This window comes from Trachypithecus francoisi, unplaced genomic scaffold (genome assembly GCF_009764315.1).
Source record: "Trachypithecus francoisi isolate TF-2019V2 unplaced genomic scaffold, Tfra_2.0 Lachesis_group5, whole genome shotgun sequence".
Lineage (NCBI taxonomy): Eukaryota > Metazoa > Chordata > Mammalia > Primates > Cercopithecidae > Trachypithecus > Trachypithecus francoisi.
Window position 1 is genome coordinate 147,955,491 of NW_022681470.1, and position 231,488 is coordinate 148,186,978.

The 231,488-nt window shown below is 58.0% G+C and overlaps 9 protein-coding genes and 4 long non-coding RNA genes across 16 annotated transcripts; 6 read left to right on the top strand and 7 right to left on the bottom strand.

Annotated features, from left to right (window-relative positions):
* Positions 1–13,066: 13,066 nt before the first annotated feature.
* SCAMP4 (secretory carrier membrane protein 4) lies at positions 13,067–35,938 on the bottom strand. Its single transcript, XM_033196996.1, has 7 exons — positions 35,844–35,938; positions 26,022–26,069; positions 22,851–22,979; positions 22,384–22,540; positions 21,254–21,355; positions 16,035–16,152; positions 13,067–14,951 (listed from the first exon to the last, which is right to left on the bottom strand). Exons 2-7 carry the CDS (start codon positions 26,026–26,028, stop codon positions 14,775–14,777), a joined length of 690 nt encoding a protein of 229 aa, XP_033052887.1. The 5' UTR covers positions 26,029–26,069; positions 35,844–35,938; the 3' UTR covers positions 13,067–14,774.
* On the bottom strand, positions 27,596–35,936 carry ADAT3 (adenosine deaminase tRNA specific 3). Of its 2 annotated transcripts, none has more exons than XM_033196993.1 (2): positions 35,844–35,936; positions 27,596–28,960 (listed from the first exon to the last, which is right to left on the bottom strand). In XM_033196993.1, the coding sequence occupies exon 2, from the start codon at positions 28,943–28,945 to the stop codon at positions 27,890–27,892; it is 1,056 nt and encodes a 351-aa protein (XP_033052884.1). In that variant the 5' UTR covers positions 28,946–28,960; positions 35,844–35,936; the 3' UTR covers positions 27,596–27,889. The 2 variants fall into 2 exon arrangements, with proteins under 2 accessions (XP_033052884.1, XP_033052883.1); XM_033196992.1 differs by having other exon boundaries at positions 27,596–29,140; positions 35,844–35,924.
* Positions 34,383–34,905, top strand: LOC117075007 (40S ribosomal protein S19). The gene has a single exon (XM_033196997.1). It carries the CDS (start codon positions 34,435–34,437, stop codon positions 34,870–34,872), a length of 438 nt encoding a protein of 145 aa, XP_033052888.1. The 5' UTR covers positions 34,383–34,434; the 3' UTR covers positions 34,873–34,905.
* A 4,622-nt stretch (positions 35,939–40,560) lies between the features above and the next one.
* LOC117075008 lies at positions 40,561–66,561 on the bottom strand. The gene is made up of 3 exons (XR_004433810.1): positions 66,549–66,561; positions 65,297–65,370; positions 40,561–40,611 (listed from the first exon to the last, which is right to left on the bottom strand). It is a non-coding gene; the product is annotated as an uncharacterized LOC117075008 (long non-coding RNA).
* On the top strand, positions 53,740–62,643 carry ABHD17A (abhydrolase domain containing 17A, depalmitoylase). Its single transcript, XM_033196994.1, has 5 exons — positions 53,740–53,928; positions 57,514–58,083; positions 59,206–59,400; positions 61,930–62,109; positions 62,192–62,643. Exons 2-5 carry the CDS (start codon positions 57,752–57,754, stop codon positions 62,415–62,417), a joined length of 933 nt encoding a protein of 310 aa, XP_033052885.1. The 5' UTR covers positions 53,740–53,928; positions 57,514–57,751; the 3' UTR covers positions 62,418–62,643.
* A 10,809-nt stretch (positions 66,562–77,370) lies between the features above and the next one.
* Positions 77,371–89,050, top strand: KLF16 (Kruppel like factor 16). The gene is made up of 2 exons (XM_033196995.1): positions 77,371–78,263; positions 86,673–89,050. Exons 1-2 carry the CDS (start codon positions 77,807–77,809, stop codon positions 86,972–86,974), a joined length of 759 nt encoding a protein of 252 aa, XP_033052886.1. The 5' UTR covers positions 77,371–77,806; the 3' UTR covers positions 86,975–89,050.
* A 3,914-nt stretch (positions 89,051–92,964) lies between these two features.
* On the top strand, positions 92,965–126,366 carry REXO1 (RNA exonuclease 1 homolog). The gene is given in 17 exon segments (XM_033199899.1): positions 92,965–93,269; positions 112,710–114,338; positions 114,341–114,453; positions 115,451–115,555; positions 117,225–117,438; positions 119,352–119,515; positions 121,289–121,420; positions 121,627–121,750; positions 122,520–122,633; positions 122,763–122,900; positions 123,010–123,123; positions 123,824–123,897; positions 124,272–124,382; positions 124,794–124,909; positions 125,038–125,176; positions 125,262–125,382; positions 125,453–126,366. Coding segments are annotated over 17 exon segments (3,654 nt in total). The 5' UTR covers positions 92,965–93,112; the 3' UTR covers positions 125,542–126,366.
* LOC117076426 lies at positions 96,281–96,879 on the bottom strand. Its single transcript, XR_004434366.1, has 2 exons — positions 96,799–96,879; positions 96,281–96,617 (listed from the first exon to the last, which is right to left on the bottom strand). It is a non-coding gene; the product is annotated as an uncharacterized LOC117076426 (long non-coding RNA).
* Positions 98,838–101,056, bottom strand: LOC117076425. Its single transcript, XR_004434365.1, has 2 exons — positions 100,444–101,056; positions 98,838–99,360 (listed from the first exon to the last, which is right to left on the bottom strand). It is a non-coding gene; the product is annotated as an uncharacterized LOC117076425 (long non-coding RNA).
* Positions 126,367–129,332: 2,966 nt separating the features above from the next.
* Positions 129,333–158,139, top strand: ATP8B3 (ATPase phospholipid transporting 8B3). Of its 3 annotated transcripts, none has more exons than XM_033199900.1 (30): positions 129,333–129,680; positions 129,982–130,268; positions 130,728–130,806; positions 131,169–131,215; positions 132,123–132,214; positions 134,065–134,178; positions 135,128–135,226; positions 135,704–135,765; positions 136,240–136,312; positions 136,447–136,517; positions 136,955–137,037; positions 138,867–139,025; positions 139,649–139,737; positions 141,263–141,453; positions 141,558–141,766; positions 144,236–144,267; positions 144,359–144,515; positions 144,948–145,136; positions 145,226–145,338; positions 148,439–148,603; positions 148,712–148,823; positions 149,896–149,971; positions 150,610–150,709; positions 150,896–151,274; positions 151,446–151,669; positions 153,677–153,760; positions 155,163–155,402; positions 155,573–155,711; positions 155,949–156,076; positions 157,918–158,139. In XM_033199900.1, the coding sequence occupies exons 2-30, from the start codon at positions 130,130–130,132 to the stop codon at positions 158,137–158,139; spliced, it is 3,867 nt and encodes a 1,288-aa protein (XP_033055791.1). In that variant the 5' UTR covers positions 129,333–129,680; positions 129,982–130,129. The 3 variants fall into 3 exon arrangements, with proteins under 3 accessions (XP_033055791.1, XP_033055792.1, XP_033055793.1); XM_033199901.1 differs by having other exon boundaries at positions 129,495–129,680; positions 130,151–130,268; positions 131,169–131,233; XM_033199902.1 differs by lacking the exons at positions 129,333–129,680; positions 129,982–130,268; positions 130,728–130,806; positions 131,169–131,215; positions 132,123–132,214 and adding an exon at positions 132,946–133,065.
* Positions 158,140–158,153: 14 nt separating this feature from the next.
* LOC117076429 (zonadhesin-like) lies at positions 158,154–159,111 on the top strand. The gene has a single exon (XM_033199903.1). The coding sequence runs from the start codon at positions 158,173–158,175 to the stop codon at positions 158,890–158,892; it is 720 nt and encodes a 239-aa protein (XP_033055794.1). The 5' UTR covers positions 158,154–158,172; the 3' UTR covers positions 158,893–159,111.
* An 813-nt stretch (positions 159,112–159,924) lies between these two features.
* Positions 159,925–191,914, bottom strand: ONECUT3 (one cut homeobox 3). Its single transcript, XM_033195940.1, has 2 exons — positions 190,566–191,914; positions 159,925–165,727 (listed from the first exon to the last, which is right to left on the bottom strand). Exons 1-2 carry the CDS (start codon positions 191,755–191,757, stop codon positions 165,435–165,437), a joined length of 1,485 nt encoding a protein of 494 aa, XP_033051831.1. The 5' UTR covers positions 191,758–191,914; the 3' UTR covers positions 159,925–165,434.
* A 4,686-nt stretch (positions 191,915–196,600) lies between these two features.
* On the bottom strand, positions 196,601–197,184 carry LOC117074435. The gene is made up of 2 exons (XR_004433585.1): positions 197,003–197,184; positions 196,601–196,831 (listed from the first exon to the last, which is right to left on the bottom strand). It is a non-coding gene; the product is annotated as an uncharacterized LOC117074435 (long non-coding RNA).
* Positions 197,185–231,488: the final 34,304 nt, after the last annotated feature.

Sequence of the window (231,488 nt, forward strand, 5' to 3'; positions counted from 1 at the left end):
GGTTTCCGGCCTCCCCACATCTCCCACGCACCTCCCGGTGGGGGCCTTTTTAAAGTCGGAGGAGACACATTCATTCAAATATGTATTAAGTGCCTGCCAGCGGCTCTGAGAATAGAACAGTGAGCTAGACTCTTGGCATCGTTTCCTAGGGAGCCCTTGGTTCTAGGGGAAGGAGAGAGCCCTGTGCAATGATTTCAGATGACGTTATAAGGTGGGGTGTGGGGCGGGCGCGGAGGCTCACGCCTGTAATGCCAGCGCTTTGTGAGGCTGAGGGAGGAGGAGGCTTGGTTGAGCCCAGGAGTTCAAGACCAGCCTAAGTAACAGAGACCCTGTCTACAAAAAATAAAACGAGCGGAACGTGGTGATGCATGCCTGTGGCCCCAGCTACTTGGGAGCCTGAGGCAGGAGGATTGCTTCGGCCAGGACATCGAGGCTGCAGTGGGCTGTGATTGCACGACTGCACTCTAGCCTGCCTGACAGAGCAAGACTGTCTTAAAAAATAATAAGGCCAAGGCCGGGCGCGGTGGCTCATGCCTGTAATCCCAGCACTTTGGGAGGGCAAGGTGGGTGGATCACCTGAGGTCAGGAATTGGAGACAGCCTGACCAACATGGAGAAACCCCTTCTCTACTAAAAATACAAAAATTAGGCGGCTGTGGTGGTGGGCATCTGTAATGCCAACTAGTCTGGAGGCTGAGGCAGGAGAATCGCTTGAACCTGGGAGGCGGAGGTTGCAGTGAGCCGAGATTGCGCCATTGCACTCCAGCCTGGGCAACAGAGCGAGACTCCATGTCAAAAAATATATATATATCTAAATGGAGTTGGAGACTAGCCCGGGCAACATGGCAAAACCCTGTGTCTACTAAAAATACAAAAATTTGCCAGCAGTGGTGGTGGGTGCCTGTAATCCCAGCTACTAGGGAGGCTGAGGCTGGAGAATCACTTGAACCTAGGAGATGGAGGTTGCAGTGAGCCAGGATCATGCCACTGCACTCCAGCCCAGAGACAGAGCAGACCCGTCTCAAAAAAAAAAAAAAAAAAAATATATATATATATGATATATTGCTGTGATTGAGCCGCTGTACTCCAACTTGGATGATAAGCCAGACTGCTGCCGGGCGCGGTGCTCAACCTGTAATCCCAGCACTTTGGAGGCCGAGACGGGCGGATCACGAGGTCAGGAGATCGAGACCATCCTGGCTAACATGGTGAAACCCCGTCTCTACTAAAAATACAAAAAAAAAACTAGTCGGCGACGTGCGGGCGCCTGAGTCCCAGCTACTCGGAGCGAGCAGGAGAATGGCGTGAACCCGGGAGGCAGAGCTTGCAGTGAGCTGAGATCCGGACTGCACTCCGCCTGGCGGCAGAGCGAGACTCCGTCTCAAAAAAAAAAAAAAAAAAAAAAAAAAAAAAAAAATCCAGACTGCGTCTCAAAAAAATAATTTTTTTTTTTTTTGAGACAGAGTCTTGCTCTGTCACCTAAGCGGGAGTGCAGTGGCACAATCTTGGCTCACTGCAACCTCTACCTCCTGGTTCAGCAATTCTGCCTCAACCTCCTGAGTACTGGATTACAGGTGCCCACCACAGTGCCTGGCTAATTTTTGTATTTTTAGTAGTGTAGGCCAGGCTGGTCTTGAACTCCTGACCTCAAGTGATCCTCCCACCTTGCCCTCCCAAAGTGCTGGGATTACAGGTGTAAGCCACCATGCCCAACCATTAATAATTTTTTAAAAATAAGATGCTACGCCGGGCACGGTGGCTCATGCCTATAATTTCAGCACTTTAGGAAGCCGAGGCCCGTGGATCACATCACAAGGTCAGCAGTTCAAGACCAGCCTGGCCAAGATGGTGAAACCTCGACTCTACTAAAAAGTGCTGGGATTACAGGCGTGAGCCACCACGCCCGGCATTTTGTTTGTTTGTTTGTTTGTTTGTTTTAAATAGAGATGGGCTTTTACCATATTGCCCAGACTAGTCTCAACCTCCTGGCCTTAAGCGATCCTCCCACCTCAGCCTCCCAAAAACTGGGATTCCAAGTGTGAGCCACTGCGCCAAGCTCGCGTTCTCTTTTTTTTTTTTTTTTTTTTTTTTTTTTTTTTTTTTTTTTGAGACGGAGTCTGGGTCTGTCGCCCAGGCTGGAGTGCAGTGGCCAGATCTCAGCTCACTGCAAGCTCCGCCTCCCGGGTTTACGCCATTCTCTCGCCTCAGCCTCCCGAGTAGCTGGGACTACGCGCCCGCCATCTCGCCCGGCTAATTTTGTATTTTTTTAGTAGAGACGGGGTTTCACCGTGTTAGCCAGGATGGTCTCGATCTCCTGACCTCGTGATCCGCCCGTCTCGGCCTCCCAAAGTGCTGGGATTACAGGCTTGAGCCACCGCGCCCGGCCGCGTTCTCATTTTTAATCCACTTCAAATGTGGTCCACATGTTCCTGATTCATTTTAGTTTTAATCATGAGGACATCATTGGGGACAGCTGGTGGAGGGGGGCGGACCAGCTCCTTTGAGGGTCTTTTATTTATTTATTTATTTAGAGACAGAGTTTCACTCTGTTGCCCAGCCTGAAGCACAGTGGCATGATCTCGGCTCACTGCAACTCCACCTCACGGGTTCAAGCGATTCTCCTGCCTCAGCCTCCTGAGTAGCTGGGATTACAGGTGCCCGCCACCACGCCTGGCTGATTTTTGTACCTTTAGTAGAGACGGGGTTTCACCATGTTGGCCAGGCTGGTTGCGAACTCCTGACCTCAGGTGATCCGCCTGCCTTGGCCTCCCAAAGTGCTGGGATTACAGGTGTGAGCCACTGTGCCCAGCCGGGTCTTTTTTATTTTGAGACAGGGTCTGACTTTGTCACCCAGGCTGGAGTGCAGTGGCCCAATCTCGGCTCACTGCAGCCTCAGTACCTCCCCAGGCTCAAGCAATCTCCCCATCTAAGCCTCCTGAGTAGCTAAGATCACAGACACGCGCCACCATGCCTGGCTAATTTTTTGTAGAGACAGGGTTTTGCTGTGTTCCCCAGGCTGGTCCTCCAACGCCTGAGCTCAAGCAATGCACCCGCCTCGGCCTCCCAAAGTGCTGGGCTTACAGGCGTGAGCCAACGCACCTGATACCCTCTGGTGGTCTTAATCTAATAAGAACATTATAAAGATAACAACTTGTCCACGCCCATCCCACCCTCTAGAGAGAAAATCTCCCAGCCTCCCAGTCAATCCCAAACAGCTGTAGGTTTGGGGGAGGAGACAGGAAGGAAGCACCCCCTTCTGTTCCATTCCTACACTTACGTAAGAGGTGTTCACGCTTGTAATCCCAGCATTTAGGGAGGCTGAAGTGGGAGGATCCCATAAGACCGAGTGTTCGAGATCAGCCTTAGTGAGGCTAAGAATACAGAGGGCCGGGCGCGGTGGCTCACGCCTGTAATCCCAGCACTTTGGGAGGCCACAAGGCAGGTGGATCACGAGGTCAGGAGATCGAGACCATCCTGGCTAACACAGTGAACCCCTGTCTCTACTAAAAATACAAAAAAATTAGCCAGGCATGGTGGCGGGCACCTGTAGTCCCAGCTACTCGGGAGGCTGAGGCAGGAGAATGGCGTGAACCCAGGAGGCAGAGATGCAGTGAGCCAAGATCGTGCCACTGCACTCCAGCCTAGGCAACAGAGTGAGATTCTGTCTCAAAAAAAAAAAAAAGCCAGGCGTGGTGACTCCCACCTGTAGTCCCAGCTGCTCCAGAGGCTGAGGCGGGAGGACTGCTTGAGCCAGGAGGTTAAGGCTGTCGTGCACCATGATTGCACCTGTGAATAGCCACTGCACCCCAGCCTGGGCAACATAGCAAGACATCATCTCTGGAAAGAAAGGAAGAAAAATATGCTGGGCGCAGTGGCTTACGGGGTCAAGAGATTGAGACCATCTTTCCAACATGGTGAAACCCTGTCTCTACTAAAAATATAAAAATTTGCCAGCCGTGGAGTTGGGCGCCTGTCATCCCAGCTACTCAGGAGGTTGAGGCAAGAGAATTGCTTGAACTCGGGAGGTGGAGATTGCAGTGAGCAGAGATCGCACCACTGCACTCTAGCCTGGCGACAGAGCGAGACTGTGTCTCAAAAAAAAAAAGAAGGCCGGGCGCGGTGGCTCACGCCTGTAATCCCAGCACTTTGGGAGGCCGAGATGGGTGGATCATGAGGTCAGGAAATCGAGACCATCCTGGTGAACACAGTGAAACCCCGTCTCTACTAAAAAATACAAAAAACTAGCCGGGCGAGGTGGCGGGCGCCTATAGTCCCAGCTACTCGGGAGGCTGAGGCAGGAGAATGGCGTGAACCCGGGAGGTGGAGCTTGCAGTGAGCTGAGATCCGGCCACTGCACTCCAGCCTGGCGACAGAGCGAGACTCCGTCTCACAAAAAAAAAAAGAGAGAGAGAGAGAAAAAGAAACAAAAATTAGGCCGGGCGCGGTGGCTCAAGCCTGTAATCCCAGCACTTTGGGAGGCCGAGACGGGCGGATCACGAGGTCAGGAGATCGAGACCATCCTGGCGAACACGGTGAAACCCCGTCTCTACTAAAAATACAAAAACTAGCCGGGCGAGGTGGCGGCGCCTGTAGTCCCAGCTACTCGGGAGGCTGAGGCAGGAGAATGGCGTAAATGCGGGAGGCGGAGCTTGCAGTGAGCTGAGATCCGGCCACTGCACTCCAGCCTGGGCGACAGAGCGAGACTCCGCCTCAAAAAAAAAAAAAAAAAAAACAAAAATAAAGAAAAAGAAGTCAGGAAGGAGAAGGGAGAAAGGACAAGGAAGGAGGAGGAGGAAGAGAAGAAAGAAAAAAATGAAATAGTCTCAAATGAGATTGCTGGCCCCTTCCACCATGTGAGGAGCTGGCGAGAAGGCATCCTGTATAAACAGGCCCATGGCAGGGCATGGCGGCTGATGCCTGTAATTCTAGCACCTTGCAAGGCTGAACTGGGAGGATCGAGATGGAAGGATCGCTTGAGCCCAGGAGGCGGAGGCTGCAGTGAGCTGAGATCACACCTTTAGCCTGGGCGACAGAGTGGGACCCTGTCTCATAAAAACAAAAAAGAACAAAACAAAACAAAGGCCAGGCGCAAAGGCTCACACCTGTCATCCCAGCACAGGTGTGAGGCCGAGGAGGGCGGATCACCTGAGGTCAGTAATTCAAGACCAGCCTGGCCAACATGGTGAAACCCTGTCTCTACAAAAAATGCAAAAATTAGCCAGGCTTGGTGGTGGACGCCTGTAATCCCAGCTACTCAGTAGGATGAGGCAGAAGAATTGCTTGAACCTGGGAGGCAGAGGGTGCAGTGAGTCAAGACTGTGCCACTGCACTCTAACCTTTAAAAAAAAAAAATGAGGCCGGGCGCGGTGGCTCAAGCCTGTAATCCCAGCACTTTGGGAGGCCGAGACGGGCGGATCACAAGGTCAGGAGATCAAGACCATCCTGGCTAACACGGTGAAACCCCGTCTCTATTAAAAAATACAAAAAACTAGCCGGGCGAGGTGGCGGCGCCTGTAGTCCCAGCTACTCGGAGGCTGAGGCAGGAGAATGGCGTGAACCCGGGAGGCGGAGCTTGCAGTGAGCTGAGATCCGGCCACTGCACTCCAGCCTGGGCGACAGAGCCAGACTCCGTCTCAAAAAAAAAAAAAAAAAAAAAAAATGAAATGACAAACACAGGCTCTCAGCAGATACCAAGCTGCCCACACCCTGGTCATGAACCTCCAAACTCTCCAAAGCCGTGAGAAGTAAATTTCTGTTGCGTCTAAGCTGCCCCACCTACAGTATTTTGTTAGAGATGCCACTACCCCGACAGCCCCACACCCTCCGCCCGGGAAGCCCTTCTCCCCCTCTCGCCCCATTCATCCTTGAAGGCCCAGCCTCAGGATCACCGCCTCTGGGAAGCCTTCTGGAAGTTTCTCTCCCCTTGCTCACCTCTTGGTCCTGCTGCATGTTACGACTGGAGGTGTCCCCACAGCCCTGTGGCCCGGGGCCCTCTCGGGGCCACTCATTCTGAGGCCGGGTTGGCTGGAGTCAGGAGCTCGGGGGCAGGGGCCGGACTCACGCCTTGCAGGAAGGAAAGCTGGTCCTTTCGCTGAGGCCGCCGCGGGCTTGTGCCTCCAGCCCTGTGTCTTCTTCCTGCCGTCCACCCTGGGCCTCCATTCCCCTTTCAACCCCAGGAGGAGGAGTGCATGGGACCCTAGGCGGCCATGAAGCCCGGACGAGGAGGGACCCTGAGTCCTGAGGTCACCTGTGGAGCGGGTCCTGTGGAGCTGCCTGCATTGCCGGCCTGGAGCAAGTAGTAAATGTTCACTGTGCCAGAGCCTGCGTGCCAGACAGGTCTATTTGTTACAACAGCTGGGCCTTATCAGGAACGTGCTAACACACAGGTGTAGCCCATCACAGATGCTGAGCTGTGAAACGCACCGATCCGGCGGCGCCCCCTTCAGGCATGGCTGCAACCAGGGACGCTACGAGGCCGCTGGCCTGCTGACCGTGGGGGACACCGAAAGCGCGTGAGGCAGCTCAAGCAGCCACCTGGAAGCCCCTGGGTGATGGCACCACTGAGCAGGTACCACCTGCCCGCCCTGTGAGTGAGCTACCTCAGACATTCCTGGACAGGGAAAGCCACGAGATTATTGTTGATCCCCCCACCCCCCACCACAGGGAGCAGAACTGCCTAGCTGAACCCAGACACCCTGCATCATGTCAGATATAATCCACTGGCATTCCACCTTAGCCACCCCAAATCCCTAGGGCTGAATGAGGTCATCGAATAATGATTCCTCTCCCAGTCTCTGCCCTCTGCTAGTCCCTGGCAGACTGGAAGATGGCCCAGAGGCAGCCCAGTGAGGGGTGAGGCCCTTCAAGGCCCTGCTCCAGTGGTCCTCACCAACCACAACCACCCTGCAGAGCCCCACCATGCCCCGCACCTGCTCCCTGGCCCTCATGCTGCCACCAGGAGTGTCTGCGCTCATCTGTCTTCTCTTCCCTCCAGCCTGAGAAAGCTCCTTCTTCCCACCCCTTACCAGAAATATAAATTGGCCGAACACGGTGGCTCATGCCTATAATCCCAGCACGTTGGGAAGCCAAGGTGGGTGGATCACGAGGTCAAGAGATCGAGACCATCCTGGCTAACATGGTGAAACCCCGTCTCTACTAAAAATACAAAAAAATTAGCCAGGCGAGGTGGCAGGCGCCTGCAGTCCCAGCTACTCGGGAGGCTGAGGCAGGAGAATGGCATGAACCTGGGAGGCAGAGCTTGCAGTGAGCCGAGATCGCACCACTGCACTCCAGCCTGGGTGACAGAGCGAGGCTCCGTCTCAAAAACATAAAGAAATATATATATTTACTCCTGCCTTTCTGTGTTTAAAAGGAGGGCGTCTCTTTTTTTTTTTTTTTTGAGACGGAGTCTTGCTCTGCCGCCCAGGCTTGAGTGCAGTGGCCGGGTCTCAGCTCACTGCAAGCTCCGCCTCCCGGTTTACGCCATTCTCCTGCCTCAGCCTCCCGAGCACTGGGACTACAGGCGCCCGCCATGTCGCCCGGCTAGTTTTTTTTGTATTTTTTAGTAGAGACGGGTTTTCACCTTGTTAGCCAGGATGGTCTCGATCTCCTGACCTCGTGATCGCCCGTCTCGGCCTCCAAGTGCTGGGATTACAGGCTTGAGCCACCGCGCACGGCCTAGGGCGTTTTTCAAAGTCCTCACAATGGGGACAGCATTTGAGGCTGCCTCAATGGCTGGTTCCACTTCACAGCACCACCTATCCATCAGGATGCCTTCTGCACCCATATTGACTTGTTCCTTTCCAACCCACCCTGACCCTCCACCTATCTGAACCTTGTCTGGCTTCTCTCAGCCCAACAGGCCTGACCAAGCTCGAGCAGATGGCCACTTCTTTCAGGAGGACTCCATGATACATCAGGCCAATTGAATCCAATCCACCAGCCTCTGGAACAGCTTTCGCCCATGTACTTATGTGTTCTGCCTCCCACGATGGGTATTCATGGTCTGTCTGCCCCACTAGGCAGCAGCTCCTGAGTACAGGAACTAAACCTCTTTAAAATGCCTTCACAGGCCGGCGCGGTGGCTCAAGCTTGTAATCCCAGCACTTTGGGAGGCCCAGACGGGTGGATCACGAGGTCAGGAGATCGAGACCATCCTGGCTAACACGGTGAAACCCCGTCTCTACTTAAAAATACAAAAAAACTAGCCGGGCGAGGTGGCGGGCGCCTGTAGTCCCAGCCACTTGGGAGGCTGAGGCAGGAGAATGGCGTGAACCCGGGAGGCGGAGCTTGCAGTGAGCTGAGATCCGGCCACTGCACTCCAGCCTGGTGACAAAGCGAGACTCCGTCTCAAAAAAAAAAAAAAAAAAAGCCTTCACAAACCCTGCCATGCACCCTGATACAGCCCTAGTTAGTGTACATATTATTATCAGGTTTCTGAAAGTAATTCAGGAATACCTATTGTATCAGTCAACTACTACTGCATAACAAATTATACCAAACCCAGTGGCTTTAAACAACACAAGTCTTTGTGATATGACTGGTGAAATAAATTAAGCAAAAAATATTTAATTTTTTTTTTTCAATAAAAAGAAGCCTGGGAGCCATGACTCATCCCTGTAATCCCAGCAGTTTGGGAGGCTGAGGCAGGCAGATCACCCGAGGTCAGGGATTTGAGACCAGCTTGGCCAACATGGTGAAACCCAATCTCTATTAAGAATACAGGCCGGGCGCGGTGGCTCAAGCCTGTAATCCCAGCACTTTGGGAGGCCGAGACGGGTGGATCACAAGGTCAGGAGATCGAGACCATCCTGGCGAACACAGTGAACCCCGTCTCTACTAAAAATACAAAAAAACTAGCCGGGCGAGGTGGCGGGCGCCTGTAGTCCCAGCTACTTGGGAGGCTGAGGCAGGAGAATGGCCTGAACCCAGGAGGCGGAGCTTGCAGTGAGCTGAGATCCGGCCACTGTACTCCAGCCTGGGCGACAGAGCGAGACTCCGTCTCAAAAAAAAAAAAAAAAAATACAAAAAATTGGCCGGGCGCGGTGGCTCAAGCCTGTAATCCCAGCACTTGGGAGGCCGAGACGGCGGATCATGAGGTCAGGAGATCGAGACCATCCTGGCTAACACTGTGAAACCCCGTCTCTACTAAAAATACAAAAAGCTAGCCGGGCGAGGTGGCGGGCGCCTGTAGTCCCAGCTACTCCGGAGGCTGAGGCAGAGAATGGCGTGAACCCAGGAGGCGGAGCTTGCAGTGAGCTGAGATCCAGCCACTGCACTCCAGCCTGGGAGACAGAGCGAGACTCCGTCTCAAAAAAAAAAAAAAAAGAATACAAAAAATTGGCCGGGTGCGGTGGCTCAAGCCTGTAATCCCAGCACTTTGGGAGGCCAAGACGGGCGGATCACGAGGTCAGAGATCGAGACCATCCTGGCTAACACGGTGAAACCTCGTCTCTACTAAAAATACAAAAAAAAAAAACTAGCCGAGCGAGGTGGCGGGCGCCTGTAGTCCCAGCTACTCGGAGGCTGAGGCAGGAGAATGGCATAAACCCGGAGGCAGAGCTTGCAGTGAGCTGAGATCCGGCCACTACACTCCAGTCCGGGCGACAGAGCGAGACTCCGCCTCAAAAAAAAAGAAAAAAAAAAAAAAGAATACAAAAAATTAGCCGGGCGTGGTGGTAGGCGCCTGTAGTCCCAGTTACTTGGGCGGCTGAGGCAGGAGAATCGCTTGAACGTGAGAAGCGGAGGTTGCAGTGAGCCAGGATCGCACCACGGCACTCCAGCCTGGGCAAAGAGCAAGACTCCGTCTCAAATAAATAAATAAATAAATAATTATAAAATTAATAAAACAACACACATCAAGTTTCTGGTGCTCAGAAGACTAGAAATGACTCAACTGGGAGGCTGGGCACGGTGGCTCACGCCTGTAATCCCAGCACTTTGGGAGGCTGAGGTGGGCAGATCACCTGAGGTCGGGAGTTTGAGACTAGCCTGACCAACATGGAGAAAGAGAAACCCTGACTCGACTAAAAATATCAAAGTTAGCCGGGCATGGTGGCGCATGCCTATAGTTCCAGCTACTCTGGAGGCTGAGGCAGGAGAATTGCTTGAACCCAGGAGGTGGAGGTTGTAGTGAGCCGAGATCACACCACTGCACTCCAGCCTGGGCAACAAGTGTGAAACTCCGTCAGAAAAGAAAAAAAAGAAAAGAAAAGAAAGAAAAGAGAGAGAGAGAGAGAGAGAAAGAAAGAAAGAAAGAAAGAAAGAAAGAAAGAAAGAAAGAAAGAAAGAATGACTCAACTAGGTGGCTTACACCTGTAATCCCAGCACTTTGGGAGGCTGAGGCAGGTGGATCACTTGAAGCTAGGAGTTCGATACCAGCCTGGCCAACATGGAAAAAACAGTTTCTACTAAAAATATAAAAATTAGCTGGGCATGGCGGTGCATGCCTGTAGTCCCAGCTACTTGGGAGGCTGAGGCAGGAGAATCACTTGAACCTGGAAGGTGGAGGTTGCAGTGAGCTGAGATTGTGCCACTGTACTCCAGTGTGGGAGACAGAGTGAGACTGTCTCTCTCTCTCTCTCACACACACACACAAGCTTGGGATTGTGCGTTCATGCTAGGAAATCTTCAGATGTCCCAAACATAACACATTCACCCTCCTTAATTGCTGTCGGAAGGTGATGGCTCCCTCATCCAGAAGAAGGATTTAGCAGTGGGGTTGGTGGAGGGGTAGGCAGGGCGAGGAGCAGCAACACCGGATGACACAGCCCCTGGGGTTGGCAACAGTGGGGGCCCAGCAGCGGGGGTAGGGGCTGCAGAGAGGGACTCCCATGGACAGGCTGTCCTCTGGAGGGAGGAGGCCAGGGACTGACAATCAGCTTCACTCCCCCTCCCCCACTCTTCCTCCCTCACTCTCCCAGCCCCCTGCCTCCTGGCCGGACCCTGCTGGGATGGAAGCTGAAGCCAGAGGGCTGAGGATCTGTCCCTGCAGCTCCCCCAGGCCTGGGTCCGGGCGTGGAGCTCAGTGGCAGGGGTGGAGAGGGAGCCTGGAGGGCCCAGCCCAGTGAAGCCATCGCAGTCACTCTCGTGAGTGGCGCCCACCCCGGGGAATCCCCACTAGGGGCAGCAGCCATGAGGGGGGCACGCGATGGGGGTGGCACACGGTGAGGGGGCATACGGCGGGGGGGCCCACGATGGGGGGCACACGATTCTCCCAGCTGCCTGCCAGATCCCCCGCCATGCCTGCAGTTCCATCTTCCTTTCCTCATTCCCTGGATCGCGCCTGTGACCCTGAAGGGGACGTGGCCACTCAGGGAGGAGCCACATCATGCTGGCTACACCGTGTCCACAGGCGGACACTCCCCGTCTTGTTTCTTTTTTTTTTTTTGAAAAGGAGTTTCACTCTTGTCGCCCAGGCTGGAGGGCAATGGTGCGCTCTCAGCTCACTGCAACCTCTGCCTCCTGGGTTCAAGCGATTCTCCTGCCCCAGCCTCCCACGGTGCTGGGATTACAGGCGCCCGCCACCCCTGCGAGAGTTTCTATTAGAACCTGAAGCCCGGGAGCCGGGGCGGGGCCCGTCCGTCAGGAGTCCGAGGGCGCCCTCTGGCGGCAGAGCGGAGGGCGGCGGGGTCGACCGCTGAAGGGAAGACAAGGTGGTGACTGGGGCCACAACTTGCAGAAAGAGGGGCGTGATGTTTAGGACACGCAGCAGAGGCTGGGGTCCCCATCTGTACCCTGCAGCATCTGTCACTCCTGAACATGTAAACGCACACAGGCATACACACATGCAAACACGCATCGGTTTGCTTGGGCTGCCTTGACAGGTACTACAGACCCGGCGGTGCAAACACCTGTTCATTCCAGCCCCAAGTCCCAGACGAAGGTGTTGGCGACGCTAGGTCCTTCTGAGCCCGAAGGGACTCTGTCCCAGGCCTCTCCTGGTTCCTGGTGGTGACCGGCGTTCTTGGCTTGCTAAAGCTTCACCACGGTGTTCTTCCTGTGTGTGTCTGTGTCTGTGTCCAAATTTCCTTTTTCTGAGACAGAGTCTTGCTCTGTCACGCAGGCTGAAGTGCAGTGGTACGATCTCGGCTCACTGCAACCTGCACCTCCCACTTCAAGCGATTCTCCCACCTCAGCTTCCCAAGTAGCTGGGATTACAGATGGGCGCCACCACGCCCGGTTAATTTTTTTGCATTTTTAGTAGGGACAGGGTTTCACCACATTGGCCAGGCTGGTCTTGAACTCCTGACATCAGGTGATCTGCCTGCCTCAGCCTCCCAAAGTGATGGGATTACAGGTGTGAGCCACCACACCCCACAAACCCCTATTTCTTTTTTGTCTCCAGATGGAGTCTTGCTCTGTCACCCAGGCTGGAGTGCAGTGGTGCAATCTCAGCTCACTGCAACTCAGCCTCCCAGGTTCAAGCGATACTCCTGCCCCAGCCTCCCGAGTAGCTAGGATTACAGGCGTGGGCCACCATGCCTGGCTAGTTTTTTGTGTTTTTAGTAGAGACAGAGTTTCACTATGATGGCCAGGCTGGTCTTGAACTCTGGACCTCAGATGATTTGCCCACCTTGGCCTCCCAACGTGCTGGGATTACAGGCGTGAGCCACCGCATCTGGCTGAAGGTTGCTTTTTACTTAGGGCCAGTGACACTGGCTTTCCATTTGTGCAAGCTTCCTTTTTTTTTTTTTTGTTGGGAGCAGGGACAGAGTCTTGCTCTGTTGCCAGGCTGGAGAGTAGTGGCATGATCTTGGCTCACTGCAACCTCCGCCTCCTGGGTTCAAGCGATTCTCCTGCCTCAGCCTCCTGAGTAGCTAGAACTACAGGCGCCCACCACCACGCCTGGCTAATTTTTGTATTTTTAGTTGAGGTGGGGTTTCACCGGGTTGGCCACGATGGCAGGGTCCTGGGCACATTCGGCTCGGAGCACCCGGGGGCCTGGGTGGAGGCAGTGCTGCAACGCTTCATCCCGCCAGAGGCCATGTGCTCAGGAGTCCTTCACGGAAGGAGACAGCCTGGGGGAACCACACGTGCTCCCGCCACAAATGCAGCAGGTCCCTGGATCTAAGCGCAGAAACACGTATTTATTTCCAGGATATTTTCACATAACAAAACCCCAGCACTGCTGCAAGCGGCCACAGACGGTGGGGAGGGTGGGGTGGGCCTGCCAGGGGAGACTGTCTGCATCAGTGCAGCTGAGGGGCCGAGGAAGGGGGTACCTCTTGGCAGGTGGGCCGGGGGGCAGGACCTGAAGACCCTGAAGCATGGGCGTGGGACCCACGGGTGCTCCATCCTGGCTGCCGTCCACCGAGACACCACGGCCGCCTCCGGGAACCCAGCGGCATTCCGCACCCGCGAGAGGACTGGCCCACATCCCGGGAAAGGCTCCAGGTAGCGGGCGTCCCACGGCAACAGCATTCTGGGGGTGAACGGGTGGTGAGGGGCAGCAGCCTGGGGTGTCCAAAGTCGTGGTCAGAAAGTGCAGGAAATGAAGAAAAAATTCCTTTTTGGCCCAACCGTTGTGAACGGTGCTGTGAAAATGTCTGGGGGAGGTGTTCTGGGGGGACTCGGGGGGTGGAGGGGACAATTGTAGCCGCTGCCGGACCCCTCCATAAGGCACAGATTTGACGGGTCCCCTCTCCTCATACAAGGCCACTCCAGGCTGGGTGCGGTGGCTCACACCTATGATCCCAGCACTTTGGGAGGCCAAGGCAGACGGATCACCTGAGGTCAGGAGTACAAGATCAGCCTGGCCAACATGGTGAAACCCCATCTTTACTAAAAATAAAAAAATTAGCTGGGAACGGTGGCAGACACCTGTAACCCTAGCTACTCGGGAGGCTGAGGCAAGAAAACTGCTTGAACATGGCAGGCAGAGGTTGTAGTGAGCCCAGATCACATGACTGTACTCCAGCCTGAGCAACAGAGCAAAATTCTGTCTCAAAAAGAAAAAACACACACACACACATACACACACAACACAAAAGGCTGCTCCCGCAGGGCTCCAGCTGCTGGAAACCGGCTCTCTGCCGTTTTGCTGGGGTTAGGGAGCGGCTGTGCTCCCGGCCTGGCGTGGGTCCTGAATGCGGGGGCATGGACAGAGGGCCTGCCAGGGATCCCTGGTTCGGGGGCAGGAGGGTGGCCCCAGGACACCCTGGACCAGGAGCTCCCCAGGTATGGGGAATGTGGGGAGGGGGCGAAGCTGGAACTGCACAGATCAGGGGATGGAGGGGACAGCGAGGACTTGGCGAGGCACCAAGCCCTCTATCACTGCAGAGGACCAGGAGCTGGTCCCGATGCCTCTTCTTAGTTCCGGCCAAGGGCATCTGCCCTGGTGATGGTGGGCAGCTGGTGTGAGATGGAGCTCCCCATCAGAGCTGCTCCGGCCTCGGCGCCAGCAGCTCTGGGAGGTCCGGAGGGCGGCCGACCTGCTGCCACCTGTCCCCCCGAGTCAGGCCTCGAGACCTGAAGACAAGGCCATACCGGCCGTGCAGTGGACGGCAGGTGACCACACATTTCCGGGAGCAAGAGGGTGTCCTGTGGACGGCAGAGGCCGAGGGCCACTGGGGGGTGCTTGCAAGGAACTCTGCTCTCGGATGAGATGAACGCGGGTTCTGTGGCCCTGGCAAGAGGGGTGTGGTCCATGGCCACCACCGGCTTCCACCATCCCAGCTGGAGGGATGGGGCCCCAGGTACTCCCAGCCCTCAGGACCAGGGGTAGCAGCAGGAATGAAGGAGAGGAGGTGGTGGACGGTAGCGGCAGGGCTGGCTCTAAGGCCACTGGCCACCGCCTGGGTAGCTTGGCACAGTGGGGTACTCGGGCAGGCTGTTGCCTGAGAAGTTGTTGTACTGGGCCTCCCTCGATGGCGGGTTCCGCCAAGTGCCCGCGCTCCACTCCGTCTGTGCCTTCTGGAAGCTGCCACCAGCCCCTCGGTAGATCCTGTGCACCTGCAATGACAGAGGACAGGGAGTCAGAGAACAGAAAATGAGCGTGGCGGCTGGGCATGGGGACTCACGCCTGTAATCCCAGCATTCTGGGAGGCTGAGGCAGACTGCCTGAGCTCTGGAGTTCGAGACCAGCCGAGTAACACGGTGAAACCCTGTCTCTGCACGCCACTGCACTCCAGCCTGGGGGACAGAGTGAGACACCGTCTCAAAAAAAAAAAAAAAATTATTGAGGTGTGATGTCGAGCGCCTGTAATCCCAGCTACTTGGGAGGCTGAGGCAGGAAAATCGCTTGAACCCATGAGGCAGAAGTTGCAGTGAACCGAGATTGTGCCAGCCTGGGCAACAGAGCGAGACTCCGTCACCAAAAATAAAAAAAAAAAACTGGACGCGGTGGCTCACGCCTGTAAACCCAGCACTTTGGGAGACCGAGGCGGGCAGATCACGAGGTCAGGAGCTCAAGACCACCCTGGCTGATCCGGTGAAACCCCGTCTCTACTAAAAATACAAAAAACTAGCCGGGCGAGGTGGCAGCGCCTGTAGTCCCAGCTACTCAGGAGGCTGAGGCAGAAGAATGGCGTAAAACCCGGGAGGCAGAGCTTACAGTGAGCTGAGATCGCACCACTACACTCCACCTGGGCGACAGAGTGAGACTCCATCTCAAAAAAAAAAAAAAAGACGTTTTGCTGTAACTGAACACTTGTGTTAGGAGCCTAGCGCAACACTTCTGCTATCTTCTGACGGAAAGCCAGGAACTTGCAAGGGGCCCCATCCTCACTGACAGGACAGCTCCGGCCTCAGCTCTTCCTGAAAACACTGCGGTTGACACACAACCCCTGCTTCCCTCTGGAGTCTGGAATCCCAGCCCGGGGGACCATGGGGAACCTGGGTGCTGGGTCCCTGGGAGTGTCCCTGGTGGCAGTGCCCCCAGCTGTCATCCCAACTCACTGCTGGGGATGAAGTGCGGCCTGCGTGACACCGCGGGGAGAGGGCCTGGCTCCCCGATGTTCACCCACCTGAGACAGTTGGGTGATAAGGTTCATGGAGAAAGGGTAAGGGTTCGATGTCCCAAAGCTGAGGACTCACCTTCATGATCGCGATGGCCATCAGGGCAGCCGACACGGAGAACATGATGGCTGGAAGCAGCATGACCACAGCAGCGCCCGGGCTTTCCTGGAAGAACCCGATTGCCGACAGCCAGCCGCTGCAAGGGACAAGAGAGTGTGTGGGTGCCTGCACACCTGCCAGATGAGGGCCCATGGTCCTCCCCATGTAAAGAGCTGTGGCCAATCAACAAGGAGTGCACAGCTCATACAAGAACCACTGAGTGACCAAGAAACATAAAGTGACACTGAGGCACCAACTTCGACACATGAACACGACCTTATCCCTCCACCACTGCAACAGTGAGCCGAGCATGCAGGGGATGGAGACCAGTACTTCCCCATTAGTTTCCCTCAGTGAGTCTGGTGGGTACCAGCCAAGGAAAGACTCAAAAGCTCACTCCCCATGCCCCATAGAGCCTGCTACTAAGAATCCAGCCTATGGCAACTGTGTCTAATGACGGGAACTGCTGAAACCTACATCCGCGTGTCCGGGAGCAACGCGGATGGGAAATCTGCCACCACCACCCGGTGGGGCATTGAGGGGCCATTAAAAACAATAGGGAGGGAGGCCGAGACGGGCGGATCATGAGGTCAGGAGATCGAGACCATCCTGGCTAACACGGTGAAACCCTGTCTCTACTAAAAAATACAAAAAACTAGCTGGGTGAGGTGGCGGGCGCCTGTAGTCCCAGCTACTCAGGAGGCTGAGGCAGGAGAATGGCGTAAACCCGGGAGGCGGAGCTTGCAGTGAGCTGAGATCCGGCCACTGCACTCCAGCCTGGGCAACAGAGTGAGACTTCGTCTCAAAAAAAAAAAAAAAAAAACAATAGAGAGGGTCGGGCACAGTGGCTCACACCTGTAATCCCAGCACTTTGGGAGGCCGAGGCAGGTGGATCACAAGGTCAGGAGATCAGTATCATCCTAACACAGTGAAACCCCGTCTCTACGAAAAATACAAAAAATTAGCTGGGTGTGGTAGTGAGTGCCTGTAGTCCCAGCTACTTGGGAGGCTGAGGCAGGAGAATGGCGTGAACCTGGGAGGCGGAGCTTGCAGTGAGCCACGATCGCACCACTGCACTCCAGCCTGGGTGACAGAGTGAGACTCCATCTCAAAAAAAAAAAAAAAAAAAAAACAGGGAGGCCGGGCGCAGGGGCTCACGCCTGTCATCCCAGCACTTTGGGAGGCCAAGGCGGGTGGATCACTTGAGGCCAGGAACTGGAGACCAGCCTGACCAACATGGTGAAACCCCGTCTCTACTAAAAATACAAAAATTAGCCAGGCATGAGGGCACACGCCTGTAATCTCAGCTGCTCAGGAGGCTGAGGCAAGAGGCTACAGTGAGCCAAGATCATGCCACTGCACTCCAAAGCCTGGGGGACAGAGCAAGACTGTCTCAAAAAAAAAAAAAAAAAAAACCCGAGGGAAAGCACTGCTTAGATCCGCCACCAGCGGGACACTGGGAAGGCCAGCACGCTCTGGGTCCCTCTGTGCAGGACCAGCCTCTGGGCATTGCACCTGTCTTTGAGACCCAGGAGGCAGAAAACACAGTCATTTTCAGATTTTTGTCTAAACAGGTGATAAAACCACAGTGTTTAAAATTCAGAGAACTTGGCCGGGCGCGGTGGCTCAAGCCTGTAATCCCAGCACTTTGGGAGGCCGAGACGGGCGGATCATGAGGTCAGGAGATCGAGACCATCCTGGCTAACACAGTGAAATCCCGTCTCTACTAAAAAAATACAAAAAACTAGCCGGGCATGGTGGCGGGCACCTGTAGTCCCAGCTACTCGGGAGGCTGAGGCAGGAGAATGGCGTAAACCCGGGAGGCAGAGCTTGCAGTGAGCCGAGATCCGGCCACTGCACTCCAGCCCGGGCGGCAGAGCAAGACTCCGTCTCAAAAAAAATAAAAATAGCTCAAGCCTGTAATCCCAGCACTTTGGGAGGCCGAGATGGGCGGATCACGAGGTCAGGAGATCGAGACCATCCTGGCTAACACGGTGAAACCCCATCTCTACTAAAAAAATACAAAAAACTAGCCAGGCGAGGTGGCGGGTGCCTGTAGTCCCAGCTACTCGGGAGGCTGAGGCAGGAGAATGGCGTAAACCCAGGAGGTGGAGCTTGCAGTGAGCTGAGATCTGGCCACTGCACTCCAGCCTGGGCGACAGAGCAAGACTCTGTCTCAAAAAATAAAAATAAAAATAAAATAAAATTCAGGGAACTTAAAGGCAGGCACGACGTACAGTCTCTCTCCTGCTGACTCCCCTCCCAGGCGCACAGGCAGCCCACAGGACCCACACATCAGGATGTGTTCAGGGAGCTTATGCACACACATGCATATGGCGTGACATGCACGCACACGCAGTACCCCCTGCTGCCACCCTGCGAGGTGCTGGCCTGTCCTGTGTCCACCTGCTTGGAGCCTCCGCAGCATCACAGGCTTCATGGCCGCTGGGTCATTCATTCCTTTCTCTTTTTCTTTTTTTTGGAGAGATGGGTTCTCCCTATGTTGCCCAGGCTGGTCTGAACTCCTGGCCTCAAGCAGTGATTCTCCTGCCTTGGCCTCCGAAGTGCTGGGATTATAGGCGTCTGGCCACCGTGCCTGGCCTCTTTTATTTTTTTAAAAAGTAAACCTCTGTTTGGATATAATTTTAGATTTATGAAAAGCGGCAAAGTCATTCGAGGACTCTCGCCACCCTCGCCAGCTACCCACTGGCCGGCGTTTCACATCCCTGGCTGCAAGTGTCAGGACTAGGGAGGTGCCCGGCACACCGTGAGCCGGGCTGCACGCTCCGCTCAGAGGCTGCGGTGCCCGCTGATGTCCAATTGCTGGCGGGCTCCACTGGGGCCCCTGCTGCACCGTGTCCTCAGTGCATGGCTCCTGCCGCATGGCCACCCTCACTGTCCACACAGCTAGGCCCCGCTGGGGGTCATTTCTCTGGGGTTTCCAGTCCTCTGCAACCACAGATGCTGCTGTGGCTCACAGCCTCAGGCGTGCGTCACCCCCGGGGAGGTGGCGCTGGCAGGGGGAGCAGGGGTGTCTCCTCTCGCCCCACAGGAGCACACTGACCACAGGGCCTCGTTAAGCCAACAGCGGACATGAAGTCGCCACGTGCTGTGATTTGACTTCTCTCATTACGAGGGGGGCCGGGCTCGCCTCTAGGGACCACTGGGTTTCTTGCTTGAGAGTGTTCACCTTCTGTCCAACTCGGGCAGGGACCACATGCTCCAGCTTCTCCCATGACCTGCGGGAGAAGACGCTAGACTCTGATGAGCAGAGCCAAGTTGCTGCTGCAGCACTGCACGAGGGCTGAGGGGCCAGGGAGGTCTCTGAGGGTCATATGTGGGCACTCACCGCATGCCAGGATCTCAGGACCACCCAACATGGGCACAGGCCTGTCCACCCAGCTTAGCCTGGGAGAGCTGGGGAGGCACCGTGGAGGCGGCTCGCAGGAGGCACCGGAGCCCAGGGAAGTGCCAGTGGGAGCGGAGCCAGCAGCTGTGGGCTCAGGAGGACTCAGAGGATGACGAGCAGCGCCTTGACCTGTGGCCATGGCCTCTGCAGGAGGGGGACGCACCCCACAGGCTGGCAGAGCTGGGAGCCCCAGGGACACCCTCACTAGGACTCTAACTCAGATCCCTGGGGCAATGTCACTTGGGCTCTCGGGGTGGCGGGGACAGACCAGCCTCAGTGGCACATCCAAGGGGTGCACCCACCACTGATCCCGGCCACCCTGGAGGGCCTGGCGCCGGGCGCAGGTGCAGGAGGGGAGAGGCCCACAGATCGAGGGGTCCTAAAGGGAGAGGAGTCACCATTCTGGGAAACCCGGGACCTTATGTGGGTTCTGATTTGAGCCCTGGCATGAGACCACCACGGTCTCGTGAGGCAGGCACCCCTGAATAGGAGCTTGCTAACAGGCGTCCAAGAAACCAAAGGCACCCACGGCTCTGTAAGCAGCATCACCCGTGGGGAGTTCCTGCCGTGCCAAGGACAAGGGAGACACGTCGGGGACGTGGGTGAGAACAGTCACTCTCTGCAACTGTGAATTCCAAATGATTCCAAAATAAAAAGCCTATTTAAAAAGCCACAAATCTGGCCGGGTGCGGGGGCTCACGCCTGTAATCCCAGCACTTTGGGAGGCCGAGGCAGGTGGATCATGAGGTCAGGAGGTTCAGACCAGCCTGGCCAACATGGTGAAACTCCGTCTCTACTAAAAATACAAAAATCAGCTGGGCATGGTGGCGGGCGCCTGTAGTCCCAGCTACTCGGGAGGCTGAGGCAGGAGAATTGCTTGAAGCTGGGAGGCGGAGCTTGCAGCGAGCAGAGATCATGTCACTGCACTCCAGCCTAGGTGAGAGAGAGAGACTCCATCTCAAATAATAATAATAATAACAATAATAATAAAAGGCCAGGTGCAGTGGCTCACACCTGTAATCCTAGCATTTTGGGAGGCCGAGGAGGGCGGATTGCCTGATCTCAGGAGTCCGATACCAGCCTGGACAACACGGTGAAACTCCATGTTTCTACTACTAAAATACAAAAGAAATTAGCCAGGCGTGTTGGCAGGCGCCTGTAATCCCAACTACTCAGGAGGCTGAGGCAGGAGAATCTAGGAGGTGGAGCCTGCAGTCAGCAGAGATCACACCACTGTACTCCAGCCTGGGTGACAGAGCAAGACTCCGTCTCAAAAAAACAAAGGAGAAAAAAAGAAAACAAAAAAAAAGCCAGAAATTTAAGACACAAACATCAATGCTTCTGAGAGCCTGGCAGCCTTAGAGAGTGATTGTGAGCTTCTCCGGAGTGGGAACAGCACCGGTGTGTGTGTTTTTACAGATGTCCAGGTCTTCCTCCTGCAGCCATCCGTGCAAAAACATCAGCAGCCAGGAACTGGCTCCCAGACCCCAGATCGGGGGCGTGATCAACACTCGGGAGACAAGCCTGGCTGGGTGCTGGCGAGGACGTGGGTGCTACCCGGGCGAGCTCGGACCCCTCCCTAAAAGAGCGTGTACAATCCCGAACCATGGCTGGGTGCTGGCGAGGACGTGGGCGCTGCCCGGGCGAGCTCGGACCCCTCCGTAGGAGAGCGAGTACAATCCCGAACCAGCACGCTCCCGTGGCCTCCTGGCTTCCCAGCAGGCCCACACCCCGGCAGCTGACAGCTGAGCCACGTCACATCCGCCACGCCCGTCAGAGAGAGGCTTACCACACGCCCCAGCCGGAGAAGCCAATCGCCTGGATGACGGTCAGGACAAACTGGGCTCCGAAGATGAAGAAAAATGCCATGAAATTAAAGGAGCTGTCAGCTCTAGGGAGGGACAGAAAACATGACGGTTACCACAGCCCTGGCTTCTCCCAGACGCGCCTAGAGAGGAACGGGTCAGTCAGAGATGGCGAGAATGGAGGCTCTATTTTATTCCTTCTTTTTTTTTTTTTTTGAGACGCAGTCTCGCTCTGTCGCCCAGGCTGGAGTGCAATGGCCCAATCTCAGCTCACTGCAAGCTCCGCCTCCCAGGTTTACGCCATTCTCCTGCCTCAGCCTCCCGAGTAGCTGGGACTACAGGCGCCCGCCACCATGCCCGGCTAGTTTTTTGTATTTTTTAGTAGAGACAGGGTTTCACTGTGTTAGCCGGGATGGTCTCGATCTCCTGACCTCGTGATCCGCCCGTCTCGGCCTCCCAAAGTGCTGGGATTACAGACTTTAGCCACCGCGCCTGGCCTGTATTCTTTAGTAAAGATGGCGTTTCACCGTGTTAGCCAGGATGGTCTCGATCTCCTGACCTCGTGATCCGCCCGTCTCGGCCTCCCAAAGTGCTGGGATTACAGGCTTGAGCCACCACGCCCGGCCTTTTTTTTTTTTTGAGATAGAGTCTCGCTCTGTCACCCAGGCTGGAGTGCAGTGGTGCGATCTTGGCTCACCGCAACCTTTGCCTCTCGGGTTCAAGCGATTCTCCTGCCTCAGCCTCCTGAGTAGCTGGGATTACAGGTGCCCACCACCACGTCCCGCTATTTTTATATTTGTAGTAGAGACGGGGTTTCACCATGTTGGCCAGGCTGGTCTTGAACTCCTGACCTCAGGTGATCCGCCTGCCTCGGCCTCCCAAAGTGCTGAGAGTACAGGCGGGAGCCACCGCACCCAGACAAAATTACTGAAAGCAAAACAAAACAGACAGTAGTTGGCTTCGGCTTGTGGGCCACAGTTTGCCACCCGTGGATGTGAACTGTCTGTCACACTGGGCAGAGAAAGGGACAGCTCCTCACAGCTGGACTGGAACTGGGGTGCAGAGTGGGCCCCGGTTCCCTTCGGGTGCAGGCAGCCCCGGCAGCTCTGCTCACCGGAAGGCCTTGTAGGCCGGCCGGAACCAGCACACGTAGCCGCAGGGCGTGAACAGGAGTAGCCACACGAAGGCCAGGCCGAAGTTGGTCCCTGAGCCTCCGCCGATCCACCAGGCCAGGCAGGCGATGAGGTTGACGCCGAGGGTGGCGCAGTAAACTGCGAAGAGAGGGAGGACAGATGAGCAGGCACGGGGGGGTGTGGCCGTCGGAAAGCATGCTGCCCAGCAATGGGGCACCCACTGTCCACTTCCCCAGCCTGATGACCCCACGTCGAGGATGAACTGTGCAAGCCAGGACACTGGGGCCTGGGGCCTGGACACCCGCCTCGTTCACCGCTGGTGAACCACTGGGCCTAGGACGGCTGGGGTGGAAGTGGGTCCCAGACCGGCTGCGCCTGCCCGAATGCTCCCTCCCTCCGGCAGCCCCGCCTCTCGCCTCCCACCCTGGGGCGCACCAGGCACACTCACACATCCACAGCCGGTAGATTCTCTTCACCAGGACCTGGTGCTCCACCGGGATCTCGTCAGAGAAGTTCTGGTAGAAGCAGGGCTTCAGGGGGATGAACTTGGGCAGCGGCGGGAAGTTGTTCTCCTTTCCTGTAGGGACAGAGAACCCACGGACAGAACCAGACTTTGTCTCCTGAAGGAGGCCCCACCTCATCCCTTCCACCCACAGCTGTGTTGCCTCTGATGGCAGAAGGGACTCTGCAGTTGGGATTGACGGCAGGACCCTGAGGCAGGAGAGGGTCTGGATGATCCAGGGCCCCGTGTCCTCACGGCAGCCTCACGAGAGGAGGCGGGAGGGTGGGAGTCAGAAAGGGACGGGAAGAGGCTGCCCTGAGGCTGTGAAGGGGGAGAAAGGGGCCCTAAGCGGAGGGATGCGGGCGCCTCTGGATGCTGGGAAAGGCGGGAACCAGCTTCTTGCCTGGAATCCCCAGGAGGGCCCAGCTCTGCCTATAGCTTGATTTTAGCATTTCTGGTCTCCAGAACTGTCAGATAACAGATTTCAACGTTTTAAGAAACTAAGTTTATGAATTTTTTTTTTTTTTTTGAGACGAAGTCTCGCTCTGTCTCCCAGGCTGGAGGGCAGTGGTGCGATCTCGGCTCACTTCAGCCTCTGCCTCCCAGGCTCAAGTGATTCTCCTGCCTCAGCCTCCCAAGTAGCTGGGATTACAGGCGCCCATCACCATGCCTGGCTAATTTTTGGATTTTTCTTTTTAGTAGAGACGGGGTTTCGCCATGTTGGCCAGGCTGGTTTTGAACTCCTGACCTCAAATCATCCGCCCACCTCTGCCTCCCAAAGTGCTGGGATAACAGGTGTGAGCCACTGCGCCCCGCCGAAATTTTTTAATTTATGTGTCACCCTTTATGCAGAGCCATGCTAATCTTTGTAGCCCTCCTCCACGTTGAGTGTGGGTGCGGCCACAGCAGGCTGCATTTAGCATCATTCCCTCCAGCAGGCAGGGGACCCCAACATGCAGGCTCAGAGTCCGCACACTGTAGGGAGGTTGTGGCCTGGGGATGCTTCCGTTCCCTGTGGCTGCTGTGAGAAAGCACCACCACCTGGCAGGCTTAAAACAACATGGCCGGGCGCGGTGGCTCAAGCCTGTAATCCCAGCACTTTGGGAGGCCGAGACGGGCGGATCACGAGGTCAGGAGATCGAGACCATCCTGGCGAACACAGTGAAACCCCGTCTCTACTAAAAATACAAAAAAACTAGCCGGGCGAGGTGGCGGGCGCCTGTAGTCCCAGCTACTCGGGAGGCTGAGGCAGGAGAATGGCGTAAACCCGGCAGGCGGAGCTTGCAGTGAGCTGAGATCCGGCCACTGCACTCCAGTCCGGGCGACAGAGCGAGACTCCGCCTCAAAAAAAAAAAAAAAAAAAAAAAAACAGAAACTGCCGGGCGTAGTGACTCAAGCCTGTAATCTCAGCACTTTAGGAGGCCGACACAGGCAGATCATGAGGTCAGGAGATCGAGACCATCCTGGCTAACCGGTGAAACCCTGTCTCTACTAAAAAATACAAAAAACTACCCGGGCGAGGTGGCGGGCGCCTGTAGTCCCAGCTACTCGGGAGGCTGAGGCAGGAGAATGGCGGGAACCCAGGAGGCGGAGCTTGCAGTGAACTGAGATCCGGCCACTGCACTCCAGCCTAGGCAACAGAGCGAGACTCCGTCTCAAAAAAAAAAAAAAGCACAGAAACTGCTCAGGCATGGGGGCTCCCACCTGTGACCTCAGCAAGTCTGGAGGCTGAGATAGGAGGGTCGCTGGAACCTAGGAGTTGCAGATCAGCCTGGGCAACCTAGTGAGACTCCAACTCTACAAAATATACAAAAATTAGCCACGCATGGTGGTGCGTGCCTGTGGTCCCAGCTTCTCGGGAGGCTGAGGCGGGAGGATCGCTTGAACCCGGGAGGTTAAAGCTGCAGTGAGCTATGGTCACAGCACTGCACTCCAGTCTGGGAGACAGACCCAGACTCTGACTCAAAACAAAACAAAGAACACAACGGATATTTATCTGCTAATAGTCCTGGAGGCCAGAAATCTGAGATCAAGGTGTCTTAGGACCACACTCCCTCTGTCGGGTCCAGGGAAGGGGCCTTCCTTCCTCTCCCAAGCAGCTTCTGGGGGTTCCTGGCACCCTTGGCTCATGGCCGCATAGCTCCGGCCTCTGCCTCCATCTCCACAACACCTCCTCCTGTCTCCTCATCTCTTTTTTTTTTCTTTTGAGATCGAGTCTCACTCTGTCACCCAGGCTGGAGTGCAGTGGCGTGATCTCGGCTCACCACAAGCTCCGCCTCCCGGGTTCAGGCGATTCTCCTGCCTCAGCCTCCCACGTAGCTGGCACTACAGGTGCCCACCACCACGCCCGGCTAGTTTTTGTATTTTCAGTAGAGGCAGGATTTCACTATGTTGTCCAGGCTGGTCTCAAACTCCTGAACTCATGATCCACCCACCCTGGCCTCCCAAAGTGCTGGGATTACAGGCGTGAGCCACCGCTCCCGGCCCATCTCTTCTTATAAACACGGCAGGCATTGGGCTGAGGGCTCGCCCTGCTCCAGTACCTCATCTTAACTCCATCGCCTCTGCAAAGGCCGTATTCCCAAATGAGGTCCCACTCACGTTCCAGGGGTTGGGATGGGAACACAGCCCTTGGGGGACTCAGCGTGGCACTGGGAGACCCCCAGGAGCTTCTGCTCAGCCAGCACTACCTAAGGAAGTGTCCCTGGGTGCCTGTGAGGGCCAGATGATGAGCCAGATGGCAAGAGGTCCCATCCTCAGGGGCTTGCGCCCCACTGGGGAAGGCTGCCAGTAAACGAGTGGGTGACGGACCCCGGGGCACGCGGGAACATGCCAGCTGCTGTAAGGAAAGAATGGCTGCAACAGCAGGGGCACCCGGCTGGGCTGGGCTTCGGGTCAGTGAGGCGTCGGAGCAGATACACAGGCGGCTCTGCTGCCCTTTGCCCCTAGCAGAGGCGTGACTCTGGCTGTGCTGGGCTGTGGGACCCGAGGAGTCAGAGGCCACGCGGGCCAAGAGGACACTGTGTGCCAATGGCCAGGACCAAGGGCTCCTGTGGGAAATGCCGGCATCTCCCTCCCGCCCACGCTGCTGGGGGCTCCCAGGCAGGCAGGACTCACCTGACATCTCGGTTTCACCGACTGGCGCAGGCTGAAGCCTGCAGCCGCCTGGAAGGAAGACAGCGACAGTCAGGGAACCCCAAGATACCCTGGGCAGAAGGCTAACCACCCACCCACTGTGGCTGAAAAGCCCTTCATCGTGCCCTCTACTCCGGGCACAGCAGTGGGCTGAGCGGGAACCACAGGCCTGACTTGTCCCAATGTGTTAACCCACAGGTCCCCACCCCTCAGCTCCAGGGCACACCACCTATGCTGGCAAAAGGGGCAGAGCTGGCTGCAGCCCCTCCCACCCACTGCCCCAGCCAGGATGCCCCTCCCATGCTGTCCTAGGCCCTGGCGTCCCCCAATTCCCGGCTTCAGCCCACAAGGGGTGGGCGCCGCAAGGTGAGCGCTGCACAGCCTAGGACCCCATCACATCCACGTGGTACCCTGGCCCTTCTGAAAAGGGACTCCATGAGCTCACGCACCAGAGAAGCCCCACCCGGCCTGCCAGCCCCCCACGAGTGAGTAGATCTAGCTGCTTCCATGATCCTGGCGGCGGACCTGCCATCGGGAGGTGGGCCAGCCCAGCGGGGGCATGCCTGGTGCCCATCGGGCATCACACCCCAGCAGGGTCTGAACCATCCCAGCTCCTGGCAAGGGAGCAGGCCTGAGGAGGCGGGCGTGGGGCCAGGAGCTGCCTCCCGCCCCCAGTCCAGGTGAAGCAGTTCCCAGGAACTGAGCCCTCCACACACAACCCATTCAGGGACATGCCATCGTGGGGTAAGGTACCCCGGATTCTTGGGAAAGGACATCTTCCTCTCCGCCCACCTCCCACCTCTCACTCCCTCCTCCCCGACTTCCTGCCCCTCAGGGGAAGGAGCTGAGCACCTGAGCACGAAGGAGGCCCAACCGCTGCCTCCACCACTCAACTGGGCACGCCTCTGCGGCTCCCACCTACTCACGCCACGCTGTGGCTCTAGCCACATCAGGGACCCTCCAGCCCACCTCGGTCCCATCCCCAGGCACGGACTCCCCCACTGCAGGGCTGGTGGGCTCCTGGCCAGCAGCAGTGTTCTGTCCGCTGCATGAGCTCTCCAGGCAGAGCCCCCACCTGCCATATCCCCTCCCCCACGGGCTGGGGGCTCAGGGCAGGCTTGTCTGAGGGCCGAGCTACACCCACGTGGTCAGGCAATGAACACTTGTCCGGCGGACCCACAGGTCCTGCTCCAAGTTCTGCAAAAACGGCTCCAGTCTTTACTGTGCTACGACCGACGGGCATCTGACGGTCATCAGCCCTTTGGGTTCCCCTGTTGCCACTTGTGAAGGACAGTAAATGCCAGGGTCCCTCCTTCAAGTTGGTGGCCCGTAGGCTATGCCTGGTGTCCACGCACCTGGGCCAGGCACGCCTGGAACCACTGGCACTCCAGAAGCGGGTAAGGAGGCAGCAGCTGGGGGTCTTGCTCTACCAGCCCAGGCCTCTGACCACACGCGGCTCAGCAGGTCCCTTCCTGTTGAGCCACCAGGCCCTGTGCAGACCCCACCCCACCCGGGACCCTGACCACCAAGGCACCCCACCTGCCAGCAGACACGCATTTGGTTTTAAGCTGTTTATTTCCCCATCAGAGCTTCTTCCTGGCCCGCGAGACGGGGGAACACAAAAGCTGCGAGCGCATCTGCAGAAGAGCCCCGCAAGCACAGGGGTGGCCCCAATGACTAAGTCCAGGAAGCTCGCTCCGCACGGAAGGCAGCACCCGTGATTCCCGCTGGAGGCGGTGTGTGTCCTTCAAATCCAGACAGGCTTCTGCGAGAGAAATCGAGGACCGGAAGTCCAGGAGGGGCGCCCCCCGGCCAGGAGTGGGATGGGTCCGGAGGCAGGAGGGCGGCGCCTACGTGTCGGGGTCCAGCCAGCGGCACTCCTCCTCCAGCACCCCGCGGAACACCTGGAAGCGGTGGTTGAGGTCGGGCCGTGCGTGGATGCGGAAGCGGGTGCCCAGGGCGCCGTCAGGCGAGGGCGCGCCGTAGAAGACGCGCAGGATGCGTGAGTGCACCAGGGCCATGGCGCACATGGCGCAGGGCTCGCGGGTGACGTAGAGGTCGTAGCCGGTGCACACGTAGGGGAGACCATCCTCGTCTGCGTCCAGTTTACGCACGGCGCCTGCACGGACGGCTTGTGGGGCGGCGGCCGGGGCGAAGGAGCAGGCGGGAAACGGCCTGAAGTCGTAGGTGCCGCGGCCCTGGCCACGCGCCACGAGGTCCACGCACACCATGACAGCGTGCAGGAGGGGGTTGTCTGCGCTGCTGCAGTCGTGGCCGGTGGCCAGCACGCGGTCCGAGGCCGGGTCCACCACCACGGCCCCCACGGCCCGCAGGCCCCGCGCTGCCGCCCGTCGGGCCGCCCGCACCGCCCGCTCCATGTGGCTTTGCATGGCGGCACGCTCCTGCGTGGAGAAGAGCCTCCCAGCCAGGGCGCTGGTCACCTGCTTGTCCTCGTGGAAGGACGTGGGCCAGTGGGCCCGGGCCTCCTCGAACTGGCCCCTGGTCAGAGGCGGCCGGGCGGGCACAGGCACCAGGAAGGGCTGCCCCAGGCCGCGGGGATCCACAGCCGGCCGTGGCAGGAGCTCAGCCAGCGAGCGCGGGCCCGAGGCTGGCCCGGCCAGGCACAGCAACATCTCCAGGGCGTGGGGGCTGCCGGCATCGCGGCTGGGCCGCACCCGCTTGAGGTGAGGCTGGGCGGGGAGCGGGTGCAGGGCCGATACCTCCTTCAGGAGGCGTGAGGTCTGGCGCTTGTCCAGGATGGGCGCGGCGTAGGCCAGCACCAGCTCCACGTCCCCTGACTGCTTCTCGGACAGGACAGGCAGGGCCTGCCACGGCGCCGCCTCAGGCTCTGGGCTCCCGGCCTCCAAGCACTTGGGCTGCTCCACGAGGCCCGGGGCGGGCTCCATCCTCAGCGATGTCGACTGTGGGAGACAGAGACGGGAGCAGAGGATCATCCGGCCGCTGCGGGCGGCTGGGGAGTCCGTCCCAGGAGGCCGTGGCTCCATGAGGCAGGGCGTGCTGCCGCCAAAGCTGAGGCTAGTCTGAGGGCTCCGGCCCAGGTCACCGCATCAGGGCTACACTCCCTCATGTCCTGCTAACCCCTGGTTTGCAGAGTTGAAACAGCCACTGGTTTTTAAAAACGAAGATGCAATTAACCTACCAGAAGACAGGTTTTTTTTTTTTTTTTTTTTTTTGAGACAGAGTCTCCCTGTAGCCCAGGCAGGAGTGCAGTGGCGCAATCTCAACTCACTGCAACCTCCACCTCCCAGGTTCAAGCGATTCTCATGCTTCAGCCTCCCCAGTAGCTGGGATTACACACCACCACGCCCGACTGATTTTTTTGTATTTTTAGTAGAAATGGGATTTCACCACGTTGTTCAGGCTGGTTTCGAACTCCTAACCTCACGTGATCCACCCACTTTGGCCTCTCAAAGTGGTGGGATTACAGGTATGAGTCACTACTCCCGGCCAAGACAGGTCATTTTCAAAAGTGTAATTCGTGGCTAGGTGCCAGCGGCTCACGCCTGTAATCCCAGCATTATGGGAGGCCGAGGTGGGAGGATCACTTGAGCCCAGGAGTTTAAGACCAGCCTAGGCAACATAACAACACCCCATTTCTACTAAATATCAAAAAATTAGCTGGGTGTGGTGGCACACACCGGTGGTTTCAGCTACTTGAGAAGCTGAAACAGGAGGATCACTTGAGCCTGGAAATTCAAGTGAGCTACAATCGTGCCACTGTACTCTAGCCTAGGTGACAGAGCAAGACACTGTCTCAAAAAAAAAAAAAAAAAAAAAAAACCCAGGCATGGTGGCTCATGCCTGTAATCCCAGCACTTTGGGAGGCCGAGGCAGGCGGATCACGAGGTCAGGAGATCGAGACCATCCTGGCTAACATGGTGAAACCTCGTCTCTACTGAAAATACAAAGAATTGGCCAGGTGTGGTGGCGCGCGTCTGTAATCCCAGCTACTCGGGAGGCTGAGACAGGAGAATTGCTTGAACCTGGGAAGCGGAGGTTGCAGTATGCTGAGATCATGCCACTGCACTCCAGCCTGGTGACAGAGTAAGACTCTCTCTCTCAAAAAAAAAAAAAAAAAAAACCCTCAAAAACCAAAAACAATCAAGTGTCCTACTTAGTGGCTCTTAGTATGCTTGGAGTTGTGCAACCATCACCACTATAAAATTCCAGAACGTTCCATGACCCCCAAGAGACAACTTGTCTCACCACCCCACAACACACACAGCAATCCAGGCAACCACTGATGTGATCTCTGCATCTCCAGAAGCCACGGCCTGGAAGCACAAGCCGTGGATAGGCAGTGCCTGGCTTCCAGACAGCCGTGGAGAGGCAGTGCCTGGCTTCCAGACAGAAGGGCCATGTGGCCAGGAACTGAGCAGGACCCTTGGTCCCCCGGCTGCAAAGTACTGAATTCCGCCGACACCTGCGTGAGTTGGAAGCAGATGCCACCCCTGTTGACCCTCCAGATGACAACACAGCCCTGGGCAACATCTGGGTTCCAGCCCGGTGAGACCCCACACAGAGGACCTAGCCACGTCACATTCAGGCCCCGACCCACAGAACCAGGAGCTGGCGGGTGTTGTATTAAGCCCACAGATGCACGGAGTCTGCTATGCAGTGACAGAAAGCAAGCATGCCAAGTATGGGGACACGGGGCCACCTCCCGGAACGGCACACAGCCTGGCACTGACACAGAACACCCACCTCCGGGTGGTTTCTGTAAACACTAGCCCCCTAGTTGTCCAAGGGCTAGGAAAAGAAAGACCTCAGAGGACAGGCCACGAAACATAAGCCCTGGAACACAGCCCCTCGCCTGGCGGGCCCGGCTTCCCATCCCCTCACCACATTCCTGCAGCCACGGTGGGCCCTGGCTGTTGGGTGGAGCAGGCAGCCACCAGGGTGTCCTTGCCTACTCAGTCACAGAGGAGGCCCTCGCCGGAGTGGGGTTGCAGGAAGAGCTTGGATCACCCCTGGGGCTCCTGCTAACATCCCTGACTGCCAGGCAGCATGCCAAGGTGGCTCTTGGGTGAGAACCTCCCGGCCTGACATCACCAGCACCGCTACCATCCCTGCTGCTGGCACAGTTGAGGACAGGAGGTGGTAGGGCCACTCCATTGGAGAGGAAGGGCTGGCGGGGCTCCCGGCTCTCGGGATTGCCCCATGAGAGGGGAGCCTGCCCTAGGCGGGCAGACAGCACAGCAGAGAGGCAGGCGTGGGGACAGCCAGCCTGCAGAGACTGCTCACAGGGCCCTGGGGGACAGCGCTTCTGGCTCCCACATCTCTGGCATCCACCCCCACCTGAACACCCCCACACCACTGTCTCAGCTGGCCAGCCCTCCCCGACCTGCATCTACCCCCACAGACTCGCACCACAGGCCTGAGGCTGGATTACAGGCATGAGCCACCACGCCCAACCCACATTATTTTTTGAGACAAAGAGTCTCACTGTGTTGCCCAGGCTGGAGTGCAGTGGCATGATCTCAGCTCACTGCAGCCTCCACTTCCCAGGTTCAAGCAATCCTCCTGCCTCAGCCCCCCAGTAGCCAGGAATACAGCCCCAATAGCCAGGAATACAGGCACGCACCACTGCACCAGCTAATTTTTTGTATTTTTGGTAGAGGCGGGGTTCTACCATGTTGGTCAGGCTGGTCTCCAACTCCTGACCTCAGGTGATCGACCCGCCTCGGCCTCCAAAAGTGCTGGGATTACAGACGTGAGCCACCCAGCCCGGCCCACATTTTTTAAAAGTATAAATTAGTTGGGCATGGTGGTGTGCACACGTAGTCCCAGCTACGCAGGAGGCCAAGGCGAGAGGATCACTTAAGCACAGGAGTTTGAGACCAACCTGGGTAACATGCAGAGACCCCGTTCCTTTTTTCAGATCAATAAATAATAACAAAATCCTAAAAACCTTACACCTGTGTGCTCACAGGTATTTCTAGCAGACAGTATTGCCTCAGATGGTGCTGGGACTAAGCCACAGATGATCTTAAAACAACTCTGGGCCGGGCGCGGTGGCTCAAGCCTGTAATCCCAGCACTTTGGGAGGCCGAGACGGGCGGATCACGAGGTCAGGAGATCAAGACCATCCTGGCTAACACGGTGAAACCCCGTCTCTACTAAAAATACAAAAAAAACTAGCCGGGCGAGGTGGCGGGCGCCTGTAGTCCCAGCTACTCGGGAGGCTGAGGCAGGAGAATGGCGTAAACCCGGGAGGCGGAGCTTGCAGTGAGCTGAGATCCGGCCACTGCACTCCAGCCCAGGCTAGAGCGAGACTCCGTCTCAAAAAAAAAAAAAAAAAAAAAAAAAAAAAAAAAAAAACAACTCTGGATGATCCTGACCACTATCGCCCGCCAGACTGACTACACATCCCTGCTGGTGTGGACCGCTCCTCCCGCAGGCAGGGATGTGTCTCTGCATAATTTTGCAGCCGCGCAGCTGTGCATTGCCTGAGATGCATTGCCCGGTTCACGCCTCAGCCTCCGGGGCGCCCCACAGTGGGGGGACCAGCAGCCAGTGGAACTCCGGGCCAGTGGACTTGGAGGGCACACTGAAGTGGCCCCAGCGCTGCCTGAAGCTCAGGCGTTCAATGAAGCACAGAACCGGAAGCGCAGTGGGAGCCGGGAGCAGGAAGCGCAGAGGCAGAGCTAGGTGCTGCCGCTGCTCAAGGCCCTGTGCCAGGTGGGGCCCATAGCAGGTGGGGCCCGTAGCAGTCCACTCGCTGGGCCCTCCCAAAACGCATACCACGCGCGACCAGGACCGCGAGGCCCGGCTGGGCCACAAACACTCCACTGTCTCCAGGGTAAAAGACAAACACAGCCTCGCTTGTCCCTCCAAGAGTACAACCTCTTGTCTGAAGAAAAACAAACGACGCAGAGAGAAGGCAGCTGCGGGGACACTGCAGGCTGGGCCCGCCACACCCTTGGAGGGCAGGTCAAAATCCTGGGACACTGCAGGCTGGGCCCTCTGCGCCGGTGGAGGGCACGTCAAAATCCCAGAACAGGCACTGTTCAGGCTGATGGACTGTCCCAGGCCAGGGCGGCCTCAACTGCCAGAGCAGCTCCTGCCCACCTGCTGTGGTCCAGGGGGGATGACTCACTCCAGCAGGCAGTGCAGCGACTGCCCCCCCAACAGCGGGGGGGCCACCTGATCCTCCCCCTACCACACACACCCAGAAGGCAGGCGACGACTGGGACCCCCAGGAGGGCAGGTCACCACCTCCTGGCTGCGAGGGCTCAGGCACCAGTCCTGATTCCTCCACGCCTCGGCTTCCACCCCTGTGAAACGGGAGTTCCTGCTCTGCTTTTTTTTTTTTAAGGCAGGGCTGTCAGGCGCGTAAGAGAAAGTGGGGGGATGGAGGGGCCTGACCATCTCCAGTAGAATCCAGGAGGGGTCCTCGGGGGCAGTGACCCACGGCCCAGCCTGGAAGGCTGGGGAAGTAGGGGAGAGAACACGGAACAGAGGAACAGCTAATGCTCAGTGCCAGGGCACACCAATAGTCTGCGTGGGGGCTTTTTTTTTTTTTTTTGAGACAGAGTCTCACTCTGTCCCCCAGGCTGGAGGGCAGTGGCGTGATCTTGGCTCACCACAACCTCCGCCTCCCTGGGTCAAGCAATTCTCCTGCCTCAGCCTCTCAAGCAGCTGGGACAACAAGTGTGCACCACTATGCCCGGCTAATTTTTTATATTTTTAGTAGAGGTGGGATTTCACCATATTGGCCAGGGTGGTCTCGAACTCCTGACCTTGTGATCTACCTGCCTAGGCCTCCCAAAGTGCTGGGATTTCAGGCGTGAACTACCATGCCCAGCCTGGGGCTTGTTTCTTTACACATATATATTTTGTTGCTTTTTTTTTTTTTTTTTGAGACGGAGTCTTGCTCTGTCGCCCAGGCTGGAGTGCAGTGGTGCGATTCCAGCTCACTGCAAGCTCCGCCTCCTGAGTTCACACCATTCTGCTGCCTCAGCCTCCTTTGGGAGTAGCCAGAACCACAAGAGCCCACCACCATGCCCAGCTTTTTTTTTATTTTTAGTAGAGACAGGGTTTCAACCTGTTGGCCAGGATGGTCTTGATCTCCTGACCTCGTGATCCGCACGCCTCGGCCTCCCAAAGTGCTGGGATTACAGGCATGAGCCACCAGGGCCGGTGCTATACATATATATTTATTTATTTTGAGACAAGATCTCACTCTGTTGCCCGGGCTGGAATGCAGTAGTGCCATCATAGTTCACTGCAGCCTCAACCTCCTGGGCTCAAGCAATCCTCCTAACTTAACCTCCCGAGTAGCTGAGACCATAGACATGTGTCCCCATGCCTGGGTAATTAAAAAAAAAATTTTTGCTTTTTTTCCCCTGGCTGGCAGCGCGGAGGCCGCACGATGCCTGGAGTTACGGTAAAAGACGTGAACCAGCAGGAGTTCGTCAGAGCTCTGGCAGCCTTCCTCAAAAAGTCTGGGAAGCTGAAAGTCCCCGAATGGGTGGACACCGTCAAGCTAGCCAAGCACAAAGAGCTTGCTCCCTACGATGAGAACTGGTTCTACACACGAGCTGCTTCCACAGCACGGCACCTGTACCTCCGGGGTGGCGCTGGGGTTGGCTCCATGACCAAGATCTATGGGGGACGTCAGAGAAACGGCGTCATGCCCAGCCACTTCAGCCGAGGCTCCAAGAGTGTGGCCCGCCGGGTCCTCCAAGCCCTGGAGGGGCTGAAAATGGTGGAAAAGGACCAAGATGGGGGCCGCAAACTGACACCTCAGGGACAGAGAGATCTGGACAGAATCGCCGGACAGGTGGCAGCTGCCAACAAGAAGCATTAGAACAAACCATGCTGGGTTAATTTAAAAAAAAATTTTTTTTTTGTTTTTGTTTTTTTTGGAGAGTGAGTCTTGCTAGGTTGCTCAGGCTGGAGTACAATAGTGCCATCTTGGCTCACTGCAACCTCCACCTCCCAGTTTCAAGCGATTCTCCTGCCTCGGCCTCCTGAGTAGCTGGTTTCACAGGCGTACGCCACCATGCCCGGCTAATTTCTGTATTTTTGGCAGAGATGGAGTTTCACCCTGTTGATCAGGCTGGTCTCGAACTCCGGACCTAAGGTGATCCACCTGCCTTGGCCTCCTAAAGTGCTGGGGTCACAGGGTGAGGCACTGCGCCCAGACATCCTCGTTTCCAAGGAGTCGATCCTCTGTTTCTGGCCATCCTACAAGGAGGCCTTCTTTGCAAGACAGCGGGGAACCTCGGCCCTCGGAGTAGGGTGTGGAAGATAACTGGGGGCGTGTGATGGAAAAACCCGAAAAACTCGTATTCTAGGTAACTACGAGGAACGATGGTCAATTCTGGGGATGTACAAAGGACTAGGGGAATCTTCACGTAAAGGCAAACCAGAGCTGGCAAGGAAGGACGCGAAAGCTCCGGAAACCTGCGAGTGCGCGGCCCGAAGGCAGGGGACTGGCGGACTTGACCCGGCGAAAGGCCACCGGAACCAGCTGGAGCGTACGGTGTCTCCCGCCCGGGCCACAGGGGCACGCACGCGCAGAAAAGCGCTGGGCCCGGGGAAGCGCACTCTTGAGGCTCCCCCCTCGGCCAGCGCCGAGCGCACGCGCATTCGCACCACCTCCCCACGGCGCCCACCGGCCCGCCCGACACGCGCCCGAGGTTGGCCCGGGCTCCCCGTTTTCTCCCCACGAACGGCCGGCGCCCCTCACCGCCGAGACCCCCCATGTTCGCCCCTACTTCCCTTCTGGGGAAGCCTGAGCCTAGAGAACCCGAGACCTCGGCGCCGCGCGCTTACCTGAGAGATCCGGGAGCGAGCGCAGCGCTTCGCCAAGTCTTAGCAACCGGCCCGGCGCGCCCCGCCCCGCCCCGCCTCGCTTCGTCTCCGCCTGGCGCCGCGGAGCAAGACGGGAGCGTAGTTCCAGGGGCGGGGTCAGCGCGAGGCAAAGGCGGAGCAAGGACTACAATTCCCAGCAGGAACTGCGCGCCGCCGCCCCGCCCCGCCCCCTGCCGTCACTGCCCTCACATGACCGTGGGGGGGCGAGGCGGGGCCGCTGTGCTGGGCGAGCGCTGAGTTTAAGGGTTCGAATCCCATTAAGCGGCCGGGGAAAACTCAGAACCTGGGGGATCTTTGGAAAGTTAGCAGAGTGGGGAGGACGAGGCAGAGGGAGGGACATGACACCCTTCCCCTGAGACCGGGATGGGGCCAGGTTCCAGTTCTGCCTGTTACTGCACTCTGACCTGGGCCGTGCTCAGGTTTGAGTTTTCTCATCAGTACTGTAGGTGAAGAAGACCTCTTGCATCTCCTGGGCCAAACAAGCACACTTTTTTTTTTTTTTTGAGACGGAGTCTCGCTCTGTCACCCAGGCTGGAATGCAGTTCTAGGCTCACTGCAACCTCTACCTCCCGGGTTCAAGTGATTTCTGGCTAGTTTTTGTATTTTTAGTAGAGAAGGGCTTTCACCAAAACATGCACATTTTATGACCAATTTGTTACTCCTTCCAGTTGGACAGGTTTAACCAAGCGGTTCTCAACGGGAGGGAATTTGTCATCCCCTCCCCAAACAACTTGACAGTGCCTGGGTGTAACCAGCTCACGCTCGGATACCCAAGTCTTGCCAAACCAATAAGGAGGAAAAAGTGCAGTGAAAGGAAGGTGACTTCATTTCTGGAGTTCGCAGTGGGGAAGCAGCTGGCTTAGGCCTCCAGAAACCCCTTCAAACTTGAGGCTGGGGTGAGGGGCTAAAAAAGAGGAACTTGTAATGGTGGGTGTGCAGGGGAGGTGCTAAGTATAAGCTCTGTGTGTTCATGAATTTTGGTGGCTTAAAAGCACATGCTGGCCTCATCCTAATAACGGCCGGGTTGCAGACCACCTTGAGGAAATCTCTGGGATTTTGCAGGTGGGTCTCCGTGCTTGATCTGTGTCCAGATTGGCTCCTGGAACTTTATTTTTCTTTTTTTTTTGAGACATAGTCTTGCTCTTGTTGCCCAGGCTGGAGTGCAGTGGCGTGATCTCGGCTCACTGCAACCTCCGCCTCCCAGGTTCAAGTGATTCTCCTGCCTCAGCCTCCCGAGTAGCTGGGATTACAGGCATGCACCACCACGCCCGGCTAATTTTGTATTTTTAGTAGAGACAGGGTTTCTCCATGTTGGTCAGGTTGCTCTCGAATTCCTAACCTCAGGTGATCCGCCCGCCTTGGCCTCCCAAAGTGCTGGGATTCCAGGCCCGAGCCACCATACCCAGCCTGCTCCTGGAACTTTTAGGTAATCATAATTAGATAGATGCATACAGTTAGGTAAACTTGCAGAGAGTGAGGGAGTTTATGGTGAAAAAGGGGAGGACATGGTGTTTCAAAGAAAGTGCATTTCAAGACCAGGTGCAGTGGCTCACACCTGTACTCCCAGCACTTTGGGAGGCCGAGGTGGGTGGATCACCTGAGGTCAGCAGTTCGAGACCAGCCTGGTCATCATGGTGAATCCCTGGCTCTACTAAAAATACAAAAATTAGCCAAGCATAGCAGGGGTCTGTAATCCCAGCTACTAGGGAGGCTGAGGCAGGAGAATCAGTTGAACTTGGGAGATGAAAGTTGCCGTGAGCTGAGATCGCGCCACCGCACTCCAGCCTGGGCAATAGAGTGACGTTCCATCTCAAAAAAAAAAAAAAAATAGCATTCCAGGAAACTATTTTGCTCTCAGTTAGTTGCTTTCTTTTTTCCTTTTCTAAATAAAAACTCAGACTGCTGTGAGTTTCACTTTTTCTTTTTTTAGCTTAAATACACATCTCTCCATCACTGGATGCCTTATGCAAACTAGCCAAGAGCCCCTGTTTTGCTGATTTGTTTAAAAAAAAAAAAAAGACAGCCTTTATTTGGTAAGTCATTAAATCCAAAGCCCAGATTTTCTGCATCTAAAAAAATGAATCTAGGCCAGGCATGGTGGCTCATGCCTGTAATTCCAGCACTTTGGGAGGCTGACACATGAGGTTTGCCTGAGGCCAGGAGTTTGAGACACACACCAACATCTCTGAAAAAAAAAGAAAAAGAAAAAAACAGAATTGCTGGCTCTGGTGGGGCACTGAGCGGCTGGGACCGCTGGGACGGCTACTCAGGAGGCTGAGGTGTGAGGATCACTCCAGTCCAGAAGGTCAAGGCTGAAGTGAGCTACGATTGCACCACTGCACTGCAGCTGGCTAATTTTTGTATCTTTGGTAGAGACGGGTTTCACCATGTTGGCCAGGCTGGTCTCAAACTCCTGACTTCTGGTGATCTACCTGCCTCAGCCTCCCAAAATGCTGGGATTACAGCGCCAGTCACCATGCCCAGCCTCTTCTTTTTTTTTTTTTTTTTTTGAGACAGTCTCGCTCTGTTGCCCGGGCTGGAGTGCAGTGGCTGGATCTCAGCTCACTGCAAGCTCCGCCTCCCAGGTTTACGCCATTCTCCTGCCTCAGCCTCCCCGAGTAGCTGGGACTACAGGCGCCCGCCACTTCGCCCGGCTAGTTTTTTTTTTTTTTTTTTTTGTATTTTTTTTAGTAGAGACGGGGTTTCACTGTGTTAGCCAGGAGGGTCTCGATCTCCTGACCTTGTGATCCGCCCGTCTCGGCCTCCCAAAGTGCTGGGATTACAGGCTTGAGCCACCGCGCCCAGCACCCAGCCTTCTTTGGGGTTTTTGTTTTGCTTTGGGGCTTAAGCTAGTTTCAGTCATGATTTTGGCCTCTACTGATGGGATTCCTTTTTTAATTATCCAGAACCTTGCAAAAGTAATGTGACCCACAGCCTGTGTGCTGGCTCACACCTGTAATCCCAGGATTTTGGGAGGCTGAGGCGGAAGGATTGCTTGAGTCTAGGAATTGGAGATTGCCGTGGGCAACATAGCAAGACCTTGTCTCTTTCTTTCTTTTTTTTTTTGAAAAAAGAAAAAAGAACACAGCTGGGAGTGGTGGCGCCTGTAGTCTCAGCTATGCTCCGGGAGACTGTGGCAGAAGAATGGCTTGAGCCCAGGAGGCAGAGGTTGCAGTGAGCTGAGATCACACCAATGCCGCTTCACTGCAGCCTGGATGACAGCCAGACAGTCTCAAAAGAAAAAACAAACGGAATGTGACGCTCCCAACTCATAGTAATGGGTCAGGGTCTGGCATCGAAATATTGCAAAATCATGGAGTTGGTTCCCCAATTGTGAGCTTAGTGGACGCAGAGAATCAGCCAGAAACCTAGGTCAGCCACTGGCGAGCTGAGTAGCCATAAGCTACAGACATTCAAGAAATGACCAGGGCCAAGCTCAGGGGCTCACATGTGTAATCCCAGGACTTTGGGAGGCCAAGGTGGAAAGAGCGCTTGAGCCCAAGTGTTTAAGACCAGCCTGGGCCGGGCGCGGTGGCTCAAGCCTGTAATCCCAGCACTTTGGGAGGCCGAGACGGGTGGATCATGAGGTCAGGAGATCGAGACCATCCTGGCTAACACGGCGAAACCCCGTTTCTACTAAAAAATACAAAAAACTAGCCAGGCGAGTTGGCGGGCGCCTGTAGTCCCAGCTACTCGGGAGGCTGAGGCAGGAGAATGGCGTAAACTCGGAAGGCGGAGCTTGCAGTGAGCTGAGATCCGGCCACTGCACTCCAGCCTGGGTGACAGAGCGAGACTCCGTCTCAAAAAAAAAAAAAAAAAAAAAAAAAAAAAGACCAGCCTGGGCAACATAGTGAGACCTTGTCTCTACACAAAAATTTTAAATTAACCAGGTGTGGTGTGCACCCGGGGTCCCAGCTACTGGCGAGGCTGAGGTGGAATGATCACTTGAGCCCAAGAGGTCAAGACTGCAGTGTCCTTTGATCAGCACTACTGCACTCCAGCCTGGGCAACACAGGGAGATCCTGTCTTTAAAAAAATAGGCCGGACGCGGTGGCTCACACTTGTAATCCCATCACTTTGGAAGGCCGAGGTGGGCGGATCACAAGGTCAGAAGTTTGAGACCAGCCTGACCAACATGGAAAAACCCCGTCTCTACTAAAAATACAAAAGTTAGCTGGGCGTGGTGGCGCACACCTGTAATCCCAGCTACTCAGGAGGCTGAGGCAGGAGAATCGCTTGAACCTGGGAGGCGAGAGGATGCAGTGAGCAGAGATTGTGCCACTGTACTCCAGCCTGGGTGACAAGAGCTAGACTCTGTCTCAAAAACACCAAAACCCAAAACCAAAACAAAACAGGAATACATCCAAAAAAGGAGAGGAGTTGCCCTGCAAGACCCTCTCTATGTCTTCATATGGCTGAGGCCAAAATCAACATCGACTTTCCTGGCACCACGTTGTTCAGCTTCTGTTTCTTTGCGTCAGCATCCCATTAATTTTTTGATTGTTTGTTTGTTTTGAGACGTGGTCTCGCTCTGTCGCCCAGGCTGGAGTGCAGTGGCACAATCTTGGCTCACTGTAACCTCTGCCTCCCAGGTTCAAGTGATTCTCCTGCCTCAGCCTCCCGAGTAGCTGGGACTACAGACACCCGCCACCATGCCTGGCTAATATTTTATAGTTTTAGTAGAGATGGGGTTTCACCGTGTTAGCCAGGATGGTCTCGATCTCCTGACCTCGTGACCCACCCACCTCGGCCTCCGAAAGGACTGGGATTACAGGCGTGAACTACAGCGCCCGGCCAAGGATGTATCACTTATTTTAGCTCCACCAGGAAAGGATGTTTTGGTGTTTTTTGTTTTGTTTTGTTTTTGAGATGGAGTCTCGCTCTGTCACCCAGGCTGGAGTGACGCCATCGACATTCACTGCATTCACTCCCAGGTTCAAGCAATTCTTGTGCCTCAGTCTCCGGAGTAGTTGCGGTTACAGGCGTGCCACCACACCCAGCTAATTTTTGGATTTTTAGTAGAGATGGGGGTTCACCGTGATGGCCAGGCTGGTCTGGAACTCCTGACCTCAGGTGATCCTCCCGCCTCAGCCACCTAAACAGCTAGGATTACAGGCGTGAGTCAATGTGCCCCCAGCCTTGGTGTTTTGTGTTTTTTTTGTTTTGTTTTGTTTTTTGAGACAGAGACTCTCTCCGTCGCCCAGGCTGGAGTGCAGTGGTGCGACCTCGGCTCACTGCAAGCTCTGCCTCCCGGGTTCACGCCATTCTCCTGCCTCAGCCTCCCATGTAGCTGGGACTACAGGTACCCGCCACCACATCCGACTAATTTTTTTGTATGTTTAGTAGAGATGGGGTTTCACTGTGTTAGCCAGGAGGATCTCGATCTCCTGACCTCGTGATCCGCCCGCCTCGGCCTCCCAAAGTGCTGGGATTACAGGCGTGAGCCACCATGCCCGGTCTTGGTGTGTGTGTGTTTTTTTTTAAGATAAAATCTGGCTCTGTCACCCAGGCTGGACTGCAGTTGTGCAGTCACAGCTCACTGAGGCCTCTGCCTCCCAGGCTCAAGCGATCCTCCCACCTCAGCCTCCCACGTAGCTAGGACCACAGATATGCCCCGTCACACCTGGCTAATTTCTGTTGTGGCTGAAATTTTTGTAGACTCGAGGTCTTGCTGCGCTGCCTGGGCTGGACTTTCGTTCTCTGTGGTATCCCTATTGTCCAGCATACATGTGGGCAGCCCTTACTGCTGTTATCCTGACAAGGTAAGGAGGATCGCCCCTGCCTCTCCTGGGAGCCCTGCACCAGCCTCCCAGACCCTCCCAAGATCAAGCGGACACGGTTGCCACCTACCGACCAAAGGCAGCTGCGCCCCAGTCATGGGGCTTCTGGCCGGATGCTAGAAGCACGTGTTTACACCCTTTCCCAGAAGGTCCACACCCACCACACTGGGCTGGGGTGGGCGGGAGACAGGGCTGGCAACAGAGAACAATCACACTCCCTGATCAGCAGTGCGGAAGTTAAAAAGCTCTGTGCTAACACTGGGGTCAAAAATGGAGTCTGTGGACCGGGGGCAGTGGCTCACACCTGTAATCTCAGCACTTTGGGAGGCCGAGGCAGGTGGATCATGAGGTCAGGAGATCGAGACCATCCTGGCGAACACGATGAAAACCCGTCTCTACTAAAAGTACAAAAAATTAGCCGGGTGTGGTGGCGGGCGCCTGTAGTCCCAGCTACTTGGGAGGCTGAGGCAGGAGAATCGTGTGAACCCAGGAGGCAGAGGTTGCAGTGAGCTGAGATTACGCCAATGCATTCCAGCCTGGGTGACAGTGCCAGACTCCACCTCAAAAAAAATAAAAATGAAAAGAGACCTCTGTCTCTTTTGGCAGAGACAGAGGTCTCTCTTAGTTGCCCAGGCTGGTCTTGAACTCCTAGGCTCAAGTGATCCTCCCACCCTGCCTGCCAATCTGCTGGGATTACAGGCGTGACCCAAGGCACTTGGCCTGGAGATAGGAAGTTTCTGTGGCCCAGGCTGGAGTGCAGTGGGAGCTGATCACGGTTCATCACAGCCTCAAACTCCTGGGCTCAAGTGATCCTCCCACATTGGGTTCCGGAGTAGCTCCGACCACAAGCATGTGTCCCGACACCTGGCTAAACAAAATAATTTTTTTCTGTAGAGATGGGGTCTCACTATGTTGCCCACACTAGTCTGAAATTCCTGGGCACCAGTGATCCTCCTGCCTTGGCCTCTCAAAGTATTTGGATTACAGGGCTTGAACCACTGTGCTTGGCCCTCCCCCGGGAGACAGGACTTTTTAAAGAGATTATTAGGTTCAAATGACATCCTGAGGGTGGGGCAAATCTAATCTGACTTGTTTCTCTTTAAGAAGCAATTATGGTCGGGCGCAGTGGCTCACACCTGTAATCCCAGCACTTTGGGAGGCCGAGGTGGGCGGATCCCCTGAGGTCGGGAGTTTGAGATCAGCCTGGCCAACATGGTGAAAAATTCTGTCTCTACTAAAAATAAAAAAAATTAACCAGATGCGGTGGCAGGCACCTGTAATCCCAGCTACTTGGGAGACTGAGGCAGGAGAATCGCTTGAACCTGGGAGGCGGAGGTGGCGGTGAGCCGAGATTCCGCCACTGCACCCCAGCCTGGGTGAGGGAGCAAGACTACCTCTCAAAAAAAAAAAAAAAAAAAAAGGCCGGGCATGGTGGCTCACGCCTGTAATCCCAGCACTTTGGGAGGCCGAGGTGGGTGCATCACTTCAGGTCAGGAGTTGAGACCAGACTGGCCAATATGGTGAAACCCCATCTCTACTAAAAATACAAAAATTAGCCGGGCGTGGTGGTGTGCGCGCCTGTAATCCCAGCTACTCGGAAGGCTGAGGCAGAAGAGTTGCTTGAACCCGGGCGGTGGAGGTTGCAGTGAGCCAAGATCGCGCCCCTGCACTCCAGCCTGGGTGACAGAGTGAGACTCCGTCTCAAAAGAAAAAGAAAATGGCCGGGTGCGGTGGCTCAAGCCTGTAATCCCAGCACTTTGGGAGGCCCAGATGGGCGGATCACGAGGTCAGGAGATCGAGACCATCCTGGCTAACACGGTGAAACCCCGTCTCTACTAAAAATACAAGAAACTAGCCGGGCGAGGTGGCGGGCGCCTGTAGTCCCAGCTACTCGGGAGGCTGAGGCAGGAGAATGGCGTAAACCCGGGAGGCGGAGCTTGCAGTGAGCTGAGAACCGGCCACTGCACTCCAGCCCGGGAGACAGAGCGAGACTCCGTCTCAAAAAAAAAAAAAAAAGAAGAAAAAAGAAAAAGAAAAAAAATAAATAAATAAGTTAAATAAACCCAATTCCTGTTGGGCTAGTGGGAGCAGAGGGTACTGAGTCTGGTTGGGTCGAGGGGACGGGGCTGGGTGCCTGTGGGGAAGGTCACTGGGAGGGTCCGCTGTCCTGGCCCTGCCCTCTCCCCGCCCTTCTGACCGGGGGGTTGGGTGATGCTATTTTAATATGACCCCCCCAACTTCCTTCCTTGTCATGTCAGGAACCCACTTCCTGAGCGGGTCGCACTCTGTCCCCTGTGGGAGGAGTATCCCTCCGCAGGCCCAATGTCCCTGACCCTGGAAGGAGGCCCCAAAACAAGCCTGGCTGCGGAATCTTTGAGGCCGAGCTCAGAATGACAGTACAGGGCCCCTTGTTTAAAAATTTTTAGGATTTTTTTTTTTTTTTCTGAGAGATGGTTTTTTTTTCACTCTTGTTGCCCAGGCTGGAGTGCAATGGCGCTGTCTCGGCTCACCACAACCTCTGCCTCTGGGTTCAAGCGATTCTCCTGCCTCAGCCTCCCGAGTAGCTGGGATTACAGGCATGTGCCACCACGCCTGGTTAATTTTGTATTTTTAGTAGAGACAGGGTTTCTCCATGTTGGTCAGGTCCCGACCTCAGGTGATCCACCTGCCTTGGCATCCCAGAGTGCTGGGATTACAGGTGGTGTGAGCCACCGCGCCTGGCCTTTTCTTTTTTTTTTTTTTTGAGAGACAGAGTCTTGCTCTGTCGCCCAGGCTGGAATGTAGTGTCACGGTCTCAGCTCACTGCAACCTCCGCCTCCTGAGTTCAAGCCATTCTCCTGCCTCAGCTTCCCAAGTAGCTGGGTCGACAGGCATGTGCCACCATGCCCAGCTCATTTTTGTTTTTTTCAGGAGAGACGGGATTTCACAATGTTGGTCAGGCTGGTCTCCAACTCCTGACCTCAGCTGATCCACTTGCTTGGACCTCCCAAAGTGCTGGGATTACAGGCGTGAGCCACCGCACCCAGACAATTTTTAGGAATTTTTTTTTTTTGAGACGGAGTCTCCCTCTGTCGCCCAGGCTGGAGTGCAGTGGCGTGATCTCCGCTGACTGCAAGCTCTGCCACCTCCCGGGTTAACGCCATTCTCCTGCCTCAGCCTCCCTAGAAGCTGGGACTACAGGCGCCCGCCACCATGCCCAGCTAATTTTTGTACTTTTAGTAGAGACGGGGTTTCTCCATGTTGGTCAGGCTGGTCTCAAACTCCCGACCTCAGGTGATCCACCTGCCTTGGCCTCCCAGAGTGCTGGGATTACAGGCGTGAGCCACCGCACCTGGCCAATTTTTAGGAATTTTAAGACAGCCACCACAGAGCATCATATAATGCCTAGGTTCGTCTGAGTGTGGGCCCCCAGAGGACCCCTCAGGCCTCTGCCTGCGAAGCTGGCGCGGACCAAAGCCCTCGTCTAACTCCATGCTTTTATGAACATCAATTTATTTGGTTGTGGTGAAATATGCATAATATAAAGTTGATCATCTTAACCATTTTACGTGCGTAGTTCAGTGGTATTAAACTCATTCACACGGTTGTGCGACCATCACCACCATCACCTCCAGAACTTTCTCATCTTTGCAAACTGAAACTCGGCCCCCATGAAACGCTCACTCCCCATTCCCCTCCCCAGCCCCTGGCAGCCTCCATCCTACTTTGTGTCTCTGTGCATCTGCGGACGCCTAGGGACCTTCTAGGAGTGGATCACACAAGATGTGTCCTTTTGTGTCCCGCGCCTCCCGCCGAGTGTAACATCCTCAGAGTGAATCCGCATTGTGGCCTGAGTCAGAGCCTTGCTCCTTTTCATGGCTGCCTCATATTCCAGCGTGTGTACAGGCCATGCTGTGTTCACCCAGTCATCTGTCGATAGCCACTGGGACTGCTTCTACCTTGTGGCTATTGGGAATCAAGGTGCTACTGACATGGGTGTGCAAATATCTATGGAAATCCCTGTTTTCCATTATTTTTTTCAGACGGAGTCTCTTCTGTCGCCCAGGCTGGAGTGCATTGGCGCAGTCTTGGCTCACTGCAGCCTCTGCCTCCTGGGTTCAAGCGATTCTCCTGCCTCAGCCTCCTGAGTAGCTGGGTCTACAGGTGCACACCACCATGCCCAGCTAGTTTTTGTATTTTTGGTAGAGATAGGGTTTCACGATCTTGGCCAGGCTGGTCTCAAACTCCTGACCTCGTGATCTGACCGCCTCGGCCTCTCAAAGTGCTGGAAGTACAGGTATGAGCCACTGCGCCCAGGCCCATTCTTGTAAATATAGGCCGAAAAGTATAAATATTAATATTTAATCACAAAGCTTATTTAGAAATCTAGTTTTAGCCCGGGAGGCAGAGCTTGCAGTGAGCCGAGCTCGCGCCACTGCGCTCCAGCCCGGGCGACAGAGCGAGACTCTGTCTCAAAAAAGAAAAAAGAAAAAAAAAAAGAAATCTGGTTTTAGGCCAGGTGCAGTGGGTCACGCCTGTCATTTCAGCACTTTGGGAGGCCAAGAGGGCTACATCACTGGAGGTCAGGAGTTCTAGACCAGCCTGGCCAAGATGGTAAAACCCTGTCTCTACTAAAAATGCAAAAATTATGGCCGGGCGCGGTGGCTCACGTCTGTAATCCCAGTACTTTGGGAGACCGAGGCGGGTGGATCATGAGGTCAGGAGATTGAGATCATCCCATCCTGGCTCATGCAGTGAAACCCTGTCCCTACTAAAAAATTAGCCAGGCGTGGTGGCAGGCAGCTGTAGTTCCAGCTACTCGGGAGGCTGAGTCAGGAGAATGGCGTGAACCCGGGAGGCAGAGCTTGCAGTGAGCTGAGATCGCGCCACTGCACTCCAGCTTGGGCGACAGAGTGAGACTCCTTCTCAAAAAAAAAAAAATACAAAAAAAAATTAGCCATGCGTGGTGGCGGGCACCTGTAGTCCCAGCTACTCGGGAGGCTGAGGCAGGAGAATGCCGTGAACCTGGGAGGCAGAGCTTGCAGTGAGCTGAGATCGTGCCACTGTACTCCAGCCTGGGCGACAGAGTGAGACTGTGTCTCAAAAAACAAAAAAAAAATTGCATTATGGCAGGGCCTGGTGGCTCACGCCCATAATCTCAGCACTTTGGGAGAACGAGGCAGGCAGATCACCTGAAGTTAGGAGTTCGAGAGACCAGCCTGGCCAACATGGTGAAATACTGTCTCTACTAAAAATACAAAAATTAGGCCACCCTGGCCAACATGGTGAAACCCCGTCTCTATTAAAAATACAAAAATTAGCCGGCTGTTGTGGCGTGCACCTGTAATGCCAGCTACTCCACACCACTGCACTCCAGCCTGAGAGACAGAGCAAGACTCCATCTCAGAAAAAGAAAAGAAAATGGAAGAAGGTTACTGGAGAATCTCAGAGTGTAGTCGGGGCAGGCATGTCTAAGGAGGTGACAGGGACAGGGGCAAAAAGGGCTGCAGGCACCAAAGGGGCCCAGCCTGGAAGTGGGAGTGGGAGTGTGGGTGAGGTGTTGTGGGAGTGTGGGTGAGGTGTTGTGGGAGTGTGGGTGAAGTGTTGTGGGAGTGTGGGTGAAGTGTTGTGGGAGTGTGGGTGAGGTGTTGGTGGGAAGCCTCGCTTTTCAGGCCTTCGCCCTCTTGCATGTGCCTTTCCCCCAGCTTTCCTGCCTTTTCCAGCTCAAAATGCTTCTCCAGCCTGCAGGCCTCTGCAGCCCCAGCTCCGTCCCAGGGACTGTGATCTTAGCTCCACTGTACTGAGATAAGCCTGAGGCTCCTGGGCCAATCCTGCCCCCAGGGCCTCATTCCTCAAATTCAGGACAGAGCTGCCGGAGAAGGATTCAGGCTCCAAAGACTGGAGACTTCGAGACAGCCCAGGGTTTCTTTGCCTCATTTTTTTTTTTTTTTTTTCCTTCCTTCCTTCCTTCCTTCCTTCCTTCCTTCCTCCCTCCCTTCCTTCCTTTCTTTCTTTTTTGTTGTTGTTTTGAGGCAGAATCTTATTCTGTCACCCAGGCTGGAGTGCAATGGCATGATCTCAGTTCACTGCAACCTCCACCTCCCAGATTCAAGCAATTATTCTGCCTCAGCCTCCCAAGTAGCTGGGATAACAGGCACCTGCCACCGCACCCGGCTCATTTTTGTACTTTTAGTAGAGATGGGGTTTCACCATGTTGGCCAGGTTGGTCTCAAACTCCTGACCTCAAGTGATCTGCCAGCCTCGGCCTCCTGAAGTGCTGGGATTACAGGCGTGAACCACCACACCTGGCTGCTTTGCCTCATTTTCTGATTTTCCGTTGTCGTTGGACCTCTGGCTCCCCTGTCCAGGACTCAGTTGCCTGGGTCTCCCTGGGAATGTCAAGAGCTGCCCCAGCGTCCTCCTGCCTCTGCTGTCTCCCTCGAGGCTCCCAGCCTCCGCTGAGGTCCTCCTGAGGTCCAAAGGTCAAAACAAGTCCAGGCTTCTTCCTGGGTCCTTGTGAATTTTTTTTTTTTTTTTTTGAGACAGAGTCTCACTCTGTCACCCAGGCTGGAGTGCAGTGGCCGGATCTCAGCTCACTGCAAGCTCTGCCTCCCAGATTCACGCCATTCTCCTGCCTCAGCTTCCCAAGCAGCTGGAACTACAGGCGCCCGCCACCTCGCCCGGCTAGTTTTTTGTATTTTTTAGTAGAGACAGGGTTTCACCGTGTTCGCCAGGATGGTCTCGATCTCCTGACCTCGTGATCCACCCGTCTCGGCCTCCCAAAGTGCTAGGATTACAGGCTTGAGCCACTGCGCCCGGCCCCTTGTGAATTCTTTCAGCACCAGGGCCAGAAGAGGCCTGTCCCCAGCCTCCTTCCCCCTCCCAATCCCTGCAGCCCTTCCCACTGTGAGTGAGGCAGGACCAGGGCTGGACGGCACCAGAGAGCCCAGATCCCCCTGTAACGACAGCCCCCAACAGGGACACAGGGAGACACCATCCAAGGGGAGGAGGATAAGCCCGCAGGGTGGCCCACCAATCCAAGGCCACCTGGTAAAAGCTAAACGCACGCTGTAAACACCCAAATGTCTCAGAAGGACACCCATCCCTTCCTTCCTCCTCCCTGGAGACCCTTTGTGATCAAGCCTCTGTCCCAATTGTCCCAGAAATAGTGGGTGCTGTGGCTCATGTCTGTAACCCCAGCATTTTGGGAGGCCGAGGTGGAAGGATTCCTTGAGGCCAGGAGGCCACCGCGCCTGGCCATTGAAGCCCCATCTCTACCAAAAATACAAAAATTATCTGGGCTTGGTGGCAGACACCTGTAATCCCAGCTACTCTGGAGGCTGAGTCAGGAGAATCACTTGAATCCAGGAGGCAGAGGTTGCAGTGAGTGGAGATTGTGCCACTGCACTCCAGCCAGGGCGACAAAGTGAGATTTGGTCTAAAAATAAATAAAATTTAAAAATAAAAATAAAAATGAGGCCAGGCACAGAGGTTCACGCCTCTAATCCCAGCACTTTGAGAGGCCGAGCTGGGTAGATCCCTTGAGGTCAGGAGTTCATAACCAGGCTGGTCAACATGGAGAAACCCCATTTCTACTAAAAATACAAAAAATTTTTTTTTTTTTTTTTTGAGCGGGGAGTCTCGCTCTGTCGCCCAGGCTGGGTGCAATGGCCGGATCTCAGCTCACTGCAAGCTCGCCTCCGGGTTTACGCCATTCTCCTGCCTCAGCCTCCCGAGTAGCTGGGACTACAGGCCCGCCATCTCGCCAGGCTAATTTTTTATATTTTTTAGTAGAGACGGGGTTTCACTGTATTAGCCAGGAGGGTCTCGATCTCCTGACCTCGTGATCCGCCCGTCTCGGCCTCCAAAAGTGCTGGGATTACAGGCTTGAGCCACCGCGCCCGGCCTAAAAATACAAAAATTAACTGGGCTTTGTGGTTCAAACCGGTAATCCCAGCTACTCGGGAGGGTGAAGCAGGAGAATCGCTTGAGCCTGGGAGGCAGAGGTCGCAGTGAGCCGAGATCGTGCCATTGCACTCCAGCCTGGGCGACAGAGCAAGACTCAGTCTTCAGAAAAAATAAAAAATAAATAAAAATGAAAAAAATCATACATTGAAAATGGAGGGAGCCACTAGTCCCTCTTCCCCTTCATGGTCTGCCCCAGCCGTGCTGGCCTGAACAGGAGTGCTTCTGCATCAGGGTCTTTGCAGGCACTATGCCTCCTGCCTGGGGTGCCCTTCCCCAGATCGTCCCATGGCTTCCTCTTCCAGCATCCTTTGACTCTACGAGAAGGCCACAACCTTCAAGTGCTCCTGCTAACCACCCCAGCTGAATCCCAACCACATACACACACCTCTACCCCATCATCTCTGTCCCGTGCCTCTGTTTATTTCCACCACAACACTCACCACTCTCAGATTCTCTCTCTTTTTTTTTCTTTTTTCTTTTTTTTTTATTGAGACGGAGTCTTGCTCTGTCGCCCAGGCTGGAGTGCAGTGGCCGGATCTCAGCTCACTGCAAGCTCCGCCTCCTGGGTTTACGCCATTCTCCTGCCTCAGCCTCCCGAGTCGCTGGGACTACAGGCGCCCGCCACCTCGCCCGGCTAGTTTTTTGTATTTTTTAGTAGAGACGGGGTTTCACAGTGTTAGCCAGGATGGTCTCGATCTCCTGACCTCGTGATCCATCCGTCTCGGCCTCCCAAAGTGCTGGGATTACAGGCTTGAGCCACCGTGCCCAGGTTTTTTTTCTTTTTGAGACAGAGTGTCACTCTGTTACACAGGCTGGAGTGCAGTGGCTCGAGCTTGACCCACAGCAGCCTCCACCTCCCAGGTTCAAGTGATTCTCCTCCCTCAGCCTCCTGAGTAGCTGGGATCAAAGGCGTGCACCACCATGCCCGGCTACTTTTTGTACTTTTTGTAGAAATGGGATTTCAACATGTTGGCCCGGCTGGTCTCAAACTCTCAGGCTCAAGCAATCTTCCTGCTTTGGCCTTTCAAAATGCTAAGATTACAGGCGTGAGCCACCATGCCTGGCAATTGTTGGGTTTTGTTTTGTTTTTTGAGACGAAGTTTCGCTCTTGTTGCCCAGGCTGGAGTGCAATGGCGCGATCCCGGCTCACTGCAACCTCCGCCTCCCGGGTTCAAGTGATTCTCCTGCCTCAGCCTCCCAGGTAACTGGGACTACAGGCACCCGCCACCACGCTCAGCTAATTTTGTATTTTTAGTAGAGACGGGGTTTGACAACGTTAGTCAGGCTGCTTTCGAACTCCCGATCTCAGGTGATCCACCCGCCTCAGCCTCCCAAAGTGGTGGGATTACAGGGGTGAGCCACCGCATCTGCCCAGTTGTTGGGTTTTTTAAAAAAATAGCTTTGCTGGGCGCGGTGGCTCAAGCCTGTAATCCCAGCACTTTGGGAGGCCGAGACGGGCGGATCACGAGGTCAGGAGATCGAGACCATCCTGGCTAACATGGTGAAACCCCGTCTCTACTAAAAAAATACAAAAAACTAGCCGGGTGAGGTGGCGGACGCCTGTAGTCCCAGCTACTTGGGAGGCTGAGGCAGGAGAATGGCCTAAACCCGGGAGGTGGAGCTTGCAGTGAGCTGAGATCCGGCCACTGCACTCCAGCCTGGATGACAAAGCGAGACTCTGTCTCAAAAAAAAAAAACAAAAAAAACAACAAAAAAAAGCTTTATTTATGTTTATAGAGAATATATCTGCAAGATGTGATGGTTATTCTTTTTTTTTTTTGAGATGGAGTTTCTCTCTTATTGTCCAGGATAGAGTGCAGTGGTGCAATCGCGAATCTCCTGCCTCAGACTCCCAAGTTGCTGGGATTACAGGCGCCTGCCACCACGACCAGCTAATTTTTTTGTATTTTTAGTAGAGACACGGTTTCACTGTGTTAGCCAGGATAGTCTCGATCTCCTGACTTTGTGATCCGCCCGCCTCGGCCTCCCAAAGTGCTGGGATTATAGACGTGAGCAACTGCACCCAGCCCATAATGCATTTTTTTTTAAGAGATAGGATCTTGCTCTCTTGCCCAGGCTGGAACGCAGTGGAGTGATCATAGTTTTATTTATTTATTTATTTATTTTTTGAGACAGAGTCTTCTTGCTCTGTCACCTGGGCTAGAGTGCAGTGGCATGATCTCAGCTCGCTGAAACCTTCGCCTCCTGGGTTCAAGTGATTTCTCCTGCTTCAGCCTCCGGAGTAGCTGGGACTACAGGTGCACACCACCATGCCCGGCTAATATTTGTATTTTTAGTAGAGACAGGGTTTCACCACGTTGGTCAGGCTGGTCTCAAACTCCTGACTTCAGGTGATCCACCTGCCTCAGCCTCCCAAAGTGCTGGGATTACAGGTGTGAACCACCGTGCCCGGCCTAATGTAATATGTTAAAAACTCGTGCAAAAGAATTGCTGATGAGCAATATATAAAGACTTTATTTTTTTTTATTTTTTAATTTAATTTAATTTTTTTTTTTGAGACGGAGTCTCGCTCTGTCACCCAGGCTGGAGTGCAGTGGCCAGATCTCAGCTCACTGCAAGCTCCGCCTCCCGGGTTCACGCCATTCTCCTGCCTCAGCCTCCCGAGTAGCTGGGACTACAGGCGCCGCCACCTCGCCCGGCTAGCTTTTTGTATTTTTAGTAGAGACGGGGTTTCACCGTGTTAGCCAGGATGGTCTCGATCTCCTGACCTCGTGATCCGCCCGTCTCGGCCTCCCAAAGTGCTGGGATTACAGGGTTGAGCCACCGCGCCCGGCCTATATAAAGACTTTAAATAAGCTGGGCATGGTGGCTTGTGCCTGTAGTCCTAGCTACTCAGGAGGCTGAAGTGGGAGGTTCACTTGATCCTGGGAGGACGAGGCTGCAGTGAGCTAGGATGGCACCCCGGCACTCCAGCCTGGGTGACAGAGTGGACTCCATGTTGAAAAAAAAAGAGGCCGGGCACGTGGCTCACGCCTGTGATCCCAGAACTTTGGGAGGCTGAGGTGGGAGGATCACCTGGGGTCAGGAGTTGGAGGCCAGACTGGCCAATATGGGGAAACCTCCTCTTTACTAAAAATACAAAAATTAGCCACGCGTGGTGGCGGGCACCCGTAATCCCAGCTACTCGGGAGGCTGAGGCAGGAGAATCGGTTGAATCCAGGAGGCAGAGGTTGGAGTGAGCTCAGATTGCGCCATTACGCTCCAGCCTGGGCGACAGAGCGGGACTCCATCTCAGAAACAAAATTTTTTTTTTTTTTTTTTTTTTTTTTTTTTTTTTTTGAGACGGAGTCTTGCTCTGTCGCCCGGGCTGGAGTGCAGTGGCCGGATCTCAGCTCACTGCAAGCTCCGCCTCCCGGGTTTACGCCATTCTCCTGCCTCAGCCTCCGGAGTAGCTGGGACTACAGGCGCCCGCCACCTCGCCCGGCTAGTTTTTTGTATTTTTAGTAGAGACGGGGTTTCACCGTGTTAGCCAGGATGGTCTCGATCTCCTGATCTCGTGATCCGCCCGTCTCGGCCTCCCAAAGTGCTGGGATTACAGGCTTGAGCCACCGCGCCCGGCCAAAAATATTTTAAAACATTTCTAAATGTTGATGTCTGAGTTTTTTTGGCGTCCCTATAAATTTTGTTTTCTTTTTTTTTTTTTGAGGCGGAGTCTCGCTCTGCCGCCCAGGCTGGAGTGCTGTGGCCGGATCTCGGCTCACTGCAAGCTCCGCCTCCCGGGTTCACGCCATTCTCCTGCCTCAGCCTCCTGAGTAGCTGGGACTACAGGCGCCCGCAACCGCGCCCGGCTAATTTTTTTGTATTTTTTTTTTTTAGTAGAGACGGGGTTTCACCATGGTCTCGATCTCCTGACCTTGTGATCCGCCCGCCTCGGCCTCCCAAAGTGCTGGGATTACAGGCGTGAGCCACCCCGCCCGGCTAAATTTTGTTTTCGAGGCGAGAACTTCATTGGCCTCAACCTATTCCGGGTCCCCAAGGGAATGAAACCTGAGTTTGGCCCCGCCCACAGACCAGCAGACCACGCCCGTCGATCTATCAGCCCCGCCCCCCGAGACCAGGCCCCGCCCTCGGAACGCTAGTCCCGCAGTCGCTCTGTTCTTGCAGCCCCCCGCGCTCTCCTTCGCGTCACTTCCGGGGCGGTGGCGAGAACGAGGCTCACTTCCGCCCGCGGGGGAGCTGCGGTGGTGGCGGTGCAGGAGGCCGGGCCGGGGCGCGGAGGGACCGACGGACGCACGGGCGGGCGGGCGGCCGGGAGCCATGGAGCGCGGCCCTGGGGCCCGGGGGCGCGGGCCGAGGTGGTGAGTGCCAGGCAGGGGCGGGCGCGCCCGCGCGGGGTGGCCTCGGTCCCGGCCGCGGCCGTTTGGGGACCATGGCCGGGCCGCGAGGGCCTGGCAGCCCAGTTGGACGCCCCCTATTCCCCTGCAGTCCCAGGGCTGCCACGGGTTCTGCCCAAGGAGCCCGGAGCAGGGGCGGGGACCGCGGGTGAGCGTTTGTGATTGGGAAAGCCCTGTCCCCATCCATTTAGCCCTCCGACGTGGGTTGCGCTCCCACCCTCCTGCGGACGCGGCCCCTGCCTTCGGGGATCGCCCTTCCGAGCCGCGGACTCCGCTCTTTTACCCCGAAACTGCCCCCAGCCCTACAACCGCTTCGTCCTCTGGGCCCCCCTGGCAGCTCCCAGGGGCCCTCCCGAGCCCCGCTTCCCAAGCAGCTCCCAGTTGCTGTTTCTCTTGTCAGGCGTGTTCCTGCCGCCTTGACTCCTGGGCAGGCTTCCTGGCCTCCGCTTGCGTCCGTTCTCCGGGATGCAGCCCTTCTCCTATGTTGTCCATCCACTGCTCGGGACTTCTCCGTGGCCCCGCCATTTCTCCCAAGATGAAGTGCAAACTCCGCAGCAGGGCTCTCGGGGGCGCGACCTCACCCGTCCCAGGCTCTCTCTTGGGACCCGTCTGCTCTTCCTCCCAGGGTCTGCTCTAGCCAGGAGCCTGCTCTGTCACCTCTGAGGTTTTGCCCCTGCTTGTCCCTCTGTCCCATCCCCTGTTACCTGGCCCGTTTATCTGCCCTGTGATATGGCCGCACCTCCCCCCAAGCGGGTTTCCCACCCTGACTGGTTGAGTGAGGTGCCGTCATCGTCTCCCATATGTAGGTCATCTTCCAGTATTTTGGCTGCTTGGTTGCTTACTGGTCCTCAGAACACCTCTAGCTCGCAGAGGGGTGCCCAGTTATGTGCTTGGGAATGGAATTGGTGGGATTCAGGGTGTCAAGGGTGTGTGCTCAGTCAGTGAAGCGTCCGAGTTTGCACTCCCCAGTCCATGCCCATTAATGACACTAGGGAGGTTCCAGGTACCTGTGGCTGGAGAGGAGAGGAGACTAGACTTTCCCTTCCCCGTCAACGCTGGCGGACCTTGGGGATTGTTCTCCTCCTGTGCTTCCTCCCTAATTCTTTGCTGCCTACCACTTGCCCGTTCCTTTAGTGAGTGGCAGGTCATGGTCTTGCTCTCATGGAGTTTCTGGTTTGGGGGTGGGGGGAGATCTGGCCGAATGTGTGAAAAATACAAGCTGTGGAAAGAGCGTATAAGGGGTCCTGTCCCAGCTTCGAGGACTCTGAGAGCGTTGTTGGCAGCGAGGTGCAAAGGGTGGTTGGGATGGGCAAGGCTATTTAGTGAGGTTGGGGAAGGGAGTTCCCAGCAGGGGAGCAGAGGCAGGAAGGAGCAATGTGGCTTGTCTTGGGAGAGCCAGGGGTGGCAGGGTGTGAGATGAGTGAGTCTGGAGAGGTTGGCCTGAGCCGGAACGCAGACCTGGCAGTCTATGGGGAGGACTTTGATCTCTATCCAGAGAATAATGGGAGGTCCCCAGGACACCCCAAGAGGGAAGTGGCACCATTGCATTTGTGTCTTGAACAATAGTTTGGCTGCTGGGGGAGAATGTCCTGGAGCAGGTGATCAGCAAGGAGGGGAGGCTGTTGCTGTGGCTCTGGTGAAAGGTGGTGGAGGCGGGGACCGGGTGGTGGCTGATGGGAGACAGGCAGAGCCACTGGGCTGGTGATGGACCGGCTCAGATCCGGTGGGTGCAAGGAGGTGTCAAGGATAGCATCTTTGTTTCTGGTGTGGTTAATGGGGCCCTGGCCACCTCAGGGTGCCCCTTCGTCTCTGGGGTCTCCAGGGGCCTGCTACTGCCCACTGGGCTCTCAGGACCCAGCTGCGTGATGCCACCTAAACTGCAGGGCCCTCCAAGCCCCCGGCACCAGCAGGGCAGCACTGATAGGGCCTGGACCTCTTTGAGAATATGTTGAAAAGCTGACATCAACCTCAATGCTGTGGATGTTGGGCCTGATCATTCTTTGGGGTGGGTCTGTCCTGGGCACTGCAGGGTGCTAAGCAGCCTCCACCCAGTCCCCAGTGATGACACCCAAAACTGTCTCCAGACATTGACAGGTGTCCCCGGGGGGAAGATTCGCCTCCATCTGAGAAGCAGAACCAGCATGACAGTCCACCTCTCCCCTGAGAAGTGCTTGCATGTGAGATTTGCCTCCCGCCTGGGAGTCTGGGGGCGCTGTGATGCCATCCTTGCCCCACCCTAGCTTTCAGAGCTCTCGCCTCTCCTCCTTGTGTGCCCGTGAGGCCGGCTCACAGGCACGTGTGGGTCTCACACAGGTCCTGAGGGAGCAGGTGTGTTTCTGGGCCTTTGGCTGCTCCTTGGTGGTGAGGGTGTCCCCACGAGCCGTGTCTGTGGCGCCTGCAGCCGCCTGCGTGTCCATCTGTGTCCACATCTGCCTTTGAGCCTCATCTTCCTGGCCCCACGATTTTCTCGTGCTGTGACCCAAAAGCCCAGCGTTCCAGGGTGTTCTGCTGCTGAAAACTGAGTTGTGAGCATGTCTCCCTCCTCGCTCCCGTCTGAAGGAGAAGCGTGGTTGGTAGATAGACGCCTCAGACCTTTGTGTTTTCTTCACGTCTGTCTGTTGGCACTCCTTACACTATTGTGCTTGCTTTAGCAACTTAGCTGTTGTCGACTTAATGCGTTTCATGATGTTCTGCAGCAAGGAAGAAGGTCCGAGTTTCCACTCTGAATCAGGCGCCTTCGCTCCCCTCCCCCCTCACTTGACTTCCTGTGGGGTATGTGGTGTCTGCGCTTATAGATGAGGACACTGAGGCCTCAGGAGGGCAAGTGACTTGCCCAAGGTCACGGAACCCTAAATCAGCTCTGGAGAAGGACCCCCTGACCCCAGCCCACCTCCCCTGCCCTCAGCAGGCCTGGCCCCAGCACAGAGAAGAGCCATTGTCGCCGCTCTCGGGGCCCTGGGAGCCTGGGATGTATCCTGCCTTTGTTTCTAGAGCCTTTGTTTGTTATATTTCCTCTGTCTCCAGACATCGCAGGCCGGTGGGGCCTGGCCCCGGTGCGCGCTCACGTAGCGGGGCCTGTTCGGGTCCCTCGTGGGTCCCTTGAGTCCGAGCTCTGTCCTTGCCTCAGCGGCCCATCACCCGTAGGGTGGCAGAGATGGGCCAGGGGAGGGAGTGGGCAGCAGTGCGGACCGAGTCCTGGTGCATGGGGTTTCCCTGGTGCTGGAGCCGGGCGTTTGGCGGGTGGGCGGGGCGGGGGTCATATCCCCTGCGTGCCTTGCATCCCCAGGCTGTGCTCACATGGCAAGAGGTGGTGATCGCCAGCTGAGGGAGGGTGGGGGCTCCTTCATCCCATGGAGAGGGGCTGAATTGGGGTTCCCTGAGCTGTAGGGTGCAATGCCTGACAGGCTGCGGGGAGGGCTCAGGGGATGGGATGGACAGGCCCCAGGCCCATGCCACCCCCTGGCATGGGTGGATGCCCCGCCTCCCGGGGGTGCCCAGCTGGACCGTGGCACCCCCCAAAGGACCCCACATGCCACTGTTCCCCTGCAGGGCTTCCCACGGCACGACATGGAGACCTGTGGTCGCGAGGCTCCCTGGGGCTCGGCTTGGACCGCGATGGGGCTGGGCCCTGGCCTCCTAACGGGGCTCCTGTCTGGGGCGGTAGCTGGGGGGGCGCCCTCCCCCCTGCCCGCGACTCGGAGCACCCCCACCCCTCCCTTGCTGGGCCAGGCCGGGTGGTGTTGTTGGCGGGGGCCCCGGTGGAGGCCCGGCCCGGGCGGCGCCCGCCATGAACGGGCTGTCGCTGAGTGAGCTCTGCTGCCTCTTCTGCTGCCCGCCCTGCCCCGGCCGCATCGCTGCCAAGCTCGCCTTCCTGCCGCCGGAGGCCACCTACTCCCTGGTGCCTGAACCCGAGTCGGGGCCTGGTGGGGCCGGGACCGCCTCCTTGGGGTCCCTGCGGGCCTCCTCAGGTGCACCCGGGCGCTGGAAGCTGCACCTGACGGAGCGTGCCGACTTCCAGTACAGCCAGCGTGAGCTGGACACCATCGAGGTCTTCCCCACCAAGAGCGCCCGCGGCAACCGTGTCTCCTGCATGTATGTTCGCTGCGTGCCTGGCGCCAGGTGAGCAGCTGTGGCCATGCCCGGGCTGGGTCACCCTGTTCTTGGGGCTCCCGTTTCTGCCCCGGGTGCTTGGTGTGGTTGGTGGTGCCCCAGAGGGCCTGAGCCTGCCGTGAAGGGCCATCCAGCTGGCATGGGTGGTGTCCCTGGCCGGGCTGGCATCATCCCTCCAGCGATTTCCTCTCGCAGACAAGGACACCAGGCTCAGGGAGGCCATCCCCAGCTAGCATGGTTGGGCAGGCCAGGCGACTCCAGTGACCCAGCCCCTGGTGGTTGCCTGCTGGGGTGGGGCACAGGGGCCGCCCTGACCTGCGGGTACATCCGCCTTCTCGCCAGGCGGGGTTCTGACCAGATCTGAGTCCAGAGGGCGAGCCTTTACCTTCTGGCTGGGCTGGGCAGGGTCCTGGGGGAACTGGAGGAAGCAGTCCATGGTAGGGCCAGCCTGGCCGCCTGCTCCTGGCACCACCTGGGGCAGCTCCCGTGCTAGGAAGCAGACAGACCTTGCATCACGACCTCAGGGCTTGGGCAGGGTGGCGGGTCATGAGGGGCTGCGTGAATGTGAGCAGGGATTGGGCGCATTTGCTTGTTGGGGGCAGGGGTGGGGTCCGGTTGTCCCCAACAGTGAGGGCACCATTCTGTGAGGGGAGGGCAGATAGCCCTGCCAGCAGCAGCACGGTCTTCCCTGGGAAGGTCCTGAAAGGTGGGCCTGTGTGCTCCATCCCCGGGGGTCCAGGCTCTTCCAGGAGGAAAGGCTCCAGGGCAGCGAAACCTGCAGCATCCGAGCACACACTGCGAGTCTGCCCCGAGAGAGGATGTGACCAATGGTCCCAGTGTCCCGCTTCACAGATGGGAGTCCTGAGGCTCCCTGGCTGGCCTCTCTGCAGCCCAGGCTGCCTGTACCCCTGCCAGCTCTCCTGTTCTCTCCCCATGGGGAACCCTCGGAGATGGAGCTCTGCTGTCGTAGCCTCCCCTGTCCATTCGCTGGCTTCGGGCCCCCTTGGGAGGGGAGTAAACAAGGCGCTGGGCATGGCTGGCCACCAGGGTGGGCTGTCAGTACGCATCCTCCTGCCCTGCAGCTGGGCGCTGGGAATGAGGATGTGAACGGCCCTTCCCGGCCTGCCCCAGGTACACAGTCCTCTTCTCGCACGGCAACGCTGTGGACCTGGGCCAGATGAGCAGCTTCTACATTGGCCTGGGCTCCCGCCTCCATTGCAACATCTTCTCCTATGACTACTCCGGCTACGGTGCCAGCTCTGGCAGGCCGTCCGAGAGGAACCTCTATGCCGACATTGACGCCGCCTGGCAGGCCCTGCGCACCAGGTGAGGGCGGCCCTGGAGGCAGCTCAGCCTGGGCACACGCGAGAGGGGACCAGGCCGGGGGCTGGGGGGAGCGGGCTTCCCTGGGAGGAAGGTGGGCGGCCCTGCAGCAGGGGAGCCACAGTGGACGCACAGGGCCAGAGAGCTGGACAGGCGAGCTCGGGTGTGTGGGTGCTGCCTCCACATGGCCGAGGTGTGGCCAGGCGGTCCTCCCACACCCTGGCCTGTGGAGCCAGGCTCCCTGGGAGCCCCTGGCCTGAGGATGGGAAGGGGCTGAGCTTGTCACAGGGGCGTGGATGTCACCTGGCGGGAGGGGTTGCGTGGTGTCTGGGGGTCTGCACATGTGGCTAGGAGCCCATCGGCTGAGGCAGCGCTTGGGGCCAGGTGAGGCGAGGCTGCTGCATCTGGGTCCTGAGGCCTGGCCCATGAGGCCCTGTGGCTGTGGAGCTTGGCCGTCCCGGGGCAGGGTCAGGGTCTGGGCCAGCCTCGATTCCAGATCCAGCCCTCCTGGCTGTCCAGGTCCCCAGCCCTGTGCTTGTGTGGGCTCTTCACCGGTGTTTGAACACCGCCCGGGCCGGTGCTGCTTTGGATGAGGAGACCCGGGTGGGCCTCTGGAGGCCTTTCCTGCTCGCTACCCACTGGGGCTGTCTCGTCCTGGCCCTGCCCAGCCCACTGGTCTGACCCACTCCCGCAGGGACCAGGCGCAGCTCCCAGAAGTCAGAGGCCCTGGGGAGGTGGGGGTCCTCGTTGCCTTGGCGATATCCCAGGCAGTCCCTGCTGTGGGCCTGGGAGCTGGGTACCCTGGCACCACCCTGGCTCTGGGGGCCTCCCGGCAGTGTGGGGCACTGACACCGACCACCGCTTCATGCGGCTTCCTCGGCCCCTCCTATCTACTGCCCGGGGCACTGGCAGAGTCACACCTGCCATGGCCAGCTCTGAACTCTGTCTGCTCGGCCATCTGTCCTGCCGCTTTGTCCTGCAGAAACTTAGGCCCAGAGCTGTGAGGGGGAGGCCAGAGTGTGCCCAGGGCCTCCACTGGGGATGTGTTCTGTTGTTTGTCTGAGTGGTGACATCCACGTGGCAGCTGGGGTCTCCTGCCTGGAGCAGGTGATGGCTGGGCTGACTCAGCACACTACTGGCCATGGCTGCTAGGGAGCAGGCCAGGGAGGCTGGGGCAGAGCTGGGGCCGCAGGCACGTCAGGCAGCACCCTTTGGGGTGTGGGTGAGTGCTGAGCTGGAGTGCTGCCAGGAGACTGGGGTTCCAGGCCAGGGACAGGGACAGGCTTGCTGGTGGAGTCCGAATGCCAGGCAGACGGGATGCACACCTGCCCATGCTCCTGCCTCGCAGGAGGGCAGCTGCCTGGGATCAGAGCCTGGAGCGTGTGGGGGGAGAGTTGTGGGGTCCCGGCATGGGCAGGGTGGCAGGTGGGTCCCGCATGATTGGGACTGGGCACGAGGAGGCCTTGGAACTAGTGCTGGATCAGCTGGGCCAGGGGCCGCACACCAGTGACCTATGGGTGGGGGTGGCCCTGGGTGGGAGCTGATGTGCTGAGGTGGCCGAGGACTTGTCCACTCCCAAGGGAAAGTGCTGGTGGGAGGAGGTGCTACCCCGGCAGCCGCCACCCTTGATGCTGACCTGGGTTGCACTGGCACCTCACTGGGTGTGGGGACTCTGAGAGTGCAAAATTGGGTGGAGACATCTGGGGACACAGCTGCCTGAATTCCTCATGGCCAAGGGGGTGGGCAAGGGCTGCAGGGAGGAAGAGTATCCCCTGTCCCCGCCAGTGCACCAGGAACGGTTTTCTTTTTTTTTTTTTTTTTTTTTTTGAGACGGAGTCTCGCTCTGTCACCCAGGCTGGAGTGCAGTGGCCGGATCTCAGCTCACTGCAAGCTCCGCCTCCCGGGTTCACGCCATTCTCCTGCCTCAGCCTCCCAAGTAGCTGGGACTACAGGCGCCCGCCACCTCGCCCGGCTAGTTTTTTTTTTTTTATTTTTATTTTTAATAGAGACGGGGTTTCACCTTGTTAGCCAGAATGGTCTCGATCTCCTGACCTTGTGATCCGCCCGTCTCGGCCTCCCAAAGTGCTGGGATTACAGGCTTGAGCCACCGCGCCCGGCCAGGAACGGTTTTCTAACCCGGGCAGGAAAGCGTGAAACATTCAGGATGTGGGGGGCACACAGTTCCCAGTGTGCGCCTAGGGGTGACCAGGAGGAGGAGAGGCGCCAGGGCCATCCCTACCCCAGCCCCAGGGTCACTCCGTAGGCGGGATCCCGGTAGATCCTGGCGAGGAAACGCCAGTGAATGGCAGCGCCAGGGAATGGGGCGGGGCCGCTGGCTCCGCCCACCGCTGCAGTGATTGGGGGCTGGGGGAGGCCCTCGGGACTGGTGTGGAGCGTGGGCCTGACCCACACTGACTTGGCTGAGCGGAGAGACTGGAGGGTCGCAACCGGAGCTGGGCCCGGGGACGCCCGCCGGCGGGAAGGGTGCGCGCGCGTCGGAGGCTGCGGCTGACCCTGTTCCGGCGCCGCCAGGTACGGCATCAGCCCGGACAGCATCATCCTGTACGGGCAGAGCATCGGCACGGTGCCCACCGTGGACCTGGCCTCGCGCTACGAGTGCGCCGCGGTGGTGCTGCACTCGCCGCTCACCTCGGGCATGCGCGTCGCCTTCCCCGACACCAAGAAGACCTACTGCTTCGACGCCTTCCCCAAGTGAGCGGGCCGGGGCGGGGACGGGGCGGGGCGGGGCCCGGACTGGGCGCGAGGTCTCACCCGCCCCACGCCCCTCCCGCAGCATCGAGAAGGTGTCCAAGATCACGTCGCCCGTGCTCATCATCCACGGCACCGAGGATGAGGTGATCGACTTCTCGCACGGGCTGGCCCTCTACGAGCGCTGCCCCAAGGCCGTGGAGCCGCTGTGGGTGGAGGGCGCCGGGCACAACGACATCGAGCTCTACAGCCAGTACCTGGAGCGCCTGCGCCGCTTCATCTCCCAGGAGCTGCCCAGCCAGCGCGCCTAGCGGCGGCCGGGGCCCCAACCGGCCGGACCTCAGCAATAAGGCGGCCCCCGGACCTCACCCCGCGCCGGCCCCCCAGGGGCTGCATGTGGACCCCCGGGCGGCCCAGGGGACCCCGCCCCGACCCAGGGGCTGTGAACGATGTACAGGCAACAGAGCTACGCACTCCTTTCCTTTTGGAAGCAAGAAGAAAATACGTGAAAACGGAAATTAAAGATTTAAAATTTTAGGACTGCTCTCCTTCCTTTCATGGCTCTGCTCACTCTCTCGAGGGCTCAGCGAGCTCGAAAGGGGGCCGGGGTTCCCAGGTTTCGCCCCTGAGTCCCCAGGAAAGATCGGCACGGACTCCCTTATGAGTTTTACCCTCTGCGGAAGCGGGGTGGGTCTTGGTCTAGTCCGGGGGCCCCTTAGGGAGCTGGTTGCCTGGGTGGTGATGGGTTGGGGCAGCATTTGAGCCCAGGACCCCTGCCTACCTCCTGCGGAGGCTGGTGAGCCCTGCTGGGTGGGCGCGATGAGGACGCCAGGCGTGGGGGCCCTGCTGCCATCGCGGGACCGCCCCCTCGACAGCTTCCCGTCAGTCCTACTGCAGAGAGGCCAGGACAGGGCACTCTGGGTCCTGACGTGCCGCGCTTGACGGACCCCAGAGTTCGGGCAAGCAGGCCGCTTCCTTTGTAGATGGCGAAGCTGGGGTCCAGCAGAAGGCGGTGGCAGGTGCTTGGGCCCCAAGGGTCTCCTCTGGAAGAGAGAGCCGACCCTGGAGCTGGGGTCACGAGAAGAGTTTCTACGATCTCTAGGGCAGAAACCCTAGGACTGGGAGGACTCGGGAACCGGTGGCCTGTCGTCCACCTTAGGATTGGGCAGGGTTCAGCCTGTGTCGCGCGCCCAGGCGGTGGCGAGGCCGGGACCCCAAGTTGCCTCCAAGTAGCTTTAGTCCACGGCTCCTTTAAGAGAGGGCGGTTCGGCCGGGCGCGGTGGCTCAAGCCTGTAATCCTAGCACTTTGGGAGGCCGAGACGGGCGGATCACGAGGTCAGGAGATCGAGACCATCCTGACTAACACGGTGAAACCCCGTCTCTACTAAAAACTACAAAAAACTAGCCGGGCGAGGTGGCGGCGCCTGTAGTCCCAGCTACTCGGGAGGCTGAGGCAGGAGAATGGCGTGAACCCGGGAGGCGGAGCTTGCAGTGAGCTGAGATCCGGCCACAGCACTCCAGCCTGGGTGACAGCGCGAGACTCCGTCTCAAAAAAAAAAAAAAAAAAGAGAGGGCGGTGCTTCAACCTGGGCGAGAGAAGGGCGCCGCGTCACCTGCGGGGTCGCAGCACTGACGGAAGCGGAAGTGGCGGCGCGCGTGCGGAAGTGGAGACGGCGGCGGTGGCTGGCGTCAGGCTGGGGACGAAGAGGCGGTCTGGGTGGTAAGTGGCGGCTGCTGGGACCCAGCCAGGGACCCGTCCGGCTCGGCCCTGCCCCTTTCCGGCCCTTCCCACGCCTTCCCTCGGCCTAGAGTTCCTCGTGGGCGCGTGGAGGCCGCCGCGGGGTCGGTGCTGCGGGGCAGCGCCCGCCGTTCCATGGGAAGCGGTGCGACAGGACTTTCGGAAGGAAACCTCGCTAGAGCAGGGAACGCCCGGGCTCCTGGCTGCCCACGGGGCCTTTGCACGGCCTGGACTTTGCGACCGCAGTGGCCTCCTTCTGTCCCGGGTCGTGCGCCGTGCCCCCCAGCGCGGCTCCCGTTTGGGAACACGTGTGACTTTCATGCCTTCCGAAGAGCCTCCCCGCATCCCGTGCCCCCTGCTCGCTGCTGCCGCTGACCCTTGGGCGTTGCGCTCTCCCAGAGCGTGTTGTCTTCTGACGCCGTCAGAACCTAAGCTCCCTGCGAGCTGGGTCTCCGCCGTGTCCTCATTGCCGCCAGTGCAAAGCAACTGCTTGGAAGAGAACAAAAGTGTGTTCAGGTGCACAGGGTAGAAAATTCAAGGAGCCTGAAAAGGTGTTTGGTGAAGACTTGATGTGTTTTTCCCAGTCCTAACCTCCAAGGCCCAGTTCTCCTCCCCTGGGGCAGAGAGAAACCCGTTTCTTACGTGTCAACAAAAAAAGTCTATGCAGGAACAACTACATGCGTTTCTGCAAAAGGTCAGTTTCTTTACTTGGGGTCCTTATACTTAATGTAGCTTGGGGGGCGCCCATACATTCAGATACAGGTGGGATTAACACGGAAACGGAGTTTTATAGCTCCAGAATTTATCCCCTTTCCTGTGGAAATTTAGGGTCTTTACTTTTTTTTTTTTTTTTTTTTTGAGACGGAGTCTCGCTGTGCCGCCCAGGCTGGAGTGCTGTGGCCAGATCTCAGCTCACTGCAAGCTCCGCCTCCCGGGTTCCCGCCGTTCTCCTGCCTCAGCCTCCCGAGTAGCTGGGACTACAGGCGCCTGCCACCTCGCCCGGCTAATTTTTTTGTATTTTTTAGTAGAGACGGGGTTTCACCGTGTTAGCCAGGATGGTCTCGATCTCCTGACCTCGTGATCCGCCCGTCTTGGCCTCCCAAAGTGCTGGGATTACAGGCTTGAGCCACCGCGCCCGGCCAGGGTCTTTACTTTTATAACGAACAATGCTAACTTGACTATTCCTTGTACAAACCCTTTTTTGCCCAAGTCGGACTATTTTCTTTTTTTTTTTTTTTTTTGAGGCGGAGTCTCACTCTGTCGCCCGGACTGGAGTGCAGTGGCCAGATCTCAGCTCACTGCAAGCTCCGCCTCCCGGGTTTACGCCATTCTCCTGCCTCAGCCTCCGAGTAGCTGGGACTACAGGCGCCGCCACCTCGCCCGGCTAGTTTTTGTATTTTTTAGTAGAGACGGGGTTTCACGTGTTAGCCAGGATGGTCTCGATCTCCTGACCTCGTGATCCGCCCGTCTCGGCCTCCCAAAGTGCTGGGATTACAGGCTTGAGCCACCGCGCCCGGCCCATTAGGCTAAATTCCTCGGTGCAGAAGTGCTAGGGGCTTTATTTAGGCCCCTAAAGGGATGGTACCAAATTGCCCTCCCCCACCAGCATATAAGAGGGAGCCAGGGACACCCTGCCCAAGCTGGGTTTTGTAGCGCTGGCGGGCGTGAGACAGTGTTTCCCTGTGGCTTTAGTTGTATTCCCTGTAAGTGTAACGAAACATCGTAATGCTCCTGTCCCGTCTATTTTACATTGGTGATTGTTACCACTGATAATCATTTCGAGATTGGAAAATATATTTATTATAAACTTTTGACTATTTAAAAGCCATTTATATTTTATCTTGTTGGCTCATTTTTGTGTTGGGTGGATGGTGGTGGTTTCTAGGTGCACTTTACAGATTAAGGAAATTCACCTTTTGTCTAGTAGAAGTGTTTGTTTTTTCTGTCTGTCATTAGGTCTTTGACTTTGTGTGTATTTTTTTCTATAAGCCAGGCACCTAAAATTGTTACTGGTCATTAGTTTTTTTCCCTTTACGGCTCCTGCATTTTGGTGTCATCTCAGGAATATCTGCTCCTCTGTAAGATTATAAAACATTTGAGATTTTCTTCTAGAAATGCAGTGTTGTTCCCCCCCACCCCCCCGTATATTTAAATGTTTACGTCTAATTTTAGAAAGTATTCCTGGTAAGGCCGGGCGCCGTGGCTCACGCCTGTAATCCCAGCACTTTGGGAGGCTGAGGTGGGCGGATCACAAGGTCAGGAGATTGAGAACATCCTGGCTAACACGGTGGAACCCCGTCTTTACTAAAAATACAAAAAATTAGCCGGGCGTGGTGGCGGGCGCCTATAGTCCCAGGTACTCGGGAGACTGAGGCAGGAGAACCCGGGAGGCAGAGCTTGCAGTGAGCGGAGATCGCGCCACCGCACTGCAGCCTGTGTGACAGAGCGAGACTGTCTCAAAAAAAAAAAATCAAAAAAAAAGAAAGAAAGCATTCCTGGTAAGAAGTAAGGTAGGAAGCAAAACTTTTTTCCCCAAATTGTCTCAACTTTATTTCCCAAAAAAGCATTCTTTTCTCCACTGAAGTGCTGTCTTTATGGCAAGTGGATTCAGGTCTGTCTCTAGACTCTTATCCCAGTTTTCCAGAACCCCACTGTCCTTATGACCCACTGTCTGGAGGCCCCACCTTCCTGCATTATTTTGCACATTTCTTTTTTCTCCTGAACAGCAGGCAAGTTTATCTGCTTCTCCCAGTGTGGTGATCTTCTTTGAAAACGTTAAGATTGCTTAGACTCTTAGATTTATAGATCAAACTGAGATAAAATTCTCATCTTAAAATAGTTGACAACTTCAGCTGATCCACGTGGTACGAGTTCCACACCACACTGTGGTGAAGAGGAATTTGGAAATCTACGTATTTGGGGTCCCCCCTCCCTCTGTGCGGGCTGTGGATATTCCCTGTGGGCGATGCTGACCTTGGTTTCAGGCAGCCCCATTCTCAAGCTGCTGCGACCTTGGAGCCGAGGCTTTGGTAGGGCTCCCAGACACCTGCAGCTTATGCGTCTGCGTTCCCTCAGCCTGCCCCCCTCACATGGGGTAAACTGAGTCTGGGCCTTCAGGCTGCAGGCTCTCAGGCCAACTTCCACCCTCGACCTCTCCCCACCACCCCCTGCTCTTGGGACCCGGGAGGACCCCCCAAGAGCAGTGACAGGGAAGGCCAGCGCTCTGTTCCAGGACTCACGCTCTCCCCACCTCCCACTTGGTATGGCCCAGGGCCAGGCCACCTGGGAGCAGAGCCAACTTCCCGTTCTCCATTTTGTGTATTTTCCAGGACACGCTTGTTGGAGCTCGGCAGCAGCCTTCTCCCGGGTAGGCGCCTGGGGGCTGAATCTCTGGTCCACCCTGTGTCACCTGCACCTGGTATACCCCAGGGCGGGCCCCTGGGTGCCAGAACAGACAACAGCCAGGTGACGACGCTGTGGCCTAGGCCCAGTCTGCTTACCCGGAGCCCTGGGTGGGGCGAGGAGGCAGACCCTGCCCAGGGCCAGTGCCTGGAGCATGGTTGCTGTGGATGTGGCAGAGGCTTGCCTGAGGTGTGGGCTAGGCCCTTCCAGTGGGTCAGGTCTGGAGCGGTGCCCAGGGCTGTGCACCCTCAGGCTGCTACCCAGTGGACCAGTGGGCTGTCAGCCCCGACTGGCACTCACGCGGTCCCAGCATGGGTGTGTGGGCGGCTGACCCAGGCTCTTATGATGCTGTGGCTGTGGTTCGTCCGTCGTCCCATTAATGCCAAGCTGGTAGGACCCGCCTGGCTGACTCTGTTCTGCATGATCCTGGGGCCCACTGGCTTTCTGGAAGAGGATGGAGACCATCCCTCCTTGGGTGATTCCGTCCTTTTGACCTGTGGTGGCTGTGACCTGAGGTGGGGCCTCTGGGAGCAGGCGCCTCCTCTTTCCTCCCCCATGGCGGGCACCTGCCTGGCCACCTCTGAATCCGGGTGTCAGCATCAAGGTGGGAGTGCAGGGCCGGCTTGTTAACTGGGATTCTGTCCAGCGGGCGCCCAGCCAGTGTCAGAGTGGCCCAGCACGAGCCTCTGGTCCCACTTCCCTCCTGGTTCCGGGCTCCAGCCACGGGCCACGTCGATCTTCACAACGACTCTGGGCTGCTGGGGTCACTGTCCCTGCTTTCCCACCGAGAGAAGTAACCGAGACCCTGACCAGGCCTGCGCTCCCTTGGCACTCAGCATCTCCCAGCCACGACAGCACCGGTGGCTCAGAAATAAGGTCCCGGGACAGATGTGCCCGGCCAGACAGCGAGCTCTCCTGCCAGACCAGAGCCTGTTCTCTCCCCAGCACCCAGCCAGAAGCAGGGCTCGGAACAGGCACCGTGTATGTCCATGGAGGATGAGAGCGCGACTTTGGGACCGGCCCTACCCCACAGCCTCACGGAGGGAACGAGTCCAGGCGAGGTGCTTTCTGTGAAGCCTATGGCTGTTAGCAGAGCGCCCTGAAACCCCACCACTAGGCCGGGCGTGGTGGCTCAAGCCTGTCTGTAATCCCAACATTTTGGGAGACCGAGGCAGTGGATGACCTGAGGTCAGGAGGCTGAGGCAGGATCACGAGGTCAGGAGTTTGAGACCAGCCTGACCAACATGGTGAAACCCTGTCTCTACTAAAAAAGTACAAAAATTAGCCGACATGGTGGCGGGCACCTGTAATCCCAGCTATTCGAGAGGCTTATGCAGGAGAATCGCTTGAACTCGGGGGGCGGAGGTTGCAGTGAGCTGAGATTGCACCACTGTACTCCAGCCTGGGTGACAGAGCAAGACTCCATCTTAAAAAAAACCAAAAAACAAAAAAACACCGCTTGTCCGACCCTGTTCAAGGAGGAAAGCTCTTATGGAAGTTTTTCATCTTTGGGAGGCCAAAGAAGTGGGGGCCTGGGGGGTCCCCTCCCGGTTCTGTGCAGATAAAAATCCCAAGCCCTGGCCCTGCAGTCCTGCTGAAGAGGGACTGGGGGTGCAGGGGGAGGGGGATTCACACGGGAAAGGAACTGCCAGCTGGATCCTGCCCCTGCTGCCCGCCCTGTGCAGGATGGAGGCGGCCTTGGTGTCCCTGCAGCAGCTCCGAGCATGGAGGCCGTGGACCCCAGAGATGCTCCCTGCAGGACCCCACACAGGAGCTTCCTTGCAGTCGGCCAGCAGGGTGACCTCACTGTGTCCTCCGCTTGGAGGGTGGCAGCCGCTGCCCCACCTTCCCACCTGGCTGGCGGAACCTTGTCCTGTGTCCCCCAGAAGCTTGCAGCTGCCCCTGCCCCCATGCATGGGGCCTGCCTGGACCATGGTAAGTGATTTAACGCCGTAACACAGAAATAAACGCCGAGCGGCTTTAGGGGTTGGTGTTTTGGTCACATAATGCAACACATGTAGTCATGTAAATAAAGGCTTTATCACCAGACCACAGTGTCCTGCAGGAACGCCAGCCCCTGGCGGGTGGGGACTTTAGGAGTTTGTTGACAGTCAGGATCGTCGGGAGAGGTCAGGGTCACACCGTCACATACTCAAATGGGTGGCAGAGACCGCCGAGTGCCTCCTCTGCAGGCCTCATGGCCATCTCCCCAACCTGTCCACTCCCTCCTGCTGTGGCCCCGGGTCCCTGCAGGCCTGCGCAGAGGTGGCTTCCACAGGTTGGCAAAAGTCATCCGTGAATCAACAGCCTGTGGATACAGGTGACAACACACGGAGAATTGAGGCCGTGACTGGGGCACAGGCTTTACTGTGAAGCTTGCTTTTCCCACCTCATCCGCAGCAGGACTGACGGTTCTGCCCGATTCTCCAGCAGCTACAGGGTCTCTGCAACCCCAACGCTGACACTGGGGTCCATTCTCTGTTTTTTCTGTTACCAGCAGTACAGTGTGCAGCCCTGTGCACTCTTCCTTAGGGATCTTTCTTTTTTTCTTTTCTTTTTGGAGAGAGAATCTCATTCTGTGGCCCAGGCTGGAGTGCAGTGGCGCAATCTCGGCTCACTGCAAACTCTACCTCCCGGGTTCAAGCGATTCTCCTGCCTCAGCCTCCCGAGTAGCTGGGATTACAGGTGCTCACCACCACGCCCAGCTAATTTTTGTGTTTTTAGTAGAGATGGGGTTTCACCATGTTGACCAGGCTGGTCTCCAACTCCTGACCTCAGCCTCCCAAAGTGCTGGGATTACAGGTGTGAGCCACTGCACCTGGCCAGGAATTTTTTTTTTTTTTTTTTTTTGAGTCAGACTGTCACCCTGTTACCCAGGCTGTGGTGTAGTGGTGTGAGCATATGATCATGGCTCACTGCAGCCCCAACCTTCCAGGCTCAAGTGATCCTCCCAGCTCAGACTTTCAATTACCTGGGGCCACAGGCACACATCACCACACTTGGCTAACTGTATTTTGTGTAGAAACGCAGTCTTGCTTCGTTGCCCAGGCTGGTCTCGAACTCCTGGCCTTAAGCGATTCTGCCGCCTTGGCCTTCCAAAGTGCTGGGGTTACAGTCATGAGCCACTGTCCCTGGCCCTTAGGAGTATTTCTTGGGTGCCTTTTGGGAGTGGACTTCTAAGCAACACCAAGCAGTGCCGCAAATGTGAGCTGCTGCTGCGTTGCCATTGTCATTATTATTTTTCAGTCCAGTTGCCCTGACATCCACTTTTCATGTTTGTTTAAAAATTAAGTTTCAGCCGGGCGTGGTGGCTCACACCTGTAATCCCAGCACTTTGGGAGGCTGAGGCGGGCAGATCATGAGGTCAGCAGTTTGAGATTAGCCTGGACAACATGGTGAAACCCTGTCTCTACTAAAAATACAAAAATTAGCCAGGTGTGGTGGCAGGTGCCTGTAATCCCAGCTACTCGGGAGGCTGAGGCAGGAGAATCGCTTGAACCCTGGAGCCGGAGGTTGCAGTGAGCTGAGACTGCGCCATTGCCCAGAGCAAGACTCTATCTCAAAAAAAAAAAAAAAAAATAGCTGGGCACAGTGGCACGTGTCTGTAATCCCAGCTACTCAGGAGGCTGAGGCGGGAGAATCACTTGAACCAGGGAGCAGGGAGTCAGAGGTTGCAGCGAGCCTAGGTTGTATCACTGAACTCCAGCCTGGCGACAGAGGGAGACTTTGTCTCAAAAAAAAAAAAAAAAAAAGTAAGTTTTTATCTTGGGCTGGGTGTGGTGGCTCATGCGTGTAGTCCTAGCACTTTGGGAGGCCAAGGCAGGAGGATTGTTTGAGCCCAGGAGTTGGAGACCAGCCTGTGCAGCAAAAGTAAGACCCTATCTCTAGAAAATAAAATTTAAAAAAGTTTGCCGGGCGTGGTGGTATGCACCTGTGGCCCCAGTTGCTTGGGAGGCTGAGGTGGGAGGATCACTTGAGCCCAGAAGGTAGAGGCTACAGTGAGCTATGACTGCTCCACTGCACTCCAGCCTGGGCAACAGTGAAATCTCAAAGACAATAATACAACATTTTTTATTTTGGAATAGTTTGAGATCTACAGAAGAGCTGCATGAGTGGTACCGAGAATCCCATCAACCCTTCACCAGCTTCCCTTGTGGTAACACCCTGTCAAAGCCGGAACATTTATTTTTTGAGATGGAGTTTCACTCTGTCACACAGGCTGGAGTGCAGTGGTGTGATCTCGGCTCACTGCAGCCTCCATCTCCTGGGATCAAGTGATTTTCCTGCCTCAGCTTCCTGAGTAGCTGGGATTACAGGCGCCTGCCACCACACCTGGATAATTTTTTTTTTGTAATTTTAGTAGAGACGGGGTTTCACCGTGTTGGCCAGGCTGATTTCGAACTCCTGACCTCAAGTGATCCACCCGTCTGGGCCTCTCAAAGTGCTAGGATTATGAGCGTGAGTCACCGTGCCTGGCCAAAGCCAGGAAATTAACATGGACACAGCTCTGACAGTGAAACCCCGGGCTCTCTGTTCCAGCTTCCTGTTTTCCCCCAAAGTCTTTTCCTTTCCTGGCCCGGCCCCCATCCAGGGTCCCACATGGCATGTCTCTTTAGTCTCTTAAAAGTCTGTCATGGTTCTCCAGGCTTTCCTTGTCTTTAATAAACTTTGACAGTCTTGAGGAAGCCTGCTCAGGTGTTCTGTAAAACGTCCCCTAATCGGCCGGGCACGGTGATTGGCTGGGCACGGTGGCTCACACCTCTAATCCCAGCACTTTGGGAGGCTGAGGTGGGCGGATCACCTGAAGTCAGGAGTTCAAGACCAGCGTGGTCAACATGGTGAAACCCCGTCTTTAGTAAAAATACAAAAATTAGCCGGGCGTGGTGGTATATGCCTGTAATCGCAGCTACTCGGGAAGCTGAGGCTGGAGAATTGCTTGAACCCAGGAGGGAGAGGTTGCAGTGAGCCGAGATCGTGCAACTGCAGTCCAGCCTGGACCACAAGAAAGTCTAACTTTAAAAAAAAAAAAAAAAAGCCCAGCATGGTGGCAGGTGCCTGTAATCCCAGCTACCCAGGAGGCTGAGACAGGAGAATTGCCGAAACCTGGGAGGCAGAGGCTGTAGTGAGCCAAGATCGTGCCACTGCACTACAGCCTGGGCGACAGTGAGACTCTGTCTCAAAAGAAAAAAAAAAGAAAAAAAAATCAACCAAACAAAAGTCCCCTAATCTGGGTTTGCCTGTCTTCCTGAGGTCACACTGAGGTGACAGGGTTTGAGGAAGGGCACCCCACTGGAGGCCCCTTTCGCCTCACATCCTAGCAGGGTTCGCTGACTAAGACCCCCACGACTTCACCCACGATGCTGACCTTGGCCTCCTGGTGCAGGTTGGGGTCCCTGGGTCTCCTGGGGCCCATCGCCATCATCTCCTGTCCCTGCTCTGCTCTGTGGCAGCGAGTCACTCAGTCCAGCCCACACTGGGCAGGGGGTGGGGGGAGGTTTTATTTAGAAGATGAGTTTTCTTTTTTTTTTTTGAGACGGAGTCTTGCTCTGTCGCCCAGGCTGGAGTGCAGTGGCCGGATCTCTGCTCACTGCAAGCTCCGCCTCCCGGGTTCACGCCATTCTCCTGCCTCAGCCTCCCGAGTAGCTGGGACTACAGGCGCCCGCCACCTCGCCCGGCTAGTTTTTTTTGTATTTTTTAGTAGAGACGGGGTTTCACGGTGTTAGCCAGGATGGTCTGGATCTCCTGACCTCGTGATCCGCCCGTCTCGGCCTCCCAAAGTGCTGGGATTACAGGCTTGAGCCACCGCGCCCGGCCAGAAGATGAGTTTTCATACAGAAAAACCTAAAAATGAAGGACAAACGGCCCATAATCGCATTGCTGAGATACCTGTTGACGTTTAGAGGCATGTAGTAAATACACGTGGTTAAAAAAAAATGTTTGAGTACTACAGAAAGTACTATTAAAACCATTACGAAGCAAAGACCCAACTGTCTTAAATCAAGATGATGTGGCAGTTCCAGTGCACACACACACACGTCCCTGCACATTACCCCCTCTTCTGCTGCACCCTCGTTATTTATTATTGTTTTTATGTATTTGAAAGGGAGTCTCGCTCTGTCACCCAGGCTGGAGTGTAGTAGTACAATCTTGGCTCACTGCAACCTCCGCCTCCCCAGTTCAAGCAATTCTCTTGCCTCAGCCTCCCGAGTAGCTGGGATTACAGGCAGCCTCCCACCATGCCCGGCTAATTTTTGTGCTGTTAGTAGAGACAGGGTTTCACCATGTTGACCAGGCTGTTCTTGAACTCCTGACCTCAGGTGATACACCCGCCTTGGCCTCCCAAAGTGCTGAGATTACAGGTGTGAGCCACCACACCCAGGCAATCTATCATTACTTTCAGAGACAGGATCTCACTCTGTTGCCCAGCCTGGGGTGTAGCACAGCTCACTGCAGCCTTGACCTCTGGGCCACAAGCAATCCTGCCTCGGCCTCCCAAAGAGCTGGGGCCACAGGCGTGCAATACCATGCCTGGGTAAGTTTTGAATTTCTTTTGTGCAGACAGGGGTCTCACTATATCACGCAGGCTGGTCTTGAACTCTTGGGCTCAAGCAATCCTCCCATCTCGGCCCCCTAAAGTGTTGGGGTTACAGGCATGAGCCACTGCACCCGGCCCCGCACCCTTGTTTTTGGTCCTCACCTACCTTGGGGTATCCCTGTTGTGGGCACACCCCAGGTTATGTAACCTCTGCCCTCATCTGTCCTCTGAGACTGTGTTCTTTGCCCTCTATGAGACAGGGCCCCAGTTCCGGGCTCCATGGCCCCTCTGAGAGTCCCCTGTTGTCATGTTCTTCCTGCCCTGCTAGAGACCCACCCCCAGCAACACCTGGGTGCTGTCTGCCCCCGGCTGAGCTTTGCTCCATAGCCCTCAGGCTTGGGAGCTCCATCTGTGGGGCTGGGAGGAGCTGTCCCCCCGAACCTCTTGGGTGCTGTCAGGGAAGGATAGACATGATCCCCCATTTACAGGTGAGGGACAGGTTTGAAGAAAGGGGACTGAGTTATATGTGAGCCTGGATGCCCCAAACTGTCTGCTGCCTCTTAGCTGTGAGCAGGGGCCAGCTGTTCTCAGTCCTCTCCCAGTCTTGATTTTTTCCATCTGTAAAATGGGAATAACTTTTTTTTTTTTTTTTTGAGACAGCGTCCTGCTCTGTCACCCAGGCTGGAGTGCAGTGGTACAATCACAGCTCACTGCAGCCTCGACCTCCTGGGCTCAAGCGACCCTCCCACCTTAGCTTCCCTAGTAGCTGGGACCACAAGCGTTGGGCCACTGCACCCAGCTAATTTTTTTTTTTTTTTTGAGACAGTTTCTCTCTTGTCACCCAGGCTGGAGTGCAGTGGCGTGATCTTGGCTCACTGCAACCTCTGCCTCCTGGGTCCAAGCACTGTCCTGCCCCAGCCTCCTCAGTAACTGGGATTATAGGCATGCGCCACCAGGACTAGCTAATTTTTTTTTTTATTTTTAGTAGAGATGGGGTTTCTCCATGTTGGTCTCAAACTCCCGACCTGAGGTCATCGGCCTGCCTCGGCCTCCTAAAATGCTGGGATTACAGGTGTGAGCCACCACGCCTGGTCTCCAACTAATTTTTTTTTTTTTGAGATGGAGTTTTTTGCTCTCGTTGCCCAGGTTGGAGTGCGATTGCTCAATCTCAACTCACTGCAACCTCCACCTCCCATATTCAAGCGATTCTCCTGCCTCAGCCTTCTGAGTAGCTGGCATTACAGGCGCCCGCCACCTGGCCTGGCTAATTTTTTTTTTTTTTTGTATTTTTAGTAGAGACGGGATTTCAGGTTGGCCAGGCTGGTATCGAACTCTTGACCTCAGGTGATCCGCCTGCCTTGGCCTCCCAAAGTGCTGGGATTACAGGCGTGAGCACCAAGCCTGGCCTCCATCTAATTTTTTAATGTGGAGAGTCGGTTGCGGGGGAGGTCTCATGATGTTGCCCCGGCTGGTCTTGAACTCATAGCTTCAAGTGATCCTCCTACCCTGGCCTCTCAAAGTCCTGGCATTCCAGGCGTGAGCCACCACGCCCAGTGGAGAACTTACAGGGTCATAGAGAGGAGAGTAAGGAAGAGAGGGCAGAGCCCGGTGCCAGGCGCTGCTGTCAGGCTGGAGGCAGGGGTTGTCCATGTTCACCGCAGGGGCCATGCGTTGCCCGAGTGTTCCTGGGGCTCAGGGGTGTGAACAAGAAACCTCATGGGTGGGGTGTGGGCTGCGTGCCCCCCACGTGGGGGCTCCTTCCTGTGGAGTGGCGGGCATGACCCCCAGATGAGGGCACTTACTCGAAAGCCTGCTAATGGCTGGAGTGGGCAGACAATGGAGTCTCGCAGTTAAGGTCCTGCCTGGGACCATGTGGCCCAGGGAGGGCAGCCTGGACCCATGGCCCACCCCTGGGGACTGCTCACCCCTGTCCATCCCATCGTTAGCCTCCCAGTTGCAAATGTAAGCCCCTGGAGGGCAGGGCTGGTTGGTTCTGTTCCAAGCCCAGGAAACATCAGTGGAAGAGGCATGCTTGGGTGTAGACCCTGAGGCCTCAAGACACACCTGTCCACAAGCCAATGCACGGTCCCATGACCCTGAGGGCTGCGGGGATGGTGGGGGCCTGGGGGACCTGCCCAGGTGGCCCACTGTCCTAGAGGTTCAAAGACAACAGAGGCCCAGAAGGAGCAGGAACGCTGACCCCCAGCGCCCACCGAATGGTAGGAGTGCAGAGAGGGCTCTGGAACCCAGGCCTAGGAGAGGGGCAAGTGTGTGCAGAGCACCCTGTGCACTCCCACACTCGCTGAACCTCCTCTCGGCTCTGCTCTGTCCAGCCACGTGGAGTGGGCTTACTGGGGCCCAGGGCGGGCTCAGCTGGCTTAACCATGCATGGTTGAGCCCAAACGCGGTGCGGACGACCCAGGGGACAGTGGTCAGCCTCAGGGCGTCAGCTGGGGTTGCAGGTGGCGGGGGGATGGGGCTAGAGAAGCCCTGAATCGGGTCAGAGCCTCTGTCCATGCCCAGCCCAGAGCAGGAGGTCGCCGCAGGCCAAAGCCGCTCCGCCCCCTGGAGGCAGCTCCGGCCACTGCGCGGTCCCCTCCGCCCCGCCGCCCCGCCGCCCCGCCGCCCCGCCGCCCCGCCGAAGCTGGGAAGGGGTGGGAGCGCGGTCGCGACCGAGAAGGGCCGCCCAGTTTCTGTGCCCCCGCCGCCTTGGGCCTGCGAACTGGGCCATCCGCGTCCCTGGCGTCCCCACCGTCCCCGCCAATATTTAACAACTTGGTCTGGACGTCCTTTCGTCCGGGAGGCCCCAATACCTGGCCTCACTTTTCCCGTCCGAACCCCAAGGATCCATGCCTGGGACTGGAAAGAGAAGCCCCGGATCCCGGTGTCCCAGCAGGGCGGGGAACCTCTGATCCGCTCAGGCGCCCCCAGCTTAGCTTTCCTTTGCATTCGGCCACCTCTTGCTGTCCCCCTATCCCGACCCTCTGGGACCCAACCGGCTCTCCCCACCCCCAGTGGGGCGCGCTCCGGTAGCTCCGGAACTGGGTGCAAAAAGAGGAACGAACGCAGGCTTGCCCCACCCTCCCGGGCCCTGCCGCGGGCGCGGGATACCGGGTGCCTCGGCCGGGAGGCTCCTAGGGGCTCTGTGAGCGGCGAGGGGGAACCCCAGAGAAGAGGACGAGCAGATGCCTGGGTGCGGGGTCAAAGCAGGGCCCTAGGCCGGGATAAAAGGGGGGGAAGGGTCGCGCACGTGGCCTGGGGGCGGGGCCGGCCGCTTCCGCACCCCCCCAACCCCGGCCACGTGGGAATCGAAGCCCTCCTCCATCGCGAACGGGGGCGCGCCCGAGGCCAGGGGGGAAGCATCCGGGGAGGGGGCGGGCTCCCGCCGGCCGCGCGCCCCGGCGAGGGGTGGGCGCGCCAGCGAGGAGGCGGGGCGTGCTCTGGGAGGGAGGGGCGTGCCGGGATGGGGCGGGGCGCGCTCTGGGAGGGAGGGGCGTGCTGGAGAGGGGGCGGGGTCCTCGGCCTCCCCCACCCCCCCCCGTTTGGGGGGGTGGTGCTCCGGGAAAGGGCACGGGGGCGCGCGCTGGTGTGGGGCGCGCCGGGAGGGGGCGGGGCTCCCCGGCCTTGCACCCCAGTGCGGGGAGTGCGCGCTCCGGGCCTAAGACGCTGGGCGCTCCCGGAGGCCCGAGTGGGCGCGCCGGGGGGCGGGTTCCTCCGGCCCGAGCCCCGCCCCCGGCGACCGCGCTCGAGTGGTGGAGGGCGCGCCGGGCGGGGGGCGTGGCTGCGGCGCCCCGAGGGGGCGTCCTCCGGGCGGGGCGGGCTGTGGCCGCCCCCGCGGGCTCCGGTGCGTCAGGGCGCGTCAGGCGGGGCGGGGCAGGCCGAGCGCGGGCGGTGGCGGCGGCGCGCGCCGGGCCTCCTCCTCCTCCTCCGCCTCCCGCACTCGAGCAGCCGCCGCCGGCCGGACGGGCGCCGCTCCCGCCGCCTCCGCTCCGCCCGCCGCGCCGCGCCGCGCGCCCTTGCCCGGCATGTCGGCGGCCGTGGCGTGCGTGGATTACTTCGCCGCCGACGTGCTCATGGCCATCTCCTCGGGCGCCGTGGTGCACCGCGGGCGGCCCGGCCCCGAGGGCGCGGGCCCCGCCGCCGGCCTGGATGTGCGCGCGGCGCGCCGCGAGGCCGCCTCGCCCGGGACCCCGGGGCCGCCCCCGCCGCCCCCCGCCGCCCCTGGCCCGGGCCCTGGCGCCGCCGCGGCGCCCCACCTGCTGGCCGCCAGCATCCTGGCCGACCTGCGCGGCGGGCCCGGAGCCGCCCCGGGGGGCGCCTCGCCCGCCTCCTCCTCCTCAGCCGCCTCGTCCCCGTCCTCGGGCCGCGCCCCCGGCGCCGCGCCCTCCGCCGCCGCCAAGAGCCACCGCTGTCCCTTCCCGGACTGCGCCAAAGCCTACTACAAGTCTTCGCACCTAAAGTCGCACCTGCGGACGCACACAGGTGAGCGAAGCCGCGATCCCGGGCCGCGCGGGGGCGGACGCCTGAGCCCCCTCCCCCGCCAGGACCCCGAAACTGCGTGGCGCGTGGGGGGCGGGGAGGGGGCGCGCCCGGGCCGCCGCCGCGCCGGCCGGCAGGGCGGGGCCTCGGTGGGTGGGGCGCGCGCGGGGGGCGTGGCGGCCACGCGGTCGGGCGGCGAGCGGTTGGCCGCCCCGGCGGCAGTGGCTGGGGCTCCGGGGGCCCAGCGAGGTCCGCGGGCGGGATTGAGACTCCTGGGCAGGCCACCCCTCTCTCTCTCTCTCTGGGCCTTGTTCCGTTTTTTGTTTTTTTTCTTTTGCGTTATGGTCTGGGCGGTGGGCACTGTGGTTGGGGCATCCGGCTCTGGGGTTCTGAGTCCTCCCCCTCCCCCAGCCTCAGTTTCCTTATCTATGAAAATGGAGGAGGAACCGCCTCGCCGCCTCCAGGGTGGCCGCGCGGATTCTCCCCAGAGGTCGGCAGAGCACCTGGCGTGGGGCCAGGATGGGGGGAGCCCGGCACGTTTTCTTTGCGTTCTCTGTATTTTAACGAGGGGGAGGGCGCAGCTGGGAGCGCCGGTCGGGGCCTGAGTCTCGGGCGGGGGGACTTTATAGGAAGACTCGAGGGGCTCGGGTCCACACTACGTGTGTTTCCCCGGCGTGTTTGTTCACCCTTATCTGGCGGGCGATTTGGGAAGGTGCGCAGGGTTGGAGCGGGGAGCGCTCCGGCTGCACCAACGCCCCTCCTAGCGCAGTCCCCGGGGCGGCGAGGGGAACCGGGAGCCGAGTGGGCCTGGCCGTATTTTTTCACTCCGTCTCCTCCTTGGATTCCACCTTCTGGACTGGGAGTTTGGACTGGGGAACAGGGGACGGTGGGCCTTGATGGCCGGCCTGGTTTTGGGCATTAGAGGTGCTTGGTGGGCCTTGATGGCCGGCCTAGTTTTGGGCATTAGAGGTGCTTGTCCCTTCTGGGGAGAGTGGGGGGCTGGGGGAAGCCTGTGGGGCTGCACTTGGGCTTGGCATTCTGGCCTTGCCACCAAACACAGGACCTCTACCCGATCTGGGTCTCAATTTTCTCATCTCTGTCAAGGGTGCAATGCTGTCTCTATTTCATAGCGGTAGCGGCGGCCGTTTTGGGCAGCGGGATACTCCAAGGGGGCTTGGTCCGTGGGCTCAGATTGTAGGGACACGTGGAGCGGCCGAAGGGAAGCAGGTTGTCCGGAGTGGTGAGGCTGAGGGGAGCAGGGGCCGCCAGTGCCTTGTGCAAAAATTGAGGGTTCATCCTTGGGGTATGGGGAGCCGCGCTGGGACGCCAGAGGCTGGAGAGCAGGAGGGCGGGTGGGGGCGGTGGTTTGTAGCCTGCAGGCTGGCCCCCCCCTCTGTTCTCCACTCTTTCCAACCCTTGCTCAGTCCCTGTCCTGGTCCCAGGGGCCTGGAGGCTCTGCCCACCTTGAGACACAGACGGGAAGCAAGAGCGTCAAGACGGGACTTGGGTGGGGTCTGCGTTTTCTGCGAGGACCCCTCGGCGGAGGGGTCCCAGGGTGTTACCTCTTTTGGAGGGCAATAGGGTCTGTGTATCTCCGCGGGGAGGGACATTGGGGGACTGTGAAGATGGCGAGGCAGCGTTGGGAACAGAAAGGGAGGTGCCTCTCTGGGCGGTGGGCAGGGGTCCAGGAATGCCCTGGTTTGTTGGGGGTGAGTTTGCCGGTCTGAACAGACAAGGGGCTGAAGTGGGAGCCTGTTGAGAAAGCGACTCCCACCTGTCTACCCAGGTCATTCTTCGTATGCCAGATGGCGTGGCCTGAGAGCTCCATTTGGATTTTCTGAGTTTCTGGGTTAAGTGGACGGGATGGCCGCCTCCCACAGTGGCACCCAAGAGGCGCTTCCATAGGCCCCTGGGTAGTGGGGGCAGCGGTCCCTAAGCCAGCAGGGAGGGGAAGGATGAGTTCGGAGTCCTGGGAAGGGATGATTGTTATCCTGGGATTGCGGTGATAAACTGCGGCCTGGGGGTGCAGATGTGCTGACGATTCGCCACCGTCTACCCTGTGTGGTGGGGGAGGGCAGGGTGGATCTCCTGGCACCCTCCCCTACCCCTTGGGAGCCTGCTGACATCCCATTCCAAAGCCCCCTTTACAGTAACGATTTGAAGACTGAGAAGGCAGTCCCAGGCCCAGGCACCTTGGATGAGGTTTCCAAAGGGTTTTGGATACTTGTGGCTTTCCAGGCTCCTCTTCCAGGCCTCCCCAGCCCCCAGGGCCACCGAAGGGTCTGTGCAAACGGCTTCTTTACGTGGAAGGGGCTCTGGTTTTTTCATCCCCCGGAGGAGGGAGGGAATGGCTGCCGTTAAACTGGTTTTGGGGGACAGGAAGTTCATGTGTTTTTTTGGGAGGGAGCCCCATTGCAGGCCTGTCCCTGAATGTAGTGGAGGCCAGGAAAGATCGCAGAGGAACCCAAGTCACCGGCGGCTGCAGGGCTGTCCCAAGGGCCATTGGGAACAAGTTCCACCCCCACCCACCCCTGCCTGGGGTGCTTCTCCTCTGTAAAGGGAACATCCATCGTGGCCTGGCCCCATTTTTACAGGTGAACCAACTGAGGCACACTGGAGGAGCCCCGCTGGTGCGAAGCGTGGCGCTCCCATTATCTCGGCCACATTTGACCCTGGGAGTGAAGAGGCCTGGGGAGCAGTGGATGTTTTTCCTGGGGGCAGCAGGGGGCAGGGCTGCACCTCTCGTCCGCTGGGTCTGGCCCACAGCCCCTATTCCTAGCCCGGCCGGCTCTGGGCTCACTCCCCCCTGCGTGGGGCGGGGAAGGACTTTGGAAGCTGTGGGTGATGTTGACGCCGTTGCTATGGTTACGGAGAGTGAGCGAGCCAGCGAGTTGGGGCGGGGGCGGGAGGAGAGGCTGGCTGTCGGCTCCCTGCTCTCCAAACCCCCTGCGTCCCCGGAGGGGGCCCCCGCCCCCGCCATGCCAGTGCCCGGCACACTGTCAGCCTGCACCTCCTGAGGGTTTGCCGACACCCTCCCCAGAAGAGGGGCTCAGACCTGGAATGGGTCTTCTCACACAGGGCTTCTCCCCCCCGCACTTAATACGGAGACATTTAGGGCCTGATGGTTTTCTGGGGAGGGGCTGTCCTGGGCACTGCAGGGTGCTGTGCAGTGTCCCCAGCCTCCACCCACCCCAGGCCAGGAGCACCCCCTCCCCAGTCGTGACAGTCGCAAATGTCCCCAGACCTTGTCAGTTGCCCCCCAGGGGGCTGCAGGGTCACCCCCGGTTGTATCCCCCCGTGAAGTCCCGTTTCTTTGCACCTGAGAGGTGTTGGTGAGCCTCTGCTGCAGGCCAGCGCCGAGCATTCCAGTCCCTGCGCCCCAGGACTTAGGGAACTGTGTTCTTGGGGGTGGGGGGCAGCGGGGTGGTGGCAACAGGGATGCTAGTGATGACGAAAAGCACTTCCTGGAGGAGGCAGCCTGAGGCCCACTGGGCTGGGTGGGACAGGGAATGGGAGGGGGAGAATGTGCTGGTTCTGGGGCCTGCTGTGGAGGTAGGGATTTGATTGAGGTGGGGAGGGGGCACCTTGGCAAGGTGAAGCCCTGCACTTAATCCCGAGGGTGGGGACGCTGGGGGCGGCTTCGAGGCAGGCTGAGCTTTGCAGAGGCAAATCCGTTTATGGAGAAGGGATTAGGATCAGAGAGGGGTTGAGGAGGGCAGGACGAGATGTGGGAGGGAGCGAGGCGTGCTGGTCTGTGCACTGGTTTGGAGGGAGACTCCTTAGGACGAGGTGTGCAGAGGAGTGTCTGAGTGCCTGCCAGGTTTCTGATCCTTTGCTGAAGAGGGCCCCAGGAGAACAGGTGGGTGGGGAAACTGAGGCCCAGAGGGGGACACAGCCATGCCCCACCTCATTCTCCTCTCCACCCCCAGGCAGAACTGTGAGCTCCTGTAGGGTCAGGATGGCAGTGCGGGTGGGCAGAGCTCGGGAGAACTGGCAGCTTATCGGGGAGAGCTGGGGCGCGACAGTGCCAGGCCACAGGCGGTGGGGGGTAGGGGGCCAGGGACTGCCCTCCCCCACCCACCGCCTCTAGAGCGTGCAGAGTGTAGAGAGCAGCTGGAACTGCCTGCAGGTGCCCCAGCTAGTGGGATGGGGGAGGGCTCCCCCAGGGTTGTGGGGGGCGATAACCACCCCCCCCACCCAGGCTGTCTGATAAAAGCAGCGCGGATCGGCGGGCAGGAGGCAGATGATACCAGCGACGCAGGCTGTGGGGGCGGGGTGGGGGCGCTGCCCTGGCTCAGGCCATTTCCGTAATAGAGGTTACACAGGCAGCAGGGCTGTTGAGGGGATTGTCCCCTGCCTACCCCCAGGTACCCAGAGTCTGGAGCAGGAGGTCAGGAGGTCCTGGCCTGGGCTGGGCCTCAGGTGGACCTCCTTTTAGGGAGAAGGGAGTAGTGATAGTTTGGCGGGGTGGGGGGGGGGGTGAGGAGGACAGGGATATTCAAGATGCTGAGCAAACATTATCTGCTGTTGCTCTTGTTGGAGCCAGAGCTTGATCCCCTAGGCCTTCTTCCTTTCCACAGATAGGCATTAAGCACCTGCTGTATGCCAGGCCTGTGCTGGGCGTTGCTGGGGACCCAGCTGTGAATGAAGTACCTGCTTTTAGCTCCTATTGGAGTGCAGGGGTGCAGATACTATACCCACAAGATGGGCGTGTTTTTGGAAGCCTGGCACAAGGACAGAGAAGCTGACGAAGGGCGCTTGGGGGGCACCAGGCCACTGTGAGGGGGAGTGTTGATCAGATTAGCTCCGAGCAGCAGGATCAGCCGTCAGCTCTGGTCCTAGGCCAGGGTGGAGCTCAGGAAAGCTAAGCGCAGTCTGGGTGGCCCAGGCGGGAGCTGCTGGACTACTGCACTAGTCCAGGCGTGAGCTGGGAGGGGCAGGGTGGGGTCTGGACAGATCCCGAAGGCGATGAGATTTGGCTGGCGGGTGGCACATGGGGAGGTTCGGGATTGGCAGACACACGGGCCAGTATGCCTGCCTGTGTGTTTGGCGGGAACAGCAGAGGGTTTGGAAAGGGGAAGTCTCCTGGAGGAGGGGATGGGGGAGGCAGGAAGCTTTGGCTTTGGGAAGTCAGGGGAACTGGGGGCACAGTGGGTGTGGGGGTTGCTATGGCCCAGATGGTATTCTAGACCCCACCCCCAGGCTGGTGCGACCTCACCACCAGTGTTCCCCCTTTTCTGCAGCGGCTCCCAGAAGCAGCTACCTATAGCTTCTATAGAACCTGCTCAAGGATCACCTTAAGGAGCCCCTGCCCCTCCCTGGGTGGGTAAGAGGCCTCCCCCGGCCCCCGCCTTTCCTGGCTCTCCCGGAAGGCTTGCTTTGCGGCTGGGGCTGGTCTTCCCTACCTGTGCCCTCCCCTACAGACCCGACCCCATCTGTGAGGTGGACTAGTGCCCCGGCAGGCGGCCGGCCACAGCTCTCCTCCCCACCCCAAGCCCCCCCAGACAAGCTCAGGAGATGAAAGGCTTCCCTGTTGGAACCAGGGCCCATGGTACAGTCCCGCAGTCCCGTCTCCAGGCCCCTCCTGTGCCGGCTCAGACGGGGCCGGGCCAGGTTTCCAGGACTTCCTGGCCTCCATTTTTCTGAGCCTGCCTGTTTCTGAGGCTGTCCTGAGCTCACCCGGGCCCAGCCTGAGTCAGAGGGTCAAGTCCACCGCGGCCCCGCCCACTCTGCCCTCCCGCGTTGTCCCCACCCACCGCATCCTCTGGGGGCTGCGTCCCGGCCCGGTAGCGCCGAGCAGCCCGGTGGCTGTGCACCTGGGGGCCTGGACGGCTGGGAGCCAGCGCACTCTGGGCCCCCACAAGTTCACCCCACCCTCCTCCTTGCGAGCGGATTGCGTGAGAGGCAGGGCCTGGCATTTCGCAGACGCGCTTCGCCCAGCGCGGCGGGGGTGGGTAGCCCGTGCACCCCCTGCCCTGCCACCCACGTGCGCACGTGCGCGCCCGAGTCTCCGAGAGCGGGGCGGTGCTGGCAGGCACCCAGGCCAGCGAGGCGACCCTGGCCCCGGCGGGAGTGGGACCACGTGAGCGGGGCCGGCTGGGGCTGCGGATGTCCCCGCCGCCGCCGCCGCCGAGCTACGTGCGGCAGCTGTGTTCCCAGCGGCCGGCGCCCCTGCCCCGCTCGCCCCCCTTGGCAACCTGCTCCTCTTTGCAAACTGAAACTGGGGGAGAGGGAGTGGGGACCAGCCCCACCGCCCTGAAAGGGGAAGTGAACCATCTGACTGCCCGGCACCCAGCCGTGGGATGCCCCCCCCCTTCCCTCCTGCCGCCTCCCCGCCTGTGCCTTGCAAGATGGCGACAGGGCGGCATGTTCCCTGGAGGGGCGCGCGCCCCCATCCTGTGGTCTGCTCCAGCCGCGCTCCCACAGCCAGACCCCCTCCCCAGACTGAGGCCCTTGGGAGCTGTCAGGGCCCAGTGGTTGAGATGGGTGAGAGGTCCCTTCCAGGGCTGCTTTGTGCCTCTTGCTTTGGTTGTAGACGGCCCCCAGCTGAGGGACCCCCGACCCCAGCTGCTGCTGTCTGCATCCTGGGTTGCTTGGGGGAGACTTGGGGTGTGGAGCAGGCAGCCCCAGGGATTTGAGGCTAATGTTGGTCTTGGTGACAGTCGCTCTCTTCCCCTCTCCAGCCGCCTGGACTCACAACCTCTTGGGGAGGAGGGCTGCTGGTCTCTGTCTGCCATCTTCTGTTTTGCTGAGGGTGTCAGCATTTGGCAGGGAGGAAGGATGGGAAGAAGAGAAGGGAAGGTGTTTTCTTTCAGCTCTTCTAGGGTCACGGGTGATCACTGGTGATCAGTGGGCAGACCCCTTCACCCTCCCGTCCCCCTCCTCAGCCAGGCTCCCCAGGGCAGTCCCTGATCTTCTTAGAGCAGAGATGTCACCAGGTCACCCTGAGCATGGCCGTGCCCCTCCTGCTGGCTCTGTACCTCCTCACCACAGTCCCTGCTTTGGGTCCTTCCAGGCCCCTGGCTGGCTGCAGTTTTTCACTGACTGGTGGGAGTGCTCCCAGAGCAAGAGCAGTCCCCAGTGCTGGGCGTGGACCGCCCAGGTTGTAGTCCACCAGCTGACCACCCTCCTGGCCGCCCCGGCCCTGCGGTGGCTTCCTTGAGGATAGGCTTTGGGGCCACCCAGGGGAGTTGGTTCTGATGTCTCTCTTGCTACTCAGGGCTCCATCCAGTGCCACGAGGGGCACATGCGCTCAGTCTCCATCCACGCAACCCACCCTGTAAAACCCTGGGATGTCGGGAACAATATCTGGGAATGCCAGGGTCCCAGGTACCTGGTCATGGCCCGAAAGGGTGGGAGCTTCGGGGACGCAGGGCCCTTTGTCCTGCTCCGGGCCCTGGGTGGAAGTGGACTGACCTGTCCCTCCCCAGTCGTTGGAGACCCCTATCTGGTGGGGAGACGCTGACATCGCGTTGCCATATGCTGTGGGCATGAGACCCTGGCTTTATAAAGGGAGGGGGTCAGGCGGCAGAGTTCTAGAGCAAAGACCCACACGGGGTGGAGGCACACAGGCAGGCCAGGATGGCGACGGCTGCTTAGGGGCAGGATGGGCGAGGCCCGGCCTTGGCTGTGGGAGGGGTCTGTGGAGGAAGTGGCCGGGTGGTGGCCCGCCCCTGCCCAGCGCCATCTGTCCCGTGGGGGCGGGGCGAGTTCAGCCAGCCAGGCCCTTCCCCTTCCCGGGAGACCCCGCCCCCTCCCCTCCCTGTGAGCTTTCCTGCCTGCCTTCCATCTAACCACACCCCAAGATCGGGGCCCAGACTGACTGTTCCTGCGGGTTCTTCCTACGTCCCTCTGCTTTCGGAGGGGCCAGGAGGGTTAGGGAAGTTGCCATGATTGTACCCCCATCCCAGGTGGTCATTTGGAAAAGGAGGGGATCATGCACAGACGGGAGGCCCCTGAATGTCCCTCGGGAGGGGCAGGGACAGCCTGACCCGTGTGCTGCGAAAGCCCAACATGCCTTCTGAACGTGCCTGTGCCTGGGACAGACACTGGAGGCCTTTGCTAATCCCTGCCAGGGTCCCGCCTGGGGCCAGAGGCTGCGCCGGCCTGGGGAGCTTCAGCCTTGGGGGTCTGCGGGGCTTACTTACAGTTACCAGATTCTGGGCTCGCTGCAGAGTCCTTTCTAAGAGCGGGTAGGAAATGCGAGGATTATTTATTAGGGTCTCGTGTGGGGCCACTGGAGGTGGCTAGGGGTTGTATTCTTCACACTTCTCCCTGTTTTAAATTCACACCCAGAACTTAGCCTCTCAAACAGCACAGGACAGATGCCCGCCACCCTTTGGGATCTGCTGGAATGTGTCTGTCATCTCCCTCGCCGCTGACCGCTGTCTCTGTCTCTGTCTCTCTGTCCAGGGGAACGCCCTTTTGCTTGTGACTGGCAGGGCTGTGACAAGAAGTTCGCCCGCTCCGACGAGCTGGCCCGCCACCACCGGACACACACGGGCGAGAAGCGCTTCTCCTGCCCTCTGTGTTCCAAGCGCTTCACCCGCAGCGACCACCTGGCCAAGCACGCCCGCCGCCACCCCGGCTTCCACCCAGACCTGCTCCGGCGCCCTGGTGCCCGCAGTACCTCCCCCAGCGACTCGCTGCCCTGCAGCCTGGCCGGGAGCCCTGCGCCCAGCCCCACGCCCAGCCCAGCCCCCGCAGGCCTGTAGGGCCCTCGTCCAGCCCACCCTGACCACCAGGATGCTTCTGGCATCCAGGGGTGTAGTGAGGACCCACGGGGAGCCCGGTCCCCTTCCAGCTGTGGGCAAACCCTGAAGACGCCCCTGCCCCCCTCCAGAGAGCGAGGAGGGGGCCTGAGACTGGACCCGGGTCTGCCTGACCTCAGAGGTGGCTCTCAGGATGGGTGACGGGGGCTTGTGTCTGTAAATAGCCATGATACTAACTTTCTTCCCAGCTGTGCAACAGGGCCCCCCGGGGCAGCCAGGAGGTCCCCCCTCTCCTCTCCACCACCCCCTGCTGCCCCCTGCCGGGGTGGGGTTTGCGGGGGTGGAGTGGACTTCTGGGAGCCGGCCCAGGGAAGGCACCCCCTGCCCCATCCCTGCAGGTTGGGATGAAGCGTGCAGACAGCCATAGAGGACCTGGGGGTTGACACGGCCCCTGCCTCTCCCCACCCTACCCCACCCCACCGAAAGCCATGGGAGTAGTTCAGGGAAACGGGGGTGCAGCCCGGCCGCCCCCCACTCGGGTACTCAATCTCAGGTGTCCACAGGTTCTGCCCACATTAGGGGCTGCCCACCCCCCCGGACCTTGGGGGCAGAGCCAGGAGCCGGGAGTCCTTAGGATGCCTGGAGGGGCTCCAGGTCTTGCTTCTGAGACCTGGGATGGGGAGGGAGGGACCTCTGGGTTCTTCCAAAGAACATTTGACTCAGTGGAGGTCGGGAGGTGGGAGGCGGATATCGGGGTCAGGAGGGAATGCCGGCTTATTTATTTTCCTCTCTCCTCGGGTGTGGGGCCCTAGCTCCCCCTCTCTGGGTGGGTGGGAGAGAGAGGCTGCAGGGGAGGCTGGCACCGGGCCTGGCCCTCCAGCCCCTGCCCTGCCGACTTTGGCCTTTGCGGTATCACGTGACAATCAACTCTCTTAACGACACCTGCAGCCATTGGGCCGCACTGCCCTCCCTGGCCTGCAGGTGGGGCCGTAGAGCCCATGCCCGCCGGGGTTGCAGGCTCTTCCGGGCGTGGGCTGCAGCCTGGCCAGGCCCTGCTTCCCCGACCTCCCCTCCTCCTGGGTGCCTGGAAGAGGTGGGCCCTGGCCCGTGGTCGAGGTCCTGCCTCGTGGACTGGAAACAGAGGGCTGGCTGTGCAGCCTCCTGGGGTAGTTCGTTTTTTTTTGCACCGGGTAGAATATTTTTTCAGGCACGGATTCTTTTTTTCTGGGCCCCCGTGGGTGGTCCGGCATCCTCAGGGGGTGTGAGTGTGTGTGTGGGGGGTCTCTGAGCTGAACTTGGGTGGGTGGGGACTTGTCCCTCGGGGGCCACCTTCGTGTCCTTGCCAGGGGTCGTCCTGCTGTGGCCTGGGTTGCATTTCCTCTGGGGGGGTATTGAGGACCCCCAGCCTGGAAGGTGAAGGGTCCTAGGTTCCACGTCCAAGACCCAGAAAGGTGAATCCCCTCACTGTTGGCTGCAGGAGGTTTTTGGTACCCCCTTTTGTTCCAGAACCTTCCTGCATCTCGCTTGGGGGCAGGGGGGCTTTGGATGGCCACTGGTGTGCACCTGGACCCAGCCCCAGCCTGGCAGGATCCAGGGATGGGTGCCTGGGGTCCTGCGGGGAGGGAGGCAGGGGACGCCCTTCCGGAGCTGGGCTCGGAGGGTCTGCCCCATCCAGCCCTCGGCTCTTTGTGTTCTGTGTCCCTAGCCTCAAACCCTCCTCTGACAGCGCTAGTGAGATGCCTTAGTCTGCGGGGGTAGGTGGGGGACTGGGGCCCCGTTTTCCTTTAGTGTCTTGTTGGCCCCAGCCCTGGCCGGGGCCTGTCTGGAGTAGGGGAGGGTAGGGCTGTGGGTTCCAGAACTCTCTAACCGGGCCCCTCTCCAGTGTCCAGGGGCCTGGAGAGACCTGCGCCCACCCCTCCACTCCCTCAGGAGCTGCTGGTCACTGGGACCTGGTTCCAGCCGTTTGCAGGGGAGGTGGCTACAAGGGGCGTGTGCTTTCCGTGGGTGGCGCTCCTCCCCCACCCTGCCTGGCCTCATCCTTGTATTTAATTAATTAAACAAGCCCCTTTTTAAACCCTACTCCAGTGTGTGTGTGGTCTCTCTCCCGTGGCAGTCCCCAGCCTGTAGGCACCCTCTGAACCCCTCTGTCCCACCCACTAGTGTGGCCCCAAGTTCATCCACCTCGTGGGGAAACTGAGGCAGCGGGCTAGTGAAGAGGGTCTTGGCCAGGCCCCTCTGGCTGAGGCACAAAATGCCCTGCTCCTAGCCCTAAGCCCCGCGGAGGGTGCTGCCTGCAACAGCGCGCGCTGCGCCCGCCGGGTGTCACCCACGCCCTGGCACAGCTGCGCCCCCCGCCCAGCTTCCCGCCCGCCCCGTTGCCTGGCAACCGAGGCACGGTGACATGGCGCCCGGGGGCGTCCACCGCCCTCCCCTTCCGGTGCCGCAGGCGATGGGGGGAGCCCGCGCCCCCGGGGCTGTTCACCAGCGCGGGACAGGCTCCCACGGAGGATCCCCCAGCCGTCTCCCAGGCTCCCGTGCTCCTCTATTGAGCGCCTACTGTATGCCAGCTCCCCTCGTGGGAATTGGGAAGAGGGGACGGTGAGAGCTTCGAAGCCCTCCCCAGGGAAAACCACTCCGGACTCCAGCGCTCCCTAGAGCCTGGAGGCCGGCGGGGCTGGGGTGGGGCAGGGCAGGCCCCTCCTGCACACCTGCTGAGCCCGGGGGCTTCGCCTGCAGCCTGCCCGGGGAAGGGGGTGGTCGGCCTCTGGTATCGCGCGGCCGGCGCCGGCTCACGCCAGATGCCTCCCCAACCTGGGCGGCGAATTCTCGGCTTCACTCGAGGGCAACCTCTCTCGTGCACCCCCAATCCTACCCCACCCATCCTCCCATTCTGCCGGACGCCCCACAAACATGACTCCCGGGACTCTCGCGCCCCTCCAGCTCCTGCCTGGTCTTCTGCCCTTTTGGAGCAAAATGTCTAGAATGTGGTGTCTACACTCGCAGCCTCACCCCTTAATCTCTGACGGACATACTCGCATTAGGCTTTTAAATTACAGCGCCCCACCCACAACACATGTGCCTGGAAACAGCGCCATCCTTTTGGTGCCTTTGGGACCCCGACCCTCCTGGGCGTCTCTCCCGCCCGCAGGCTGTCCTTGCCACGCCCCCTTCTCAGTCGAGGGCAGTGCCATCCTGGAAGGTCAAAATCCTTGGGGAGTCACCCTGGACTCCTCAAGGACTGTGTGTCTCACCACCCACATCTGGCCCATCTGAAAACTCCCTGGGCTCTACCTTCAAAATAGATCCAGAATCCGGCCACCTTTCCTTGCTGTAAGGGCCTCCACCGTGACAGTCTAGCCTCGTTACGACTCACTTAAACCAGTGCAATCACCCTCGCCCTGGTTTCCCGGTGCCCTCACGGTTTGTCCTCCCCACCGCCACCAGAGGGCGTCCATAAGCACCTGGGGCAAGTCTGGTTCCTCCTCTGCCCGCAACCCTCCATGGCTCCCACTCCCCTCACGGTCAAAGCCCAAGTCCTCCCTGAAACCCATAGGGTTCTGCACGACCTGCCCCGTCCTCTCTCTGCCCTTCCCTCCTCCCTCTCTCCCCCTCCTTACTCTGCTCCAGCCACACTGGCCTCCTGGCTGTTCCTCAAATACACCAGACACAGTCCTGCATGGCCTTTGCAAGGGCTGTGCCCTCTGCCTGGAACGCCCTTCCTCCAGAAACCTGCTTGGCTCCCTCATCATCTTTTATTTATCTATTTTTTATATTTTTGAGACACAATCTCGCTCTGTCACAGGCTGGAGTGCAGTGGTGCAATCTTGGCTCACTGCAACCTCCACCTCCCAGGTTCAAGGGATTCTCCTGCCTCAGCCTCCCGAGCAGCTGGGATTACAGGCGCACGTCACCATGCCCAGCTAATTTTTGTATTTTTAGTAGAGACGGAGGTTTCACCATGTTGGCCAGGCTGGTCTCGAACTCCTGACCTCAAGTGGTCTGCCTGCCTCGGCCTCCCAAAGTGCTGGGATTACAGGCGAGAGCCACCATGCCCGGTTCCTAATTTTCTTTAAAACCGCACAAATCCCGCCTTCCCCATTGAACCACCTAGACCAGCCCTGCCTGTCCCCAACCCAGGCTCTTCTCCTGTTTCTATTCCCAAAGCACTTTCCACCTCGTTTCAGGCTGTCTCACTTACTTATCCCTGTGTTCACTGTCTGCCTCCCTGCCTACACCACCACCTCCACCAGGGTGGGGTTCTCTGCTTATGAATGTTTCCAGCATTGTGTGGCACACAGTAGGTGCTCAGTAATTATTTGCTGAATGAATGACCAAGACCAGCTGGCATGGATGGAGCAATCACATAAATGAGACTTCATTTCCCACACATCATCAGGAGCCATGGCAAGGAGTCTGCCCTTCTACTGCCCGTGATGGGACAGCTTTGAGATTAGATAAGGTCCCCTGCAGAGTCGCTGATGACCCATCCCAACCCACGTCGCCCCATCATTGCACCCTGTCGTTTATCATTGTAAAATCACATGCACATAACATAAAATTTGCCATCTTAACCTTTGTATTATTATTATTAATTGAGACGGAGTCTCACTCTGTCACCCAGGCTGGAGTGCAGTGGTGCAATATCGGTTCACTACAACCTCCGCTTCCCAGGTTCAAGTGATTCTCCTGCCTCAGCCTCCCAAGTAGTTGGGACTACAGGTGCCCGCCACCATGCCCAGCTAATTTTGTATTTTTAGTAGAGGCAGGGTTTTGCCATCTTGGCCAGGCTGGTCTCAAACTCCTGACCTTGGGTGATCTTCCCTCCTCAGTCTCCCAAAGTGCTGGGATTACAGGCATGAGCCATCGTGCCTAGCTAATTTTCGTATTTTTAGTAGGATAGGGTTTTGCCACATTGGCCAAGCTGGTCTTGAAATCCTGGGCTCAAGTGATCCACCGGCCTCAGCCTCCCAGAGTGTTGGGATTACAGACATGAGCCCCTGTGCCCGGCCTAAGACTTTGCTTTCTACTCTTTTTGGGTGTATACCCAGGAATGGAGTTGCTCATAGGGTAACTCTGTTTAACTTCTTCCATCTCTACACAAAATACAAAAAATTAGCCAGGCATGATGCTGCACACCTGTGGTTCCAGCTACTCGGGAGGCTGAGGTGGGAGAACCACCTGAGCCAGGGAAGTCGAGGCTGCAGTGAGCCGTGATCGCATCACTGCACTCCATCCTGGGTGACAGAGCAAGACCCTGTCTCTTAAAAACAAACTTTTTGGGTTTTTTGTTTTACATAGCAGTCGCACTATTTTACAATCTCACCAAAATGCACCAGATTAAACTTCCCATTAAGACGTGGGCCTACCCCACCAGACTACAGAGTTACCCCATCCCGGCCTTGTTCCTCGTTTGTCTGTTAAAATGCACCATCTAGCCTGGTATACAGTAGGCGCTCAATATTTGTTGAACAAATAAGTGAATATGGACCTGGTCATTAGACTGATGATAAGAGTCGAGGTTGGGGAGATTAAGGCGTTTCCTGAGAGCTAGCTGTATACCAGGGCGAGGGAAGTTTTAAAGAGTGTGAACGGAGTAATTCACCCGTGGGTTTCACCTGGTCCAGGTTTAAGGCCACTTCCTCGCAGAACTCTCCTCGTCCAGCAGAGAGCACTTTAAGGTGATATGCTAACGAATGGAAATAATATGCAAATGAGTGATAGCGGGCCCCGCGGGGCTTTTTTTGGTCAGGCGCGCCGTGGACAGCCCTGGCGCCTCAGGGGCCTGGGGCTCAAGATGGCGCCGGTACAGCCGCCAAAGTCCGGGTGGCGGAGCTGGCGAGGCTCCCGGAGACCGCAGGCAGGGCGGCCCCCGCCCTCCTTATTTCCTCCCGCGGCCGTCTGTCCCGGCCCAGGGGTCCGCCACCAGCCTCGGTCGCGCGGGAGCCGGCGTTTCTGAGCAGGCGCGCTGCGGGCAGCCCCTCCCGGGGTCCCTTGCGGCGGCGTCCCGAGGGCCTCCGGGGGCCTCGGAGCAAGATGGCGGCGGCGGGGTCCGTGAGGCGCGGGCGGCGGCGACCGCGGCGCCAGTGAGGGGGCCCGGGGGCCCGGGCGGATCCGGGCCGGGGCCCCGCCGCGGGACGGACCATGCTACGCTCCACTGGCTTCTTCCGGGCCATTGACTGCCCCTATTGGTCTGGGGCGCCCGGGGGGCCCTGCCGGCGGCCCTACTGCCACTTCCGGCACCGCGGGGCCCGGGTCCCCGGCGCGCCCGGTGACGGCGGAGAGGCGCCCCCCGCAGCAGGTAACTCTCGCCCGCCTGCTCGCCTTGGGCTCGGCTCCCCTGCCAGAGTCTGGAGCCCACCTCCGGTCCCGCCCGGGGTCCCCCTTCTCGGCCCAGTCCCCTCCCCACACGTTCGCGGGCGACGGTTTGCCCTGTCGGGACCGGGACCACCCACCCGGGGACCCGGTGCAAAGCACTAGATCTTTCTAAGCCTTCGTCTTCACGAGTGTGAAGTGTCAACTAGGAGGACGCGTCCTGCCAGGGCTGTCTAGAGGGCGGAGTGCGAGCGCATGTTGAGTACCGGGCACCGGGCCTGGCACGAGGGGGCTCGGGAGACGGGCGCGGCCGGCACTAGGCAGGCCCTGGACTCCTCCTGCCGCTGATTCGCGCCCGCCGCTTCCCGGACCCCATGTGCTGGTGGCTGCCCTTATTTATTTCCAAGAGGTTTCCTCTGGCAGCCTCAGTCTCCAGTCGTTGAGTCAGGATGGTCCGAGGATCGTCTCCTGAGTGTGTCGAGCCCTGTGTCCAGCATGACTGGGCAGGGAGGAAGTCAAAGCTTACTTGAGTGGGCTCTGAGGAATTCCATGCTTTTGGTCGGGCCGAGGACGTTGGTGGACTCCACCTCACAGCGTCGTGGTGGTTTACATCGTCATGGCAGCGTTTCTTGGAAGAGATGTGGGATTTGGATTGGAGAAAAAGGACATCGCAAGGAAAGGCGTGGAGGGAGGGTTATCGAGTGTGATGTCATTCAGACTCCCCTGTGACCTCTGTCCCTTGATAGTGGCTCTCTGCTTCCCCCAGCCCCTGACTTCTTTAATCCCGGATTTCCTCACTGGGCGTGAGTTTCAAGCATTGTTTTTACTTTTCCCGTGAAACAGTCTCAGCTCAGAACCTTTTCCTTCAAAAGAGGAACATCTTCGCTGGGAGTTCAGAATAGGTTTATTATCCTGTTTTGCCAGAAAAGGTAGCATTTTTTTCTGATTTCCCTGATAAGTGTGCTTAGGATACCTGCACCTGTGGGCGGTTGTTTGCAGGTGGACAGATGCAAGCAATCACTCGTCCGCTCCCCACCGCCCAGCATCTTTGCTGTGCCTGAGGCGGGGGATTCAGAGCTGCCTACGATGCTGGCTGTGCTCTCAGGGACCTGCCGACACATGTGCCTGCAGATCCCTTAGCATGGGTCGTGATGTCCTGGGAGCACACAGCCAGCTTTGGCGGGGGCTGGGAGTTGGTGAAGAAGGCAGTGCGTGGGAGAGGCTTCTCGGAGGCTGTGACACCCGACTCACGATGCTCGTTTTCACCCTATTTTTAGAGACGGGGTCTCACTCTGTAGTCCAGGCTGGAGTGCAGTAGTGCGGTCACAGCTCTTTGAGGCCTCGACGTCCTGGGCTCAAGGGATCCTCCTGCCTGAACCTCCTGAGTAGCTGGGGCTGTGGGCAGCGCGTGCCACCACACCTGGCAAACTGTTGTATTTTTTTGTGGGGATAGGGTCTCGCTATGTTGTCTAGGTTTGTCTCAAACTCCTGGCGTCAAGCAGTCCTCCTGCTTCGGCCTCCCAAAGTGCTGGGGTTACAGGTGTGAGCCACTGCACCCGGCGCGAGTCAGGCCTTTGATGTCTGTGTGCATCCCAGATGGCCCATGTGTTTCCCAAAGGCTTATTTTATTTTTTCTGGAGATGGAGTTTCGCTCTTTTTGCCCAGGCTGGAGTGCAATGGCGCCATCTCGGCTCACCGCAACCTCCGCCTCCCGGGTTCAAGCCATTCTCCTGCCTCAGCCTCCCGAGTAGCTGGGATTACAGGCGTGCGCCACCAACCCGACTAATGTTGTATTTTTAGTAGAGACGGGGTTTCTCCATGTTGGTCAGGCTGGTCTTGAACTCCCGACCTCAGGTGATCCACCTGCCTCGGCCTCCCAAAGTGCTGGGATTACAGGCGTGAGCCACCGCGCCCGGCCCCGAAGGCTTATTTTTGAGGGTCACTTTGGTGATGTAGTCTTCCTGTCTGCCCCACGTTCCTATGGGAAAAATGCGGCTGCCTGCCTCTTACCATGGTGTGTCTGCATTTCCCTTCTGCTGGTGAGAATGAACTCCTTTTCCCATCTCTGGTGGGGTGGTCGGGCTTTCTGTTACTGTCTGGTAGAAGGCTGCCTCCCCCGCAGAGAGGCAGGATCCATCTTCCTTACCGTGAGGCTCCTCTGACCCTCTGTTTCCTCTTCTGTGACATGCTCATCAGACTGCCCTCTGAGAACACCAGGGGAGAATGCATGTCCCATGTCCACCCTGCAGATTTACACACGCCCAGTTTTCTATGGGGTTTGAAGAGGCTGGCGTGATCTAGCCTTTGCCATGTCCTCTCAAGGGGATTTCAGGGTGGACAGGGCAGCAGCCTCCAGAGAGGAGATAGACAGGAACGCTGGCCTCCCAGGAGTGCGAATGGCCAGAGGTTCAGGTGAAAGGCCCTCAGCTAGCCCTGGGACCCCTGTGGCGCCATGCTCTGTGCTGGGCACGCACTGCATGGACCCCTGTGGCGCCATGCTCTGTGCTGGGCACGCACTGCATGGTGGCCCTGTGAGCTATTTGCTGCTGGTGGGGAGATGGGGGCTCACCAAGGAACGTGTTTTGCCCATACCACCACCTGACCAGGGCAGGTCTGGAGCCTCCAGAGCCTCTGGGAGGAGAGAGCATCTGATGAGGGTACCAGGGCAGTCAGGGTTGGGGAGGCTTGGCGGAGCTGCAACGGGAACGAGAAGATGGCTGGTGCTCCTGGGCCCTGGGTCACAGGCTCAGTGGGTCACTGGCGACCTTGAGCAGCACAGCTGAAGGACTCAGGTTTCCTTCTGAGCTCTTATCCCTGGACAGGCTCAACCATTTTATTTAATTAATTAATTTTTGAGACAGGGTCTCACTTCGTCGCCCAGGCTGGAGTGCAGTGGTACCATCACAACTCACTGCAACTCGACTCAAGGGCTCCACCTGGCTCAGCCTCCTGAGTAGCTGAGACCACAGGCATGTGACATCACACCTCACTAATGTGTAAAATTTTTGCCGAGACGGGGTCTTACTTTATTGCCCACGCTGGTCTTGAGCTCCTGGACTCAAGCAATCCTCTCTCCTCAGCCTCCCGAAGTGGTGGGACGACAGGCGTGAAGCACCGTGCTGGGCCGCTCAGCCATTTGAGAGCCAGCTGGACCTGCTCAGGGTGGCTTGGAGGGATGGTCCAGCAGCCCTTATGGCGGGCACCGCGTAGCCCTGGGATGCAGGGACATGCAGCCCCGGCCTAGAGAGGCAAGTTCTATCCCGGCCTAGAGTTGTAAATGAGCGTTACTCTCCTCACAGTGGCCGCTGTCTGCTGCCTGGGCCTTGGCTGCAGCCTGTTGGTAGGGGAGGGTCTTGGTTGTCTCTGTGGAGTGGGCAGGGCTAGATCCCACCTTCCTCCAATCTGACCTCAGAGCCCAGGCCCCTGCCCACTGCCCCGCTCTCCCTGCGGCATCTCACAGTGTCTGTGCCCTACTGAGAGGCAGGACGACGTTTTCCAGGAGAGGGAACCCTTACGGGGAGGATTGCAGGAAAGCCGAGGGCTCTCCAGAGGTACACTGGGCCTCAGCCCAGGACTTCGTGGCTCTGGCAGGAATGCCCTCCCAGATGATGCTTCCTCCAGGAAGGCAGAGGCTGAGGGCGCTGCGTTGAGGGGATGCAGGTGCTGCGCCACAGGCCAACTCAGGCCCCAGCAGGACAGTCCTGGGCCTGGGGAAGGGGCCATCCTATACTGCAAAGTGGGTGCAGACGTGTGTGCGGGGCAGACGTGTGTGCGGGGCAGGCGTGTGTGCGGGGCAGGCGTGTGTGCGGGGCAGACGTGCGGGGTACACAGCTCCTGCCCTCGGGTCCTGCAGTCGGGTTCAGGATCTGGCAGCCCAGTGCCAGTGGTTCTGGATGGGGCCATTGGCGGCGTCCCAGCTGGGGGTCCAGGCGACTCTGCAGAACTGCATCTGTAGAGGGCAGGGGTCCTGGGTAGAGGCGCTCAGGGAGCAGCTCCAGGTACATGGGGAGCCCTGAAGCCCACCTGCCGTGTACCCACTATCTCGTGAGCCTTCCAGCAGAGTTGGGTCGGGCAGGGATCCTCCTCCTCCTGGCTCTTCAGATGCGGCCCCCCACATGGGCCCTGGGGTGCCTACGTCTGGACTTGGCCGCTGCCACATCAGTACTGGGCGGACTCTGCCTGTGACCCCCAAACAGCAGTGGGAGTGGCTCTTTTTTTTTTTTTTTTTTTTTTTTTTTGAGACGGAGTCTTGCTCTGCCACCCAGGCTGGAGTGCAGTGGCCGGCTCTCAGCTCACTGCAAGCTCCGCCTCCCGGGTTCACGCCATTCTCCTGTCTCAGCCTCCCGAGTAGCTGGGACTACAGGCGCCCGCCTCGTCGCCCGGCTAGTTTTTTGTATTTTTTAGTAGAGACGGGGTTTCACCATATTACCCAGGATAGTCTCGATCTCCTGACCTCATGATCCGCCCGTCTCGGCCTCCCAAAGTGCTGGGATTACAGGCTTGAGCCACCGCGCCCGGCCGAGTGGCTCTTCCCGGTTGACAGATGAGGAAACCGAGGCCCAGCGTTGGGACGCCACTCACCTGTGTGCGTGTGGCTGGTGACTGGGGGTGCTGGGCTGGATGTGGGTGGGCCGGGGCCCTGCCTGCCTCCTCAGCCGTTTCTGCTGCCAGCCTCTGTGGGCTGGGAACAGAAGGAGGGAACTTGAAACCTTCCAAGGATGGGCCTGAGGCAGGCCTGGCTCTCTGGTGAGGGTGACGGCCTCCCCTCCCCACGTAGGCAGCTGAGCCCCAGGATCCTACTGATCTGGCAGGGCTTGCCGGCTCTCCTGGGAAACTCTGAGGCCCCTGAGTCAGGTGAGAAGGGAGCAGGAGGCCAACAACAGCGCCTCGCTGCAGAGGGTGGCTTGTTTTCATCTCTGGCCTCGCAGGAGGGTTGGGAACTCCTACTGGCTGCGTCCTGCACTGCCTCCTGGTGGGTGGGTGACAACTGGGTTTCCGTGGGGCAGTGAAGCTGCCATCTGACCACTTCAGAGACCTGACAGTGTGTGCTGTCCTCGGTGCGACTTTTCATCCGTAGCGAGCTGCGTCCAGGAAGGAACGGACTCTGGGGGAGAACCCCCACAGCCGGCAGTATTTTCTTTTGGTTTCCCAGGCCTGGCCGGGGCGTATGAGGACCTGGGGGTGATTTTACCAGCAGGTGGCAGATGGGCAGTTGGACCAACGGGGCCACCTGCCTGGCCTGGAGTGGCAGCTGTGGAGCTTGCTGGAGGGACGGTTGCCGCTAGGGACATTGGGGGCCAGATTGTTGTCTGGTGGGCCGTTCTTTGCATTGTAGGACGTTGAGCAGCGTCCCTGGGCTTCCCCGACCCCAGTGGTGACAACCACCAGTGGTGCTGAGGCCATTTCTTTTTCAGCGCTCGCCGGGGAGCCTGCGAGTCCAGCTGCGGCTCTGGGCCCTGGGGAGCTGGGACCCTCTTGGCTGGGGGTTGAAGCTTTGCCCTGGCCTAGAGGAGGAGGAGACCCCAGCCCATGCTCCCACCACAGGATGGGTGGCTCTTGATGTTCCTGCGTGGAGGGGATTAGAGGAAAGGGGCCTGGGGTTTCTGGAGCAGCCGCCTTCTTGCAGATGCTGGCAGGACTGCACTGGCAGCTCTCCTCCAGGTGGATGGCGATGGGAAAAGCGCAGGGTTCCCAGGGCCTGTCTGTGTTCCCAGGGCCTGGGGGCCTGTCTGTGTTGCCATGGGTGTCTGGGTGCTTGACTTTGGAAGGTACTGTTTTCTGACCTGGGGAAATGTTTGTTTTAGAAACCTCTGAGAATGCGGAAGAGCCACAGGAGAAGCCTCACAGATGAGGTTGGATTCTGTTTTTTTGTGGGGGGGGGCTTTTTCCAAGGTTCTGAGGTCCTTACCTGACTTCCCGAGTGCCTGGGCGGCTTTGAAAACCTGGCTTCTGGGCCCAGAGCCTGTCTCCAGGCGTGGGCCGTGTCCCTCGGGACTGGTTTTGGTATTCATATTTTAGGATTCTTTGCTTAGGTCTTCAGTAGAGCAGTGACGGATCCCGACAGGCAGTTCTGCACCCTGGGAATGTTGGGAGATGTCTGCAGATGTTTTGGTTGCCAGTTTGGGGGTGCAGGCACAGAGAGGGCGGAGGCCAGGGACGCTGCTCAGCACCCTTCAGTGCCAGGGACAGCCCCGCAGACAGGGATCTGGCCTGGGGTCGGTAGTGCCGCGGACGAGGATGCTGGTCTGCTGGCCCAGCCTGTTTTTGTGTTTCCTTTCTGTATTTTGTTTGTTTGTTTGTTTTGTGTTTTTTTTTTTTTTGCAACAGAATCTGGCTCTGTTGTCCAGGCTCTTGGAGTGCAGTGGCTCCATCTTAGCTCCCGGTAACCTCCGCCTCCTAGATTCAAGTGATTCTCCTGCCTCAGCCTCCCAAGTAGCTGGGATTATAGGCGACTGCTACCACGCCTGGCTCATTTTTGTATTTTTAGTAGAAATGGGGTTTCACCATGTTGACCAGGCCGGTCTCGAACTCCTGGCCTCAGGTGATCCACCTGCCTTGGCCTCCCAGAGTGCTGGGATTACAGGCGTGAGCCACTGCACGGGGCCTGTTTTTGTGTTTTCGAGAGGGATGGCTGAGCTGGCCTATAGGGAGAGGCAGAGGCCCTGAGAAGCACCGTCCCTGCCCCTAGAGCCTGAGACAGGAGAGGCAGAGCAGCTCACTGGGGCCGGGGTCAGCAGGGACAAGCGTGCCAGCTGGGAGGGGTTCCGGGGACTCCTGTGGTGCCTGAGCCGCCCCCCCGGCCCCTCCCAGAGCCCTCTGCAGCTTTTGTTGTTGTTGTTGTTGTTGTTGTTGTTGAGACGGAGTCTCGCTCTGCCGCCCAGGCTGGAGTGCAGTGGCCAGATCTCAGCTCACTGCAAGCTCCGCCTCCCGCGTTTACGCCATTCTCCTGCCTCAGCCTCCCGAGTAGCTGGGACTACAGGCGCCCGCCACCTCGCCCGGCTAGTTTTTTTTTTTTTTTTTTTTTTAGTAGAAACGGGGTTTCACCGTGTTAGCCAGGATGGTCTCGATCTCCTGACCTCGTGATCCGCCCGTCTCGGCCTCCCAAAGTGCTGGGATTACAGGCTTGAGCCACCGCGCCCGGCCGCCCTCTGCAGCTTTACCGTCTCCTCCAGGGACTGCAGACTTGAGGCGCAGGTGCCAGTGGCCGGCCTCTGTCCCTCTGGAGACCACAGCCCGGAATGAAGGCATCTTGCTTGGCTTTCTGTGGGGCAGAGCTCGCTAGGAAGGCTCCGGCCTCCGCCTGCTGGGCGTTCTCCCCTTAAGCCTGTTGCTTCCTGAACCTCCGTGAGCTCTTGTGCACAATGGGGTCGTGGTGTCTGAGTGTGACAGGAAACGTTGTGCAGGCTGTGCCGCAGCAGGCCTCACTTTGACGAGGAAACGCTGTCCTCCTCCACCCTCCTCCCCACCCTCAGAATCCCTTCTGCAAAGCAGTCCCTGGAGAGGAGCAGGCAGGTTTTGGGGGAGCGCTGGGGGCGCAGGGTCGTGGCTTGCTCCTTACGCTGTCCACGCAGTGGGTAGACTGTTGGTATGATCTGTTGCAGAACAAAAAGCAAAAACCTGAAAAGGAAATAAACAGGGTAGAAGGAGACACCTGGGTCCCAGGGAGCCAGGAGCCTGTCAGGGCAATCCTGGGGGTCCCTGAGCTTCATGGGGACCTCTCACGTCGCCTTTCCTCCTCCTCCGCTAATAGCCGAGTCCTCGGGGACCCTTGGAGGAGCCCCATGTGTACTGGCTGTTTCGGGGCTGTCCCTTCCTTAGGCTCTGAGAAGTTTTTGGGAATGGCTGCAAGGACAGAGCGTCTCCCGTCCCATGACAGGCTGCATGCCTGGAGGCCGGGGTTCCGGAACCTGCCTTTGCTTCCAGCCTCAGGAAAGGAGTGGTTGTGGGCGGACTCGGGACGAGCTGTGGGCTGAGCCTGGACAAACACTCCACAGGACTTCAGTGTTCTCTGTAAAGCCAGGAGCTGGTCCTGTTGCCCTCCAAGGCCCTTTCTGGGTCCATCTGGACTCAATGTCTGTGGGTCTAGGCTGAGGGGACTCGGGAAACAGAAGTGGAGGGGATGACGTGGTGTGGGCCCGGGTCCAGGAGAGAGGGCAGCTGTCACTGGGAGTGGCAGGGAGTGGAGTGGGTGACGTGGGGTGGGCCCAGGTGTTACTTGGAGTTGTAGGGGAGTGGGGCAAGTGTTTCCAAGCACACAATTACTGGGCTGGGTTTTGGAGGATGAGTAGGAGTTTGCCTGTGGCTGGAAGTGGGATTAGGGCTGTGGGCTCTGGGGATGGAGACAGCCCATTGAAAGCCTCGAATGTTCTCATGCTGTGGGCTTGGGGCTGCTTGGGAGCTTGTGGCCAGCGGGGGCTCACTTTTGACCTGCTGTCTCATGTGTCTCCAGCCTGGGAGTGCTGCCGTGGTTGGGCAGTATGCGACTCTTGGCTTTCTGCAGTCTCTTCCTGTTCCCACAGAGACTCACGTCTGGAGAGTTGATGTGCCGCAGGCATGGAGGGGCCTGTGCCTCTGGGTCAGTGTTTCCTTCCCCTTCCCACTTTCCTTCCTTCCTCATATCTCTGCAGACACCTGCCCTGGGCCAACTCCATCAAGCCTGGGGTGCCCAGAAGAGCCTGGCAGGGGGCAGGACCAGGAAGGTGGCGGGAGCGTGTCCTTGGGGGTGTGGGCCCAGCGTGCACTCCAAGTGTATCCCCACCCTGTGGCTTCCCAGCCTGTCCGTTTGTCCTGGCGATAGGTCCATCTGCACCCTGTTAACAGTCACAGGTCACAGTCCGTTTTTCTGAGACCCCTCCCTCCTCCTCTCATGGTGGCTCAGAGGCCCTCAGAGACCAAAAAGGAGCCAGCACTGCCTCAGGAGCAGGCCCCAGGGAGGCAGGATCTGAAAGCCATGGAAGTGGGCCTGGGCAGGTCCGAGTTGACCACAGCCCTGTGTGCCCTGGTCGAGGAGGTGGAGTGAGGTGAGGGTTCCACCATGCCTTCCACCTCTGTATCCCAGGCACCATGCCCGGCACTGCTGCTTCTGCAGGGAGGACCTTGGAGGGCTGCCTGGAGGAAATGGACTTTGGGGAAGTGAACAAGACAGGGAGGGAGGGCCCTACCCTTTGCGCTATGCAGGCTGTGTGCCCTCTCTGAGGTCCTGGGCAGGTGTTAAGAGAACATGTGCTGGAGGAATGAATGATGGGGCCAGGGTTGGCCCACCTTGTCAGCCAGCGCCCCCGCCCCCGGCCCCCAGCACCTGCACACAGGTCACCAAGTGACAAAAACAGCTCGTGCTTGCAGTCACCCTGGTGTGTGGGGTCCTCCTTAGGTGCCACGGCACCCATCCTCGGAACATGTGAACCCCTGGCTGAGAGGCAGTGCCCCGCAGAGGTGCCCGCTCCAGCTTCTCTGTGAGCCCCTGGGAGAGGCTGCAGGGCTCCTGGATGCTTTTAGTCCTCTGTGCGTGACGGGGAGCACAGGAACCCTGGAAACACCCACTGGGAAATGTGCTTTGGGGGACAGAAAAGACCTTGGGATGAGGAGGAGCTGAGAGCTGGACTCTTTCTTTTTTTTTTTTTTTGAGACAGAGTCTCGCTCTGTCGCCCTGGCTGAAGTGCAGTGGTGTGATCTCGGCTCACTGCAACCTCCACCACCCGGGTTCAAGTGATACTCCTGCCTCAGCCTCCCGAATACCTGGGATTACAGGAGCACGCCGCCACGCCCGACTGGTTTTTTGTGTTTTGGTCGAGACAGTTTCACTGTGTTGCCCAGGCTGGTCTCAAACTCCTGAGCTCGGGCAATTCGCCTACCTCGGCCTCCCAAAGTGCTGGGGTTGCAGGCGTGAGCCACTGTGCCTGGCTGAGAGCTGGACTCTTAACTTGCTCTGTGTGGACTGTGGAAGTGGCTCACAGCCAAGGAGGGCTCTTGGCAGGGATGGAGAGGCACAGGGGAGAAGGCCTCGCCGGCCCCGCCCCATCATGTGGTGGCAGTCAGGCCCCTCCCCTCCGGTTCTTGTCCTTTACCATTTGTACCCTTCTGTTTCAGTTTATTTTTATTTTTACTTTTTTTTGAAAAGGAGTCTCGCCCTGTCACCCAGGCTGGAGTGCAATGTCATGATCTTGGCTCACCGCAACCTCCGCCTCCCGGGTTCAAACGATTCTCCTGCCTCAGCCTCCCAAATAGCTGAGATTACAGGCATGCACCACCACGCCCGGCTAATTTTGAATTTTTTTTAAGTAGAGACAGGGTTTCTGCATGTTGCTCAGGCTGGTCTCGAACTCCCAACCTCAGGTGATCCTCCCGCCTCGACCTCCCAAAGTGCTGGGATTACAGGCGTGAGCTACTGCGCCCAGCCTGTTTCTACATTGTTTTGAAAGGCAGCTGACCTCTGTCCTGGTTACCGACCCTGTCCCCCAGCCTTGAGCTGTACGCCTTGGGACAGCAGCGCGTCCAGTCATGGCACGTGGGGACGGCCACCCCATGAGGTGAATAAATGCCCAGGACGCCTCCGAGAGCGGAGCTGGTGGTCCCCGGTCAGGCTGGGACCTTTTTCTTTTTCTCCCCTGGACCCTGCTGTGTGACTCCACCTGCTGGGCAGCCCTGGCACTGCACTGTCGAGGTGCAGAGGGGAGGCTCGGATTTCAGCCCTGGGAGTGGAGGAGGACCCTATGGTCCGTGGGGTGGACCCCTGGTGCTGGTGCTGCTGCTGCAGGCACAGCCCAGCCTCCACAGCAAGCTCTGCTATCTGGGCGGAGTCTGGTGTGGGGGTGGGGCAGAGCTGGGGCACCTTGGGTTTCAGGGAGGGTCTTGGAAGCCGCTGGGTGGTGGAGGTCCAGGCTCCCAGCATGGGCTGGACCCCTCCTCGAAGCCCTCTCCAGGTGACCCTGTTCCTGCCCCTTGTGGTCCAGGAGCTGTGGGCCTCCTCTGGCTGCGGAGTGCTGGTCCCTTTGCCTCTGAGCAGTGGGTTCCTATCTGTCCAGTGGGCTGTGCGTAGAGGGCCCCGGGCACCTGCATGTCCAGGAATGGGGCTGGAGGACATCCCGCTGTGAGGGTGGGAGAGGAGGCCCTAGGAGCAGAGACCCCCCAGAGTGGACATTGTGGGGACCTTATGGTTACTCTGCCATACACAGGAGGTGGGCTTCAGGGGTGCTGTCCTCCAGACCCCTCTTCCCAGAGGGGTCTATCATGGGGCGGGCGCTCTCATGGACACAACCAGCCCCTGCCTTGCGCTTCGCGAGGGTCAGCCCCGTGCGTCCTCCTCTGCCACTGTGGCTGTTTTGGGAATGCTCTCTCCTATTTCCATCTTCAAAGCCTCAGGCCGCCCAGATGGCTCCCCTGGGGACTAGGTTGGGAGGAGTCTTGCTTATCTGTCATGCCAGTGTCCGGCTAAGCCCCAGGCCGGAGGGACTGTCTGTTTCCTTCTGGGATTCCTGCCTGGCCTGTTGGGGCCAGCGTGCGGGGCCCACTGCCTGGGCTGGAGGGGCCAGTCCTGCTGATGCCTCATTGCAGTGAGAGGCCTCTGGGGCCCACCAAGCGGTCTCCTGGGGCAGGGGCTGGGCCTGCTGGGTGCTTTTTTTTTTTTTTTTTTTTTGAGACTGAGTCTCGCTCTGTCGCCCAGGCTGGACTGCAGTGGTGCGATCTCGGCTCATTGCAACCTCCACCTCCCAGGTTCAAGCGATTCTCCTGCCTCAGCTTCCCAAGTAGCTGGGATTACAGGCGCCTGCCACCAGGCCTGGCTAATTTTTTTTTTTTTTTGTATGTTTTAGTAGAGACAGGGTTTCACCGTGTTGGCCAGGCTGGTTTCTAAGTCCTGACCTCAGTGATCCGCCCGCCTCCGCCTCCCAAAGTGCTAGGATTACAGGTGTGAGCCACGGCGCCTGGCCGAGTTGGCCTTTAGATGTGACCCCCAGGTGGGCTCCTAGGGCACCCAGCGGCATGTAGATGCCACCCTGGGGCCTTTCCAGTCCTGACAGGTACCCAGCCCCAGCCCCCTCGGGCAGAGTGGGACAGGGCGGCCCAGGGAGGCAGTGGTGCGTACCAGCTTCAGGTCACCTTTCAGGGGCTCAGCACCCCGTGCCCCCTGTTCTGAGCTGCAGGCAGCCATGGCCAACCCCCAGGCAGCTTCCTGTGTGAAACTCCCAGACCTGGATGGAGTGCCCAGGCCAGGACTCTGCCTTCTAGCACCAGCGGGTCACAGCTGCAGGGCGGGGGAGCCCAGTAACTAGAGGGAGGGGAGGCCTTGGTGCAGATCCTGACCTCGGTCTTCTTGGACCCGCCTAGTGTGCCTGCTTTCTTTTTGGTGCAGCCCTTGTGGAGGCGGTGGCAGCCTCCACCCCAGAGTGGAACTGCTGAAAGCCCCTCTGGAGAGTGTGCCGCTCCGGCCTCCGGGTGCCCCTGCTCCTTCCCACCTGTTGGCTGAAGGCTGGGGCAGGTTTCATAGCCCTTGTAAGACAAGCCGTGCTTTGGGAGGCCCAGGCGAGAGGATTGCTTGAGCTTAGAAGTTTGAGACCAGCCTGGGCAGTTACAGTGAGACCCCCGTCTCTACCAAAAAAAGAAAAGAATTAGCTGGATGTGGTGGTGCGCGCAGGTGGCCCCAGCTACTTGTGAGGCTGAGACGGGAGGATCGCTTGAGCCGGGGAGACACAGCTTCAGTGAGCTATGATGGCTCCACTGCACTCCAGCGTGGGCAATGCCTGTCTCCACAGAACAACAAAACAAGTCCTCACACAGGCTTCTAGTTAGAAAGACAAGGCCACCTTCCCCAGATTGGACCCTTAGCACCTGTCCCTGGTCCTGCCCTCTGCTTGGGGGCCTGGCTCCACTCCTGGGAGGCAGTTGCTATTCCTTCCAAGACCTTCCAAAAGCACCTTTTGGGTGGGGAAATGGTCTCTCCTTTCAGAGTTCACAATGTCCGGAGGTCTGAGTTTCCTTCCTTTGGGAAGGGCCTGAGGGTGTCTGCTGGCTGGTGTGTGTATTGCCAATGACTCTTGGCTCCCTGGCCTGGGCTGATCTTGCAGGCTGTGTCTTAGAGCCCTGGGGTCCAGGGAAAGGAGGTGGAAGCCCCTGAGTGGAGTCCCTTATCCTTAGCCCCTCAGATGCCTCAGTCCCCTCCACCGCGGCCTGCCCTCCTGGGGCCCAGTCTCGCTGCTGCCCACCCTTGCCTGGGGAGGAGAGCCTTCCCGTTAGGCGGGCTGTTCCTCCTCTCTGCATCCCCGTTAGCTGGAGCCTTGGGAGGAGAGACCAGTGTCTCCCTGACCCGGCCTTGCCCCTCCTCAGTAGTTGTGCTCTGTCACCTCCCCCGCATGAATCTCTGCAGCTCACTCCACAGTGGCCTTGGCCTGGACTCTCCACGTCACTGGGCAGCCAGGACTTGCGGGGCTGGGGGAGGGCTGGCACTAGTTGCCCTGTTCACCAGGCGGATGGCAGGGGTGGTATGCTGTGCAGCCAGCTGGGTCAGGGAGGAGCCGGAGCCTCCCTCAGTGAAGTGGGCTGGGAGTGCAGGGCGCCCTTGAGCGTGCTGTTGGCCTCCACCACCCTCCCCCTCGGTGGGGGCTGACACCCAGCCCCAGCTGGCCGTTACCCTGCCGGGAGCATCCTCCTGGCCTGGGAGCTGGCTCTTCCCACACAGAGGAACCGGCAGCCACCGTTGTTGATCCCAGTTGGGTGCCCTTGCTGACTCCCAGGGTCCTCGGCTGTGAGATGGTGCCAGAGTGGGCCCCTCTGCGCCTGCTGGGCACGTGGGGTGACGTTTCCTGGAAATGCCTCAGCTGTGGCATGGCACAGGCAAAGAAGAGCCTGGCTGCCCCATCTGTGGCTTCTGTGATGTTCCCCTGCCTGACCGTACCTCATGCTCTGCGCACAGTTGCGCAGCGTTCTGGGTGGTCCAGAACAGACACATGGATCTGTCGTCCTGTCTAAATGCTACTTAATTTTATTTGTTTTAGAAACAGGATCTTGCTCTGTTGCCCAGGCTGGAAGGTGGTGGTGTGATCACAGCTCACTGAAGCTTTGACCTCCTAGGCTCAAGATCCTCCCACCTTAGCCTCCCAAGTAGCTGGGACCACAGGCACGCAATCACCATGCCCAGCTAATTTTTTGTATTTTTTGTAGAGACGGGGTCTCACCGTGTTGCCTAGGCTGGTCTTGAATTCAAGCAATCCGCTCATCTTGGCCTTCCAAAATGCTGGGATTACAGGCTTGAGCCACTAAGCCTGGCCCTAAATGTAATTTTTTTTTTTTTTTTAAACAGAGTCTTGCTCTGTCGCCAGGCTAGAGTGCAGTGGTGTGATCTCGCCTCACGGCAACCTCTGCCTCCTGGGTTCAAGCGATTCTCCTGCCTCAGCTTCCTGAGTAGCTGGGATTACAGGTGCGTGTCCCCATGTCTGGCTAATTTTGTATTTTTAGTAGAGACAGGATTTCACCATGTTGGCCAGGATGGTCTCGAACTCCTGACCTGGTGATCCACGCGCCTCGGTCTCCCAAAGTGCTGGGATTACAGGCGTGAGCCACCGCACCTGGCCCCTAAATGTAATCTTTAAAATGGGCACAATGTTGATATGATTTCAAGGGAAAGGCGGCAGCTGCCTGCAGTGAGCCCTCCCACCTCGTCCGTAGCCTCAGAGTCCCGGCCTCCCACTGTCCCTGCAGGGTTCCTGGGAAGAGGAGGGGCCTTCCGCCTTCACAGGTACAGGCAGTGGGCAGCATGTTCTCCACTGCACTTTCATCACCAAATGAGGCTGCGTTTGTTCCCCAAGGCCTTCAAGCAGCACAGTGTCTCAGCGCTGGGCTCGAAAGTCCAAATCAGCCTCGCAGGGCTCAAGTCAAGCTGTGGGCAGGGCTGGGCCTCCTGGAGGCTGCAGGGGAGAGTCAGTGTCCGCCTTTCCCAGCGTCTGGAGGCGCCTGCCTCCCTCGGCTCAGGGCCCCTTCCTCCCCTTCACAGCCACAGCACAACCTCTTCTGGTCTCTCTTTTACCTTCCCACCTCCCCCTTTAAAGGACCCTGCAAGGACATTGGGTCCCCGGATAACGCAAGATGTTCGCCCACCTTAGGGTCCTTCGTTCAAGTCACACCTTCAGTCTCTGACTGAGTGAGGTGGGCCTGGCCACGGGTCCCAGCGATTAGGATGGGAACTTGCCTGGGGAGGCTTTTGTTCTGCTGGTGGGTGTGTCTCGGGGGAGAAGCTTGGGAAACCAGCCATTTCTTTTTTTCTTTTTGTTTTTTGTTTTTGTTTTGTTTTGTTTTTGAGACGGAGTTTCGCTCTTACTGCCCAGAATGTAGTGCAGTGGCTCAATCTCGCCTCCCGGGTTCAAGCGATTCTCCTGCCTCAGCCCCCCGAGTAGCTAGGATTATAGGCGTGGGTCACCATGTCCAGCTAATTTTGTATTTTTAACAGAGACGGGATTTCTCCATGTTGGCCAGGCTGGTCTTGAACTCCCGACCTCAGGTGATCCACCCGCCTTGGCTGGATGCGGGATCCATCCCGCAGTGCTGGGATTACAGGTGTGAACCACCGCGGGGCAGAAGCCAGCCATTTCTTTCCTATGGCTGCTGGGGTCCGAGGCGGGGTGGGTGGGGGCCCTAGGGGAAGCCTCCAGTTCTGTTGCTGTTCTCTGCACCGTCCACAGTGGGAGATCTCGTGCCTGCCTCCCCTTGGCTGTGTCCAGCCATTTCTCTGCACGGAAGTCTTAGCGCGCTGTAGGGGTCGATCTCCAGGTAGGCCGAAGGGCACGCAGGTTTTGTGAGTGGAAGAAACACGCCTGAGGCCTGACCTTCAGACAAGCTGTATGTTCAGTCAGAATCAAGTCAGAGCCAAGCGGCATCTTGGCGCGGGCAGGTTCCCGTGGGGCCGTTGCCTTTTGCTACATGGTGTCACGGCTTGCTCCTTATCAGTCTGTTGGGGACATGTGTCAGCATTCACGTCCCTCTTGGCAGTCGGCATTGGGTGCAGCATAAATTAAGGCCAAATTGCATTTCCTGCACCCGGTGGGACTGCAGGCTTAGTGTGGGCCTGGCTGCGCCTTTGCTGGAAGCTTTGATCTCGCTGCGTTTGTGGAGTTGCTTTTCAAAGGCAAGAGTGTGCAACATTGCTTGCCCCTCTTCTTCCCTGTAGCAGTGTGACTTGGAGGTCCCCGCAGGGCGCACGCCTCCCCCTTAACCCCAGGTGACCTGCGTTCAGGCCTCTAGGTCATCTGTGTTATTTATTGTTGTGTTTTTGCAGTGAAGGCTGCACCAGACGCATCTGTACCTCTGCCCTGTGCAGTCTGTCTATGGCACGGGTTCTGAGGATTCTGAGTCTCCAGGTGGTGGTGTTGAAGCTGCATGGGATGGTTGCAAAACCGCTCTGCGAGATCTCGGCCTGTCCATGGTCCCCTCAGCGACAGGCAAGGGAGATTTCACCCCATCGAGAGCCTCTTTTGCCATCTAAGGGGATGTACCATCTGCAGGTTCCAGGAATTAGGACGCAGGCGTCTTTGGCACGTTTCCTGCCAACTCCAGAGGATCAGACGTATTGACCTTTAGAGACGTTTCAAGATGTTTTGGAATTACATTCAGTGGAACTTTATTTTTTTTTTAAGAGTTGGGGTTTTGCTTTGTTGCCCAGGCCAGAGTGCAGAAGCACAGTCCCGGCTCACTGCAGCCTCGAGCCCCTGGCTCAAGTGATTCTCCCACTTCAGCCTCCCACGTAGCCAGGACCACAGGTGTGCGTCACCATGCTCAGCTTATTTCTAAGCATTTTTTTAAGAGATGGGATCTGTGTCATCCAGGCTGGTCTTAAACTCCTGAGCTCAAGCAGTGTCCTCCCGCCTCGGCCTCCCAAAGCGCTGAGATGATCAGCGTGGGCTGCTGCGCCTGGCCGTGCTCAGTAGAATTTCTAATGGTCAACTTCTGAGTTTCTGGAGTAAATATTTGAACTTGGTTTTTATTCCTTCGCTGGAATATTGGGCTCCACTTGCTCTTGTTTTCTTCAGACTCCTTCAGCCTGTCCCCACGTGAGGTTCCTCTGGTTCCGACTTCTGTGCTGACGTGGGTGGCACTGAGGTGGTGAGGGTCTCCTAGAATGTGCCCTGGAGCCACGTGAATAACATACAAGTCACGTGTTCCCAGCTGCCCCCCGGGAAGACAGTTCAGCCGGGTGCTTTAAGCAGGGCACAGCAGCTCGTGCCTATAGTCACAGCTATCTTGGAGGCTGAGGTTGGAGGATTGCTTGAGTCTAGGAGTTCAAAGCCAGCCTGGCCGACATGGTGAGATCCCACCTGTACAATTTTTTTTTTTTGAGATGGAGTTTTGCTCTTGTTGCCCAGGCTGGAGTGCAATGGCATGATCTCGGCTCACTGCAACCTCCGCCTCCCGAGTTTTCTCCGATTCTCCTGCCTCAGCCTCTTGAGTAGCTGGGACTACAGGCATGAGCCACCACACCTGGCTAATTTTGTATTTTTAGTAGAGACGGGATTTCTGCATGTTGCTCAGGCTGGTCTCGAACTCCTGACCTCAGGTGATCCACCTGCCTTGGCCTCCCAAAATGTTGGGTGGGGTTACAGGCCTGAGCCACCGCGCCCAGCTACAAAAAATTTTAAAATTAAAAAATTTATTTGGCCAGGCGCGGTGGCTCAAGCCTGTAATCCCAGCACTTTGGGAGGCTGAGGCGGGCGGATCACGAGGTCAGGAGGTTGAGACCATCCTGGCTAATATGGTGAAACACCATCTCTACTAAAAAATACAAAAAACTAGCCGGGCGAGGTGGCGGGCACCTGTGGTCCCAGCTACTCGGGAGGCTGAGGCAGGAGAATGGCATAAACCTGGGAAGCGTAGCTTGCAGTGAGCTGAGATCGCGCCACTGCACTCCAGCCTGGGCGACAGAGCGAGACTCCATATCATAAAAAAAAAGAAAGAAAAAAATTTATTTAAAGTAGGCCAGGTGTAGTGGATCACTTGAGGTCAGGAGATCGAGACCATCCTGGCCAACATGGTGAAACCCCGTTTCTACTAAAAATACAAAAATTAGCTGGGTGTGGTGGCACACGCCTGTAATCCCAGCTATTTGGGAGTCTGGTGATGGGCGCCTGTAATCCCAGCTACTCGGGAGGCTGGTGGCGGGCACCTGTGATCCCAGCTGCTCAGGAGTCTGAGGTGGGCACCTGTAATCCCAGCTACTTGGGAGGCTGAGGCGGGAGGGTTGCTTGAACCTGGGAGATAGAGGTTGCAGGGAGCTAAGATCGCACCACTACTAGTACTCAAGCTTGGACGGCAGAGAGACTGTCTCAAAAAAAAAAAAAAACAGTCTTACTGTGGATTTTGCAGGGTGGCCCATCAACTGGGCATGTCCCCATCCCCCCGGCCCTGCTTAGCCATGGCCACTTCTGTGATCTCCGTTTCTGTAGGACAGGCACAGCCCAGTGAATGTTCCTAGAGGCAAGAAAGCCTGTGGGACAGAGCCCTGAGCTCACCCCCGCCGGGCATATGGCACATGACTGCCACACCACAGCCACACCACTGCCACGCCACTGCCACGCCACTGCCACACTGCAGGCACACCGCAGGCACACTGCCACACCACAGCCACGCCACTGCCACATGGCACACCACAGCCACACCACTGCCACACCATTGCCACACCACTGCCGCACCGCCACACCGCAGGCACACCACTGCGACGCTACTGCCACACCGCAGCCACACCACTGCCACACTGCTGCCACACTGCAGGCACACTGCCACACCACAGCCACGTCACTGCCACATGGCACACCACAGCCACACCACTGCCACACCGCGGGCACACCGCAGCCACACCACTGCCACACCACAGACACACCACCGCCACACTGCTGCCATACCGCAGGCACACCACCACCACACTGCAGGCATACCACAGCCACACTGCAGGTGCACCATTGCCACACCGCAGGCACACTGCTGGCTGGGTGGGGCTGTGTTGGCCGAGGAAGGGCTCGCCTGTGTCCACCATCAGGCTGTGGTTGTCAGCCCATTCCAGTCCTGCCTCAGCCCAGCACCCTGAATGCTGGGAGCTCCACACTCGCCTGCCCCAGGGAGTTCCAGCCTGTCGAGTGTCCACCCCACCATGGTCATTGTGTACATTCCATGAGCTGTGTGAGGGAGCCTCCAGGACCCATGGAGCTGTGTGTCACACAGCCCAGGTCCATCCAGCGCCCATCAGTCAGGGGCAGGGCGGGGCCCTGCACAGGGCCTGAGATGGCACCATGGTCTGCACCCAGCTGGGCACCCCAGAGCCTTGGCGGGCGCCAGTGCACGATGGGTTTCAGAGGCGGGTCTCTTCTCTTCCCTGCAGTTTGAGGCCGGGGCCGCCCCCACGCTGCAGGCTCCTCTCTGGCAGGCTGGTCATGGCTATGCTCTCTCTTCCCTTCAGGACTGGGTTATGACCCCTACAACCCCGAGCTGCCCAAACCCCCCTCACAGAGGGAGAATGGCACCCTGGGCCTGGGGGAGGAGCCGCGCCCGGACGTGCTGGAGTTGGAGCTGGTCAACCAGGCCATTGAGGCCGTGCGCAGTGAGGTGGAGCTGGAGCAGCGGCGCTACCGGGAGCTGCTAGAGACGGCCCGTGAGCACCGCGCCGCCGAGGCCCCCGCCCTGGCGCCCTGTGGCCCCAACGCCAGCCCCACCGTGGGCCTGGACGAGGATGCCTTCCCCCTGGCCTTTGACTACAGCCCCAGCAGCCACGGCCTGTTAAGTCCCAATACCGGCTACCAGCCCACCCCGCTGGCCACCCCTGCCGAGTCGGGCAGCAAGTACCTGCTGGCGTCCCTGGACAGGGGTCAGGGCAGAGGCGGAGGGGGCGGTGGTGCCCTGGAATACGTCCCCAAGGCTGTGAGCCAGCCCCGGCGGCATAGCCGCCCTGTTCCCAGTGGCAAGTATGTGGTGGACAACTCCAGGCCACCCACAGACCTGGAGTATGACCCTCTCTCCAACTACTCAGCCCGGCACCTCAGCAGGGCCAGCTCCCGGGACGAGCGGGCTGCCAAGCGACCCCGGGGCCCCCGCAGCAGCGAGCCCCACACCCCTGCTCCCAAAAAACCCTGTGACCCCTTCAGCAGCTGCGATGCGAGGTTCTCAGACTCAGAAGATGAGGCTACCACAGCCCCAGGTAGCGAGCCCACCACGGCCAGCACCCCCAAAGCCAGGGCTGACCCTGAGAGCAAGGCCACCGGGCAGCCACCCTCCAAAGAGGGCCTGGAGGCCGAGGGGGGCGGCCTACGGGAGACCAAGGAGACGGCCGTGCAGTGCGACGTGGGGGACTTCCAGCCACCCCCAGCCAAGCCTGGCTCCCCAGCCCAGGTCCAGGCCTCACAGGATGGGGGCTGCCCCAAGGAGGGAAAACCCAAGAAGAAAAAAAGCGGGACCCCACCTGCCCCCAGCTGCAAAGATGGGACCCAGAGGAAGGACAAGACCAAGGATAAGGGCCGAGGGCGGCCTGCAGAGAAGCCCCGTGCGGACAAGAAGGGCCCGCAGGCCAGCAGCCCCCGGCGCAAGGCAGAGCGACCGGAAGGGACCAAGAAGAAGCCATCTTCGGCCACTCCTGTGGCCAGCTCAGGGAAAGGACGGCCTGACCGGCCAGCGCGGCGGCCGAGCCCCACAAGCGGGGACTCCCGACCGGTGGCCAGCAGAGGCCCACCCCGCCCCCTCCAGCTCCCCGACAGGAAAAGCACCAAGGCCCCGTCGGGGAAGCTGGTGGAGCGGAAAGCCCGCTCGCTAGACGAGGGCGCCTCCCAGGACGCCCCCAAACTGAAGAAGCGGGCCCTGAGCCACGCCGACCTCTTTGGAGATGAGAGTGAGGACGAGGCTGCAGGGCCAGGGGTGCCGAGCGTGTGGCCCCCTGCCCTCCCCAGCCTCAGCTCAGACTCAGACTCTGACTCGGACTCCAGCCTGGGCTTCCCGGAGGCGCGGGGGCCGCCCAAGCGGCTCAAGGCCTCCCCGCCCCCCTCCCCCGCACCGTCTTCCTCCTCTTCGTCCTCCTCCAGCACGGGGGTGGATGTGGACTACTCGCCCTGGAGAAGGAGGTGGACTTTGACTCGGACCCCATGGAGGAGTGCCTGCGCATCTTCAACGAGTCCACCAGCGTCAAGGCGGAGGACAGAGGCCGGCTGGCCCGGCAGGTGAGGGCACGGGTGCCCGGGCTGGGCTTAGGGGCGGAGGACAGAGGCCGGCCAGCCTGGCAGGTGAGGGCACGGGTGTTCGGGCTGGGCTCAGGCGAGGCAGAACCCAGGGCCTGGTGAGGGATGTTCTGTCCGAAGTGGTTTCCAGCTGGCTCAGAGGCATGGGGTGGAGGCAGCTCCTCCGTGCTGGCCCCTGAGCCTGTTGAAATCTCAGGAGCTCAGGAGTGCCCGGGCGGCCCTGTTGCCCCTCACACACCCAGAGCGGTTGCTGGCCCCGGGCCCCCAGCCAGGCTCCTGTGGCCATGTGCACACAATCTGTTCCCACTGACCGGCAGGGGGATATTGGCCCACCCACCCACCTCAGGGGAACCCACCTCCGGCACACCCTTCTAGCCCCTCTCCCCTCCCCTCTTCTCCCCTTTCCTCCCTTCTCCCTCTCTTCTCCCTTCCCTTCCCACCCCCATCTCTATCTCTTCTCTTCCAGCTCCTCTGTCTCCTCTCCTTGTCCCCTCCTCATTCCCTCCTGCCCCTCTCTCCTCCCCTCCATCCTCCCTACCCCTAGTGTGCGGCGCTCTTGCATTCCTGGGCCAGCTCTGGACCCCTGGGTCTCCTGGCCCAGTGTCTCCACATTGGCCACCAGGGGGAGCTCGCTCCACACAGACTGAGCCCAAGTGCTCAGCGCGCGCAGCTGGCTCGCCCTGGGGCCTCACTTTCCCAGTGTGCTTTCACTCTGCGGCCTGGGGTCTCCAAGCCGGGGCCCTGGGCGCACAGGAGAGGTAGCCTTGGGCGTCTGCAGAACGTGGGACACCTGCCCGCTGCCCCCCCACCCCAACTGCACCCACACACAGCCCAGGGACTGGTGGCCCTGATCCCTCAGCTGCTGTGCCTGGGGGCTGGGCTATGCCGTTCCCCACTTGCCGGGGGCGGTTTGAGGTTGGGGTGTGTTGGTGTTGGTGGGGAGGGCAGACCCATGCTGACGGACGGACGTGTGTGTTAGCCCCCCAAGGAAGAGAAAATCGAGGAGAAGGGGCTTTCGGGTCTGACCACTCTGTTCCCCGGGCAGAAGAGGAGGATCTCCCACCTTTCCAAGCAAGGCCAGGAGGTAAGGTCTGCAGAGGCCAGGCCAGCAGGGGCCTTTTTATATTTTAAAGACAGGGTTGGCCGGGCTTGGTGGCTCATGCCTGTAATCCCAGCATTTTGGGAGGCCGAGGTGGGTGGATCACCTGAGGTCAGGAGTTCAAGACCAGCCTGGCCAACATGGCAAAACCCCGTCTCTACTAAAAATACAAAAATTAGCTGGGCGTGGTGGCAGGTGCCTGTAATCCCAGCTACCAGGGAGGCTGAGGCAGGAGAATCGCTTGAACTCAGGAGGCAGAGGTTACAATAGCCAAGATTGCACCACTGCACTCCCGTCTGGGTAACAGAGCAAGACTCTGTCTCCAAAAAAAAAAAAAAATTATAAAAAATAAGGGGGTCTTGCTCTGTCACCCAGGCTGGTCTTCCAACTCCTGACCTCAAGTGATCCTCCTGCCTCGGCCTCCCAGTGTTGGGATTACAGGTGTGCACCACCGCACCCAGCTTCATCCCTCTGTTTTTTTTTTTTTTTTTTTTTTGAGATGGAGTCTTGCTCTGTCACCCAGGCTGGAGTGCAGTGGCGCGATCTCCACTCACTGCAACCTCCATCTCCCGGGCTCAAGCGATTTTCCTGCCTCAGCCTCCCAAGTACCTGGGATTACAGGTGCCCACCACCACACCAGGCTAATTTTTGTATCTCTAGTAGAGATGGGGTTTCACCATGTTGGCCAGTCTGGTGTCGAACTCTTGATCTCATGATCCGCTCACTGATCACGAGATTTGCTTTTGTAAAGCATCAGTGATCTCCCCATTCGTTCTTCCACCCAAGTTTCACCATAAATTTGATGCTTAACATTCGCTTCGATTTTAGCAGAACTCCTGTTGCTCTGACTGAGGCTCTGTTCTAACTGATGTCTTACTTTTTTTAGTGCCTCAAACTCCGTCTGGTTCAGACATGTTACGTCAAGTTAGTATCAGTTTATTTTGGGTCAAAAAACTTGAAATCCATACAAGTTTCGTCACAGTACACGTTTTCCATGAGCTTTTTGAAGACACCTTATCTTTGACGCTGCCCGAGTCCCAGAGAGAACTGGCTCCTGCCCCTTCCTGTTAGATCGCCCACAGTGCTGGGGCGGGGGTCAGAGCAGGGACAGCAGCCCCAGGTGACCTCTCGCAGACTGCCTGCTGCGCCGTGTGCGGCCTGGGCCAGTTGTCCAGCTCTGAGCCCCAGTGTCCTCTGTAGCCCGGAGACAGTAGCGCTTGTCAGGCCCCTGTGCAGACGCAGCGAGGCAGTGCGGGAAAGAGAGCCTGGCTCCCAGGCCAGCAGCCAGGAGAGTCCAAGTTGATCCAGTCCCAGAGCCTCCCCAGAGGAGGGGCTTTGAGGAAGATTAGGTGTAGTGGCATTGGATTGGAGTGCCAGTCTAATCGGGGTAGTCCCACGCACCCGTGCCTTATCAGGGCTGAGGACACAGCCTGGGCACCGGGAGACATGGAGTGGGGGAGCCTGGAGCCACGTGGCATTGAGGACCACTGCTCCATGCTGCTTCCCCCTAGTGTGCCCAGCAGCTCAGAAGGTAGCCAAGGAGGTGGTGCCTCCGTCCCCCGAGCTCCAGCCACCCTCTCCCAAGCCTGCCTGGGGCCGCCTGCTCCAGGTGCCCCCGCTGTGCTGCCAGGCCTTAGCATTTGTGGTGATGCAGGCGGAGCCCCCAAGGAGGAGTCCTGCGGTGCCCCAGGCCCGGCCCCCGACGGCACAGGAGGTGTGCTACCTGCGGGCCCAGCAGGCGCAGAGGGCATCGGCGAGCTTGCTGCAGGCCCCCCCCAGGCTGGCGGAGAAGCCGCCATCCGTCCACATCTCTGCCCCTGGCGAGAAGAGGAGGATCGCCCATGTCCCCAACCCCCGCCTGGCTGCAGGTGAGTGCTGACCCAGGAGGCCTTTGCCAGGGGACGTTGGCATGTGGGCAGGAGAGGGCACCCCGAGGTCTCTGAGCTCACCTGAACCATGTGGTGTTTGCTCATGGGGCAACTTTGGGCCCCCTCCTTGGGGCTCTCAGCCTGCCTGTCTGTGAGATGGCGACTGTTAAGGGGTGCAAGAGGCCTGGCCCAGCACCTTCCTTCCCTGACCCAGCTCTGGGGTTACTAGGAGTCCAGCAGCCTGGTGGGGACTGTGCTGAACCAGGGCTTGAGCCTGTGGTGCCAGGGAATGGGGAGCCATGTCGGGGTGCCTGGCATTGGGTGGGGTGCAGGCTCCTGCAGGTGTGGCTTTGCCTGGCGTATGAGTGGGGGGCGTGGCCTCTGATGGAAATGAGCACTGTCTTCGCAGGAGCGGGGCTGTGCTTCCTTGACTCCGAGAGGCACTTCCTCCCAGAGTCTTGCGGAAAGTCTGGCCAGGCCTCAGTGGTAGGTGGACAGGACCCTTCATGGGGGGTTGTCCTGTTTCCTGCATCTTCACATCAGTGGTGTCTGTAGAGCGAGGAAGTATCGCTAGAGGCAAGTCACAGATGAGGGTCCCCCAGAAAGCTCCTAAAAAATGCAGGTTCTGGTCTAGAGGCTGGGAAAGGACCTTTGTGTCTGGCAAGCTCCCTGGGAGGGCATGGCTGCTGTCCAAGGACCACTCTGAGCAGCCTGCTGGTTTGGAGACCCTGCCTCCCTGGCGCTGGCCAGAGGGCCTTAGGGCCAGCCCCGGTGATCCCCCTGCAGACCCCATGGATCCCCCGCCCTCCTGTGCTGGACCCGGACTGAGGCCTTCCTTAGGGAAAACTCTCCAGGCCACTCTGACCTCCCCTCCCCAGAGCCCCTCACGTCTGAGACCTTAGCCCCAGAGAAGGGAAATGACTGAGTTGGGCTGATCCCAGGACCCCACACACTTGCGTCGGTGACTGCGTGCTCGTGGTTGTCCTGTGGCTGGTCCGTGGTGGGTGCTGAGCTGTCACAGTGCCCTCGGGGCTCACTGCCTGAAGCGAGTCTGGCGTCCCAAGTGCTGGCAGTGCCACAGGGCAGGCTCACCTGGCTTGGAGGACTCCTGTGGCTGCCTGTGCTCGCCCCCAGCGTGTGGCCGAGGGAGCCTGGAGGGTCTCTATCCATTCCTGAAGGGCAAATCCTCCACTGCAAGAGGCGCGTGCCAGCCTGGCGGGCAGCCTGCTTCCTTCCTGGGCGGCCCGCGGTAGCATGAGCAGACTCAGCCTGCCTCCCTTGCACCTTCCGGGGCCAGATGGCGTTTCGAGGGATGTTGCTCTGAGAGTAGGGCCAGATGTCCCCGCCCACAGCTCCCCTTCCTGGGTCGGTGCCGAGCCCCTAGTCCAGAAGCCCCCCGCCACACAGACATACATGCCCAGGTTGCAGCTGCCCGTGTGACCAGCCCTCCGAAACAGCCCCTGCAGGCCTGGCCTCCTCCCTTTGGTTTGTGACTTCATCAAAGGACGAGACAGAACACAGAGGCTGCAGGGCAGGGCAGGCCGCTGGTCACAATGAGCAGGTGGGGGTGCCCAAGACCCTCTGGTCCTCCGTCCTGGAGCAGGGCCTTTCCCTCAGACATCGATGCCTCGGGCTTGGGGTCGGAACACGTAGCAGAGGCCTGGACCACCCCACCGCTGACGTGGCCTGAGCGGCCTCCACAGCCTGACCTGTGTCCTCTGCCTCGATGGACTTGCCTGAAGGCAGTTAGAGCCTGATGTCATTGCGCAGTCCCAGCCCCGTGCCCTGGCCCGGCTCCCTGCACGCGGAGATGCACGTGCTGCTGGCGCTGAGTGGCCGCGGCTGCCTGGTGCTCCGCCACGTGGTGATGGGCAGCCACTTGCACTGTGCCCACACCCCCTGTGCCCCACCAGTCCCCACAGGTGCCAAGAGGACCCTCGCGTCCAGCGGCAGCCAGCCCTCCAACGGCCCCGAACCAGGCGGCCAGCAGCTGAAAACACGCACGTTGTCGGGGATGGCATCCAAGACTACCACCACCATCACCCCTAAGCGAATCGCCCACAGTCCATCCTTACAGGTAGCCCCTCCCGTCTTGGCAAGTTCCACCACCCCCAGACCAAGCCCCGAGGCCCAGCCTTATGGTGGCCTAGCCCCTCCTGGCCACATGCAGCCTGCGGAGGGCCAGCCTCGCCCCTGCCCTGTGGGCCTTCGTGCTCCACACTGCAGTACAGCCTTCACCTTCCCTCCTGATGCCCTGGTGGTTTTTTTTATTTTTTTTTTTGAGACGGAGTCTTGCTCTGTTGCCCAGACTGGAGTGCAGTGGTGCGATCTCGGCTCACTGCAAGCTCTGCCTCCCAGGTTCACGCCATTCTGCCTCAGCCTCCCGAGTAGCTGGGACTACAGGTGCCCGCCACCAAGCCCACCTAACTTTCTGTATTTTTAGTAGAGATGGGGTTTCACCATGTTCACCAGGATGGTCTCTATCTCCTGACCTCGTGATCTGCCCGCCTCAGCCTCCCAAAGTGCTGAGATTACAGGCATGAACCACTACGTCTGGCCGCTCTGGTGGTTTTTTTTTTTTTTGGTTGGTTGGTTGGTGTTTTTTTTTTTTTTTTTTTAAGAGACGGGGTCGGCCGGGCGCAGTGGCTCAAGCCTGTAATCCCAGCACTTTGGGAGGCCGAGACGGGCGGATCACAAGGTCAGGAGATCGAGACCATCCTGGCTAACACGGTGAAACCTCGTCTCTACTAAAAATACAAAAAAAACTAGCCGGGCGACGTGGCGGGCGCCTGTAGTCCCAGCTACTCGGGAGGCTGAGGCAGGAGAATGTCCTAAATACGGGAGGCGGAGCTTGCAGTGAGCTGAGATCCGGCCACTGCACTCCAGCCCGGGCGACAGAGCGAGACTCTGCCTCAAAAAAAAAAAAAAAAAAAAAAAAGAGACGGGGTCTTGGCCGGGCGCCGTGGCTCAAGCCTGTAATCCCAGCACTTTGGGAGGCCGAGACGGGCGGATCACGAGGCCAGATCGAGACTATCCTGGCTAACATGGTGAAACCCTGTCTGTACTAAAAAATACAAAAAACTAGCCGGGCGAGGTGGCAGGCGCCTGTAGTCCCAGCTACTCGGGAGGCTGAGGCAGGAGAATGGCGTGAACCCGGGAGGCGGAGCTTGCAGTGAGCTGAGATCACGCCACTGCACTCCAGCCTGGGTGACAGAGCCAGACTCAGTCTCAAAAAAAAAAAAAAAAAAAAAAAAGAGACGGGGTCTCTGTTGCCCAGGCTGGAGTGCAGGGGCACTATCATGGCTCACTGCAGCCTGGACCTCCTGGGTTCAAGTGATCCTTCCACATCAGCCTCCTGAGTAGCTGGGACCACAAGCCTGTGTCACCAGACCCCAGCTAATAATTTTGTTTTGTCTTTTGTAGAGACAGGGTTTTGCCACGTTGTCCATTGTCCAGGCTGATTCTCCCGCCTCAGTGATCCTCCCGCCTCAGCCTCCCAAAGTGCTGGGATTATAGGCATGAGCCACCATGCCTGGCCTTGTTTTGTTTTTAATAAATAGACTGCGTTTTTTGAGTAACTGTAGGTTTCTAGGAAAATTGAGCAGAAAGTTTAGCAAGTTCCCGTGTGCCCCCATGGCCTCAGTTTCCCATGCCCTTAGTTCCCCCTGCCCTCAGTTTCCCCTGCCACTCCTGTCTTGCCTTGGCGTGTCTGTCCCTACTGGAGCCAGGCTGATCTGTCACAGTGCGTCTCACTGTTGCCTCCAGCCGTGGTCACGGCGCATCGTGTCTGTGTTTCCGGCTGGAGGTCCTGCGAGGCCCTCACCCATGGCTGCTTTTGCCTTCCCTCTAGAGTTTAAAGAAACCCATTATCCCCAAAGAGTTTGGGGGCAAAGTCCCCACCGTCATCCGCCAGCGCTATCTCAACCTGTTCATCGAGGAGTGTCTCAAGTTCTGTACCTCCAACCAGGAGGCCATAGAGAAGGTGAGGTCCTGGAGTCCCTGTCTGGCCGGCCAGGTTAGGACTAGAGGTCCAGGGTGGTCCCCAGACATCCCCCAGCCTCTCAGCTGCAGCTGCGACCTGGAGCTGCCTGGGAGAGATGCAAGTCCCTGACCCCATGGCGACCCCACCACTGGGGTTCCCCAGCACCAGGCAGGCATGGCCTCAGCTGGGCACCACGTGTCCCCCAGGCACTGAACGAGGAGAAGGTGGCCTATGACCGCAGCCCCAGCAAGAACATCTACCTGAATGTGGCCGTGAACACCCTCAAGAAGCTTAGGGGCCTGGCCCCCAGCGCCGTGCCCGGCCTCAGCAGTGAGTCCTGGTGGGTGGGGCGGGGGGCTCAGGGTTGCCCTTGGGGTGGCAGCTGGGCTGAGCTGGGACCTTCACAGCCCTGAGCTCAGCCACAGTCTCAGACAAAAGGAAAGCGTGGCCGCCTGCTCCCTGGTTCCCAGGCTTCTGTCTAGGACTGGCCTGGCCCTGGCATCCTCGCTGTCGGCCACTTTCCTCTGCCGAGTCAGGTCTCCGGGCCGAGGGGCCACCTGCTAATGGAGCCGCAGCAGACTCTTCAAAGCAGGAGGTCCAGGGCTGGGAAGCTCCGTGCATTAAGCTCTGGGGAGGAAGAAAGCAGAGACCTGGGCGTTTCACTGCAGCCTCTCCAGGCTGCATTAAGCCATCACTGGCCCCCGCCTCCGTCCCCGCCTCCATTAGCACTTGGAGAGGCCCTGGGTTGGCGTCGCAGGCTGGGTGGCCCGAGAAGGCTCAAAGCCCTCAAAAGCCATTAGATCCCCGGTGCTGCTTTCCCGGCCCTTCCCCCTTCGCTTGAGGGGAGAGGGCGAAGGCTTCGGGTGTGGGGTTTCCGTGCAGCTCCCGGGCCTGCGGAACCCTGCATCCCTGGCCCACCACGTGTCTGCCTCTCCTGTTCGGGTCAAGATGGAACCCAGGGTCAGTGGGGCACTGTCCCAGAAAGGGGGAGTTGAGGCAGAGGTCTGAGGAGGGCAGGGCGGGTGGGAGAGCAGGTGAGGTGGGGGTCTGAGCCAGCTAGTTCACACCCTCCTCCCCTCCCCCTCTCCCCTCCTTCCAGAAACCAGTGGCCGCAGGGTTGTGTCCCACGAGGTGGTGTTGGGGGGCAGGTTGGCCACCAAGACCAGCTTCTCGCTCAGCCGCCCAAGCAGCCCCCGGGTGGAGGACCTGAAAGGTGAGGCCTTGCCCCGCCTCTGCTTTGCCACATGCTGCCTTGCGGGCCCCCACCAGCCGCCTTTCCCGGTGGTGTCCACCACCCCGTGGGCCATCCCAGGCCGGGGCTGACCACCGTGCCTGTCCACAGGGGCTGCCCTGTACAGCCGCCTCAAGGAGTACCTGCTCACCCAGGACCAGCTCAAGGAGAACGGCTACCCCTTCCCACACCCAGAGCGGCCCGGCGGTGCAGTCATCTTCACAGCTGAGGAGAAGAGGCCCAAGGACTGTGAGTTGCTGGCCTTCAACGGCCTAGGTGGGCAGGTGCAGGACGTGGGCAAGGCCAGGCACGTAGGCCCCAGCGTGAGCCTCAGCTTCCACCCGGGCCCCCCCCACAGCTTCCTGCAGGACCTGCTGCCGCTGTGGCACCGAGTACCTTGTGTCCTCCTCGGGCCGCTGTGTCCGGGACGAGGAGTGTTACTACCACTGGGGACGGCTGCGCCGGAACCGGGGTAAGGCCTTACCCGGGCCCTCCCCCGTCCCACCCATGGTCCCTGGAACCGGGGCCCTCCCTTGAGGCCCCCGGAACTGGTGTAAGGCCTTACCCAAGCCCTCCATCCTACCCACGGTCCCTGGACTCACTGTTCCGGGCAGAGCCAGGGCTAGCCCTTGGCCTCATTTTTTCTCTACCCGTTCTTTATGCAAAAGTAAGACAAGAGCTTTCCCATGACAATGTTCAAATGCCACCACCTGAAAGGCCCTGTGTCCCTGTCTTCCTGTGCCCTTGGTCCATGGAAATGTGGAGGCTGCTGGCCACACGAGTGGAGGGCTTGTCCCACCCTTGGCCTGCTGGTTCCATTCAATCCCCCAGGCAGCCACACAGCCATGCTCGGGGCACATGGCCAGCCTTGCACAGCCCTGCTGCGGCCCCTAAAGCCATCGCCTCGGTGGCACCTGGAGGGTCCTGCCCAAGGCGGCGCTGCCCGAGAGGCCTCTGCAGAGCGCGCTGGTTTCCCTGGATCCAGGCCTGGGCGTCCCGGCGGCCAGACTATTGCCGAGGCCTGGTCTGCTTCCAGCTCCGGCAAGAGGCTGAGGTCTCCTGTCCTCAGTCTTGACTCTCTAGTAGGACTCAGCAGATGCGTGTGGTCAGTGCCCCGGGGGCTGTGGAGTGGGCCTGGCCGGGCCCTGACTGTGTGTCTGTGTCCCCTGCAGTGGCCGGAGGCTGGGAGACGCAGTACATGTGCTGCTCGGCAGCCGCCGGCTCTGTAGGCTGCCAGGTCGCAAAGGTGAGCGCTGGCATTCTGGTCCCCTCTGCCTGTTCTCAACAGACTTCTGCTTCCCCGTCGCTGGTCTTGGGTCTCAGGACACAGCACAGTCTTGGGCTCAGGGTCTTGGCCCCTGGGCAGCCTTTCCTGTGTTACCCAGAGAGCGTAGTGCCCATAGGCCCCAGGCCCTGTCCCTGGCCACTTCCCATCCTGGGAAGCCGTCCTCCCTGTGTCTTCTTGGCAAGCCCCCTTCCCCACCTGCTCACCAGGGTCCCAGCCAGTGAACGGGCATGATGGATGGATAGGACGGTCCCGAAGGGCTCAGAGATGTGCTGCTGCCACCCCCGCCCCCACTGCACCCCGAAGCCGCCCTCACCTGCCTTCTCCACCCCCAGCAACACGTGCAGGATGGCCGGAAGGAGCGCCTTGAGGGCTTCGTGAAGACCTTTGAGAAAGAGCTCTCAGGAGACACCCACCCAGGGATCTACGCCCTGGACTGCGAGATGGTGAGGCCATTCTCTGCCCAGCCTCAGGTTTAGGATTGGGGAGGACCTGTCCTGGCGCGGCTGCCCCGTCTGGGCCCCATCTGGGCCCGGCTTACCGGCCAGTGCTCAGAGGGCTTCTCTCGCAGCACCGGTGCCTGTGGCTCCTGCCCTGGACCAACGACCCCATACTTCCCAGCACAGCCAAGCCCTCCGGGCACTGGGCCCTGGCTCTGCCTGTGAATGGGAGGCAGGAGGGCTTTGGGAAAGGGGGTTGCTGAGGTCAAACCCCACTCTGCCTCTCCTAGAAGCCCCACAGAGTCTCTGGCTGCTGCCTCTGCCTCGCAGGGCTCTGGAGACCTGAAGGTGGGCAGGGGGCGGGAGGGAGGGAGGCCGGTCCCCGGGGCACGTCTGAGGCGTGTCCCTCGCCCGCAGTCCTACACCACCTACGGCCTGGAGCTGACGCGCGTCACAGTGGTCGACACGGACGTGCACGTGGTTTACGACACCTTTGTGAAGCCTGACAACGAGATCGTGGACTACAACACCAGGTGTGGCCAGTGCCCCCCGGGAGCCGGGACCCCTCCCCGCCATTCCTCCCCAGGGACCCACCCTCCCCGTCCCGCCAGCCAGTGCTTTCCAGGCTGAGCCCTGGCGCTCCTCCTGCCTGCTCCCCCAGGTTTTCGGGGGTGACGGAGGCTGACCTTGCTGACACAAGCGTCACATTGCGTGACGTCCAGGCCGTTCTGCTGAGCATGTTCAGCGCTGACACCATCCTCATCGGACACAGCCTGGAGAGTGACCTCTTGGCTCTGAAGGTGCCCTGCCAGCCCGGGTCCCTCGCGGTTCTCCAGCAGAACCTGCGCAGGCCCCACGTGCACTAACCTCTGCCGCTGCCCACAGGTCATCCACAGCACCGTGGTGGACACGTCTGTGCTCTTCCCCCACCGCCTGGGCCTCCCCTACAAGCGGTCCCTGCGGAACCTCATGGCCGACTACCTCAGACAGATCATCCAGGACAATGGTGAGTGCCAGCACCTGCCCTGGGGCCATCCCTACGCAGGAGCAGGGTGCTCACCGCATCTGCCCCGCAGTGGACGGGCACAGCTCCAGCGAGGACGCCGGCGCCTGCATGCACCTGGTGATCTGGAAGGTTCGAGAAGACGCCAAGACCAAGCGATGACGCCTGCCCGCCTCCCACCCGCCTCTCCTGCCGCCCCGCTGGTCCTTAGCCCCAGGCCTCTTCCAAAACAGTGCAATAAATCTCCGGTAACCCGTCCACCTGGCCGAGGCAGCCCAGAGCAGCGGGACAAGCTGGCGGCCGGAGAACGCCCAGGCCAGCCCATCCCCACTCACATCCTGTGCACCCCTCCGCCCGTCCCCACCCTCTGCCCCCAGCCTTCTGGCGTCTCTAGAATTGCTGCTGACAGCGACCAGAGACAGAGCCCGCCCCCCATCAGCCCGCAGCCCCTCCTGCCCCTCCGGCCAGGCCCTCACTCCCTCCCAAGTGGTGGCTGGCACCTCTGCTCCTCACATGGGTCGCGGGGCGGGCTTGTCCCGGGTTTGTTTGAGACAGTCTTTTTTTTATTTTGTATTGTTATTTTTATTATTTTTAATTTAAACCTGATGACTTGCACAGCACCTTTCCCACCGGGAAGAGCGGGCCTGCTGCCTTCCCTCCTGGGGGGTGGGGGTGGGACAGACCCCAGTGGGGCCCAGCCAGGGCCACACTCAGCGCAGCATGGGCTGGACCCGCCTCCATGCTCCAGGGGCTGGCCTGTCTTCGGGGCGCCGGCTTCCACCACTCGCCGCCCCACCCCTGCACTCCGTGACCTCTGAGAACCCAGCCGGCCCCTCATTAGCCCCAGGGCCTGCGGTCTGGATGGAGCCCACAGGCGTCTGGACACTGTCTTCCCGCCAGAGCCCTGTCCTCCTCTGCAGGGCTCTCCGGACCCCCCCCTCGTCACCTCCAGGCAGGGACAGAATAAATGTTTGTATGGATTTTAGATTTGCTGGTCCTGGTCTTGGTGCCTGGTGAGGCCTCTGCATGTGCCCCGGGAAGGTCACTGTCCCTACAGCTGGGACTGATTCTCTTCCCACCGACGCAGAGAAAACCGCGAAACTTTCCCTCACAAAAGCTGGCCCAGTGCTGGCTCCCTCAGGGTTGGGCCACACCTGCTGTGGGGTCCCAGTTCCAGCCCCAGATCGTGGGGCCACCATTCTGCAGCTTTTAGTGCCACTCGGACAGGGGGCAGTGTCCCCAGCCCTACATGGAGCTGGGCCCTGTGCACGGAGCTGGCTTCCCTCTCCACCTCGCCCAGGGCTAGGGGCCACATACTGACGGTCAGAGGGGGTTACAGAGACTGGGAGCCACTGCGTGTTGCCCGTCGAAGGGATGGAGCGCAGACACGGAAAGCTGCTCCGCCCTTGCCAGGAAATGCCACACATCGTGCGGTGCACGCATGGCTCCAGGCAACCTTGGTTGCATCGGGACCCCATTTGGGAATGGGAGGCCCAGGGGTGTTTAGGGCCCACTTTTTATTCACTTGAAGTAGAAGAAGTGAATTCAGAGCCTCACGGCACAGGACCCAGCAGTTGAGGGCAGGTTGCCTAGAGGGGGTTTCCTGCCACCCTGGTCTTGGGCTTCTGCTGAAGGGCAAGGCCAAGGGCATGGGGCCCCAGATGAGGACGTGGGGGCCCTCCCCAGAGGACTCCGTCCCAAGGCTGCAGAGGCAAAAGGGTTACCTTCTTGGTTCTGGGCTCTGCATCCTTCCGGGGGGACCGTGGTTAGGCCAGGCCCTTCCACCCTCGAGGGCTGTTCTTGTGACGAGGTGACGCTTCCCACCCCTTCTATAAAGGAGTTTTCTTTTTCTTGTTTTTGAGACAGCCCTGCTTTGTCCCCCAATCTCAGCTTGCTGCAGCCTCTGCCTAGCAGGTTGCTGGGATTATGGCCTTGCCATCACACCTGGCTAATTTTGTATTTTTAGTAGAGATGGGGTTTCACCACGTTGGCCAAGCTGGTCTCGAACTCCTGACCTCAAGTGATTCACCTGCCTCGACCTCCCAAAGTGTTGGGATTACAGGTGTGAGCCACTGTGCCTGGCTCTGTTTTCTAAATAAATGGCGCAGGCGTGTATTCACTCTGTTTCTGTCTGTTCCCATGTGATGTCTGCCTCCCTCTTCCCAGAACGCACCTGGTGCCTCAGGACATAGCCCACGGGGGGTCCCAAGGCCGGCCAGCGCTGGCTTAAGCCCCCAGGGACCTCCTTCAGCTTGTGAAGCCACCTGTTGCCACTGGAGGCTTCAGGGCCTTTGCACAAGTGCCCTGGACGAGCTCCTGCCCCCAGATAGTGCCCCCTGTGAAGGCTGGGGAGGGGGAATCTGGTCCTCACAGCTGCACCCAACCAGGTCTCTTCTCAAGTTTATGAGAACAGTGTGTTCAAACCCCCACCCCCGGCTCTTTTTCATAACCACTGGGCAGGCAAGCGCAGGGGAAGTCTTGAAAGAATGAAAGGAAAGAAGTCAGACACAGTGGCCGGCCTGCCTGCGGTCCCAGCTACTTTGGAGGCTGAGGCAGGAGGATCACTTGAGCCCAGGAGGTGGAGGCTGCAGTGAGCTCTGATCGCAGCACTGCACTCCAGCCCGGGTGACACACCGAGACTGTCTCTAAAAAAAGAAAGGTTTCCTGGCAACCTCCAGGGCCAAGCAGACTTCCAGTTTGGGCTTCCAAAGAAAAGAGGGTTTGTGATCACCGAAAGCCTTCACGTGTTTGCTGCTTTGATGGGGGAGGTGGCCTCCCTATGCCCCTCCACCCATGTTCGCCTCTCCCTTTGGGCCCTCACCCCAGGTAGCCTCACTCTTGGGGGCATTTCATCTTCAGCAGCCCCTCCACACACACTTTCTGTCCCTGGCTCCGGACCCTATCTCTGGCCTGGACGCGCCCTTGCGTCGTCGCTGAACTCACCCCTGCCACTTCTTCAGTAAGGATCCCTGAGCGCCTGCCGCCCGCAGGACAGAACCCTGCGGGCTTCCTCCTGGCCTTAGGGTGGTCTTAATGGCTATAACCGCCTCTCCCCAGCCTGGTACTCAGCCCTGCATCTGTGCCTAGGAGGCGCTCGTTGAACGTGTATGGGATGAATGAACGAACCCAGGACATGAATCAGACACGACTTACATACCTGCCTTTACCTGTGGTCTTTCCTCCTGCACTCTGCCACGCTGTTCCTACCAGTCTCAGCCACGTCAGGTCTGCAAGGCCCATTCCGGCCTGACCCAGGCCCACCTTTACAAGAACCCCTCCAACCTCTCCCTGCGGTGCAGGTCCTTTCTGCTCCCTGGCCAAGCCCGGCCCAGCCCTGCCCTGACACCCTCTTCCCTTTCAGGCCCCGCCCCTGCACTGGCACTGCTCCCTAAGGCCCTTCCAAGGCCCTGCCGTCTGTCCTGGACCCACCCTGAGCGCCCTCCTACCCTGACCCTGCTGTGCGCGGCCCCGCCTTCCTCCTTGGTCTTGCCCCCGATCCTAGCCCCGCCCCTACCTTGACCCAGCTTTGCAAGGCCATGCTCAACCATGCCTCCCTCTTTGGCCACGCCCCTGGATCCTGGTCCCGCCCCTACCTAAACCGTGCTTGCGCGTCCCCGCCTCCCTCTTTGGACACGCCCCAGGTCCTGGTCCCGTCCCTACACTGACTCTGCTCAGCGACACCCCCATTCGGCCCCGCCTTCCTCCTTTGTAACGGCTCCGGATCCTAGCCCCGCCCCTGCCGTAACACTGCTCCGCAAGGCCATGCTCAACCCCGCCTCCTGCTTTGGCCAAGCCCCTGGGTTCTGGCCCCTCCCCTACCTAAACCCTGCTTGCGCGGCCCCGCCTCCCTCTTTGGCCACGCCCCGGGTCCTGGGCCCGCCCCTACTCTTACACCACTCAGCGACACCCCGCTAGGCCCCGCCTTCCTCCTGGCCCCCTCCCTACCCCAGACCCAGGCGCCGCCCCCGAGCGTCTTCTACCCTGACCTGTTCTTCGAGTCTCCGCTCGGCCCCGCCCTTCTGCCCTGACCACGCCCCTGAGGCCTGGCCCGGATCCTGCTCGGCCCCACCTTCGAGTCCCCGCCCCCTTCTTGGCCTTGGCCCCACCCACCCCTCCAGGCCCCGCCCTCAGCCCCCTTCCGGGCTCCGAACCGGCTTCACCTTCGCCTTGGCTGGGCCCCGAGACCCCGCCTCCCGCTTCAGGACCGTTGGCACCGGCCTAACGGTTCCACCACGTCAGCCGCCCTGGATGCCCGCGGCCTGCCCCAGGCAGCCTGGCCCCTCCCTGCCTGTCCTGCGCCGGTGAGCAGCGGGTGCTCCCACTGCTGTGCGTCCCCGGGAGCGGGCGCACCCTCTCTGGGTTCCACCCGGGCTGAGAGCTGGGGTCGTGGCAGCGAGGGTAGAGAGGTCGCCCCTAGAGGTTAGCGCGGTCGGGGCTCGGGGGCGGGTGCGGACAGCCCTGGACTCTGGAGCCCTGTCCACGGTGGTCCTGTGCCTCTGTGGCTGCGGGAAGACGGGGTGGGGGGCTTCCGAGTAATGGGGCGTCCCGGTTAGTGAGGGGGCAGGAAGCCAGCGCTGTGTCTGTGTCTGTTTCTGCCCCCAGATACACTTTGAGTGGATTCTGGCCATTTGAGCATTCTCTCCAACTCTCCGACACCCAGTCTGCCCCCACAGGGGTCTCCCCCACCACTCCCCTGTCCCACAGCCTAAACCCCTCTTCGCCCTGAACCTCCCTTTTCCTCATATGGTGAATGGGCACTGGCCCCGCTCAGACTCCCAGGAGCACCAGAGCTGGCCCTGAGCCAAGTCCTGCCCCACCAGGACCTGGGGACACAGGTGACTCAGACCTGACTCAGGAAGGCTCAGGTCCTGCTAGCATCTGCGGAAGTGGTGAGAAGGTGATCAGAGCTGGGATGGGGGACTCCCCAGGCAGAGGGGCACCCCAGAGGAGGCACAGGGCCCAGCCTGGTCGGGCTGGGAAGTATGAACGGAGCCCAGAAGGGTGAGGGCAGGTGCACCGGACGGCCGGAACCCAGGAGCAGGGGCTTGGTGAGGAGGGCACTGCTAGAGAGTTGGCAGGTGGGGGGCCAGTTGCTAGCGTCTAGGGCTGGTTTGCCCATTCCTCATAGGGGGCCAAACCAGGGCCCCCAGTGCAGAGCTAGAGCCAGACCCACATTCCTAAACCTGCTAGTGGAGAAGATTCCAGGATCTTCCGATGATGTGCTGTCTGCCTCCATCACCCCCATCAGAGTTGTGCTGCCCAGCCGGGGGGTGAGGAGGGGGGATGGCCATGCCTGACCCTCACGCTGTGTTTTGAGATATAACGTATAGCCCGGGGGTCCCATCCAGTCAGTCAACAGACGACTGAGCCTCTAAGCTGGTGCCGCGTGGGAGAGGGGCAGGAGGCCGTCAGCGAAACCAGGAGGAGGTGAGGGTGGTCCTTCCAGGAAAGGCGAGGTGTGGGGAGTAGTGGCCGGAGTCTGGCATGGCCGGTGGTAGAGTCCTTCTAGGCTGAACTGGCAGGAGGCAACGCGGGTGGCTGCTGGGGGACACTGGCAGATGGATTGTTGCAGGTTTGGGGATCCTCTTGGGGTTCCCTGGGTCTCAGGGTGTCCAAGGCAAGACACAGAGCCAATGGCTGGACGTTCAGAGCCTGGGGGGAGGCTGCAGATGACTGTGGGAGGTAGCATTTGAGAGGGTCGACCCCTAGGCTGTGAGCTCCTTGAATACGAGTGGTACCCAGCAAGAGCTGGGGCCGCTGCGGTGACCCAGGGCCCCTCTCTCCCACAGCCCCACCAGCATGGGCAGCCTCGCCCAGAGAGAAGATCTCCAAGATGATGAGGACAAGAACTCAGGTGCTGATCCTGGTTGGAGGGGGTGGTGCAGGTGGAAGGGATTACGAAGCTCAGGGCTGGCAAGGCGCAGCGGCTCTCGCCTGTAATCCCCGCACTTTGGGAGGTCGAGGTGGGTGGATCACTTGAGGTCAGGGGTTGGAGACCAGCCTGGGCAACATGGGAGAAACCCCGTTTCTACTAAAAGTACGAAAATTAGCTGGGCGTGGTGGCGTATGCCTGTAATTCCAGCTACTCGGGAGGCTGAGACAGGAGAATCACTTGAACCCAGAAGGCGGAGATTGCAGTGAGCCGAGATTGTGCTACTGCACTCCAGCCTGGGTGACAGAGCGAGACTCCATCTCAAAAAAAAAAAAAAGTACAGGGCTGAGGCTGAGATGGGGTGGGGCCCCCCAAACCTGCACGTCAGGCCTTGCCTAGGATTCTCATTTGGTTTCTATAGTCTCCAACCCTAGTACTGACTGGGTTTGGGGTATTTGACTCAGGATTTGGGGGCTGCATGCCCAGAAAGATCTGGGCTGCTGGCTGGATGTATGCCCTTGGAGACCCGAGAGCCCATCACCGAGCCTTAGTTTGCCTCCCTCTGTAAAATGTATAGGCCTGAACGGGTCTCCCAGGGCCTGTTCTCTGCGTCTCGGGACTGGCCTATGGCCGGGGGTTTGGGGGAGGTAGCTACTCTCACAATCCACTTGTGCCCACGCCAACTATGGGCAAGGGTCTGGTAGGTCCCTAGGTGGTGCCCGCTGCCCGACTGTCTTTACGGGCTCCGACATCTCGGGCCTCCCCGGCACCTGGGTCCCTCGGGCCCCATTAGCCCTCCTCTGGGCGGTGGTTAGGGGTGTTTTTTCTGGCCCTTGAGCTCCAGCGACGCCCGGCTCTGCCCTCGTTACAGCATTCACCTGGGAGGTCCAGGCCAATAACCGCGCCTACAACGCGCAGTTCAAGGAGAAGGTGTTCCTGTGCTGGCGGAGGAAGAAATGCAAGGTGGGCAGCCCCTCTCGTGCTTCCCCGGCCCCCAGAGGAGCTGCCGTGGCACCCCTGGGGAATCTACTTTTTGCACCTCTTGAGTCCTGCCTCCGCTTGTATTTGCTTGATATTTTTCTTTTCTTTCTTTTTTTTTTTTTTCTGTTTTGTTTTGAGACGGAGTCTCGCTCTGTCGACCAGGCTGGAGTGCAGTGGCACGATCTCGGCTCACTGCAACCTCTGCCTCCAGGGCTCAAGCAATTCTCCTGCTCCGCCTCTCGAGTAGCTGGAATTACAGGCGCCCGCCACCACACCCGGCTAATTTTTGTGTTTTTAGTAGAGACAGGGTTTCACCATATTGGCCAGGCTGGTCTCAAACTCCTTCACTCAGGTGATCCACCTGCCTCGGCCTCCCAAAGTGCTGGGACTACAGGTGTGAGCCACCGCGGCCAGCCTCTTTTTTTTTTTTCTGTTTTGTTTTGAGACAGAGTCTTGCTCTGTCGCCCAGGCTGGAGTGCAGTGGCGAGATCTCAGCTCACTGCAACCTCCACCTCCCAGGTTCAAGCGATTCTCCTGCCTGAGACTCCTGAGTAGCTGGGATTACAGGCACCCACCACCATGTCCCTCTAATTTTTTGCATCTTTAGTAGAGATGGGGTTTCATCATGTTGGTCAGGCTAGTCTGGAACTCCTGACCTCAAGTGATCCACCTGCCTTGACCTCCCAAAATGCTGGGATTACAGGAGTGAGCCACCACATCTGGCCAGGATTTTTATTTTCATCTCGAGGACCGAAGCGCCCGTCCTAACCAAATCACTGATTTGGTGCAAGAATTCTGGGTATCTCATTTGCCCTGTCCCAGTGCACGTGACGGTAAGTTAATACCCAACCTGAAAGTACAACGTGTGCATCGGACCCTGAAATCCTCCTGGGTGTCCTGCTTTGGGAAATGCTGGTCACAGCTCAGTGAGTCTTTGCACTCAGTAGAAGCTCAATTAATGCTGGCTCCAGGCTTTTGCATTACTGAGCAGGTGCTCAGTCAATGCTGCCCGGGGCCTTGTATTCAGCAGGTGCTCAGTAAATGCTGCCCTGAGGCCTTGTATTAAGCAGGTGCTCAGTAAATGCTGCCCGGGGCCTTGTATTCAGCAGGTGCTCAGTAAATGCTGCCCTGACTAGTATTCAGGAGGTGCTCAGTAAATGCTGCCCTGAGGCCTTGCATTCAGGAGGTGCTCAGTAAATGCTGCCCAGGGCCTTGCATTCAGGAGGTGTTCAGTAAATGCTGCCCGGGGCCTTGCATTCAGGAGGTGTTCAGTAAATGCTGCCTGGGGCCTTGTATTCAGCAGGTGCTCAGTAAATGCCGCCTGGAGCCTTGCATTCAGGAGGTGCTCAGTAAATGCTGCCTGGGGTCTTGTATTCAGCAGGTGCTCAGTAAATGCTGCCCTGAGGCCTTGCATTCAGGAGGTGCTCAGTAAATGCTGCCCAGGGCCTTGCATTCAGGAGGTGCTCAGCAAATGCTGCCCGGGGCCTTGCATTCAGCAGGTGCTCAGTAAATGCTGCCCTGGGGCCTTGCATTCAGGAGGTGCTCAGTAAAAGGTGGCTTCAAGTCTTTGCATTCAATAACTAATTAACCCTGGCTCCAAGTTTTGCATTCAGCATGTGCTCAGTAAATGCTGGCTTAAGGTCTTGCATTTATTAATAATGCTGGCTTGAAACTTTGCATTCAGCAGGTGCTCAGTAGGTGCTTAATGAATGGTGTCCCATAGCCCAGAGGATTCTGGGCGAGGCCAAGTGGGGCAGCTCTGGCCTTGGGCACCCCCATCCCCTGGCCTGGAAGGCACCCCCCTGCCACGTGGCCTGCGGCTCTCGTTCCAGACCAACGTCATCCGCACGGCCAAGTACAACTTCTTCTCGTTCCTGCCGCTGAACCTGTATGAGCAGCTCCACCGGGTGTCCAACCTGTACTTCCTCCTCATCATCATCCTGCAGGTGAGGCATGTCGCCTCCTGCAGGAGGTCCCCCCCTAGCCACCTGGCAGCATCGATGTATTTGTCTATGTGATGGGTGGGTTCATGTCCCGCTCCCCACAGACTGGGACCCTCATCGCTGAGTCCCTACTACCCTGCCCAGGGCCTGGCACACAAGAGGTGCTCAATACACGTTGAATGACGAAGGTGGATGGACGGACCCTCCAGGTCTGATGACGGCACCCTCTCCACGCCCCGCTGGCTCCTGCTGGGCAGGGCTGGGTGTCGGGAGGCATAGCCGTTCCCCAGCCTAGACAGCCTCGGCCACGCAGCTCCCCTAGCCCCCGCCCTCCTAGCTGACCTCAGAGGTGAGGGGGAAGGAGGAGCCCAGAGCATCTTCTGGAGACCTGCAGAGCCACATCCTGGTACCTGGGTGGTCCAGGCCAGCGTGGGGCCGGCATCCGGCCAGGGGCGCTGTTTTCAGAGCACCCACCCTCACCCAACATCTCATTTCTGTTCTGGATAGAGAGGTTCTCCTTTTATCCATCAAGTCATTCAGCATTAATGGAGTACCTACTGTGTGCAGGCCACTGGCCGGCACCGGGGTGGGGGATGGTGGAGCTCACACCTGCAGGGCGACCTGGGGAAGCAGGAACATGGGAGGGAGGGGGAGCAGTGCAGGCCAAGCTTGGGGCTGGGGAAGGCTCCCTGGAGGAGGCAACGTGGGAGCTGGGCTTGGACAGGAGAAGACGAGTTTGCTGGGGAGACGAGGCATGTGGGAGAAGTTCCAGGCAGGTGGAGGGATGCCGGGGGTTTGTCCCAAGGGCTGGGGGGTGCCAGTGATGGCTGGAGCCCGGCCAAGGTGGCCAGCAGATGGTGTCACATGGTGCGGAGCTGGGTTGGCTTGGTGGAAGGGCAGGGGACGGGGGAGGGGCCTGGTGTGACCCTTCCTGTGGCCCCCTCCACGTCAGAGCATTCCCGACATCTCCACACTGCCCTGGTTCTCGCTCGGCGCCCCCATGGTCTGCCTCCTCTTCATCCGTGCCGCCCGGGACCTGGTGGACGACATCGTGAGTGCTGTTGGACGCAGCTGCCTGGGGGAGGGGGCGGGGACAGGGTGGGGTCTCTTGAGCCTGGGTGAGAGTGAGAGTGGGAGAGGGCTGGACTTCCTGGAGCATTAGGGTAACATGGGCCTGGGAGCCTCAGCTGTTGGGGCTACATTGTCCTTATCCACTAGCACCCACACTGGGGAGGTGCCGCTGGTGGCACTGGCTCCATCGGCTGTGTGGTTTTGGGGCCGTTGAACTTTGGTGGGGTGGTGGTCTGGCAGGCACCAGGTGGTGGGCAGCACACCTGTCTTCTCGCCGACAGCAGTGGGTCCAGTGGTCCCCATGCCTGGGATCCCTGGGCAGACACAACATGGCATGGGGCCAGCGGACAGGGACCCCGTGTTGCGGGTGGGCACTGCTGGGCTGCGGTGTGGCAGCGGCCTGGGCAGGGGCAGGAGAGGCTGGACGGTCTTTCTGATCCTTTCCCTCCTGGCCCAGGGGAGACACAAGAGTGACAGAGCCATCAACAACAGACCCTGCCAGATTCTAATGGGGAAGAGGTGAGGCTGGGGCTGCAGCTGGGGATCCACGGGGACACAGGGCTCCAGCCCAGCAGGGTCATCGGCCTCGGCAGGGCAGGGTGCCTGGCCAAGTGTCCGTCACCTTCCATGCTCCCTGGTCTCCCGGCTGGTTGAGTCTGACAGGAACTGGGCCTGCATTCATTAGGCGTTTGGCTGGGGTGAGGACAGAGGCCAAGGCCCTGATGGCGAACCCTTGCAAAGCTTAGGGCTGGGGCGATGGGGAGGACAAGGAAAGTCTGAAGAGGACGTGGGTGCAGGACCCTGGAGGTCACTGGCTGGGAGCGTGGACCCGCGGGGAGTCGGGTGGGAGGCCGGGGAAGGCTTCGGAGGGAGCAGAGGCCTGGAGGTGGGGACTGCAGCCGCAGGCCCCACGACATCCTGTTCCTCTGCTCTCCCCGTGTGGGGAGGGTCGGCAGAGGGAGGGGCCTCCTTCGCAACCTCCTCTCCCCGCAGCTTCAAGCGGAAGAAATGGCAGAATCTGTGCGTAGGGGATGTGGTCTGTCTCCACAAGGACAACATCGTCCCGGTGAGCTGGGGTTGACCCTGAGGTCCCAGAACCACGCCCCCGCAGCGAGAGCGCCCCTCCCAGGGTGGGGAGGGCTGCCACACCCCCAACTTGTCTTGCATCCCCTTGCAACGCTGCGCCCCCCTCCTCCCCAGGCTGACATGCTCTTGCTGGCCAGCACGGAGCCCAGCAGCCTGTGCCACGTGGAGACGGTGGACATTGACGGGTGAGGAGCTGTGGCATCGCTGGGGACCCTGGGGGTGGGGCACATGGCCCCGAGGAGCCTCCTTCCCCGATCACCAAGGAGGCAGCCAGCCAAGGTCACCCAGAGACTCTGGTCACTCACCCCATGAGTGTCTGGGGGGTGGGTGCTGCCAGGCACTGAGGGGAGGAAGACGCCCACTCTCCCCATTGTTTCATTGCTGGAGGCCCCACTGTGTGCAGCCTAGGCCCTGGCCTCAGCACTTTGGCAAACGTGCTGTGTGGCCTTGGGCAAGGCCTTCTCCCTCTCTGGACCTCAGCCATCCGACTGGCAGCTGGCAAACTAGTAGGTGCTCAGTGAAAATGTCTGAGTGACTCCAGAAGGGGTCCAGGGGCTCCTCAAAGCAATCGTCACCTCCATTTGCACCTCTCTTTTCACCTCCCTCCTCTCCTCGTCACCAGGGAGACCAACTTGAAGTTCAGACAGGCCCTGATGGTCACCCACAAAGAACTGACCTCTGTAAAGAAGATGGCGTCCTTTCAAGGTGAGCGGCATTGAGCAGGGAGTCACGTCCCCCAAATCTGTAAAAGTTAAACGTTAGGGTATTTTGTTGTTATTACTGTTTTACAAAAAAATGTGCTGGCCAGGCCCAGTGGCTCATGCCTGGAATCCCAGCACTTTGGGAGGCTGAGGCAGGAGAATCACTTGAGCCCAGGAATTCAAGACCAGCCTGGGCAACATCGCGAGACCCCATCTCCACAAAAAATAAAACGATTAGGTGGGCGTGGTGGCATGTGCTGGTGGTCCCAGCTACTTGGGAGGCTGAGGTGGGAGGCTCGCTTGAGCCCAGGGAGGCTGAGGCTGCAGTGAACTGTGATCACATCACTGCACTCAGCCTGGGCAACAGAGTGAGGCCCCTGTGTCAAAACCACAAATAAAATGCGACATTCTGTTAAGTGTAAAATTTAACCACAACGCAGTCACGTTTGGTTGTTTCATTGAAAAGGCACCTGCGTGCATGGGCTGGCGATTCCTGTGGCGGGAAAGGCCTCTAAGAACGGAGTGCTGACCCCGCCCCACTGCTTGGCTGTTTATTTTTCTTTTCTTTTCTTTTTGAGATGGAGTTTCGCTCCTGTTGCCCAGGCTGGAGTGCAGTGGCATAATTTCGGCTCACAGCAACCTCCACCTCCTGGGTTCAAGTGTTTCTCCTGCCTCAGCCTCCTGAGTAGCTGGGATTACAAGCACCTGCCACCACGCCTGGCTAATTTTTGTATTTTTAGTACAAATGGGGTTTCATCATATTGGTCAGGCTGGTCTCGAACTCCTGACCTCAGGTGATCCACCTGTCTTGGCCTCTGAAAGTGCTGGGATTATAGGTGTGAGCCACCGCGCCCAGCCAGCTCCCTTATTTAATGCCATCAGGGCACAGAATCATAGACGGGCAGTGACTCTTCCTCTGGCACTCCTCCCAGGGTGAGCCAGAGGCCCTGGCCTCCTCCCTCTGCCCCAGCATTCTCACCGGGCATGGACCCACTTTTCAGAGGAAGAGACTGAGGTTCAGAGAGGTAGCCTGAGGTGTGGGCTTGCCCTGTAGTTCCTCTGCCCTCTGGCCATCCCACCATGGATGTCTCCGGTTCCTACATTCAGGACGGAGTCAGGCTCCCCATCCCTAAGACGTGATGGGGAAGCAGATGAGGACTCTTCAGGAACCCTGTGGCCCCTCTCCCTTCTGGGGTCCCAACCCACGCCCCATTGTTGTTTTAACCCTCACCGAATGCTGCCCGGGCCAGTCCGCGTGGTCCCAACCTGTTTCCTCCAGCGGAAGTGAGGACATTGCAGGGTGTCGGGGAATGGGAGGTGGTGGTGGTGGACGGGCTCCAGCACCCAGGAGGAGGTTCATCGATCAGGTGTCCCTTCTCCTCTTCCCTCTTGACACATTTACTGAGCACCTACTGTGTGCAGGTGCTGGGCCCTGCCCTGGGGTCAGAGTGTGGCTGAGACGAGGCTGGCGCCCGTTCTCAGGGAGCTCACAGACAGTAACAATGGCTTTGCACGAATAAACGTCGTGTCACGTGCTGGGATCAGAACCTCTAGGGAGGGAGCTAGGAGCTAGGAGGGGCTGATCTGGCTGGAGGATCAGAGAAGTGTGAGTCCCTGTGGAAGGAAAAACCTGCCCAAAGTCCCTGAGGCCAGGCGGGGACAGGAAGGCTTTGGAGCCTTCCTGAGGCAGCCCTGTGCTGGGGCGCCAGTGGGCAAGTTTGGGGCACTGAGGGGCTTATGAGGGTGGCCAGAATGTTCTCACCTGCACCCGGCGCAGGGCACCTGGGGAGGAGGGCTGAGCCCGCTGACCACTGACCACCTGGCTGCCCACAGGCACGGTGACGTGTGAAGCACCCAACAGCCGGATGCACCACTTCGTGGGGTGCCTGGAATGGAACGACAAGAAATACTCCCTGGACATTGGCAACCTCCTCCTCCGAGGCTGCAGGATTCGCAACACAGACACCTGCTATGGAATGGTCATTTATGCTGGTACGGCCGCTCCAGGGTCCTGGAGTGGGAGCTGTCCTGATGGGGGCGTGGTGGATGGATGTGGGGATGGGTGCATGGATGGATAGACAAATAGATGGGTAGATGGGTGGGTGGGTGGATGGATGTGGGGATGGGTGGGTGGATGGGTGCATGGATGGATAGACAAATAGATGGGTAGATGGGTGGTGGGTGGATGGATGTGGGGATGGTGGGTGGATGGTGCATGGATGGATAGACAAATAGATGGGTAGATGGGTGGGTGGGTGGGTGGGTGGATGGATGTGGGGATGGGTGGGTGGATGGGTGCATGGATGGATAGACAAATAGATGGGTAGATGGGTGGTGGGTGGATGGATGTGGGGATGGGTGGGTGGATGGGTGCATGGATGGATAGACAAATAGATGGGTAGATGGGTGGGTGGGTGGATGGATGTGGGGATGGGAGGGTAGATGGACAGACAAATAGATGAGTAGATGGGGGCATGGTGGATGGATGTGGGGATGGGTGAGTGATGGGTGGGTGGATGGGTGGGTGGATGGGTGGGTGGATGGACGGGTGGGTGGACGAGTGGGTAGGGGGGTGGATGGATGGATAGATGGATACATGTTTGCAAATCCTGCAGGTTTTGACACAAAAATTATGAAGAACTGTGGCAAGATCCATTTGAAGAGAACCAAGCTAGACCTCCTGATGAACAAGCTGGTGGTTGTGGTGAGCTGCCAACAAGTGCCCCTGCCCCAGGAACACAGAGGAGGGTCGGTCAGGGATGTCACCTTCCAGGCCTCAGTTTCCTTCTTCTGCAAAACGTGCAGCCTGATCCTGTGGGCAGGTCTTTGGGCCAGAAAATCTTTCATTAAAGTAATTTTTTAAAAAAAGTTTTATAAAATAATAATGATTATTTATTTAAATTATTATTATTTTTAGAGATAGAGTCTTGCTTTGTCACCCAGGCTGGAGTGCAGTGGCACAATCTTGGCTCACTGCAACCTCTGCCTCCTGGGTTCAAGCGATTCTCCTGCCTCAGCCTCTCGAGTAGCTGGGATATAGGTGCTTGCCACCACTCCTGGCTGATTTTTTTGTATTTTAGTAGAAATGAGGTTTCACTATGTTGCCCAGGCTGGTCTTGAACTCCTGAGCTCAAGCAATCTGCCCTCCTCAGCCTCCCAAAGTGCTGGGATTACAGGCATGAGCCACCGTCCCTGGCCAAAGTAAATATTTCCTTTTTAGGCTGGGAGAGATGGCTTATGCCTGTAATCCCAGCACATTCTGGGACCGAGGTGGGCGGATCACCTGAGTTTGGGAGTTTGAGACCAGCCTGAACAACATGGTGAAACCCCGTCTCTACAGAAAATTGAAAGTTAGCTGTGCATGGTGGCAGGCACCTGTAATCCCAGCTACTTGGGAGGCTGAGGCAGGAGAATCACTTGAATCCTGGAGGTGGAGGTTGCAGTGAGCTGAGATTGTGCCACTGCACTCCAGCCTGGGCAACAGAGCAAGACTCTGTCTCAATAAATAAATAAACAAACAAACAAACAAACAAATAAATAAATAAATGTTTTTCGGCCGGGCCCAGTGGCTCACGTCCGTAATCCCAGCACTTTGGGAGGCCGAGGCGAATGGATCACGTGGTCAGGAGATCTAGACCATCCTGGCTAACACGGTGAAACCCCGTCTCTACTAAAAATACAAAAAATTAGCCAGGCGTGGTGGTGGGCGCCTGTAGTCCCAGCTACTCAGGAGGCTGAGGCAGAGAATCGCGTGAACTGGGGAGGCAGAGCTTGTGTGAGCTGAGATCGTGCCCCTGCACTCCAGCCTGGGCGACAGAGCGAGACTCCCTCTCAAAAAATAAAAAAGTAAATAAACAAATGTTTTTCGATCTCACTGTATTGCCCAGGATGGAGTGCGGTGGCACCATGATGGCTCACTGCAGCCTCCTAGGCTCAAGCGATCCTCTGGCCTCAGCTTCCTGGGCAGCTGAGACTACAGGTGTGCGTCACCATGCCTGACTAATGTATTTCTTAAATTTTTCATCTAGATGAGGTCTCACTTTGTTGCCCAGGCTGGTCTTGAACTCCTGACCTCAAGCCACCCGCCTGCCTCAGCCTCCCGAAGTGCTGAGGTTACAGGCGTGAGCCACCGTGCCCAGCCCCAGCCTTATGTTTGTGTTCACCCCATTCCGATGTCAGAGTGGGGGACCCCTGCCCCCGTCACCCACCCCGTCATGTCCGCCTTCCAGATCTTCATCTCCGTGGTGCTTATCTGCCTGGTGTTGGCCTTCAGCTTCGGTTTCTCCGTCACAGAATTCAAAGACCAGCACTACTACCTCTCAGGGCTGCACGGGAGCAGTGTGGCTGCAGAGTCCTTCTTCATCTTCTGGGGCTTCCTCATCCTGCTCAGTGTCACCATCCCGATGTCCATGTTCATCCTGTGAGTCCCTGCCGGCCACGCGCCCGGTGCAGACACAGAACAGGGAGGCATGGGGAATGGCGCACAGCAGGCGGGGCTGACCGTGACCCCGAGTGCCTCTGCAGGTCCGAGTTCATCTACCTGGGGAACAGCGTCTTCATCAACTGGGACGTGCAGATGTACTACCAGCCGCAAGACGTGCCCGCCAAGGCCCGCAGCACCAGCCTCAATGACCACCTGGGCCAGGTGGAATACATCTTCTCGGACAAGACGGGCACACTCACGCAGAACATCTTGACCTTCAACAAGTGCTGCATCAACGGTCGCGTCTATGGTGCGGCCCTGACACCTGAGCTCCCGGCTGGGTCCTCCATCTCCAAGGAGCTTGGGGTGCACGAGAACCAGAGCCACGTCTGGCCCCATGCCCAGCACCCCCGCCCGAATCAGAACCAGGGAACTGTAGCAAGATGGCGTGGTTTTTTTTTTAGAGGGGGCCAGCAAACTTTTTTTTTTTTCTCTTTGAGACGGAGTTCTGTTCTCGTTGCCCAGGCTGGAGTGCAGTGATGAGATATCGGCTCACTGCAACCTCCACCTCCCGGGTTGATTTTTCTGCCTCGGCCTCCCAAGTAGCTGGGATTACAGTTGCATGCCATCCCGCCTGGCTAATTTTTGTATTTTTTTTCAGATGGGGTTTCACCATGTTGCCCAGGCTGGTCTCGAACTCCTGACTTCAGGTGATCCGCCTACTTCAGCCTCCAAAATATTGGCATTACAGGCATTTCCCACCACACCTAGCCAAACTTTTAAACAGTGTATATATATATATATTATATATATATATATATATATATATATATTTTTTTTTTTTTTGAGATGGGGCTTTGCTCTGTCGCCCAGGCTGGAGTGCAGTGGTACAATCATAGTTCACTGCAGCCTGGAATTCCTGGGCTTAGGCAATCTTTCCACTTCGCTTCCCAAGTAGCCAGGACTACAGGAGTGTGCCACCATATTCAGCTTATTTTTGTATTTTTTGTCAAGACAGGGTATCCCTATGTTGCCCGGGCTAGTCTTGAATTCCTGGACTTAAGCCATCTGCCCGCCTCCGCTTCCCAAAGCGCTGGAATTACAGATGTGAGGATGTGAGCCACCATGCCTGGCCACTATTCTTCTTTTGACTCTCACAAGCCTTTATTTGTGAATGCTGAAATTCGAATTTCTTGAGTATTTCCCAGATTGCAAAACAGTATTTTTTTTTTGAGACGGAGTCTCTGCCCAGGCTGGAGTGCGGTGGTGTGATCTCGGCTCACTACAAGCTCCGCCTCCTGGGTTCATGCCATTCTGCCTCAGCCTCCCAGCCTCAGCACCCGCCACCACACCTGGCTAATTTTTTTGTATTTTCAGTAGAGACGGGGTTTCACCATGTTAGCCAGGATGGTCTCGATCTCCTGACCTCGTGATCCGCCCGCCTCGGCCTCCCAAAGTGCTGGGATTACAGGCATGAGCCACCGCGCCCGGCCACAAAATAATATTCTTCTTGCTGTTTTTGTTCCTGACCATTTAAAAATCCAAAAGCAATTCTTAGCTCACAGGCTGTACAAAAACTGACTATGTGGTGGGGTGTAGTTTGACAGCCCCGGATCTAATTTATAACCAGGGCACATGGTTTGAACTGGGTCATAATTTAGTGTAGTGAGAAGTCCCCAAGAAATGGTTCAAGTTCAGCTATAGAAGAAGGGGCCCGAGGTTGAGGCGGGCAGATCACCTGAGGTCAGGAGTTTGAGAGCAGCCTGGCCAACATGGCAAAACCCTGTCTCTACTAAAAATACAAAAATTAGCCGGGCATGGTGGCGTGCACCTGTAGTCCCAGCTACTCAGGAGGCTGAGGCAGGAGAACTGCTTGTACCCAAAGGTGGAGGTTACAGTGAACCAAGGTCAAGCCACTGCACTCCAGCCTGGGTGATAGAGAGAGACCCCATCTCAAAAAAAAAAAAAAAAAAAAAGACACCACAAAGAGGTGGTGTGCACCTGTTGCCCCAGCAACTTGGAAGGCTGAAGAGGGAAGATGGCTTGAGCTCGGGAGGTTGAGGCTGCAGTGAGCTATGATTGCACCACTGCACTCCAGCCTGGGCCACAGAGTAGGACCCCATCTCTAAGAACAATAAAGAATAAAAAGTGACTGGGCACGATGGCTCACGCCTGTAATCCCAGCACTTCGGGAGGCTGAGGAGGGCGGATCATGAGGTCAGGAGTTTGAGACCAGCCTGGCCAACGTGGTGAAACCCCATCTCTACTAAAAATACAAAAATGAGCCAGGTGTGGTGACAGGCGCCTGTAATCCCAGCTACTCGGGAGGCTGAGACAGGAGAATGGCTTGAACCCAGGAGGCTGAGGTTGCAGTGAGCTGAGCTTGTGCCACTGCACTCCAGGCTGGGCGACAGAGCAGGACTCTGTCTCAAAAATAAAAAAATATAAATAAATTTAAAAAGGGAACAAAAACTCACCGCAGGAGTGGAAAACAAATTATGTCCCACAGAAGGGGCCGCATCCCGCTCCCGGTCGTCCTTTAGGGATCCCTTGGAGACAGGATGGGCGTGCTCCCCTCTTCCCCGCTTTCTGCGGATGGTGGAAACCGAGGTCAGCTTTCGCCCCAAGATGGCTGGGGGTGTCGGCTCCAGGGCCGCAGGCCTGGCTCGTGTGGCTGCCTCCGGTGGCCCCCAGACGCCTGAGACTAGGGGGCAGGGGCTGTGGGATCCCGAATGGGGGGCCTGTGGGAGCTGGGGCCTGAAGCCATGTCTTCCCCCAGGGCCGGATTCCGAGGCCAGGACCCGACCTAAGGTGAGCCTGCCCGCCCTGCAGCGCGGGACGGTGAGGGGGACGGGGCACAGGCAGTGGCCCGCCCACAGCCCCCGCGCCCCGCCGCCCCCAGGAGAACCCCTACCTCTGGAACAAGTTCGCCGACGGGAAGCTGCTTTTCTGCAACGCGGCTCTGCTGCACCTTGTGCGGAGCAACAGGGACACGGCGGTGCGGGAGTTCTGGCGCCTGCTGGCCATCTGCCACACGGTGATGGTGCGGAAGAGCCGCCGTGAGTGCCCCGGGCGCCTCCCCATCTCTGAGGCCGCTCGGCCCCGGGCACGGCAGTGTCCCCAGCCCCACCGCTCACCCAGCCCATCTTCCAGGGCTCCCTTCACCCGGCTTAGGGGGCGCTGAGGCCGGTGACCCCAGCCCCAGCTCGAGGGTGTCCGGGCCTGAAGCCCAGACGTGTTGCCCAGTACCGGGGCGGGAGGGCGCGTGTGTCATCCTCAGGGCTCCATAAAGGATGTCCAGACCTGCGGCGGGAGCCCGGGCGTGTATTGTTGAGCAGGAAGGTCGTCTCGACTCAAGTGCTCCCCTCCGTGCATTGGGCTGAGAGGTTGTCCAGGCGGGGATCCCCCGCCACAATCAAAGAAGGTGTAGCCCAGGCGGGACCCATCTCCTCCCTGCACTGTGGACCCCAAAACGGCCCCCTCCCCACCAGACCAGCTGTTGTACCAGGCGGCCTCCCCCGACGAGGGGGCGCTGGTCACCGCGGCCCGGAACTTCGGCTACGTGTTCCTGTCCCGCACCCAGGACACCATCACCATCGTGGAGCTGGGAGAGGAGCGGGTCTACCAGGTCCTGGCCATAATGGACTTCAACAGCATGCGCAAACGGATGTCGGTGCTGGGTGAGCCCCGCCGCCCAAGCCCTGGGGCCCCCCGAGGCGGGTGGGCAGACGGGGAGCCTCTGTGGGCAGCAGGGCCTGTTCCCCCACAGTCCGAAAGCCAGAGGGCACCATCTGCCTGTACACCAAGGGCGCCGACACGGTCATCTTCGAACGCTTGCACAGTAGAGGGGCAACGGAATTTGCCACAGAGGCGGCCTTGGCTGTGAGTCCCTGCAGGGAGGAAGGCTGGGTGTGTGTGTGTGTGTGTGTGTGTGTGTGTGTGTGGTGTGTGTGTGTGTGTGTGTGTGTGTGTGTGTGTGTGTGTAGGGACAGGAGGAAGAGGCAGGGGAGGAGACTGTACAGAGAAATGAATGGTTGCCGGTACCTGGGATGGCTATGTACAGTTGGGTAGGTTGTGCACTGTACAAAACACCCTCCCCTGGCAACACACAACACACACACAGGTTGGAAGGCAGCTGAACTCCAAAGTGTACCCCCACAGAGACAGTGTCTTTTTCTTTTCTTTTCTTTCCTTTTCTTTTTTTTGAGACAGAGTTTTGCTCTGTCGCCCAGGCTGGAGTGCAGTGGCATGGTCCTGGCTTGCTGTAACCTCCGCCTCCCAGGTTCAGGTGATTCTCCTGCCTCAGCCTCCCGAGGAGCTGGAATTACAAGCACACGCCACTGCACTCCAGCCTGGAGTGTCTACTCTCTGGGCCTGCCCAGTTTCCTCCCAGCCCCTAGAGGTCCCAACCCTGGGTCCGGCCTTTGAGAAATGAGGGGCCTAAAGCAGGGGCTCAGAGATCCCAAAATTGAGGGTCAGAGGAAGGGGCCTGGGACTGGGGGAGCCCAGGTTGGGGAAGGCTCTGGTGGGTGGACTGCATAGAAGGTCTTGAGAGATATTTAGAATTTGCTATGCAGGCCGGGTGTGGTGGATCCTGTCTGTAATCTCAGTGTTTTGAGGCTCAGGTGTGCAGCTTACTTGAGCCCTGGAGTTCGAGACCAGCCCAGGCAACATGGTGAAACCACCTCTATTTAAAGAATATATATATAGAAAGAAATTAGCCAGATATGATGGCATGCGCCTATGATCCCAGCCGTTTGGAAGGTAGAGACAGGAGAATCGCTTGAGCCCAGGAGTTCGAGGCTGCAGTCAGCTATGATCAAGCCACTGCACTCCAGCCTGGGTGACAAAGTGAGACCCTGTCCCCCATCCCCGAAAAATAAAAAAGAATTTGCTGTGCAAAGCGTAGGGAAGGTGTTCCTGGCAGGGAAATAGTCCTCCAAGAAAGTCTGGAGGCAAACGAGAGCTGAGAGTCTTGGGGTGGGAGCAGGTGTCTGAGACAGAGCAGGTGAGGAGCAGGGGCGGCTCAGTTTTCTTTTTTTTTGAAATGGAATCTTGCTCTGATATTCAGGCTTGAGTGCGATGGGGCAATCTCAGCTCACTGCAACCTCAGCCTCCCAGGTTCTAGGGATCCTCCCACCTCAGCCTCCTAAGTAGCTGGGATTCCAGGCATGCGCCACCACATCTGGCTAATTTTTTGTGTGTTTTGACTGGAGGCGGGGTTTCACCATGTTGGTCAGTCTGGTTTCAAACTCCCGGCCTCAAGTGATTCGCCTGCCTCAGCCTCCCAAAGTGCTGGGATTACAGCCATGAGCCACCACGCCCGGCCCTTTTCCCCACTCTCTATTTCTTTTTTCTATTTTTTTTTTTTTTTTTGAGACAGAGTTTTGCTCTGTCGCCCAGGCTGGAGTGCAGTGGCATGGTCCTGGCTTGCTGTAACCTCCGCCTCCCAGGTTCAGGTGATTCTCCTGCCTCAGCCTCCCGAGGAGCTGGAATTACAAGCACACGCCACTGCACTCCAGCCTGGAGTGTCTACTCTCTGGGCCTGCCCAGTTTCCTCCCAGCCCCTAGAGGTCCCAACCCTGGGTCCGGCCTTTGAGAAATGAGGGGCCTAAAGCAGGGGCTCAGAGATCCCAAAATTGAGGGTCAGAGGAAGGGGCCTGGGACTGGGGGAGCCCAGGTTGGGGAAGGCTCTGGGTGGGTGGACTGCATAGAAGGTCTTGAGAGATATTTAGAATTTGCTATGCAGGCCGGGTGTGGTGGATCCTGTCTGTAATCTCAGTGTTTTGAGGCTCAGGTGTGCAGCTTACTTGAGCCCTGGAGTTCGAGACCAGCCCAGGCAACATGGTGAAACCACCTCTATTTAAAGAATATATATATAGAAAGAAATTAGCCAGATATGATGGCATGCGCCTATGATCCCAGCCGTTTGGAAGGTAGAGACAGGAGAATCGCTTGAGCCCAGGAGTTCGAGGCTGCAGTCAGCTATGATCAAGCCACTGCACTCCAGCCTGGGTGACAAAGTGAGACCCTGTCCCCCATCCCCGAAAAATAAAAAAGAATTTGCTGTGCAAAGCGTAGGGAAGGTGTTCCTGGCAGGGAAATAGTCCTCCAAGAAAGTCTGGAGGCAAACGAGAGCTGAGAGTCTTGGGGTGGGAGCAGGTGTCTGAGACAGAGCAGGTGAGGAGCAGGGGCGGCTCAGTTTTCTTTTTTTTGAAATGGAATCTTGCTCTGATATTCAGGCTTGAGTGCGATGGGGCAATCTCAGCTCACTGCAACCTCAGCCTCCCAGGTTCTAGGGATCCTCCCACCTCAGCCTCCTAAGTAGCTGGGATTCCAGGCATGCGCCACCACATCTGGCTAATTTTTTGTGTGTTTTGACTGGAGGCGGGGTTTCACCATGTTGGTCAGTCTGGTTTCAAACTCCCGGCCTCAAGTGATTCGCCTGCCTCAGCCTCCCAAAGTGCTGGGATTACAGCCATGAGCCACCACGCCCGGCCCTTTTCCCCACTCTCTATTTCTTTTTTCTATTTTTTTTTTGAAATGGAGTCTTGCTCTGTTGCCCAGGCTGGAGTGCAGTGGTGTGATCTCAGCTCACTGCAACTTCCGCCTCCTGGGTTCAAGCAATTCTCCTGCCTCAGCCTCTCAAGTAGCTGGGACTACAGGCGCCCACCACCACGCCTGGCTAATCTTCGTATTTTTAGTAGAGACAGGGTTTCACCATGTTGGCCAACCTGGTCTGGAACTCCTGCCTCATTGATCCGCCTGCCTCAGCTTCCCAAAGTGCTGGGATGACAGGTGTGAGCCACCACGCCCGGACTCAGACCAGTTTTCTGAGCCCCTTCAAGGCTGCTGTTGGCAGGAGAGGCAACAGGCTTTTGGTTGGGGGGCCCAGGCTCCGGAGCCCAGCAGGGGTTGGGGAGGGCTGAGCCTCAGATGTCGGCTTCAGGATGGTGACAGCTTCCACCTGCCCGGCCCCCAGGCCTTTGCCCAGGAGACCCTGCGGACACTGTGCCTGGCCTACAGGGAGGTGGCTGAGGACATTTACGACAACTGGCAGCAGCGCCACCAGGAGGCCAGCCTCCTGCTGCAGAACCGGGCGCAGGCCCTGCAACAGGTGTACAATGAGTTGGAGCAGAACCTCAAGGTGGGTGGGCAGTAGGGCACCCAAGGGGGCCCTGGGACTCTCCTGCCCCTGCCAGGGAGCTGGGCGGCTGCTCAGCATCTTCCCAGTCCTGCCCTCCTCCCCCACCAGCTGCTGGGAGCCACAGCCATCGAGGACAGACTTCAGGACGGCGTTCCTGAAACCATCAAATGTCTCAAGAAGAGCAACATCAAAATATGGGTGCTCACTGGGGACAAGCAGGGTGAGTCCTGGGCGGCTCCAGGTGGCTGAGCCCCCTCAGCATGGATCTTCAAATTTCCCCAAAGTTTGAAGGCTCACGCCTGTCATCCCAGCACTTTGGGAGGCTGAGGCGGGTAGATCACTTGAGGTCAGAAGTTTGAGACCGGCAGGGCCAACATGGTCAAACCCCGTCTCTACTCAAAATACAAAAATGGTCTTGGCCGGGTGTGGTGGTGCGGGTGGGTAATCTCAGCTACCCTGGAGGATGAGGCAAGAGAATCGCTTGAACCTGGGAGGCGGAGGTTGCAGTGAACCAAGGTCATGCCACTGCACTCCAGCCTGGGAGACAGAGTGAGACTGTCTCAAAAAAAAAAAAAAAAAAAAAAAAAAAAAAAAGATTTTCAGGGTGCCCTCTGTTGGCCGGGAGCCAGCCCAGGGAAAAATATTCAATTATTTCCCTTCTGATTTAAAAAGATATTAAGGCCGGGCGCGGTGGCTCACGCCTGTAATCCCAGCACTTTGGGAGGCCAAGACGGGCGGATCACGAGGTCAGGAGATCGAGACCATCCTGGCTAACACGGTGAAACCCCGTCTCTACTAAAAATACAAAAAAAAATTAGCCGGGCGTAGTGCCGGGCGCCTGTAGTCCCAGCTACTCGGGAGGCTGAGGCAGGAGAATGGCGTGAACCCGGGAGGCAGAGCTTGCAGTGAGCTGAGATCTCGCCACTGCACTCCAGCCTGGGCGACTGAGGGAGACTCTGTTTCAAAATAAATAAATAAATGGTATTAAGACATTTTGTGGGTTCCTGAAGGCACCGTGGATCCTAGGCACATGTGCCTGATGATTCTGGCCTCAGACACATCTCTGGGCAGCCCAGTTCCAGCCAGAACTGCAGTCAAAATCTCAGGGCTGGCTCTCATTGGCGAGCCTGGGTTACGAGCCCTTCTCTGAACCAATCACCACGGCCAGGGGGTGGGGCATGCGGCTGCCACTGGTCGGGCCAGGGTCCACCGGGTAGAGTGGGCGTGGCCCCCAGTCCGCCAGGGCAGGGCGGGTCGCAGAGGCGCTGAGCAGGTCTGGTTCTGGTTCGCAGAGACCGCTGTTAACGTCGGCTTCGCCTGCGAGCTGCTGTCAGAGAATATGCTCATTCTGGAGGAGAAGGAGATTACGTAAGAAGTGTGGGGTTGGGGGGGTAAGCAAGGGTAGTGGGGAGGTGAGGACAAGGGGCACCTGGCCCAGGTGCTTGTCTCATTGGACGGGGAGCCCGAGGCACAATGGGAAGCGGGGGATTGAGGGGGAGAGAAGGATAGGAGGAAGGAGTGGGGGAGTGGGCAGTGGAGGGAGCCTCAAGGGAAGGGGAAGGGGCAGGGGAGGGAGAGGGGGAGAGGCAGAGGAGGGGAAGGAGCAGAGGAGAGAGAGGGGAGGGGAGAGAGAGGGAAGGTGAGGGAGAGGGGTGGGGCAGAGGTGGGGAAGTGGGCAGTGGAGGGTAGAGGGAGGGGCAGGGGAAAGGGGCGGGGAGGGGCAGTGGATGGAGCCGGAGGGGAGGGGGGGAGGGGAGCCACAGGGGAATGGGCAGGGGAGGGGGAGGGGGAGGGGGAGGGGTGGGGGAGGGGGAGGGGCAGTGGAGGAGATGGGAGGAGAGAGGGAGGGAAGGGGAGGGGAGCGAGGAAGGGGAGAGGGGGACGGGGAGGGGCAGCGGTGAGGGAGTGGGCAGTGGAGGGGTTGGGAGGGACAGTGGAGCCCCCGGGGAAGTGGGGAGAAGCCCGCCCCGTCCCCTGCCCGGCTGACCCCTGCGCCCGCCCCGCAGCCGCATCCTGGAGACCTACTGGGAAAGCAGTAACAACTTTCTAACCAAGAAGTCCCTGTCGCAGGTCAAGCTGGCCTTGGTCATTAACGGAGACTTCCTGGTCAGTGTCGCTCAGGGTGGACGGCGGGGTCCCGGCGCCAGGGAGGGGCCTGGAGGGGCGGCGGGCTCGGGGTGGGGGCCTCAAAGAGCCCCGGGGTGGGGGCTGCTGGCAAGGCCGAGGGCCGGGCAGGGTCCAGTCTGGACCGGAGACCGCGGCACCTGGCACAGTGCCCTCCCCGCCGGCCAGGACAAGCTGCTGGTGTCCCTGCGGAAGGAGCCGCGCGCCCTGGTGCAGAACGTGAACGTGGACGAGGCGTGGCAGGAGCCCGGCCAGTCCAGGAGGGATTTCCTCTACGCCAGGCGCCTGTCCCTGCTGTGCCGGAGGTTCGGGCTCCCGCTGGCCGCGCCGCGGGCCGAGGATCCGGCCGAGGATTCCGGAGCTCGCCGTAGGTCCGAGGTGCTGCAGGAGCGCGCCTTCGTGGACCTGGCGTCCAACTGCCAGGCGGTCATCTGCTGCCGCGTGACTCCCAGGCAGAAGGCCCTGATCGTGGCCCTGGTCAAGAAGTACCACCAGGTGGTGACCCTGGCCATCGGGGACGGCGCCAACGACGTCAACATGATTAAGAGTGAGTGGCGGCGGCAGGGCTGGGGGTGCCTGGGACGAGTGGGGGGCGGCTGATGGAGGTGGCGGTGGGACGGGGGGGACCTGAGGCAGGTGGGGGGGGCTGATAAGGGACAGAACGATGGGGGGGGTCTGGGGGCGTGCGAGGGGCTGACCAGCTGCCTGTGCCCCGCAGCCGCGGACGTGGGCGTGGGGCTGGCGGGCCAGGAGGGCATGCAGGCAGTTCAGAATAGCGACTTCGTGCTGGGCCAGTTCTGCTTCCTGCAGCGCCTCCTGCTGGTGCACGGCCGCTGGTCCTACGTGCGGATCTGCAAGTTCCTGCGCTACTTCTTCTATAAGACCATGGCCAGCATGATGGTGCAGATCTGGTTCGCCTGCTACAATGGCTTCACTGCCCAGGTGCGTCCCCCGCCCTGGCTGCCCCATGACCAGGGCCTCTGGGAATGCCGTGCCCTTCCCATAGCTGCTAGGAGCAGCACTGGGCACACTGAGAACCCCGGAATCCTCGGTGGGCAGGGCTTGCCTGAGGCCACATGGCAAGGCTGCATTAGTGGAGGCCTAGAGTCCAGGTGAAGGGAGGTGATGGTCCCTGTCATCACCTCTGTGATGACAGAGGTGCCCAACAACTTCCAGGATATTTGTTTTGTTTTGTTTGAGACAGAGTCTCACTCTGTCACCCAGGCTGGAGTGCAATGGCACGATCTCGGCTCACTGCACCCTCCGCCTCCCGGGTTCAGGTGATTCTCCTGCCTCCACCACCCGAGTAGCTGGGATTACAGGCGTGTACCATCAGGCCTGGCTAATTTTTGTATTTTTAGTAGAGACGGGGTTTCACCATGTTGGCCAGGCTGGTCTCGAACTCCTGACCTCAGGTGACCTGCCCACTCCGGCCTCCCAAAGTATTGGGATTACAGGCGTGAGCCACCGCGCCAGGCACACTCAGAGCTTTCAAGCAAGGGCAGGCACTGCACATGGACCTCCTCTTCTGGGGACAGTTGAGGGAACAAGACCTTGAACCCCAGAGAAGATCCGATGTGGGAGCTGGCGCTCCACTCAAGACTCTGAGCGGTATCATGACAAGGACTAGAAGAGCCCCAGGGCAGTGCTGTTCCCTGCGTGTAGGGAAGCCGTTGGGAGTCAGGTGCCTTTGAGAAGGAATGAGCCCCCATCACTAATACCTGGGCATTTGAGAGAGAGTTTTACGGAAACCCATTAGTAAGTATATATTGGTTTCTGTTTTATTTTTATTATTATTATTTTTTGAGACAGAGTCTTGCTCTGTTGCCCAGGCTGGAGTGCAGTGGCACAATCTCGGCTCACTGCAACCTCCGCCTCCCGGGTTCAAGCGATCCTCCTGCCTCAGCCCCCATACTGGCTGAGATTACAGGCGCCTGCCACCACAACCAGCTAATTTTTGTATTTTTAGTAGAGACAGGATTTTGCCATGTTGGCCAGTCTGGTCTTGAACTCCTGACCTTGTGATCTGCCCGCCTCAGCCTCCCAAAGTGTTGGGATTACAGGCATGAGCAATCACACCCAGCCTTTTTTTTTCTTTTTTTTTTTTTTTTGAGACAGAGTCTCGCACTGTCGCCCAGGCTGGAGTGCGGTGGCGCGATCTCGGCTCACTGCAAGCTCCGCCTCCTGGGTTCACACCATTCTCCTGCCTCAGCCTCCCGAGTAGCTGGGACTACAGGCACCCACCACCTCGTCTGGCTAGTTTTTGTATTTTTTAGTAGAGACGGGGTTTCACCGTGTTAGCCAGGATAGTCTCGATCTCCTGACCTCGTGATCCGCCTGTCTCGGCCTCCCAAAGTGCTGGGATTACAGGCTTGAGCCACCGCACCCAGCCCTTTTTTTTTCTTTTTTAGGCAGAGTTTCATGCTTGTTGCCCAGGCTGGAGTGCAATGGTGTGATCTCGGCTCAGTGCAACCTCCATCTCCTGGGTTCAAGCGAATCTCCTGTCTCAGCCGCCCGAGTAGCTGGGATTACAGAGCCCATCACCACACCCAGCTAATTTTTATATTTTTAGTAGAGATGGGGTTTCACCATGTTGGCCAGGCTGGTCTCAAACTCCTGGCCTTAAGTGATCTGCCCGCCTCAGCCTTCCAAAGTGCTGAGATTACAGGCATGAGCCACTGTGCCTGGCTTGTATCTTTTTCTTGAGGCCATCCAATTAAAGCAAAAACCCAGAGGTGCCGTTGTGAGGGAATTTGATCATGCTTTCCTGCCTTCCTTTATCTTCCCACCTTTATCAGTCCACACTTCACCCCACCCCAGTCCCAGCCCCAACCTTGAGTGTAACTCGACTTTCTACCTCACCCAGAACCCTCCCTGGGTGCCTGCTTGGCAGGTTCCTTGGGTGTCTGGAGGCTGACTTGTTCTTCTTGCCCTTCTCCCCCGGCTCAGCCCCTGTATGAAGGATGGTTCCTGGCTCTTTTTAACCTCCTGTACAGCACCCTGCCAGCTCTCTACATTGGGGTATTTGAGCAGGTGAGCAGTGCAAGACTGGGTCCTCCTTTCAGGTCTCTGCTCAGCCTCTCCTCCTCTCCTCTGCTCCTTGCGGGGAGGGGGGCTGGGAGACCTTCAGGCCATAGGGTGGGGCTCAGGGGGTGCAGTCCAGTACCTCTCCCTACCCACTGCCATTGACCTCCTCCCACCGGAGCCTACGCTCATCCTGGGGCCGTCCAGCTCCTCCTGTGTGTGGGAGCCCCCACCCTGTGCTGGAGCCCCCAGGCCTCTGTCTACCCATCCATGCAATGGGGAGAGGGGATCAGAGCAGATGACTCTGCTAGGTTTATCATCCCCCAGCTCTAAGAGGCCCCAGCTATGCAATCTGGAGTTGGGAGGGTGGGTCACATGGAACGTTCCACATGATGGAAGTGTCCCACTCCTATGCAGTCCAGCACAGAAGCCGGCAGCCACACGTGCCCAGTGAGGAACGCTTGTGCTATGGCTGATGTGACCCAGGGACCGGATTTTACATCTCATTTCATGTTTGCTAGAACCGTTTTTTTTTTTTTTCTTTTTTTTCCGAGACAGGATCTCACTCTGTTGCCCAGGCTGGAGTGCAGTGGCACAGTCTCAGCTCACTGCAACCTCTGCCTCCCGGGTTCAAGCGATTCTCCTGCCTCAGCCTCCCGAGTAGCTGGGATTACAGGCGTGCACCACCACGCCCAGCTAATTTTTTTTATTTTTAGTAGAGACAGGATTTCACTATGTTGGCCAGGCTGGTCTTGAACTCCTGACCTCAGGTGATCCCTCCACCTTGGCCTCCTCAAGTGCTGGGATTACAGGCGTGAGCCACCGTGCCCGGCCTTGCTGGCATCTTTAACCGTGGTGAGATACAAATCACGTAAACTACCCTGTCTCAGCCAGACTCATGCCTACAGCTCAGCAGCACCCAGTGCATTCGTGTGGCCACGTGACCAACCTCCAGGGCTCTTTCCATTGCATTTTATTTTATTCTGTAGACGAGGTCCCATTCTCTCACCCAGGCTGGAGTACAGTGGTGTGATCACAGCTCACTGCAGCCTCCACTCCTGGGCTCAAATGATCCTCCTGCCTCAGCCTCCCAAGTAGATGGGATTACAGGTGCGCACCACCACACCCAGCCACTTTAAAAGGTTTTTTTTTTTAGAAATGGGAGGTCTCACTACGTTGTCCAGGCTGGTCTCAAACTCCTGGCCTTAAGCAATCCTCCCACGTTGACCTCCTAAAGTGCTGAGATTACAGGCGTGTGCCACCGTGCCTGGCCTTCCTTGGTTTTAATTCACTTAAACTCCAAGAGTCACACACAGAGAGTGGCCACCCTACTGGCCTGCCCAAGGAGGTCCTGATCTCTGTTGGGGGTCCCCCATCCCCCACAATCCCAAGAGCTTCCCCTTGCCCCCAGGACATAAGTGCCGAGCAGAGCCTGGAACAGCCGGAGCTGTACTTGGCGGGGCAGAAGGACGAGCTCTTCAACTACTGGGTCTTCGTCCAAGCTGTCGCCCACGGCATGGCCACCTCTCTGGTCAACTTCTTCTTGACGCTGTGGATCAGCCGCGACACGGCGGGACCTGCCAGCTTCAGCGACCACCAGTCCTTTGCGGTCGTAGTGGCCTTGTCCAGCCTGCTGTCCATCACCATGGAGGTGGGCAAGGTCCTCACCTCCCCGGGGCCTTGGACACGGCCTATGGAGGCCTCCTCCCCCGGGGACCACTGCTTTGGGGGCCTTGCTGGGTGCCCTCCCTGGACCCTAGGGGCGGGTGTCCTGGTGCAAGCTCCGCCGGGCCCCGGATTTACCCCACGCTGCCTGTCCAGGTCATTCTTATCATCAAGTACTGGACTGTGCTGTGCATGGTGACCATCCTTCTCAGCCTGGGTTTCTACGCCATCATGACCACCATCACCCAGAGCTTCTGGCTCTTCAGAGTATCCCCCAAGACCTTCCCGTTTCTGTGTGAGCCCCCATGGGGAAGTGTGAGGGGCGGTCGTGGTGCCAGGAGTCCCTGATGGAAGAGGTGGCAGGTTGCTCATGACAGTCGTCTGGCAAAGTGTCCCGGGGAATGGGCTCCTTTATAAACCAGGCACAAAGGCACCAAGGCGCTCCGTGGCCTGGGGGCGTCTTCGGAGCTGGGGGCAGGGAAGGCAGCACAGGCTCCCAGCAGGCTTTGCTGTGACCCCGCCCTGCCCCCAGACGCTGACCTCAGTGTGCTGTCCTCCCCCTCCATCCTGCTGGTGGTCTTGCTGAGCGTGTCCATAAACACCTTCCCTGTCCTGGCCCTCCGGGTCATCTTCCCGGCCCTCAAGAAGCTGCTCACCAAGGTGAGGTGGGCCTGGGCCTGGGGTCCTCACCCGGTACATTCCAGGACCCTGGTGGGGGAGCCACGCGGGGTTTAGGGACTGCAAGGTGTCCCAGCCCCTCTCGGGCCTCCAAGACACTGGGCTGGGGGGGAAGGGTGGGTGCGGAGCCCCGACACACGCCCAGTGCCCCCGGGACCCGATTTCCCAAGAAGGGAGACCTCACTCCCCAGACAAAGCAGCAGAGAGCACCCAAGGCCACCCTGAGTTCCAATGCTGATGCCACTGGACTCTTAAGGTTTTATTTATTTATTTATTTTTATTTTTTGAGACAGGGTCTTGTGCTGTCACCCAGACTGGAGTGCAGTGGCACAATCTTGGCTCACTGCAACCTCCATCTCCTGGGTTCAAGCGATTCTCCTTCCTCAACCTCCCAAGTAGCTGGGATTACAGGCGCACACCACCACGCCCAGCTAATTTTTGTATTTTTAGTAGAGACGGTGTTTCATTATGTTGGCCAGGCTGGTCTCAAACTCCTGACCTCAAGTGATCCGCCCGCCTCAGCCTCCCAAACTGCTGGGATTGTAGGAGTGAGCCACCGCGCCCGGCCTTAATGTTTCTATTTAATTAATTGATTTTTTTAGAAATAGGGTCTCACTCTGTTGCCTAAGTGGGAGTGCAGTGGTGTGACCACGGCTCACTGAAGCCTCAACCTCCCAGGCTCAAATGATCCTCCCACCTCAGCCTCCCAAGTAGCTGAGACCACGGGCAGGCACCACCATGCCCAGCTAATTTTTTTTTTCTAGAGATGGGAGTATTATTATGGTGCCCAGGCTGGTTCGAACTCCCGGGCTCATGCAATCCTCCGGCCTTGGCCTCAACATGTTGGGATCTCAGGCATGAGCCACACCGTGCCCAGCTGACACCATCAGATTCTACCCTGAATGATCTAGGGCTTGGGGATTGAGATGACGGAAACAACCTGGAAATGGTTTAGGCAAAAGGAGGAACTTGGAAACAGTCCGTTGACAGATGAGTGGGTCAACACAGCGTGCTCCATCCGTGCAATGAAACACGCCTGAGCCATGAGAAGGAGTGAGGCTCTGACAAAGGCCACAGCATGTGCACCCTGAGGACATGTGCTCAAGGCCGGGCGCAGCGGCTCATACCTGTAATCCCAGCACTTTGAGAGGCCGAAGCAGGTGGCTCGCTTGAGCCCGTGAGGTTGAGGCTGCAGTGAGCTATGATTTTGCCACTGCATTCCTATCTGAGCAACAGAGCAAGACCCCACCTCCAAAAAAAAAAAAAAAAAAGAGGGGGACTTACTAGCCCATGTAACCAAAACATACGTGGAAAAGCAAAGCAGGTTGCAGCTGAGATGGGCCCCAGAATTGACTGGAACGGTGTACCTGCCCTGCCACCTCTGTTCTCCCTGCCCAGCTCCTGCCACCTTTACTGCACAGGCTGGACACATGGCTGTTCCAGGCTCACCTCTCCTAGATTTGCCACTAAAGGGCAGCCAAGGCACCTGGTGGCTGGTCTAGAGTTAAGTCTCAGGGAAGGACTCTGATTGGCTGAGCCAGGGTTAAGTCCCAGGCAGTAACTCTGATTGGCTGATCCAGGGTTAGTTTCCAGGGCAAGGCCAATTAATGGGTCTTGAAAAGCAAAGGACTAGAGTCCTCCTTAGAACTCGACACTGGGAGCTGAGGAGTCTAATTGGCTCAACTTGGGTAGGGAAGAACCTAGCCAATCAATAGTGGCCAAGGGCTTTGACTCCTGCCTCTCCTCCTTGGGGGACAGGTCACCTGAGAGCCATCAGCCAAGTGTAGGAGTCTGGTTCCCCTGCTCTCCCCTTTGCTTTTCAGGAGGAGAAGGTGGAGGAGGGTCCGAGCGGGGATGTTTTTGCCGCGGAGCCCTTGCCTCATTTATACCGCGAGTCTCGTGCCCGGCGTTCCAGCTATGCCTTCTCCCACCGTGAGGGCTACGCAGACCTCATCACTCAGGGTACAATTCTGCGGAGGGGACCAGGGGTCAACAGTGACATAGCATCTGAATCCATAGACCCGTCTGATGAAGTGGCATCTTGAAGCTCAAAGGAGTCACACTGGCATCTCAGGAAGATGTCCTTCCTGGGGAAGAAGAAGTGCCAGTCACAGGAGCAGGTGTCCTCCCTGGAAGTACGGCACCTCCCTACAACTAGCTCATCATTTTCTATGGATAGACAATCCGCTCTTCATTCAGGAAACCAACTTGCCCTCCCCAGATATGTGCTTACCAGCACCAACAGGCTATCTGGGTCTTTCCAGGAGCAAGTGCCAAGGGTACAGGAGAGGCCACTGTCACCCAAGCAGAGGGCACCTTCTCCTGAGAAGTTGCTGTTGACCAAGGAGAGGTCATATTCTCACCAGGAGAAACCACCGTTGCACAGAGAAAGCCAGCTGTCATCTTCTGAGAGCCAGCCGCAACCTCTGGGGAGCCAGTCATTGCTTTCAGGCCAGCTGACATTGGAGAGCCAGCCAGACTCCTCAGAGAAGTCAGCATTTTTGAAGCCCTCCACACCATTATGGAAGAGCTGGCAAAAGGAGCCCCTCACCCCCAAGGAGGGGACGGTGCCACTTCCAGACAAGACCCACAAATCTCAGGTGGAGACTCTGCCACCAAGTCTGGAGGAATCGTCCACGTCCACGAGCGAGCAGCCTATGGAGGTGGAGCCCTGGCCCGCGGAGAAACAGTCCTCATCATCCATGGAGTGGCTGCTGGTGCCTGGGGAGGAGCAGCCATCCTTGCCCCCAGAGGAGCAGTCATTGCCCTCTGCGGAGGAGACCAGGGGTCAGCAGTGACATAGCATCTGAATCCCTAGACCCATGTGATGAAGAGGCATCTTGGAGCCCAAAGGAGTCACACTGGCATCTCAGGAAGATGTCCTTCCTGGGGAGGAAGAAGCGCCAGCCAGTTCTGCTGCAAGTCAACCAGCATGCAGGGGGCCTCCCTCTAAAGACAAGGGCTCCACATGCTTTTCTTTTTCTAATAAACCAGGGTCCATCTGACCCCAGCGCTAATTCAGGCTCACTCTTTCCCTACAGTTTTTTTGTGATGGAGTATTCCTTCCTGGTTTTTAAAGTCAGAGCACTGACCTCTAGTGCTCTAGCCGGGTATCTGCAGGGAAAACTTTTCTTCTTCATACTGGGGTAAGATAATGTGGGTCAAGCTTCATTGCTCGCAAAAGTAGTTTATTAAAATCTGTGGCTCCCCCACTGCCTGACAGCTGGCCCCTCCCAGGAAGGTTTATAAATTCCAGTTCTGGTACCATCTAGCTTCTTCCTCTGTCGGGAAGCCCTGGTTTCTCCCCTTCAAAGACACCTTCATTCACTGGGGTCTCCGTTCACTGTAGACTCCAGAAAGCAGTGAGCAGTGATGTCACAGAAGCAGGTCCTGACAAGGTCTGCATCCTGGGGCTTGGTTGACTCAAAGGCACCAAGCTTTTCTTTCAAAGGCGCCAAGCTTTTCTTTCTGTTTCTTAACCATTCCCTGTGGGCGGTGGAGTTGTGTGGGTGGTGGAGGCTCAGAGCAGGCTGCTGGCCCAGGAAGAAGATGGGACTCGAGCAGAGAGGGGCGAGCTGGGTGGAATCAAAGTCCCTCTTCCCTGCACTCCCGTCCTCCCACCCCAGCCTTGAGGTGGGTGAGTTCCATTCCCGCCCCGCATCTGTGCCCGCATCTGTGCCCGCATCTGTGCCCGCATCTGTGCCTGACCGGTCGGCCAACACACACACCCAGATGAGCGACTAGAAAATAATTTATTGAAGAAAAACAAATCAACAAACCCAGCACAGCAATGGTTAACAATGACGAGACTTTTTTTTTTTTTTTTTTAACTTTTAAGCCTGTCGCCCGAGGGTGAAGGTGGAAAAGGGCTTCTCTCCCCTGTCACTGGAGGGGAGGGGAACTTTGGAGGGTCCACGTGATGGCTCCCCTGAAAGCAGCCCTCAGTTCCAGTCTGTTTAAAACACTCAAGGCCGCAGGGCCTGTTGGCTCTTCCCTCACCCGCAGCTGAGCTCATTCTACCGAAACCAGCCCCTGCAGGGGTCCGACAGGGCCACGAGGAGGAGCCCCAGGATTCTCTTGGCCTGATTTTGCTTAAACCACTTGGGGCAGAGAATGTGAAATGGCCCAAGCTGCGACTGGTGCAAGGAGCATCCCAGCACTGGCATCATTTCAGATTTCAGGTCGGCTGAGCCCTCAGCCCCAGGCCCAGCACTCCAGACCCGGGCTTTCTGCTTTATGGGGTGAGAAGCACCCCCTTTAGCTTTCCCACCTCCCCTACTGGGGCCTGTCCCCGAAAGCCGCCCCACTCATCTCTCCCCTGCTGCTCTCTCCTCCAGCCTCGGTTCCCAGGCCAGCACATCTGTGCCCCTTCCACCTCCAGGGGCTATTTGGGGATGGCTCAGGGACATGGCCTCATGGCACAAGAGGAGTCAGAGGCAGAGGACATTGTCCCAGAGCCCCCTTTGATGATTTTGGGGGTCCTCTGTTCTCTAGGCTCCCAAAGTGGGCTGGGAGGGAGGGGTCTCTGCAGGCGTACACCCCCTGCCTCCCAGACAGGACAGAACGGCAGACTCATGTTCAGCCCAGGGAGGGGAGGCTGAGGCTGTCTGGGTGGAGGTGGCGGAGGGGGCGGTGCTGGTGCCTGCTGTTGGGGGCCTCAGGAGGGTCCTTCAGATCTCAGGAAGTTGGGGCGTACCCCCGTCCCCCACCACCCTGGGCGACAAGACAAGAATAGGCTGATTGTCTCTCTCCTCTGAACAAGACACTTGGGAGTTCATGCTAAAGTGAAACCAACCAGGTGATGCGGGGTTGGGGTGTTCTAAGCCGTCGAGGACACCAGAGCGCCCCCAAGAACCAGGAATGGCCGGGGGGGCTCGGTGGTTCCCACCTGGCTGGGGCAGGCAGTGGCATCTCGGAGCTGGGAGGCGGGAGAGACCTGGGCACTGAGGCTCTGCTCCCGCCCCCTCTACCTGGAGGCCCGTCCACCTGTCCCGGCTGGACACAGTTCCTTAGAAAGGAGGAAAGAAACAGTAACGAAAAAGCGCCGAACAGCACGATCGGGCACCAGACACACAGAAGCCACACGGAACCGGCCACGCCCCCCGCCCCCCACCCCCCACCCCGACCACTTCATTACAATTAGCGTCAAGAAAGAGTACATTAGTCATGCACCAACTCAAATTCCATTTTCTTTTTTTTTTTGCATTTTTCTTCCTTTTTTTTCTTAAATTACATTTGAACACAGAACACAGAGAATAATAAATACTCTTATAAGACATGACTCCAGAAAACAAGAAACAGAACAAGCCAGAGAACAGAAAGATATACCTCTGCCTCTCTCTCTCTCCTCTCCCTCTCTCTCATTCTCATTCTCTCGCTCTCTCTCTCTCTCCCCCTCTCTTTCCTAAAGGACTCGTTTAAATAAGAATCTGTAAACGCCACTGGTCCTTCCTGCCGCAGTCTCTCTCGCGATCACGCTCCCTCTGACTTTCCCTCTGGTCTCCAGCCCTGACATTCAATGCGTCTCCCACGGAACTCGTCAACAAACGACATGCCATCGTCTGCAAAATTATAATTTAACGGTATAAAGCTTCAAGTCACGTATTCCAAAAACTAGCTAAGGATTTTTTTTTTTAAATCACATAAACTATACATTAAATATTTTGAGGTATTTCAGAGAAAATTGTCAAAGGCTCGAAGGAATTGTGCTGGAGGTGTTGTTCCCTGCATGGAGAATGGATGCTCTTTGGTATGTGACAGCCAAGTGGGCATGGGGGGGAGGCAGGAGAGGGCCCGAGGGGCTGGGGGGCGGGGCGGGGATAGAGCTTTCTGTGGGGGTCTGGCCAAGTTTGGGATGGGGCCGGGAACAGGTTGTGTGTGTGTGTGTGTGTGTGTGTGTGTGTGTGTATGTGAGAGAGAGATGAAGATATCTGAAAAGGACCCAGGAGTCCTGGGCCACTTTATATTTTTTGTAGAGGTGGGGTCTTGCTGTGTTGCCCAGGCTGGTCTCAAACTCCTGGCCTCAAGCGATCCTTCTGTCTCGGCCTCCCAAAGTGCTCCTGGGCCACTTCTGTGACCAAGAGGCTTGACCCGATCTGACCACAGTTCAGCATAGCTAAAACGTTCCACAACGAGAACGATCCCAAGTCAAGTCCTACATTTCCAGCAGGGAACAAAACTGGAGGCCCCCTAGTGTCTGACCCTTGGGGCCCTGAAGGCCAAGCAGAGGGCATCTAGGAGACCCACCCCCTGCCAGGCCCATGCTCTGGCCAGTGCCTGAGGCCCAGGCATCGATTTTCTGAGAAGCTCACTGGGCCAGGGCTGCAGCGTGATTCTCTTGGATCAGAAGCATTTTATTGCCTTTGAGAGCCCCTTCCTCCACTAAATGTCTACCTACCTGTAATCCTAGCACTTTTGGAGGCTGAGGTAGGAGGACCCCTTGGGGCCAGGAGTTCAAGACCAGCCTGGGCAACATAGCGAGACCCCCATCTCTACAAGAAATCCCTTAAAAAATTTAGCTGGGCATGGTGCATGCTTGTGGCCCCAGCTACTGGGAGGGTGAGGCGGGAGGATCACTTGAGCCTAGGTAGTCAAGGCTGCAGTGAGCTACAACTGCACCACTGCACTCCAGCCTAGGTGACAGAGCAAAATCCTGTTTCTAAAAGAGAAATTTAAAACGTATATCTATAGGCTACCTTGGTATAAAAACAAATAATATGGTATGTTGAATAGGTCCGCACCTTCTTGGACCTAAATCTTTTTTTTTTTTTTTTTTTGAGCCAGAGTCTTGCTCTGTCACCCAGTGGTGCAATCTCGGCTACTGCAAGCTCTACCTCCCGGGTTCACACCATTCTCCTGCCTCTCAGCCTCCCCAGTAGCTGGGACTACAGGTGCCCGCCACCACACCCAGCTAATTTTTTTTTGTATTTTTAGTAGAGATGGGGTTTCACCGTGTTAGCTAGGATGGTCTCAATCTCCCAACCTCATGATCCGTCGGCCTCGGCCTCCCAAAGTGCTGGGATTACAGGTGTGAGCCAACCGTGCCCAGCCACTGACCTAAAGCTTTTTTAAAAGAAATTAAAACGTGGGCCCCGGACCTGCTGGGCCCATAGGCTATGTCAGTACGGCCTGGAGTGGACAGGACAACTCTAGGTTCATCCATCAGGAACTTAGGGGTGGGGACAGGAGAGAAACTGAGGCCCAGGTTTTAGTGGGAGGTGGGAGATACTGAGCTGCTGGCACCCAGTGACACCACAGAAGAACAGGAGCCAGTGTGTGCATGTGTGTGTCTCTGCGTGTGTGTGCATGTGTATCTGCATGTCTGTGTCTGTATGCGGTGCCTGCGTGTCTGCATACATCTCTTCATGTGTGTGTGTGCCTGCGTGTGTGTCTGCATGCATGCTCTACATGTGTGTGCACATGTATGTGTGTGCAAGTGTCTGTGAGTGCCTGCATGTGTGTGTCTGCGTGTTGTCTGCATGTGTGTCTGTGTCAGGGGAGACAGGTGGGGTGCTGAGCAGGAACGGGAACCATTTCTACTATTAGGAACCCCCCAACACCCAAATGTTCTAGAAGCATCACTCAGATCCGGTCGCTTGGAAAGCTGGGAGCAGAGCGAGTCGATAAGGACAAGAGAACACTCCATACACGTCTTTGGTTCAAGAAGAAGGCACTCATCGACCTCACCATCCTCTCCCTCCCTCTCCCGGTCTCTCGTTCTCTCTCTCCCTTTCTGTCTCTCTCTCTCACTTTCTCTCTCTCTTTCTCGCTCTCGCGTTGGGGAAGGGGTGGCACCCGGCAGGTGGGGCCCCGAGCCGGATCCCAGGCCAGGGAATCCTGTCATCCAGCACAAATCCTTGGGAGAAATCTTTGGTATCAGGCGTGATTTTCCAATCACAGACATGAGCTTGAGTGAGGTAGCCTTTACCTGGGGGAGGGGAGGGGCATTTCACTAGAAATGTCTTTTGCATTTTCAAGGGGGGTGGGCGGGCCGCTTCCTCCCTGGGAGGCAGCCGATGGGTGGAGGGATTTCAAGGAGGGGGTTCCTTCTGGCGTTGGATCTTGAACCCCCGGAGGAGGCGGGCTCCTGGGATCCCGCGGCCGGCCAGTCTCGGAGGTCACCCAGACCAGATTAGAGGAGCGGGGGAGGGCGCGGGGTGGGAGGGGGGCGCTCATCTTAATTTCCGACCCTTCCCACTTGTAAATTTTTTTGGCAAAAACTGGAGCAAGCAGATTCCACCTTCTTCAGCTTCTTCTCTCTTTGGCGAGAGTGGAGACCAACACCAGGTTCAACCCCGCTGCCCCCTGCAAGTCCAGTTCAGCCCCCGAAGCGGGAGGAAAGGGGGGCGGTCAATTCCAGAAGGTTCCACGCAGGAAGCGGCTCCACGGCCCCGTGCAGAGGGGCTTCTCCGGGCGGCCCCAGCGGCGCCTTCTCCGTCGGGGTCCCCTTCTCCGGGGAGCCTGGGCGCGGTCTCCCGTGTCCGGGGCTGCAGCCTTCCCTGCGCTCCACGAAGGTGCCTAAAGGTAAAGTGAACTCAACAGAGATGGCGGGGCGGGGGCGTCTGGAGTTTACCGCATGTGGGAGCCCCCCGTCCCCTGCGGCCTGGGATGGAGTGGGAAGGGTGCTCGCCCGTGGGTGCTGGGCGCCCGCCGCAGGCCCCTCCCCAGCCTTTAAGGCAGGCGATTCTTGGCACGAGGAATCCTGGCCGCTGGGAGGGGCAGCTCAGTTCTCGGCCGCAGGGGCCGTCCTGCCAGCGGGTGGGGTTGGTTTTGGGGAGGGTGGGGGACCGTAAGGATCCGGCCTGGTGTGGGTTTTTGGCGACTTTGGAAGGGGCTGAGGTCTCTGGAGTGGGGGGCCAGGGCGGGGGGGAGGAAGGAAGGTTTCTTCTACCTCCCTGGGGGCGGGGGGCAGGGGATCTGGCGGAGGAGGGGTTATTCTTTAAAATTCCTTTTTTAAATACCCGGTTTATATTTCTAGTATGTGCTTCTTGACCCGCTTTAGGGGACAACACAGTGAGCCCTGGTTTTTCTCGAGGCCCTCTGGGCGTCCTGAATGGAGAGGGGGCTGGGGAACCCCTTTCTGTCACCCCCTCTCCTCTGTGGGGGTGGAGGGCTTCCTTTGGCCTGGAGGGAGTGGGCATGGAGGGAGGAGGGGGGCCCTTTTTGTGCACTTGGGCTGGGGGGTGTGCTGCTTCCCCCTCCCCGGGTGTGGGGGGCCCGGACAGCACCCCCTCCAGGTGCCCCCTGGGGGCGGGTCTCCGGGCCGGCAGGATGAGGGGAGGAGACGTGGGGGCACAGCGCCCAGGCCGTGGAGGCAGGGAGGGCGCGGGGCCGGGGCGCCTTAGGCCTTGGAGAAAGTGGCCGTGGCACCAGCGGGGCCTCCGGGGGCCGTGCTGGGCTCCTCAGCCCAGCGGTTCATGCAGCGGCGCCGCGCGTTCATGAAGAAGTTGCTGACGGTGTTGAGCTCCAAGCCGAGCTGCTGCGAGATGGTGACCTGCATCTCCTTGGACGGCCGCTTATTCTCCTTGAAGATGGCGATTAGCGTGCGCCGCTGCAGGTCGGTGAACACCAGGCGCTGTTTCTTGGGTTGCAGTGCGCGCTCCTTCTGCTGCTCCTGCTCCTTGCGCTTGCAGGCTGCGGGCGAGCAGCGAGCGGGCGGGCGAGCGGGACACAGCGCCACCGTGTGGCCGGCCGGGGAGAGGCAGGCGGCGCACGCCGCCGGGAGGATGGAGGAGGAGGGGAGAAGGGACACGTTGGGGAAAGGCGGGTGCATATAAGGACCCAGGGAGAGCGCAGGAGGAAAAGGAATGCAGGGAGAGGCGGAGGGGGAGACAGCGGGGAACACAGGGACGCACAGAGACAGAGATAGGGAAACAGCAAGGTCAACAGGGAGACACCAGGAAAGTCCAGGATGCAGCCAGAGGGCGGTGGACACAGAATCCAAGGCGAGGACAGGCAGGAAAAGCAGATGGGGTGGGGGTGGAGGGAGGACAAAGAAGGGGACACAGTGTGAGCGCCCCTCTGCAGGCACGGGCACAACTCCCTCCAGCCAGCCCCCTTCTCCATGGAGCCCACTCAGGCAACCCCCAAGCCTCATATCCCCCAAAACCCCATCCTCCCCTCAAACGCTCCTGACCTAAAGGACCACAGAAATTGGTGTTGTTAACTTTCTCCTCTCCTTTCTGCAGCCCCAACCTGGGGGTGCTGGGGAAATGACATGGAAACTGCACATGTGAGTTTTTGGCTCAGTGTAGACTTGGGTGAAATAACTGGTTAATTACCAGGTCCTGGGGTGCATCACAAAACCCAGCAACCTTCCCCAGAAATGATGGGCCAACCAGGGTCTTTCTTTTCTTTCTTTTCTTTTTTTTGGGGAGGGGAAGTCTTGCTATGTTGCCCAGGCTGGTCTCGAACTCCTGGCCTCAAGTGATCCTCTGGCCTCAGCCTCCCAAAGCACTAGGATTACAGGCATGTGCCACGGCAACTGGCTCTGACAACCAAGCTCTACGAATGAGCAGCAGGGACACTCCTGTAAGGCCTGATACCCTCAGGGACCCTGTGAGTTCACAGCCCAATTCTGACACTGAGTCCCTGCCTCCTGCCCCTGCCCCTATCCACAGGCTGAGACCACCCGGACTTGGCCTCCCTCGAGCACCCAGTGGACCCTCTGCAGCGCAGAACATCTAAGGAAGAAGACTTAGGAGGAGGAGGGGAGGAGTGTAGGGACCACCTCTTCCTCTTCCAGATAAGCAGGTCACCCTTCCTCTTGGCCAGCCCGCACAGATTAGGGAGAGGGCTGAAGGAGGCTGCCCCACCGCCTGCAGACCAGACACTTGCAAAGGGAGTAAAGCAAAGACTCAGGGTGGTGGACCAGGGCTGAAACCGAGTCCTGCTCTTCCTGCTCCAGCAGCAAAGTGGAGGCTTCCCAAAAACAAAACACAGGCTTCCCCACCCAGGAGCTGGGCCACAAGTCAGATGGTCTCATCTGTGGCATCAGCTTGAAACTCCCTCAGAATCTCAATTTCTCTCCTGCATCCAGTCTGGGACTGTGGTGCTGGAGAGGCTGTCCTGCCCTCGTCAGAATCCCAGAGTCCCAGCTACCCTGTGACCCCCAGAAGCAGCCGGTGGTGCAGGTTGTACTAGTGGGTCTCTGCTCCCAGTCTCTTCTCTGTGCCAGCCCTGGTGGCCTACTGGGATGGCACAGAGAGCTTTTCTTTTGGTTGCAGAACAGCCTGGAACATGACATGCTAGATCAATGTCCATACACATCCACAGAAATAAATGAATGTTCCCTCTGATGTGACTCATGTCTCGGGGACAACAGGTTCGCCCATCTAGGGTGTGAGCTGACACACACTTCACTCCCTCTGACCTGGAACGTGTGGGGCTTCTAACTGCGATTTCAGGTTTTACGATTAAATGCAAGTGATGCCTGTGGGTTACTGCACATTTTAGAAAAGTGTCTTAACATGAAAAAGAGAGGGAGAGACAGAGAGTGAGGGAGGGAGGAGGGGGGAGAACAATGGAGAAAAATGGTTTGGTGGGGGAGGAATAAACTCAGAAGGGACTGACAAGGCAGGCAAAGATATAATTAATATTCCCAGAGGGGTAAGAGAAAAATATATCCATGAAACAAGTACAGGATGCTGTTAAGTAAAAGTGACCATTAGAGAGTGAGGAAATGCTCTTAAAATGTGAATATGTAATAGCCAGAGTAAAACAATTCCATGTAAGGACTGGAAGATAAAGTTAAGCAGATATTGGCCGGGCACGGTGGCTGACGCCTGTAATCCCAGCACTTTGGGAGGCCGAGGCGGGCGGATCACGAGGTCAAGAGTCTAGCCTGGCCAACATGGTGAAACCCCATCTTTACTAAAAATTCAAAAGTTAGCCGGGTATGGTGGCGGGCGCCTGCAGTCTTAGCTACTCGGGAGGCTGAGGCAGGAGAATCGCTTGAACCCAGGAGGCAGAGCTTGCAGTGAGCCAAGATCATGCCACTGCACTCCAGCCTGGCGACAGAGAGAGACTCCGTCTCAAAAAAAAAAAAAAAGTAAAGCAGATATCCCAGAAAATGGAACACAGGCAGCTGCAAAGATGGGAAATGAAAGAGAATAAAATGTTAGAGGATGAATTAAGATGAAGCAGGGTTGTCACCTGATCAAGAGACAGTTCAAAAACAGAGGAAGAGATGATCAAATAATGAAGAAAAATCTAAGGTTGAAAGATGAGTTTCCAGTTTAAAGGTGGTCAGGTGCAGTGGCTCATGCCTGTAATCTCAGCATTTTGGGAGGCTGAGGCAGGAGGATCACTTGAGACTGGGGATTCAAGGCTGTAGTGAGCATGATCTCACCACGGCACTTCAGCCTGGGTGACAGAGTAAGACTCTCTCTTAAAATACATAAATAATTTTTAAAAATAAATAGGCCCACCGGGCATGGTGGTACCTTCCTGTAACCCCAGCACTTTGGGAGGCTGAGGTAGGTGGATCACTTGAGGTCAGGAGTTGGAGACCAGCCTGACCAACATGATGAAACCCCATCTCTACAAAAAATTTAAAAAAAATAGCTGGGTGTGGTGGCAGGCACCTATAATCCCAGCTACTGGGGAGGCTGAGGCAGGAGAGTCGCTTGAACCCAGTAAGCAGAGGTGTGAACTGAGATCACACCACTGCACTCCAGCCTGGGCAACAGAGCAAGACTCCATCTCAAAAATAAATAAATAAATAGGCTGGACAAAATGGCTCATGCCTCTAATCCCAGCACTTTTGGGAGGCTGAGGTGGGAGGATCACTTGAGCCCAAGAGGTTGAGAGCAGCTTGGACAATAGAGCAAGACCCCATTGCTACAAAAAATTTAAAATTAGCCAGGCATGATGGCTCACACCTGTGGACCCAGTTATTCAGGATGCTGAGGTAGGAGGATCATTTGAGCCCAGGAGGTCAAGGCTGCAGTGAGGTATGATCGTGACACTGCACTCCAGCCTGGACAACAGAGCGAGACCCCAGCTCTAAAAAAATGGGGGTGAGACATCAAGTCCTCAGCTCAATGAATGAAAAAGACACTGAAGGCTCATTGTGAAATTTCAGAGCACCAAGAATAAAGAGAAAATCCTAAAAAGCGTCCAGTGGAAAGCCAGATGTCATACAAAGGTTCAAGAATCCAAGCAGCTTTGGGTTTGAAAAACTAGCAGACAATAGAGCAAGGCTTTCAAAGTTCCAAGGAAAAGTTTTTTTCTGTTTGTTTGTTTGTTTTTGAGACAGAGTCTTGCTCTGTCGCCCAGGCTGGAGTGCAGTAGCACAATCTCGGCTGACTGCAAGCTCTGCCTCCCGGGTTCATACCATTCTCCTGCCTCAGCCTCCTGAGTAGCTGGGACTACAGGCGCCCGCCACCTCGCCCGGCTAGTTTTTTTTTGTATTTTTAGTAGAGACAGGGTTTCACCATGGTCTCAATCTCCTGACCTTGTGATCCGCCTACATCAGCCTCCCAAAGTGCTGGGATTACAGGTGTGAGCCACCATGCCTGGCCTCAAGGAAAAGTTAATTCAGCTAGAATTGCTAAATATCAAAACATCAAGCATGAAGGTGCAATAAAGATATAATCAGGGCCAGGCTCGGTGGCTCACGCCTGTAATCCCAGCATTTTGGGAGGCCGAGGCAGGCAGATCACCTGAGGTTAGGAGTTTGAGACCAGCCTGACCAACATGGAAAAACCCCATCTCTACTAAAAATACAACATTATCTGGGTGTGGTAGTGCATGCCTGTAATCCCAGCTACTCGGGAGGCTAAGACAGGAGAATTGCTTGAACCCGGGAGGTGGAGGTTGCAGTAAGCCGAGATTGTGCCACTGCACTCCAGCCTGGGCAACAGAGTGAAACTCAGTCTCAAAAAAAAAAAAAAAAAAAAAAAAAGGCCAGGCGCGGTGGCTCAAGCCTGTAATCCCAGCACTTTGGAGGCCGAGACGGGCGGATCACAAAGTCAGGAGATCGAGACCATCCTGGCTAACACGGTGAAACCCCGTCTCTACTAAAAAGTACAAAAAACTAGCCGGGCGAGGTGGCGGGCGCCTGTAGTCCCAGCTACTCGGGAGGCTGAGGCAGGAGAATGGCGGAAACCCAGGAGGCGGAGCTTGCAGTGAGCTGAGATCAGGCCACTGCACTACAGCCCGGGGAACAGAGCGAGACTCCGTCTCAAAAAAAAAAAAAAAAAAAGATATAATCAGACGTTTGAGGACTCCAAAACTTGACTTCCCATATACCCTTTCTCAGAAAGCTACTGGAGGATGTGTTCCATTCAAACGAGGAGATAAATCAAAAAAGGATGGTGTAGGATTCAGGAAATGTGATCTAACCTAGCTGAAAGAGAAAAGGGGTCCTCCAAATGAGGATGAGGAGGACGCTGGAAGACAGCTAGACAAAAGGACCCAGGGTATGGAGGGGAGCTCCACCCAGATCAGAGATGACCTAATATGTATGGAAAGTCCCATTGAGTTGGTTTTAAATTTTGTTGGGGAGCATGGGAAGAATTTTTGTTTGGCAGCTATCAACTCCTGGAAAATCAAAGAGTTGTACAGGAAAGGAAATGCAGTCCTAGTACTCTACATGGCTCATCTGTGGACCATGTTTGCCAAAAGCATAATAATGTTAATTACTAAATGCTAATTTAGGCAACAGACTGTATTTGTAATTATACTGAGAGACTGACAGAGAGGGAGGGTATGGCTATGAATCCAAAAAGATGGCAAAGGAAAACCTGAAGGGTGAACAGTGTACCAAGGAGCCTTTTATGTGTGAAAGGAGAGGCAAGAACCTATGTTTATACTTTATCTGCATAAAGAAACATGGAAGGAAATGCAAAAAAACTGAATTGACCTCTCACTTCTTTGGCACTCGGCCACCCCGTGAGGATTACGGGAGAGGACCCAGTCCTCCATTCTTTCAAAGGGAAAGCTGAGTCAAAACTCAACCGGGGCCTTGAAATTCCAAGGGAGGCCCTCTCGTTCACCTGTTGTAATGTTTAATTCATTCACTCACTCATTTATTCATTTACTTAGCAATTTACTCACAAATTCATCCTACATTTACAGTAGGGACAGAAATACAAATGCTCCTCAGAAAGTTCACAAGATCTTTGTGTCAAGAGCTTTACGTGTATGTGGTCACTCAATTCTTAACAATAATTCTTGTTTTGTTTTAAGACAGGGTCTTGCTCTGTCGCCCAGGCTGGAGTGCAGTGGTGCAATCACAACTCACTGCAGCCTTGAACTCCTGGGCTCAAGCAGTCCTCCCGCCTTAGCCTCCCAAGTAGGTGGGACCATGGGTGCATACCACCACATCTGGCTAAAAAAAAAAAAAAAAAAAAACAGCCAGGCACGGTGGCTCATGCCTGTAATCCCAGCACTTTGGTAGGCCAAGGCAGGTGGATCACCAGAGGTCAGGAGTTTGAGACCAGCCTGACCAACATGGAGAAACCTTGTCTGTACTAAAAATACAAAATCAGTCAGGAATGGTGGTGCATGCCTGTAATCCCAGCTACTAGGAGGGCTGAGGCAGGAGAATTGCTTGAACCTGGGAGGCGGAAGTTGTGGTGAGCTGAGATTGTGCCATTGCACTCCAGCCTGGGCAACAAGAGCAAAACTCTGTCTAAAAAAACAAACAAACAAACAAAAAAAACAGGCCAGGCGCGGTGCCTCATGCCTGTAATCCCAGCACTTTGGGAGGCCGAGGCGGACGGATCATGAGGTCAGGAGATCGAGACCATCTTAGCTAACACGGTGAAACCCTGTCTCTACTAAAAATACAAAAAATTAGCTGGGCATGGTGGCGGGTGCCTGTAGTCCTACCTACTCAGGAGGCTGAGGCAGGAGAATGGTGTGAACCTGGGAAGAGGAGCTTGCAGTGAGACGAGATCAGGCCACTGCACTCCAGCCTGGGTGACAGAGCAAGACTCTGTCTCAAAAACAAAAACAAAAACATATATATAAGTTTTTTGTTTGTTTGTTTGTAGAAATGTGGTCTCACTATGTTGTCCAGGCTGGTCTCTAACTCCTGGGTTCAAGCAATCCTCTAGCCTCGGCTTCCCAAGGTGCTGGGGCTACAGGCATGAATCACAGTACCCAGCCTCAATCCTTACAATAATTCTGTAAGGCAGGGAGTTTTCTCCTTATTTACTCAGAGAATGTGAGCCACCCCGCAAGCTTTCCCAGCCAGTCCCAAAAGGGCAGCCCAGAAACCAGAGTCCACTGGCCTAGATGGGGGAGGGAGGTAGGATGCAGATAGTCCCTTTCCCACCCCACCTCCCAGGCTCCAATCTGATGCCTAATGGGGACCCCAGAGGCAGAGGCTGGGGGAGGGGCCGGGCCAGGCAGAGTCTGAAAAAACTTCGCGTTTTGTCGATCGCAGCAAAAAGAGGCTCTGCTGCCCCTCTTCCCGGCGTTCAATCTAATTACAGCTCCTCACAGCTCAGATCGATCCAGTCGGAGCTGTTTACCGCGAGCAGCTTGGTCATCGCTCCCATCCCCCACGGCCGCCGACAGAGGTGTGAGTCGGAGTAGGGGGGCCGCCTGGAAGCCCCCTCCGTGCGTCCCCTGCCCATCACCATCGCCACCTCACCCCTGCCAGCACCCCAGCCGACATCAGGGTCACCCCCACGCCAGCCCTAAAGGCCACCCCTGTGCCAACCCCAGAGGCCGCGGTGGTTCTGGGCCCCTTGGGTGGAAGTGAAAACCGAGGCTTGGAGAGAAGGACTGACGGGGCTCAGAGTGGGGACGGGGGAGCCAGAATGAAGCCCTGGACTTGGCCCTGGTACCAACCACCAGCCTCATGCTGCCAGAGCCCGCCATTGCCACCTCTGCCACACAACCTCCACCAGCCTCCAGTGAGGCCTCCACCTCCGTCCTCTCCTCCACCATCACTCCTGCACCAGCAATGTCAGTGCTATCCCACCACACCCTCCCTATCACCTCCAACTCCAGCACCTCCTCCTCCACCACCATCTCCAGCACCTCCACTTCCTCCTCCATCACCTCTTCCTCCACCTCCTCCACCTCCACCTCCATCACCTCCACCTCCATCACCTCCACCTCCAGCACCTCTACCGCCATCACCTCTACCTCTAGCACCTCCTCCATCACCTCCACCTCCACCTCCACAACCTTCACCTCCATCACCTCCACCTCCATCACCTCCACCTCCATCACCTCCATCACCTCCACCTCCATCACCTCCACCTCCATCACCTCTACCTCCATCACCTCTTCTTCCACCACCTCCACCTCCATCACCTCCACCACCATCTCCACCTCCACCTCCAGCACCTCCACCTCCACCTCCACAACCTCCACCTCCACAACCTCCACCTCCATCACCTCCACCTCCATCACCATCACCTCCACCTCCAGCACCTCCTCCAGTACCTCTTCTTCCACCCCCTCCACCTCTACAACCTCCACCACCACCTCCATCACCTCCACCTCCACCTCCATTACCTCCACCTCCAGCACCTCCTCCTCCATCACCTCCACCTCCATCACCTCCACCTCCACCTCCATCACCTCCACCTCCACCTCCATCACCTCCACCTCCACCTCCATTACCTCCACCTCCACACCTCCTCCTCCATCACCTCCACCTCCATCACCTCCACCTCCACCTCCAGCACCTCCACCTCCACCTCCACAACCTCCACCTCCATCACCTCCACCTCCAGCACCTCCACCTCCACCTCCACAACCTTCACCTCCATCACCTCCACCTCCAGCACCTCCACCTCCAGCACCTCTACCTCCAGCACCTCTTCTTCCACCACCTCCACCTCCACCTCCACGACCTCCACCTCCAGCACCTCCTCCTCTATCACGTCCACCTCCACTTCTACTACCTCCATCTCTAGCACCTCCTCCTCCATCACCTCCACCTCCTCCTCCATCACCTCCACCTCCACCTCCATCACCTCCACCTCCAGCACCTCCTCCTCCACCTCCATTACCTCCACCTCCATCACCTCCTCCTCCACCACCATCTCCAGCACCTCCACTTCCTCCTCCATCACCTCTTCTTCCACCTCCTCCACCTCCACCTCCATCACCTCTACCTCCATCACATCTTCTTCCACCACCGCCACCTCCACCACCTCCACCACCATCTCCAGCACCTCCACCTCCTCCTCCATCACCTCTTCTTCCACCACCGCCACCTCCACCACCTCCACCACCATCTCCAGCACCTCCACCTCCTCCTCCATCACCTCTTCTTCCACCACCTCCACCTCCATCACCTCTACCTCTAGCACCTCCTCCATCACCTCCACCTCCACCTCCACAACCTTCACCTCCATCACCTCCACCTCCAGCACCTCTTCTTCCACCACCTCCACCTCCACAACCTCCACCTCCACAACCTCCACCTCCATCACCTCCACCTCCAGCACCTCCACTTCCACAACCTCCACCTCCATCACCTCCACCTCCAGCACCTCCACCTCCAGCACCTCCACCTCCATCACCTCCACCTCCACCTCCACAACCTTCACCTCCATCACCTCCACCTCCAGCACCTCCAACTCCTCCTCCATCACCTCTACCTCCCCACCTCTTCTTCCACCACCTCCACCTCCATCACCTCCACCTCCAGCACCTCCTCCTCCAGCACCTCCTCGTCCATCACCTCTTCTTCCACCACCTCCACCTCCATCACCTTTACCTCCACAACCTCCACCTCCATCACCTCCACCTCCAGCACCTCCTCGTCCATCACCTCTTCTTCCACCACCTCCACCTCCACCTCCATCACCTCCTCCTCCAGCACCTCCTCCTCCATCACCTCCACCTCCACCTCCATCACCACCTCCCCTCCATCACTCCTCCCATCCCTCCACCTCCCCTCCATCACCTCCACCTCCATCACCTCACCTCCAGCCCTCCTCCTCCATCACCTCCACCTCCACCTCCACCTCCAGCACACCTCCTCCTCCATCCCTCCACCTCCAACCTCCATCACCTCCACCTCCATCACCTCCTCCTCCATCACCTCCACCTCCACCTCCATCACCTCCACCTCCATCACCTCCTCCTCCATCACCTCCACCTCCACCTCCATCACCTCCACCTCCATCACCTCCACCTCCAGCACCTCCTCCTCCATCACCTCCACCTCCACCTCCATCACCTCCACCTCCACCTCCATCACCTCCACCTCCATCACCTCCACCTCCATCACCTCCACCTCCAGCACCTCCTCCTCCAGTACCTCTTCTTCCACCCCCTCCACCTCTACAACCTCCACCACCACCTCCATCACCTCCACCTCCACCTCCATTACCTCCACCTCCAGCACCTCCTCCTCCATCACCTCCACCTCCATCACCTCCACCTCCACCTCCATCACCTCCACCTCCACCTCCATTACCTCCACCTCCAGCACCTCCTCCTCCATCACCTCCACCTCAACCTCCATTACCTCCACCTCCAGCACTTCCTCCTCCATCACCTCCACCTCCATTACCTCCACCTCCACCTCCACCTCCATTACCTCCACCTCCAGCACCTCCACCTCCTCCTCCATCACCTCTACCTCCACCTCCATTACCTCCACCTCCAGCACCTCCACCTCCACCTCTATCACCTCTACCTCTACCTCCATTACCTCCACCTCCATCACCTCCACCTCCTCCTCCATCACCTCTACCTCCACCTCCATTACCTCCACCTCCAGCACCTCCTCCTCTATCACGTCCACCTCCACTTCTACTACCTCCATCTCTAGCACCTCCTCCTCCACCTCCAGCACTTCCACCACTTCCACCACCTTCACCATCACCTCCACCTACACTTCCACTTCCATTACCTCCACCTCCATCACCTCTACCTCCATCACCTCCACCACCTCCACCTACTCCGCCACCTCCACCTCCACCATCACCTCCACCACCTTCACCTCCATTATCTTCACCTCCAGCACTTCTATCTCCACCTCCTCCACCTCCATCAACTCCACTTCTACCTCCATTACCTCCACCTCCACCTGCAACACCTCCACCACCTCCACCTCCACCTCCACCAACTCCATCTCCTCCACCATCACCTCCACCCCCTCCACCATCACCTCCTCCACCCTTGCCTCCACCTCCACCACTCTCACCTCCCACCACCTCCACCTCCTCCACCTCCACCATCCCCACCTCCACCACCTCCACCCCCTCCACTTCCACCACCCTCACCTCCACCACCTCCTCCACCTCCATCTCCACCACCTCCACCTCCATCACTTCCATCATCACCTCCACCTCCACCTCCATCACCTTAACCTCCACCAGCCCCATCACCTCTACCTCTATCACCTCCGCCTCCACCACCTCTGCCCCCATCACCCTACCTCTATCACTTCCACCTCTACCACCTCCATCACCTCCACTCCCACCACCTCCACCACCTCCTCTTCCATCACCTCCACCTTCCACCCCCATCACCTCCACCTTCCACCTCCCCACACCTCCTCCATTACCTTTTTTTTACTCACCCCCTCCTGTTTTCTTCACCTCCCCCTGATTTCCTTCATTATCCTTATCAACACAGCTGAACCCCATCCTGGGATTCTCCTAGTGCGTGGCCAGCACTGGATACTCAGCCCCGGGTTCCATCACCAGTGGCTGCCGACCTGCGGTCGGGGGGATAGAGAGTGGTCCCCAACACAGACCTCGGCCACCAAGCTGGAGGAGGAGTGGGGCAGGGCCAGGCTGTCAGGCTTGCTCAGGGACCCCAGGCGAGTCCCGTTCCCTTGGAGGCCTCAGTCCCTTCCTTTGTAAAGACAGTGCGCCCCCTTCAGGCACGTCCCGGTGCAGGCCAGTCCTCCCTGGGCTCCTGAGCTTTTCCAGGCCCTTCCCTCTCCCCACCCACCACCACCGCCTCTCTGTCCTGCCTCCTGCCCTGGCCTCACTCACTCAGCTCCGCCTCCCTGGCAGGGTCCAGCCTGGGGCCTCTGCACGATGGTTCTCTGCCTGGTTGCTCTTCCCCAGGTCCCTTCCTGCCCCCCTCAGCTCCTTCTAGTCTCTGCTTAGATATCTCCTTCCCTGTGTGGCTACCCAGACACCCCTTGTCCAATCCCGCAACTATCCCTGTCACCCCTGCCACATCTCTTCTTCTTTTTACAACAGTTCACCCGCTCTGTTCAGGGCTCCCACTGAGTGAGGGTTTGGGTCCTGACAGGATGTCCACTCCCTGCAGCCAGCCCTGCACCTCCTCCAGGACCCTGGGGACTGAGGCCCTGGTTCCAGGAGCAGTCACCCCCGAGAGGCTCTGATCTGAGAACTCCAGGTATCCCACCCATCCTTTCTCCCCAACGGTTATCAGTCTTTTTGGAATCTAAGGATGAGGATGACCTGGGGCTGGTTCCTGGGAGGTCCCCGAGACCCTGGGAGGATATAAAAGATCAACTAGAAGATAGGGAGACCCCACGCCCACATCTGAGCCCATGCACAGGGCGCCCAGCAAACGCAGTCATGGTGGCTTTACCGTAGCGTCCAGCCTCCCGCCCCAGGGCACCGTCCTGGGCCTGCCCCACCGCCCCCAGCACCAACAAGCCGGTCATTTTATTTTCTGGGCAGGTGGGATCAGGAAATCTCCGGGTGCGGGGTCCCGGCAGCGTGGCTGCCCCTTCGCTCAGTCATCCCTGATGTTCCCGCTGTGTCCAGCAGAGGGCAGCCTTCCCTGCCCCAACCCAGGAAAGGGCGGGGGCTGTAGGCTGTGTCTCCTTGGGGGGAAAAGGGGGCTGGACTGGGGGAGACCCTCAAGTTCCGGATGAAGGCATTTCCTGCAGACCCCCCTGGGATTTGGCCCCCACACATCAGCTCTGTCCCACTTCCTGCCTTTCTAAAAGTTGCTGGGGGCAGCCGACCACTGGGTGCCCGAGAGGGTGGTCTGCCCTGCTGCCCTCTTGGGCCCTGCCTGGTGTTGGACCATGTTAGCCTCAGTTTCCCCAACTGTAAGATGGTCTTGATCATGGCTGGGCTGTGGGGAAGGGTTTAGCCAGAAAAGTCTTGAATGAAGACAGCAGGGCTGACACGAGGCTCCCAGCTCCCATCTGGGGGTCCCTGAGAGGGGCTGGGCTCTGGGCGACACTTGCCTTCCAACCATAAAGTTTCTCCTTCCCTCAAGGAAGTCCTTGAGACTTAGGTTTTCTCTCAGGATCTTCCTGGAGAGGGGAGAAATGGAGAAACTGGGGCCACGAGTAGAAAGTTGGCCAGAGAACTCCTACACATTCCTCAAGGCCCAGGAGCAATGGCCCCTCCCCAGGAAGTCCCTCCCTCCCTCCCCCGCAGCAGAGCCCGAGGTCCCTCCTCTGGGACTCCCAGCGGCCACTGTTCCTCCTTTTAGCCTCTTGGGGCTTGAGATCTTTCTGTTGCCCAGCACAGAGTGGAGGTACAGGCAGTGGCTGAGTGGTTGTGCAGTGACTACCACGTTCCTGAGTTGTCCCACACGAGGGTGGTGGAGCGTGGGGGGTCTCAGCCCAGACTGCAAGACTCTGTTGGGGAAGACCAGCAGCCACTGCCCTGGAGCGTCGAGTGGGACTGTGGGGCTCCCCGAGCGCCCTCAGCAGGAAGCCAGTAGCTGAGCAGGGGCCCTGGATTCACTCATTGCTGGGGCCCACTCGTCAACCCCCATTACCTTCCAAGAGTGGACCAGCCCCTCTACTCCTCCTCCTCACCCCTCCTTTCCCCATCATCCTCCAAGAGGGGACCAGCCCCTCTCCTCCTCACCCCTCCTCTTCTACTCACCCTCCCTCTCTCTCCCCTCTCTGCTCTTTTCTTTTCCTCCCTTTCCTTCCTTCCCTTTCTTTGCCTCCCTCCCCTCTTCCCCTTCCTTCCCTCACTTCCCTCCCTTCCCTCTCCCCCACTTCCCCCTCTCCCCCCCTTCCCCCCTCCCGCTTCATCCTCTTGTTCATCCGGAGGCCTTTGGAGGGGCTGGGCTTATAATGGGGGAGCCTCCAGGATGCAGCTTCCGCCTTCTCCCGGGGGGGGGGGGGGGGGGGGCCCATGGGTGCCTCTGCACGTGCCTGACATTGGCCGCATGCGGGCTGAAGGTGCCAGCCTCTGTCCACTGTCGAGTGTGCCCGCGTGGGGCTGCCTGAGGCTTCCCAAATGTCCCGGCGGGATGGAGGGTGAAGCCTGAGCGAGGTACTGCACAGGCGCTCAGCCACAATGCGGGGGCGGCAGCCCTGCACATCCAAACCGCACCGCAGTGAGGAGCTGAGAAACCTATGACTGTTAGCAGAGCTGTCCCTGTTCTGGGCGGGAAAACAGGAGTCAGCCTGTGGGAGCCTGGACGGACGGTGGATGGGGCAATGGATCTCGGTGTGACATCCGTGTGTGGGATGCAGCAGGGTCGCGGTGTGGACGTGGACGTGAGACGTGAGGGTTGTGGGGTGTGCAGGCTCTTGGGGTGAGTGCAGCTGTCACCCCGCAGAAGCCTGCGGTGTGGGATACGCATCCATGTCCGCCCAGCCCCAGGGTGGCTCCTCTCTGCCTCCCCCTGCTCCCCTCACTACTGCGCCAACGGTGATGCGGGTGGGCTCCGTGGGCTGAGTGGCCTCGAACGCACACCCTGGCGTCTCTGGACATCAGCTTCCTACTTTATCAAGCCGACGCGGTGACCCAGAGCCCTGTGTCCTCACCAGGCAGCAGTCCTGAGAGTCATGAAGGAGTGAACGCCAAAGCGTGGACCTGCAACCCACTCATCCATTCCACATTAAGGGAGCCGCTACTGGATAAGGCCAGAGAGAGGCAGCTCTAGGAACTGGCCTCCGTTCACAGTCACAGGGCAGCGTGAAGCTGCGGCTGCCTGGGACTCCATTCCCCAATGAGGAGGCCAGCTCTGCTCTGAGTCCAGGAAAGCAGGAGGGAGGACGCCTTTGGGTGGGTACTGGAGTGGAGGCGCGGGCCCCACTGGGCTCTGTGAGGCCTCCGAGTGGATACACAGCTGGCTGGGAGGGAGGATGGACCAGAAGACCAGGCTCAGGCATCCGGACAGCTGCAGGGAGGGTCCCTGAAGCCCAGTGGATGTCGGCAGTGCTGGGGGCTGGCATGGCAGGAGAGGCCCAAGCCAGGGTGGCGCCAGGAGGAGGGGGACGTGGAGGCTCCTGGGGGTTTCCAAGGTCCAAGGAGATCAAAGAGCAACTAGGGGAGATGGAGACCAGCTGGGCGGTGCCCAAAGGGAGAAGAAGAAATGGCCTCCGGATGCAGCAATGGGCGATTCAAGTGACCGTCCCCTGTCCCTCTGTACCCGACTCTCTGTACAGTGCCCCAAACCACCAAGTCACGTGAGTCTACCCCGCGGTGTGCCCGTTCCCCTGTGTCCTGGAGCCGGATGCCCTCTCCCTCCAGCCACCTCTGGCGCTCAGCCTCGGCTTCGTGGAGGAGACAATTCAATACGGAGCCCGGTCTCCGGCTGGGATGATGACCCGTTTCCTTAGCGACGCATCCTGCCCCCACCACCAGCTGCCCAGCCCCAGATATGGGGTGCACTGATGGCCCCCACCATGCTGGTGTCTTGTCCCCCTATGCATCCCCCCCACGGCCTCTCCAGACCCGAGTCAGTGGGTGACTTGCCCAAGGTCACATGTCCAGTAACTGTGGGGGCCTGGGTCACATATCTACACCCTCTGTCTACACCCTGTACCCCTGGGGGAGCTGGCAAATTGAGTCACATGGGTGGGAGGCACTGAAACCTTCTCCAAGGAGACGGGGCTGAGTCATGCCCCAGGCGTGGACCCCCAGAGGCCTCCCCAGCCCCTCATCTGGCCCCACTCCATTCCCGCTACCCCTCCACTCTGGGTGGCTTACCCTCCCCAAGCCTGCCCTGCCTGCATCTCACACGGCATCGGAGCTCACCTTGGCCTCGGCAGGCGCCCAGCCTTGGGAGGGGTCCCCGCCCGCCTCCCTTTTGTCCCCACCCCTCTCCCTCCAGCTTTCCCTGCCAGCCTCCCCTGATGGGATTTTAATGACTGCATTTTCAAATGAGTTCTGAGCCTTTCAAAGATTCAACCGGGAAACGCGTTTCCACTTGGACTCTCGGGCTGTCCCTCCCTCGTGGCTCCATCTGGAGGCTGGGCCGCCATGGGGTGGGGGCATGGGGGTGTCAGGGGGCACCTCTCACCCTTGGTCATTCAGCCACGGAGACCCACCCCATTCAGGCACCTTCAAGCGGGGCAAATCGAGTGGGCAAACACACACACGCACAAGGCGTTGATTTAAAAAAAAAAAAATGTGATGGAGACGCAGAGCCTGCAGTAGGAAATGGATGTGAAGAAGATGACAGGAAAGGAATCAGTGATAAGAAGCGGCTGAAGCGGCCACCCAGAAAGGGGCTGGGGAGGCTGACCCAACGTTTCAATTATTGGGAAATTAATCCACAGATAAACTCACACTCGTAAAATAATCCGCCCCGGACGTATTCATTGCAGCTGCTATGGCGACCGCTAATGACTGGGAACAGCCTAAATGTCAGCCGGGCGGGAAGTGCTTCAGGAAAGCCTGAAACCACCACTGAATCAGAGAGTACTAGGCGGCCGGAAAAAATGACCAGGGCGCGCGCTTCACCGATCTGAGCAAGGGGAAGAATCACGGACCATCTGGAGCTCCCCTTTCTGCAATAAATAAATAAATAAATAAATAAAACTTATTCCTGGAGCCTTTTGCAAGGAGAAATACAAACTGTGATTTGTAGAAGGGAGGGCAATGGAAGGCCCCTCATCTTGCATTTAAATTCAGAACGTGGAGAATGTGTTAACTCTTGTAAAATCATGTAGATTTATTTATTTATTTATTTATTTAGAGACAGGGTCTGCCTATGTTGCCCAGGCTGGAATGAAGTGAAACAGTCATGTCTCACTGCAGCCTCGATCTCCCTTGCTCAAGAGATCCTCCTGGCTCAGCCTCCTGAGTAGCTGGGGCCACAGGTGTACACCACCACATCCGGCTAATGTTTTTTTTTTTTTTTTTTTGAGTTGGAGTCTCTCTCTGTCACCCAGGCTGCTGGAGTGCAATAGTGCAATCTCGGCTCACTGCAACCTCTGCCTCCTGGGTCCAAGCGATTCTCCTGCCTCAGCCTCCCGAGTAGCTGGGATTACAGGCACCCGCCACCACGCCCTGCTAATTTTTGTATTTTTAGTGGACATGAGGTTTTGTTGTTTTGGCCAGGCTGGTCTCAAACTCCTGGCCTCAGATGATCCGCCCACCTCGGCCTCCCACAGTGCTGAGATTATAGGCGTGAGCCATCGCGCCCGGCCACATCCAGCTAATTAAAAAAATTTTTTTGTAAAGATGGAGTCTTCCTGTTGCCCAGGCTGGCCTGGAACTCCTGGCCTCAAGCGATCCTCTTACCTTGCCTCCCAAAGTGCTGGGACTACAGGCGTGAGCCTCCCTGCCTGGCCAAAAGAATGTAGAATTTTTTAAGGAACCAGGGAGCAAAACCAAGGGAGGCGGAGGAGGGGAGGAGGAGCGTGTCCTGTGTTGAGCGCAACCTGGACGGCCGCGGTTCTGGGGCGCCGGATAGGGAAGAAGGCCACTCGCGCCTGGTGGGGCGTGGTTTCCCCGGGGGTGGGATGCGGGGCGCCTGCTGGGGGCTGCGCTTTCCTGCGGAGCCCCCGCCAGTGACCCTGAGGCTCCGAGGCCGCGGGCGCGTGGTCCCGGGTCCCGGGTCTCCTGGTGCCGGGGCACGTGCGTCCAGGTCCTGCCAGGCTCTTGGGGGCTGGGCGCGCTCGGGAATCCACACACCCGCCAAGGACCCACGTGCGGAACGCGGCGGACCCAGCCCGACTCCGCAGCTTCCTGGGTGCTGCGGGACGGCGTTTGCTGGGTGACGGAAAGTGAGGCACAGTCATCCCCCCAGCAGGCCCTCGGACGGGAAAGGGCGCTTGGAAACGCGTGGACTCCTGCTGCCCCGCAACTAGCGTTCCCCACGCACGCATCCCACTCCCTGAGGGTCGGCTCAACCTTCCCAAAGCCCCAGCTCCAGGGAGGAGAGCCCAGGAGCATCTGTCCCGACTCCCAAAGAGGAGGGCAGGAGGGCAGGACGGCTGGGGTCGCAGCTGGGGGGCGCACGGAAGGCACGAAGGACCCCCAGTCGCCAGCACGAGAGTCTCCGGACAACGCAGCCGCTGCGTCCAGGGAGAGATGGGGCTTCATCCAGATGTCCCCGCACCCCACTTTAGGGCGTTGCTGGCTCAAGACTCGGCCTGAGGGCGGATGGGGGTCCTGGGTCAGTTTGCAAAGGTCCCTGTGTGAATGGAGGCATCTACACACGTGTCCCTAGGTGCTTCTACACCTGTGACCCGGGCACGCCTCTCCAGCAGCCTGTGCCAGGCACATCTTCGAGTCTCTGTTTTTCTCAGCCGTGAGTCTGTGGCTCTGTGCTGGGAGGGCTCCCCCATCGCCCCCCACATCTACCCACACTCAGGACTCAGGAGGGGTGCCGGTTTCTCAGCCCCTCACATTAGCATCTATTTGGCAGAGGTGAAACTGAGGCCATAGGTGTCCCAGGGCTGCCCAAGGTCAGGTGGGTCTCCCTGGCTCCTGGTCCAGCCCCTCCCCTCCCCCACCAGTGCTTCACTCCCTATTGATCGGGGCCCACATTTAATTAAGAACTTGATTTCAACCAGCACCAGCTCCCCAGGTTAAGTCGGGCTGCCTGCCAGAGACTTACGAAGGCTCAGCCTCCCTCCTAACAGCCGCTCAGGACTTTCCCACCTCCCAGCCTTTGTCCCTGCTGGTCCCACCAGCCAGAAGTCCCCTCCCACATCCACGTGGGAGGCCACAGTCGGATACTGTAGGACACCACAGGAAACCACATTTTAATCTTAGGGCTCTGGGGAGCCACGGGGCAGGGTGCCAACCAGGGGAAAACGAGCTCCAAAGTGGCCATGCAAAGCTCCCTTAGGATGTGGGGAAGATGGCAGCAAGAAGGAGGAGTGGGCTGGGCGCCGTGGTTCACGCCTGTCATCCCAGCACTTCGGGTGGGAGGTGGGTGGATCATCTGAGGTCAGGAGTTCAAGACCAGCTTGGCCAACATGGTGAAACCCCGTCTCTGCTAAAAACACAAAAATTAGCTGGGTGTGGTGGCTTATGCCTGTAATTTCAGCTACTTGGTAGGCTGAGGCAAGAGAATCGCTTGAACCTGAGAGGCAGAGGTTGTACCACTGCACTCCAGCCTGGATGACAAGAGTAAAATTCCATCTCAAAAAAAAAAAAAAAAAAAAAAAAAAGAGGAGGAGTGGAGCTGGGAGGCCATGATGGAGGAGGAGGAGGAGGAGGAGGAGGAGGAGGAGACCACCATAGTGGTTTAGACTAGAGTGGTAATGGTTGTTGGAGAAGCAGCATGGAATGGGAGGGAGATTCAGGGAGAAGAATGAATGGTTCATGATTAGTTCTAGGACTTCAGGCTAAGAGGACTTCACAGCCAAATGCCAGCCCCAGCCCCTCACCACTCAAGAGACTCCCCCAGACTCCTCTGTGATGTAGAGGTGAGCATCCCTGTCTCCCAGGCTACAGAAAGGAATTACTGGGACTGAGGCTGGCGTTGGGAGGGGGAGGTCTTCCGGGACAAGCAGAAGTGGGAATGGTCCTGGGGTCTCTGAGCTGGACTTGATGAAGCTGGGACCTTGCCCTCCCATCCTCTCTGGGAGTCTCCAGTGGTCTCCAGTGAAGAAGACACATGCCTGCAACACCATCACACTTGGAGGAGCTGGGGGGCGGGGAGAAGCCCAGCGCAGGCCTCACCGCCCCTAAAGGATGTGGCTCCTGTGAGGTGGGGAGGCGGAACTGGTCGGTCACCTGGCTCCACCTGAGGATCGGCCAGCAGCTGAGAACGTGGAAAGTGCCACCACCCTCTGGTCCCTTCTCTGTGGTCCTTGACCTCAATACACCTTCAAGCCTTCGTCCCCAAGCACCACTTTCCTGGAATGCTCCCCAATATCTGCTGGAGATCAGGGATCCTGGGCACCCCCAGCCTAGTGTTAGGCCCACCAGACTCAGCGGGGTCGGGGGCGCTGAAACCCCCATGCCCTGGTCCTGTATGGCTCCTCCTGGTGGAAGCTGGCTCCAGATCAGAAGCAGTGTGGGGCTCTGGCAAGCGCCTTTCTCTTTGGCCTCAGCTTGCTGGTCTATAGGGTGGGTATGGGAAGTGCATCCGGTTTAAAAGGTCATTCCGGGCAGGTAAGCTGAGGAGGAGGCAGAGGGCTGTGGGCACCCAGTGGGACCCCTCCCCATCTCCCTCCCCACTCTGCGTGGGAGGCAGGAGCCTGATCCCTGATCCTGGCCCAGGTTCCTAGCTAGGGCTGCTCCTTCCCAGGTCCTGAGGTTTTAAGGGAGGGTGCTGGTTTGGGGTGCCAGTCACCTGGGCCTCACGCACAGCCCCACATGGGTCTGGTTCTCATGGCCCTGGGCACAGTATGGGTCTATCCCCACTCCGTACATCCCTGTGGAAACCTACGGTGTCCCCTTCAGACCCCTGAGCCCCTCTGGCACCTCATACCCCCTCTCCTAGGCGTCATTTCATTCTGCCCATTTCTCAGATAAGAAAACTGAGGCTCAAGCCCTTTTGCCAGGGATCAGCCAGGGACAGAGCCTAGGGGAGGCCCGGGTCTCCAAGCTCCCAACCTTGGTTATCTCTACTGTCTAATGGGGCAGGGCATCTTTTTCTGGGGGTGTTGGTAAGAGGCGTGGAGCCCTTGCAGTGGAAAGTGGAGTTTTTGCAAAAGGCACAGGGGTCTTTACCTCCCTCCCCTCTTCCCCTTCCTTCCCTCCCTTCCCTCTCGTCCTCGTCCTCCTCTCCCCTCATCCCTCCCCTGCATCTAGAGTTTGGGTGGGGGCGTCCAGAGTGCTTGTGGAGGGGTGGACACCTGTCCCTTTGAAGGGGTTCCCGGATTGCCTCTCCCATTTCACCAACAGCCCTTGACGGTGGCAGCGGGTAGCAGGGAGAAGTGGGAGAAGGAGGGCCTGTATGAGCCCCAGTTGGGAAGAGGTTCTGCCTCTTTTTCCTTTCCATGTCCATCCCCTCAGGTGCCCAGTCCCTGGCATCCCCCCTGCTCACCCACCACCAAGCAGAGGTGCCCAGTTCCTGCACCAGGTGTCCTCAGCGTGCAACTCCATACACAGCTCTGGTTTTTGTCCCTAGGACAATTTGTCCTGCTTAAGGGCAAAGCATCCCATCCACCTGCGGGGAGGGGTGGGGGGGTCCTCCCTGCCTCAGTTTCCCCCATGCTGGGCTCCACCATCTCTCAGGGATTCTGGGCTCCTGCCTCCCCATGGTGCCCAAGGAGGAGATGAGGCCCTTCTTCCAACCACCTCCATCTAACTTTGTATTATCTATATACATATTTTTTTCTGATCAGTTACAAAAATACTTTTCCTCTGGAGTTGCAATTTAAACAATATTTGAAGACGGCCGAAGCTATCGACCCAGCGACGGTGATGAATTAGAGACGGTAATTCGAATTCATCGACCGCCCCCACCCCCGCCGAGAAGCCCGCCCGCCCCTCCCCCAGCCCCTCTCCCATAATTACTGTTGGAGACGGCGCCAGGGGAGGGCTTCGACCAGGAGGCAGCTCCAAAATGAGGGACTCAGAGGACCTTGGGGTGGGGTGGGTGAGGCTCCCAGCCCCATGGGAATGGACTTGGGGGCTGCAGGACTCCCAGACGACAGGGGTCCAGGATCTGAAAGTGCCAGACCCAGAATTCGGCCCATCACACGCACATTTTACAGATGGGTAAACTGAGGCACGCAGAACAGGCAGTGGGGCCGGGACTCCGAGGTCTGCGGTGGGATTTCTTGCGTACTTTAGTGAAACATAAAAACCATCCATTCCCCTCTCCCCAGTCCTACCCCATGGGGAAGGAGGAGGGGCTGTGGGAGCTCGGGGCACAGAGGCAGTCTCCAGCACCCAGAGTTTCTCTCCCCTCTCTCTCTTTTTCTTTTTTTTTTTTTTTGGTCTCTCTGCCTCTCTTTTCGTCTCTCCTTCACCTCTATTCCTTTCTGAGCTTCTTTTTCTCTCCTCCCCGTCTGTTTCTCCCGCTCCCGGTCTCTCCCTCCCCACTCTCTGGTTTTGTCTCTCGACTCCTCCCTCTCTCTCCATCTCCCCTTCTCTCTCTCCCTCTCCGTCTGTACCTGCAGGTCTTTCTCCCTGCCTGTCCCCGTCTCTCTCCTGGCCCCGGCGCCCGGCGGGACACTCGGTACCTGCAGAAACGCGTGGCCGGCCAGAGCTGGGCAAGCGCGATGGGAGACCCGGCGCGCGATGGGAGACCCCGGGCGCAAAGTTCTTGGAGGAGGCCTGGGGAGGCCCGGGGAGGCCCGCGGTGTTCGCGGAGCTGGGGATGGGGATGCGAGAGGAGAGAGGGCGGCGAGTTCTCTGCTGCGGGGTTGAAATGATGCAGAGGGGCAGAGTTCTCTTTCGAGCACCAGCGTTGGGGCGTCGCCGTGTTAGGTGGAGATGGGGACGCACCCGGCCATCTACCTCTAACTGCCGCGATTTGCCTCCACTTAACCGCTTTTCATTTGCGCAGCGACCGGAACTAAAGGCCTCCGCCCGAGCCTAATGACCCCGCGGCCCTCGCCCCCGCCACCTCTTACGTCCCAGTCGGAGTCCGGTGGTGTAGATGCGGCCCGCAGCGCACCTGAGACGCGACAGGTGCGCAGGGTTGACGGCGTGAACCCCGCGACCGCGGGTCTTTGCGGGGCCGCGCGGACGGCGTGGGCAGCGGACCCGGCAGAGAGAAGGCGGGCAGGGTGGTCCGGGTTTATCATCCTCAACACCTCAGCGCCCTGCGGGAGGCTCCGTGATGCCAGGCGCTGCGCTCACCCCTCCGGTTCCCCCACGCACCCCTGAGGCGGCGACTGTTCTAACTCTCCCTCCGTCGACGGGAAACCCAGACTCCCACAGCTGAGGCTGTTTGTCATTGTCACAAGTCAGGAAGGCGAGGCACAAACGCAGCCTGTTTCCCCATCTGCAACTCTCCCCGTGGCAGGAAGGGGACGGCGGAGGCCTGGATGGCGCTGCGGCCGGCAGAAGCGAACACAGACCTGGGTGCAGGGTCGGGTGCAGGCGAAGCAGGCGATGTCCACTCAGGGCGGGTGCTCGGTGCTGCTGACCCGGCTGCGGGGAGCCCACCCCCCATGGGACTTCTTGCCTGCGGTTTGCCCTTCTGTGACACTCTGGCTGATGTTTTCTGTGGCCCCCAAATCTGCAATTGCAGTACTGCTAATGGGTCATGTTAGTTACATAAGGTGGTAGTGGGAAAAATGGAGAGTGGTGTGGACTCCGGTTCCACCCACGGTGGACACAACGTCCCCCAAATACATGCTGCAGAGGAGGCAGCAGGAGGTGGGTATCGGGATATAGAAGCCGTCCCTGCCTTATTGGTGTGATGGCAACCACTTGGTGTTTAAACGTCAGAGCTAGGCCGGGTGGGGTGGCTCAAGCCTGTGTAATCTCAGCACTTTGGGAGGCAGAGGCGGGCGGATCACCTGAGGTCAGGAGTTCGAGACTAGCCTGGCCAACAAGGTGAAACCCCGTCTCTAATAAAATTACAAAATAATAATAATGATAATAAACAAATAGCCAGGCGTGGTGGTGGGCGTCTGTAATCCCAGCTATTCAGGAGGCTGAGGTGGGAGAATCGCTTGAACCTGGGAGGCAAAGATTGCAGTGAGCTGAGATCGCACCACTACACTACAGCCTGGGCGACAAGAGTGAAACTGCATCTCAATAAATGAATAAATAAATGGTCAGAGCTGTCAGAGGTGTGCCCTCTGCCACCTGAAGCCTCGCACTGCACCTTGAGGGCCGTGACTGTGTGCGGATGTGACTGCCTGTCAGTGGTGAGCACACAGGTGCTGCTGTATGTGTCATGGGGAGGGGAGCAGGACAGACTGAAACCGTCCAGGTTCATGCGGCCTCCCTAGGCACAAGGTTACCCTGTCACATGCGAAAGACTATTTATTTTCCTGTGCCCCAAAGCAGAAAAATCTAAGAATCCCATAAGAGGTTCCAGCTAGCCACCTTGCTTGCTCTGCAGAAGGGTGAAACTGAGGCTGGCCTGTTGGTCCAGGTTCCCAGGGGGTTGTCTGGTCCTCCTGGGGTGGAGGGAGGGAATGGCTTGCTAGGGAGGAACAGGACAGGATCCCCCGCTGTACTCTTTCCCCAGCCCCCCTGCCTGGATGGGCTGCCTGGGGGCACAGCCGCAAACTCCCTCTGCCTCTTTGCTAGTGGGGCGCCTCCCAGAACCCCCGCCTTTCTCGCCCTTGTGCTCAGAGAAGCGATCGATCAGGCGCCAGCCGCCGCGGCTATTGTCCCTGTGGCCCGGGTGGGCAGCCCCCTCCCCAGCACCACCAGGGGAAGAAACCCCCCCCTAGGCCAGGGGCTCTCCTGCACCCCTACACCCCCACCCAGGAAATGGGGGCCCGGCCGGGCTGCCTGTCAGAGGGCAGGTGTGGACTTAGCTGCTGTCAGCTGGGAGGGAGGAGGAAGGAGGGTCCCTAGGGGGCCGATAGCTGAGTATGAGACAGAGACAGAGGCGGAGAGACAGGGAGAAAAGAGAATGAGCAGGAACAAGAGCAAAACGGAGAGCAAGAGAAAAACAGAGATACCAGTGTGTTCCGACCGAGAGAGGAGAGAAGTGGACATGAGAGACACAAAACCCCAAAGCCAGGCGGGCAGGGGTGCGCGCACCCGAGCCACCACCGAACTGCGCGGGGCGGGCGCCGGCTAGGGGTGTGAAGGCCTCCAGGCGGTGCGGGCCGAAGGTCCCCCGGGCCGCCCCTCCCCCGCCATTCTCGGGTGACCTTTGCCAGCGGCCGGAGGGGAGAGGGAGGGGGTATCGATCGCGGGGCCGAACTACAAAGAAGCGCGCGCTGGGGCAGAGGGGGGTGAGCGCGGGCTCGGCCTCTGCTGCTGAGCTGCGGGCGCCCGCTGCACGGTCTCGGAGCTCTGTGGCCCGGGGCTGGGGCCTCAGCAGCCCCTCTCCACCCATTCTGGAGGAGGGGAGTGGCACCTTAGCGGACAGCAGCTCGTTCGGGGACACAGCTCCCCCCAACAGGCGCGCGCGCGCACACACGCGCGCACACACTCACACACACACACACACACACACACACACACACACACAATGAGCTTTCCTGAAGGCTGCTTGGCGAGAGGCTCGGAGCCTCCCAGCAGTCTAACAAGGATTAGAGAACCCTTACGCGCTCCCAAAAGGGCAGGAGCAGCGACCCGGGTGTGGGGAGGCGGCACAATTCCTTTCTCCCTTCTGGTAACCGTACAAATGGGCAGCGGCGTGGATCGCGGTCTAGCTTCCTGAGAGGGGTCCCGGGCTGCCGGGGCGCACGGGTGCGGCTTGGGGAGCTGGACCCGGACATCAAGCCGCCGCCCCGCTAGGTGCTCGGGAGTCCACAGCCGGTGCCCCTAGGGTCCGGCCGTGCGCGCCACGCTCCTACCTGCCAAGCGCAGCGCCGACATGCGCTGGAACTCTGGCTCCTGCAGCCACTTCCACATCCTGCGGAAGGTCTCGCGGCCGGATTTGAGCTTGCTCCACGGCTTGGGGTTGCGCAGCAGGTCAGAGAGCGTGCCCTGCGAGCGACACAGGATCCGCTGCGCGAAGATTGCCTGCGGGATGCTGTAGCGCTTCAGCTCCGCGGTGATGCGCTGCGCCACCTCCTTGGTGTTGATTTCCTCGGCCGCCGCGCCCGCACTGGGGCCGCCGCCACCTCCGCCGGGGCCGGTGCCTCCCCCGTGCGGCCCGTGCGCCCCGGCCGCCGCCAGCCCGCCCAGCGGCGCCAGCAGCCCAGCGGCGCTCCCGCTGCCCGCTCCGCCGCTGCCTGTGCCACCGCCGCCTCCGGGCAGCCCGCGGGCCAGTGCGTCCTCGGCGCGTCCCAGCAGCGCGGCGTGAGGCTCGAAGGCGGCGGGCGGCAGCAGCTTGTCCCCGGCCAGGTGGCCTGGCGCGCCGTATGCGGCCAGCGGCGGAGGCGGAGGCGGCGGCGGGGGCTGCGGGGCGCCGTGCAGCGCGGGCGGCAGCGCGTTGGGCAGCGGCGACAGCGGCGACCCCATGGCGGGCAGCTCCTTGCCGTAGGGTCCGTAGAGGTGGCCCACGGAGGCGAGCGCCGCCCGTTCGTCGCGCATGAGGGTGAAGCTGCCGCTCACGCTGGCAGCCAGACGCTGCGGCGGGGGTGGCGGTGGCGGCGCGGCCGCCGGGTGCGGGTGCGCGTGGGGATGGCCGCCGTGCGCCCCGGCCACGGCCGCGGCCGCCGCGTGCTGGTGGAACTTGTCGGCCACGGCGGCGAGCGGCGGCAGGTGCTGCAGGGGCGTGAGCGTCGTGTAGGTGCCACCCAGGCCCGGAGCCTCGCAGGCCATGCCCATTGCCGGGTGCAGCGGGCCCGCCAGTTCCCCGCGGAAGTCCGCGCCGCCGCCCGCGCTGCCCGCGCCGCCCGCGCCCCCGGCACCCCCACCGCCGCCGCCGCCGCCGCCGTCCAGCAGGCTCGCCATGCCGGCCACCAGGCCCGGGCGCCCGGGCGCCACCAGGCCACGGTGCTGCGCCGCCGCCGAGCGCGCGTGGCCCGGGCTTAGCAGTTCGCCCGCCTGTGCGTGGGCCACGCTGTGCAGGCCCCCCAGGCTCTCCAGGCTCAGCTCCATGCTCCGCTGCCCTCCCGCCGCGCGCGCTCCTCAGCGCCGGCCCCTCGTGCTCAAGGCTGCTGCATGACTCCCGCCCGCTCCCCGGTGGCTGCGCGCGAGGCTGCCCGGCTGCGCGGCGCACGGCCCGGCCCGGCTGCGAGCGCGGCCACCAGGATGTGGCAGGGGAGCGGCCGCTGGCTCCCGGGCCCTGGTCTGACGTCAGCGCCCCCGCCCACCTGCTCCCGCCGCCGCTGCCTCCCGCACCCTCGCTCTCCGCCCTCCCCGGCCCCCTCGAGCACCAGACAGGCCGAAGTCGGCCAGACTTGGGGCTTCGGCGTCCCTGGCCACTGCGCCCGCCCGCACCCCCCGGGCAGGCCGTACCCGGCGGACAGCGGGCAGGGGTCCGAGGACAGACTCTGCCCAGGTGGGGTTGGGAACCTCGACCCTGAGTCTCCGATTTCGCGTCTCTGCGTGATTCTCTCCAGAGTCCCAAATGTGGCTTTCCTGCCTGGAGCCCCCAAGTCCATCTCCAGGGAGTTTCTGGGAGTGTGGCTGGACGGTCGCCTGTGATGCACTTGTCCCCCTCTTCCCTGCAGACCCCCAGGAGCTAGATCCCCGCTGCAAGCTCAGCTCCCCGCGACTCCCGCTCACACCTACGGAGTCACAGCCCCCTTCCCACGACCTCTTTGTGGGGGAAAAGGGAGGTCCTCAGGCTAGATCAGGGCCTCCGTGTGCCCCAGGGGTCAGCACCTGCCCATGTGGGGGCACCTGGGCCTCCGTTTCCCCAACTGTACAATGGGCTACCCAGCCTCAGGGTTGCCAAAGGCTCCTTCTAATTGCAGGGCCTTTTTACAGTGCGGCCGCCGGAGCTCCTGTCACCCTCCAGCCCACGGAGGCTGAGTCTGGATCCCCTGTCTTCTGAGACGTCCCTGGTGCAAACTCCTCCCTGTCCCTGGGGCTTCTCCTCAGTGTGGGGGGAGGCAGGAGTCTCCTTTTTCTCACTACCTGGAGATGGCAAGAGTGAGGCCCAGGGGGCCCTGGGAACTGGGATAGATGGCGGGAGGGCTCCTATAATCAGAGAGACCCCCAGGAGACTAGATCTCTCCAATGGGGTAAGGTCAGGGCTGGGGGTCTGGAGGGGCCAGACCAGAACCTAGAGGATGCCCTGTCTTGTGGGCCAGAGTTGGGTGCAGAGTCCAAAAACCAGCCTCAACCCCTTCCTGCTTCCCCAATGCCTCTGCCCCGCCCACTCCCCCCAACCCTTGTCCACTTGGTAGAAGATGAAAGGGATGGGTCAGGCATTCGGTTTGTGGGAGCCCCTAGTTACCCCCATCTCAGTGGGTTGCATCAGGGCTCAAAGCTGAAGGAATAGGGGAGGACACAGTCAGGCCGTCACTTCCCCTTTGGTACAAACCTTTTGGGCAAACCGCAGCCCCAGCTTTGCACCTGCCTCCGGATTCCCTGGCCCCGTAGACGTGGCTACACATTGGAGATGCGATTTTCTGAAGCAAGACTAGGTTTGGCTCTGGAACAGGGTCCTTTCGGTGCCTCAGTTTCCCCTTCTCTGGTGTGGGAGGGGGTGCCCTCCAGCCTGCCCAGCTGGACGCTGGAGGCGGCTCTATGCTGACCACAACAGCCAGAGAGAGAGCGGGCCTGAATGATCTGGGTCCCCAGCCTGAAGTGGCCTGATCCAAGTCCTGGGGAGGGATAGGGTTGAAGAGGACCCCTGTTAGTACTCGCTGCTTAGGGCTCAGCATTTAGTAAGTGCCTGCTGTTTACCCAGCATATTCTCCTCACTCAGCCCCAGAAAGGAGGAAGTCAAATCATAATTTTTCTGGGTGTCTCTGGCCTAAGGTGGGGAGGAGTGGCCCTAGAGCTCCCCAGCTTCATTCCTACATCAGCCCAAGTGCTAACTCCCGCCCCCTGAAGTGTCGGTCCCTAAACTTTCCAGTTCCAGGGTTCAGGTATAATTTCTGGAGTTTACGTAATTACACCCATCTTCCAGGTGGGAAGAGAGGGTCAGGTCCGAACAGTTGCGTACCCCACTCCCTGTGCAGATGCTGAATCTGGGGGGAGGAAAGTGGCCGCACACAGCCCCAGCCTGAGCTCCTCAATCTCACTCTCCAACAATCACAGATAATTAAAAATAATCGTGAGATCTAAAAATCAATCAGCCGCCATAAAACGCTAGCATCCCAGGCCCAAGGAAGGGCAGACCAGGTGCCGGCGGGGGTCTCTATGGGTGGGAGGATACCAAGGTGGAAGGAAGTTCCCCCAAAGGCCAACTTGGGGGAGCTGGGATTATGCCAGCTTCCTTTTTAATGTATTATTCTACAGCTTGATTATCGTGTTCATTTTAATAGCAAGCGTGTGTGGCTTTTCTAGCAGGGAAAGCATCCATTTTGAAAGAGAAGAGGAGGGTCAGGGACTCTGAGAGGAAGGGGGCCTCTCGCCTCTGCTGCCTCAGGACACCCTAAGGTGGCCACAGACCTGTTTCAAAGCTCCCTAGACTTGGAAGGGGCAGCCCAGCTTGGTGGACCCAACCCTGTCCAGATCTGCGGAGCCCCTCACCCCTCTCTTAGGCTGATGGAGACTTGGACTCCCCCAGGGGTGGGGATCTCACTCCTGGTAGGGGCTGTGGTCCTGCTGGGAGATTGAACAGAAATTTGCTGGCCCCAAGAGAGGGAGTGTGGCCCCCTGGAGCCCCCAGCCTGTTTCTCCCCATCAGCAGCGGCCTTTTAGTAATTAGTAAAATAGAATTGAGCCGGCCATGGGGCAGGCCGGCTGCCCAGGCCCAGATTGATCCTGGGTCATTAGGCAAATTGTGGGCAGGGGGAGGGGTGGGCTGGATGGGACAAGAAGTCCCTCTTGCCTACCCCACAGGGACCTCAGCCGCCTCGAGGAAGCTCTCTGGCCTCAGTATCCCCTCCAGGACAATTAAAGTTTGACTCCCAGAGCCTAAGTCTGTGCCTGGGAGTGGGGGAGGAGGACCTTAGTAGGTGCTGGGCTGCCCCAGACCAACGCCCACCCTCTCTGTGCCTGGCCTGCCTCTGGGAGGAGCCAAAAAGGGCAGCCTCTGGTCCCACCAGCGTCAGGGCTTGGAGAGTCCGCGGGTGGAGGGGAGGATTGGGGGGCTCCACCCACGCCCTAGGGGCGCGCACTCTTCATGGCTTCAACCTCCTTAAACCGACCCCCAAGCTTGAACCCCCTCTTTAATCCTCCACCCCTCCCCCACTGTTGGACACACCACCTTTCCTTTTGTGATTGACTCTCCCATTGCAGCTACAAATGTCAAAGGCAGAGTTAGATACCTCAAGTTTTCCTTTCCTGGGGCTCCCCCAGAACCCTCCACGGTGCGCCCCCAACTGACTTTCTGATTCGATTTGTCTCCCACCGAAATGAAAGCGTCTGGGCTCTGCGCACCCCTCCCTGCTTTTATTAAAGCGAGATTTTACTAAACGATGGCAATGAATGCCCGCCCCACCCAGCCCCAGCCCTGGGTCCGCCCTTCTCCCACTCCCGGCCCCCGAAACCTGCGGGCGCCCCAAATCCCGGCCTCCGGCGCCTAGTGTGTGGCGGGAGTTCTCCCTCTGGACTCCAGCCGCCTTCGTTCGGGCGGGGTCCGGGGATTTTATTTAGATTTGGGGGGAGACTCTGGGCTTTTCCGGCCTGGCGGGGGTCCCGGCAGGGCTGAGCGCGCAGCTCCGGAAGGTTCCACGTTGGCCATGGGGACGTCCTGAGCTCCCTACCCTGGGCGCGACTTTGGGGTTTCGCCCCTGGCGGGCCCGACGTCCCGGATTTCCTGCCCCCAGTTGCGGGGCGCCCGGGCAGCTCTGGCCGGCGGGTGGATGCTCCCGCGGGCTCTTCGGCGACAGCTGTGCCCGATCGATCCCCGCGCCCGCCCGGGCTCCGTTGCCCCCGCCGCGGCAAGAGGCTCCATCGAATCCTCATCGCTCTCGGGCCGCGCCGCCCGCCTCGCGCTGGGCAAACACTGCGCTTGTTTGCACCGGGGCACCGGGGCTGGGCGGCCGCGTTTGGCCGGGGAGCGGAGGGGGTGGTCCCTGGGGCCCCGCGTCCTCGTCCTCTCCCTCAGCAGCTTGGCCTCCGTCGTCCCGGAGTTCTGGGACACAATTAGAGGAGGGAATTCCACGCCCCCTTCTTGGGGCTCTGGCGGGCAGGCGCCGGAGACGGCCGGGCGCAGGACTTCGGCCACATCGCCCGGGCCGCGTCTCAGTTTCCCCATCTAGAAAGTAACACCCTGGGGCCGGGGCATCCGAGGGCGCCCGAGGGGAGGGGAAGGGTCCGGGCTTAGGCGGGAGACCTGGCTGCTCTCCTCTCGCGGCCTCCGCCTGCTTTGCTTCCTCTGCGCCCGGCCCGACCGGTGCAGGTCCCAGAGCCGGGCTGGGGGCTGAGGTGCAACGGGAGGGGTCTGGGGACAGGAACGCGCCCCCCCCCACAGGCCTGGACCCCTCCTCACTGGGCTCCGTTGGAATCGTCTCCCCGCAGCGTGCGCTCAGGAGAAAACCAGTTCGTTTGCTGCAGTTTGGGAAAATGGGGCTTGGCGGCGAGGGGCGCGGGCTGCAGCCCCCGGGAGGGTGCGCGGGAGGGGAACGGCCTGGATCAGGGGTTGGGGGCCTGGAGAACGCCCCCCTCCCGGGCTAGGCGGACCGCCTGGGGACTGGGCGCTGCAGGCTCGGACTTCCCCGACGCAACGAAACCCGCGTTGGGCGCCGCGCTCCGAAGGGGCCCAATTGTCGGCCCCGCGGCGGGGTTCGCGGCCCCCGCAACTGAGCGGGATCCTGGAGCTGAGTTAAACCACCTGAGCGCCCTCCCTGCCCTGCCGGAAGACAGGCTCCTTTCACCATTAAACATGTAAATATCTAGATTTAATTATCTTCATACTCCTCCGGGATGGAGGCAACCCGCGGATCCTGGAGCGGGGCTGGGCGGCCCGCGGTGGGCTGGTTTGCGGAGGCCCCGGGTTAGGCGACCCGAGCAAGGCTGCAGCGGGGCTGCCCTTGGAGCGTCTCCAGGGCCGCCGGCTCTGCGGGACCCGAGCTCGCCGGCTTGGACACCTGGGAGTGTCCACTCCACCCTGAAAGCGGAGACGAGACGACAGGCGGGTGGGGGGAGGACGGGCCTGGAGGCTCCCACTTCGCAGACGCAGAGACAGAGGCCCTGGTCGGGAGTGAGGACCCCGCCCTGGGATGGTACGAGGGGCGTCCCCGGGTGGGTTAGGCTGGGCCCATCTGACTCTGAGCCTCACCTGGGCCTGGCCTGTTCCGGGCAGGGATGGCGCCTCCATTAAGGCGCCGTTTATCAGGACACGCCCGGGCCCTTTCTGCTGGGTCAGGAAGCGGGGAGGGCAAGGCAGCCCCTCTCCGCAAGACTGACCAACGCCCACGTCCTTGCCTCTCTCTTTGGGTCTGTCTGGCCTCCTGGACCTCTGGGTGGGGAGGGGGTGTTGGACTGGGGAAGGGGGAAAGGGGAAGGAATTCACAACTCCCCAGGCAGAATCTGCAGACCAGGGACGCGGGAGGGGAACCGGGTCATTCCCTGGATTTAAATTCTCAGGTCACTCCTGCTCCCCTGCCCCCACCACCCTAGAACTGCTGCCTCAGCCCCTGTCCCTTTCTCTGGGGCTCCCATAGTTAGGGAGGGGAAAAGTCATGCCCATCCCACTGAGATCAGGACTGGGGAGGCGGCAGTCCTCCCTTCCTGGAGGAGGAGCCCTGAGGTTGGGTTTTGAAGGATGTGTAGGAGTCCAAGTCAGGTAGGCCAATGGAAGGATGAAAAGACTCTGTGATCTGAGGAAGAGGCCGTGGGGCTGGGGAGGCGTCTGGCATTAGCCCAGTTTCCGGGCCCTCACAGGACTTCATTAGGGAATGTTTGTTGAATGAGTCAATGAGATAAAACTGAATCAAGCTGCAGTGTGTGTGTGGGGGGAATGTGTTCAATGCCAGGCTGGGGGTGGGGGGGCTTGGGCCTTCTCTCCCTGGCTGTGAGGCCAAGCAGGGAGGGTCCCAGGTGGCCTTTAGAATAATCTCCCTGCCTGGCAGGTTAGTACGCACCCGGGGAGGCCATCACAGGCGTGGTGAGGTGGAATGACTCAGCCCTCTCCGCGCTGTGGGGCGTGTGTGTGGTGAGGGTGGCTGGGGCAGCTTTTGTCCCTGGGCCAGCAGGTGAGGCACCTTGTGCTAGAAGCTTCTTTCTCCCTTTGTTCAATCAGCCTCCTTCCGGGGATCGCCAGGGGTGGGGGTGGCGTCCCCAATTCCTTGGGGGAGGGGTGCATCCTGCAGGTCCCCGCTCTATCTCCCGCCCCATCCCCACCGTATCTGCAGGGAGCTGGGGGTGGGGGTACTTTGAGGAAGCAACTCTAATTATTCCTATTTTTCAGATAAGGAAACTGAGGCACAGGGAGGTCCTGAGATGTGCCTTAGGCCCCCAGTCGGTGAGCTGACCTCAAGCCTGAGGGACTGGGCAGCCTAGAGCTGAGTCCCAACACGCTGAGTCCCGGTGTGTGCATGCTGTGTGGACACGCTGTGCATCCAGTCCGGCTGGCGGTGGAGCCGGTCTCTGGAAAGGGTTGGTCACACAGGGAGTCTCAGCTGAGTTCCTGGGTAGAAACGAGGATCTCAGTTAGAGAGAACATTCCCTGCACCAGGGTCCCCCTCCCACCCAGCCCTTCAGATGACTCCAGGGAGCACAGAACTCTCTGGACCTGGCAGTTGGGGAAGCTCTTCAGCCTGAGCTGGAGGGGTCCCCCGTTGTGGCCCATGAGCCGGCCGAAGGCGTGCGGGGGATTTGAGGAACCGGCTCCCAGCGTCCACTCCTCACTCCAGCCGCAGTGCTTAATCATTAGAGGCAGCAGACAGGGGAAGGGGCAGCCACCTCCTGCACTGGCCATCACCTCCCCACCTCCGAGCCCCAGGCCTGGAGCCAGTGGAAAGAAGAGCCAGCCCTGTGAGGCCCTTGGCAGGGCCTAGAGGGAGCCTCAGGGGAGCCTGTTGGTTGGGGAAGCACTTGTGGGATGTGGGAGCAGAGATGTCTCTCTGGGCCTCAGTTTCTCCCACTGGGAAGGAAAACTTAATGCTCTTGAAGGGTGAGGATGAGAGTCTCTGAGGATCCTCCTCCCCCTCCTCCCCCCTCCTCCTCCATCCTCCTCCCCCTCCTCCCCCATCCTTCCCACTCCTCCTCTCCCCTCCTCTATCTTCCTCCCTCTTCCTCCCCCTTCCTCCTCCTCCCCCTCCCCCCCACCCTTCCCACTTCTCCTCTCCCCTCCTCTATCTTCCTCCCTCTTCCTCCCCCTCCCCTCCTCCCCCTCCCCATCTTTCCCACTCCTCCTCTCCCCTCCTCTATCTTCCTCCCTCTTCCCCCCTTCCTCCTCCTCCCCTTCCCCCTCCTCCCCCATCCTTCCCACTCCTCCTCTCCCCTCCTCTATCTTCCTCCCTCTTCCTCCTCCTCCCCCTCCTCCTCCCTATCCTTCCCACACTTCCCACTTCTCCTCTCCCCTCCTCCCCCATCCTTCCCCCTTCTCCTCCCCTTCTTCCTCCTCCTCCCCATTCTTCCCACTCCTCCTACGCCCTCCTCTACTCTCCTTCCCCCTCTTCCCCCCTCCCATTCCTCATCTCCCTCCTGGCTCCTCCCTTTCCTTCCTTCTACTCCCCCTCCTTCCAGCCCTCCCCTCCTCCCTCCCCACTCCCCTCCTCCCTCCCCACCTCCTCTCCTCCCTCCCCGCCTCCTCTCCCTCCCCCATCCAGTGTTCCCTCTTCCTTCTCCCTGCTCCCCTCTCCTCCTGCCTCCTCTGTTTCTCCTTCCCCCTCCTCCCTTCCCCTTGGTGCTAACAGCTGTAATTGCTGTTTCTCCCACCTCCCTAACAAGCACGGGACCATCCGAGCAGCCCGCAGTTCCGCTCAGAAATCGCCTCCATGATAACTCCCCGCACCTGGGCTGGGCAGGAGCCCTGGGCTTAGCTCTCTTCCTCCTGCTCGCTTTAAGCAAAACCAAACAAACTGCTTCTGTTATGATTGAACTCCCCGGGCGCCGGGAGGCGAGAAGGTGGCATTTCCCAGGGATGGATTGGAGGGGGAGCCTCCTGCAGCCCCTCATCACCCCACCTCTGCCTGGAGGTGAGAGTTGGGGGGTTCCGCAGAATGGGAAGCGTCCTCCTCCCTGTGGCCCCAGTAGGAGGGTCCCCTGGGGGCTGCCAGGCCTGGGGGGCAGGGGCTGCCTTGGGGTCACAGCACCAGCTAGAAGAGGAAGGGGTGGGGGAGGGATGGAACCATTCTGTTGACCCCTTGCTTTTACGGATGAGGAAACTGAGGCAGATCTAAGGCTCTTGCCTCCCGGAGAGGGCGCCTCTCATTGCCTGGAGAAAAACCAAAGACCCTCCGCTCTCAGAGGGGAATAAAAGAGGGGGGCGGGCGTGTGTCCAGCCAGCTCTGTATCTCCATGGGTGGGTTCCCCGTTTTACAAGTGGGAGCCCGGGCTCCTGAAGGCTACTGGGTGATCTCCGTGGGGCTGCCTCGCGGGGCAGGTGTCCTCTGACCCCAGCCCGCCCACCTCCGTCCACCATAGGTGCCTCGTTCTCAAAGCGCTTGCCTGGTGTCCGGACGTCACCCTCTTGGGGTTGAGGGTGGGTTCCAGACTCAAATCCCAGCCCCACCCTCATTTCCCTTGTCAGGGACCCCCCTGGAGCCTCAGTTTCCCCATCTGTGGAATGGGGTTACAACACGCAGAGTGCACCCTTGAGGACAACTGATAGCGCTCAGGAAAGGCTGTGACGGGGAGGCGGCCAGGCTCTGCCCACCCCACAAACAGCAGGGGCGGAGTGGTGGGGGAGGGCAAGGCACCCGGGCCAGGCTCAGAGGACAGAACTGGAGAGGGGAGGAGGTGAGGAAAACCGATGAGGAAGAAGGGATGGGGAGGAGGGGGAGGAAGAGGAGGAGAGGGAGGAAGCAGAGCGGGGATGAGAGGAGGGGAAGAAAGGGGAGGAAAGGGAAGGGAGAGGAAAGGAGGGGGAGGGAGGAGGGGAACTGGAGGCTTCCCAGAGGAGCCCCCCTCCCACCTACAGCCCTGTGCTGCTGCTGGAATTGATCCTCCCATCGATCCTGGGGGAGCTGGAGCCGTGGGGCCAGCTCTGCTCTGGAGGCCAGGAGGAGGCCAGGGCGAGGAGGAGAGGTTTGCACAAAGGGAAGGGAGGCTGCATTGTCCCTCCGCACAGATTCCCTCATAGTCCCTTGAGCTGGGCGGTGCAGGTCCCACTTCACAGGTGAGCAAACTGAGGCCTGAGGGGAGGATTCTGGGGGAGGTGGTGCCGGGGCTCCCGTGCAGCTGGAGTTGGGCGGCCTGGGGTTCACCAGCCTCAGTTTTATGGGTTCGTTCTGTTTTCCCTGTGGGCACCAGCCCTGGTTTTCTGTTCCTGCGACCTTCCTGGGGCTGCGGCTGTTTTTGGATTCCTCTCAGTGGGGAGAAATGCTGGGGCTGCAGGAGAGGAGTGAATGGGGTGCTCAAGGCAGAGCCCAGGCCTCCTGGGAGCCAGCTGGCGTGGGGCCGGGCCGGGCTGGGATGGGGGCTTGGATTCTGCTTCTTCAAGAATTGTCAGGCCGTGGTTCAAGCCTGTAATCCCAGCACTTTGGGAGGCTGAGGTGGGTGGATCACCTGAGGTCAGGAGTTTAAGACCAGCCTGGCTAACACGGGGAAACCTCTTCTCTACTAAAAGTACAAAAAATTATCTGGGCATGGTGGCAGGTGCCTGTAGTCCCAGCTACTTGGGAGGCTGAGGCAGGAGAATCCCTTGAACTCCGGAGGCGGAGGTTGCAGTGAGCCGATATCGCACCACTGCACTCCAGCCTGGGTAACAGTGACACTCTGTCTCCAGAAAAAAAAAAGGAATCAGGCCTCAGGCCGGCCGTGGTGGCTCACGCCTATAATCCCAGCACTTTGGGAGGCTGAGGCGGATGGATCACCCTGAGGTCAGGATTTCGAGACCAGCCTGGCCAACACAGTGAAACTCCATCTCTACTAAAAATAAAAAAAATTAGCTGGGCATGGTGGCGGGTGCCTGTAATCCCAGCTACTCTGGAGGCTGAGGCAGGAGAATCCCTTGAACCTGGGAGGTAGAGGTTGCAGTGAACCAAGATTGTGCCATTGCACTCCAGCCTGGGCAACAAGAGTGAGACTCTGTCTTTAAAAAAAAAAAAAAAAGGCCGGGCGCGGTGGCTGAAGCCTGTAATCCCAGCACTTTGGGAGGCCGAGATGGGCGGATCACGAGGTCAGGAGATCGAGACCATCCTGGCTAACACGGTGAAACCCTGTCTCTACTAAAAATACAAAAAACTAGCCGGGCGAGATGGCGGGCGCCTGTAGTCCCAGCTACTGAGGAGGCTGACGCAGGAGAATGGCGTAAACCCGGGAGGCGGAGCTTGCAGTGAGCTGAGATCCGGACACTGCACTCCAGCCCGGGCGACAGAGCGAGACTTTGTCTCAAAAAAAAAAATTAAAAAAAAAAACAAGTACAGAACTGGGATGTGGACTTAGGTGGTGAGGTTAACCCCAGGACAGGCCAGAGCTCCCGAGTTCAGCCGGCTCCCCTTCCCTTGCTGACAGGCCCTGGGCAGCTCAAGTCATTGCTGTGCCTCAGTTTCCCCATCTGTAAAATGGGGACCAAGTTGACTTATTGAATAGATGTAAGTTGCATGCTTGGCCCAGGCCCTGGCACATGGTCAGCACACATCCACATCAGCTGTTCTACCCGGAGGGCGGCTCGAAGAAAACCTGGGCGTGCAAGGAGCACCCTGGGCCTGCGCAAAGCTGCAAAGAGGTGGCTCTGGCGGGGAACTGGGAGTCAGAGGTCGGCATGGCCAACAGGGCCCTACTGTGCCCCTGCCCGGTCCTGTAAAATCCATCCTCCTGTTCCCCTGCTGAGGACCTACTGTGCCCGCACCCTGCTCCCAGCATGGCAGGCTCCTTTTTCTGTTGTCTCTGTCTCCAAGCCTGGGAGCCCCTGGAGGGCACAGAGTTTGGGATGATGTCCCCATCACCTGGCTCCGGCCGAGAGGCACGCCATGGGGAAACATGCATGAGAGGTCTGTTCAGTGGAATCTGGAGCACTGGACTCAGGGCTTGTCTAGCTCACGATGGCACCGTGGTGCTGGATCCTGGTCTTCCTTTTGTTGGGAGAGCAGGTCTAGGAGGGCTGTGGGGCCCAGCCAGACCGTTGTCCAGTGGCCGAAGGGGGCTCCTGGACAGGCCTGGTGTGTGGACCTCGTCGGGTGCGGCTGGGCTGGCCGGTGGACCCCACTCGAGGGACAATTCCCTGAAGCGGCACTTTCTCTCGTGGGGGATTGATGTGCGGTGCAGTGTGTTTGTCAACGATTTTTTTTTTTTGAGATGGAGTCTTGCTGTGTCACCCAGGCTGAAGTGTAGTGGTGCAGTCTCGGCCCACTGAAACCTCCGTCTTCTGGGTTCAAGCAATTCTCCTGCCTCAGCCTCCCAAGTAGCTGGGATTATAGATGCGCACCACCACACCCAGCTAATTTTTGTATTTTTGGTAGAGACGGGGTTTCACCATCCTGGCCAGGCTGGTCTTGAACTCCTGACCTCATGATCCACCCACCTCGGCCTCCCAAAGTGCTGGGATGACAGGCGTGAGCCACCATGCCCGGCCTGTAAACGATGATTTATGCTAGTGGCAGCCCACGTTCAAAGCCTGGGCTGAGACCCCAGGGAGGAGGTTGTGACCCCACAGTCCCCTGCTGGTGGATCCTCCTGGCTTGGTCACTCTGGATGTAGAGCATGTTAGTGTGTAGCCTGGCTCTCAGATCTGCCCACTGGTGGATCACAAGGTCAGGAGTTCGAGACCAGCCCGGCCAACGTGGTGAAACCCCATCTCTACTACAAATACAAAAATTAGCTAGGTGTGGTGGCAGGCGCCTGTAGTCCCAGCTACTCTGGAGGCTGAGGCAGGAGAATTGCTTGAACCAGGGAGTTGGAGGTTGCAGTGAGCCGAGATTGCACCACTGCACTCCAGCCTGGCAACACAGTGAGACTCCATCTAAAAAAAAAAAAAAAAATCTGCCCGCTGGGGATTGAGCCCAGGTTCTCATCCCGGCTCTCCCATCTCCCAGCTGGTGTCCTTGGGGTAGCTCTCACGACCTTTCTGTGCAGCAGATCCTTCCTCTGTAGGAGGAGATTTCTTGAGAGCATAAAATGAGAAAATTCTTGTAACGTCCTTAGAACTGCACTCAGGTGCTGGCCGGGTGCGGTGGCTCAAGCCTGTAATCCCAGCACTTTAGGAGGCCGAGACGGGCGGATCACGAGGTCAGGAGATCGAGACCATCCTGGCTAACACGGTGAAATCCCGTCTCTACTAAAAAATACAAAAAACTAGCCGGGCGAGGTGGCGGGCGCCTGTAGTCCCAGCTACTCCGGAGGCTGAGGCAGGAGAATGGCGTAAACCCAGGAGGCGGAGCTTGCAGTGAGCTGAGATCCGGCCACTGCACTCCAGCCTGGGCGACAGAGCGAGACTCCATCTCAAAAAAAAAAAAAAAGAACTGCACTCAGGTGCTGATCAGACAGAAGCCACTGCCATTGTCAGCCTCTATGGGCCCAGAAAGATTGGGGAGGAAGGAATTGCAAACAGATAAGAGAAAATGAATTACGGCTGGGCGCAGTGGCTCACGCCTGTAATCCCAGCACTTTGGGAGGCCAAGGCGGGTGGATCACCTGAGGTCAGGAGTTTGAGACCAGCCTGACCAACATGGCGAAAGCCCATCTCTACTAAAAATACAAAAATTAGCCTGGCATGGTGGTGTGCACCTATAGTCCCCGCTACTCAGGAGCCTGAGGCAGGAGAATCGCTTGACCCCGGGAGGCAGAGGTTGCAGTGAGCCAGGATCATGCCTCTGCACTCTAGCCTGGGTGACAGAGACTCTGTCTCAAAAAAAAAAAAAAAAAAAAAAGAAAAACCAGAAAATGAATTACAACCAAGGTCGAGAGATGTCGCTGGAAGGGAAGTCAGTTTACAAAATGCACAACAGGTGGTTCTGAACTCTTGCTACACACACGGGCCATAATTTTGGCTCTGAGCTTCCCAGTGGGCAATGCAAAAAGAGAAACACTGGCCGGGTGTGATGGCTTATGCCTGTCATCCCAGCACTTTGGGAGGCTGAGGGGGGAGGATCACGAGGTCAGGGGCTTGAGACCAGCCTGACCAACGTGGTGAAACCCTGTCTCTACTAAAAATACAAAAATTAGCCAAGTATGGTGGCATGCACCTGAAATCCTAGCTACTCAGGAGTCTGAGGCAGGAGAATTGCTTGAACCGGGAGGTGGAGGTTGCAGTGAGCTGAGATTGTGCCATTGCACTCCAGCCTGGGTAGCAGAGTGAGACTCTGTGTCAAAAAAAATCCAAAAACAAAAAGAGAAACGCTTGCAAGTATGTATGTCTATGGCCACACACACTTCTGTGGCCATTTGAGGGCATGGATGTGGGCCTGTATGCACTGGGGAGGGCGGGTGCATGCCCAAGCCAGGTGTGGTTGGTAGAATTTGAAAGTGGCCCCATGGGCCGGGCGCAGTGGCTCAGGCCTGTAATCCTAGCACTTTGGGAGGCCAAGGCGGGTGGATCACCTGAGGTCAGGAGTTTGAGACCAGCCTGACCAACATGGCGAAAGCCCATCTCTACTAAAAATACAAAAATTAGCCTGGCATGGTGGTGTGCACCTATAGTCCCCGCTACTCAGGAGCCTGAGGCAGGAGAATCGCTTGACCCCGGGAGGCAGAGGTTGCAGTGAGCCAGGATCATGCCTCTGCACTCTAGCCTGGGTGACAGAGACTCTGTCTCCAAAAAAAAAAAAAAAAAAAAAGAAAAACCAGAAAATGAATTACAACCAAGGTCGAGAGATGTCGCTGGAAGGGAAGTCAGTTTACAAAATGCACAACAGGTGGTTCTGAACTCTTGCTACACACACGGGCCATAATTTTGGCTCTGAGCTTCCCAGTGGGCAATGCAAAAAGAGAAACACTGGCCGGGTGTGATGGCTTATGCCTGTCATCCCAGCACTTTGGGAGGCTGAGGGGGGAGGATCACGAGGTCAGGGGCTTGAGACCAGCCTGACCAACGTGGTGAAACCCTGTCTCTACTAAAAATACAAAAATTAGCCAAGTATGGTGGCATGCACCTGAAATCCTAGCTACTCAGGAGTCTGAGGCAGGAGAATTGCTTGAACCCGGGAGGTGGAGGTTGCAGTGAGCTGAGATTGTGCCATTGCACTCCAGCCTGGGTAGCAGAGTGAGACTCTGTGTCAAAAAAAATCCAAAAACAAAAAGAGAAACGCTTGCAAGTATGTATGTCTATGGCCACACACACTTCTGTGGCCATTTGAGGGCATGGATGTGGGCCTGTATGCACTGGGGAGGGCGGGTGCATGCCCAAGCCAGGTGTGGTTGGTAGAATTTGAAAGTGGCCCCATGGGCCGGGCGCAGTGGCTCAGGCCTGTAATCCTAGCACTTTGGGAGGCCGAGGCGGGCAGATCACGAGGTCAGGAGATTGAGACCACCATGGCTAACACGGTGAAACCCCGTCTCTACCAAAAATACAAAAAACAAATTAGCTGGGCGAGGTTGCAGGTGCCTGTAGTCCCAGCTACTCAGGAGGCTGAGGCAGGAGAATGGCATGAACCTGGGAGGCAGAGCTTGCAGTGAACTGAGATCGCACCACTGCACTCCAGCCTGGGCAAGAGTGCGAGACTCCATCTCAAAAACAAAAAAAGGGAAAGTGGCCCTGTGGTCTCAGCCCCCTGGTGTTTCATCCTGCATAATCCCTTCCCCTTAAGTGAGGCCTGGGCCTGTGACTTCCTTGTAGCCAACAGAAGAGGGCAAAGGTGTTAGGTGTCACCACCACAATGACTTGTGTTGTCTAAGACTCCACTCTGGAGTCGGGCACAGCAGGTCACACCTGTCATCCCAGTGATTCCAGAAGCTGAGTCAGGAGAACCGCTTGAGCCTGGGAGGTGAGGCTGCTGTGAGCTATGATCGCACCATTGCACTCCAGCCAGGGCAATAGAGTGAGACTCTGTCTCAAAAAAAAAAAAAAAAAAAGCCTCCCTTTAGCAAACTGAGAGGCTTCTCTCCAGGTCCCTGGAAGAGGCCAGGCAGGGAACGGTGGATGGGTGACCTCTGACAGCCAGCAAGAAAACAGGGTTGAGGTGGGAGGATCATTTGAGCCCAGGAGTTTGACACCAGCCTGGGCAACATAGTGAGACCCCTTCTCTACCAAAATAAAACAAATCAGGGACTTCAGTCCCACAACCACAAGGACTTGCATTTTGCCAACAACCACAGGAGCTTGGTCAAGGACTTTGAACTTCGGGAAGGAGCTCAACCCAACCAGCACCTTGATTGGCACTGCGGGAGATGCTGGGAAGAGGACCCAGTCAAGCCACTCCTGAGCCACAGAAGCCGGGAGACAGTGCCTGCGTGTTGCTGTAAGCTGGTAAGCTTGGAGTGATTTGTTACGCAGCTGCAGCTGACAGATTCATGAGTGCCATGCCCTTGGTTTCTGCGTTATATATTTAGAGACAGGGTCTTGCTCTGTCACCCAGCCTGGAGTGCAGCGATGTCATCATAGCTCACTGCAGCCTTGCTCACTGCATCATAGCTCACTCAAGCAATCTTCCCAGGCACACATCACCACACCTGGCTAATTGTTTGTTTTTGTTTCTGAGACACAGTCTTGCTCTGTCACCCAGGCTGGAGTGCAGTGGCACGATCTCGGCTCACTGCAACTTCCACCTCCCAGCTTCCAGCAATTTTCCTGCCTCAGCCTCCAGAGTAGCTGGGATTACAGGCACGCGCCACCATGCCCGGCTAACTTTTGTATTTTTAGTAGAGACAGGATTTCATCACATTGGCCAGGCTGGTCTCAAACTCCTGGGTTCAAGTACTCCGCCCGCCTCGTCCTACCAAAGTGCTGGGATTACAAGCGTGAGCCGCTGCGCCCAGCAAATTTTTATTTTTTGTAGAGATGGGGGATCTGGGTTATGTTACCCAGGCTGGTCTTGAACTCCTGGGCTCAAGTGATTCTCCTGCCGCAGCCTCCGAAGTGCTCACGTGGCAGGTGGAGCCACCACACCCAGCCAGTTTCTGCATTTTCACCGGCCACCAGCCCCGTAAAGGCCTCTTGCTGCTTCATCAATCCCATACACAGCCTTCATCAGCGCTTACAGTCAGTGCTTACATTGATGAAACACTTGTCATGTGCCAGGCTCTGCACTAACCACTCAACCTGTGTTGTCTTGGTTCATGCCTTCACCAGCCACAGGAAACCAGGAAGCTTATCAAGCACCCGCTTTCCAGATGGGGAAATCAAGGCCCGGAGTTTCAAGCGAACTCTCCTAGAGAACCCAGAGGGTAAGTGAGGGCGCGGGGGTTGTCTGGCCTTGGACCCCACCCCTCGCCTGCTCCTTGGGGTCGAGGATTGGCTGGTGCCTTCATCTCAAAGCTCCTGAGTCCGTGGTTCTCAGATTGAGGGCCCCGGGATGGCAGCGTCAGTGTGACCTGAGAACTTGTCAGAAGTGCAAATTCTCCAACCCCAGTTGCTCTGAATGAAGGCCTGCCTTCATGGGGGAGCCTCTGGGTGTGGGAGGAAGCGGGAATCTGTACTTCAGTGAGCCACCCGGGGGTCCTGCTGCACGTTCAGGTCTGAAAACCACTGAATGGGCAGGTGCTGCTACCTCATGCCTCTGGGCCTTCACACAGGCTGCTCCCCGCTAGGAAGGGCAGATCCTTGCTGCCCCATCTCACCGAGGCCTCTTATCCCTCTTTCTTTCTTTTTTTTTTTTTTTTTTGAGACGGAGTCTCGCTCTGTCACCCAGGCTGGAGTGCAGTGGCGCGATCTCGGCTCACTGCAAGCTCCGCCTCCCGGGTTTACGCCATTCTCCTGCCTCAGCCTCCGGAGTAGCTGGGACTACAGGCGCCCGCCATCTCGCCCGGCTAATTTTTTGTATTTTTTTAGTAGAGACGGGGTTTCACCGTGTTAGCCAGGATGGTCTCGATCTCCTGACCTCGTGATCCACCCGTCTCGGCCTCCCAAAGTGCTGGGATTACAGGCTTGAGCCACCGCGCCCGGCCCCCTCTTTCTTTTTGAGATGGAGTCTCGCTCTGTTGCCCAGGCTGGAGTGCAGGGGCGCGATCTCGGCTCACTGCAACCTCCGGCCCCCAGGTTCACGCCATTCTCCTGCCTCAGCCTCCCGAGTAGCTGGGACTACAGGCGCCGCCACCACGCCTGGCTAATTTTTTTGTATTTTTAGTAGAGACGGGGTTTCACTGATCTGCCCTCTTTGGCCTCCCAAAGTGCTGGGATTACAGGTGTGAGCCACTGCACCCGGCCTCCTGTGTCTGTTTTACGGGGTTCTCATCACCGTTTGTAATGCCATATTTTCTCCTGGAAGCTTTTGGCTTTGTACCTATTCTTCTCTCCCCTGGACTATGAGCTTTGAGGAGGTAGGGGCCCGGTCTGTCCCGGCCCGGGGCCCCAGCACCCAGCACAGAGCCTGGGACACAGTAGGTGCTTGGTAACTGGGGGCTGGCTGGGTGAGTGAGTGAATGAATGTACAGAGGCCCCTGCCTTCCTGCCTCTCCATTGCCAGGAGAGAAAGGAAGCAAAATTTCAAACAACTCAAAGATGTATCAGCCTGGAGCCACGGGAAACACCAGCTCCCCTGGCAGGGCGCATCGACCCATGGCGGGGCGGGCAGGCGTCCGGCTTTGTGCAGGCAGAGGTAGGGGGGCTCGAGGTGGGGAGGGGGCTGTACCAACCCGTTCGGTGGCGATCAAAATGCGCTCCCACTCCCTGCCTGGGCTTCAGCGGCCAAGTGCGTGGGGTCTGCCGATGGAGGCTGCGGGGGCTGGAGGGGGGCGAGCGAGCAGCTCTGCAGCAGCCAGGACAGAAAAGCTCTCTCTCTCGACACACAAAAGCAGGAAGGCCACATTAAGCCCATTATCAATATTTTGCCTGGAAAAAATACAAAAAGCATTTTCTTCTCTGAAAAATTAATAACCTGGAAAGGTGGGGAGGCTGGGTTTGATGTCTGGTGAGTGGAGGGGGGGTTGGTGAGGCTTTGCTGCTTTGCTTTCCGCCTCCCTCGTCGCTTGCCCCGTGGGTGCCTGGGTCTCTCTGGGCAGGCCCAGCTCCTCCAGCCCACCTCCAACTGCCACCACCTGCTCCTAGTCCTGGCTGAGGCCCCAGCAAACCTTGGGCTGTGAGCCCGGCTCACCAGCCTGGCTCCGAGCCTGGGCCTTCCAGATCCACTGTTACAGTCCCCTCTGAGGAGGGGTCATCCCCCAAACTGAGCCCAGGTGTTAGCCCCTTTCAACTCTGTCCACATGGGCCATGTTCTTCTATCTCTCGCTAAGAAACTCCTACTCTACCTGCAGAACCCAGCTCCAATGTCTGTTCTACTGCAGTGCCTGTGTTTCCTCTTCCCTTAGCCTTAGGTCTCTCCCTCTGGCCCAGTCCTGGGTCCCTTGTCTCCCCTGACCCTGGTGGGGACTTCCTGAGAGCTCTGGCTCCCCTCCAGGACCTCAGCAGCACCCTGCACAGTGCACCATTATAATTTGGTGAATGGATGGGGCTCCTTTTTTTTTGAGACGAAGTTTCACTCTTGTTGCCCAGGCTGGAGCGCGATGGCACGATCTCGGCTCACCACAACCTCCGCCTCCCGGATTTAAGCGATTCTCCCGCCTCAGCCTCCCGAGTAGCTGGGATTACAGGCGCCTGCGACCACGCCCAGCTATTTTTTGTATTTTTAGTAGAGACGGGGTTTCTCCATGTTGGCCAGGCTGCTTTCGAACTCCCGACCTCAGGTGATCTGCCCGCCTTGGCCTCCCAAAGTGCTGGAATTACAGGCGTGAGCCACCGTGCCTGACTGGGGCTCCTTTTGTTGGGTGGAAGGCTTCCTGGGAGGCCCCCTTCCCTCTTGGCCTCCTGGCCTCCTCTTGCCCATGAGGCCCTTCATCCTGGAGAGAAGATTCTGGAATCTGACTGGTGGGAGGGGCACAATTCTTCTCAGGCCTCAGGTTCCATTTTAATAAAACTAGGGGCTTAGATCTGATTTTAAATTTTGAAATGATTTATTGGCTCATTTCCCCCAACTCTTCCTGAACTCCTTGTTAGAGACAGGATCTGGCTGCGCTGCCCAGGCTGGAGTGCAGTGGCACAGTCTTGGCTCACTGAAGCCTCAACCTCCCAGGCTCAAGCGATCCTCCCACCTCAGCCTCCTGAGTAGCTGGAACTACAGGCATGCACCACTACACCCAGTTAATTTTTAAATTTTTGCAGAGACAGGGTCTCACTACATTGGCCAGGTTGGTCTTGAACTCCTAACCTCAAGTGATCCTCCTGCCTCGGCCTCCCAAAGTGCTGGGATTACAGGTGTGAGCCACCACGCCCAGCCCCAAGCCCCTTCCATGGGTAGACTTTGCAATGTTGGAGATGCTGAGAAAAATCAGCTAGTGTCCAGCGACTCATCGTCTACAAACAGCATTGACGTCTGTGCGCGCCCACCCGCTGAGATCGTGGCATGATTCCTATTTTGTTGAAAATACTAGAGTCCAGGGAGGTCCTGGGAGGCCCCGAAGGCCTCGGCAGGAAGAAGCTGCTCCATCTGGGCGACGCCTCTCGTGGACTCCCAGGCTGGGGGACATCCGATGAAGGGGGGTCCCTCTGGAGCACCAGAGAGGAAGAGGCAGGGAGCTGTTCTTGGTGCTGATGCCAGACTGGAGGGTCTCTGGTCTGGGAAGGGGGCTTCTCCCAACCCGCCACCTGCCAGCCCCTCCGCGGATGGGGTTCAGACTCTCCCCAACCTCCAGGCAGGCTGAACAAGCCTGGTTTGGCCAACTCTGTGTCTGTCCGTTCCTCAGGTTGTCATTGTCCCCTCTTGAGGGTCTCTAGCTCTGCCGCCTCCTGGATCCCTGTCCCATCCTGCCCAGCCCCTCACGTTGGCACAGTCCTCAGGTGGGAGCACCTGTGCCCAGCTCTGCACCCCCAAACCCTTTGTTGAATGAATGGACAGATGACAATCATGGCACCTGGACACTGCTGTAAGACCCCCCAACATCTAGGTCCCGGTCTCTCTCTGTACCCCAGCCCCTCCCCACAAATGCACGAGATGATCTGAGCTGTAGAAATTCTGGGAGGAGGCCGGGCGCGGTGGCTCAAGCCTGTAATCCCAGCACTTTGGGAGGCCGAGACGGGCGGATCACGAGGTCAGGAGATCAAGACCATCCTGGCTAATACGGTGAAACCCCGTCTCTACTAAAAAATACAAAAAAAAAAAAAAAAAAAAAACTAGCCGGGCGAGGTGGCGGGCGCCTGTAGTCCCAGCTACTCGGGAGGCTGAGGCAGGAGAATGGCATGAACCTGGGAGGCGGAGCTTGCAGTGAGCTGAGATCCTGCACTCCAGCCTGGGTGACAGAGCCAGACTCCGTCTCAAAAAAAAAAAAAAAAAAAAAGAAATTCTGGGGGGACTTCCTGGGGGAGGTGACCCCATCAGAACCTGGAAATGGTTTTCCTTCCACCATTCCCCTCCCACCTTGAATCTCAGCCCAGCTGAACTTGAAAGCCTGGGCGGGTGAGGGTGGGGGGAGCGTCTCATCCGCCTGAAGGGGAGAAAACTGAGCTCATTAGGGGAGGGGATCAAACGCGAAGCTCCGGGCTGGGTGTGGGAGGAGGCACTGACAAGAGGGAATATTTTATCGAGGCGGCTCGCTCTCTTCCAAGGCCAGCACCTCGTCAGATATTGAGCATGCTTGTCGATGCTGCCAACTGTAAGTGGAGGAAAAAAATCGCTTAATGGGCTGCTCCAGGCTCACGCAGGTGGGTGGGTGCCCAGCCGGCCGAGAAAGGACGGTGACGCTGGGTGCTTAAAAGGGCCTCCGCCATCCTCTCCCACTCTGGGGGGCTCCAGGGGGCTAGAGGCGGCTCGAGGCATCTGCTAATAACCCTTCGGCACTCATCCCATCTCCTGGGTTCCTACTGCCTGCGTGTGGCTGCGGTGGGGGGCGGGGGCGTCTCCACTTACTTTAATTTTACAAGCCGAGTCCTGGATGTGGAATCGGTCACTGAGCTTTTCCTATGCCCACTGACGCTGGGCCTGGAGCTGGCTGTGGAGGGCCCGGTGCTGACGGGAGAGGTTCACAATGTGAGGGTGGTGGCTGACTTTAGTTTTTTAGAGACAGGGTCCTGCTCTGTGACCCAGGCTGGAGTGCAGTGGTGCAATCATAGCTCACTGCAGCCTCGACCTCCTGGGCTCAAGCCATCCTCCCCACTCAGCTCCTGAATAACGGGGACTACAGGCTTGGATCACCACGTTCAGCGAATTTTTGTATTATTATTATTCTTTCATTTTTTTATAGAAATGGGGTCTCACGATGTTGCCCAGGCTGGTCGTGAACTCCTGGCCTCAAGTGCTCCTCCTACCTCGGCTTCCCAAAGTGCTGGGATTATAGGCATGAGCCACCGTGCCCGGCCAGTGGCAGACTTTAAACCATGGCAGAGAGCGGGTCTGGGAGCCCGAGCTGAGAAGGGCACCTTTGCCCTGAAAGGTGTAGGAGGTGCAGGAGTTCGTTCAGTGAAGAGAATTAGGAAGAGCAGGCAAAGGCTTGGGGGTTAGGAGAGGCTGGGTCAGCAGGGTCTGTGGGCCTGGCGGCGGCATCTTCTCATTCCCGTAAGAGTCAGGGGCAGCCAGGCAAGGGGTAGGACTGCATTGGTATTTTTTTGTTTTGTTTTGTTTTTTTTGAGACAGTTTCACTCTTGTTGCCCAGGCTGGAGTGCAATGGAGCGATCTCGGTTCACTGCAACCTCCGCCTCCCAGGTTCAAGCGATTCTCCTGCCTCAGCCTCCCTAGTAGCTGGGATTACAGGCATGCACCACCATGCCTGGCTAATTTTTGTATTTTTAGTAGAGACGGCGTTTCTCCATGTTGGTCAGGCTGGTCTTGAACTCCCGACCTCAGGTGATCCGCCCGCCTCGGCCTCCCAAAGTTCTGGGATTACAGGTGTGAGCCACCACGCCCGGCCATACATTGCTTATTATTTATTTATTTATTTATTTGAGGCAGGGTCTCACTGTCGCCCAGGGGGGGAGTGTAGTGGAGTGATCTCGGCTCACTGCAGCCTCAACCTCCTGGGTTCAAGAGATCCTCCTGCCTTGGCCTCCCAAGTAGCTGGGACTACAGGTATCCTCCACCATGCCTGGCCTGGAGTGGATTTTTTTTTTTTTCTTGAGACGGAGTCTCACTCTGTCGCCCGGGCTGGAGTGCAGTGGCCGGATCTCTGCTCACTGCAAGCTCCGCCTCCCGGGTTCACACCATTCTCCTGCCTCAGCCTCCCTAGTAGCTGGGACTACAGGTGCCTGCCACCTCACCCGGCTAGTTTTTTGTATTTTTTAGTAGAGATGGGGTTTCACCGTGTTAGCCAAGATGGTCTCGATCTCCTGACCTCGTGATCCGCCCGTCTCGGCCTCCCAAAGTGCTGGGATTACAGGCTTGAGCCACTGCGCCCGGCCTGGAGTGGATTTTTAAAAGATGAAAACAAGCACTATTTTCAGGACAAGCTGGTGATACCATTTTTTTTTTTTTTTTTAAGACAGAGTCTCACTCTGTCGCCAGACTGGAATGCAGTGGCGTGATCTCAGTTCACTGCAAACTTCACCTCCCAGGTTCAAGGGACTCTCCTGCCTCAGCCTCCCAGGTAGCTGGGATTACAGGCGTGAGCCACTGCACCCTGCGGTGATATCATTTTCACTTTATAGAAGGACTGAGCTCTGTAGACACAAGCCGCCCCCTCCTACCTGCTGAGAGCTAGTGAGTTGCGGGAACTGGAGGCCAGGGGCAGGGATCATGGGAGAAAAGTCCTGGGTCCCTGGGGAAGTCAGATCAGAGCCATCTGCAGAGGAACTGGGCTGTGGGAGGGGGTTCCCTTGTCCTGCGAACTTCAGAAAAGCCGATTTACAAAATAGGTACCTGTAATTTTTGTCACATTTTCAATCTGTTTTTGAGCAAGTAATATACATATATAGGTGGGAGAAACAAAACTTACATGAAACCAGAAAAGAAAAAACCGCCCACCTCAACCATTCCTGTGCCACCGTGTGCTCTTGGACATGGAAGCCTTCGTTATCTGTCCCAGGGCCTCATGATACGTCGTGAAGAGTATCCGTGCCTGGTCACGGTGGCTCACGCCTGTAACGCCCACACTTTGGGAGGCTGAGGCAGGTGGATCACCTGAGGTCAGGAGTTCGAGACCAGCCTCGCCAGCACAGTGAAACCCCATCTCTACTAAAAATACAAAAATTAGCTGGGCATGGTGGCGGACACCTGTAATCCCAGCTACTCGGGAGGCTGAGACAGGAGAATCGCTTGAACCCGGGAGGTGGAGGTTAGAGTGAGCCAAGATCATGCCATTGCACTCCAGCCTGGGTGGCAGAGCAAAACTCTATCTCAAGGAAAATAATAATAATAATAATAATAATAATAATAATAATAATCTGTGTAGAGAGACATACTCTGGCTTAATGTGACCATTCTCTACTTACTGTTCAGCATGTAGCTTTTTTTTTTTTTTGAGACGGAGTCTCGCGCTGTCGCCCAGGCTGGAGTGCAGTGGTGCGATCTCAGCTCACTGCAATCTCCACCTCCCGGGTTCAAGCGATTTTCCTGCCTCACCTTCCCAAGTAGGTGGGATTACAGATGCCCACCACCGCACTCGGCTAATTTTTATATTTTTAGTGGAGATGGGTTTTCACCATGTTGACCAGGCTGGTCTGGAACTCTTGCCCTCAAGTGATCCGCCCACCTTGGCCGCCGAAAGTGCTCGGATCACAGGTGTGAGCCACCGCACCCGGCCTCAGTGGGCAGTTTTTTTATCCCTCCCCACTCCTACCCTCCTTTCCATATTTTCTAAGGCTGGACATGCCATTCCTTTACCACCCAATGATCCTCCACTGTCTGAATACACCACAGCCCACTGGTGCGTTCATCTGCTCAAGAGAAGCTCGGTTGCTTCCAGATTTGGGCAGCTATGAAAGAAGCTGCCATAAGTTTTTGTGTGCAGGGTTTTGTGTGGACACAAGTTGCCAACTCATTTGGGGGCACCTAGCCTTTCCAATGAATATATCTAGAAAGGTTTTTTTTTTTTGTATTTTTTTTTTTTTTTTCCTGTGAAGGAGTCTTGTTCTGTCCCCCAGGCTGGAGTGCAGAGGCACAATCTCAGCTCACTGCAACCTCTGCCTCCCGGGTTCAAGCAATTCTCCTGCCTCAGCCTCTCAAGTAGCTGGGATTACAGGCACCCACCACCATGCCCAGCTAAGTTTTGTATTTTCAGTAGAAACGGGGTTTCACTATGTTGACCAGGCTGGTCTCAAACTCCTGACCTCATGATCTGCCCACCTCAGCCTCCCAAAGCGCTCGGATTACAGGCATGAACAATCGCACCCAGATTTTTCTTTTTTTTTTTTTTTTGAGAGGGAGTATCGCTCTGTCGCCCAGGCTGGAGTGCAGTGGCCGGATCTCAGCTCACTGCAAGCTCCGCCTCCCGGGTTTACGCCATTCTCCTGCCTCAGCCTCCCAAGTAGCTGGGACTACAGGCGCCCACCACCTTGCCCGGCTAGTTTTTTGTATTTTTTAGTAGAGACGGGGTTTCACCGTGTTAGCCAGGATGGTCTCGATCTCCTGACCTCGTGATCCGCCCATCTTGGCCTCCCAAAGTGCTGGGATTATTGGCTTGAGCCACCGCACCCGGCCTTTTTTTTTTTTTAACAATTTCACACTTGTTGCCCAGGCTGGGGTGCAGTGGCATGATCTCAGCTCACTGCAATCTCCATCTCCTGGGTTCAAGTGATTCTCCTGTCTCAGCCTCCCGAGTAGCTGGGATTACAGGTGCCTGCCACCACACACAGCTAATTTTTATATTTTTAGTAGAGATGGGGTTTCACCATGTTGGCCAGGCTGGTATCAAACTCCTGACTTCAGGTGATCCACCTGCCTCAGCCTCCCAAAGTGCTGGGATTTACAGGCATGAGCCACCATATCTGGCTGTGTTTTTTTTTTTTTTTAAGGCAGGGTCTTACTCTGTCTCCCAGGCTAGAGTGCAGTGGCGCAATTTTAGCACACTGCAGCCTCAACCTCCCAGAATCAAGCAGTCCTCCCACCTCAGCCTCCTGCATAGCTGGGACCACAGGTGCTCACCATACCTGGCTAATTTTTTTTTCTTTTTTTTTTCTTTTGAGATGGCGTTTTGTTCTTGTTGCCCAGGCTGGAGTCAGTGGTGAGATCTCGACTCACCTCCACCTCCACCTCCCGGGTTGAAGGGATCCTCCTGCCTCAGCCTCCCTAGTAGCTGGGATTAACAGGCACGCGCCACCACACTCGGCTAATTTTTGTATTTTTAGTAGAGATGGGGTTTCACCATGTTGGCCAGACTGGTCTCGAACTCCTGACCTCAGGTGATCCACCCGCCTCGGCCTCCCAAAGTGCTGGGATGACAGGCGTGAGCCACCACTTCTGGCCTGAGTTCACATTTTGAATTTTGTTAGACATTGGCCCATCACGTTCTGGAAAGATCCACTTGAATTGACCCAGCCACCAAGAGCCCCTAAGTGGGAGTCACTGTGAGTGTGTGTGTTGGTCTCGGGGCTGTGGGGGGAATCTGGTGTCCCCTCTCCCCGGGGGCCGATGGAGGCGGGGTGGGGGCGCCTCGACACCCGTCCCTGGAGAGAGAGGAGGAGCCGATAAGCAAACACGTCAATCACTCGATCCCTGGAATTGGGTTAATAAAGCTGCCAGATGGAGAGATGGCTTCGGAAATCCATGCGTCCGGCTGTGTCCAGCGGGGACAGCGTGCCTGGACACAGCTGCCGCCCATCAACACAGGGCTGGGGAGGACGCGGGGGACCTGTTGTCGGGGCCTCAGCTTCTCCATCTGTCCAGGGGGCTTCCACACCGCACCCCCGAGGGCCTCTGTGTGCAGCCCGGGCCGGTGTTTGATGTTCTCACGGCGCACCCAGGACCGCTGGGTTCTCTTCTTCAATCCCAGGCTCTGGGGAGGGACCCCTGCTCAAGACGGACAGGCCTCTGCCCTCCTGGGAGTTATGGAGCTCCCAGGAGGCCAACATTTATGAAATAAATGCATGAGTGGAACCGGCAGCTCCTCCGTTCAAGACAAGGCGCCTCGGGCTGATACCGGGGTCAGACCCGGGCTGGCGGGTCCGGGATGGCTCTCGAGGAAGTAGCTGTGGACGGGAGACCTGAGATGAGCTGGGGTCAGGAGTAGGGGTGGACCTGTTTCCCCGCAGTGAGAACAGCAGGAGAGGGTCAGGGGACTGAGCACGGGGGCGGGGTGGTCGCAGGTGCAGGCACTGGTGTGCACAGGTACACACCCTCACACCCACACACTGCCAGGTACGTGAACCGGTATACATATGCACGTACACACCAGTGTACCTTCTGCCACTCACACACACTGACATGCTCACAGGTGTGCACCGATACACACCCTCACACCGGTGCATGCCTGCAAAAACATCAACACACAGGCTCACACACAAATACACAGGCGCGCTGTCCCAGGTACCTACTCACACAGGTGCACTCCCACTCTCAAATGGCGGCACATTTGCACACAGCAACACACACATAGGTAGGGACTGACACGCACACACGCACACACACATACACATATACACATACAACACACACATATCCCTTGCACACCATCACGAGCTCCCATGCACACATGTACCCCACAACACTCTAACAATACAGTCACAGACGCTGGTGTGCCTCTGCTTCCTTCCCGCACATGCTCACACAGAGCACTTACACACTCACACCCAGATTCACACGTGTACAAAGCACAGCCACTGAATGCAACCTCTCACATGCATGCACACACAAACACATGCACACATCAAACACATGCATGCACACGAACACGTACAAACACGCACAAAGACGTGCACACACACGTACACATGAACACAAACACACATGCACGAACACACACATGTACACACGTGCACACATGCATACGCGCACACATGCACACACACGCACATGCACACACGTACACATGTACACACAGGTACACACACAGGCACTCACAGGAACCCACTTGTCCACACACCCTGCAGCTCACCTACATACACACACGAAGCCACACAGAGCCACGCACACTCGCTCACACGCACACTCACAGGGCTGTCCTTGCGCCATTCCTACGTTAAAAACCCAAGCAGCCATTTCCAGACAGCACAACCTTTGTGAAAATCCAGCTTTTTCATCTTGCACACGAATCGGCCAACCTCCGCCTCCCTCTCCCTCCCCACTCAATAACCAGGTTAAAATAAAAATTGAATTCCAGGATCTGCTTTCAAAAATAACCCCCACACAATCCACCGGTCAATGCAACCTTCCCCAGCTGTTAGGAATTAGAAATGCAGCGGCAATGGAAGGAGATGGAGACGTCAGGTGGAACGTAATGGGAAAAAATATGAAATAAATGCAGATGTCAGGGGCTGTGCGAAGACTGAGGCTTACATGCAGGACACAGAGGCTGAGGGGCCTGGGCAAAGGGGTCAGGGCTGAGTTTGGGTGGTGGAGAAGGCTATGACCAGCGATTTTCTCCTTTTGTATTTAACGTAAGGTGGTTATGGATTTGCATAGAAGGTTTTCTTCTCTAAAACCACAGCGATTTTGGGTAGATGTGGGATTAATGGAGACCTTAAACAAATCTCTGGACCCTGGACAGGGCATGGCAGGTATATCAAAAGCATCATGCGCACTAAATATTAAAACATTCACCGCCAGACACGGTGGCTCACATCTGTAATCCCAGCACTTTGGGAGGCCAAGGTGGGTGGATCACGAGGACAGGAGTTCAAGACCATACCGACTAACATGGCAAAATCCCGTCTCTACTAAAAATGCAAAAATTAGCCAGGTGTGGTGGCATGTGCCTGTACTCCCAGCTACTCAGGAGGTTGAGGCAGGAGAATCGCTTGTGCACGCAAGGTGGAGGCTGCAGTAAGCAGAGATCGAGCCACTGAAGGCCAGTCTAGACAACAGAGCGAGACTCTGTCTCAAAAAAAAAAAAAAAAAAAAAATCACAGATGTAACAAGCCAATCTTGTTTTTCACCCTCAAAGAAGAAATCTTTTGGCTCCATATAGGGAATGCTAGCATTTTATAAGTAGCATCTTTATTCTTTTTTGTTGTTGTTGTTGAGACGGAGTCTCGCTCTGTCGCCCAGGCTGGAGTGCAGTGGCCAGATCTCAGCTCACTGTAAGCTCCGCCTCCTGGGTTCACGCCATTCTCCTGCCTCAGCCTCCCAAGTAGATGGGACTACAGGCACCCGCCACCTCGCCGGCTAGTTTTTTTTTTTTTTTTTTTGTATTTTTTTAGTAGAGACGGGGTTTCACTGTGTTAGCCAGGATGGTCTCGATCTCCTGACCTCGTGATCCGCCCGTCTCGGCCTCCCAAAGTGCTGGGATTACAGGCTTGAGCCACCGCGCCCGGCCAGCATCTTTATTCTTACAATAAACCTTTTTTTGACAAAGTCCAAGTGTTCATTTGAATAAGCGCAAGTGGTGGGGGATTTGGGATTTTTTTTTTTTCTCTCTAAATTGGAAGGTTTAGGGCACTACCCCCATCCCCTTCAAAATAACCATAAGCTTTTCTCAAGTCTGTAACCTTGACTTGGGGCTTCCCCTCGCAGGGCCTCTGTGTAATGGGAGTGTCATTTGGACATGAAAATCTCACACTGTTCCTAAGCCCTTTAATTTCAACATTGCATTTATTATTTTAAAATTATTATTATTTTTGAGATGGAGTCTCGCTCTGTCTCCCAGGCTGGAGTGCAGTGGTGCGATCTCGGCTCATTGCGAGCTCCACCTCCTGGGTTCTCTCCATTCTCCTGCCTCAGCCTCCCGAGTAGGTGGGACTACAGGCGCCCGCCACCACGCCTGGCTAATTTTTTGTACTTTTAGTAGAGACAAGGTTTCGCTGTATTAGCCAGGATGGTCTGGATCTCCTGACCTCGTGATCCGCCAGCCTCGGCCTCCCAAAGTGCTGGGATTACAGGCGCGAGCCACTGTGCCCGGCCCAAATTTTTATTACTTTTTAGGCTAGGCACGGTGGCTCACGCTTGTAATCCTAGCACTTTGGGAGGCTGAGATGGGAGGATCACTTGAGGCCAGGAGCTCAAGACCAGCCTGGCCAATGTGGCCAAAACCCATCTCTACTAAAAATACAAAAATCAGCAGGACTTGGTGGTGTGCCCCTGTAGTCCTAGCTACTTGGGAGGCTGAGGCAGGAGAATCACTTGAACCCAGGAAGTGGAGGTTGCAGTGAGCCAAGATCGCACCACTGCACTCCAGCCTGGACGACAAAGCTAAACTCCATCTCAAAAAAAAAAAAAAAAATTTTTTTTTAGAGGTGGGCTCTCGCTGTGTTGTCCAGGCTACTCTCAAACTCTTGGGCTCAAGCAATACTCCTGTCTCGGCCTCCTAAAGTGCTGGGATTACAGGCATGAGTCACACCACACCCGGCCTATTATTATTTTTTTTAATTAATTTTTTTAGGTGTAGTCTTGCCTTGTCGCTCAGACAGGAGTGCAGTGATGTGATCTCAGCTCACTGCAACCTCTGTCTCCCGGGTTCAAGCGATTCTCCTGCCTTAGCCTCCTGAGTAGCTGGGACTACAGTCATTCACCACCACGCCCAGCTAATTTTTGTACTTTTAGTAGAGACGGGGTTTCTCCATGTTGGCCAGGCTGGTCTGGAAGTCCTGACCTCGAGGGATTTACCCACCTTGACCTCCCAAAGTGCTGGGATTACAGGCATGAACCACCGCGACTGGCCTCTTCCTATTATTTTATTTATTTATTTATTTATTTATTTATGAGAGAGAGTCTCGCTCTGTCGCGCGGGCTGGAGTGCAGTGGCGCGATCGGCTCACTGCAAGCTCCACCTCCCGGTTTCACACCATTCTCCTGCCTCAGCCTCCCGAGTAGCTGGGACCACAGGCGCTGCCACCTCGCCTGGCTAATTTTTTGTATTTGTAGTAGAGACAGGGTTTCACCGTGTTAGCCAGGATGGTCTCGATCTCCTGACCTCGTGATCCGCCTGCCTCGGCCTCCCGCAGTGCTGGGATTACAGGCGTGAGTCACCGCACCCGGCCTATTATTTTAAAATTTCATCTTTTTAATTTTAGATTCAGGAGTACATATGCAGGTTTGTTCCATGGGTATATGGTGTGATGCTGAGGTTTGCGGTAGGACTGATCCCGTCCGTCGTCACCCAGGTGCTAAGCATGGTACCCAGGAGGTTCTCAGCCCCTGTTCCCCGACTCCCTCCCCGATTTAGAAGTCCTGAGGGTCTATTATCTCCCATCTTCATGTCCATGAGTACCCAATGTTTAGCCTCCATGATAAGCGGGAACATGGGTACTTGGTTATCTGTTCCCGCGTTCATTCGCTTAGGATAATGGCCTCCAGCTGTACCCACGTTGCTGTAAAGGACAGGATTTTGTCCTTGTTCGTGGCTGTTCAACATCGCATTGAAATTTAAGGAACGGTCCCTCCTTGTGGGGTGGTGGGTTCCAGGCTGCGAGGGTGTGGGACCCAGCAACGCGGGAAGATGTTTTAGCTTTGCTTGGAGGGTGCGGTTGTCAGCACAGCGTGGCCGAGAGAGCCCGAAGCCCCCGAGCCACACTTTCTGAGCTCCAGGCCCCTTGCACCCCATAAACCCTATGCGCCTTGGGTAACCCCCGGGCCCTTGTGGGCCTTGGTTTTCCCTGGAGAGCAGCCCGCCTGGGGAGATGGCCGGGGCGGCGGGCAGGGGGTCCGTGCATGTCCGGGAGGGGGTGCTGGCCGCCCCCGCCCCCACCCAGCCGTACACTCGCCCCCGCGCCGCGGGAACCGTGCGTCCCCAAGATAAGAGACGGGTCAATAAAGTTTTCTTCCAAGATGGTCCAGCTCTCTCCATCCTCTCGGGCCCCCTCCCCGCGCCGGGAAAGGTCAGATGCGAGGCGGCATCGACCCGCGCTCGGAGCCAGGCCCCCGGCCACGCCGAGCCCGCGCTGACCAAGTGACCACACGCGGCCGGGTCTGGGGCCGCCGCCGGCCAATGGGAGCGCGCCGGGCCTCGGTTGCCGGGCAACGCGCCGGGGGGCGGGGCCGGGCGGGTGCGAGGAGGTCCGAGCGAGGCCGATCAATCCCGCCGCCCCGCGCATGCGCCCCCGCGCGGCCCGGAGGGGGCTCGGACGGCGCCTAGCGGTCATCGATCGATCGCCGCGGCCCCAGGCGCTGAATAAGCTCAGGAAAGGCTTCTGGGAGGGGCCCGGTGCCCCCGCCCCGCCCCGTCTCTCCGTAATAGTAATGGCAACAATAGAGTCGGCAGCATCGCTTCCCGCCTGCTGGACCGCGCCGCGGAGCCTCCCCCAGCACCCAGGCCAGGGCTTCATCGGGGTCCGCTGCATCCTGGAGGTGTCCGCAGAGGCCCCACTGTCCGGGTTCCAATCCCATTCCCATCACCCGCTACCCCTGGTGGGGAGGGGACACGCCTGTGATCCCAGCACTGTGGGAGACCAAGGCAGGAGGATCGCTTGAGGCCAGGAGTTCGAGACCAGCCCCATATCTACAAAAGTTTGCCAGGCCTGGTGGTGCCTTCGGTCCCAGTGATTTGGGAGGCCAGATCAGGAGGATTATTTGAGGCCAGGAGTTGGAGACCATCCTGGGCAACATAGTGAGACCCCGATCTCTACAAAAAATACAAAAATGAGCCAGGTGTGGTGGTGCCTTTGGTCCCAATTATTTAGGAGGCTGATGCAGGAGCATCACTTGAGTCCAGGAGGTCATGGCTGCGGTGAGCTGACATCGCACCACTGCACTCCAGTCTGGGTGACAGAGTGAGACCCTGTCTCAAAAAACAAAACAAAAAACCCCACTGATGTATTTTTCTACAGTCTAGAGGCCAGAAATTTGAAATCAAGGTGTGGGCAGGTCCATACTCCCTCCTAAAGCTCTAGGAGGCTGGGCTCAGTGGCTCACGCCTATAACCACAGCACTTTGGGAGGCTGAGGTCGGAGGATTGCTTGAGGCCAGGAGTTTGCAACCAACCTGGGCAACATGGTGAGATCCCATCTCTACAAAAATAAAAAGTAAAAAAGTGTCCAGTTGTGGTGGTGCACGCCTGTGGTCTTCTTCTCTTCTCTTCCTCTCTCTCTTTCTTTCTTTTTCTCTTTCTTTCTTTCTTTCCCTTTCTTTCTTTCTTTCTCTTTCTTTCTTTCTTTCTTTCTTTCTTTCTTTCCTTTTCTTTTCTTTTCTTTCTTTCTTTCTTTCTTTCTTTCTCTCTCTCTCTCACTCTCTCTCTCTTTCTTCCTTTCTTTCTTTCTCTTTCCATCTTTCTTTTTTTTTTTTTTTTTTTTGTTTGAGATGGAGTTTTGCTCTTGTTGCCCAGGCTGGAGTACAATGGCACCATCTTGGCTCACTGCAACTTCTGCCTCCTGGGTTCAAGCAATTTTCCTGCCTCAGCCTCCCAAGTAGCTGGGATTACAGGCATGCACCACCACACCTGGCTAATTTTGTGTTTTTAGTAGAGATGGGGTTTCACCATGTTGGTCAGACTGGTCTCAAACTCCTGACCTCAGGTGATCCGCCCACCTCAGCCTCTCAAAGTGCTGGGATTACAGGCGTGAGCTACTGTGCCCAGCCAAGGTTCCATTTATTTGGAAGGCTGAGGCAGGAGGATCGCTTGAGCCCAGGAGTTGGAGGCTACAATGAACTATGATTGCACCACTGCACTCCAGCCTGGGTGACAGAGCAAGACTCTCTCTCTCTCTTTTTTTTTTTTTTTTGGAGCCAGAGTTTTGCTGTTCTTGCCCAGGCTGGAGTGTCATGGCACCATCTTGGCTCACCATTGCAACCTCTGCCTCCCAGGTTCAAGCGATTCTCTTGCCTCAGCCTCCTGAGTAGATGGGATTATAGGCGCGCGCCACCATGCCTGGCTACTTTTGTATTTTTTGTAGAGACAGGATTTCACCATGTTGATCAAGCTGGTCTCGAACTCCTGACCTCCAGTGATCCACCTGCCTCGGCCTCCCGAAGTGCTGGGATTCTAGGCGTGAGTCTCTGAGTCTGGCCGACCCTGTCTCTTAAAACAATAACAGACAAGGGTTTTACCAAAACGGGCTCATATGACCTCTGACCCTCATGTGGTCTGTGTCTCTCCTGTTATCACATGGGCATCTTCCCGTATCATTTAAATGTCTCCTCCCCCATCACCTTTCATGACCACCCAGCATTCCACCCAAGGAAGAGGCCACCGCTGTTTCTCAATCCCCTTTACTTGGGTAGCAAGGCTACGCCCAGTACATTTTATTCTGGAACACAGCAGAATAGCAGTGTTGGGCAAGGACAGCACATTGAAGTAAGTGGAGGATGAGCATGTGAATAATAAAGGTCCCCACCCCCAACACATACATCTGAATGAAAAAGCATCTAGAGTTTCTTACCCCTATGCATCCCCCACCCCCACCCCGTCTCTGTGGATCTGCCTGTCCTGGACATTTCATCGAAACAGGATCACACACTGTGTGTCCTTTTGTGTCTGGTGTCTCTCACTGAGAGTGACGTCCTCAAAGTGCATCCATGCTGTGGTCTGGGTCAGAACTTCATCCCTTTCTGAAAGATTTATTTATTTATTTATTTATTGAGACAAAGTCTTGCTCTGTCGCCCAGGCTGGAGTGCAGTGGAACAATCTCGGCTCACTGCAACCTCCGTCTGCAGCGTTCAAGCGATTCTCCTGCCTCAGCCTCCTGAGTAGCTTAGATTACAGGTGCCCGCCACCACGCCCGGTTAACTTTTGTATTTTTAGTAGAGACGGGATTTCACCATGTTGGCCAGGCTGGTCTCGAACTCCTGACCTCAGGTGATCACCTACCTTGGCCCTCCAAAGTGCTGGGATTGCAGGCATGTCCAGCCCCAAAATTTTTTAAGCAGTGTTAAAACATATATAAATAAAATATATAAATAAAGTTTCCTATCTCAAGTTTTTTTTTTTTTTTTTTTTTTTTTTTTTTTTTTTTAAAGACAGTCTGTCTCACTCTGTTGCCCAGGCTGGAGTGCAGTGGCATAATCTTGGCTCACTGCAACCTCTGCCTCCCGAGTTCAAGTGATCCTCCTGCCTCAGCTTTCCAAAGTGCTAGGATTACAGGTGCATGCCACCACGCTCGGCTAATTTTTGTATGTTCTGTAGAGACAGGCTCTCGCCATGTTGCCTAGGCTGATCTCAAACTCCTGGGTTCAAGCCATCCTCCCAACTCAGCCTCCCAAAGTGCTGGGATTACAGAGTGAGCCACCGCGCCTGGCCTGTAGGGCACTTTTATGTGTGGAGTGACACAGGATTTCTCCTTCTGTGTCTGGCATCCCTCACTGACTATGATGTCCTCAAGGCCCATTCATGCTGTGGCCTGGGTCAGAGCCTCATTCCTTTTTGTGGCTGAGTCGTGTGGATTCGTCCGTCTGGTGAGGAACACTTGGGCACCTCCACCCGTTGGCTACTGCAGCCGGTACCTCTCTGAACCTGGATGCACCACAGTGTCTTCTGACCTCTTCAATTTCTATCAAGTAGATCCTGGGGCAGGCTCCATGTGGGGTCAAGCATCGCCCATCCCATCTCACGTGGGGCTGAGCCTCAAGATGCCAATGGGGCCGGGTGCGATGGCTCACACTTGTAATCCCAGCCCCTTTGGGAGGCGGAGGTGGGCGAGTTTGAGACCAGTCTGGCCAACATGGCAAAACCCAGCTTCTACTAAAAATACCAAAAAAGCTGAGCGCAATGGCTCACGCCTGTAATCCCAGCACTTTGGGAGGCCAAGGCAGGTGGATCACAAGGTCAGGAGTTTGAAACCAGCCTGGCCAACGTGGCAAAACCCCGTCTCTACTAAAAATATAAAAAAAGCCAGGCACAGTGGCTCATGCCTGTAATCCTAGCACTTTGGGAGGCCGAGGTGGGTGGATCACAAGATCAGGAGATTGAGACCATCCTGGCTAACACGGTGAAACCCTGTTTCTACTAAAAATACGAAAAAACGGCCAGGCGCAGTGGCTCAAGCCTCTAATCCCAGCACTTTGGGAGGCTGAGACCGGTGGATCATGAGGTCAGGAGATCGAGACCATCCTGGCTAACACGGTGAAACCTCGTCTCTACTAAGAAATACAAAAAACTAGCCGGGCAAGGTGGCGGGCGCCTGTAGTCCCAGCTGCTTGGGAGGCTGATGCAGGAGAATGGCCTAAACCCGGGAGGCGGAGCTTGCAGTGAGCTGAGATCCAGCCACTGCACTCCAGCCTGGGCGACAGAGCGAGACTCCGTTTCAAAAAAACAAACAAACAAACAACAAAAAAAAAAAGGAGAAGAAAAAAGTTAGCCAGGCATAGTGGGCGCCTGTAGTCCCAGCTACTAGGGAGGCTGAGGCAGGAGAATGACGTGAACTCGGGAGGCGGAGCTTGCAGTGAGCCGAGATCGCACCACTGCACTCCAGCCTGGGGTAGAAAGCATGAGACTCCATCTCAAAATAAATAAATAAATAAATAAATAAAAATAAAAAAAGAAAATAAATTAGCCAGGCATGGTGGTGGACACCTGTAACCCAGCTACTAGGGAGGCTGAGGCAGGAGAATCACTTGAACCTAAGAGGTGGAGATTGCAGTGAGCCAAGATCTCATCACTGCTCTCTAACCTAGGTGACAGAGCAAGACTGTCTCAAAAAAAAAGAAAAAAAAAAGCCAGAGGGAAGGGCAATGCCTGGAGGGGTCCCGGAGGGAGCCCCACTCATAAGAAGGACACAGGTGAATTTGCCTTCCTGTGTCATGGGACCCCCGGCAGGTGGCTTCACCTCTCTGAGCTTTGGTCTTCCCTGGTGTGAGTAGGGGTGGTTGTGAGGATTAAGCGAGACGGGGCAAGGCATCGGAGCTTAGGAGACGCCTCAAGATTTTCAGGACATGGCCGGGCACGGTGGCTCGCGCCTGTAATCCTAGCACTTTGGGAGGCTGAGGCGGGTGGATCACCTGAGGTCAGGAGTTCGAGACCATCCTGGCCAACACGGTGAAACCCCATCTCTACTAAAAATACAAAAATTAGCGGGGCTTAGTGGCGGATACCTGTAACCCCAGCTACTCAGGAGGCTGAGGCAGGAGAATTGCTTGAACCCAGGAGGCGGAGGTTGCAGTGAGCTGAGATTGCGCCATTGCACTCCAACCTGGGCAAGAGAGCGAGACTCTGTCTCAAAAAAAAAAAAAGTTTCAGGACATGCCGGGTGAGTGGAGATGACACGTCTGTGATGAGCAGGCCACAGGCTGTCAGGGTGTAGGACTGAGAGCTTCCCCATGCCCCAGGCCTCTACGCCCTTGTGCAATCCTGGGGGCAGGAAGCATGGCACTGGTGACGGGAGGACAGGATAAAGGGGTGGTGGGGGACGGTCTTTGCTTGAATCCCAGCTGTGTGACCACAGGCAAGTCACTTCCCTGGTCTGTGCCTCAGTTTCTCTATCTGTAAAATGGGGGTGGTGAGGTCATTGGCTTCCAAAGCCTCAGCCCAGCGCCTTCCTGGTGCAGAGAACGTCCTCCGCAAGTGATTCTGTTAGGGTGGCTTTGAAATCATTCTTCAGTGCCGTCGGCTTCTGGGCCCTGGGAGGCCCTCGCCGCACTCCTGGCTCTGTCTTCCCACGGGCGTCGTGCCTCTGGCAGCATAGGAATTCTGTAGTTATTTCTAATTTATCCTGGGTCCCCAAAGAAATACATTTTCTTCAGTTATTAATCATCGAGGTGTGAGAGATACATGGAAATGAAATTAGCTCCCTGACCTTTGGGGAGAGGGTGAGGGTGGGGGTGGGGGTGGCCCCTGCTCCTGCATAGGTCAGATGGGGCACCTGGGTTGGGGGGCTGAGACTCTCAGAGTGGGGGCCTCCAGAAGGAAGGGAGGGGGTCTCGTGAAACAGGTAGTGGGGGGAGGCCCTGATCCCACTTGCCTTTTTGTCTGTTTTTTTCTCTTCTCTCTCTCCCGTTGGGACCTGGTGTGGGGGGGGTCCTTCTGGGTGTGAGTTGGGGGCTGTGCTAAAAGGCCAGAGGGAGCTGTGGGAGGCAAGATCTGCCAGTGGGGCCTCAGTTTTCCAGGCAGTTGGGGGAAGGTTCTGGCTTTGTGTCTCTTGGACTCGTCCGGCCCCTGCTACCGATGCCTCCTTCTTCCGCCTTCTACAAAACAAACAGAAGGTACCCCCAGACAGAAGGTACCCCCAGGCTGGGCTGGGAGAGAGGATGCAGACAGAGCTCGGAGGAGGCCTCGGGCTGGGGCTGTCTCTGGGAGATGCTGCCTGGGAGGGCTCTGGGGAAAGGGGCTTGAAGAATGAGGAGGGCTTTCGCCAGCATGCAGGTTGGGGAACGACCTCCAGGCCGGAGAAACTGCTACACAAAGGCTGGGTGGGATGAGAGCGAGTGTGGCAACAGCCAGGCAGTGCTGCGGTGGAAGGTGGGCCTGGCGGGCCAGGCGGCGTGTGGCTGGACTTGCGGTGGAATAGCTCGCTCATGGAGTGGGTAGAGCACTGGGCCAAGCAAGGGCTTTGATTGGCTACGGGAGCTTCGGAAGGGCCTAGAGTGGGGGAGGGCCGAGTTCAGATCCGGACTTGGGAGGTCCCTGGAGACCCAGTGTGGGGTCAAGGGGAGGGACTTCAGAGGGAGAAGGGCCTGGAGTGGTGACCGTGGGCCACGGGGAAGAGGAGGTGAGTCAGCATGGAGGCCACCCCAGGACAGAGGCTCAGCTCTGGGGAAGGAGATACTCAATTCACTTCACACCTCTGCTCAAAATCCTCCAGGGCTCCCTGTTACCTCCAGGATTAAGAACAAATGCTGTCCCCATCAAGTGGCTGCCCGCCCCATGGCCTCACCTCTTCCCACTCACCTCTTTCCGAATATATGGCCACTGGTCCTGGCAGTTCCCTGAATGCACCAAACTGTGTCCTGCCTCCAAGCCTTGAACTGGGGAAGAGGTTTTTCAGGCAGCACAATGCCTTCCCCAGCTGAGAAGGAAAGACGTCCCCAAAAGGCCGGAGGAGATTCACAAGTGAGACCCTAAGGAAGCCACGAATTGCAGGCAGGGTGCGTGCTACCATACTCATCTTACAGATACGGCGATGGAGGCACAGAGAGGTTAAGAAACACACTCAAGGTCACACAGCAGTCACAGTGAATGTGTCAGGGTTTGTCTTAATTCCATATCTTTGGAAGCATCTGGGGAAGGAATTTTTCTTTTTTTTTTTTTAAGAAGGAGTCTCACTCTGTTGCCCGGGCTAGAGTGCAGCCTATCTTGGCTCCATCTTGGCTCACTGCAACCTCCTGCCTCCCAGATTCAAGGGATCCTCCTGCCTCAGCCTTCCGAGTAGCTGGGATTACAGGTGCGCACCACCATGCCCAGCTAATTTTTGTATTTTTAGTAGAGCCAGGGTTTCACCATGTTGGCCAGGCTGGTCTGGAACTCCTGACCTCAGGTGATCCACCCTTCTCGGCCTCCCGAAGTGCTGGGATGACAGGCGGGAGCCACCACGCCTGGCCTGGGGAAGAATTTTGCAGTCCCAGGGCCACAGACAGCACTGGGAGGGCAGAGGAGGGGGTGTTCTTTCTACCCCGCTCTCTCCCCGCCCCTCAGCGTGGTCAGGTCTGGAGCCCGGGCCTGCAAGCGGGATGGGGACCTCTGGCCCAGGCCCTGGGGCTGCAGCCTCATGTGGGTGGGGGGCAGATGCCGCGGTCCCGCGTGGGGCGCAGGCAGGGAGCCTGGGTCTGCTCGACCCGCCTTTCCCCCCAGCCCCGCTGCGGCGGCGGCACCGATCAGCAGAGAGCGATCGATGGCTTATTGAGCACTTTTCAAGCTTCGGTGATTTTTGTGGATTCAGTGTAAACCGCAGCCTGGGCCCCCGCTCCCATCGACCTCGGGCAGAGGAGCCCCCTCCCCACGATCGGCGCTGACAGCTCCCGCCGCGGGCTCTGCGCCCGGCACCCCGCACGGAGCCGTCCCCTCTCCTCCCGGGCCCCCGCGGAGAGCAGGGGGGCGGGGTACAGACATGGCGGGGGGGGGGGGGGGGGCGCTGGGAGCGCTTGGAGTGGGGGAGGGGCGGGGGGATGGGCAGGGGCGGAGGGAGCCCTGGAGGGTGCTGGTGGGCAGGGAGGGGAGCGGCCAGCTCGGTTGTTAGAGGGCCCCTCAGAGAGGTGGAGAGGGGGCCAGGCTGGGTGACTGGGCTTCCTACTCAACCTGGAGTCTCTTCTGGCCCGGAATTCTGCTCTTCCCCCCAGCACCCTTCCTCCCCCCACCACTTGATCCCAGCTCCATTTCCCAGCTGGAGGACTGATGAGACCCTCTTATAGGCCTCCCCTCCCCCTCCCCACTGCACCCCCACTGTCCTTTACAGAGAATTGAGCCGGGACTAGGTGTCCTCCTACAGGTACAACGAATACTTGGAAAGGGAGCTCCAGAGGACTTAAGTGCTGCACGGGGAACCAGTGCAAAATAAGCCCACCGAGGCCCTGTGTTCACCCACCCATACCCGCCCACTCACCCACCATCCACTACCCACCCACCCACCTGCCCCTCCATCAAGACACTCATCCATTTATCATCCATCCATTCTCCCACACTCATCCATCCTCCCATC

Bases quoted from the DNA above. Each gene is read 5' to 3' on its own strand.
- LOC117075007 (XM_033196997.1), top strand. From the start codon at position 34,435: ATGCCTGGAGTTACGGTAAAAGACGTGAACCAGCAGGAGTTCGTCAGA.
- ONECUT3 (XM_033195940.1), bottom strand. From the start codon at position 191,757: ATGGAGCTGAGCCTGGAGAGCCTGGGGGGCCTGCACAGCGTGGCCCAC. The intron at 165,728-190,565 runs GTAGGAGCGTGG...GCTCGCCCGCAG, and splicing joins GTCGGCGCTGCGCTTGGCAG to CCTGCAAGCGCAAGGAGCAG.
- SCAMP4 (XM_033196996.1), bottom strand. The intron at 21,356-22,383 runs GTGAGCAGAGCT...GTCCCTCCCTAG, and splicing joins CCGGCCTACAAGGCCTTCCG to AGCTGACAGCTCCTTTAATT. The intron at 16,153-21,253 runs GTAAGCCTCTCT...TGTCCCTTGCAG, and splicing joins TTCTCCGGCTGGGGCGTGTG to CGGCTGGCTGTCGGCAATCG.
- ADAT3 (XM_033196992.1), bottom strand. From the start codon at position 29,044: ATGGAGCCACGGCCTCCTGGGACGGACTCCCCAGCCGCCCGCAGCGGC.
- ATP8B3 (XM_033199900.1), top strand. From the start codon at position 130,130: ATGGGCACTGGCCCCGCTCAGACTCCCAGGAGCACCAGAGCTGGCCCT. The intron at 144,516-144,947 runs GTGAGTGCCCCG...CCTCCCCACCAG, and splicing joins GATGGTGCGGAAGAGCCGCC to ACCAGCTGTTGTACCAGGCG. The intron at 145,339-148,438 runs GTGAGTCCCTGC...CCCGGCCCCCAG, and splicing joins CCACAGAGGCGGCCTTGGCT to GCCTTTGCCCAGGAGACCCT.
- ABHD17A (XM_033196994.1), top strand. From the start codon at position 57,752: ATGAACGGGCTGTCGCTGAGTGAGCTCTGCTGCCTCTTCTGCTGCCCG. The intron at 59,401-61,929 runs GTGAGGGCGGCC...CGGCGCCGCCAG, and splicing joins TGGCAGGCCCTGCGCACCAG to GTACGGCATCAGCCCGGACA. The intron at 62,110-62,191 runs GTGAGCGGGCCG...CCCCTCCCGCAG, and splicing joins TGCTTCGACGCCTTCCCCAA to CATCGAGAAGGTGTCCAAGA.
- LOC117076429 (XM_033199903.1), top strand. From the start codon at position 158,173: ATGTCCTTCCTGGGGAAGAAGAAGTGCCAGTCACAGGAGCAGGTGTCC.
- KLF16 (XM_033196995.1), top strand. From the start codon at position 77,807: ATGTCGGCGGCCGTGGCGTGCGTGGATTACTTCGCCGCCGACGTGCTC. The intron at 78,264-86,672 runs GTGAGCGAAGCC...CTCTCTGTCCAG, and splicing joins GCACCTGCGGACGCACACAG to GGGAACGCCCTTTTGCTTGT.